General features: G+C 37.9%; 2 protein-coding genes and 1 pseudogene across 3 annotated transcripts in view; 1 reads left to right on the top strand and 2 right to left on the bottom strand.

The window, feature by feature from the left end:
- CNTRL (centriolin) overlaps nt 1-109,468 on the bottom strand; it is a 109,514-nt gene extending 46 nt beyond the window's left edge. Inside the window, exons 1-44 of one of the 2 annotated variants that reach the window (XM_043989266.1) lie at nt 109,351-109,468; nt 102,831-103,078; nt 99,521-99,648; nt 98,170-98,300; nt 96,195-96,336; nt 84,978-85,164; nt 83,943-84,136; nt 82,473-82,529; nt 78,935-79,054; nt 78,166-78,391; nt 75,961-76,070; nt 73,390-73,584; nt 68,495-68,648; nt 65,606-65,826; nt 63,641-63,817; nt 62,650-62,784; nt 61,616-61,761; nt 60,693-60,900; nt 59,726-59,905; nt 58,776-58,955; nt 57,228-57,344; nt 54,341-54,485; nt 53,164-53,312; nt 50,952-51,132; nt 47,943-48,256; nt 38,450-38,649; nt 35,617-35,809; nt 31,988-32,118; nt 31,706-31,846; nt 31,379-31,502; nt 30,177-30,341; nt 22,372-22,531; nt 21,922-22,037; nt 21,617-21,834; nt 20,149-20,306; nt 15,649-15,722; nt 14,144-14,332; nt 8,595-8,820; nt 6,284-6,489; nt 4,481-4,621; nt 3,504-3,779; nt 2,700-2,762; nt 1,305-1,514; nt 1-331 (exon numbers count right to left, since the gene is read on the bottom strand). The exon at nt 1-331 is cut by the window's left edge and continues 46 nt beyond it. In XM_043989266.1, coding sequence (XP_043845201.1) covers nt 311-331; nt 1,305-1,514; nt 2,700-2,762; nt 3,504-3,779; nt 4,481-4,621; nt 6,284-6,489; nt 8,595-8,820; nt 14,144-14,332; nt 15,649-15,722; nt 20,149-20,306; nt 21,617-21,834; nt 21,922-22,037; nt 22,372-22,531; nt 30,177-30,341; nt 31,379-31,502; nt 31,706-31,846; nt 31,988-32,118; nt 35,617-35,809; nt 38,450-38,649; nt 47,943-48,256; nt 50,952-51,132; nt 53,164-53,312; nt 54,341-54,485; nt 57,228-57,344; nt 58,776-58,955; nt 59,726-59,905; nt 60,693-60,900; nt 61,616-61,761; nt 62,650-62,784; nt 63,641-63,817; nt 65,606-65,826; nt 68,495-68,648; nt 73,390-73,584; nt 75,961-76,070; nt 78,166-78,391; nt 78,935-79,054; nt 82,473-82,529; nt 83,943-84,136; nt 84,978-85,164; nt 96,195-96,336; nt 98,170-98,300; nt 99,521-99,648; nt 102,831-103,047 — 7,026 coding nt within the window. In that variant the 5' untranslated portion in view covers nt 103,048-103,078; nt 109,351-109,468 and the 3' untranslated portion in view covers nt 1-310. Of the gene's footprint in view, nt 332-1,304; nt 1,515-2,699; nt 2,763-3,503; nt 3,780-4,480; nt 4,622-6,283; nt 6,490-8,594; nt 8,821-14,143; nt 14,333-15,648; nt 15,723-20,148; nt 20,307-21,616; nt 21,835-21,921; nt 22,038-22,371; nt 22,532-30,176; nt 30,342-31,378; nt 31,503-31,705; nt 31,847-31,987; nt 32,119-35,616; nt 35,810-38,449; nt 38,650-47,942; nt 48,257-50,951; nt 51,133-53,163; nt 53,313-54,340; nt 54,486-57,227; nt 57,345-58,775; nt 58,956-59,725; nt 59,906-60,692; nt 60,901-61,615; nt 61,762-62,649; nt 62,785-63,640; nt 63,818-65,605; nt 65,827-68,494; nt 68,649-73,389; nt 73,585-75,960; nt 76,071-78,165; nt 78,392-78,934; nt 79,055-82,472; nt 82,530-83,942; nt 84,137-84,977; nt 85,165-96,194; nt 96,337-98,169; nt 98,301-99,520; nt 99,649-102,830; nt 103,079-109,350 lie in introns of those variants that run through there. The other variant, XM_043989265.1, reaches the window with a different exon arrangement.
- A 27,899-nt stretch (nt 109,469-137,367) lies between these two features.
- Nucleotides 137,368-137,720, bottom strand: LOC122744087 (annotated as a pseudogene).
- Nucleotides 137,721-161,236: 23,516 nt separating this feature from the next.
- Nucleotides 161,237-279,295, top strand: C5 (complement C5). Its single transcript, XM_043980716.1, is given in 47 exon segments — nt 161,237-161,357; nt 162,669-162,861; nt 164,234-164,396; nt 165,653-165,723; nt 169,814-169,905; nt 174,901-174,983; nt 175,675-175,765; nt 180,558-180,672; nt 182,978-183,104; nt 188,752-188,867; nt 191,491-191,676; nt 196,263-196,466; nt 197,082-197,291; nt 197,428-197,583; nt 198,921-199,050; nt 200,231-200,293; nt 202,359-202,553; nt 204,603-204,693; nt 206,143-206,216; nt 207,709-207,848; nt 209,662-209,889; nt 211,246-211,306; nt 218,205-218,294; nt 219,446-219,658; nt 221,086-221,161; nt 227,401-227,560; nt 230,229-230,324; nt 233,624-233,722; nt 233,724-233,790; nt 235,654-235,660; nt 236,285-236,471; nt 236,473-236,490; nt 241,212-241,250; nt 241,252-241,290; nt 241,292-241,404; nt 241,844-241,880; nt 246,942-247,023; nt 251,171-251,228; nt 255,905-256,014; nt 262,187-262,225; nt 262,228-262,253; nt 262,366-262,471; nt 264,855-264,938; nt 269,237-269,326; nt 273,366-273,449; nt 275,055-275,193; nt 278,491-279,295. Coding segments are annotated over 47 exon segments (5,082 nt in total). The 5' UTR covers nt 161,237-161,253; the 3' UTR covers nt 278,621-279,295.
- The last annotated feature ends 9,063 nt before the right edge of the window (nt 279,296-288,358 follow it).

Here is a 288,358-nt window from a genome sequence, read left to right as displayed (position 1 = left end):
GTTCTGCTACATCAGTACAGACCTTTCAGTTTACACCCTGCAATGTGTATTTCAAAGGAGTGGTATTAGTTTCACACCTTGTTTGAATTTTATGCATTGGTATTTCCATATGTACAAATGACTTACAAAAAACCTTTGCATTCGTAGCATAAAACGTGGTTGTCCTTAGGAAGAAGGTCCTGGATCTGAGTTGGTTTTTAGCAAGGTCAGACAAGAGGGACTCTGACTTGCCAATTAGTGAGGTAGGTAGTAGACATTTTCCTCAGGTACAGAAGGCAAAAGGTGTTCCAAGTAGTCTCATGTGGCCAAGTCATTGAGACAAGGCCCTTCCCTGCAGGCACATAAAATAGCAGAAAGATCTGGTTTGAGCAAAATTTAACTAAATGGTCTGTTTTTAAAAAATGATAGCTCACAATTGTAGGGTACTTGAACACGGAGAAACCAAGTTCCAGGAATCTTCCCACTCAAAGGTACTTAAACTTTTGCAAAAGTTAGAATCATTGTGTAATGTAACAAAGTTTGAGTTTGAAACTACTACCAAAAATTTAATGGTAACAATGGAATCTGAGGCATCCTACTAATAATGATGACCCACAGAATTTCAGATTTAGAAGAAACTAAGGACATGTAGTAAAAATCCTGCCTGAAGCAGGTATCCCCTTGTATAAAACTCCCAAGTGGCCATAAAACTTCGACTTGAAGACCTCCAGTAAAGTGGAGTCAACATCCTGAGGTGCTCCAATTCTTTTATCAAGTGAGATAATATTTGGCACACATCAGAGTTAAATAAATGCTGCTTTCTTTTGGAGAGCTTTAAAGGAGGGTTTTTTCCTCCTTACTGTGACAGCTAAAACAAACCCCTCTGCAATTCCCCACCCTTAATTGCTGTTAGTTCTGCTTTCTGGGACTAAGGAAAAGAATTAAAATTCCTTTATAGGACACCCTTGCAAATATTAAACATAGCTATAATGTTCCTCTCTAAGCTTTTTTCACCCCAGACAGTCCCCAATTCCTTCACTTTCCCAAGGCATAGTCTCTCCAGGTCTTTCTCTGGAAAATTTTTGGAATTTCCCATGTTTTAGAAAGTCAAAGAACAAATAAATGTATTTCCAAAAGACACTGATTTAAATAGTATGTATACCTTGTGAAATTTGCATGGGCACAAACCACCATTTTGAGCAAAGTGGATATAATGAGAGCATGTGGTGTTGACATTTTATCTGTGACCTTTTGAAATATTTCCACATCCATACCTGATAATCATGAAAAGTTGGAGCCAGTGGTTGCAACAAAGTGCTTCTTACCTGGTTCCTAGGGAGATGAGAGTCTTCAAGTAGGGAAACTTCCAGTTGTGACAGGCTGGGTGCCAGAAACATCGAATCTGCACTAGTGCTGGTAACCAGTTCATCTAAAGCATCAACTTGTCTCTTCAAACTGTGTAAAGTGCCTTCTGTTTGTTGTTTGCCTTTCATTAAGGCTTCTGCTTGCTTGGACATAGAGCAACGAAGCTGGGCCTGAAAATTATTTTGTTGCAACTTAAATGTCTATGCGAGCAGTCAAATACATTATAATCATTACCTTCTAATGCTAAATAGCAAAGATGCACTAATTTAAAATCCATGGCCCCTGGAAGAGATTATTCATCTATAAAATGAATGGTTTGGACTAGATGATCCAAGGTCCTTCTCTCTGAATCCCATAATTTTGATTCTTGTTTCTATGGCACTTTATAGTTGACAACATTTGCCTCAAAACAACCCAGTAAGTTAGAACAAGTATTTTAGCATTTTACAGAGGAGACTTATAAGACTCAGAGAAAGATAACAAAGCCAAGTATGGGGTAGATCCAAGCTGTGAATCCAGCCCCCTTGACTGAAGTTGAAAATGCACTGGATTTGGACTCTTTTAGACCTGTTTCTTTTATGTGTAAAGTAAGGGTTGGACCAGATGTCTCAGGTCTTTTTCAACTCTATAATCTTATGAGCTGAACTAGAAACCTTGCTGCCACTTATTGTGTAACTCTGGTCACTACATCTTTTGAGCTTCAGTGTCATCTATAACCTGATGATCTCCAAGGTCATTTTATAATCAACCGATCCCATGACTAAATCCAGTGCTGTTTCCAATGTTACATGGAACCTCAACATTACAGAACCAATGATGTATATATTCAGTGGCTCAAAATATTCTACTATGGCAGGATGTAGTGGAAATTGTGCTAGCTTTGGAGCCAGGGAGCTTGGATTAAAATCTTGGCTCAAACTCTTCTTTTTTGGTGAATTATTTTTCAGTTATGTCTGACTCTGTGACCCCTTCTGGAGTTTTCTTGGCAAAGACATTGGAGTGGTTTGCTAATTCCTTCTCCAGATCATTTTACAGATGAGGAAACTGAGGCAAACAGGGTTAGTTAAATTATGCCTAGGGTCACAGCTAGCAAATGTCTGAGGCCAGATTTGAATTTAGGAAGATGAGTCTTCCTGATTCTAGGCCCAGCACTTTATTTACTGTGACACCTAGCTGCCCCATGACCCTCTTTACCACTGCTATGTCCACAGGCAAAGCCCATAACCTCTTTGGATCTTGGTTTCCCCATCTTTAAAATGGGAATGGATGGATTCTAATGTACCTCCCCCTTTAAAATGATCCTAATAGTTCACCTTAATCTTAGTAGTTCATACAATATTTATATAAAATACAACCTTGAGTCTGTCTTCATGGTGACGTAGTTTCTCTCTCATTGCTTCTCCACGCCAGTGCTCCTCCTTTGTAAAGGGGGAAAAGTAGCCATAAATGAACACTCCTATATAGCCATTGACAAACTGCTCACTTCTCCCTATGGGCCCTAGATCTACTGTTTCTAAAATTATCTTTTGAAGTCCTTTTTGTGACATAAAATGCAGAGTAATTGCTCATCTGTATTGTTTCCCAAATTGGAGCTCTCTTTACTGATGAAATCAAAGGTCTGGTTCCTTCTCAAATATGAGCAATATGCAAGGTACCTACTTGGCAGCTACACAGTTATGATAACACAGGATTGTGCCTTACATGGAGTTTACATGAGGGTTAAAACAGGTTGCAATATGAGGCCAGAGGCCATTATGGATGGGATGAAGGGAGTTTTATTGGAGGTAGTATATACCTGTGCTTTTAAAAGATGAGTAAGATTTCAACAGTTAAGAGGGGAAGGAAAGATAAACTTTTGAGGTCTGTGCATTAAAAATGCACATAGCGGGGCAGCTAGGTGGCACAGTGGATAAAACACTGGCCCTGGATTCAAGAGGACCTGAGTTGAAATCTGGCCTCAGACACTTCACACCTGCTAGCTGTGTGATCCTGGGCAAGTCACTTAACCCCCATTGCCCCACCAAAAAAAAATGCACATAGGTGGGAAAGGGTAGGACATGTTCTGGGAGATAAGGAGGGGAATTTTAAAGAGTAGCTTAATGATAAAGTAACTGGAAAGAAGTGATGAAGTAAATGGAGCAAGAGTCATAAATGCTTACCATGATGTGAACTTTGGATAAATTTAGCTTCTCTTCAAAAGAATATTGTCTCTCCTCGTTGGTGGAAAATGGAAAGTTCTCTTTCAAACTTTCCAACTCATTCTCTAGGGTTTCTGTTTTTTCAAAAATGGCCTCTAGATCTTCTAGTGACTCTGGAAGAGACTGGTTGAAATTCTTAAGGCCAGTTCTGAGTTCACTTTTCACTTCTAATTTTAGTTGCTTCATTGCTGCATTAATTTCCTTATGTTGTTGGTCCAAATCCTTTTGATTTTTTAGCTAAACAATAATCAAAAGAGTTGTATGATTTTGAGTAAGAAAGATATGTCTAAACTTGATTCAATCAGCTCTTCAGAGCCGGTTTACAATAAGCTATGTGTGATAAGAGTAGAAAGAACAGTGGTCTTGTTTTGTGTCCCAAATTTGTGATTTCATGAATTTGGGTAAATCTCTTCACTTCTGAGTTTCAGTGTCTGCATCTGTAAAACGAGGATGAAAATGCTACCTACCTCACAGGGTTACTTTAAGGAGAACACTTCGTAAATCTTATAAATGGAAGTTATCCCAAGTCACGTATTCGATTAAACATTAAGTACATATCAATGTGCTCGGTGCTAAGAGGAACGAAGATGAATCACAATAATGCTAACAAGAACAGTTCTTATAGTGCTTTGGAGTTTACACAGCACATTCTGCATTCCCTCTGAGCTAGGTAAATTAAAGTATTATCATCTCATTTTACAGATGAGCAAAGTGAGACTCGAAGAGATGAGACTATTGCTGTCTATCCAGTGGGATACCAACCTGGTTCTTTTGGCTCTTTCCCTGCCAATAAGGAACTTACAGTCCAGTAGGGGAGATGAGCATATATTTAACTCTACTACAAAGAATGTTGTAAAAGGGTTCACTTCTGGCTAAGGTCACTGGGGAAGAATTCTTAGAGGAAGTACAATGGGCTAAATAGACAGGAGAGCTCCCACCTGCTTCTTGAGCTCCAGATAATCGTACTGCATTTGACTAAGCTCCTTCATCAAGCGCTTGGCTCGCTCGTGGTTATCATGTGCAACTTGCTCAATTGCTGCCATTTCCTTCTGCATACAATTGTTCTCATGTTTTTGATCCTGTAAGAAGAGTTAAGTGACCATGACAATAACAAACATTTCTATAGCCCTTTAGGGTTTACTCTGAACTTTCTTATCAGTTCTGTAGGTTATGTAGTACAAGTATTGTTTCCATTCTATAAAAGGATGAAACTAAGTTTCATCCATGGTGGCAAGGAAGAAAAAAAAAAAGCATGAGTGGGCAGTATTGGACAGCACTGAGTGCTAGCTCTGAAACAAACCAACTATAATTACAGACCCCTTACATTTGCCCTTACTCGGGCTTCAGATTCACAACCTATTCACAACCTGGGGATGATTCTGATCCTTTTGCATGACTCGCAAAGATGTTGGATAAAAATAATTATCATAGCAAAAAATATCTTAAAATTTTTTTTTTTAAAGTTAATTTAGTTCCTTTAAACAAGTTAAATTCAAGTCCTTTACTGATTATAAAATCAACACTCCTCTGTTTTTAAGCTACAGGGTTAAATTTATTGTTTTTTAAACTGATTCATTGTCTTATTGTAGTGCACTATGGGGGATTTCAATTCAATTAAAAAAACATTTATGAAGCACCAACTATGTGCCAGGCAATATGCTAGGTATAGTGTCATATACTTTAAAGAATTTGGAGTTGGAGGATCTGGGTTCAAATTTTGCCTCTTGTCACTTAATCTGTGTAGACCTTGGGGAAGTTATTAAATCTCTAGGTAATAATTAAATTAAAATGATACAAGTTCTACCTTCAAAGAATAAGTAACAGTGGGGGTGGGGGTAGGGGTGGGACATAGCATGTAGGCAATTAAGTTCATATAAGGCAGAATGTGAATGTAGCAAAGGAGAAATATGGCAAAATGAAGGGAGGATGGGATCAGATAAGGCTTCACAGAAGAGGAGGTAGCACTTGAGTTTAGTCGTGAAGAGAAGGATTCAAAGGAAAAACAGTGAAGTGTCCAGTATATTAGATTTGAAGTCAGAAGGCCTAGATTTGAATTCTACATGACCTTGGAAAAGTTTTTTCCCTTCTCTTGTCTCAGTTGCCTCCTCTATCAAATTAGAGATCACGGCTTTAGCACTATAAGGCAGTGGTATCAAATTCAAACAGAGCTTAGGAATCCACAAATTGACATTCTGTCACATTATAACTTTATTTTGTTGAACATTTCCCAATTACATTTTAATCTGGTTCTGGCTGAACCCAGAGTTCTGCAGGCAGGCTGTTCAAGTTTGATATCTTTGCTATAAGGGGCTTTAGAGATAATTTAGTCTGACCCTTCACTATGTCCAAATGAAGAATCTTAGACCTAGATAAGTTAAATAACTTCCCCAAGGTCACACAAGAACTAAGTAACAGAGACATAATTTTAACCCAAGTTTTCTGACTCCAAATCTAAGGACTGAACTAGGAAATTTCTAAGTTCCCTTTCCAGCACTAAATCTTAGGATTCTAAGACATAATCCTTCACTGCAGTTTCTTATAATACCCTGAGAACACATGAAAGTCATCTGTGGCTAGAGTTTGGTATCGGTCCCATTAACTACAGGTTAGTATTCAAACCAGTCCAGTACAATCTTCTCCCCAAAGGGAAGGGGAAAGAGAATTGCACAGAGACATTTTTCAGACTGATGTGTGCTGCTCGAGGATCCAAAGCCAGAGAACTAAGTCAATGGTGTACATACGAGAAGGGCTTTTTCCAGCTGGGCCCGCTGGCTTCTGATGGCTTCTTTCAGGCCTGCAATCTGTTTTTCAGCTTTCTCTTTCTCAAACCGGAAATGGTTCTGAAGGTGGGCTATATCAGCTTTGGAGAGGTCCACTTCTTGCTGCAGAGCCAAGAGTTCACTTGTTTTTTTAATTAACTGCTCTTCACGTTCTGAGAGCTGAAGTCCTAGAACAAATATTTTCGAGCAGGTTTAGCCTAGTGCCAGCCATGGGAATCTGGTACAAGTGGGAAGAATTACATAACTCAAGTTTCCTTAAATCCCTACAACATGAAGCCCTTGCATTAGAGCTTACATATAGTTAATTTGGTTCTGTCACCAACTAGCTACATGACCTTGGCCAAGCCACTGTCTCTCTATGGATCTCAGGCTCCTTCCTCTATAAAATGAGAGGATTAGATGAGATGATTTCTGAAGTCCTTTCCAGTTCTAACATTATTCTTTTTGTTTTGTTTGTGTGTGTGTGTGTGAGGCAATTGGGGTTAAGTGACTTCTCCAGGGTCACACAGCTAGTAAGTGTTAAGTGTCTGAGGCCAGATTTGAATTCAGGTCCTCCTGAATCCAGGGCTGGTGCTCTATCCACTGCGCCATCTAGCTGCCCCTAACATTCTATATCCTTAATAGTGTTGTGTAGGTGTCACAGTGGATATAGCATCGGGCATGGAGGTAGGAAGACCTGAGCAAGTCACTTAGACTTAGTTTCTTCATCTGTAGAATGGGGATAAATAAAACCATATCCCAGGGTAGGTGTGAGGATCAAATGAGATAACTGTAGGGGCAGCCAGGTGGCACAGTGGATAGAGCACTCCTGGATTCAGGAGGACCCGAGTTCAAATTCGGCCTCAGAGACTTAACACTTACTAGCTGTGTGACCCTGGGCAAGTCACTTAACCCCAATTGCCTCACCAAAAAAAGATAACTGTAAAGCATTTAGCATAGTACCTTACACAGAGTAGCGTAAATAAATGTTAGTTATTATTCCATGGTTCTAAGGTCCTTTCCAGCTCTAACATTTTATGAGTATGAAGTATACCAAGGCCCTTACTGTTTATGCTCTTATGTGAACTGCTTTTTTTTTTTTTTTTGGTGTGGGGAAGTAGGGAAAGGAGGCTGTTGGGTCACACAGTAAGTGAAATGTCTGAGGCCGATTTGAACCCAGATACTCCTGACTCCAGTGTCAGTGCTCTATCCACTGCACCACCTAATTGCCCCAACTAACTGCTTTTTGAAGACCTGCACAAACTTTGCATGGTACCACGTGCCCGGGCTTACTTTCCCGTCATCTTACATTTAAATGTCTAATCTACAAAGGGTCATTGTAGAAACCCCTAGAAGACATTTCAGGCAGTACAGGATATTTCTTTTTTCCTTTTTTTTTTTTTTGTGGGGCAATGAGGGTTAAGTGACTTGCCCAGGGTCACACAGCTAGTAAGTGTTAAGTGTCTGAGGCTGGCTTTGAACTCGGGTCCTCCTGAATCCAGGGCTGGTGCTTTATCCACTGCGCCACCTAACTGCCCCCAGTTCAGGATATTTCGATCTCAAAGACCTAAGGGAATTTATGATAGCAGAAGAAACTTGATGATCCTGTTTGGAGGATATGACAGAAACAGCCTTCTAAAAGATCCTCCATCCTAGATAGCTCACCAAGTCTAGGTCAGTTCCTAGTGAGAAATAAAATCATGTTTTAATAAAGTAGCTGAGAAAGAGAGAAAAGAGACTTCTCCCTAGCCAAGATGGTCCCTTGCATGACATGCATATATGGTCCATATCTGAAAAGCCTTTTCAACCTTGCAAAAACTGTCCCACTCCCAGAGCTTTCAAGGAACCATGTTTAAGGCCGTTAACATAATGAAACACCAAAGGAAGAATCCTATAAATGTTTGGGTTTTTTCCTCTTACTAAATTAATAAAATATCTCAAAAGAAGAAAAGTGCTAACCTTGGTTCTACCATATGATGCTTTTTTGGACCCTGGACACTTAGGTCACTGAACCTCTCAGGGCCTCAGTTTCCTCATTTGTAAAATTAACAGGTTAGACTAAATATTTTCTAAGATCTCAAGTCAAGAGTTGTGAAAATAAAATTAATAGGAGGCCCTCAGATTACCCTTTTCCCTTAAGTGCCTCTTTTTCTTAAAGGGAACTATTTTATGATTGTTTAACAAAGCACTACATTAATCTTAGAATGGGGCCTTGATCTTTTATATGTTCAAAACTCACACTTTTAACTCCTGTTGGTCATTATGTAGACCTGAGTGAGTCAGTAACACTTACTGGTTTGGTTTAGTGTCTTCTCCAAGGCTGCACTCCATTTTTCCTCTTCTTCCAGGGTCTTGACTCGCTCCTCTGCCAGTGTCACCTTTGAGATTACTTGTTCCAATTTGTTTTTTTGACTCTCCAACTCCCAATCCAGCAACTGCTGCTGATCTTTCAGTTTTGCTTTACAGGCTTCTAATTTTTCTTCTTCACCTTCTATTTCTTTCTGGATTTGATGAAGATGCTAAACAAACAATGTTAGATTAATGAGCCTGGTGTAATAAAAATTTCATGGAACTTTTTGGTCGAGTTGGTATAGACCAGAGAAGCCACACCTAATTCAAGCTAAGCAGCCATGTGTCACCCACCCACTATTTGTGAAGTTTTTTGAAACTAAGAATAGAACTTTGTGTTTGTTGCCATTAATTTTTTTCGTCTTTTTCTTTTAAAATTTATTTATTTAGAATTTAATTTTTCCAAATTACATGTAAAACCAAATTTTGACATCAATTTTTTAAAACTTTGTGTTCCAACTTCTCTTCCTCCCTCCCTCCCCACCTCCCCCCCAAACTCAAGCAATTCAATATAAATTATACATGAGAAGTCATGCAAAACATCTCCACATTAGCCAGGTTGTGAAAGAAAACAGAAATAAAACTTCAGATTAAGGAGCTATCAAAAAAGTATGCTTCAATATGTTTTCAAAGACCATTAGTTCTTTCTCTGTAGATGGATTGCAATTTTCATAAGTCTTTCAGAGTTATCTTGGATCATTGCACTGCTGAAAATAACCATGTCATTTACAGCAGATCATCTTACACTAATGCTGTTATTTTGTATACAGTACATTTTACTCTGCATCAGTTCATGTAGGTCTTTCCAGGTTTTTCTGATAGCATCCTGCTCATCATTTTTTTTGTTTGTTTGTTTCTGATAAAGTAACTAACAAAAAAAAATTATGTTTCAATCTGCATTCAAATACCATCAGTTCTCTCTCTGTAGATGGATTGCATTTTTCATAAGAAATAAGAACTTGGTAGTTGTCTTGGGTCACTGCATTGCTGAAAATAACCAAGTCATTCACAGCAGATCATCTCACAATATTACTGTTATTTTGTATACAGTAGATTTCACTTTGCATCAGCTCATGCAGGTCCCATCAGGTCTTTCTGATAGCATCCTGCTCATCATTTCTTTTCTTTTTTTTCCCATCATTTCTTTTTATAGTAAACTACATTTATATAGTACTTTTTTATTTTATTTTATTTATTTATTTTTGGTGAGGCAACTGGGGTTAAGTGACTTGCCCAGGGTCACACAGCTAGCAAGTGCCAAGGATCTGAGGCCAGATTTGAACTCAGGTCCTCCTGAATCCAGGGCTGGTGCTCTATCCATTGTGCCACCTAACTGCCCCTATATAGTACTTTAAAGAGAGATTTCCTTACAATAAACACATGAGGTTGATTATTGCAACAACAGTAATAGATAACTTTTATATAGTACCTTAAACTTGAAAAATAATTTTCTTCACAATAGCTCAGCAAAGTATCATACATTTTGCAACTATCATCATCAATCATCAATCAACCAATCATCATCATCGTCAATCAATCCTCATCTTTATTCGATCCTCATCAAACAATAAACCATCTTCCTCCAATCACCATCAATCCACAATCAATCAATCCACCATCATCAAATCTGCTTCAAAATTTTTTTCACAATTACTATTGTTAACTGTTTCCTTCCATCCTATTCCCTTCCCATGATATTTACTCTATGTTCTATCTTCTTTTACCCTTTCCCTCCTCAAAAGTGTTTTGCTTGAGGAGCAGCTAGGTGGCGCAGTGGATAGAGCACCGGCCCTGGAGTCAGGAATACCTGAGTTCAAATCCGGCCTCAGACACTTAACACTTACTAGCTGTGTGACCCTGGGCAAGTCACTTAACCCCAATTGCCTCACTAAAAAAAAAAAAAAAAAATTAGAAAAAAAAAGTGTTTTGCTTGTCTGTCCCCTCCCCCACTCTGCCCTCCCTTCTTTCATCGCTCCCTCTTTTCATCCCGTCCCTTACTACTTTTCCTACAGGGTTAGATAGATTGCTCCACCCAAATGAGTGTGTATGTTATTCCCTCCTTGAGCCAATTCTGATGAGATTAAGGTCTTTGAGCTGAGTCTGATGAATGTGAGGCTCATTCACTTCCCCACTTGTTCCCCTTCTCCCCCCACCCCACCCCCGACTCCATAAGCCCTTTCCTGCTCCTTTCATGTGAGATTTCACCCCATTCTACCTCTCCCCTTTCCCGTCCTCCAATGCATTCCTCTCCCCCCTCAATTTTACCCTAAAGATGTCATCATCGGGGAGCTAGGTAACACAGTGGACAAAGCACCCGCCCTGGATCCAGGAGGACCTGAGTCCAAATCCAGCCTCAGACATAAGACACTCGCCAACCCTGACTGCTCCCCCCTCCCCCCCCAAAAAAAAGATAAAAAATAAATGCTTTACAGATGTCATCCCTTCATAATCAATTCCCACCTGTGCCCTCTGTCTAAATTTATTCCTAACATCTGCCCATATACTCAAAAAGCTCTTATAATTTATACATATCATCTTCCCATGTAGTAATGTAAACAGTTTAACCTTTTAACGTCTCTCATGATTTCCTTTTCCTGTTTACCTTTTTATGCTTCTCTAGGGTCTTGCATTTGAAAGTCAAATTTTCTATTCAGTTCAGGTCTTTTCATCATAAATGCTTGAAAGTCCTCTTTTTCATTGAAGCCCCATTTTATTCCCTGAAAGATCATACCCAGTTTTGCTGGGTAGGTGATTTTTGGTTGTAATCCCAACTCCTTTGCCCTCTGGAATATTACATTCCATGCCCTTCAATCCTTTAATGTGGAAGCTGCTAGATCCTGTGCTATCCTCACCATGGCTCCACAGTATTTGAATTGTTTCTTTCTGGATGCTTGCAATATTTTCTCCTTGACCTGGGAGCTCTGGGATTTGGCTATAATATTCCTGGAAATTTTCATTTTGGAATCTCAGGAGGTGATAGGTGGATTCTTTCAATTTCTATTTTACCTTCTGCTTCTAGAATATCATGGTTTTCAGATAGTCCAATAATTTTCAAATTATCTCTCCTGGATCTATTTTCCAGGTCAGCAGTTTTTCCAAGGCAATATTTCACAATGCCCTTTTTTAAAAAATTCATTTGGATTTGCTTTATTGTGTCTTGGTTTCTTATAAAGTCACTCGCTTCCATTTGTTCAATCCTAATGCTTAGGCAATTATTTTCTTCAGAGAGCTTTTGTATCTCCTTGTCCATTGGGCTTTTCAAGCTGTTGACTTTTTTCTCATGTCTTTCCTGCATCACTCTCACTTCTCTTTCCATTTCTTCTTATACCTCTCTTACTTTATCTTTAATGTCCTTTTTGAGGGCCTCTATGGCCTGAGACCAATTCATATTTTTCTTGGAAGTTTTAGATATAGGGGCCCTGATGTTGATATCCTCTTCTATGGGTGCACCTTGATCTTCCTTGTCACTAAACTTTCTTCTGTCTGCTCATCTTGCCTTTCTTTTACTTGACTTTTAACTCCTTCTTAGAGTGAGGCCCTGCTTCCAGGCTGCACTGTCCCAAGCTTCGGGGGGTCCCAGGTAGTACAATTCAAGGAGGGGCAGGTTCTTCACTCACCTGGCCTTTGCTCTGGTCTGTAAATAACCCCAGGCCAACTTGCTAATTAACTAGGCAACAAAATTTAGTTTTCTGTGGTGGTTAGCTCTGATGAGCCTGCACCCCTCCCCGACCTCGGCTGCCACTCAAGATTTCTTCCCGGTTCCCTGCTGGCGTAGGACAACCAAATTCCTCCTCAGCTCTTGCAGACCCCCCTGTATTTTCCCCGCCCTGGCCAGCTGTTCAGCCCTCTCACCAGACCATAAGCTTAGTTCCAGAAGATGGTGGTGCTGCAGCTTAATCAGAGGCTTGGGGGTAAATTTCTCTGGCACAGCCTGCCTGGGGCTGGATCTGTGTTGGCAATCACAGGATTGGGCTCTACTTCCAGCCCAGCATAGCAGCCTCCTCCTGCCAAACTTCTTACCACCTAGCTGCCCCTACCTGCTAAACTTCTAAACCATCTTTGGCTGGAAAATAATCTCAGCCTGTCTTTCTGTGGGTTCTGCTGCTCCAGGAATTGTCTTATGGCTTTGTTTGGAGTTTTTTGGAGTAATTGTGTCAGGAGTTCTGAGCGTTTACTACCTTTCCTCTGCCATCTTGGCTCCATGTTTCCATTAAGTTTTTACTTATTCAATTTAGCCCACTAACACTAGTCTGTTGAGATCTTTCTGTATCTGGAGTTTGTCACTCATGTTAGTCAGCTATCACTCCAAGCAGATTTGACATATCACCATGCACTACCCACCCCTTTATCCAGGCAGCTACATGGTGAAGTGGATAGAACACTGTCTCTGAAGTTGGGAGGACCTGAGTTCAAATCTCATCTCAGACATTTACTAGCTGTTTGACATTAGGCAAGTTACATAACCCCAATAGCCTTAAACATCTGAGGCTATATCCAGCTGTCCTGATGGATATCTTGCCACTGGACCCAGATGGTTCTGGAGGAGAGAGTGAGGTTGGTGACCTTGCATAGCCTTCCACTTAAATCCAATTCACTGCAAGTCATGCCAACACCCTTATGTCATGGTCCTCTTCAGAATGAAGGACAAACAACAACAACAAAGACCTTCAACCAAGTCACTAATAAAAATGTTAAACAACATAGGACACCAACGATAGATTTTGGGAGTACTCCATTACAGACCTCCTCATATGCAATGATTCTAAGATTTCACAACATCAAAATACATTTTTAGCTCATATCCTCCTGGGAACAAGAGATAGGGAATGGAGTAGTTAGTTATTTGTAGCCTTTTCCCAGGCAGAGTTTTTTCTTTTCCTTTTCTTTTTTGGTGGGGCAATGAGGGTTAAGTGACTTGCCCAGGGTCACACAGCTAGTGTCAAGTGTCTGAGGCTGGATTTGAACTGAGGTCCTCCTGACTCCAGGGCCAGTGCTTTATGCATTGTGTCACCTAGCTGCCCCCACCAGGCAGAATTTTTTACATTTTTGTGAAGTACATTTTTTTTTTAGTGAGGCAATTGGGGCTAAGTGACTTGCCCAGGGTCACACAGCTAGTAAGTGTTAAATGTCTGAGGCCGGATTTGAACTGAGGTCCTCCTGACTCCAGGGCCAGTGCTCTATCCACTGCGCCACCTAGCTGCCCCTTGTGAAGTACATTTAAGAGACGGTGAGGCATAGTGGAAGGAATCACTGGATTAAGAAGATGGCTCAAATTTGGCCTCTGACACTTAATAGCTATATGGCCCTCCACAAGTTATTTAACCTCTACGTGCATCCAACAATTCCTAGGACTTATCTCCTAAGTCATGGCAAGGTTGTGATCTGCTTTGGTTAAGACAGTTCTAGCCAAAGGAAGTTGCCTACACTGAGCAAAGCACAGATTCTTTAGATACTCATGTGGTATCTGGTTATACTCCATCAGTCCTCACTTACCACTTCTTCTTGTGCAAGTCTCAGTTTCCTTTCTTCAATCTCACTCTGAAGTACTTGTAGTTGCAACTGCTTTTTTTCTCCTTGTTCTTGGCATTCTTGGAGTTTCCTCTTCTGTTCACTGATATCATCTTTCAGGCTGTCTTGCTCACTCAGCAACGCAGTCTGGTGTTGTGAAGTCAATTCCAGATCCTGTATGTGAAGGAAAAGTTTAGAAGTAATCATGTCTACAACTGCCAAAAGCAGAATACCTTTACTATGAAGTCATAGTGAATTTTGAGTAAATAATTAAATCGACTAAATAAAATGATTTTTGAAAAGACAAAACACTGTAGCGTAATGGAGAAAGCTGTGGACTTAAAGCCACAAGATGTAGGTTCAAATTTCACCTCTAGGGGCAGCTAGGTGGCACAGTGGATAAAGCACTGGCCCTGGATTCAGGAGAACCTGAGTTCAAATCCGGCCTCAGACCCTTGACACTTACTAGCTGTGTGACCCTGGGCAAGTCACTTAACCCCAATTGCCTCACCGAAAAAAAAATCACCTCTAGCACCTACTAGGTGTGTGACTTTAAGCAAATTACTGAATTGCTGAACCTCAGTTTACCCATACATAAAACCAGAAGTAATACTTGTACTACCTTCTTTCACAGGGCTGTGGGGAAAGTGCTCTGTAAACAGAAAAGTACTTTAGAAATATAACTATAAAGCTTAGGAACCTTTAATCACTAAACTAAACATTGTCAAGGCATCTGTTTTAATTCAATTGTACATTAATTGTCAGCTATATCTGTAGTTCTGTGTTAGGCACTATAGCAGATACAAAACTGCCAAATGTAATCCCTGCCCTAAAGAGCTCACAGACTAGTAGGGGATAATCAGTTTTCTAGTCTTGTCTCATGCTACTCCCTATCATGTACTCTATACCTTACCTAGAGATAAGTTTGTGAGTCCTGGCTCTGCCACAAATTAGATGAGGCAAGTCACTTCCCTTCTCTGTCCTTAGTTTTCTTTTTTTTTCTTCCTTTTTTTTTTTGGTGAGGCAATTGGGGTTAAGTGACTTGCCCAGGGTCACACACAGCTAGTAAGTGTCAAGTGTCTGAGGCTGGATTTGAACTCAGGTCCTCCTGAATCCAGGGCCGGTGCTCTATCCACTGTGCCACCTACCTGCCCCCTTAGTTTTCTTAAGTGTAAAATGATGATAATAATCCCTTACTCTGCCAACCTCTTAGGCTAATAGTTTGTTGTAGAACTCATATAAGAAAATGCATATAACAAGTACTTTGTTAAGTACAAAATGGAATGTTAAATTGTTATTACTGTCTATTCCCTATACATTACATGAGGGGTGAGTAGTGGCAAAATGTAAATGATTACCTTATTTAACTCAATGGTTTGGATTTGATAGAATAAAAAAAGGAGCCAAGGCTGTTTAATTTCAAAGACAAACACTCATAACCACAACCATTCACAACTACAACCACTCCCAGATTATACTCTAATAATTACCTCTTCTGTCAGCTTCAACTCATCTCGAACACCAGTGAGTTCATCTTTTAGGGTGTCTAATTCTTCTCTTTTTTCTGGAAAAAAGAATTTTTCACTTGGTGAAAGAGGAAATGATTATTGAGGCCTTTAGGATAGCTGACTCACTTTTCCAGTGAAAAGACACATCTAATAGCTCTATGTATCAAAGATACAATCAATTAATCAAACATTTATTAAGCACCTATTGTGTGCCAGGAGTTGTGCTAAGTGCTGGAGGCAATGTGCTAAAATAAGACACACATTTTGGGGCATGCTCGACATGGGGGTTTGCTTTGTTTGGCTATGCATATGTGATATAAGGGTTTTGTTTTTCTCTCTTTGGGGGAGGGGTTCTGGGAAAAGGAGGGCTAAGAAAAGGATCAGCAAAATGGAAAAAAAAAAGTAAATTAAGGGGCAGCTAGGTGGCGCAGTGGATAGAGTACCGGCCCTGGAGTCAGGGGTATCTGAGTTCAAATCTGGCCTCAGACACTTGACACTTACTAGCTGTGTGACCCCGGGAAAGTCGTTTAACCCTTGTTCCCCCCTCCCCCCTAAAAAAAGCCAACAAAAAACTCAAAACAAAATAGAATTTATCCTCATGATTGAAACCCAGATCCCTTAAACACTAGAGTGAATAATCCTTTGTCCTTCACTTCCATCTTTGTCCAAATGTATAGACCACTGGTTTATTCCATTGAGTTTTAGGTATTTTAACTGTGGTCCCATGGAATCTGGTTTATTCACTGGTCCATCAACTATTGTCAATTATCTGAGCTAAATAGCTATTTTATTATTCTTAAAAATTTAATTGTATAGCTTATCTTCAGCTCCAAATTATCTCCTTTCTTCTATCCCTTCTACCTACTGAGGTTACAAAAACAAAAGCTATTACAAATCTGTATAGTCATGCAAGAGAAATTCCTGCAGTAGAGATGTCCAAAAAAAGATAAAGAAAGAAAAGAAAATGTGTTTCAATTTGTATTCTGAGTCCATCAGGTCTAATGTTTTATCATGAATTCTCTGGAATTGTGGTTGGTCACTGTGTTGATCAGAGTCTTTCAAAGTTCATTATCTTTATAATATTGTTGCTATTGTATAAACTGTTCTGGTTTTGCTCACACTCCACTTTGCTTCAGTTTATACAAATCTGAGGTTTTTCTGAAACCATCCCTTCATCATTTTTTTTTAATTTTTAAAAAATTTATTTTTAGTCCCAAATTCTCTCCTTTCTTCTCACCCTATGAATAGTAACAGCTTTTTGGGCATAGTTCCAAGTTGCTTTCTAGAATGGCTGAATAAGTTCATGGTTCCACCAACAGTGAGTACACTAGTGATTATTTTCCCACATTCCCTCTAGTATCAAATGCCTTTTTAGTGATAGACTACTACCCCTGACAAGAGTCAGAGGACATTTTCTAAAATTGATCTCATTTACAACACAATGTCACTAAAGAGGTAGTTGAATTAAAAACCCTTTGGAGTAGGTAGTTCCAGTATTTTTTATTTTTATTTTTAGTGAGGCAATTGGGGTTAAGTGACTTGCCCAGGGTCACACAGCTAGTAAAATTGTTAAGTGTCTGAGGCCGGATTTGAACTCAGGTACTCCTGACTCCAGGGCCGGTGCTCTATCCACTGTGCCACAGGTAGTTCCAGTATTAGAGTTAAGATAACATCTTATAGACAAGGAACCTGGGACTCAGAGAAATGAAATAACTTGCTTACACCAGCCATATGTTAGTAAGTGTTTGAAATCTTAGGGTCATCTATACCCCTTTCTGCTACTGAAGCACTACCACTACAGAATGGGAAAGGGAACCACTTAGACTATAGGCCGTTTCATACTTGTATCTATCTCATCATTAAGCCTGGCCAAAAAATACATAATCTCGTGGCCAACCTTCTTGTGACAGGGGAAACTTTCCATGTTTAAAAAAAATATTTGCGTATTTTAACACCAGAAAATTCCACTCTCTATCACTTATGTTTTGTGAAGAAAATTTCCAATCAATCCAACAAGTAATTAAGTATCCATGATGCGCAAGGCTGTGCGCTAGATACAAAGTCAAAATACAAAATAACTCCTGACTTTAAGGAGCTTCTGTACTACTGGAAGCATGTGACATATAAACTTTAGTGCGTACTGGATAATATGAGGAGGAATGAGAGAACACTGAAACTGAGGCCATCAAGAAGGACCTGCACCAGAGGGGATGGTACATGAGATAAGCCTTGAAGGCAGCCAAAGATTCTAAGAAGCTGAGCTGAGAAGAGACTGTCTTATAGTATAGGAGAAAACCTGTGGAAAAGTATGAAGGTAAGAGGTGGAGAGCAAAATGTAGAGAATATCAAGTGGACTTAGATGAAGTATCAAATAGAAAAAGAAAATATATAACAATATAAATAACTGCATAACAATAAATAAAGCAATATAAAAATATAAAGGGGAATTAGTAGGCAGTTTACCTTTATGGTAAACTGCCACCAGATTGCCGGTGTTAAATGCTAAACCAAATAGTTTGTATTTCATTCTAGAGGCAACTGGGAGCCAGTTAAAGGTTTTTGAGCATGGGATTGACTGGAGGTTTAGGAAGATTGTATAGAGTATGGGTTGGAGAAGAGCCTGGAATTCAGGAGTCCAAACAGGAGGCTACGGGGCGGCTAGGTGGTGCAGTGGAGAAAGCACTGGCCCTGGATTCAAGAGGACCTGAGTTCAAAACTGGCCATAGACATTTGCCACTTACTAGCTGTGTGACCCTGGGCAATTCAATTAACCCTCATTGCCCCACCAAAAAAAGTATCAAGATACAAACAGGAGGCTATTGCAATAATCTAGGTGAGCAGTGATGAGACTGGTGGCTATATTAGAGTGAGGAAAAGAACACAGATGTGAAAGATGTTATGGTAATAAAATGAATAAGACTTGATAACTGATTGCATGGGATATAATGGAAAGGAAAGAGTTAAAGATAAAACTATGCACTATGGAAAAATAGTTTAATCAGTATGAAGTTTAGAAGAGATCTGGGTTTAGAGAAAAGGGACTGAATTTCATTTTAGACACGATGAGCTTGAGATGCTTATGGGGACATCTATTTGGCGATATCCAAAAGGAAGCTGGTGTCACCTGTAGAGAGATACTAACTCAACCATGGGAACTGATGAGATCACTAAGACAAAGGGTAACAAGAGACAAAAGGGTCAACAACATACTCTCGAGTTAAGGGTAGGACAGTGAATACACAAGTACAAGAAGCAAAGGAGAGACGTATAACAAAAATCCAGGGAGGAAACATATATAGGAGGGGATGGTTAACAGTGCCAACTACTACAGAGATATCAAGAAGGATGAAGACTGAGATTAGGCCAGAGGATTTAATAATTAAGAGACCACTGGTAGCCTTTGAAAATGCAGTTTCACTTGAGCAATGAAATCATAAGCAAGATTGCAAGGGTTGAAAAGTGAGTAAGAAAAGAGATAATGAAGCTTTTTCTAGGAATCATACAGAGTAACAGCTGGAGAGGATGACAGGGTAAAGTGAATGTTTTTAAAAGATGGGAGAAACTTGCAACTATGCCCAAAGAGTGATAAAACTATGCATACTCTTTGACCCAGCAATACCACTACTATATCAATACCCCAAAGAGATCAAAGGAAAGGGAAAAGGACCTATATGTACAAAAATATTTGTGTAGCAACTGGAAGCTGAGAGGATGCCCTTCAACTGGGGAATGGCTGTGATTGTGGTGCAATACTGTTATTGCGCTGTAAGAAATGATGAATAGGATCATTTCAGAAAAACCTAGGAAGACTTAGAGGAACTTATATGTAGTGAAGTGAACAGAGCCAGGAGAACACTGTACATAGTAACAGCAATATTATAATATTGTAACTATGATTAACTGTGAAAGACTTAACTACTCTGATCAATATAATCATCTAAGACAATTCCAAAGAACCCACTCATTACCTCTTATTTTTTATTTTATTTTATTTTTTGCGGGCAGTGGGCGTTAAGTGACTTGCTCAGGGTCACACAGCTATTAAGTGTCAAGTGTTTGAGGCCAGATTTGAACTCAGGTCCTCCTGAATCCAAGGCTGGTGCTTTATCCACTGAGCCACCTAGCTGCCCCTCATTACCGCTTTACAAACTGTCTATTAATGATTAATATTTGGGCCTGGTCCAAAGAGTTCTGAATTAATCTAATTATACTATTGTTTAAAACACATTTCTCCACCTTGACCATAAGAAAAACAGGAAAAAAAACCTGTCAAATGCTTTGATAATATCTAAGTATCCCTACAACATATCTCTGATCTATTAGTCTATTCACTCTGTCAGAGAAGGAATTGATTAATCTGGCATGACATTCTTGATGAAGCTGTGCCAGTGCTCTTGGTGATTACCACTTCCTTTTCAGGATTCTTAGAAAATGCAAACCCCAAACACTTCGAAGATACTCCCTTAGTCATATTTTGCCTACCTTGTAGGTGTTGTTGCATGTTGGCAATATCTTTGTGCAAGGAGAGCTTGTCTCTGTTTAGCTGGTCTACTTCCTGCTGCAGCTTCCTGACATCCAGCTCCACCTTCTCTAAATTAGACATTGCTATTCTGCTGCTATCTTCTGTAGCTGCTAACACTCTACCAAGAACAGAGAGAAACTCAAAAATAAATACATCGAACAGGCCCCCCCAAAAGCATCTGCATATAATATTATACTTTATCACTGTGCAATTATGAGGGCTTAGGTGGATTCTTCATCCTTACACTAGCATTTGGAGAGTGGGAAGAGCATCATATTAATAACAGATAGGTCTGGGTGTTCTGCCACAAATCTGCGTGTGATCTCAAGCAAAAGTTCCTTCACCTCAGTGGGGCTTAGATTACCTTATCTATGAAATGAGGAAGGTTGGATTAGATGATATTTTAAGTCTTCTTTCCTTCCAGTCCTGGTCCTCTACATTCTAACATTCTGTACCTTATGGTCCCCTTCCTGAGTTAACATTTTAGGTATTATATATTCTAAGGTCTAGCTCTAGGAGCCTAGAAATATTTGTTTTCTTTTGAATATTTGTTTTCAAGAGTGATTCTATTATATACTTTCTTTAAGTTGCAGAATAACAACAGCAACAGAAGCTTACATTTATATATATTTGGGGGTTAGAAAGTGTTTGTGTGTGTGGCAGTTGGGGTTAAGTAACTTGCCCAGGGTCACACGCCTAGTAAGTGTCAAGGGTTTGAGGCTGGATTTGAACTCAGGTCCTCCTGAATCCTGGGCCAGTGCTCTATCTACCTTGCCACCTAGCTGCCCCACAAAGTGTTTTTTATTTTTTAATACATTATCTCACTTAATTCCTAGGAGGTACATGCTTATCCAGAAGGTAGCAGAATTAATATTATCCCTTTTTTTAACACATAAGGAAACTAAAATCCATATTGGTGCGGTGACTTGCTTCAGAAGCATAGAAAACAGAATCAAGAATTGAACAAAGACCTTCTGACTCTAAGTCCAATGTATGTGATGGACAGAGTGCTGGATCTGGAGTCAGGATGAGCTAAGCTCAAATCTGGCCTCAGACACATTTACTAGCCATGTGATGCTGGGCAAATTACCCAACTTCTGTCAAGCTCAGCTGACAGATTTTCAATTTCCTTATCTGTAAAATTGGGATAGCAATAGTCAAGAACCTTCCCAGAGTTGGGAGGATAAAACGAGGTAAGACTGGAAAGGACTTTCTAAACCTTAAAGTGTTATGAATAAAGGCTAGCTATTCCTTCTACTGTTAACACTAATATTACTGTTGTTGTCATGACCGTGATTATTGCCATTTTACCAGACTGCCTCGGGAAGGCTCACTAATCCCAAACACCATAAAGACATACAGACACAAGGGTACCGGAAGAATGACCACCCCCCAGAAAGGTTCATGATTCCTTACTCCTTCACTCACCTTTTGGCTTGCTCCAACTTTTTCTCCAAACTTTCGCAGTTCTCTTCAAGATCTTCCTTTTCCTCATTCAAAGCTTCTACGTTGGCCTGCAAGGTGGATATTTCTGATGTCAGCTGGCTGATTTCTTGTTTCTCTTTTTCCAGAAGCTGTCTCTGCCACTCAACTTCCTCTCTCTGGCGCTGGGCTGTACGCTGCAGTTTCTCCAATTCCAGTTTCTCCTAGGGGTGAGGATATGGCACATGAGATGGCTCAAAGGAAGCAAAGGGTGGCAGTTTTCAGAGGCTGGGCGAACCAGATTTCTTTACCTCTAGCAATTCAATTTGTGTCTTCTCTAGCTCAGTCACTTTTTGGTTACGTTGCACTTTTAGGATCTGCAGCTCACTATTTTCATGTTGCAATTTGTCCATAAAACTTTTCATCTCTAATATTCAGGAACAAGGCAAAGAACAATAGAGATTAGAGAATGTTAGACCATATGGGCCACAGGCTACAGAATTAGAGAATGTTTAGCTAAAAGGGATCTCATAACTGGAACAGATCCTGGAATGTGGAATATGAGAATGTGGATATTTAAGACATTGATCACAAAATGTTAGAATTGAATTTCTGTAGATAAGTTCAATGAGGAAAAGCATCAAGACCGAAGGTTGCACAACAAACAAATGGAGAGCCAACAATTACACCTACTTCTTCAGATTCCCAGTCCAAGTGTGCTTTCCGCTATACTGCCCATGACTGAAGCAATTTAAATGTACCTGTTTTATGCCTAGATATTTGTCCTAGAAGTTCTTGAAGGATTTCCTCTTCTTGTCTAACTTCCTGTTTAGTGAGTGAGAGTTGTGTTTTCTTTTCACTTATCTGGACATTCAATTCTCCTTTTTGAAAACTCAGTTCTTCCAGAACAGACTTTATTTCCTGCACAAACATTGTAGCAATGGTAGGTGGGAAGAGAAGAAAAAGAAGATTGATCATGATGAGATGTTCCTTTAAGGTAAGGCCTAATCATCAATGCACACTGAAATTTTATCATATTCTCATACTATAAACTCCTTGAGGACAAAGATTATTCTTTCTTCCTTGATACTTTTATGATTTTCTATGGACAAGATCATATCATATAGGTCCTTATGTTGGTACAAAGATGAATACGGAAGTGGATATATGACCTTAATATTAAAGAACATACTATAAAAATTATAAAATACTTCTCGTAACTATAGGTAGAAGATGTATTCTTTTTGGGGGGGGGCAGGGCAATGGGGGTTAAGTGACTTGCTCAGGGTCACACAGCTAGTAAGTATCAAGTGTCTGAGGCTAGATTTGAACTCAGGTCCTCCTGAATCCAGGGCTGGTGCTTTATCCACTGTGCCACCTAGCTGCCCCCTAGAAGATGTATTCTTAACCAAAAAAGAAAGATAGAAGCACCTATAGAAGATAAAATAGTTAAGTTTCATTACTTGAAAATGAAAAGTGTAACGATTGGAATAACGCCACCTGCTGGATACTTACTGTAGAAGAGTTCTGCCCATGAAGGGAAGGTCTTTGAGGGCAAGACCAGGAGTCAGGAAGTGACGCGGACTAGTGGGAGGAGGAAGGAAGAGACTGGCGCTCAGTCTCGGTCTCTTTCCTGGGGACGCTGGCGGAGAAGGGAGCTAGAAATGTGCTCTCCCTTTAATAGATAGGAATCTAGGCCTTTCTCTCTCTCTTTACCAAATTCTTGTTTTCCTTAATAAATGCTTAAAAGCCTAACTCTTGCTAAAGCTTATAATTTATTGGCGACCACTCATTAGATATTTTAGACAGACTAGCTAGAATTTTAACCCTTAACAGATGGCTGACCACGAAGAGGAAAGCTGAACCTCACTTCTGATCTTCCAGTTGGGTAAGAAATTTTCCCTACCCTAACCCTTTAAATCTTAAGTACTGCTGAATTGCCTGGTGTTTTCCCTTTAAATTTTTTCAAATGGACCTTTTAAACTCCCTAATTATCCTATTTTTTGATTTTAGTCTGTTTAACCAGACAAATGGGAGATAAGATCATGTTAATGCTTTGTTTTTGTGGATTTTCTATTTTTCTTTTTATTTTTGTTAGAAGAGCCAGCAATGTACTCCCACAAAGAAATATCTCCCCCTCTCCCAACCATGCTTTTTCAGAGAAACCTGAAGAGATTCCTGCAGCTTTTCCAGTTCTAACAGTAATTGTTGCTCTAATTTTGCATGCCTGGAGGCAATGACCCACCCTCTAGAAGCTTTTAATCCCCTAGCACCTGGAGGCAAAGTGGGGGAAGAGGAATCCAGGCCTGAGTTCAAAATCAAGTCTGATTCAAATTGCTCTGGTCCCTCCCCTCCTCTCCAGACCCCACCCTCTACTCCTCCCATGGCCAAGCCCATTGCTTCCCAGGCCTGGGAAGTCCAGAGATCTAATGCTCATGCGCAACTTTCTCTAACTACATTTGCAGCTTCAGGCTCAGCCCTTCCCCAGCCTGGCTGTGCTTCTGAGACAACTTTAGAAAACCCTTTAAATTCCACATATGCCTGTTTTGTTCATAATTTTGCTAACCTGCTTTTGTCTTTAATTAGTAATCTTATAAAGCATTTGTATGGTGAAAAGACTGACAGACAATATAAAGGGGTTAAAGAAGAAAAACTTAGATGAATAAGAATGACAACCATCAACATAGTTTCAAGACTCTGCTTCTTTTGCCATGGAAGGGTATATATTTTAGAGAAATGTAGAGTAAGCCAAGGTATTGATATGAGTATTGGGGATTTTAGATATCGGAATCAAAAGTGTTCTGAATTCACTCAGAGTAATAATGTCAGTTCAGAGGTTACATAGGATTTCTATGCTATTACACATACATTTTGAAATTAATGGTATGGGTTTATTTTCATAGAGATTTTCATGCTTTTGAGATTGTCTTATACTTAGTTTTTAAAACAAGGAGAATATTTGTAAAAGCTTTTTAGTCATGTAATCAAGTTTATATTTTATAATACTCTTATTAATATTAAGTTCATGCTCATTTAGACTTCCTTAGTTTGAATTTCATTGTCTTTTATTGTTCCATGTGTATTTTCTTCTATTCATTTGTCTATCTAATTTTGAAACATTGCAAGATGGTTTTGATTTTATTATACAATGTTAATTCTAGGAGTATGTGCTCCATATTCCTGAGTTGTTTGTTTTTGTTATTTTTTCTCAACTGATTATTTGATCAAACTCTTTAAAGCATTTCCGTGGCAAATTGGTTGCCATGGCAAGTGTAAATTGATTCTAGAAATATTATTTTTGATAAGCATATTCCCAAAAAAAAAAAAAAGAGGGGAACATTTGTAAAGTTTCTTTTTTCAAAAAAAAAAAGTTCTTTGAGATTCTGTTGTGCTTTAACTTGTATTTTAAGTATGTTCTGATTTTTCACAAAAGTAATTGTATACTAAGTAAAAAAAGGGTATTATTTGAAATTGTTGCATAATTATATATTATATTTTTGAGTCAAGATATATTCACATTTTTTGCAATCATTTATTATCCTCAATTTTATAATCCATATGAGACTTGGATTATGGGAACTTATCATTTAAGGACATTAATTGCCTTTATTCTGAGTTATCAGATATGCCAGTTTGGCCAAGATGCCATCCAATCACAAGAGGAATACATGCAAGAGCAGACACTGAACTGTCACATGAGGGGAGACATGCATGAAGTCAAGGTATGCCAAGGGAACGGCTTTTGACAAATGTTTGAGAGTGGATTCTCTTGGTTTAATATTTTATTTTATTTTTCCCCACAATATTGTACAGATGGCTGGAAGTATTGATCCCACCCATCTCACTTCTACACCTGGCTTCTATGCTCCCTCCTATATGCCTGATGCCATGGACATCTCAATCCATGCATCTGATTAAGTCTGACTCAGTTTTCCTCCAATATGTTCGGTGCATGGAATATATTCCATCCACCTATTTTTAAGCCTGGCATACTGCATGGACAGTATATATGCTCAAGTGTGGGGAATGCTCATATCCCATCATTTCTCTGTTCTTTTATGGTAACCCCCATAATTATCTCAGGTGTCATGATAAATAACAGTGTTGAATTTGGCCTTGACACCTGTTACCAATTATATTAGATTTTCTAATTTCTCATAATGGCATGAGGATAATTAGGCAGATGATGCAAAAAGTGATGAAACAAAGATAAAAATTATTTTTAAAAATTAATATCGCAGCAATTGTCTTCTCAATTATCCTCCATAAGGGGGGGACTATAGTAATATTATAATTTTAAAGAATGGTTCAATTTTTGTTTTATTGTATGTTTCACGTGTTAACAACTAAGATTCTGAATTCCCTTAGACATTGTTTTGAGAACTTTCATTGTTTGATTTGATTATGACAAAGCTATTTTAAAGTTGTGTTAAGCTCAATTTTGTAGGAAATTTCCTGGCTGATTACCAGTATCCACACATCAACCCCTGAAAGACTTCCATTCCACGACTAAACCTAGAGGACATCTGAGAAAGACTTTCAGAGACTTTAAATGAACAGTTTTGTTTTGTTTTTTTCCTCTTTTCTTTTTCGGTTTATAATATACACATCTGTAATATGTACTCTCTGCAGAGGCCCTCCCTTTCAAGACCAATGTCAAAGCGTCGGTCATGAGGACAAAAAAAAAAAAAATCGCCCCTCTGGACAAAACTTTCCTCTCTTCCTTTTCTATATTGTTGTTCACATATTATTAGTTAGCAATAGTTATTATATTCTTTTTACTGTTTCCGTCAAGGAAACATTTTGTTTCTTGAGAACAACAGGGGGACTGTAACGATTGGAATAACGCCACCTGCTGGATACTTACTGTAGAAGAGTTCTGCCCATGAAGGGAAGGTCTTTGAGGGCAAGACCAGGAGTCAGGAAGTGACGCGGACTAGTGGGAGGAGGAAGGAAGAGACTGGCGCTCAGTCTCGGTCTCTTTCCTGGGGACGCTGGCGGAGAAGGGAGCTAGAAATGTGCTCTCCCTTTAATAGATAGGAATCTAGGCCTTTCTCTCTCTCTTTACCAAATCTTTGTTTCCTTAATAAATGCTTAAAAGCCTAACTCTTGCTAAAGCTTATAATTTATTGGCGACCACTCATTAGATATTTTAGACAGACTAGCTAGAATTTTAGCCCTTAACAAAAGCTTCTTCATAGACAAAATTCATGTACCTAGAATAAGAAGGGGTCAAAAGGGAAAAAAACCTTTACGTCAAATTTCTATTAAAATTTAAGGGTTCTGTATCCAAAATGTATTCTCATTCTCTCTCTCCCCCTCTCTCCCCAACTCTCTCTTTCTCTCACATCCATTTCCCAATAGATAAATAATCAAAATGTGATGAAATAATGGGATTTAGCAGATACTCAAAGACCCACCTGGAGATTAATCTATACTGATTGAATCAAGTGAGAGTGATTGACTGCTGATTAAGCCTACTTCAAGTTAATTGGATTGTAATCACACCTGGCTATCCCTTAAGAAGGTATTGTTTTCAGAAACTAGACTGTGAACTCAACTTGAGAACACCTTCAAAGCCAATGGATTTGGATGATGCCAACCAATCAGCTTGAAGCAGTGTGTAAGGACCGCCTCTGTTCCAGATCTATAAAAAGCTTCCACAAACAGCTTGTGAGGGTGTTCCTGATTAAAGCAGGCTCGTGGAGGAGGACTTCAGGAAGAACCCAACCAGGCTGGAACCCTAGGCTAGACTGGAGCTGAAGCTTCTGATTGAAGGCGACCACAATTTAGATTTTAAATATCACAAAAGGATATAAATAACTCTCAAAATAAGAATTGCAAAGTATTCACAACCACATGAAAAAGTGCTCCAAATTACTAATAAGAAGAATGAAAATCAAAATAACCCTTACAATTCTGAAAACTAGCAAAAATGACCAAAAAAATGTCTTAGTCGGGGGCAGCTAGGTGGTGCAGTGGATAAAGCACTGGCCCTGGATTCAGGAGTACCTGAGTTCAAATCCGGCCTCAGACACTTGACACTCACTAGCTGTGTGACCCTGGGCAAGTTACTTAACCCCCATTGTCCCGCAAAAAAAAAAAAAAAAAAAGTCTTAGTCAATGTTGGAGGGGATGTAGAAGGATAAGCAAGGATTTTTCTAAAATCCAAGAACGAGGTTTGGACAAATTCAGGCCTCTATTAGGCAAAGCCATCAATCAGGTAACAAGAACTCAGGTAGTCACTTTGAGCCTTAATATTCTCATTGCTGATCACAAGATTAGTATGTTAGTTTTGTTACAACTTAATACATTGTTGGGTGGGAGCTGTCAAATGTTAAACCATTTTGAAAGCAATCTGGTTGCAGGCTAGGTGGTGCAGTGGAATGCAGGGGAGAAGCACCAGCCCTGGAGTAGCAGGAGGAACCCTGAGTTCAATCTCTAGCCTCAGACATTTGACACTTGCAGTGTGACTCTGGGCAAGTCCACATAACCTCCACATTGCCCCACCAAAAAAAGAAAAGAAATCTGGAATTATGCAAATAAAGTGATATGTCTATGCCCTTTGAACCAAAGACTTCATTACTGGGCTTATACCCCAGGGAGGCCATTTATAATAAGTCACTATATACTCCAAAATATTTATAGTAGCACTTTTCGTGATAGCTGAGAATTGGGAAATGACTAAACAAACTGTGGTACATGAATGTAATAGAATACTAATGTGCTATATATGTGTGATATACCATACAGAGAAGCATGAAAAAGATCTATATGAACTAAAGCAGAGTAAGCAGAGCTAAGAAAACAATATACATAGTAACTACAAGTAGAAAGAACAATGACATACCAATAAATAAATAAATATAGCAATATTATAAAGATCAAGCAGGACTCGAAGACATATGAGAAGCTACCCCAAACTACCCCTTTTCAGGGAGTTGGGAGGTCCATAGATGTTACACATTACATATTTTTGGACTTTTTCATGGACTGATTAGCTATGCTGATTTTTTTTCCTTCCTTAAAAATACCATTTGGTATACAAGATGGCTCTCTAGGAGCAGGGGGAAAGTGATATTTGGCATAACTATGGTGATATAAGAAATAGAAAATATCAATAAAAACTTATTTTTAAAAAGTATATGGGGGCAGCTAGATGGCACAGTGGATAAGCACCGGCTCTGGAGTCAGGAGTACCTGAGTTCAAATCCGGCCTCAGACACTTACTAGCTGTGTGACCCTGGGCAAGTCACTTAACCCCAATTGCCTCACCAAATAAATAAATAAAAAATAAAGAACATATATATTAAAAAAAAAAAAAGTATATGAGGGGCAGCTAGGTGGCGCAGTGGATAGAGCACTGGCCCTGGAGTCAGGAGTACCTGAGTTCAAATCCGGCCTCAGACACTTAACACTTACTAGCTGTGTGACCCTGGGCAAGTCACTTAACCCCAATTACCTCATTAAAAAAAAAGTATATGTACAAAAGGACAAACATGACTAAAGAAGAGATATGAGAAGACATCCCTGCCCTACTCCTTTGTAGAAGTGGGAGGTCCACAGGTGTGGTACATTGCATACATTTTCACATTTTTTTGATGTATGGATTGGTTTAACTAATTTTTCAAAACTTTCTTCCTCTTTTTTTTTCCTTTAAAAAATCTGTTATATGTGATATCTATCAGGGAAGGGGGGGAAGAGGAAGATACTGAAAGAAAGTCTGATGATGTTAAAAAGCGATACCAATAAATTGTACTTAAAAAAAGAATAGGGGCAGCTAGGTGGCGCAGTGGATAGAGCACTGGCCCTGGAAGTCAGGAGGTATCTTGAGTTCAATCCGGCCTCAGACATTTAACACTTAATAGCGTGTGACCCCAGCTGGGCAAGTCACTTAACCCCAATTGCCTCACAAAAAAAAAAAAAAAAAAAAAAAAAAGGAATAAACAAGGCACAGTACTTACTTTCATGCAGTTCATAGTCTAGTATGTATATGGGACAGAAATGGATGACAAATACTCAAGTTAATAAAAAACAAACTGAAATATTGTAAATGCAAAGGAGAGCCCCAAACAAAGGGCTTTTGAGATATGAGGAGGAAGAGCTCAGTTCCCAGAGGGAAGTTGAGGGTGGAAGGGTGGGAACAGTGATTAGGGCAGGCTTCATTGTTAACATTGCCATCAACTTATTATTATGGAAATCAAGAAGATAGCAGAAGCCAATGATAATAACGACATTTGTGATTTATTCATCATGTTTGTGGCTTGAACATGTTGAAAGGGACCCTGGAAAATACAATGTTAGAACACAGAATGTTACAACTGGAGGAGAACTTAAAATGTTTGGATACGAAAAGTCAGAACATGGCACAAAATAATAAAGATAGATTTTACAGATATTCTCTAAAATGGGTGATAGAATATTCTGGCTGAACATGCTTTGGGTAAGTTAAAACTTGGATTCTATACTATGTAATTTAAAAAGAGACAAGAAACTACCTAAAGTAAATTTAGTACATGATACTGTGACTCTTAGGAAAAAACTGTAAAAGGATGCAAAGACCTACCCTAAGTTGATTCCGTTTCTCTGTCACTTCTGTTTCCCCTAAGTCAAGGGTTTCTTGGAGATCAGCTTTTGCCTTGGTCACATTTACTTGCAGCAAATGTAGCTCTTCTTTCTTATGAGTTAAATGCATGTCCAAGATCAACATCTCCTGCTGTTGGGCTGCTATCTATAAGGAAAGAAAGGAGTAAAGGCACTTAAAATCCAAAAGATTCAATAAAATCCAATACAATTCAAACTCTAGTGGCAGACCAATAAATCTGGCACAAAGAACTTTAGTAGTCATTCTGAGCCTTAACGTATCCCATTGTTGCTACAAAAACCAGGTACCTTAAATCTGGGTAATGACTTAGGTAGCTTGGTTAGATGGAAGAAACCCATAGCTCAGACACATACAAGTAACACATTAAATTCTCCAAGTAGTGGCAGTTAAGTCTGGCAGAGTGGAAAGAACACTGAGTTGGGAGCCAGGATACCTGGATTCTAAGGCTCAGTGACACATTAATGATCTTTGCAACCTGAGGTAAGATATCATAACATCTTTAGGCTGTTTCTTCATTATAAAACAAGGTTGAATTAAATGACTCCCTTACCCTTCCATTTGGAACAATCTCTGTTCTAAGGTCTCTTCCAGCTCTAACATTTTTGACTGTACTGAGTAAGCACCCCTTTCCCTACTCCTACATATGTCACTTTGGTCACCCTTTATGTTTGTTGTGACCTAACTTTATCTATATTAATAAATGTAAGCTAGCCTATATTATGATATGACCTGCGCTCCCTTTAGAGATGGCCTGTCCAAAAGATGAGTATCCTGAGGTCTGTCATACATTAAACAGGAAAAACAAATACACCCATCTTAATTGTGTTTCAGCTGCTAACTTTTGTTCCTGCAACACTAGTGCTGTGATATTGGCTAAATGCAGATACATTTAAGACATGTAAGTAGAGATTTCTAGTAACAGAATAAGAACTGACATTTCCACGGTGCTAGTCACAAAATCCTTTCCTAACAGACCTATGAAGTAAGCAGCACAAGTATTTATTTTTCCCATTTTATGGATGAAGAAAATTACGACTCAGAAAGATGCAGTGACTTAGGGGAAATAAGGTTTGACAGGGCAGTCTGCCTTCAAGTCCTGTGCTTATAAGTTTCACAATAGTGAAGATGCTATTCTAAAGTGTAGGTTAAAATCAATGCCATACCTGACTCTTCACCTTTTCTAGCTCAGCTTTTTTTGTTCGAAGACGTTCAGGCCCATTGATGACCTGCAGATGATCTTCACCACTATTTTCAGCAACTTCTGTGCCCATCTGCAGCTTCTGAAGTCTATAAAATTCAACAACCATTTGAGTTCCTCAGAAAGCTTGCCCCATATCCTGAAATAGCTAACAGTGATTCACCATCCTAACTTTCTAGCTTTACCTTCTACTTTTCCCCAGGTACTATAAGCTATGGGTAAAATAGATCACTTCCCCATCCTCCATGTGGATATGGAAGATACTTAGTGTTTGTAATGCTGATTTACTCACCCTTCAATCAATTTTTCTATTTTATGATTTAAAGAGTAGAAGTCAGGGTCTCTTGTAACCATGACTTTGTTGATTTCTTTCAAGATTTCTTGCTGTTCGGGCATGTTCTGCCTGAAGTCCCTTCTATCAACCTGAAGGGATCTAGAATACATTAATATCTATTAATTTGGAGGCAGGATTTCATTGGTTTTATATCCCTTCAGGGCCTAGCAAATAATAAGTACTTAACATGTATTTAAATGTTTGTTCAATTGAATGTTTGCTGTTCTGAATGAAAAGTACCTTAGCTGCTGATCTGCTTTCACCAGCTTGACAGCTGTCTCCTGGGCTCTGCGCTCTAACTCTTCTGCATCCAGCTCTGCCCGTGACAAGTGCTTCTTGACCTCACTGTACCTCTGAATAGTATCTTTGGTCTAGAAAAGAAACTGTCATTAAAACAACCCAGTTAAGTGGCACAGAAATGATTACCCAACTTCCTCCAAGTGTAGTTTTGCTGGACCCTGCAAGCTATGTTAATAACCAGGAGCAGACTTAAAGAGTGGAAATGGCAGGGAAAGCAAGAGATTCTGAGTCTTGCTCTGTCAGTTTGTTAGCTGTGTGATTGTGTGCAAGCCTCTTTACCTGTGAAATGCTGAAAATAATGCTGCAAACATCCTACCTACTTTAAAATAAAGCCCTCCTCTTGCAATGCCTCCTTATGGTAAGAAGATGAGCCACGGGACTCACAGGCAAGGCTGATGAAATGCACATCCTGGCAGGTCCGATTACCAAGCCGCAAAAGCTTTAAGTAATGGTTCAGGTTGGCTCATTGGCAGGTGGTTACCCATTAGCTAAAGAACTGTTTTAGACTCATTCATGAAAAGTGACACTAAGACATGGAGCAGTTATGAGCTGTATCATGGCAGGAGGTAGCTTTTATTTTTATCTGACATATAGTGAGTATTTTATAATTTATCTTTCTAAAATAGTTTTTATGGTTACAAAGTGCTTTCTCATACATTATGTTATTTGAACCTTACAACAATCAATCCAGAGAGGAGAGGGTACAAGTGTCTCTATTCCTATTTTACTGAGAGAACAAAAAATGGAAGTTCAAGGATGTGAATGATTTACTCATGTTAGTAAGTAGTAGAGTTAAAACAGACTCATAGAATTAGAGCTGAACAGGACCTCATTTAACCTCCTCATTTGACAGATGAGGAACTGAGGCCTCCAGGAGTTAAATCACTCGACCAAGATCATAGAGGGAGTAACTCGTGGCAGAACTGAGATTTAAAGCCAGGCTCTGTGATTCCAGACCCAGCAGGCTTTCCACATCACTACACTGCTTCCCTCCAAAATTTGGTGCTTTTAAGAAAACTTCATCACTACTCAGTAAAAGACAAGACGACCCCGGGCTCAAATGGCACACTTGGCAGAACCTGTGTCACCATGGGCAAGTCACTGAAGCTCTGGGATCTGTTTCTTCATTGTTAAATGAAAGGGACAGACCAGATGACCTCTAAGGTCCCTTCTAGTTTTAGATCCATAATTTGATAAGATATTTAATAAAAATACTTTTTACAGTAAAAGCAGCCAACATTTCTATAGCACTTTACTGCTTAGATCCTTTATCTCACTTGATTCTTGTGAGGATTCTGGGAGATGAGTATCATGGCTCTTATTCTCCCTGCTTTACAGGATGTAGAAACTGAGGGCTAGAGACGTTAAATAATTTGCTCAAAGACACAGCTGAATAATGCCAGAGTAGGAATCTTCTGACTCTAAATCCAGTGTTTTCCCACAACACTACAGCTGTCTATTCCTACACAGAAACAGACGAAAGAGAGGTTTCATCAGTTGGGTTCTTATCTGGCACAGAGGCCAACAAATGAAAATGATGTTTACAGCCAGTGAAGTGAGAGTCCTTAAAGATGTTAACTACAATAACCTTCCTTCAAAATCAGTAACTTTTACATTTAAGGCTATTAGCAGCAATATCACAACTGAGTTCAACAGTCCTGAAAGTACATACAAGCAAAGCTAAGCCTTTCACTGAACAGGGCTCAAGTAAAACTGGGTTTTACCAACTGAAGTCAACCTTTTATTTTTTCATATGGGATACCCCATCTCCCACCTCTATGCATTTGAACTGGCTTTGCCCATGCCTGGAATGTTTTTTTTTCTCATCACCTTTAACTCTTAGCTTCCCTTATGTCTTTAAAAACTCATTTCAAGTCCCCTTCATCTAAGATTATCTTCCATTTATAATGCATATATCTTGTGTGCATATAGTTATTTTCATATCATCACCCTCTTAAGCTCCTTGGGAGCAGAGACTATGTTTCTGCCTTTCTTTGTATCTGTCCCCAACATTTAGCACAATGCTAAGAACAGACTAAATGCTTAATAAATGCTGATTGACAGATTGGCTCTGAATTAGATTAAAATTGAGAAGGAGTGACAACTGGAAAGGCCCTTAGAGATCCCCTAGTCCAAATCATCATTTTACCCTGAGCCCAGAGAAGAGAAATGTCTTGCCCAAAGTCAGACACAGTGAGTAGCCAAGACCAAATTTGAACTTAAACCCTTTGATTCTATACGTGGAGTTCTTTCTATTATATTCTCCTACATGGCGAGGTAAACAGGAAGCTGCTTTGTCAAAAGCAACGATCATATTTTAATTCTTTAATTAATTTTATTAAAAATGAAGGGTACACAAACTGGGTAGGAACCTACATTGGGCACAACACAAAGAAAAGCAAGGGGCTCTTTTTAATGTGACTTCTTAAGAGTTTTAAAAATCCAACATTTCATTATCATGAATACTTTGCCCACTAATAAATATCACAACATCTTTTTGATGATTTCTTAAGTTGCTGTCGCCAAAAATTCATTAGCCAGTGGCCAACCATCTTGTAATGAGCCTCTTTATCCTCAGGTTACCCCTTTGTGTGAAAGGCACATGGTACATTTCTGGTCTTTAGTCAGAGCCTTTCCAGCTTGGGCAAGATTTGTCAGAATTATACTATATTGGCATACCCTTCAAGAATCCAGGGTCACCAATACACCATAATGAGATACTGGAGGAAGACTTAAGTAGAGGTTTGTTTGTTTATTTTGAATAAGTGCATATATATATATTTTAGTGAGGCAATCGGGGTTAAGTGACTTGCCCAGGGTCACACAGCTAGTAAGTGTTAAGTGTCTGAGGCCGGATTTGAACTCAGGTACTCCTGACTCCAGGGCCGGTGCTCTATCCCCTGTGCCACCTAGCCGCCCCAAGTGCATATATTTTTAATGCCAGTAAATCCTTCTCTCCACAACACAAAAGGATTTATTTTGTGCTAAGTCAAATGACGTATGTTTTGGTGATGGATACATAGGTAACATATCAGGGTTCCATTTTCAAACCCCGATAGGGGCATACAAATTCTCTGTCCCAACTTTTTCTTGTAGGTCTTTGCTAATTTCAACAGCAAAAACATTTTGATAGCTTTACCAAAAGTGTGACCTAGGACAAGTCACTTTCCCTCTTTAAATGTCAGTTTCTTCATCTATAAAGTGAGGAGGCTGGACCAGACAATCTCAAAGGTCCATTCTAGCTCACAGTCCATAATTCTACTAAGGAGGAGTCAGACTTCTGAGGGGTTTTAAAAATCTTTAGAAAGTTAAGTTTTTGACAGCATCTGACAAATTGCTTATAATATATGCCTTACATAAAAATGATAATGATAATAAACATAAACATTCAGAAGGTTAAGGACCAAGGTGTCTTTAGTTCCATTTTATGTAACCTAGCTAAAGGGAAGTAAAAGAAATGAAGCAAACAAATCAACTTTTGGAATCCTCAAAATCCCTAGTCAATGGCTATGAGTTTAATAAGCTTAAGATTAAGCTACCCGAGTATAAGAAGCAAAGCAAGGACATACTTTCTCTTTTGTGCTGGAAAGTTCTGTTTCAGCCTCAGCCAGGAGTCGATCTGCTTCTCTGAGCTCTGCCCGGCGTTTCAGAAGAGTTGACTCAATGCACCCAATTTCATCTATAATTTGGTTGTGGTGTTTGGATGATGCATCTATTCCTACATCAGTAACAAGACTGTCACCACGTCCTTCCATGAAATCCCTCAAAAGAAAGAAATAAAGACTTAAATAACTGGAAGGATAGTCACTGTTCATGGTTGGGCTGCTTTAATACACTATAAAAGACAATAATATTTAAATTAAGGCACAGACAGCATTATAACAATCATTACTTTGAAAGATAGACAAAATAAAGCAAACTTTATTTGAAAGAACAAAAAATCTAACATCTTAAGGAAAGTTTTTAAAAAGTAGGAATGAGGGGCAGCTAGATGGTGCAGTGGATGGAACACTGGCCCTGGATTCGGGAGTACCTGAGTTCAAATCTGGCCTCAGACACTTAACGCTTACTAGCTGTGTGACCCTGGGGCAAGTCACTTAACCCCAATTGCCTCACCAAAACCAAACCAAACCAAAACAAAACAAAAAAAAGTAGGAATGAAGGGGGAATTAATATTTCCAGACATTAAAGCATAAAGCAGTAACCAGCAAAAGTCAGTCACACTGGCTAAAAAAATAAAATAAAATTAGACCATTAGAACAGAGGAGAAAAACAGGAATCAGAAACAACTAAACTCAGTAGAGCTCAGTGTTCAATAAATCTATGAACAAAGACTACTTAGGGAAGGACTCCTTATTTAATAAGAACTGCTGGGAAAACTAAAACAGTTCGGTAAAAATAGGTTTGGACCAGAATCTTACATCATATGCTACAGAACATGTGACCCAAACGTAGAAGGTGACACCATGAAAAAAATAAGTAAAGTGAAAGGAACTGTTTTTCCCAACTGTAGTTAGGGAAAGAATTTTTAATCAAATAGGAAGTAGAGATGATAACAAAAGATAAAAAAATAGGTAATCTGGATTACATGAATTTGAAAAGCTTTTTTACAAACAGAATGAATGTAGTTAAGATAAGAAAGAAAACTATCAAATGAAAAAAATGCCTAAAATATTTTTGAAAAAGGTTTAATATTTCATATATAAAGAGGATAAAATAAAGACCAAGAACTATTCTTTAAAGATAGTCAAAGGAGGGAACAGCTAGGTGGTGCAGTGGATAAAGCACTGCCCTTGGATTCAGGAGGATCTGAGTTCAAATCCAGCCTCAGACACTTGACACTAGCTGTGTGATGCTGGGCAAGTCAATTAACCCTCACTGCCTCACCAAAAAAAAAAAATAGTCAAAGGACATGAACAGTTCTCAAAAGATTTTCAAAAGATTGCTCCAATTCATGAATAAAAGAAATTGCAAATAAAAACAACTCTGAGGTTTTGTCTCTAATCTCATCAGTTGACAAAGATGATAAAAAAATTGAAATAGCAAATGTCGAGGACAGATACACTAATACACTCTTGGTCAAGCTGTGAGTTGGTACAATCATTCTGGAAAATCATCTGGAATTATATGAGCAAAGTCATTAACTGCTCATATCTTCTGATACAAAGAGATTCCTCTGTTAGGCATATATCCCAAGGAGGTCACAGACAGAAAGAACACATAAAGTCTTCATAGCAATACTTTTTGTGTTCTTTTAGCAAAGAACTGGAAGCAAAATGGGTATCCATCGAATAGGAAAGGACTCAACAAAATGTGGCAGAAAGGATGAGTATGAAGAATTTACAGAACAGAAAAATGTATGCAAATTTATGAAGAGTGAAGTAAGCAGAATTCTGGAAAATACTGTACATAATAACAAGAGCAATTTAAAAGGAAACAATGTTGAATGATTATAATTTCAATACTGATCCACAAATAAAAGTGAGCAAATAAGCCTCCAATTTCACTGGAGAGGTGGGGGATTATGCATGTAGTATGTTGCATACAGTCAAATGCAGTCAATGTGTTGGTTTTGCTCAACTGTTTTGTTTTTTTTTTTGTTACAAGGGAAGGCTTACTTGTCAAAGTGGTGGAGATGGAGGGGATACATCCAGGAATAACTGATAATAAAACAAAAATTATCAATAAAAATTATTTTTTAAAGGGTAATTATGAACATTGAACACAGAGGCAAACAGTTATATCTGAATTGGAAACCAGGGGTGTTTCATAGATAAAAGATGGCTCTCTCATAGAACTGATGGGACTTGGGAATTGGGGGAAAAAACATCAACACTGCCTTTTGAGCCAGAGGATCCAAGTTCAAATTTCAGCTTTACTACTTACTACATACATGTTCACTGAAACTTAAACATACATACATCACTTTTCTCTGTGCCTCAGTTTTATTATGCATAAAGTTGGGGGATTAGACTAGATTATCTTGAGGGTCCCCTCCACAGCAATAAATCATTGTTTCCTATGATCTCATGACTTCCAAGATAACTACTAAACAAGATTTCTATTCCAATGGGAGATTACTGACCATCAGGATACACAGTTTTAACAAGTTAAACCTATACTGATCTGATTCTGAAATCAGCCCTCTTGCTAGTTAGACTAATCTTCAAATAAATGCATTTTCCCTTAACTAGCTAATTTCTACTCATCATAGTACTAATGGCTGGAATGTATATAGCACTTTATATAAACTCTTGCTAAAGTCTAAGTCTAAGACTCAAAGGAGGGAAGGACTTTGCTCACTGTTTCAGTTAGTAAGTGGCAGAGCCAGGGTTTGGACCTAGGTCATCTGGGAACATCAGTCTTCCAACTCATGCTGTCTCTCTAAATGCATGCTCTTACTTTCGTTTGCTGTGTTTCTGGAGGTTCCTATGTATTTCTGCCATTTCTTCTTCTAAGTCTTTTCTCTCATGCAAAAGCTCTTCAATATTTTGATGAAGTTCTTCCATTTCTCTCTTAGCCTGCTGCCTTGCTGCCTTGTCTTCTTGCCTCTTAATTTTGACATGGTGTACAATGTCTTCCAATTTAGAAATCTCATTCTCCTAAATGAAAAATGCAACAATTAAAAAAAAAAGTTTTTCTTCCTTTAATGCCCACAACACAGTATATTGATGTGTAATTTAAAATTCTAAATATGGGTTCTAATCTGTTCCCCCAGTTTTTGGAGAAACTGACTAAAATCACTGATAAAACGAGTTTAGATTTTTAAGGGTTTATTGAAATATAGAAAGAGAAAGATTGAAAACAGAATTCTTACAACCTCGCAATCCTATCTTTCCTTAGCTCCTCTCTGTCTTTTCCTGCCATCACCACCAAGTCAGGAATCCAAAAGACACAGAGCTCTCTGCGCAGGCCCTCCTTCCTCCTTCCTGTCCCCTCCCAGAAAATAGGAGGCTCCTCAAGTTGATTAGCTGGTAGCCTTGATAGACAGCACCCATGAGCAAACGTCACTTCCTGACGCCAAGGAAAAGCTGCATGGCATTGCCCTCTGAGGCATTCTCCTCATGGTGGAGCTTTCCTATAGTAAGTCTCCAGTAGGTGGCGTCATTCCAATCATTACATTGATTTGAACAGGTTGCAGAAAATCAGTGGTCAGCCTATAATCAGTGTTCTTTGTCAGTAGAAGCCTGTTTATTCTTCCCTTGAAGAGATTTCATTTTAGTGATACTGCTTTCATACACATGGGAGTGTTCAATTTTTTGTCCTAAGAATACCTCAAGCAACTAGTCAATTCAATGAAATTATAATGTATGTATCGAGAAAGGCAGTGAGTTATAATGGCTAGAGGGCCAGCCTTAGAATGAGGAACACCTGGGTACTAAGTATAGCCTGGACTCCTCCTGGCTATGTGACCCTGGAAAAGCCATTTAACCTCTCAGTGCCCCATGCTCCTCTCTATGTCTGTAAGTTGTGGTGCTGTTGCTGATCTGCATTTGCAGAGGGAGTGATGAAATAAATCATGGGTTGGAACCAAAACAAAAATCACTGTCAAGAGGCATAAGAGATATATATAGCACAAAATAGAATTATAGGATTCTATATGAAATGGTGTTAGAACCGTATGGGGCACATCTGTATAAAATATTTAAATTATCTTTATATTATAAAAAAGAAACAACAAATATATTATTTACAATAATTGGGAAACATTTTAATAAACTGTGGCATAAGCACAATATAATTTTTACTGTACCATAATGACAAATTTGAGGAATACAAAGAAAAACAAGAAGTTATATGAAAAAATGCAGAGCAAAGTAAGAAAAGTCAGAGCAGGAGGCAGAGCCAAGATGACAGAGGAAAGGCAGTGACTTGCCTGAGCTCTCCCCAAAACCCTTCCAAATACCTTAAAATAATGCAATAAGACAATTCCTGGAGCAGCAGAACCCACAAAAAGACAAGGTGAAGTAATTTTCCAGCCAAAGACAACTTAGAAGGTTGGCAGGAAAGGTCTGTTGTACCTGGGTGAGAGTAGAGCACAGCCCAGCACAGGACACACCAGCCCAGCCCCAGTCCCAGCCCCAGTTCCAGCCTCTGTCCCAGCCTCAGCCCCAGAAAACCAGGAGCAAGCCCCTGGAGCCCCTGAATCAACAGCAACAGCAGCTACTGTTTCTGGAACTCAGCCCACAGACAATAACGGGGTCAAACAGCTGACCATAAGGAGATTACAGGGATCTCTTTGTTAGCACTAAGGCAGGACTCCATTGTTTTGCCCATACTTGGATCTAGGTCACAGTCGTGGGTGGTGGTCCCAGGCAGGGGAGAAGCACAAGCACATAAGAGCTTGCATCCACAGTGTAGCAGGATTCTGTTCATAGTTTCAGGGCAGAAAAGCAGGCCTGTGGTTTGCTTGCAGACCAAAGTACAGGCTAGGAGAGTAGAAAACATACCTCTCCTTAAATCATACCACCTTGGAAGAACTAAAAACTTATAAATTCCTAGAAGTATCTCTGAAAACAGCTGCACAAATCCCCTGAAGCTTGTGACAGTGTGCCCTCCACAGTGGAAACAAATGTGACTTTCAAATAAAAAACCCTGGAGAAGCATAAAAAGTTAAATAGGAAAAAGAAATCATAAGGGACATTAAAAGATTAAATTGTTCATATTCTTACATGGGAGGATGATACTTGTAACTCATAAGAACTTTTTCGTTATTGGATGGAGTATATTTAGACAGAGGGCACAGGTGTGAGTTTTAATATGAAGGGATGCTAATTCCTAAAAGAAATAAAATTAAATTAAGGGGTGAGAAAGGAATGCACTGGGAGAAACGGAAAGGGAGAAGTGGAATATAATGGGGTAAAGTATCTCACATAAAAGAAGCAAGAAAAAGCTTATACAGTGGAGGGGGATATGAGGGAGGTGCTGGGGAGTGAGTGAACCTTACTCTCATCAGAATTGGCTCCAAGAGGGAGTAACACATACACACAATAGGATATATTAATCTATCTTACCCTGCAGGAAAATAGGAGGGAAAGGGGACAAGGAGGGGTGTGTGATAAAAGGAAGGACAGACTGGGGGAGGAGGCAATCAGAACCAAAACACCTTTGAGGAGGGAAAGAATGAAAAGGAGATAGAGAACAGACTAAATGACATGAGGAGGGAGTATGATGGAGGGAAAAGCAGTTAGCAATAAGGAACTGTGAAAACATTTTAAAGCAAGTTTGTCTGATAAAGGCCCCATTTCTCAAACACATAGAGAACTGAGTCAAAGTTGTTAAAATAAGAGCTATTCCCCAAGTGACAAATGATCAAAAGATATGAACCGTTTTCAGATGAAATAATCAAAGCTATCCAGAGCCATAAGAAGAAAAATGCTCTAACTCACTACTGATTAGATAGATGCAAGTCAGAACAATTCTGGGACATTACCTCATACCTAGTGGATTAGATAATAGGACAGCCGAGGACAATGACAAATGCTGTAGGAGATATGGGGAAAATGAGACATTGATGCACTGTTGGTGGAGTTGTAAACTGATTCAAACATTCTGTAGAGCAATTTGGAGCTATGGCCAAAGGGCTATAAAACATGCATACTCTTTGACCTAGTAATATGACTACTAGGTCGGTATCCAAAAAGAGATAAAAAACAAAAAGTTAAAGGACTTATACATACAAAAATATTTATGGCAGACTTTTTATGGTGCAAAGAATTTGAAAGTGAGGAGATGCCCATCCATTGGGAAATGGCTGAACAAATTGTGGGATGAGATTGTGATGGGACACTATTGTTCTATAAGAAATGATGAGCATCACAGATGCTCATATGATCATGTCTTCAAGAAGAAGAGGCTCCGTAAACCTAGACACCAAGAAAGAGAGATTTTTGACACAGAAAAAGAGAAATATGAGATTACAGAGCAGTGCAAGGCTGACTAGAAAGAAGTGGACTCTCAGATCCTGCCCCAAATCAAGAAGATTCCTCAGCTCCGTGGCTACCTGCATTCTGTATTTTCTCTCTCCAATGGAGTCTATCCTCACAAACTGGTGTTTTAAATGCCTGGCAGAGAACTCTTATTGAAATATTTGAAAAAACAACAACAAAAAAAGAAATGATGAGCAGGATGCTCTCAGAAAAACCTGAACTTACATGAGCTGATGCAAAGTGTATATGAAGTAACAGCAATATTGTAAGATGATCAGCTGTGAATGACTTAGCTACTCTCAGCAATACAATGATCCAAGACAACTCTGAAGGACTTATTAAAAATGAAATCTATTGGGGCAGCTAGGTGGCGCAGTGGATAAAGCACCGGCCCTGGATTCAGGAGGACTTGAGTTCAAATCCGATCTCAGACACTTGACACTTACTAGCTGTGTGACCCTGGGCAAAGTCACTTAACCCTCATTGCCCTGCAAAACAAAAACAAAATGCAATCTATTTCCAGAGAAAGAAGTGAAGGTATCTGAATACAGATTGAAGCATATGTTTTTTAGTTTCTTTTTCTTAAGTTTTTTTTCTGTTTTCTTTCACAACCTGACTAATGTGGAAATGTTTTACATGACTACACATGTATAACTTATATTGAACTGCTTGCATTCTTTTTGTTTTGTTTTGTTTTTTGTTTTTTTAGTGAGGCAATTGGGGTTAAGTGACTTGCCCAGGGTCACACAGCTAATAAGTGTTAAGTGTCTGAGGCTGGATTTGAACTCAGGTCCTCCTGACTCCAGGGCCGGTGCTCTACCCACTGCGCCACCTAGCTGCCCCCAAACTGCTTGCATTCTTAAGGGGGGAGGGGAAAAGAGAATTTTGAACACAAAGTTTTAAAAATGGATGTTAAAAATTTTTTTAGGTGTAATTTGGGGAAAAATAAAATTCTAAATAAATGAAAAAAAGAAAAGTCTGAACATACAAACAGTATATAAAAACATATCAACAAAATTTAGAAAAGTCCATAGAAGAAAATGATTAGAAAGGAACATGGATACAAAGTTTTTTGTCACTATTTTGTCAAAGTTAATATACACATCTCAAAGTATTTAAAATTTGTGGTTTTATATATGATTGTTTATTTGATTTTTTTGTTAATGATTACTAAGTTTAGATTTTTGGTCACTCATGTTTATCAAAAAGAAAAATATATAAAGGACATTGAAAAATTACAGGATAATATTAATGAGGCCATATTTTGTCACCAATGCCATTCTTTTTAAGTATATAAGTAAACTCAGGGATATTACCAGATATATAATTTCCCTTACCCTGGAATGGTGGCCACAGGGGAAGGGAATTCTCTGTCTGCTGCAATGTCGTGGGGGACTCCCTCCTTGTTGTGCCCTGGTGGGGAGCTCCTGTCTCACTTTGGCCTGGCAGGTGACTTTTCCCTTTCTCCTCATGGTTCCTTAGCCAGAGACTTCCTTCCCACAATACCTCAGGTAGGGGACCCCAGACCCACTCTCCATCACAGGGTAAAAAATGACACTGTCCTCCTTTGTTGCTGCGTGTGGGCAGGGATTATAAAGGGATGGGGGGAGGGGCCTTTTTCAGTTAGTGGTACAGCAGTGAAGCAGAGGAGAAAGGCGTTTCTGGCATCCCAAGTTCTAAGGTAGAACTCAGAACCCATGTTTCCATAGAAACAGTGTTTTAAGTGGTAGCTAGAATTACCAAAATGAAATAATGGGTCAAATTGACAAGAATGGGCCAGTGTGAGCACCTGGCCACCACATATAACACTGTTTCCAGGGAAACACTTTCTGACTTTCAAACAACTGATTTACGAACAAGCTTTCAGAATACAATTCAATCAAAAGTTGGGTAAAGCATAGGAGGAAGTACTGGATTTAGAATGGGAGCATCTGGCTTTGAACCCCAGCTTTACCAGGTCATACCTTGGGTAAATCATTTAACCTTTTTAGACTTTAGTAAAATGAGGAAATTCGATAAAATAGTCTCTAAATTCCTTTCTGTTCTAAACCTAATGATTCCTATAATGCCTAAATTTAATTATGGGGAAACCAGAAGAATATTGAGCATATGGTCTTTATCTCTTTAGTCTTGGTAAGGACAGAGCAAGGAATTCTGAAACTTTATATTATTTGCTGAACCCTTTACTTTGACTAAAATGTCGACGTAAATAACCTTAAAGTATCCACTATTTAGAAGGGACCTGAGAAATTATTTAGCTCAAGCCCCTCATATTACAGAAATGGAAAGCTGAGGTACACAGATAAGTGACTTGCCTAAGGTCAAACAGATTATGTATTAAAGCGGCAGAGCCAGGATTCCAATTCATGTCTTTTGATCATTAGTGCATGGCTTGTTTTCTACCACACTGTGAATCTTTTAAGCTTAATTTTTTAAAATGCCTACAACCAATAGCACCAGATAACAAGGTTGCTGAAGTAACTATGATGCTTAAGAAGAGGTAACTTCAGATCAACTTAATTCTGACTTCTTTAATATTATAATGTGTTTTGGTTAAAGGATGTAATTTATTTATTTTTTTTTACTATCACTAAGCATTAAGGACAATGTCATATTTAAGAGTCCTCACTCTAAGATATTCAACAACACGTTTTGTTTTTCCCTTTACCTTCTTCATCACAATTTCTGATGAAAATATTTGAGAGTTTTGTTTCAATATTTCAGTGAAATTCAACTACTCTTTCAGCACCTATTTATTATGTAGAATATATAATTTTGGCCTAACCATGGATCTACCTTTTAAAAAGGCAGTCTTTTAACACATTCTACACATCAGGATTACTGGAAGTAAACAGCAATTGGAGAAAATGATCATTAATTATTGCATTTCTTCTGTATTTAGGAATGTGGAGGAGAAACTGGATTATCAGTCTTCATTATTAACATTTTTCCTTTTTTGTTTCTTCAGCTTTCCCAATTTTACTCAATTGCCCATAATGAACACTGATTTGAAAATATATATTGTATATTTTGGATTTAACTCACCTAGACATATATGACACAAATAAAAATAATTATGATGTGAATAAAAGATTTAAGTAAAGGAAAATTAAATGTTCATGTATAGATTGATTCAATATAGTAAAAGTAAAATTACTCCCTAAATTAATTTATAGATTTAATGCAATACCAATATAAAAATAATTGTTTTCTTTATGGAACTGGGTAAAATCAAAATAAAATTTAGGGAGAAAAGCAAAGAGACAAGAATATCAAGAGTTAATTTACTAAAAAAAAAAAAGAAATGAAAGAAGAGCAGACAAAGGCAGACTTGACCTTCTAGGCTTTAAACACATATAAAACAGTTTTCAGTAAAATGCTCTGCTACTGGTGGGCGGGGGGGGGAGAGAGAAATTCATACAAAAGTTAATGTTTGAGGGGGCAGCTAGGTGGCACAGTAGAAAAAGCACCAGCCCTAGATTCAGGACGACTTAGTTCAAATCCAGCCTTAGACACTTGACATGTAGTAGCTGTGTGACCCTGGGTAAGTCACTTAACCCTTACTGCCCCACAAAAAACCAACCAAACAAAAATTAATGTTTGATAAACCTATAGTCGATTAAAAAACTGGAGAAAGCATCAATTATTTAATAAAAAGGAAAACTGGCTAACAACAGGGCAAAAATATATTTATATCCTCATTTCATCTACTATAATAAATTCCAAATGGAAAATTAACTATAATAAGAATGAAAAGGGAATATATTTTTCTCAATTGTGTAGAAGAGATACATTATAAAATATTAAACATATAAGAAATTATAGGGTTTTTTGAGGATTGGGAGAGACATGGGCATGTTTTTATATGTAGTAGGGAAGCAACAGAAAGGTAGAGATTGAAAAATGAGAGTAGGGATGATAGATGGGTCAAACCATTAGAAAGACAGGATGGAATGGGGTCACTTGTGCATGGAGAGGGGTTGCTCTTGGCAAGGAGAAAGGCCAACTCTTCATGTGAGATAGGGGTGGAGGAAAACATACATCTTAGTGATGTAAGATGAGGAAGAAGGGACAAGAGGGAGTTCTTGGTAAATGGCCTCATGTTTTTAGTTTAGTATGGGGTAGGGAAGCCATGAAAGGTTTGTGGAGGTATGAAAAAGAAGGCAGTGAAAGAGGAAACAATTAAGGATGACTTCAAGGTTAAGGACCTGAGAGAAGACTAGGTGAATGGTGATGTCCCCATATCTATAGATATATGGGTCAGTTTGGAGGGTTTTATGAGGGAGAAAAGTAGAAGAATTAGTTGGAGACCAGCATATAACAGCAACAAGGATCTAATCAGAGTACTACAAATGGGTGGAGTGAACTTTAAAGGAAGAAAGTTCACTGGGATGTGGTAGAGGAAGTCCAAAAGTGGCAATGGGAAGCAAAAAATATGCTGATTTTTCTTTCATGTCTGGTGTGTTGGTCGTACAAAAAAGGAGCAAAATTTCCTGGAAAGGGTGACAAAAGATGAAGTATTTTCCATGGAGAATGTGAGAAGAAAAGTTTATAAATAACCAAGTGGGTGTAGTGGAAGAAGAAAAGAAAAAACAATGACTGGGGAGGAGTAAAGCTTAACTGAGTAAGTGCAAAAATGAGGGAGTGGGTAAAAGGAAAGGAGGTTTTCACCTGAACAGGTGGCAATTCTGGAGTGTAGGAGATTTCTACAAGATATGAAGAAATAACTTACAAGAAAGTAAATATGGATATTTCAAATAATTATTTGGAAAAATATTCTCTCTCACTAGTCAAAGGAATGCAAATTAAAAATTTTTGAGGTAACATTCAACATCCATCAAATAGGCAAAAATAACTAAAAGCAGAAAAAATTCAATGGTTGTGGAGAAATGGGTACACTTATACATTGCCAGTGGAATTGCATATTGGTAAAATATTTTTGGAGGTTAAGCTTTTAGCATAACAAGAATTTCAACTACAATTTAAACAAATAATCCCATTATTGGAAATATACTCTAAAAGTGTCATCACTTAAAAAATAAAGATTTATGCTAAATACATGTAACAATTATTTGAAATTACAAAGAAATGAAAACAAATATCTAACAATAGGCAAATAGCTGAAAAAACTATTAAATATCCATATAATAAAACCCTACTGTCCCATTAAAATTATGAATATAAGGAATATAAAGAAATATGAGGAGACTTAATGAAGTAATGCTTATGGAAGGAAGCAAAACCAGAAGGTTACATTCTATAATTATTACATTTTTTAAAAATACAGAGAAGAATGAACAAAGAGAAGGAAGGATAAGGAGGAATAATCAGTTGTTATGGACATGTAGGAATTTTAAAGTGTTAACAGCTGCAAATGTACGAATTATCTCTTTGGTTCTTTTGTTTAAAGTTAAGTATACATTAATAAAATATTTATATAAAATCTAGAATAAAATGGAAACTGATTATTTTACATTTTCTCTACCAAAATTGTGTGACAACCAATTGTGCATCATATATTATTGGGTACATTAAATAATTGTTTCTAGAACCAATCTTTGCTTGTTCTCTACATCAGCTGAATATTTTGCAGGAGCAATTTGTATGGAAAAACTGATGGATTTGCTGTGTCTTTGTGCAAGTCCTCAATAATGTTTTGGGTGGGTTTTTGCCTTTTTTTTATTTTTGGAAGCCCTTGGTTGCTTTGTAGAATTCCAAGGTTTCAAAGAACACAGTTTAAGAAAAGCTGGTGGGGGCAGCTAGTTGACGCAGTGGATACCAACTGACCCTCTTGTCAGGAGGACCTGAGTTCAAATCCAGCCTCAGACACTTGACACTTACTAGCTATGTAACCCTGGGCAAGTCAATTAACCCATATTGCCCCAGACACCCACAAAAACAAAAACAAAAAACCCAACCAAACAAAGAAAAGCTGATGGGTACTATGATCTATCCTTTTGACTTACCAAGTTATGATGTTCAGGTACATTGCAGTGAAGGACTCCCACTGGAATAAGTGGGATAGAAAAATGAGGAGGAGGGGGGCCATAAACGATGTGTGTTCCAGCAGGAGGGGGGCCATAAATAACTGTTCCAGGTTCCAATGGTCTGCCATTGGTTGCTACAGGCGGAGGAGGAGCATATAGCACAGTCCCCTGGGGGACAGGTGTGCCATCTGGAAACACAGTATAAATAACAGATCCAGGAGGAGGTACAAATGGAGAGTCCACTTCACCATCTAGTTCTTTTTCTTCCTTAGCATTTCCTCTATTTTCTTCACCTTTACAAAAAGAAACAGAACAAGCTAACCAACATCATTGCCTTTGTGTTCTCTAGTTTAAAAAGCTGTCACAGAATCTTGAAGCTGAAAGGGACTTTAAAAGTCAATCTAGGGGGGCAGCTAGATGGCACAGTGGATAGAACACCGGCCCTGGAGTCAGGAGTACCTGAGTTCAAATCCGGCCTCAGACACTTAACACTTACTAGCTGTGTGACCCTGGGCAAGTCACTTAACCCCAATTGCCTCACTAAAAAAAAAAAAAAAAAGAAAAGAAAAAAAAAAGTCAATCTAGGGGCAGCTAGGTGGCACAGCGGAAAGAGCACTGACCCTGTTGTCAGGAGGACCTGAGTTCAAATCCTGCCTCAGACACTTGACACTTACTAGCTGTGGGACCCTGGGCAAGTCACTTAACCCCAATTGCCTCACCACCACCCCCTCAAAAAAAGTCAATCTAGAACAATCCCAATTTTAAGTATAAATCCTTTTCCCAACATTTCTGACAGGTGGTGACAGAGTCTCTAATTGAAGAACTAAAGGAAACTCGCCACATCACATCACAAGGCAGTCATCAAGTCATCATCATTGGTGCAATGTTTGTTTTTTTTTCTCATACTGCAATAAAATTTGACTCCTTGTAGCTTCCATCTCTTGGTACTAGTTCTTGTGCTCTTGGGCCATATAAAATAAATCTAATCCTTTTCTCTCATGATTGCCCACCCTTCCAATAACTGAAGACTATAATCATGTCTCCTCTAAGTTTTCTATTCTTCAGGCTAAACCAGAGTTTCTTGAACACTCATGAGATGGTTTCAGCATCTCTCACCATCCTGGTTACACTTCTTTGAATAAGCTCCCACTAGTCAATGATGCTTCTAAAGTACTGAACATACAAGTGAACTTCATGCATGCACTGAACAAGCAGGACAGTAGGGCTATCATCTTCCTTGTTCTGGATGCTATATATCTTTTTCTTTTTCCTTTTTTTGAAAGGCAATGAGGGTTAAGTGACTTGCCCAGGGTCACAGAGCCAGTAAGTGTCAAGTGCCTGAGGTCAGATTTGAATTTAGATCCTCCTGAATCCAGAGCTGGTGCTTTATCCACTGAGCCACTTAGCTGCTCCTTGGATGCTATATATCTATTAAGGCCTTATACATCTTTAGCACCAAGATTAATATGATTACAGTAAGAACATACTTTCAGGTTAATGTGATGCATTTTACACACATTAACTCAGCTGATCTTCAAAATAGTCCTATTGACAATAAAGTTAATGCAGTGTGGTTAGCGTACAGAGTATTGGGCTTGGAGTTGGGAAGATATGAGGGTGGAAACCCTGCCTCAGATACTAGCTATGTGACCACGGGTCACTTAACCCCTTTCAACATCAGTTTTCTTTTCTGTAGAAAAAATAATGGTGTGTTTGTCTCACAGGGTTGTTTTGAGGACTGAATGAGAGTATTTATAAAGCACTTTGACAACTTTAAAGTACTATTTAAATATTAGCTATTACTATTCTCTTCATTTTGCAGATGAGGGAACCAAGGCTTGACAGAAATTCCCAGGGTTACAGTGACTGAATTGGAATCTGAACCCAGGTCATCCTGACTTGAGATCCAGCACTCATAATGCACACAGATGCTACCATTCTATTAAATAGATATTCAGAGATAGAAGAGGTCACATCCAAGGGCAAGTCAACTAGTCAGGTTGGTTTTCCACTGTAACATATGAGTCTCTATATACTCTTCTTCAAACATCTGCACATGGAGCACTTACAGTTTTGATGCAATATGAAATTGGCAATAACATTTCTGTTTCTACAGCATTTTATACCAAGTACCTCCTCTTACAAGAATCCTGTGAGGGAGGTAATGTGAACATCATCATCTCTATTTCACAAATAAGGAAGCAGAAGCTCAGAAAAGAGGAATAACTTGCCTCGTCATACAGCTAGGAAATGTCAGTGCCAGGCCTTGAATCCCTAATCCCAGAATCTCAGAATTTGAAGGTTCTCCGGAAGCCATCTTTTTCACCCCTCACCAAAATAAGAAATTCCTCTAAAATCTCTCTGATGTGGTCATGCAGCCTCAAACTGATTCCTAGTTCAGCATCTTTATAATACATCCCACTATCTGTCAGACACTTTGCTTTATGTTTCTGAAATAAAGTATCCTGAATAGGGAGGAAGGATGAGAATTTGGAACACAAAGTTTCAGAACTTGATGTTACAATTTGTTTTTACATATAAGGTGGGGGAAAATTCTAAATAAATGAAATATAGTATCCTAATGATATACCTTTATTTAGTTTCCTCAGCTGTAAAAAGAGGATAATAATAGCACCTATCTCACATGTATTGTGAAGATCAAATGAGATAACATTTGCAAAGCCCTTAGCACAATGCCCAGCACATAGGAGGGACTTTCCTCCTTTTATTAAAAATATATAATGGGACAGCTAGGTGGCGCAGTGGATAAAGCACCGGCCCTGGATTCAGGAGTACCTGAGTTCAAATCTGGCCTCAGACACTTGACACTTACTAGCTGTGTGACCTTGGGCAAGTCACTTAACCCCCATTGCACTCCCCACCAATATATATATATATATATGTATATGTATATGTATATGATAAAAGGATGTAAATTCTTTTTCTCGATGGTTAGAAATTGAATTTCCTTTATGTGATCCAACTGACCTTTGTTTGAATAAATTTTATGCAGTCCACTTCTGACTGGAGAATAAATCCAACATCCTGATGCAATATCTTTTCTCTCAATATGCTTGCCATGGCCATATTCCTTTCGGAGTGGGGTAAAGGATGTATATTTTAAGGCAATCCCAGAGTCTTTTGTACTCTGAGACCTGGGACTAGAAACCTAAAACAGTTAATAGCATAACATTTATGTAAACCAAACATTGATTTCTCTAATTCACTAATTCTAGAAACATTTAGAAAGTGCTACTTTTGAGTCATTAAAATATAATTCCAATAGTCACCCAAGGGAAAGAATTATAAATTGATATATAATATTGGTGTTTGACTAATAGGAACTAAGTATAAAATACAGGACCTTCAGTAATACTGCAGTTAACCTCAGTACCGCCTAATTTGAATGACCTGAATTACAGAATATTACAGCTTGAAAAGACTGAATGTCAGAGAGGTGGGAGGGATCTTAGAACATGGAACACACAGTGTTTCAACTTGAAGAGATCTTAGAGATCATATAATTCCATTCAATCCAAAAAGCATCTAATAATCCCATGGCACTGGGGGGAAAAGGCAAAATGAAAAACAATTCTTGCCTTCAAAGAGCTTATATATTAAACTGAAGAGGTCCTATCTCCTATTTTATGGAGGGGGAAAATGAGGCTCAATTGAAGGGAAGTGACTTACCCAAGATCACAGAGTTAGTTTGCAGCTAATATTATATCATTACTCAAAAACATAGACTAAGATTAATAGCAATGCATTAAAAAAATTCAGTGGTCAGGTTTTAGTTGGAATATTCTATGAAAATGAATTGGGTAATAATATATATTTTTTTAAATCCCCCCAAAAGCATTACATATTTCTTGAATCCGCATGGTGCTATAGGAAAAAAACCAAAACTCAAAACCCTCAAAAAACTAGATATGAAGTTAAAATACCTGGGTCCAAGTTCCAGGGATATGACAGACCTTTAGCTTTGTGATTACAGGTAAGTCACTTTTATTTCTCTGGGCTCCAGTGAAACAGTACTATGAAATCTACATCTATAAAAGGGGAAGAATATGATAACTGTACTACTTTAAAGGGTTAGGGGCAGCTAGGTGGCACAGTGGATAAAGCACAGGCCCTGGATTCAGGAAGACCTGAGTTTAAATCTGACCTCAGACGCTTGACACTAGCTGTGTGACCCTGGGAAATGTAATGATAAGAGTGACACCACCTGCTGGAGAGTTACTGTAGGAAAGCTCCTCCATGAGGAGAAGGCATCTGAGGGCAAGCCATGCGGCTTTTCCTTGGGCGCCAGGAAGTAATGTTTGCTTGTGGGTACTGTCTATCAAAGCTACCAGCCAATTAGCTTGGAGGTGTGTGTGTGTGTGTGTGTGTGTGTGTGTGGATGGGATGTTTCCAATTTCACAGGAGGCTTCTGGGAGGAAGAAGGAAGCATTGGGCCTTTTTGTTCCTGACCTTGCCATGGCAGGTCAGATGATGAGATCTCTTAGAAATAGTTAGATTTTTACCTTTCTCTCTGATCATTAGATCCTAATGCTCTTTAATAAATACTTAAACACTTAAATACTCTTGCTAAAGCTTCTAATTTATTGGTGACCACTCATTAGATATTTTAGACAGTATAGCTAGAATTTTAGTCCCTTACAGAAAGTCATTTAACCCTCATTGCCCTGCAAAAAACAAATAAAAATAATAAACTACTTTAAAGGGTAGTGAGAAAAGCACTTTGTTAAACTATACTTTTACTTATACTTTGTTAAACTGTATACTTTTCAATGTAAAAAAAAAATAAACCTCCTTGAGAAGTTTCTGGGTTTTTCCATATACATTTAAAATATCAAGACCCTATATCGGTGGGGTTTTTTCCCCCCCAGGGCAGTGAGGGTTAAGTGACTTGCCCAGGGTCACACAGCTAGTAAGTGTTGTGTCTGAGGCTGGATTTGAACTCAGGTCCTCCTGAATCCAGCACTGGTGCTCTATCCACTGCACCACCTAGCTGCTCCGCCGCTCCCCCCCCCCCCCATACCAGCATTTTTACAAAGAAACCTCTGGTCTTTTATCTGGGGGTTATTCTCTGATTTACTACCATATTTAGGAAGAGGACATGCATACTTTGTTATACTTTCCCATAGAAGAGTCATGATTCACCCCCTCATTGTGCCCCATTGCCCAAGAGATTTCATACTTTTGATGATGATGATGATGGCATAAAGTACCAATATCCTCGTCTCTTGAAAGGATCAGCTATGCTGCTAATGTAATCATTCTGGTGAGAAAGGGTACGTCGGAGCTCTGTGATTTCATCCAACAGACTTTCTATTTCTCCTTTGCTGTCTGTAAAGGAATTGTGACACTCTCAGAAGCTGGGGGGTAAAACCACAGAGTTCATTTCTTCAAAATATCTGCAAAGTCCTAATGTGTGAAAGGCAATGAAGCTTAGCAATGTTTTAAAGCTGATTTTAGATCTGGACTTTTTGTAACTGGTGACATTTAGGTTTTGTAGAAGTTTTATAGAAAAACTGGGATACAAGTACTTATATCAGGATCAATGTGTTATTATTTTACTGAACTTTCTCAGTATTGAATTACCCTTCAATATCTTTGTATCTGGGCACAGCTACATGGCACAGTAGAGTATCAGGCCTGGAGAAAGGGAAGACCTGAGTTCAAATACAGCCTCAGACAATTACTAGCTGTGAGACAGTGGGTAAGTTTCTTAACCCTGTTTGCCTCAGTTTTCTCATCTGTAAAATGAGCTGGATAAGCAAATGGCAAACCAATCCAGTATCTTTGCCAAGAAAACCCCAAAAGGGGACACAAAAAATTGGACACAATTGAAAATAACTAAATAAACACCCCCCCCTTCCCCCTGCCCTCAATCTTTATAGCTATACTTTAAGGATCTGTGATGTAATCAGGATAGTATTCCCTTTCCACCAAAACAGATCACAACCCCTCCATGTCTTCGCTGACTGTGTGTTAATCTTTTCTTTGGTAGCTAACTCCCGGAGTTAGCTTTGTCTTTCTCCAGGGCAGCACTTAGATTACAGATACATAATCCATCACTATATTAGAAACCTTTCCAGCTTGATAGACCTGTCAGAGTTATATCCTGATAGTAAAGCTTTAAGAAACTCTGGGTCACCTTTATGCTAGTAGGAGGCATCAGAAAAGGACTTTAACAGAAGCACTACATCTAAGGATAATATTAAATAGATTTATGTTTAATAACCACTGAAAGAATTTTCTGAAGGTAAAAGTAGGACAACTTAATTTTTAAAAAGGAAGATCTATATGAAAAGGAATAATAGAAATGTCACTTGTCTATAAATAGGGGAAGAAATCAAACTAAAATACTTTACCAGCCCCAGTCTGATCAAGTAAACTCCACAGCCTTTCAATTTCTGCTCTTTGTCTTCTCATTATATCATTCAACTGATCAATTTCTAGCATTTGGGAATTTGATCCAAAGGCACCTGGATCTGCTTTCTCCATTTCAATGTGAAACTATTAAGACAAAAATAACCAAAGTTCCAATTAAATTTCTCTTCAAAGCACCTACCCTTACCAAGTGATCCTTATTCCAGAAACCTTCACTACATAGCATGATACGGTAGAGAGGATGCTGGACCAAGTCTATGACCTCTAGGTTTGTCATTTCCTGGTTTTATGACCAGGAGAAAATCATTTCACCTCCTGAGCCTAGCTTCTCTGGACCTTGAAGTAATAGCACTTTGTAAACCTTAAAACCCTATAGAAATAACAGCTATAGTTTTTAGAGCAGGCAGTTCTTTGTATCCATATCTCATACTGTTCTATATGAAGTTGCTCAACAAAATCCCCTGAGTTGTCTATTATAATAATTTAGTTACAGGATTTCATAGGGCATATTAATAAAAACCCTGCCAAGAAAAGGCTGCAGGATGCATAGTTTTCCATTTCAATGACTTTGTTTATATTTTCCCCCAACCTGGAAAGCTACTCCCCCCCCCTCCATCTTTATTCAATGAACTCTCTTATCCATTCTTCAAGGCTCAGCTCAAAAGCTACCTCCTCCAGGAAGCTTTTTTTTTTCCTTTGGGTGGGGCAATGAGGGTTAAGTGACTTGCCCAGGGTCATACCAGGAAGCTTTCTAACAAACATTTATTTTATTTTTTCCAATTACATGTAAGGGTAGTTTTCAACATTCACTTTCATAAGATTTAGAGTTCCAAAATTTTCTTCCTCCCTCCCTCCCTTTCCTCCCCCCTCCACAAGACAGCAACCAGGTTATATATGTACAATCCACAAGTGCACTTTTTATCAATTCTTTCTATGGGGGTGGATAGTAAGCTTCATCATTAGTCCCTTGGGATTGTCTTGGATCATTGCATTGCTGAGAGTAGTTAAGTCATTCACAATTGCTCATTGAACAATATGGCTGTCACTATGCATAATGTCCTCCCAGCTCTGCTCACTTCACTATACATCAGTTCATGAGTCTTTCTAGTTTTTTCTGGGAGCATCCTGTTTTTCATTTCCTATAGCACAATACCATTCCACCACAATCATATACCACAGCTTCTTCTGTCATTCCTCAATTGATGGGCATTCTCTTGATTCTCAATTCTTAGCCACCACAAAGAGTTGCTATATTTTTTGTACAATTTCCCCTTTTCTCTTTTTCATGATTACTATTGTTAACTGTTTCCCTTCCATCCTCTTCCCTTCCCCATGATATTTATTCTATTATCCATCTTCTTTCATCCTATCCCTCTTCAAAAGGGATTTGCTTCTGTCTGTCCCCTCCCCTAGTCTGCCCTTCCTTCTTTTGCCCCTCTCACTTTATCCCCTTCCCCATCTATTTTCCTGCAGGGTTAGAGAGATTACTCCACCCAGGTGTGTGTGTGTGTGTGTTAATCCCTCCTTGAAGCAACTCTGATGAGTTTAAGGTCTTTGAGCCTTTTCTGATTGTAGAATTCTGAGTGCAGAATTCATTTACTGCCCTGCTCCTCCCCCATCTCTTCCCCTACTTCATAAGCCTTTTCCTGTTTCTTTCATGTAGGATTTCACCTCTGCCCTTCCCCCTCCCCCAATGTATTCCCCTCACTTCTCAATTTAACCCTAAAGATGTCATCATGGGGCAGCTAGGTGACACAGTGGACAAAGCATCCACCCTGGACCCAGGGGGATCCCAGCCAAAACCCAGCCTCAGACACAAGACAGTCACCCACTGCATGACCCCAGGTATGTCCCCCAGCTCCAATTTTTTATGGTTCTCTAGGGTCTTGTATTTGAAAGTCATTTGCCATTCAGTTCAGGTCTTTTCATCACAAATACCTGAAAGTCCTCTTTTTCATTAAAGTCCCATATTTTCCTCTGAGAGATTATGCTCAGTTTTGCTAGGTAGGTGATTCTTGGTTATAATCCCAATTCCTTTGCCCTCTGGAATATCATATTCCATGCCCTCCAGTCCTTTAATGTAGAAGCTGCTAGATCTTGTGCTATCCTGACTTGCGCTCCACAGTACTCCACATCTTATGGGGCAATGGGGGTTAAGTGACTTGCCCAGGGTCACACAGCTAGTAAGTGTCAAGTGTCCGAGGCCGGATTTGAACTCAGGTACTCCTGAATCCAGGGCCAGTGCTTTATCCACTGCGCCACCTAGCTGCCCCCCTGAATTCTTTCTTTTTGGCAGCTTGTAATATTTTCTCCTTGACCTGAGAGCTCTGGAGTTTGGCTATAATATTCCTAGGAGTTTTCCTTTTGGGATCTCCTTCTGGAGGTGATTGGTGGATTCTTTCAATTTCTAGTTTATCTTCTGCTTCTACAATATCAGGGCAATTTTCCCTGAGAATATCTTGAAAGATAATGTCTAAGCTCTTTCCTTGATCATGGTTTTCAGGTAGACCAATAATTTTCAAATTATCTCTCCTGGACCTATTTTCCAGGTCAGCAGTTTTCAAACCAGGAAGCTTTCTTTGAGTTCTGCTTTCCACCCCATCCCAATAGTAGGATCATTCCTTCCTTAAAACTTCAAATAAAACTTTGTACCTCTTTTATACTATTATTATATTCCTTTTAGTACATATTGATATTTATGTCCTAAATCCTCTCCTCGATTGGGTCTCTGAAGGCAGGAATCACGTTTAATTGATCTCCCTCTTTCCATCCCGGTGCTCTGACAGTACCTTGCATGTTGTAAACGCTTAATAAATACTTCACAGAGCAGGTGCTGATTAAATGAACAAATGAGTGAGAGGCACTTACTTGCTTTTCTTTCTGCCTCAGGAGGTTCTGCAGCAGCTCGATCTCTGCCTCTGCTCGGGTCAGGTCCCGGGCTGCCTGGGCTGCCTGCCTGCTGAAGTGCTCAGCTTCCTGGAGCCTCTAAAATGACAAGGAAGGTTCAGAAACAATAAGCTCCCTTCTTCAGTCCTACTGGTTTTCACACACTCACCCTCCCATGAGCCTGCATTTGTGTGGTGTCCAATACCAGAAGGGCTCTCCATGTTTCTAGGTCTCACTCGCCCTATAAGGTCTCTTCCCCAAAGTTTCTGCTGGGTAGTTTTGTGCTTACTGAGCTCTCTCTTTAGTAAGCTGCTAACAGTGTGTATGGTCTATGAGAGATTACCTAGAACACAATAAAGGAGTCCTTAAGAGAATGATAAGAGCTGGAACAGGCCTTAGAAATAACCTCATCCCACTCATGTACACGTTCCATCATGTGCCATTGGCACGCCTTCCTCTAAGGTCTCGCTCGGGTGCCCCTGCTGGTCCCCACAGCAGAAAGTGGCCTCTACTTTGTCACTTCACATCCTACCTTGAATCATATGTCTACACCACAGCAGCCCACCTCTCCCTTTAGGAGGGGGGCTGTGTCACTTCTCATCTTTGTATTTTCTGTGTCTGGGATTTTGCCTTACAAAATACTTTCTAGAGGCAGAGAGCCCTCACAACTGCTGGGGACAGGTAGGTCAGGAAAGGCCTTGTGCACAAGGTGGCCCCCCGAGATGGAGGAGGTTTGAAGATAAGATCTCTAAGAAAGGCTAGAACATCATGTATGGAAAAGTGAGTATATCAGTTTGACTGGAACAGGAAGTATATGAAGGAGAAGAATATGAAATAAAATTAGAGAAACAGGTTGGGCAGGACTGTGGAGGGCTTTTAACATCAGGCTGAGAATTCTTTATTTTATCTTGGGGGCAAAAGGGAACCACTAAAATCTTCCAAGTAGAATAGTGAGATGGTCACTGTTTTAGGAAGGGGGGAAATAGGAAGGAGGGAGACCAATGAAGGGGCTACTGCAAGAGAGCAGGGGAGGGAGGTAGATAACAATCTGAATTAGGAGGCAGCTGTGTAAATGGAGAGAAAAGATGATGTGGAGGTAGAATAAACAGCAAGTGCTTAACTGTTTGTTGAATTGGGGGATAGGGTTGTGTCTTACTGTAAGACATCCTCCAGGTCACCCAACCTGGCACACAGTAGGTGTGTAATGTTTGAGTTGAACACAAGTGAGAGTGAGGACTGTGTTTTATACTTCAGTGTTCTCTACAGTATCTACCATAGGATGGCAGACATGTGTGGTAGGTGTTCATACTATTTTTGTAGGAAAAGTACTGAATTGTTGCCTTTACCTATTAATCTATGCTCTGTTGCTGGCTTCAGAATCTACTTATAGATAAGAATCTGTTGACAAGTTTGTTGATAATCTAAGAAAATTCTAGAGAACTAGGTAAGAGATACACATTCCCACACGCCCAAACGATGCTGGCATCTTTAGAAATGACCTCAATGATATTTATCTACACATAGAATCACCTCGGCACGATCTTGGTTAATCCTGAGGACAGTCCCATGGAGAGACTTCAGCTGGTCTTTGGCAATGCAAAGCTCTGCAGTTGCTTGTTTATCAGAAGCAGCCACAGCCTTCTTTAGCTCCTTCAGCTCTCTATCTAAGCCAAGGAACTGCTTCTGGGACCTGGCCTCTTCTAGCTTTTTCTAGGGGAAAAACCAAAACACAAAAACATAAAACTAAAAGCGATGAACCACTTTATAGAATGAGATTTAGAAGGAGGAAAGAAATACACTCTATCATAAAAAGAGGTTGTGCAAGATATAGGAAAAGACCACGAGATGTGAGATCAGAGGGTTTGGGCTGGGATTCTAATATGTTCTGCTACATAATACCTGTACGTGACATGACATTCAGATCTCTGGGCTCCAGTTTCTTCAACTCTACAATGAAGGGCTAAGATGACCTCTACAGTCTTACAATCCTAAATGGTTAGACTGTTCATTTCTCCTACAATGCAAATTATGCTACACCTACAAATGAGAGACTTGGAATAAAATTGGGGATCATTTTTAACATCAATATTCTGGGAATTGTGACTTTTATCAACAACAGTTACCATTCCTATAAGAACCTTGATGTTTTTCTTACAACAATCCTATAATGGAAATAGTTTGAGTGATGACCTTTCTGTCTTTCAGATGAAGAAACAGGGGCACACAGAAGTTAAGTGACCTGCACAAAGAAATGCTCAGGAAGTACTTTGTAAAATGTATGGCACGACCAGAAATGGAAGCTATTGGTATTATATTCACTCCTAATGGTCACACAAGAGTAAGTAGTAGAAACAAAAGATTCTGAATTTAGGCCCAAAGCTCGCTCCCTCCCCTCCACTTTATCATACTGCCTCTCAACTGCAAGATCTGAAAGTTAGAAAATATTTTAAAGATTAGTACTCTGTTTTCTTCTTCCCCACCTTATTCTCTAAATCTTCTAGCTGTGTAAGGATCCTCTCCTTTTCCTCATCAGCTTCCTGAAGCTGAAGATCTGTGAGGCCTTGAATTTCTTCCATACTCTTTAGATTTTCTTGCAAATATTGAATTTCATTCTCCAGCTGTTGAATTTTGGCCTCATGCTGCCTTTTATCAGACTGAATCTGCAAAATAAGCAAATTTCAACTATGGTATTCAATAGTTATTAAAGAATATTATCAATAAACTGTCAGGGAAATTACATTTCCATTATCAAATGGTAATCCTGAAAGTTTACGCAAAAGAACTGTGCAGGAAGATAAATGATGGTTCAATTTTGAAAGCTTTCCAGTACATATTTCATTGTGTCATCAATGTATCATCATGACAAGAGTCATATCCTTCTACCACTATACTTGAGAGACTTGATACATAAATATAAAAGAGACAGAACACACTTCCCTGCATTCCAAAGCAAAGAGAATACAACATGAAAAAAGGAAATGAGTTTTCTTTTTTTGAATTGGAAAGGATCATAGAACATAGCACAGAACATTAGAACTAGAAGGAAACTACAGCTCAAAGAAAACTTACAAAAGATACTGTTAGAACATAAAACATCAGCACATAGAACGTTAGAACATAGGACATGGACTACTAGCATTACATCACGTAATTTAACTCTTTCATTTTGCAGGGGAGGAAACTGAGGTCCAGACAGGGGAAGGGACCTGGCCACAGTTATACGGCTAGTAAGGAGCAGAATGAAGAATAGAACCCCGGTTACTGAATATCCATTTTTCAAAAGCCATTTTCCACAGAGAATTTCAATCACACCCAGCTAGCTGTATTCTTTGTAACAAAGACATTGTTTCCATCAGAAGGGAAACATTTGTAAGCTGTTGAGTGAAAAGCACTACTCTTCCCCTGCAGCTGGATCACTGTCATTTAGTTCTTGAGCTCCTTTCTTACTCTTGCATCTGCTGCTTTTTCGCAGGCCTTCCTGTACTCCTCTTGTTCCTCTACCAGTTTCTCCTTTTGAAATGCCATTTCTTCCTGCAGTTTTCTCTCTCTACCTAGTGCCGCCTCTTTTTCCTGCTGGGCATGTGCAAGGATTTCATTGAACTGCTTCTGTAAATCAGCAAGGCTTTTCCCTAGAACATCTGAAGGACTGAGGCACCTGGCAGAGAAAAAAGACAAACAATATAAACAGAAACTGTCAGTTTATAATGCAGCCATATGAAAAAAAGAGACTGTTATACCAATGCAAAATGATGAAGTTTGGTACAACAGGAAGAGGCATTTGCTTTAAGAATCAATATTTACTGAGCTTGAATTATTTGTAAGACATGAACAGAGTACTTTGCCATTAATTCACTGTGTAACCTTGGGCGATTCATTGTCATTAGTCTTCAGTTTTATCACTTAAAAAGTAGAGGAATGAGACTAGATTATCACTAAGGTCCTTTCTAGTACTAATATTCTATTATTTGAGTGGGTTTAATAATAGTTATAACTAGCTAATAATAACAGTAATTGAGATTTATACGGTTTACAAAGTACTTTTTCCATATAGGTATCTCAAACTTAATGTATTCAGCACTGTCTTCCCTCCTAAAACTATCCCTCTTTCTAACCTCCTCTTTAATGTGTTAAGGAAACATCACCCTCTAGAAATATGAGTTATTATTATTATTCACCAAGGACATGAGACTTCTAAAAAAAAAGCACACAAGCAAAAGTTGAATTTTCTTATTATTAAAAATACAGGCCATATAAAAAGTTCTCTTAAAAACTCTTCATCCTTATGCCTCTAATCTAATGTCTCTATATTTCCAGCTTTAACCACTGGGCATTGTGCTGTATTTCAGCTATCTTATTAAGATATAACTTACCTAATTTCCCCAACTCCTGTTTCCAACTTTCGCTTGAATTCCTCCACACGAGCTGCTACTTCTTCGGGATGAAGCAAGCCATCAACCACATGATCGAGTTCATTTTGAAAATCTTTAAGCTGTTGTTTTAAGAGACTATTGTCATCCTGGAAAAATAAGGGAAAAAGGTTTCACATTCTTGAAAACTACAGTTTTTGTTCCTTATCACATAATTTTGATGTCTCCCTTTGGCCTATTTTTAATTTGAAAATAATCTTTTCCACAGTACCTAGGTCCATGCACCAATTAAAAACTAAAACTTGAGTATTACCGCTTCCAAAAGAATTTATACCACTATCTCTGTTTGATGAAATTGCTTTGGATTTGCACATTCAAACTCTAGTTATTTCATAGGCAAGACATATTTATAATTTCCTGAAACAAGACAAAACTCCTTTGATCTTTCAAATAAAAATAAACTGCTAAAATTTCCATGACTTTAACGCAAAGTATTTCTAAGGTATAGCAAAAACCCCAAACTGAGAAAGGTACTAAGATTCCTTCCAGTGTCTCATTATGCATCCTCAAAATGTGCCACTGGATGAATGGAGGGTGAGGGTATATATAGCAGAAAGGATACTCTATTTGTAATCAAGAGACCTGGGTTCTAGTCTTTTCTTTGCCAATTCCATTGTATTAGCCATAAAACTTTGGGCAAGTCTCTTAACATTTTTTGACCTGTTTTCTCATCTGCAAAATGAGATGAATGATATTTGTGTTAGGGACCTCACAGGGATATAGGTCAAATGAGCTAGTACACATAAGGTTCTTTATAACAATAACATTGAATAATAAATTTAAGGTACTATTATTTTTGTGGATCAATCAGTCAACAAGTATCTATTAAGTTATATCTATTTACTAGGCTCTGGAGATACAAAAGGTCCTACCTACCAAGCTTACAAGAGTGCAGGAATGCATTCTGTCATCACCTAAAGATCAGTCCAGCTAGGTACAGTTAGGCTCATTGTCAGAAGTGTGATTAAAGATATTACCTCCAACTGTTTGACTTTTGAGCACAGTTCATTGTTTTCCTGTTCCTTCTTTTCTGAGAACTGGGCCTTGCTGAGAGCATCTTCCAGGGCCTGTCTTTCATTTTCAAGTTCAGCTTGAAGGGTTAAGTGTTCTAACTGTCTCCAGAGAAAAGTCACATTAAAATGGATACAGAAGTAGTTCTTGCAAACTAATATAAAATACAAAAAGATAAGCAAAAGCACTAAAATTCACTGTTATTGTAATATTCAGAATAATATATATTTTTTCCAATGGTAGGGGAAAGAAGAATAAGTTATTTTTGTTCATTAAAAGAAGAAAATTTAATTTAAAACCATTTATATGGGGGGCAGCTAGGTGGCACAGTGGATAAAGCACCAGCCCTGGATTCAGGAGGACCTGGGTTCAAATCTGACCTCAGACACTTGACACTTACTAGCTGTGTGACCCTGGGCAAGTCACTTAACCCTCACTGTTCCACCAAAAACAAAACAAAACCAAAAACCAGAAACCAAAACAAAAAAACCATTTATATAGTATTTCTCAAAGCTGTTCTGGAAACTTCCCATTGGTAAGGCAAAAAATTCTCAAAGAACCTTAAAATAATAATAGTAGTAGTAGTTTGTATCTTTAAAGCACTTCATGTGCACAAGTTCTGTATTTATATTAGCTCACTAGATCCTCACACAAGGGAAGTGTTGGAAGTAGTATTATTTGTTAAAAATTTTATTTAGATTCTTCCCCAAGTTACATGTAAAACAATTTTTTTCCCACCATCGGAAGTATTATTAAACTAATTTTAGCAATCAGGAAACTGAAATTTAGAGGCTTCTCTATGGCCACAAAGATAGTGCTATGTGTAAGATTCAAGTGCATGTCTTCAGATCCTGAGGTTGGTGCTTGCTCTTTACTGTCACACCTGTCTCAAAGTTAGGTACACTATCTCTTCAGATACAATGAAAGGGTTCCTGCTGCCTTTATTCCACCCCTCACCTGTTTGAGTTGTTTGAGCTTCTCTACTTCCTCCTTGTGCTGGTTACTTTCAGCTTCCTTGGCTCTGAGCTGAGCCTCAAGTTCCGCTTCATAGGCACTTAAATCTTTTTGGGTCTGTTGAAGGGACAGGTTTGCTTCTTGATGCTCTTGAAGTAACAATTCCATTTCAGCAAGTTCCTGAAAGTACATAAACGTTAATAATAATAATAATAATATGCTTATCTAACTATAATAATAGCTTTATGGTTTGCAAAGCACTTTACAAATGTTCTCTCATTTGATCCTCACAACCACCTTGGGAGATAGGTGCTATTATGATTCTCACTTTTTCAGATGAGGAAACTGAGGCTGACAGAGGTTCTATGACTTGCCCAGAATCACAAAAGTATCTGAGGCAAAATCTGAACACAGGTCTTCCTGACACTATGCCCATCATTCTGTTCATGGCCTCACCCAGATGACTCACAATCATATGTATCTGCTTTATGTCTATGACCCTTTTCTAAAGGCAGCAACATGGTGACATTTTAATGTATATAAGCTAGAATCTCAGAGTTGAAAAGGCCTTTAGAGGTTGTCTAGGTATACACCATATTTGAGACACACACTCCTTCTATGGAATCTTTAACAAGTGGTCATTCAGTTTCTGGTTGAAATCTCTCTAGTGATAAGATAAGTCATTCTGTGAAAAAGCAGTCTGTTCCAAATTTGGACACTTATGATTGTAATGAAGTTTCTCTGGAGCCACATAGATCTCTGCTCCATCTTCCATATGATAGCTCTTTATATATTTGAAGACGATATTAGTGTCCCTCCTCTAAGGCTTCTCTTTTCTAGATTACGCATCCTGATATATTTTTTTTAATGACCTTTTTATGACCTGGCTTTAAGTCCCCCAAACATCCTAGACATTTTTGTCAATACTCCAAGATATGACATGAAAAATTTGACTCAACATTCCAGATATGATCTGACCACAGCAGAGTACAATAAAACTACTATCTCCCTCTTTATGGAAAGTAGATTTCTATCAATATAACTTATGATTAATTATAATTACACGGATTTTCTGGCTGTTCTATTACAATGTCAGCTCCTAAAAAGCCCAAGGCGAATTAACATTAATATTGTAATAACGGCTGTATAAATATATATACAAACTAATTTTTAAAATGTGGCTGACATTGGTGAAACAACTAATAAGTTACTTAGGGGCCGTTCTTTAAAACAACAAAAACAATGATAACTGGTTGAATCAATTCCAAGCTAGTTCATATACAAACCAAAGGCCAGAAGGAATAATTTTAGTGACTACCAATAGCAACATGAAAATGTTATACAAAATATAGTTTGTAGTCATTTAAATTTATTCTTTCATTGGTTTTTGTCCTAGCAATTTAGATTTGGGTTATTAAGCTAGACTCTCAAGGGATTTTGTCACAATATTATGGATACAAGACTTGTAATGGAGAATGATGAATTAGGGCAAAAATAATTTCCAAACAAATTAATCTCAGGTCTTAATTTGAGTTTGGGGAGAAATGGGGACCAAGTGGGGACACAGTAATGTACACAATGACATACCAAATAGAATGGATACAGAGTTGTATAATACTAGAGGTGGAAGGGACCCCTAGAGCCCAGAATGTTATAATACATATCATTACAATTAGAGGGAGGTTTTGGAGATCTAAACTCCAATCACCTTTACAATTTGCCACACAGACTAGCAATTCAAAAAGTCATTTAAAAGAATCTTCATTTCATCAGGGAAGGGAGTTGAAGTTTTAAAAGTCTCACAATTTAAATGGAAAAAAAAATTCCAGGAAATAACTATTTAAAAAAATACATTCACATGTTTTCTCCCTCTTTAAAACTTTTTCTAATTATCTTAGTCAATCCTGACACTACAGCTAAGTCCTTTACATTTAAGGAAAGAAAAAGAGGCAAATGTGATAATCATACTTTTCTCATATTTTCTGCCTCCATAGCGGCAACTTCCAGCTCAATTTTCTCTTCTTCAAGTTTAGTCACTTTTTGCAATAAAATTTCTTTATCATTCTGTAGTGTCTTGCATTCATCCTGAACCTTTGTGACTTGTCCTTTAACATTTTCAAGGTAATCTTGCAAGCCACTGATGATGCTTTCTAAATCTTTCTTCAGGGCTTCATTGGCTGCTATCTGACCTGAACAAAAGTAAAGAGACATTAACATGGAAGCTTATGAAAAAAAATGCCTTCATGGTATAATAATCATAGCATCATTACTGTTTAATATTATAATAGATTATGCTTCTTATTAATAACATAATTCAACAAATTGCAAATGGCCTATATTTTTATTTCTATTATCAAAATACATACAGGGAGAGGAAAAATCACGAATATTCTTGCTACTGAAAAAAGGAGACTCTGCAAATACCACTATCCATTACTGTTAAGCCATATGCCTATTTCTAATATACACATGTATTGAAGGAATATTCGATGAAAGAATAAGGAAGGAACAGGCAGGCTTTCACAAACAACATTCCATAGCCTACTACTTTACAATCAAATGACCCAAACTACAGAGAATACAAGGTCCCACTGTGCTGCTTGTTGACTATAAAAAAACATTCGATCTGCCAGAACAAAATGCACTCTTAAAGCTTCTTTTCCAACATAGTGTCTTCCACTAATATGTTACAAACATACAGACTCACTGGAAAATGTAGCAAGCAACAACACGGTTCAATGATCCTCAGATTATTAATACCAAATGAAACATAAAATAGTGATATATTGCTCGTATCACAAATGGAATGAATTTAAAAGCATTTATTAAGCACTTAGGCAGGATTTCCAATACAGAATTCAAATGGAAGAGGGATTCCCTATAAATAGTGAGGTCTTTCAGATGCTCCTGTTTACAAATGATATTGAGCTTCCTAAACAATAATTATACTTACTCAAAAGCATTTGGTCTGACTATCCATAGAAGAAAAACCAAAAGGATGAATGCTTACTGTCCAGACCATGCTATATATAGTTGGACAGACAGACCACAGAACTGGTCTATTAGTATATATGTTTTGCACAGACATTTGTAGCTGGAACCAGAGTTGAAAAACAAGAAGATAGTGGACTGTAGGTTGTCATGCTGGGGTGGGAGTGGGGATAAGCTCCCATTCTCTATAAAATGCTCCAATGGTGCGTGTCTCAAATAGCCTCTGACAACCGAAGCCCAACTCCTGGCCTTCTCATGGCGGAACTGTTTCCACTAATAGGAGAACGGGAGGAGAGTCACTGGCGCCTTAAAACCAGTCGCTTTGGGCAGGTGGAGCTCGTCAGCCTTGGCAGGCAACTCGCCTAGGGGAAGGAACCCTGATTTTAAAGCTCCACTGCCTTGCGGCTATACCCATATATGGGAAAGGCTTTGGGAGTTAACCCCGAGGAAAAATCAGTTGGATGTTGGACATCACATCCCTCTGGCAACTCCTGCGGCAGCACTGATGCCAAACTGTATTGGCTCTGCCTCTCCTTTGGATCCACCAATGTTGCGGAGAGGGAAAACCTGCTGCATGGGCAACAGCTTGTTTTCCATATTGATACATACAGGCCAGCTGGAGAGGACACTCCAGCACAGCCACGCTGTGGCCTATGGCTCTTCAAGGCACTGATCCATGGTCATCCGTGACTGACGGAGGCCGTCCACTACTACTAGTGGACTGTAATGCATTTAGGAAACTGTACAATGCTTTTAATGACTCTCAAGTTTCTATCTGAAACAAAAACAACTTTTTAAACATCAATATTTTTCTGTTGATGCTATATGTTGTGAATCACAAAATACCATAATTTCTGAGGAATCTAAATTATGGATCACCCAAAGGGTAGTGGAGAGGTACATGAGAGGATATGAATAGGCCACAGCTCTGTGTATTTTCATATTACCAATGAAGCAAGAAGTATGAAGAAATATCCAGAAAGAAGGTAGACTGGTTCTTTATTAAGAGCGAGAGCTAATCAACATATAGCCTGGGTACTCTATCCCATGTACTGTTAAGAGACCTAGAAGAAAGTCTGAATTACATTCAGTGGACTCTGTGAAGTCTTTATGGGATTACATAGATAAGAGATGCACAAGGAGAGAAGACACAGCTTTGTGCGGTGCTGGAGGGTATGCCAACACTGATAGGATCATGTAATATTGTGTAAACAATGATTTTTAAATATGTAACAATTAAGATATATTTGCTATAACAATGAATAACTATAACTATTATCACAACAGCTAACATTAATGCAGCACTCTGGCTAAAAAAGTAATATATGTAAGTAATCTCATTTTACTCCTTGACAATGCCCCTTTGGAAGCAGTAAATGTAAGCATTATTATTCTCATTTTATAGATGAGAAAACTGAGGCCCAGAGAAGGTGAGTTGATTTTCCCAATGTCATACAGTAACTGAGTAGCAAAGCTGGGACTTAGAAGTCATTTGACTGTAAATCCAGTGCTATCTCCAGTACAGTAGAGCTGCTTCTTTCAGAGTCAGAGAGTGGAGTCACAGATTTTTTTTTTTAAGAGCTAGAAGGGGGAAGGGAAGGGAATAAGTATTTATATAGTGCCTACTAGGTGCCAGGCAGTGTGCTAAGTGCTTTACAAATATTATCTCACTTAAGGGACTTTAGTGAAGAAAAGGTACCTAAGAAAATGCAATGTTAGAACAAAGGTAACTGGATTAGTTCCATTTCAAGTGGCTTCTAGAATCTGATATCCTTACTGAAACTAATTTAGTTTCTAGAACATAATACAGTAACCTTATTGAAACTGATTCAAAGAAATGACCATGATTAATAATAAAATCTTTACCTTCAGTGAGTTGTTGCTCCAGGTCCTGAATATCATCAGTTTCCTTAGCAATACGCGAAAGTATCTCATCTAATCGGCATTCGAGCTGTTGATACTGTTTATTCATAATGTCAAGCTGCTGTTCTTTGTTTCTCTTCTGAGCCTCCACATGAATCTATGAATTTCAAAGATTAAAAAAAATATTCTGAAAATTCTTCTATCTTAAGAATTAAACTATAAGATCCCATATAAATAGGAGTTATTATTAGAAATAGCAACATTGGTTGTGATTTTTAAAGAAAATCTGAGGAATGATTGCTCTTTTGAAATTAGGATTTATTCTTGCCATTCTGTATAAGAAAACAATATTTCACTAACTTTAAAAGATTTCTTAAATTCAACATTGCATTCCAGGTAAAAGAATCCTTAAAAGGTTACCAACTCATTTTGGTATATAAGACCACAATTATAACAGTAGGTGTCACATGTCTACATGGCTTTTCAGTTTACAAAGTACTTTCTTCATAAGAACCTGTGATGTGTGAAGTATAAAAATTATTATTTCTACTTTACAGATGAGGGACCTGAATCCCAGAAAGATGAAATTAATTGCATAGATGATCACAATAAAGCAAAGGAGCCAAGTTCTCCATATTCTAAATCCAGTGTTCTTTCCACTGAACCAAATTGCCACTTTGAATACTGGGGAACACATGGGACTCCCTTATGCAGTGGTTCACATGGCTACAAAATCCCCAGGGAAAGTTTGCTTTTAAGTTCATGCCATCTTCTCTTGATTGTGTATCTGCCCATATGATCAAAAGCACAGAAAAATAAATTACCACACAACTATCATTCAGAAAGGAGCTTATATTAGAACCCAAATAAAGCTATAGCTCAAGGGCTAGGATCCATTTGAATATACAGAAACTAAACATTTCACAATTTTTAGATGTCTGCTACCCCCCCAAAATCACGTAAATTTAAAAACATGTAATAGTACTTACTATATGCAAGGCACTGTACTAGGTGCTAAGAACATAAAAATAGATGTAACAATAGCCCCCTGCTCTCAAGAACCTTATATACTCTAAAGGGGAAAAAGGACAAGTATATAAATAACTGAAATAAAAGGAAGGGCAACAGGAAAGAAGAGGTCCCAGGAAAAATGTCATGATAAATTTAAGGAGGGAAAGTTCATTTTTATCAGATGGAAGTAGGGATAAGAATGGCCTTTTCAAGGAATGGGGGATAGGATGGCATGAGTAGGGCTTAGAGACAGGAAGACAGAACAATGACAGGAAAAAAATGTATACCTGCTTCATCGGTTCTAAAAAACAGTATCCTAATAAGATGAGAATAATCTAATAATAATAATAAATAATTATTATAATTATTAAAACAATTGTTTTAAAATAAATTTATTTTAAAATACATTAAAACAATTATTATAATAATAAAACAAAAATATATTTTCCAAAATTTTTTCTCTTTTCTACATTACTATACTCCTATCTACGAGCAGCTCTCAAATACTACCTACTTAATTTGAGAGGAGTTATGATCAGAGGAGGGAATATCCACACCAACAAAATTGCAGATCTTTAAAGGTAATAAACTGTTATTACCTACCCCTCTGTAGGAGTGTGTACTAGTAGACTAAAACACCAAAGTGAGAGAGAGAGAGAGAGAGAGAGAGAGAGAGAGAGAGAGAGAGAGTGTGTGTGTGTATGTGTGTGTGTGTGTACACTCTGTGGGTACCTACTCAGACTAAAAAACAAAATTACATTAAAAGCTACCCCAATACATATAACTATTTCTTTTAGCTTAGTAGTAAATCCTCCACTAGATCCTTTTTTTAATGCAACAAAAAAAGTTCAATATGCAAATCAATTCTATTTTTAAAACAGCAAAGAACAGTTTAAACAACAGTACTGGACAATGAAATGTTTGCTGCTATGGAGGTCACAAAAGGACTGTTGAAAAAAAACCAGGAACTTAGAACTTGGCATTCTCTTTGCTTTTCGGGGATAGGGACAGGGAAGAATCCCCTCCTTTAGCCCTATAATCCCTCCTGTTAAAAACAAACAGCAATACCTGGGAAGTGTAGGCTAGGAACTTCTTAATTCCTTCTTCTACTTCATCTGCATTTCCCTCTCTGACAGTTGAATTTCTGCAAGAAACCTGAGGCTCAGTAACTTCCTATAGCTTCCGACCACATTCTCAGTAGAGAAGGAGCAGTGACGTTTCGTCCAATCACCAACTGCCTCTGTGGGCTGGTCTCTACCCTCTGTGCTTTAAATCACAACACAGGAAGCTGGGGAAGGGCCAATGAAGCTTTGGGTTTGCAATAGAGCTCAGCTTACGAAGAAGCCAGTTTGAGAGGAGTTGGTTTCTTTTTGTTTAGATGAGGGGAAATACTCTCAACGCAAAGATGAATAAAAATCATTTCATATCTGCTCGTGGGAAGTCGGTGCCGCCTGGAAAACTTTACAAACTATAATAGATTCTACTTTCCAATTGTAGCCTTTTTTTTTTTTTTAAAGTAGAGTTCTGATTCCTGTTGAAAACTTGGATAAATTGTTACCTAACTTTAAAATGAAATCTCTTTAGGCGTTATTCTGAACTTAAACATGATAATAAATAAATGAGCATTTTCATATATACAGCAGAACAAAAAAGAGTCTTGTATGTGAAATTGTGGACTTCTATTTCATACTGCTTGCCTTGAAAAACACACACACACACACACACACACACACACATACATAAATTCTACACATTCAAAAATCTCCTGTTTGTCTATGCTTCCATCCGAACTTCCTTTTGTTCTGTTCTGTGCATTTAAAAAACGTTTCAGTAGCCCTCTTTTTTTATGGGGGGGGGGGTGATATCAGTATTGCTAACTTTCTTTTCCTCCCCTAAGTTCCCTTTCCTTCCTAATCAGAAACAGAGAGAGAAGAAACAACAACAAAACAAGACAAAAAAGCATAGTTGAGCAAAATAAATCTATACTGTGATCTTGTCCAAAAATATATGTCTGTTCTAGGACCTTGAATTCATCACCTCTATGTTAGGGGGTTTATAAAATATATCGTAAGTCCTCTGAAGACATGGTTGGTGAATGAGTTCACATAGGAAATGAGGACACAAAACCAGGTCTTTTGGACTCCAAGTATAATGTTCATTCCATTACTCTTCCATGGAATGCCATCATTTAACTGAATGTTGACATTTTAGACTTTGGAACTGATCTATAACTTCTCTGAACAAAAGCGGAGAGATCACAAAGGCTAATCTGGCTTATATGCACCATCCCCACTAACACAGGCTTGTTTATAGTTTCACTGAAACTTAGGTGCACCATTAGGTACATCAATGGCTATTCCTCTTTACATGCCCAAAATCACCACTGAGATTTTTTGTTCTCTATAAAATCTAGCATTTATTCAGGTCACATCTATTAAGTACCTATTGGATACATAATACTGTAGCAGATAATGAAGGAGATTCAACATTTAGATATTATATATATATCTATATACTAAAATATATATAGCATATAGATATATCTATATTTAAGTATAGTACCAGTGATAGACTAAGCCTGACCCTCAAAGACCATCTTAGACCAGCAGAACACAAAAAGAGGATTGTATGTAAAATTGTGAATTTCTATTTCACACTGCTTGATTTAAAACCAAATATATATTATGTACATATATATGTACATATATAACAAATTCCACACTTGTTATGTTCAAAACTTTCCTGTTTGTATGTGCTGCCTTCTGAACTTCCTTTTATTCTCTTCTGTGCATTTAAAAAATGTTTCAGTAGTCCTCCTTTTTTATTTTGGGCAGGGGGGGGGGCTTCACTATTGCTAACTTCTCCCCCCCCAAGTATATAGATATTTCCCCCATATATATACATATACACATACATATATAAATACATACATACATACATATATAAATACATACATACATACATATATATAAATATATCTATCATATACATATGTAATAATGCAAACATAGCTAACTACAAGTCACAATATTATGTGAGAAACATGCTAGGGAGGTACAAACAATGGGTTTTGTGAGGTCTGAAGGGGAAGGCTGGGATTCACCCCAGGAGAACAGGGAGGGCTTCACAGAGAAGTTGGTATGTGAGTTAGCTTTTAAAAGACAACTACAGCGGCAGCTAGGTGGCGCAGTGGATAAAGCACTGGCCCTGGATTCAGGAGGACCTGAGTTCAAATTCGGTCTTAGACACTTGACACTTACTAGCTGTGTGACCCTGGGCAAGTCACTTAACCCCCATTGCCCCGCAAAAAAAATAAATTAATTAAAAAGACAACTACAGATAGACCTTAGAACACTGAGTGTTAGAATTTGGAACACTACAGCTGTGAAGAGGCCTCAGAGATCATAAGGTACTTCTGCCTCCTTCTCTGCCACTTCATCTCTACCATCCCACCTCATAGAGCAGAGGATGGGATGGAAAAAAAAAAAAACCAAGGTTAAATGAAAGAGAGCTTTAGAGGGTATCTCAAGTACTAGCCTATATTACAAAAACATAATGTTGAACAGAAAAGACCTTAGAACACAGAATGTCAGACAACGAATATAAGAATGCAGAATTTTAGAACACAGAACACAGAATGTCAAGCCAGAAGGGCCCTTAGAAATCATCTAATCCAACCCTTTAATTTTCTAGCTATATAAATCAAGATCCAGAGTGTTTACTATTGTATTCTCTAATGGTTAAATCTATTATGCACTGAGCACCCACACCCACGAATGACAAAATGTTTAAACTCTATAAGTAAACTTAAGAGTTTATTCTAAAAGTAAAACAGCTATATTCGGGTTGCTAGCAAGTATTATTCATATAGTCATTAACTTACTTACATGTCTTGGGTCTGTGGGATCTAGATTATCTATGGCACTTTCTGCATCCTTTATTTCCATCTCTTTTTTGATTATTTCTGCATTCTGCTTCTCCATCTGCATTTCTAGATTCGTTGATTCCTGACGTAACTGATTTAGGAGTTGTATCTTACCATTTAATTGCTTGAGGAGAACTCCCTTTTCTGTTTCAGAAATCTAAAAAACAAATGTGCACAAAAGCAAATGAAAAAAACCCACAGGTCCAAGTAATCATGGAGAGAAAACACTGATTTACAATTTAAAGCAGTGAATTTTGTAATGTAACAAGAATGTTGGAAATTCCACCAAAGAGCAGGGGTAGAGAGTTTTTAGCCATAAGGACACATTCAGCCTTGTGTGGCTCTCAGTGCAACCTTTCTCCCTCTGTTTAGATAAAAACCAAAATGCATTGGAATTGTAATATTACTTCAAATACAACAGTAAAAAAAAACCTGTTTTCTTTCTTTCTCACCACATCAAAGGTTAGAATAGCTAGAAGCTCTTTTTAAGAAGGCTTCTGGGGGCAGCAATAGTTGACGCAGTGGATAGAGCACCAGCCCTGGAGTCAGGAGGACCTGAGTTCAAATCCGGCCCCAGATACTTAACACTTACTAGCTGTGTGACCCTGGGAAAGTCACTTAACCCCAATTGCCTCACCAAAAAAAGAAAAAAAAAAGAAGGTTTCTGAAGCAAAAGAGCATCTATGCACTCATAGAAGACACTTGGTGACATTTTACATGAAATAAAAATCTACTCCAGTACTCTTCTCCTACTGGGAACTTGTATTTTCTACCGCGATTTAAAATTTACAAAGAACTTCCCTCAGACCAAGTCTGTGGAGCAGTATAACAAGTATTATAACTTCTCATTTTGTAGACAGGGAAACCAGTAGAGAATGTTGGAACCAAGTTTGGAACTCAAAGCTTCTTGCGTCACCATGTCTAGCAGTCTTTAATGAAGAGAGTTTGGCTTTAAAAAAAAAGGGGGGGGGGTTGAAGAGGTTGAAGAATTGAAAAGAATGTCATGAAAAAGAACAGAGAAGTCTGCAAAACTTTTTGTTCACTTCAAAACCCTTTAGTATTGAAGTTTCTATATTATGCATCTAATTTCCATCGTTTACAACAGAGCCGAGATTCAGGGTAACCAAGCTAAGAAACTGAGAAAGTGCAACAAGGAATGGCTTTTAATATTACTTGTTATAAAAACATAGTTCTCATGTCAGAAAATTCTATTCTTCCTGTTCTGTAGGTATTTTTTTTAGTGATGAACCAATTTCCATGTGTCAGAGTGGAGGCTCAAAATAACACACACGGATGGCAGCATCATCTTCAAGGTACACAAACACCTCGTCTGATCTGGGTGAATTTTTATCTTCTACTGAAAAACTTCCTTATTTCTATTCTATTATCTTATATTGGGCACTACTTGAAACACTATCATGGATCCTTTATATGAACCCTCAGAATACTTTTTATGCTATTATGTTATAGAGACATTACACAGGAAATCATTCCTTCCATTATTGCCCCCAGGACAGTAAAGCCAATCATAATTCATACATAAAAACTCATCATCCAGAGAATACTTGGAGAAACCTGGAAGCTAGAATATTTTTTAAAAAGAGGTCATATGCGGCAGCTAGGTGGCGCAGTGGATAAAGCACCGGCCCTGGAGTCAGGAATACCTGAGTTCAAATCTGGCCTCAGACACTTAACACTAGCTGTGTGACCCTGGGCAAGTCACTTAACCCCAATTGCCTCACTAAAAAAAAAAAAAAAAAAAAAAGAGGTCATATACAAGTTGTGGTATATGAATACAATGGAATACTATTGTGCTGTAAGAAATGATGAGCAGGAGGAGTTCAGAGAAACCTGGAGGGTCTTGCGTGAGCTGACGATGAGTGAGATGAGCAGAACCAGAAGAACATTGTACACAGTATCATCAACATTGAGTGTTGACCTACTGTGATGGACTATATTCTTCTCACCAATGCAATGGTACAGAAGAGTTCCAGGGAACTCATAATAGAAGAGGATCTCCAAATCCAAGAAAAAAAAAAAGGAACTGTGGAGTATAGATGCTGATTGAACCATACTATTTCTTTTGTTTTGGGTGCTGTTTTTTTTTTTCCTATTTTGAGGTTTTGCATTACTGCCCTGATTTTTTTCTCTTATAACAGGATTAATGCAGAAATAGGATTAATGTTATTATGGATATATATATGTGTGTGTGTATGTATATATATGTATATAGATATATAGATATAACCTATATCGGATTACCTGCTGTCTAGGGGAGAGGGGAGGGAGGGAGAAAAATCTGAAATTGTAAAGCTTGTATAAACAAAAGTTGAGAACTATCTTTACATGTAACGGAAAAAATAAAATACCTTATATGTTAAAAAAAAATTCATCTGCACTGCAGCAAAAAATGTTTGCCTGTGCAGTCACCTTAAAAAAAAAAAGTCTTATACAAAACAAATTCTGTTTATCTATGCCAATGTGTCTTCATGTTGATGCCCTTTTTTTGTACTGTTGTTTGGCTTTTACATACTTTTTTCAGTTTTATGGCTTCTTCCAGTTGCTTAAATTCTTCTGTTGCTTTTAAAATGTTCTGCTCAGCCTTTGCCATTTCATTATGCAGCTCTTTCAATTGAGCTTGGGCTACAAAGGAAGCAAAGAAAAAATGGAGCATATGTGCTATCAAATACTGTCCCTTTGCAACTTAAACCCTGCCCCCCCCCACACATACACACTCTCTTGTTCCAGTGGAAAAGATTTAACTACAAAACATATATGAAACAAAAGTAACTTTTCCTCTTTCTCCAGGAACTCAGGATCACAGAACTTTTAAGAGCCCTTAGAGAAAATTATAGAGCCTGACTCCCTTGTTTTACAGAGGAACGGAGATAGAATCGGAGAAAGTTTCCTATAGTCCCACAACCTGGCCTAAACCCTACTAATAATGACTTACATTTATATAGCACTTTACTGTTTATAAAGACCTTTTCTACAATGACCCTGTGATAAAGGCAGCACCAATGCCATCAGTTCCATTTTACAGAAAAGGAAACTGAGGCTAAGAACAATTAAGTAACTTGATCAGGGTTGCATAGTTAAATAACTGCTGGAACCAGGATATAAACTCCGTTCTGTTTTTTTTCTACTATATCATATCTTGAACCTCTCTCAACATCAGGCTGGGGCCCAGGGCAGAGCTATCTTTGTTTTTTGTTTTTTTTTTTGGTGTGAGGCAAATGGGGTTAAGTGACTTGCCCAGGGTCACACAGCCAGTAAGTGTTAAGTGTCTGCGGCCAGATTTGAACTAAGGTCCTCCTGACTCCAGGGCCGCTAGGTGGCGCAGTGGATAGAGCACCAGCTCTGGATTCAGGAGGACCTGAGTTCAAATCCAACCTCAGACACTTGACATTTACTAGCTGTGTGACCCTGGGCAAATCACTTAACCCCAACTGCCTCACAAAACAAACAAACAAAAAGTAACTGCAAAATATTAAACAAAATAAATAAAAATACAATAAAACAAATGATGTTAATATATGGTTTTCTAAGTCAATATGTAGCCTGCAGAGATCCTTATGTATTGGTTTAGTAGCCCCTGTTTCTTGTTGAGTGTGACAGCACTGGTGTCAGCAAAGGCACAGATAGGTGACACCCAGAGGACCAATTCTGCTTGATGTTCCCAAATTCTTGTGTATAAGAACCCTGCTATAATACCAATTTTGGAGGATAAAGATAACCTAAATACAGGTACACAATATATAATTATGCCCACCATTTTGATGATTTTATCTCTAACATCATAACCAACTCTGTGAAAAACGAAAGTACTTTGCAATGGAGCCTGCATACTATGACTAAAGTACTAATACCTTAAAATCCACTATACTTTCAACACAACACAAATACATTTGTTTTCTCCTTAATCTGCCCAGCATGGGCCACCAGATAACCTTTTCTAAAGGACAGCTTTGATTATGTCATACCTTTGCTCACAAAACCCTTCACTGATCACAAAATAAAATCAAATCTCTGTATTCTGGTATCAAATGCCCCTTTTCTCTGGCCCCAGCTGAACTTTTTAGTTTTCTCACAAGATTTGCCCCTTCTACACTCCAGTCAGGTGTGATTAACTGCCATTCTTCAAACATATCCCTCACCTTCTTCCTCCGTACAGCATTTATTTACACCATTTCATATCACTGGAATACCCTCCCACACCTTTAACTACTGAAATTCTTCTTATTCTTAAATACCCAGCTCGAATTCCATCTCTTCCAAGAAATTTTTATTTCCTCAGCTATAGCTGATTTTGCCCTGCTCTCATTCTTTACAGCATTCCCCCTATATGACATATGCTTTTATATAAATGATATACACTGGAATATAAAACAAGAGGGAGGGAGGGGTTGTGATCTAAGCAAATGAACGGAAGAGCTACACTGATGAAAACAAAAATCCATAGAGGATGTGGAGTATTATTTATGAATATCTCATCTTCCCTATTAGATTATAAACTCATTGATGGCAGGGACAGCATTTTATTTATTTTTGTGTCACCCCCACTGCCTAGCACATTTTCTTGCATGTAGTAATAACTAAATTTTTTGTACTTTTTGCTGAATGAGTAATGAAAGCAAAGAATCAATGTTTAGGTGATTAAAGCATTAAGAAACAAAATAAAATTAGACTGAATTAACCTTTTGAGCTTTTAAAGGCAGGAGTCAAAAAATAGATTTACCTGCTTTTATTTTGCTTTCTTTATCTTTTAGGTGTAAATCCAATGTTTCAGCATGTTTCATTATAACTTGTTCATTTCCAAGTTCTCCTTTATGAAATTCCATTTTTTGAATCTGTATTGGCTGGGCATTATCACCAATATAACCTTCAGTGGTATACATATTTCTTTTATATCTGGATTTACCAATATAAGGACTTTCACCTGGGGCATCATAAATTTCACTGTACTGCAAAAGTAAATTATATTTTTTAAAAAGTAAATTATATTGTTATGCAAGATGTGATGTTATGCAAGATGTGAATTAATAAAGAAATTCAAATCAGTCAAACATCATTTTATCACTGGGTTAAAGAGAATTGTAGCATTCTGTGAATTTGTAAAATTTATAAATGGAATTTTTAAAATGTATAAAAATATCAAATATTAGCACTGGTAGGAACTAGTAAGATATCACATCACTGATTATTAGACATGCAAAAGCTATCAGAACATGAAATTTTAAAACACATAACAGAATTTATCAGAGGTAAAAAGGCACTTAAACATAGAATGTTAGAGCTGGAAGGGACTTTAGAGATCTTCGAATTCAACTTCTATATTAGGCCTGGTTAATTTGTAATTTTATAGGTGAGGGATCTAAGGCCTAAAGAAGTTTAATGACTTACTCAAGTTGAGAAATTAGAATAATATTGAATAAAAATGTTTGTATCCTAGTTTAATGCACATTTGATTGATTCATAATAACACAAAAAGTTGTTAAATGACTTACCTCTGGTGGATAATAATTTAGTGGTTCAAATTTGGCATCAATTTTATAAAAAGCCAATTCTTGTTCCAGTTCATATTGTTTTTGGCAAGCACGAGTGAGTTCCATCGTCTTCTGTTTTAACTATTATCCCAATTTGGGTATAAAGCAAAATACAGAATCAATAAATTAGCAACCAGCTTAAATGGTATAGTGATTTTTCATAAAAGCCAGTAATGGGAGTAAAAAAAAAAAAACCACACACACATACAAACAAACACTAAAAGATCATGACAATACTAAATTGTCAATAAATAAGAATGTACCAAAGCTATCATTTCATTAAAAGATCACATTTAAGAGATCTTGGGAATGGTGATATATTTCAGTCTTAAATTGGAATGTTTATTGATATGCTGTCCTGAGTTCTACAATAACATTTCACTTAGCCAAACACAAAAAATTCTATCCATTATTTCTTTTTTTTGTTGTTTTTGGGTTTTTTTTGTGGGGCAATGGGGGTTAAGTGACTTGCCCAGGTCACACAACCATTAAGTGTCAAGTGTCTGAGGCCGGATCTGAACTCAGGTCCTCCTGAATCCAGGGCTGGCACTCTATCCACTGCGCCACCTAGCTGCCCCCCATTATTTCTTAAAAAGTGGCTTAACCAGGTAATCATATACTGATCCCCATTTTTCTTGGTTAAAATGTGTGTAATAGAATTAAATAATTTTTATCTTCCTTAATTCTCATTAAAGGTAGTGATATAATAAAAAAAGGGAATTGATCCTGTTTCTGTTGGGTTATAGCTAATGATAGCTCAGATATTAGAATTTAGTCTTAGCAAGACATGGATCATAATGTTAGCTCATAATTTTATAGACTTTGGTAATTAACAAAGTAGTTTCCTCATAACAGCCCTATGAAGTAATAAGCACAAATATCTGTATCCCTGCTTTACAGATGATGAAACTGATGTTCACAGACAGACTATTACACATTGCCCAACACTGTCAGTAAGGGGTGAAACCGACATTCAAACTCAGGGTTCCTGATTCAAATCTAATAGTCTTTCCCATTATACTACATTTCCTGATGTGAGCTCTCTGAACAGAAAGTAATATCACATCAATTCATGATAGTTTTGCAAAGTATTTCCACTGTATTTTGAGATCTGAAGAGATTCCAAAGATCTATCATGTGCTTTGGGGGCTCCTTTCTGCAGGAAGTTGGATACCAAAAAGAGAACAAACATGCTTGGAAGGTCTAAAAGGCCCTTAAAGAAATAATACATGCACATTCACACACAAGTCCCCAAAATAGTACTACATGAAACACTGAAAATCAGTAAGTCAAACAGTATATGATATGCAAAATGACATGTAGTCATATGTAATATAGAATACAGTCATCTCTTGATTATCTATAGCAATGAGGCTTTACATGAAATGTCTCATTTGATCATTACGATTTCAAACTTCTGTTTTCCCAGAGAGGAAAAATGACTTCCCAAGAGTCATACAAATATCTTAGATAACATAGCCACAGATAAACCAATACCTCCTATTGAGAAGAGAATTGTGATACTCTCCTTTACCAGATGAACCAATGATGTATCTGTTACACAAAAGGAGAACAGTTATGGAATCACAGGAGAGCTAATGTTCAGAATGAGCCTGAGGATGCTGACAAAAGCTAAGGACAAGAAAAAGAGGATTTTTAAAGCTAAGTTGGAGAAAATTGGAGAGTCAAAGGAGGGATGGGAAGATGATAACAAATGATGGAGGAAGGCAAAATGGCTAAACTTTTGTTTCTGTTTTCTTTGCCAAGAATGATCTTGATATTCTGGAAAGGACAGAGAAAAATGTTAATGGAGAGTTAATACCAGAGATAAGTAGGGAGATGTCAAGAAAGCACCTGGATGCTTTGGAAGAGTTCAAATCTTCAAGTCCAAATAAATGACATCTTAGGGTGCTGGAAAAACTGGCAGATGTCATCACTAAATTGTCATTAGTGATCTTTGAAAGGTCATGGAAAATGAAAAGGTGCACAGAACTCAAAAAGGAAAAATGTTATCATAATGAGGTCTGTAGACTATAAGCCCCTGAGTTTGAATTTAATTCTTGGCAAAATTCTTGAGAATGAATCTGAAATTACCTTCAACTTACACATATATTTTACATATACCTAGTTATCTGCATGTTGTTTCACTCATTAGAATATAATCTCCTTGAGGGCAGAGACTGTTTTTTGCCTTAATTTGTATCTAATCCCTAAGCACAGTGTTCAGCACATAGTACAACACCTAGTGGCTCCCCTGCCTTCCTTTAAGTCCCACCTAAAATCCCTCCCTTCTGTTAATTATTTCTTATTTAGCCTAAATATAAATTATGTTTCTATATTTGTTGTCTCCCCCATTAGACTGTGATCTCCTTGAGGGCAGGGCCTGTCTTTTGTAATTTTGTGTATCTCTAGAGCTTAGCACAGTGCCTGGCACACAGTATAAGTTTAATAAGTGTTTGCTGATTGATGAAGTGCTTCTAGCTAGTTGATTCAACTTAAGAGATAGTTGTTGAACATCTGGAAAAGAACATTGATTACCAAAAGCCAGAATGGATTCATAGAATAACAGGCAGTTTTAGACTATCTTAATTTCTTTTTGGATAGGGCTACTCTAGATGGGAGATCAGAGTAATGCTGTAATGTAATTTGCTTGTATGTGAAAAGATGGAGAAATATGTGGGCTAGGTAACAGTAGTGTTTAGTTGGTTACGGAATGGCTGAAAGACAAACCAATGTCATTCACAGTACAATGTCAAGTTGGAAGGACATCCTCTAGTAGTGAGCCCCAAGACTGGTGCCTCAAACCTATGCCATTTTAACATGTTAATACCCATGGCATAGACGATGCACTTATCATAGTTGTAGGTGGCATCAAACTGACTTAGAAAGCTCCTCTTTTGAAGACTATGAAGGGCAAAGTTATATCTTTTTTTTTCCAGAGAAGAGAAGTGACATGCTAAGTTCATAGAAGCTAATAATAGCATTATAACAATTCTTTTGATTTTCAATGTGCTGCTGTTTTCACTGTACCACACTGATAGGCATAAAGAGACAAACTACATGGCCTAAAAATTAGGTAAAATGAATTATCAGCTCCTAGGATAATCATGAGTTGACTGTATTTAATATATTGAAATAGCTCAAATTAGCTGCCTCATATCTCCCTCTTTTAACACAGTATCCTAGGAATTAGAGGGAAAGGGAACCTGAGAGATCATGAAATCCAACCCTCTTATTTTACAGATGAGATTGCAGAAAGAAGTGACTTACTTATAGGGAGTAAACAGCAGAGTGAGAATTTGAATCCAAGTGCTCTGACTACAAGTACAGAACTCTTTCTACCATGCCATGTTACTTAAAGTACATATTCATTTCAAAACATACAAACAATCCCACAAAAAAACAGGCAAGCAGAACTTAATATGTAAGCAAGTGATTTAACATCAATTATCATGCAAACAAATTCCTTGTCATAAGCATTTCAGTCAAGAGAGACTACCTGTAATGAGGAAGACAGAATCAGTAGAAATTGATCTGCCACAAACCAAGATACCAGCTAAAGGGACAAAGAAGTAGACAAAGTTATGTCATAAAAGTTCACAAGTTGTAAGGGTTCTCAGAGATCACTGAATCCAACTCCCTCATTTTACAGATGAGAAAAATGAGACCCAGAAAGGCAAGTGACTTGCCCAAGGCCAAAGAGAAAACTATGAGGTAAAGCTGCAGTAAGAACCCATATGTCTTGAGTCTAATGCCAGCACTCTTGTCAATACATCCTGTTAACCCTAATTATTTCCAAACAAAACTCATGTGAAGGGAACTGACAAATAAACTAGGAAGAAACCGGGTTTCTCCACTGTGCTTTGCTCACTTCCTCAAAGTTAACGATCTTCCCTATAGCTTAGTCCAAACCCCTAATAAAAGGCCCGTTTCTCAAGCAGATTAATGCAGCAAAGGCAGAGGAGACCAAAAGGCTATGGTTAAGTGTTTATGACTTCCCTATTCAGATATAGGCCGAATGCAAAGGAAGAGCAATAATCATGATGATAATAAATATGTTAGCTTTTAAAAAGCTAACATTTATATAGTGCTTACTATGTGCCAGGCACTATGCTAAGCACTTTACAGTGATTATAGCTCATTTGATCCTCACAACCACCCTGGGTGGAGGGTGCTATTATTATTTCCATTTTATAGAAGAGGAAACTGACTCAAACGAAGGTTATATGACTTGTCCAGGGTCAAGAGCTATTACATGTCTGAAGCCAGATGTGAACTAATATTCCTGACGCGAGGTGCAGTGTTCTATCCACTACACCACTTAAATCCCCATGTAACTACAGGGAGGTCCAGGGGTTAACAGAGCAAGAAATTAAGTATATTAAGTGCTATCTGCCAAGTTGGAACTGGTAAAGCTGAAAAGTTAATGGCATGGTATCCATTAAGACCTGATTCAAATGTCAGTTCCTACAAGAAGTATGCCCTGTTCTTCAAAGTAGAAGTGATTTTTGCTCAGTCATTCTGTGCTTGTCTTATTCTTTGACGTAATCTGTTCTATTTTATGGCCATGGAATGGTTGCTACATGTTTTCATATGTATTACAACCCTCCATTTAGAGGATCCTGCTCACGACAGCAGGATGTCTGTCTTCATTGTCTCTGTATTACCCCTCTGTGGCTCACTTAGTACAGTGCGAGTAGATACTTCATCAATGTCTGGTCTGCGAATGAATGTGGTATCTTTATTTACTACAGCTTCATCCATGGCAGGTAGTAAAGATCTAAGGTCCATGACTTTGCGACAAATGATATAAAAGCCAAACAGTCTTACTAAGCAGAACATGAGGAGCCTAAGATTAAGATACACCTGAAAAATGGCCAAAGGACTACAGCCCAGGCCCTATTACAGAGGCCTAAGACCCAGAAAGAGAGTACACTGGGAATGAAGAGGAAGGTCAGAAGCCACATACCAATTCGCTCTTGGTGCTAAGGTTACTTTGAAGCTCCCTGTAGCTGTGTTTGTGCTGAGTAGCTTCCTCTTTCAGAGATCGGTTTATTTCATTCTGATTTTTCATTTCTTCCAAGAATTGGGCCTGTTTGTTCTTTAGCTCTTCTGCTTCTTGTGTCTTCTTTTCCAAATCTCTTTCTAGTCGTTCTATCTCCTCTGCCAAAAAAAAAAAAAAAATCTCATTCCCATTTCTCCCTAATCTTCTTGAGGGAAAGCATGACGCAGTGCAAAAAGCCCTGGACTTAAGGTTCAAAGATCAGGGTTCTTTGTAAGGTGACTTTGCCACTTATCAGCAAGGTGACTTGAGCAGATCTCCTACTCTCAGAGGCCATGTTTACTCTGATGCAAAATAGGCATAGGCTATCTGTCCTAACAGAGAGTTTAGAAGGAAGCACTGGCAAAACGGTAAAGCCCTTCTGAAATATGAGCTGTTATTATTATTATTCCTACTACTACTAATACCTATGTCTTAAAACTGTTAATAATATTTCTCCAATATAAAAAAGGATTTTAAAAAATGTGGTAATAATTCTATTAAAAATTTTATTCCATGTAGTGTTTCAAAAGACTAGTTTTGTGGTATGATAGTAATAAACAAAATCTCATATTATTGGAGCTTTACAGTTACAAAGAACTTTATTCATATTCATTATCTCATTTGATCCTAACGAAGCCCCTGTGAAATGAGTAGCAAAAGGACTTTAGTTCCATGACAGGATACTAAAGAGAAAACAGATTCAGAAGGGTAAAGTAATTTATTTGCCCAAGGTCATACATTCAGCTGAGTAAATAGCAGTACAGTATCGAACTCCTATCTTTTGATTGCAAATCTAGTGACATTTTTAAAAAACACACCATAGTAGCCTCCAAACATTAGTATTTTCTATGCAAATTATTTACTATTAGGAAACTCATAATAAATGTATTTTTTTGAAAAGTGTTTTCTGAATTTTTTTTCAGAAGCTTAGACTTTGACTTAGAAAATTTATCACCTTACCTAAATCAAATCTATCAAAAGATTCCAGCCTGTCCTGACTTGTCACTGGCTGATCCTCCAAACTTTCCAGGGATCTGAGGTGAAAAATGGTATATAGGTGGTAATGAGGAAGCTCTACTACTGGATTGCCTTCCAGAACCAGAGAAGTTAAATCATTGAGTGACTTCAACTTGCTTACTTCCTGGAGCTGAAAAGAGATGCATAAGTATTAGAGTCATTGTGGCAGTTCTATGAAAAATTTAGATTAAATATGACAAAGAAGTAAAAAATAAAAGGAAATACTTCTTCCCACAGCAAAGACTTACCAAACTCTTTACCTCTAAGAAAGTAAAACTAAGAGAAATTAAGTAACTTTCCAAGATCACAAAAGGAATTAGTCACAGGGCCAACACTTGAACTTGAACAGGCTCCTGATTCTTAAGCCAACATTCTTCTCAATTCCTGATTGGGCCCTCGGTTCCCACATTTGTTAAGACAAGAAGAATGAAACTAGATGATACCTGAAAGTCCCTTTCAGTTATAACATTTATAATTTCTCAACTCTAAATTTTGATGTATTATTGAAGAGAAACTCTGAAATTTTAGAAAAGGAAGATGTGATGCTGATGAAACCAAGCTTCCTTTTACTCAACATATTATGACAGACTAACCTCATTTTTAAAAAAAGTTATTAAATTAGAAAAAGCAAAAGAATGATATACCTAGATTTTAGCATTTAACAAGGGCTGTCTCATGCTGTCCTTTGGAATAAGATGGAGAGATGTGTGTTACAAGATAGTACAGTTAGGTGTATTTGAATCTGGCTGCATGGCTAGACCCAAAGGCACCCAACTCATTAAGAATTAGATGCTAACCTGGAGGGTGGTCTATAGCAGAATGCGCCAGGACATGTTCCAGTAAAGGTTCCCCTCTTGTTAAGGTGTTATTAAATGTATTCACCTTCTGGTACAGGCTAGCATCAGGCTGGCAGTCAGGAAGTCCCGAGTTCAAATCCAGCCTTTGACACTTACTAGCTGTGTGACCCTAGGCAAGTCACTTAGCCATGGTCTGCCTCAGTTTCCTCAACTATAAAATGAGGGTAATAATAGAACCTATCTCTCAGGGTTGTTGGGAGTATTATGATACCTGACTCATAGTAAGTGTTATATAAATGTTGGCTATAAATGCTTTCCAACTCTATAATTGTGTTACTGTTATATTCTATATTCTGACATTCTGTGTTCTACAGTCCCTTCTAACCCTAACATTCTATGTTCTAAAGGTCCTTAGATACTGGAATACTTGGATATTTTGTGATTCAGAACAGAACTGGCTTCAGTATATTGGAAAGAGAATAGCCTAGGAGTGCTAAGATGGATTTTTGGTGCTAGCGACAGCACAACTGTGTCATCTGGGGTATGTTACTCAAATTCTCTATATCTATTTTCTCATTTGCAAAATAGGAATAATGATCCCTGCCCTATACTTTTGTCAGAGGTGACTCGTGAGGATCAGATAAGATAATGGATATGACAGTATTCTGAAAAAGCATAATGTGTCATATAAACATAATATCTTTATAAAATATAAACAATGAGAATAGTAATATAATTTATTGATAAAGAAAACATTAAAACATTTTTATAAAAGTTTCATTGCTATTGCTATATATCATCAATAACAATCAATGAGAATAGCTAAAAAGAGAAATCCCATTAAAATAACTATAGAAGCTATAAAATACTTGGGAATATAGCTTCCAAGATTCAGCTAGAACTATGTGAATTTATAAAACTCTCTGTGTAGAAATAAAGACAGATATAAATAACTGGAGAAACAGGTGTAGGTCAAACCGCTAGAATAAAAATGACAATACTACCTAAATTAATTTACTGATTAATGAATGCAATGGGATATAATTGTGCAATAAGAAATGATGAAATGAACAATTTCAGAAGAAAGCAGGAAGATCCGAGGGAGGCTTCTGGGAAGATGGCAGAGAGAATTCCAGCTCTTCCGGTTTCCTTCACAAACAAGACAAAATACCACCTGAGGGTGAGTAGAGTGACAAAAATAAACAAGAGTTGGGGCTGAGCATTGGTCCTTCCTCAACAATTGGAGAAGACCAGAGGAAAGACTCAGCTACCTCTGCTGAAATAGTAAATAACAAACTCAGGGCAGCTGGGTTGGGAGGTAGCCTCAGCCTCAGCCACAGGCTCACTTCACAGATAGTGTGTGCAGGTCAGACATTTGAGCAGGGGAAGATTGAAGGACCAGCTCTGCTGCAGTGGGAAGTCAAGCCTAGCTGTGCTGCCAAGAGGCAGTCTGAGCTACAGCAGAAGAAAAGGAACTAACACATGCCCACCCAGTAAGTGCAGAAGCAATGAGGCTGGAATTCTGCTGGCTGTGGGCACTTACAGGAGAGCTGAGTTCCTGGTTTCAGTTCCAGACCAAGAGGAGACTGAAGGTTATGGCTGCTTGTGGGTCCTCAGGGAGCAAGAGCATTTCCAGCATAGCATGGCTTTGGGGGCCCTAGCTGTGTCTTGGAGGGGAAGAGGAGGCTGGGCCCTGGCAAAGCTCAGAAAATAACAGTAAGGAGGACCTGAAGCCAGAGGCACTACTCCTCACACCCCAGGACTGCAGGTAATCATAATAAGTTGCTAAAAATAAAAAAGTAAATAAATAAGGAGTAAGCAAGGAGAAAGAACCCAACCATAGACAGCTACCATGGGGACAGAGAAGACCTGGGTTCATATTCAGAGGAGGATACTGAAGTTAAAAAAACAAACAAAAAACCCCACTTCTTCTACTCCAAAGAGCAACATCAAATGGTCTTGTGGCCAAAAATAGTTATTGGAAGAACTTAAGAACAACCAAGAAAAATATTAAAACAAAGTCAACGAACTAGAAAGAGAGATGCAGAATCTTAAGGAAGAAAACTCTTTGAAAACTAGAATTGGGCAAGGGGAAACGAATGATGTTATAATAAGATACCAAGAAAAAATAAAACAAAATCAAAAGAATGAAAAAAATTAAAGAGAATGTGAAATATCTCATAAGAAAAACAACGATGTGGAGAACATATTAAGAAGAGAAAACATAAGAATTATTGGACTACCTGAAAGCTACAATAAAAAAATCCATATGCAATATTATATGAAATAATTAAAGAAAATTTTCTCAAAGTTCTAGAACAAGAGGAGAAAGTGGAAATAGAAAAAAAAAATCACCACCTGAAAAAGATCACAACATGAAAACTTACAGAAATATCAGTCAACAAGCAATAAGAAAAAAACAATTCAAACACTGTGAAGCCACAATTAGAGTCACAGAAGACCTAGCAGTTGCTACACTAAAAGACCACAGGTCTTAGAACACTATATATTGAAGAGAAAAAGAACTGGAGTTGTGGCTAAAAATAAGTTACCCAGCAAAGTTAACATAATTCTGAATGAAAAAAAAAAAAGAAAATTCAATGAACTGACAAACTTTCAGAATTTTCTTGCAAAAAGACCAGAACTTAATGGAAAATATAACATGTAAGATCTAGGAGAAATATGAGGTAAACATCAATGACCAATTACAAGGGACTCAATAAGGTCAAATTGCTTACTTTTTATACACAGAAATGTTATCAGTATTCTTAAGACTATTAGTAAGTGGGTAGTTTGAAAGAAAGAATGGGGCTGTGCTGAGTATGATGGGGTGATTCTAAAAATAAAATTTGTGTAGGAAAAGGCAAAAAAAGAGCAATTATCTCATACAAATGAGGCACAAGAGGAAGAACCGATACAGAGGAAATAAGTTGGGGTGGAAGACTGGTAGTGCTGGAACCCTGCTCTCACTAGATCTGGGTTAAAAAGTGAACAACATATACATATACATCTAAAGGAGTAGAAAAATGTTCTAAATACATGAAGAAATAAGAGGGTGAGGGAACAGGATAAGAGGGGAGAGATTCTTAGAAGGGTGTAAAGATTAAGAGTTTGGATGGTGGGGGAGAGCAAAGAGAGGGGACCCTTAGACTAATAGGTAGAATAAGGAACAGGAGGGTGAGGGGGAAAGAATAAGGGAGAGATTCTTTAAAGGGGTGCAGATTTAGGGAGGTAGTAGGTTAAAAGTGAACTAGAGGAGGGATAGTGTAAATAGTGAGTCTGAGAAGGACAATACTGAGGAAAAATAGGATGGATGGAAATACATAAATAGTAATTATAACTTCAAATGTGAATGGGACAAATCCACCGATAAAATGGAAATGGATAGCAGAATGGATTAAAAATCAGAATCTGACTATGCTGCTTACAAGAAATACATGATTTATTTATTTATTTATTTATTTATTTATTTATTGGTGAGGCAATTGTGGTGGCTTGCTAGTAAGTATCAAGTGTCTGAGGCTGGATTTGAACTCAGGTCCTCCTGAATCCAGGGCCGGTGCTCTATCCACTGCGCCACCTCGCTGCCCCAAGAAATACATTTTTAAAAAAGCTACACACAAAGTTAAAGGTCTAGAGTAGAACGTATTATGCCTCAGCTGATACAAAAAAAGCAGGGGTAGCAATCACAATGACAATATGACACAAAGTCAAAGCTAAAATTGACTTAATTAAAAGATATGAACAGGGAAACTACATTATAATAAGAGGTACCACAGATAATGAAGCAATATCAATATTAAACCTATATGCACCAAATAACCATAGCATCTAATTTTTTTAAAGAAGATATGAATTACTGGTGGGAAACAGACAGTAGTACTATAATAGTGAGGGACTTTAATCTTTCCCTCTCAGAACTAGATACATCTAACCAAAAAAAATAATAAGAAGTTAAGGAAGTAATAGAATTTTAGATAAGCTAGATATGATAGCTATCTGAGAGAACTGAAGGAAATAGAAAGGATATACTTTTTTTTTTTTACATATAAGGTATTTTATATTTTTTCCGTTACATGTAAGATAGTTCTCAACTTTTGTTTATACAAGCTTTACAATTTCAGATTTTTCTCCCTCCCTCCCCCCTCCCCTAGACAGCAGGTAATCTGATTATAGGTTATATCTATGTATCTCTATACATATACATATAGATATATATATACACACATATATATACACATAATACCATTAATCCTGTTACAAGAGAAAGAATCAGAGCAGTGATGCAAAACCTCAAATAGAAAAAAAAAACAACAGCACCCAAAACAAAAGAAAGTAGTATGGTCAATCAGCATCTATACTCCACAGTTCTTTTTGGTTTTTTTCTTGGATTTGGAGATCCTCTTCTATCATGAGTTCCCTTGAACTCTTCTGTACCATTGCATTGGTGAGAAGAATATAGTCCATTACAGTAGGTCAACACTCAATGTTGATGATACTGTGTATAATGTTCTTCGGGTTCTGCTCATCTCACTCATCATCAGCTCACGTAAGACCCTCCAGGTTTCTCTGAACTCCTCCTGCTCATCATTTCTTACAGCACAATAGTATTCCATTGTATTCATATACCACAACTTGTCCAGCCATTCCCCAATTGATGGGCACCCCCTCAACTTCCAATTCCTTGCTACCACGTAAAGAGCAGCTATAAATATTTTTGTACATGTGGGTCCCTTTCCCCCTTCCATGATTTCTTTGGGAAAAAGACCTAAAAGTGGAATTGCTGGGTCAAAGGGTATGCACAGCTTTATCGCCCTTTGGGCATAATTCCAAATTGCTCTCCAGAATGGTTGAATCAGTTCAAAGGATATACTTTTTTCTCAGTGGTACATGGTACCTTTATAAAGATTGACCACATATTAGGGCACAAAAATCTTAAGCAGAAATATTAAATGACTCCTTACAGACTACAATGCAATAAAATTATATTTAATAAGGAACTACAGAAACACAGGAAAAAAAAACTAATTGGAAACTAAACAACCTAATCTTAAAGAATGTATGAGCTGAAAATGACAAAAAAGGAAGATAATAAATGTTGGAGAAGCTGTGGGAAAATTGGAACACTAATGCATTGTTGGTGGAGCTGTGAACTGATCCAACCATTCTGGAGAGTAATTTGGAATTATGCCCAAAGGGCGATAAAGCTGTGCATACCCTTTGACCCAGCAATTCCACTTTTAGGTCTTTTTCCCAAAGAAATCATGGAAGGGGGAAAGGGACCCACATGTACAAAAATATTTATAGCTGCTCTTTACGTGGTAGCAAGGAATTGGAAGTTGAGGGGGTGCCCATCAATTGGGGAATGGCTGGACAAGTTGTGGTATATGAATACAATGGAATACTATTATGCTGTAAGAAATGATGAGCAGGGGCGGCTAGGTGGCGCAGTGGATAGAGCACCGGCCCTGGAGTCAGGAGTACCTGAGTTCAAATCCGGCCTCAGACACTTAACACTTACTAGCTGTGTGACCCTGGGCAAGTCACTTAACCCCAATTGCCTCACTAAAAAAAAAACAAAAACAAACAAACAAAAAAAACAAAAACAAAAGAAATGATGAGCAGGAGGAGTTCAGAGAAACCTGGAGGGTCTTACGTGAGCTGATGATGAGTGAGATGAGCAGAACCAGAAGAACATTGTACACAGTATCATCAACATTGAGTGTTGACCTACTGTGATGGACTATATTCTTCTCACCAATGCAATGGTACAGAAGAGTTCAAGGGAACTCATAATAGAAGAGGATCTCCAAATCCAAGAAAAAAAAAAAAGAACTGTGGGAGTATAGATGCTGATTGAACCATACTATTTCTTTTGTTTTGGGTGCTGTTGTTTTTTTTTTCTATTTTGAGGTTTTGCATCACTGCTCTGATTTTTTCTCTTGTAACAAGATTAATGCAGAAATAGGATTAATGTTATTATGTGTATATATATGTGTGTATATAGATATATATATCTATATGTATATGTATATAGATATATAGATATAACCTATATCAGATTACCTGCTGTCTAGGGGAGGGGGGAGGGAGGGAGAAAAATCTGAAATTGTAAAGCCTGTATAAACAAAGTTGAGAACTATCTTTACATGTAACGGAAAAAAATAAAATACCTTATACATAAAAAAAAAAAAAGAATGTATAAGCTGGGGGGCAGCTAGGTGGCGCAGTGGATAAAGAACTGGCCCTGGATTCAGGAGTACCTGAGTTCAAATCCAGCTTCAGACACTTGACACTAGCTATGTGACCCTGGGCAAGTCACTTAACCCCCAATGCCCCGCAAAAAAAAAAAAGAATGTATGAGCTGAAGAACAAATAATAGAAACAATTAGTAATTTCATGAAAGAAAGTGACAATAAGGAAGCATCATGTTAAAAACTACAGGATACAGCAAAAGCAGTAATCAGAGGACAATTTATATCTCTAAGTACTTATATCAATAAAAAAGAGAAAGAGCAGACCAATGATTTGGGTATGCAATTAAAAAAATAGAAGAACAAATTAAAAATCCCCAATTAAACACTAAATTGGAAATCCTAAAAATTAAAGGTGAAATTAATAAAACTAAATGTAAGAAAACCACTGAGTAAACAAAAGTGGAAGTTGATATTATGAAAAAAACAATAGGGGGCAGCTAGGTGGCACCACGGATAAAGCACTGGCCCTGGATTCAGGAGGACCTGAGTTCAAATCCAGCCTCAGACACTTGACACGTACTAGCTGTGTGACCCTGGGCAAGTCACTTAACTTTCACTGCCCTATCCCCCCCCCCCCCCCCCCCCCCCCCGGCCAAAAAGATTTAGAAAAGAAAAAACCCAATAAAATAGTTAGAAAGAAGATGAAATCAAAGCAATTATAAGGAGTTATTTTGCACATTTCTTTGCCAATAAATTTTTTTTTTAATTTTAATTTTTTTTTTTAGTGAGGCAATTGGGGTCAAGTGACTTGCCCAGGGTCACACAGCTAGTAAGTGTTATGTGTCTGAGGCCGGATCTGAAACTCAGGTACTCCTGACTCCAGGGCTGGTGCTCTATCCACTGCGCCACCTAGCTGCCCCTCTTTGCCAATAAATATTAATAGCATAAGTGAAATGGAAAACTATTTACCAAAAATACAAACTGCCTAGATTTCCAGAAGAATAGACTATCTAAATAGACCTGTTTTAGAAAAAGAAATTGAACAGGCCATAAATGAGCTTCCTAAGAAAAAAGCACCAGGACCAGACGGATTTACAAGTGAATTCTATCGAACATTTAAAGACCAACTATTCCAATATTAAATAAATTATTTGGAATACCAGGCAAAGAAGGGACCCTACCAAACTTCTTTTATGAAACAAATATGATAATAACACCTAAACCGGGAAGAGTGAAAACAGAGAAAGAAAACTATAGACCAATTCTATTAATGAATATGGATGCAAAAATCCTAAATAAATACTAGCTAAAGAGTACAACAATATATTACAAAGATTATACCATTATGACCAAGTGGGACTCATACCAGGAATGCAGCGATGGTTTAACATAAAGAAAAAAAAATTTTTTTTTTTTTTTTTTGGTGAGGCAAAGATTGGGGTTTAAGTGACTTGCCTAGGGTCACATAGCTAGTAACGTGTTAAGTGTATGAGGCGGATTTGAAACTCAGGGCTCCTGACTCCAGGGCCGGTACTCTATGCACTGCACCACCTAGCTGTCCCAGGAAAACTATTAACATAATTGATCAATAACAAAGGCAACAAAAATAAAGCAGAAAAAGCATTTGATCAAGTACAATACTCAATTCTATTGAAAACACTCGAAAGTATAGGCATAAATAGACTTTTCCTTAAATTGTGAAGAAGCATTTACCCTAAAACCATCAGCAAGTATTATTTGTAATGGGGAAAAGCTAGAAGCCTTCTCAGTAGGATCAAGTGTGAAGGATGTTCACTGTCACCAATATTATTCAATATTGTATTGGAAATCCTGGCAATAGCAATAAGAGAAGAAAAAGAAATTGAAGGAATCAGAATAGGGAATGAGGTAATAAAACTATCTCCTTTTGCATATGATATGATATACTTAGAAAATCCTAAAGACAACTAAAAATTAATTGAAATAATAACTTCAGCAAAGTAGTAGGATCTAGAGTAAATCCACATAAATCATCAGCATTCCTATAAATCACCAACAGGATCCTACGTGAAGAGATAGCTAGAGATAACCCCCTTTAAAATAACTATAGACAGAATAAAATACCTTGGAATACACCTACCCAAACCCAGGATCTATATGAACAAAACCTTAAAAACTTTGTACACAAATAAAATCAGATTTAAATAAATGAAGAAATGTTAATGTTCATGGGGAGGCAGGGTCAATATATTAAAAATTACAATTTTACCAAATTAATCTATATATTCAATGCCATTCCATATAAATTATCAAAAAATTATTTTACCTGAACTAGAAAAAAATAACAAAATTCATTTAGAAGAACAAAATGTCAGAAATATCAAAGGAACTAATGGAAAAAATGTAAAAAAAGGATGTTTAGCAGTACCAGATCTTAACTATAAGGTAGCTAAATATCAAAACTAGCTAGCACCATCTAAGAAATAGAAGGTAGATCAGTGGTACAGAGAAGGACATACCATTTATAGCAGCAAATGAATATAGTGAACTAGTGTTTGATAAGTGTAAAGACTTAAATTATTGGGAAAGCTGGAAAGGAGTCTGGCAAAAAATTGAGCACAGACCAATATCTTACACCATTTACCAAGATAAGGTCAAAATGGATACATGATCTAGATATAAGATGAAATATTACAAGAAACTTGAAGAACATGGAACATATACCTATCAGAATTAACTCAAACTAGAATAAACTCATAAGACTGACTTAGGAGGTTGATTCAGGTAGGGACCTCATAGCCTGCTGGGTGTACCACCTAGCCCTAGAAACATGTGATGGACAGATCCAAAGCTTTCTTTTTAACTTCGCTCAGAAAGCCTACTGGAACTGCATTTCTCAACAAGAACTGGAACCCTGATGCAGTGGCTAGGCCATTTGGTACACATGATAGCCCTCTGAATCCCTACCACATGTCCCATTCAGGATCCCTAGGGACAAATTTCCATGGGGTGTTTGAGAACTGGATTCCATTGATTTGTCAAGGTTTTCCTACCTTGGATAGGGGCTTTTGAGGCAGAACATATCATCTAGAATTTTTGAGCCACTATGGTGCTTATAGCTAATGAAATGGATAAGGCCCAGGAAAAAAAAGCCTTAATTCCCTGGCACTGATAGTTTTAGACAAACGCTGTCCTCTAGTCATCCACTATTTAGTGAAGGAAGCATCTGTGCCCTAGTCAACATTTCCCTATTGCTTTTTGGTAAAATACCAAAGGAAAAGTAGAATGATCCCTGGAGAAGACTGGGAAATAGATCTAGTTCTTAAAGGTTGAGTCATAGGATTTGTTCTTCTGGTAAAGGTTGAGTCATAGGATTTGTTCTTCTGGTCCAGGCACTTTGGGGGAAGGTAAATCAGAGGCCTCCTACAATTAAATGCCCTAATCCTCATTCTTAAATGTCATAAAATTAATATTAGTCCCATGTATCCTCATATTCTTACGCTGAGATGGTCCGGGATAGGAAGACCATGCCTGACTTCCGTTATACAATACCAGTATGCTTAAAGCTTAACAGCATTCAATTCTAGTTAGAATCTGCTGCTGAACTACTTCCACAAGATTTCTAATGCAGCACAGTTATAATTCCACCTTCCTCATTTTGAATAGACTTCCTGGTTAATCTCTAGAGACCCTTTCTTTGATACTTGTCCATGGGGTCCTTGACCCCATCAAATTACTGGTGATGTGTCAGCAGCCATAGAAGGCCCTTTGTCTGAAAACCCTATGAAAACCCAGGTTCTTAGTAGCTCTGTGCCTTTGACCATTGATCACACTGTTCATCTAGAGTACTACCTTGAAGATGCCCATGTGATAGTAAGGGCAAGGGAGAACAGATGTAACTCTATTCCTGACTGAAATGTTGTTCATTTGTCCATACTTTCCTATGCTGTGTTTAACTCTATTAATAAACCATTCTGACCCATCTTGGTACAGCTACATTCCATTTACCTGAACTCAGTCCTAAATCTGAATGACAATAAAAAAACCAATGTTTCAAATTTCAATGACAAAATATTTACATTTCAATTTTTAAGCCAATGCAGCATTGTTCGGCAAAAACAAACTAAGGACAGCAAGAACAACAAAACAATGCCTCACACTAGTTCAAGTCAGTTCAAGTTACTTACTGAGGATATTTTGTTGCCTTTCAGATTAAGGACCCTCAAGGATCTTAACTTCTTCCCAAACCATAATGGAATATGATCAATTTCATTTCCTGCAAGATTCAGCTTTTGAAGATTCTGCATATGTTCTAGACCTTCAATTTTCCTGGAAATGAAGGTTAAATTAGACTTGCTAAGAAAAAGCAGTATTATTAAAGCAATTATATTATATTGTTATATGAGCAAAATTCCTTGCCCTCCATTTGGGTGACTTTAACCAGAATCACAGAATCATGGAATCTTGGAATGACAAGGGACCTTAGAGATAATCTAACTCCCTCATTTTACAAATGAGAAAACTGAAGTTCAGAAAGTTTAAAGGACTTGATCAGAGTCCTATACCTAGTGGTAGAGCTAGGCCTTGAACCCAAGTCTTTTGTCATCTCATTTCAAAGATGAACTGAGAAACAAAGAATATGCAACATATACTGGAACTGAGCTTCTGATACTTACCTGTTGCATTCTGCTTACCTAGTTAAATCATCGTTCTATTTATCATATTTAAGATGGACACTGATAATCCATCTAGCTCACATTCCTGAAGGGCAGACAACATTTTATAAATAAGGGGTACATGCAAGTTGGAGTGACTCCAAAGGCAGGCAATCAAGTTGAGAAAAGGAAAAAAAAACTTGTCAAAGAAGGAATGATTGAAGAACTGGGAAGGTTTAGTTTGGTATTAGAGGGTAGGGGAGGGAATAAGCATTTTTTAAAAGTTTACTATGTTCCAGGCACTGTGATAAGCAGTTCACAAATATTATCTCATTTAGAGTGTGGTGAAATGGAAAGAATGTTGGATTTGAAGTCACAAGACTGAGTTCAATTGCTGGCTCTTCTACTCATCACCAGTGTGATGTAGGACAAGTCACTCTACCTCTCTGGACATCAATATCTCATCTTGTAAAATGGGGGGAGAAGGAAATAGCCTAGGTGGCTTCTAAAGTCCCTTCCATCTCTAAATCTATGATCCTAATAGCTAGAAATCCGAGAGTTGTTTCCGTCAACAATAAAGAAAAGTTCCTTAAGAATTAGAGCTGCCATTGTGAAGAAAATTCTTTGTCAGGTATAAGGTACCATATAAATGTTAGCTATTATTGTTGTTGCAATAATCAGCCTCATGGGTGTTTTGTAAGGGAATCTCCCTTTAAAATACTCTATCGATGTAGTTTACTATAGAAAAAAAAAAAGATGCGCAGGATACTATCAGCAAAACCTGGAAAAACTTACATGAGCTGATGCAAAGTGAAATGTACTGTATACAAAACAACATTGTAAGATGATCTGCTGTGGAATGACTTAGTTATTTTCAGCAGTACAATGATCCAAGACAACTCTGAAGGACTTATGAAAAAATGCAATCCATCTACAGAGAAAGAACTGAAGGTATCTGAATACAGAGGGAAGTATATTTTGTTGTTGTTGTTAGTTCCTTTTTCTAAAGTTTTTTTTGTCTGCTATGTTTTGCATGACTGCACATGTATAACTTATAGGGAATTGCTTGAGTTCTTAATGGGGTATAGGGAGGAAGGAAGAGAATTTGGAACACAAAGTTTTAAAAATCGATGTTACAATTTGTTTTTACATGTAAGGTGGGAAAAATTCTAAATAAATAAATAAACAAAAAGAAAGAATTAGAGCTGCATAGCAATAAAATGGACTGCCTTATGAGACATCAAGTACTCCCATCAAGTTAGATGATCACATGTCAGGGTGACCTGTAATTATGTTCTCTTCCAACTCTGAAATTCTATGATCTATTTAGGGACAGATTCCATTATTGACCAGGGTACACATTTCTCCTTTTCCTAATATCAATGGACCTTTCAGAAACTTGAGTACCTCTCATACAGATACCATACCATTCTACTGAAACAAACTGACTTGTATTAATAGGTGCTAATAATTATTGGTTGAAATGATTTTTTAAAGTTCTGCTTACCTGATTTTGTTATATGATAAATTCAGTTCACGTAATTTTAATTGTTTATCTAATTTCTCAATCTTCCCAATTAGATTGTAGCTGAGATTCAGTACTTCAAGTTTATTACATTTTTCCAGGTTTTCTATGTACTAGATGAGAACGAGTGAATTATTACATTATGTAAACAAATGTTCTGATACAATGCAAAGCCTATCAAATCATTTTTGACAATAAATGAGATATACATTCAAAAAATGCAATGAAAAATTACTAAAAATATTATGGTCTGCAGTCTTTAATCAGGGGAAAAATAAGTGATATACTGGGAAAAGCACTGGACCCCTGGTTTCTAGTACTAGCCCTCATCATTAATTGGATACTTGACCTTGTAGAGTCAACTTAACAAACCTCTCTAGAGTTTGACTTTATGTGAAAAATGAGTTTAGATTAGATGACCACTAAGATGTTTTCCAACCTAAAGATCTATTAACTTTTTTTTGGTGAGACAATTGGGGTTAAGTGACTTGCCCAAGGTCACACAGCTAGTGTCAAGTGTCTGAGGCTGGATTTGAACTCAGGTCCTCCCGACTCCAGGGCCGGTGCTCTATCCACTGTGCCACCTAGCTGCCCCTAAGATCTATTAACTTTATAAGCAATCCCAAGACACAACAATATTTATACTTCTCCACAATGCTTTGCATGCAGGAGGCAGTCAAAAAATATTCAATTAATTCACATTTCAAGTTTTATAATTTCATAGGACCACTCTGAATTACTTTGCAGTGTATCACTGTATAATTTTTAAAACTTCCCTCTGTCATTTATTCCAATTTTACTAGTCTAGAGAATGCTAGTAATGTTTAGAACAATCAGTTAATGAAAAGTAAAATCCCAATTGACCAGATGTGCAGAAGTAACCAAAGAGCTCTCACATTAGGAGTCATATACTGACTTCTCCCACAGAACTCCCATAAGCAACAATGAAGGGCTTTCTGAATTTCTGTAGAACTATGAAGTCCCAGCTAGGCAGAGGTAAGAGAGCAATGGACTAGGAGTCAGAACCCCTCGGTTTGAGTCCTGGCTCCCCTACTTACTATGTGATCTTGGGCAAGTCATATTACTTTTCTAAATCTCATAAAAAATAGGGATACTAATACTTGAACTGCTTACCTCAAAGAAGTTTTGTTAGGAAAGTACTTTGTAAACTGTAAGGTGTTATAAAACTGTAAGCTACTACTATATTTCCTCAAATGTGATGCAATCTGTTTGAGAAGTTAAGTTTTTACCTCTTCCCCTCCAAAAACAATAACACAGAACTGTTTAAACACAATGACAAGATATGTAAAAGTAGCAATTGCTGGTAACATACCTTAAATTTCTTGCCACCATACTTTGAAAGAGAAAGATTTAAAGATTTTACTAAGGTCAAATTTTCTTGTTTACTGAGCTTTTTAATAAGGGCCTCTGTAATATACCTTACTCCAGGAGTAGGATCATCTGAAATGAAAGTAAACAAATCATTGGCAGCAGAGGAAAAGATGACAGAACATCAGAAGACATAATATTCTCAAGTAATGCAATTAAAATTAGATAATTAGAATAGTGGCGATATACTGCTAAATGAAAAATATCAGAGACATGTAAATGAGTTTGTATCCTAAATCACAGAAACGGTTTTAGAAACATTTTAATGGTACACCTGGATGTACTGAGGGAAAAACACTAAGAGTAAACTATCATTTCTTTCCCTAACATTTTTTCAGCTACAATGTCTGAATTTTGTCCAAATACACCCTATTAAACAAAAGAACAATAAAAATACTTCAGTTACATATTCTAGTCAGAGTAAGGGGGAAAATGGGAAATTGGAGAAGGAGGAAATTGATATATGCTAAATGTTTCCAAAAGCTATGAGAATAGTGGATAGCTTACATTTTTATGGTGCTTATGGTATACAAAAACCCTATACATATAATTATCTTATTTGATATAGCAAATGGTGGTCTTTGAAAAGAACTTCATATTTTTTAAATGGGTAAATATAGAAAATACACACTCTCTCTCTCTCTGTCTCAAGAGCAAAAATCTTACCTCTTCCAGCGTCCAGTAACAGTGCCTTAAACACAATAAGATGTCTACTAAATGTTGGCTGCATCAATCAGTACATACAGAGAAGATATGTATTTCCCTCCTTTTCAATAGAGAAACCTAAATTCCTACTCTGGTTGATGGGGAATATTTACTTTACATCTATGAAATATTTTACATCTCATGAAAAAAGATCTATTTTCTCATTCCATTTTACATGGCACATTTTACACTTCATGAAAAAAAGGTCTACTTTCATCATCACTCACCATCTTATGTCATTTTAGCATAGTGCTGCAACACTGTTAAAACCTTGTTATATTTCACGATGACAAGCACAATAGGGCACATTACTTCTTGACTTGTCCAGTGGAGCAGAAATTTAACAATGGGTCAATTCCATTCTGTGACTCCAATAATTTATAGTTCCACATTATACCAAATGCAAGCATGCCATTTTTGTTTTATGTAAAGTAAAAAGTTGTTTTTTTCCTAGGTGGGGAAGGATGGATATCAGTTCTTAAATTCTAATAACATTAGAAAATTTTTAATGTACTGTAAGTATCAATGGTTCGCTGGTGCTAAAAAAAATTTTATTAAGGAATTTCCTTAGTTTTTTAGGCTACGATCAGTATGTTTAAGAAAATTTTAATGATCATTTAAATGATAAATTTTCTTAAACATATTGTACCAGGTAGTGGTACAATCTATATATGGCACATTTTTTAGAAGGCCCAGCTTAAGTACAACAAAAGGCTACTCTGAACACAGATCAGTATGTGTTTTGAAAAGGGCAAATGTACTCTGTTTCACAGTAACGGAAGGCTTGGAGTAAAGAGATGACCAGGCAACTCTTGCCATAAGAAATAAAAGCTATACCATGGTAGCAACTCCCTCATTGTCACTATCTGAAAAGTAGCTTCACCCTGCCCAGATACCACTTCCTGTCAAATGTCACAACTAAATTGCTAACAGTCAAAGAGTAAGATTAAACTTAGAGGAGGCTAAAGGTAAAAGAGACCCAAGGATATAGAATATTAAAGCAGGAAATGAGCTTAGAGATCTAGTCTCACAGATCTGTACTGTATATCTAATCCTAGTTTCTCCTTTGAACCTCGGTGGACATCATCTGTTGCCTACTGGACATTCATCCATTTGTTTCTGGATGTCCTAGAGACATCTCAAACTCAAAACATCCAAAACTGAACTTATTATATTTTACTAGAACCGCTCCCCTCTTCTAAACTTCCTTATTTGTGTTGAAGATAACACAATCCTTTCACATTCACAACCCTAAATTCTCATTCTCTCTCATTCCACATATCCAATTAGTTGTCAAAGTTAACCCTTACCATCTCTACATCTCTTGCATCTAAACCCTTCTCTCTTTTCACACAGCTACTACCTTAGTTCAGATTGTCATCAACTCTTGCCCAGATTATAACAATAATCTTTTATTTGCACTCCCTGTCTCACGTTTCTTGTCACCCCAATTAATCTTACACTTTCCTGTCAAAATAATTTCTTTGGTCTGACCATGTCACTCCCCTACTCAACTGCAGTGGCTTCCTATTTATTGCCTCTAGATTTACATACTTCTCTGGTTAGCCTGAAAAGCCCTTCCCAACCTGGTTCCAACTTAACTTTTCAGCTTCACTGGACATCACTCCCTTTCTTTCACTCTGTGATCTGACTAAATTGGCCTTCTCTGTTTCTCATCCATAACACTCTATCTACAATATTTGGGTCTCTATACTAGATATCCTCCATGCCCAGAATGTACTCTCAACCTCCATGAAGAAAAAAGGGATTCTAAGAGGTAGAGATTAAGTCACAAAGAGTCAGTGGTCAGGCCAGGACCAGAACCCAGGTCTTTTCAACCATCACCACCATTTATTACATATCTAATATGTACCTAAGGGTCATATTAAGTGGTGGGAATTTAGAGAACAACAATCTTCCCTCCCCTTAAGAAGCTAACATTCTCTCTCTTTTTTTTTTTTAAGTGAGGCAATTGGGGTTAAGTGCCTTGCCTAGGGTCACACAGCCAGTAAGTGTTAAGTGTCTGAGGCTGGATTTGAACTCAGGTACTCCTGACTCCAGGGCTGGTAAGCTAACATTCTCTTGAAGGGATAAGTATAGTACAGAGAAAATTGAGGAAGATAGAACAACATTAACCAAGGGATACTGGGAAATGATCCATGGAGTAAGAGAGTAACAGAAACTACATGGAGTAAGAGAGATAAATGTAAGCTGGAAGATAAGGATTCTTAGTATAAATGAGTAAAAGGTGCATTCCAGGCATTGGGAACAGCTTATATAAATATAGTACATGTAGATGGGTCTCCCAATTCAGTGGTATTTCTACCACAACACTAGTTTATGTGTAGACAGATTAGACCCCTACATATATAATCTGACAAACATTTCTTAAGGACTTACTATGAACAGAGTCCTGTGAGAGATACATGTTAATGCACGACAGGTACATAGTGCTATAAAATTTGCAGGAAGGAAAGAAGATACACAAAAATAGTTTAATGTCATCATCATTTAAAATATCAGTCTGACTGCATGTTAATAAAGAGTACCTTTATCATCTTGGTAGTCAAGAGACAAATCACTTCCTCCCATGATGTTGTTTTGCTCAAGCCACTGCCCTCTAGTATGAAAAGCAGGAGTCTCAAGTCTGCTATAAGGTGAAAGTGACCTAGATCTCATACTGGACAACTGAGATGCTGGACTAGGTGAGCGAGATGGTGTCATTTTTGTTCCTGGTGGTGATCCTTGATGGGAACCTTTCTTCATTGCAAGAATATGGTCAATTGTCCATCCAAAGCTGAAAGAAATTTCAGGGTACTTAATGCAGTATAAATGTGAGCACCAAAAAAATACAAACATCCATTTACAGACAGTTCTCGTTTTACATAAATTCACATTTCATATATTTAACTTTAAAGAATTCTACATTCCAAAAAAACACTTAAGCTAACTTTACTGTGCACTCTCTCTGCTCCTGCCCCTCAGCTAAGTGACAAGCCCCCCCCCCCCCCAACACTCTCCAAGTAAAAGCAGAAGAATGGACACTCAGAGGCAACATCACACCTGCTGGACGGGGGGGGGGTTGACCTGAGACCTCTGGGTGGTAAGAGAGGAGTTCTTTGCCCCACTCTGCCCACTTGTCTGTGTCCCCACTTGGGTACCACCTGTCTGTCACTGGTCCCCACATGTTCCTCCTCTTGTTCTTACTTTTCTGTTCTGTCCTGGGCCTCCACCTCCTTTCCTCACATTTCTGCATTATGTAAAGAATGTTTTAAAGTCTGCAGGAATGGTTCACTTAGGCAAAGCAAAAATTGTCTGTACTTACTAGATTTACTTTTGAAAAATCAAGTTTGAACTTTCCAAAATATATGAGGAATGGCCATGCCTACATTCTAGAATATGCTACCTTTTATAAACTATACTTTCTGGCATGCTTAAGATTTAAAAACTTCAGGGGGATATAAAATCTACTATGCCTGTACCCCTATATAAAAGCTCATATCAATATTTTGCAGAAATGTAGCTATTATACAAAGGTAAGATATTTAGAACTATGAAATGTTAAAGCTAGAAGGGACCAAAGAACATGACTGTTGAACCTGGAAGAGATCCTAGAGATTACCTAGTTCAATATCGTTTTACAAAGTATGGAAATGTGTGTCAGAGAAGTTAAACAACCTGGCCTGAGTCACACAGCTCCTAGGTGGCTGATAAAATTACAGAATCATACAACTTTAGGGTTAGAAAGTACCTTGGACATCACCTATTCCAACCTCCATTAAAAGATGAAGAAACCAAGGTCCAGCAAGTTAAAAATAACTTGCCTAGGTCACATAGCATGAGAAGATAGAATCACAAAACATGTAAGGGACCCCAGGGGTCATTTTGCCCAACCCATAACTGACAAATGGTCATCTAATCTTTCATTTAAGATTTCTACTACAAGGGAATCCACTACCTTCCCAGGCAGCTCATACTACTTTTGAACAGCTCAAAGGTTAGGAAGGTTTTCTTGATGTCAAGTCTAAATCTGCCTTTCTGAAATCTTTAACGATTGTTCCTAATTTTGCTTTCTAGGGCCACGCAGATCAACAAATTCTTCTTCCAAATGATGGGACTCTTAAAATACTTGAATAGAGCTATCATGACCCCCTCACCCACTCCCACCAACATCTTCTCTTTTTCAAGTTCAACATTCCCAATTCCTTTCACTGATCGATTTATGACAAGAACTGAAAGCCCTTCACCTCTGTGGTTGTCTTCCCAGGGACCCCTCCCGGGCATGAACCTGATCTGATAACACTTCACTATACCTAGCTAGTCATTAGAATTAGACACAGCTTTTTTTTATATATATATATTTTTGTTTTGTTTTTTGTTTGTAAGGCAAGAGGATAAAGTGACTTGCCCAAGGTCACACAGCTAGTAAGTGTCAAGTGTCTGAGGCTGGATTTGAACTCAGGTCCTCCTGAATCCAAGGCCGGTGCTTTATCCACTGCGCCACCTAGCCGCCCGACACAGCTTTTTGTATATTTGAAATGGTAGAATGTGTGCTCAGAACTTTGTGGAGGCAAAATGGGGTTTACTCCATCAAAAAGAGAAAATGTTGCGAGTCCAGTAAAGCCACACTGGCTCTTTGTGATAACAGCTTTTATTGCAAGATGTTTATTAGCACCCCTTTAATAATAGGTTTTGACATTTTTCCGGGAATCAAAGTAGTATTCACTGGTCTTTTTTTTTTTTTTTGGTGGGGGTGGTGGTGGGAGTGGTGGTGGTCCTATAGCACTAATATATTATTCACAATCTCTCAGAGATCAGTGCCAGTGATAATATCTGATAGCTCTAACCTATGTTTTGGTTCTAGTCACACATGACTGAAGCAACCTAACAACAATACCACTTGTTCCCAGGTTTGGCCTCTTTGAAAAAATCATTTACACTTTCTCTAAATCACTTAAACAGGTCTAAAGAAAATAGTATTCTCTAGGTTTGACTTGCCTCAACTACTTTACTCAGCAAAAGTGGTAAAAGGACTCATTTCAGATAACACATATCTCTTCAATACTGTAACCTCAACCAAAGTCTTTTTGGGGAAGCTAGGTGGTACAGTGAATAGAGTACTAGTCCTGAAACTGGGAGGACCTGAGTTCAAATGTCACCTCAGACTAGCTGTGTGCCCCTGGGCAAGTCACTTAACCCCAATTGCCTTAAACATACAGGGCCTGGGGCAATTAGGTGGCACAGTGGATAGAGCACCGGCCCTGGAATCAGGAGGACCTGAACTGAGTTTAAATCCAGCCTCAGACACTTGACACTTACTAGCTGTGTGATCCTGGGCAAGTCACTTAACCCCAATTGCCTCCCCCCCCCCCATATACAGGGCCATCTCCAATTGTCTTGGGTCCAAGTGGACCCAGATGACTCCAGAGGAGAGTGAGGCTGGTGATTTTGCAGAGCCTTGTCTCACTTAAATCCAATTCACTACAAGTCATAACATCACCCCGATGTCATGGTCCTCTTTTGAGAATGAAGGATAAATAACAACTACTATAATTTATAAGATTATTCTGAGCAGATTTTTATGATACCCAATAATTCTTATAAACATTAGTAAATGAAGTTGAGCAATTTTGCCTAAACCAACTACAAAATTTTGAGGATGTATTACATAATATTCAGCCACATATAACATTAGCTGCACTAATCTTGGGCAAGGCTACAGTGTCAACTTACACTATGCTTGCTCAATATTTGTAAGCATGTGTAAAACCTACTGCCACTATTAAAAACTATCAGCAGCTGTGCAAGCCAAAAGCATTTTTAATCCATTCATTTTAGGTAAACACAGACACTTTCAGCTAGGTGGCACAGTGGATAAAGCACTGGCCCTGGATTCAGGAGTACCTGAGTTCAAATCTGGCCTCAGATACTTGACACTTACTAGCTGTGTGACCCTGGGCAAGTCACTTAAACCCCATTGCCTGCTCCTCCCCCCCCCAAAAAAAATCCTAAGTCACTGACTTTGAGGTGAAAGTTATCTTAGAGGTATCAATAACATGAATCCCATCTCCATCTCTGAAAAGGTATCATCTAGCTGCCACTTAAAGACCAACAGTGAAATTAATTAATTAATTAAAAAAAAAAAAAAGAACAACAAGTGAAACTAGAGCACAACTTCCAAACAAACCTGGGTCTATCTACATGGAAGTTAAAGAGTAGGATGTGCTTTGACATATTGTGCTTAATGACTTTAAAGGACTGAGTTTTGATTTCTTTTCTTTTAATTGCGGAGCTGGTAGAAGTTGAGTAGAAGAAAGTGGCTAGTGACAGTGTGAGCCATGCCTGACACCTGCTATTCTAACACTGGCCCCCTAAAAGTAAATCCTGTTGACTTTTACGCCTTTATACTTTTTGCTTTCATTTCCTCTTGTTCAAACAACCCACCAGAACCACTCAAAAAAGCCTTCCTCTCCAAATTATCTGTTGCTTGACACCATAGCAAACGTCTTTTTTTTTCCCAACAGAGTTGGTATAATGATAACCCATTTCACAGTATGCACCAACCTCACTACAGAAAAAGTTAATTTTGCAATGCAAATAAAGGGGATCTCATTTATGACTATCAGAGGCTTGCTCAGCTAAGTTTAACTTCTAAAACCATGGCTAATCTTTAGAAGGTACATACATAGATCTTATCTGTCCCTTTAGTCAAGTATAGTCATAACCAAAGCAAAGTGGCAAAAAACCAAAGAGCCACAGCAATCCAAAGAACATATCCATAATGAAAAGAGGGGCTGTGCTACAGAACCAGGAGAATAAAGCTGGGTTCCATATTATGTATGGAGATTTTAACTTTCCTCAGTTTTAAAAATTGCAAACAAAAACCTATTTTGCTTTTTATTACAATACAATTCTGTTTGTATCTCACAGAATCACACTCTCAGAACTAGAAAGGGGTGTGGAAAACAGAATATTAGAACAGAGAATCATTAAACAGAGCTCTAAGAGATCTTGGAACTTGAAATATTATCACTATAAGGTAGAACTGGTGGCTAAAATGGTTGGAACTGAAAGGGACCTTAGAAGATAGGGCAAAGCTGAAATATACTATAAAGATCATGTAGTCTCCCTTTATAGATAGGGAAACTAAAACCCACAGAGACTTGCTCAAGATCAGTAGTAGAGCTCAGACAAGATCTCAAGTTTGGTAACAATTCAGACATTATTTCCACTATACCATGTTGTCCCCCTATACTGATCCTCCCTCTACATCACCACCACATTCCTTAAGATCTTCATGTCCAAATATCTTTAAAGATTCCCTAAACCTGGGCAGCTAGGTGGCCCAGTAAATAGATCACCTGCCTGTAAGTCAGGAGGCCCTTAGTTCAAGTCCAGCCTTGGATACTAGCCATGTGAACTTGGGCAAGTCACTTAACCCTGGTTGCTTAAAAAAAAAAAAAGATTCCCCAAACCATTAGGAGCTACTAAATTCCTAGACTGGCAATATCCAGCCTCATTCTCTATTTTATAATTTTCAGGTCTTCTCCCCCCCCCCCCCTTACAAGCTTCAGAATGCAAAGCCCAGAAATTGGGCTAAAGGATTTTATTGGTGATTTCATGAATAAATGATATTTAGGGAAATCTTGGAAGAGCAGAAATTTAAAGACACAGCCTAAACTGGGATGGCTGGAAATGGCTGTTGAAGAATAACTATGTAAGAAAAGAGGTTAAAATAACGCAAGCTAATACATTCTTTAAAGGCCCGTCAGAATATGGTCCAAGAGAAAAAAAAAATTTTTTTAGAAAGTAATGGGCAACAATCGGAGGGAATGACATTATATGACCGAGCCAGATGACCAATCACTCAGACAGAATTGTTTTCCCTTTTGAATCACCCTTTCCTTTTTCATTAGATGCCCAAAGCACTAAATCTAATCCTAAACTCCTCCCAATACTCAGGGGCCTTCTCACTCTTCAAGTCCCACCCCAGCAAAACTCTCCAGCCTTAACCAGGGCCACGTGTATAGGTCAGTACTCGTCTCTTATCTGTGGCTATCCCAATACCTTGAATTCTCCACCTTTTCATTTCTATCGGACAGCCAAATCTTCTCTTCTCTCAATAGCCCAAATTCAAGATTCCAATATAGGATTACAGATTTAAAGCTCAAAGGAATTTTAGGAGTCACGTAGTACAATCACTTCATTTTACAGAATGAAAAAATTAAGGCCCTCATTAAGGTTAAGTGACTTGGCTGACAAGGGCCCACATCCAGGTACTCAGACTGCACTCAGCTGAACCGCCCAATTTCCCATATCACTTTATCTGGACTATACCACCCACCCAACCAATAATAGTAATTTACATATAAAGGGCATTTCTGTAAATCCCTTTCATCTCGTGAGATCCTCTCAAGAGCCCAGGGTGGTAGGCAAAACTGTTGGTATTATTCAAGGTACTGGTGAGGAAACCAAGGCCCAGAGACTTTAAAGGACTTTTCCAAGGTCATACACATATGACATACACATAGTCCATGCCAGGCTAGAACTAGAAATCAGTTCGTAGTCCAGCACACTTTCCACTATGCCAAACTTCCCATCCCATCCCTTAATCTTTCCAACCTTCCATTCCATCAGAGTAGCCAAAGCTCGGCTCAACTCTCTCCCTGCAACTATTCTGTTATTTCAATTTTTCTATATTATCTCCCTATGTAATTGTGTTTGCCAGACGTCTCCCATCTGTTTTCATCCCCGTAACCTGACGTTCTTCCCTCTTCATCCCATCCTTCTGTATCCCAATACCTTGCTCCCTTAATATTCTTTTTGTCATTCCCAAACGTCAACACTGACTCCTCTATATCTTCATCCCCTCTAGTTTCCCACGTATCCCGTCCCCTCCATCCCACGCTAGTCCGGGAGCCAAACCTCCCTCACCTGGATACCCGGCCCAGCGCAAGCGCTGATTGGCCCAGATGTCGCCACCTGAACCTCCCCCCACCTTCCTAGTCCCGTCCCTTGCTCCCCGGCTCCCCATCGCAAGCGCAGAGCGAGCGGGGTTAGGGCGCTCACCACTACAGAGCCTGGTCAGGGCAGGACAAACGGAGTGGAATCACTGCCGGAGATTTCGTCTCCCGAGCCCTCAGGCATCGGGAGCCGGAGACGCCATTTTGTTTTGTTGTGTTGGTTGCCGAGGGGCAGGCAGGACGATGAAGAACGGGTCGAGGGGGTGGGGGCGGGGTCAGACGGAGCCACGCCCCCATCAACCGGCGCTCTGGTGCGAGCCTATTGGACTGAGACGGGGCGGGACGGGGGCTTCCGGCAGCTTTGGCGCCACCGCGATGAGGCGGAGCGGGAGCAAGATTGCGACGACCGGCGGGAGAGTTCGCGCTTGGGTTCGCGACATGTCTCCGGATTCTCCTGGTTCTGCGGTTGCCAAAACCAAACCTCAGACTAGGGGCCGTAACGCCACACGGCAGGAAGGAGCGCCCCACTGGTGTGTTTCAACGCCGGCGTTCGCTGCTCTCGCCAGCTCCTTATTCTCCCTAGGCCTCACGGGCCGGAGCCGGGGAGGCGGCACCCCAGAGGGCGCAGGACGGGAGGCTTGAGCGCCTTCATTTTTCAGTGGAGAAAACAGGGCCAGTAAGGGAAAACATTCGCCCGAGGCGACTCGGCGAGTCCAGATTCAAACCCACATCTTCGGACTCTGAGTGAAGCACTTGCCATTACAAAGAGACTTCTTAGTTTCCCCTATTGTTTTCTTAATTATAAAAGAAAACACAATTTAGGGATGCTTCTTGTCATAAATCACAGCTATTTCTTACTCCTTTCCTTCCTCATTGAACCTTCCCTTGTGACAAAGGAAAAACTAGCAAAAATATCCATTACACCTAGGTGGTGCGGTGAGTAGAGAGCGAGTCTGGAGTCAGGAAGACCTGAGTTCAAATTTTATTTCGGACACGTATTAGCTGTGTGACTTTGGGAAAGTCATTTAACCCTGTTTACCTCAGCTTCCTCATCTGTAAAATGAGCTGGAGAAGGAAATGGCGAATCACTCCCGTATCTTTGCCAAGAAAACCCCAAATAGGGTCATGAAGAGTGGGACACGACTGAATAACAACAAATCCAATACAGAGGTCATGTGTAACAGTGTACAATATTCTGAGTTAGAAGTCCCCCCCCTTCTCTGAAGTGATGAAGTATGTTTATTTCTTCTCTAATATCTTCACTGTTTTTTAAAAATAACAGACTTTAAACTTCCTTTTAGTGATCTTTTTATTGACGTTGTCTTTGTATATGGTGTTCTCTTGGTTCTGCTTTTTTTCATCACACATTAGCTCATACAAATACTTGCACATCTCTCTGCCTCATATTTACCATTCTATGTCCTTTTCTGCTGCTTTATAGGTTCTATTTTATATTCTAGAAGGATGAACAGAAAATATACTCTGTTCCTGGTTTTTCATGATACTGTGTTGTCGTCCTCTTCCTGTCAGACTGACCCTTTTCAATCTTTGCAGAAAGATAAATTATTCTGTCCTTAACATGAGCATATGAGAATAGATCTGTTCTGAGTCCTTGTTTTTGGTGATCTTACTTCTCATTGGTTCAATGATCATCTCTATACTAATGATTCCCATGTCTATAAATCCTACCCAAATCTATCCTGATATCTTTTGGGGGGGGGGTGGCAATGAGGGTTAAGTGACTTGTCCTGGGTCTTACAGCTTATACATGTTAAGTGTCTGAGGTCGGATTTGAATTCAGGTCCTGCTGAATCCAGGGCGGATGCTTTATCCACCTCACCACCTAGCTGCACCCCCTTCCATATCTAATCTTATACTATTAACTGCCTGCTGGATAATTTTATCAGGATGTATAATAGGGATCTCAAACTCAATATGATGAGAATGAAAATCATCTTTTCCCTTAAATCTATCCATCCTCCTGACTTGCTTTAATAAAACTGGGGGGGTGGGGCAGCTAGTTGGCTCAGTGCATAGAGCACCAGCCCTGGAGTCAGGAGTACCTGAGTTCAAATCTGGCCTCGGACGCTTAACACTTACTAGCTGTGTGACCCTGGGCAAGTCACTTAACCCCAATTGCCTCACAAATAAATAAATTAATTAATTAATTAAAAACAAATTTGGGGACCTGATTGGATATTGGAAGTTAGGAAAAGTGAAGAGTTCAAAGATAAGTTAGGTTCCCAGTTTAGGAATCATCTTTGACTGGACTCTTCACTGTCCCTCTTCCCACCAATATCCAATCAGTTCTCATATTTTATCAAATTCACTTCCTTAACATTTCTCACATCTTTGTTGCTTTTTAAATTTATTTCTTCAACATACATTTATTAAGTGCCTACTTTGTGCCAGACATTTTAGGTGCAAGGGATTCAAAGATTGAAAATACTCCTTTTCTTCAATAAGCAACCTGAACAGAGATAAATATAAAGTAATTTCCAGGGAGAGGGCACTAACACCTGGGAATCAGGATAGAATTTCTATAGGAGATAAAAATTGACCAATCTTGAAGGTAGTGAAGTCTATTAGGTGAGGAGGAAGTACTTTACAGTGATGGGAAAGAGATTGTGCAAAGACATATGAGAGATGGAATGTCCTGTATGAAGAACATTAAGCAGATGGGTTTGGTTGGAATATAAAATACATCAAGGAGAGTGATATTCAATAGGCCAAAAAGAGCCTTAACTTTATTTTAGTTGCCAGAAGAAACTTGGAGCTTTTTGAGGAGGGTAGTGTAGCTGTGTAGAGAGCATAGACTGGGAAGGAAAGAACTATTCTAATAGTCCAGGCAGGAGATGATGGGAGTTTGAGCTAGTGTGATGGCCAAATGCAAAATATATTTAGGAGTTAGAAATGACAAAACTTGGCAGTCTATTCACCTCCTGATAAAAGGGTGATGAACTCAAGCTTGCAGAATAAGACATCCATTATTAGACTTGGCAAATTTGTGAATTTGTTCTGATTGATTGTTACAAGGATTGTGATTTTCTTTTTTAGCGGGGGGAAAAGGGAGTTGTTGGGGAAAAGGGAACTAGTTATAGTGTTGCCAAGAAAAGAAAGAAGGGTCACTGAAGCATCTTTAAAAAAAACAAAACACAGAATAGAAGAAAATCCAGAAAGAAATACAGATAAGTAAAACACCTTTGAAAGTAACATGTGGAATCTATTATATCCTTTTTTTTAAAAAGCTATACACAATAGATTTTCAGTTTCACTTATAATTCTCTTTTCCTGTTTTACTTTGTATATGGAGCTTTGTTAAGTTTAGAATAAAAAAAATTTTTTAAAGGATGACTTTGGATGTCATTTGAGAGAACAATTTTAGTAGCAATGTGAGGTTGGAAGCCAGATGATGAGAGCTCAGGGAATGAATAGTAAAAGTCAACATTCTTGATTAGATGAGTATAGATGCAAAGTATTTGTGGGTGAAATTTATATAAAAGCCAGAGAACATTTATCTTGCAAGTGATGATTTTATCCTTCAAAGTGTGGAGGAATGACTAAGTGGAAATTTTATTCTGGATCTGATTCTTACCAACAAGGAAATACTGATTGCCCGAGCGCCTAGATTTTGACAAAGCAGACTTCAAAGAGTTCAGAAGAAAAATAGAAATCCCAAAGACTAAAATGTTATAGGAGGTCAGTCCAAGGGGAAATGGAAGATGTTCAAGAATGAAATTCTAAAAATACAAAGGGAAATGATTCCAATGAGAAGGAAAAATGGGATTTGTCCAAAAAGAATCATGTGAATACATACGGAACTCATAACTAACTTAGATTGTAAAAAGAAATATGAAGAAGACAGAAGCAAGACCAAGTAACTGAGGATTAATATAACAACATGATTATTCATAATAATATCACAATACTAAAGCTCTGAATCAGCTGGAGCTGGCAAGGCAAACTAAGTATGACAAAAAAAGGGTAGTTAGTTTTTGTGGTTTTGTTTTTTGTTTTTAAAGCTCTATTGTGAGGTAAAAAGTATCAAAGAAAGGACCCTTCCTTCAGGGATTCTTTTTTTGTTTGTTTTTGGGCAGGGCAGTGAGGGTTAAGTGACTTGCCCAGGGTCACACAGCTAGTCAAGTGTCTGAGGCTGGATTTGAACTCAGGTCCTCCTGAATCCAGGGCCTGTGTTTTATCCACTGCGCCACCTAGCTGCCCCACCCCATGTCCTTAATTTTCAAAGAGGACCAATGATATCACAAAGTGATGTCTTGACTTGCTCACGGATTGGATTTAAGTGAGTGTTACACAGAGTTGTCAGCCACCCTCTGTTCTCCTGAGTCATTGAAGTCCAGTGGCAGAACAAAAGTCAGGATGATTGGTCATGGCAGGGCATGCATCTTTGATGTCTGACCAAGTTCTAAGTGGTTCTTTAGCCACTTTCATGGCTATTGGAACAAATTGTTCTCATCTGCCCATTCCAGGGGAAGTCTTCACATGCTTGGGTAGATAACCCACTAAATCACTAATGGGTTTGAGGCCTGTCAGTTGCCCTTAGCCTGGCTTAGCCAGTCTGCAGAGACAGTTTTACCAGGTGGAGTGGTTGCACATGCTACAAGTTTTTGGATCCACAGGAGAAAGTTGGGTGAGAGGTAGATACCAAAGGTGAGTGAGTAGTTTGAAAAGGGCTCAGCAAGCCCTCATACCAGAGATTCTAGTCCTCGCTGCACACCCCATGTACCCTGACACAAAGCTTATAAGTATCTGAGACTGGATTTGAACTCAGGTCTTTCTGATTCCACACCCACTTCTCTATCCATTTTTTCCACTATCTGCCTCATTAGGAGGCATGATATGGGTGATGAACCAGCAAAGGAAACTGGAAAGTGCTGGTTGAACAGCTAAGAGAAGAACCAGGAGGGAGTAATGGCATAGAGAGTATCTATCCAGGAGGAGAGAGTAATCAGCAGAGTCAAATGCAGCAAAAAGTCAAGAAAGAATAATGACTGAGAAAAAACCACAATATTTGGAAGTTTAGCAATCACTTGGAAATTTGCAGAAAGCAGTTTCAATTATGAGGTCAGGAATCAGATTTCAAAAGGTGAAGGAGTGAAAGAGGAGAGGAAATGGAGGCAAGAATATAGATAGTTTTCTTTAGGAGTTTGGCTGAGGAAGGAAATAAAGATAAGCTTGATAGTATGAGGATATAGTGAAAGGTTTTTTGTTTGTTTTGTTTTATTTTTTGATGTGTTGTGGGGGGGGGTTGGTGGCCAATGGAAAAGCTGGGGATTCTTTTTGAAAGTTTTTTAAGGATGCAGGACATGGGCATGTTTGAAGGCAGCAGAGAAAGAAGAGGTCAAAGATCTTGGAGAGAAAGAATGGAGAGGGAAGAGAGAGAAGGAGAACTCAGGAGGCTATCTGCTGGAGGAGACAGGAAGGGATGAGATCAAGGGCACATGAAGAAGGGGGCTGGACTTGGTAAGAAGTATCCAGATCTTAGCAAAGATCCTGGGACGTGGTGAGTGCTTAATAAGTGTTTCTCAACTGAGTATTGATTATCACCTCATTGTCAGAGACTGCAGAAAAGGGGGGGGGGGCGGTAATGGTAAAAGGTTTTGAGATGAAGAGAAAGGGAAAAGAAAGAACTCATGGCCAATCTCCTTGGTTTTCTCATTAGAGGAAGAATCAAGGGCATCAGCTGAGAAGTATGGGAGTCTGTGGAAGGGTTGAGGGGAAAAGGAGGAAGCAACAAAGAAGGGTATAGCAAAATCTTGTATTTATCCAGTACCTACTTCCTATAATCTTGCTATTCTCTACGCGCAATGTTTCATCTCCTTTCTTTCTCTGGGGCTTTTGCATCCTATACCTGGAATGTTCCTGCTTTATCTCAGTTTCTTAGAATACCCAACTTCCATCAAACCTCAACTCCAGTGCCCCCTCCAACATGAGGTCTTTTTTTGTTGTTGTTGTTTGGTATGTATTTATATATGTATAAATAGACTCTAATAGACTGGCTCCAGGTACAGGACATAAGTGGAATCTGGAAGTGACTGTGCAGGTTTCTAGTTATATAGGAGCCAACACTTCTCATTTGATTCTTTTTGTCAGGGGAAACTGTGTGGGGGTCTGAAGGGGGGCGGTGTCCCATGTCGTTGTTAACTTCTTATCCATAAGGGATATGGTGAGCAGTATCATTTATTTTTTGCCTCCTACAAAGAAGGATTGAAAGATCATAGGCAATAAGAGCCACACAGGTCAGGGAAAGCCCAGTACTCTTTTGGGTACTCTGTGGAGAAGAGAAAGGACGGTGATGAAATAATTACAAGAGAAGGGTGCTGCTCACCTAAACTGAATAGAATTTTCAGCATTTGTAGTCTTGTTTAGTTTGCAAATCCATTCGAGGAGTGTTGTACCCAGACAGAATTTACTGTTTGCCTGTTACTACTTGGACTTGGTGAAAGTATCCGTTGTCTGCTTCTTCCCCTGTTTTAAAGTTAAGTGGTGGAGGGGCAACTTCTTTTCCATCCCCTTCCCTCCCCCGCATTGTTGCAAGAGATGGTGCATTGATCTTCTTGTTCTTTTTAAATGTGTAGTGACTACCTATCCTCTCATGAGGCATTTTGTGTCCAGAACAAGATAAGCTCACTTTTATTAGTTTCCTAGTAATATTTGCTATGGAGAAATGGGTAAGAAGAGGGAAGATGCAGACGTGGGGAAGGACAAATATGAACACAGGAGACCAATTGCCCTAGACTTTAAGAGGAAAACTGGGATTCTGTAGGAAACTCTATGTTATAAATGGAGGCTTTTATATTATGTACATAAAACACTTTTATTATATTTATTGTTTTGTATACAATATACATTTGCTGTAAACACTTATATTTTTTAAAAATCTGAACTAAACACACACTAATTAAATAACTATTTCCATATGCAAAGTAGAACAGAAAAAGGCTATTGTTTGTGAAACTGGAACCTTTATTATATACAGCTTACCTTTTTTTTTTTCTTTTTGAGTCAATTGGGGTTAGGTGACTTGCTCAGTGTCACATAGCTAGTAACTGTCTGAAGCCATATTTGAATTCAGGTTCTCCTGATTCCAGGGCCAGTACTCTATCCACTGTACCACCTAGCTGCCCCCAGCTTGCTTTTCTTTTATACAACTTTACTCAAATAGAGTATGCATATACTAAGTACAGTATTCAACATATAATTTTCAAAGTTATCCTGCTTGTCTGTGTTTCCTTCTACTCTTGCTTCTCTTCTCTTCTGTGTATTAAAACATATTTCAATAACCCTCTTTTCTTTTGGCTTCCTTCTTGATAATTCTGTTATCCCTCCCAGCCCCCCACCACCCATTTAAAAAAAAGAAAAAGAAAATCTTTGTAACATATATGGTTATTTGATTCTTACAACAACCTTATGATAAAGTTAATATAGATGGTTATTATCACTGTTTTACAGATGAAGAAATAGAGGCACACAGAGGTTATGTGACTTATCCATGACTGCAATACTGGTAAATTTTAAAGGCTGGATTTTTACCCAGGTCCTTCTTTTCTTCAAGTCCAACTGCTTTTCCCTACATCATACTCCCTCCTATGGTTGCAATTAATTGGTCAACCAACATTTATTTGTTAAGCACCTACCATATACCAAGCACTGTGCTGAGCATTAGGTTGTACATATTTTAAATTCCTCAGTTAAATCCACTACACTTGGGAATTTCCTTTAATTTTAAGTATTTCCTTTCATTTAACTGGAGTAATCAAACAGTCACATCTATACTAAGCTTTTAAGTGACACAGTATTTTTTTTTAATTCTGAGGAAGATTTTAAACTATGATTGTTCAAGGCCTATTAAGAGAACTATATGAGAAAATAATTATTAATTATTTAAATGTCACAACTACTAGCAATGGACCATGGTTGAGTTGAGGCAAGACGGTTTTGTGAACTCATCTGAAGAGTTGTTGAAGGAGAAAATAAACTTTCTGAGAATGAAAGCCACAAGCAGAAAATGACCTGAAACCTGAGCAAGATCACAAAATACTACTTTTTTTGAAGTAGGTTATTAAGGATTAGCCAAAGACCTGAATTTCCGGCAGGGCCCATTATTTCAACTAGTACTTTCTACAAAGCTTACTTTGGAGATGACCCAGGAAGGAGCTCAGCAGACCTAATTTATTATGTAAATCTGGTACCAGCCTTAGCAGGCAGCAGTTACACTTGAGCAAGGCTAAGTGGTCTGAAGAGACCATTACCATCAACGCTAGTGCCATAACTGGCTGTTATGTCATGCCCTGGGAAATGAAATATAGAAAATTCTTAAAACTGCTTGATAGGTAGATTGCCTAACAGCTTAATTCTGAGTTTCACTTCATTTTGTGAGTCCTATTATGAACAGAGCCACCCCCCCTCCCCGCCCAAGACAAGGGGCTAAAACTTGGAAAAGGAGGCTAGAAGAGCATAGTATTTCAGCAATAACAACAATAAATATATTTATCCAGCCCCTATTTCCTACAATTTCTCAATGCTTTTGGCTTGAAACCAGTAATACCTAATATCCTGGGGAGGTAAAAAGAGATTCTGGTCCATTTGAGATCTGGGCAAAAGAACCAGTGAGTGATTCATCTTCAGCAAAGTTAGTGATGGGATAAATCCAAGAACTTCATTCTTCATAGAATTCAGGGTTGGTCAGGACTTCATAGAATACAGTACAATTCTCTTCCCTAGGCCCCCCCTTTTTTTTTTTATAGATGAGGAAACAGACATGTGGAAGTTAAATGATTTGCCCATGGTCACTCAGGTTATAAATAATGGAGCTCACATTTAAACCCAAAGTATCACAGATCTAGAACTAGAAGGATCCTTGAAGATCATCCAAACCAGTCCCATCTTTCTGTAGATGAGGGACTGAGAGCCAGACCAATTAAGTGATTTACCTAAGGTCACACCGGAGTTTGAGTAGCAGAGCTGGAAGTCACTAATCTTTTTATTGCCCTATGAAAGAGGGTTGGATCTGGGTATACAAATACACACACACATATATGTACATAAACATGAGTTTTTATTATCTCATCCTTATATATATATATCCCTTCAGGCCTTGTGATATGGTCTGACCTGCTCTACAGCCAGTGCTGGAGAACATAGTTTACTACTTGTCACCAATGACTAATAAATAAAATCATATTAGAAAGCATTGGCCTAGACTGAGCACGTCACACTGTTGTTGTTTTTTTGTTTTGTTTTTGTTTTTTTTTTAAGTGAGGCAATTGGGGTTAAGTGACTTGCCCAGGGTCACACAGCTAGTAAGTGTTATGTGTCTGAGGCCAGATTTGAACTCAGGTCCTCCTGACTCCAGGGCCAGTGCTCTATCCATTGCGCCACCTAGCTGCCCCTGTTGTTTTTTTTTAAGAGGGCACTAGGGAAATTACCAGATTGTATGCTTCTAATTGTACCACTTAATTACTAAATCTTGTGCTCCTGCTGGATAAATAGATCAGTGTGGTCAGTACAGGGACCAGGCCTTCTAATTCTTAGATATTCCCCAAAGTTCCTACTATGCTGCTATGTACACATCGGGTGTTCAGATTGGTTGTTGTTGTCCTTCAAGCTCAAAGAGGACCAAAATGATATCACTGTGTCAGGGTCAATATACAGTGTTTGACTGTGCCTGATCAGACCAATACGAGCTCAGAAGTCTCTACCATAGGTGGGACACAAATAGTCCGTATGAACATTTGGAATGGAGATGTCTCTAAATTTCATGTTAGGAACATGCAAACCAAATGAATGAATTTATGAAGCATATATCTTAAAATGCCGTTTTCTAGTTCTCTATGAAAACCTCTCTCACTATTTGTAAATTATGCAATATATTTAAATCTTATACAAATTTTGACTATTACAAAGTTCATGTTTCCCCCCAAAATTTTCAGTCTTAGTTTGAAAAAAATAGAATAGAACCTAGAATTTTAAATGTGGGAACATGGTGCTGAAATTCAGGAATTTTCTGACAAATCATTTAGTGTGTGTTCAGTAATATAGGCATTATCTTTATGTTTCCCTAATCTCAATAAAAAGTTCAGTTTGATAAACACTTATTAGCCACTAGATCTGTATCTTAGGAAGATTATTTTGGCACCATGTGAGAGATGGATTGTAGAAGGGAACAACTAGAGGCAGGGGAACCAGTTAGGATCCTATTACAATAGTTCCGGTGAAAGGTGATGAACTAGGTCAAGGAGGATGAAGACTGGAAAAAAACCAATGAATTTGGTAACTAAGAGGTTAATATTAAGCTTTGAGAAAGCAGTTTCAGTACTGGAGTAGGAATGGAAAACATTGTAAAGGGTTGAGAAATTAGTGGGTGATGAGACATTGGAAACAACAAGAGATAACTACCTTGCTTCCTTCAAGACAGCTCATGTCGCACCTTCTGCAATAGGCCTTGCCTTGCCTTGCCTTCTCCCCATCCTATTCCTGTCTTTCCTTTTAAGATTATTTTATATCAGCAGCACTCTTTGTGGTGGCAAAGAATTGGAAATTGAGGGGATGGCCATCAATTGGGGAATGGCTGAACAAGTTGTGGTATATAAATGTAATGGAATAATATTGTGCTATAAGAAATGATGAGCAGGCGGATTTCAGAAAAACCTGAAGTGGACTGCTGCTGAGTGAAGTGAGCAGAACCAGGAGAACATTGTACATTGTAACAACAACATTGTGTGAAGATCAACTGAAATAGCTTTAGCTCTTCTCAGCAATACAATGATGCAATGCAATTCCAAAATACCCATGATGGAAAATGCTACTCATATCCAGAAAAAGAACTATGGAGTCTGAATGCAGATTGAAGCTTACTATTTTCACTTTGGGGTTTTTTTCATGGCTTTTTCCTTTTGTTCTGTTTCTTCTTTCACAACATGATTAATATGGAAATATGTTTTAAATGATTGCCCATGTATAACCTATATCAGATTACTTGCCATCTTTGGAAGGAATGAGGGGAAGGAGAGGAGGAAAGAAATTTGGAACTCAAAATCTTATAAAAAATGAAAGTTGAAAATTGTCCTTACATGTAATTTGAAAAAAACAAAATATTATTTACATTTAAAAGATTATATCTATTTTTTATCTGAAAAATACATACATACATACATGTACATGGATAGATAGATTGTTGTTATTATTATTACTATTAGAATATTAACTCCTTGAGGGCAGGGACTATATTTTTGATTTTCTTTGAATTCCTAATGATTAGCTCAGTTCCTGACACAGAGAAGGTGTTTTATAAATGCTTGTGGACAGACTGATTTTGGAAAATTTTGCCAGTAAAAGGGAGGATGGAGATGGAACCGACAGTCAAAGAGGTTAGTATGTTTGAGGGCAATCATTTTTTTGGATGGGGAAGCATGAGTATGTTTATAGGCAGAGGAGAAAAAGTCAGGGGTAAAAAAGAAATTTTAATACCTAAGAGAGGGGACAGAACAAGGTCACAGAGGAGATGGAAATAGGCAGAGGCAGACCTGTTGGCCTTCGTAGGAGGAAAGGGAAGGGATAAAGCATCCTTAATGAACAGGTCTAATGATGTTACCCCACTAACTCAATAAACTCCAGTAGCTCACCATTACCTGTAGGGTTAAATGCAACACCCCCCCACCCCCCCTCCCCGTTTAGCATTTAAAGCCCATTACAACCTAGCTCCAGCTACCTCTCCAATTCCTTTTAACTCATTTTACAATTCCATCAAAATGGTCTCCTTGCTGTTCTTCACAGATAACATACTCCATGTCCCATCTCTATGCCTTTGCCCTGGTTTCCCCCCAAGGCTATAATGTAGTCTTTCTTCACCTCCAACTCTTAGAATCTTTAGTTTCCTTCAAAGCTCAGCTGAAAGGTCACTTTCCACTTTGATTCTCTCCCAACCCTCCACCCCTAGTTACTAGTGCCTCTTTCTCTAGCCTCAGCAAATTCTCTTCTATTTATTTTCTTATTGATGCCTTTTTCTTTTTTGTTTTTGTTTATTTTTGGAGGCAATTGGGGTTAAGTGACTTGTCCCGGGTCACACAGCTAGTAAGTATCTAAAGCAGGATTTGAATTTAGGTCCTCCAGACTCCAGGATTGCTTATAAACCTCTGAAATTTTTTTTCTGTTATGATACTTATAAACAATTTCTATATCAGATATTTTATTTAACTTTTGACCCTGCAAATTATGTTTGAATGAATCACTATGCAGTAATATACAACTTTGTTTCTTTTTTGGATATTTCAATTTGTGTGCAATCAAGTAATTCAGGGGATGCCCTTCCCCAAGTGTTCCTAAAGAGATCTACTTTTAATTTCCAACAGTTGGATGACTAGGTTGGGGTGAAAGGGACATGGAGAGTAAGTATTCAAGCACCTTGCTACTGGTTCTCTCTGAAAACCTCAGGAAAAGACATGGTTCAATAGCCACTGTCTGGGACAATAGCTTGATGAAAATCCCTAGATTTATTTAATGGAAAATAACACCAAAAGAAAAAGGACCTGACTTTATGCACCTGACTTTAAAGTACATGGGTGTGAATTTGTTTTCACCTTCATTCCAGGCATCTACAAACATGACTGCATCTAAAACTTCACCATCACTTGGATGGGGATCTTCATGATGGGCATCATAATGATGGGCGTCATCATTGTGGGCATCATCATTGTGGGCATCATCGTCGTCGTTGTCATCACCATCGTGATGATATCCAGACAAACTGAACTACTTGCCTCTTCTCAAGCTCCACATGCCATCTCTAATTTCTTTGCCTTTGCCTTCTATGTCTCTCCTGCTTAGAATGGATTGTCTACTCAATCTCTGCTTCTTAGAGTCCCCCAAATTCATTCAGGAATTACTAGGTCAGGCATCACCTCCTATGGAATTTTTTTCTCCCAAGATTCTCCTAGCTATTATTATTCTCTTCTTCACCAGAGAATGTTAGAGCCAGAAGAGCCCATAGAGATTATCCAGTTTCCATTTGGGCGGAATCAAACTCAAATTGAAAAGAGAAGGGAATGGGCCATAAGTATCCCTCTGGTTTCAAATTGGCTTAGAAAACTATCTATTAACATTATCTACATTTTATTGTATTTTTATTTATTTTGTTATATATTTCCCAATTATATTTTTATCTGGATCTGGCTTTACTGCCTGAGTGTTGGGAGCTGCATTCAGACCACAGGTGGTGTGGCCCCTCTCATCTAGTCCCAACCACCTCATTTCACTAGTGAGGAAACAGGCCTTTGGAGGCAGGGTGACTTTCCAGTTGTTCCAGTATCTTTGCCAAGAAAACCCTCAAATGAATGAACAATGAACAAGTCAGTTGTCAGTTGATAAACATTTATTATATGCTTACTATGTACCACACATGTTGTTAAGTGCTGGAGGTACAAAGAAAGACATTTTCTAATGGGAGACACAGCATACCAGTAAATACATTCATACAAGACACAAGACGTGTGCCTGGAAGGTAATTTCAGAGGGAAGGGACTAGGGAAGAACCTGGGAAAGACTTTTGCAGAAAGCTGAATTTGAACTTAATCTTGAAGGAAGTGTAGGAAGAGAGGAGGAGGTCAAAGGGAAGAGAAAGAACATTCCAGGTATGGTGATCAGCTAGTAAAAAAGCATGGGGTGAAGGAAGGACACATCATCTGCATTATGATTGTTCATTGTTTTAGTCATGCCCAATTCTTTGTGATGCCATTTAGGGTTTTCTTGACAAAGATGCTGGAGTGGTTTGCCATTTCATTCTCCATCCCATTTTACAAATGAGGAAACCGAGGAAAACAGGGTTAAGTAACTTGCCTAGGGACCCACAGCTGGTAAGTGTCTGAGGCTAGATTTGAACTCAGGAAGATTAGTCTTCCTGATTCCAGACCAGAGCTCTATCCACTGCACCACCTAGATGTTTGTTATAGTGTAGCCAGATTGAGGAGGGCATTGAAGTAGAGTCAAGTGTAGGCAGTGTTGGAGTAAGGTTCTAGTACAGAGGAGTGCCCAGATCAGACAGGCCAGTTTGTGGAGTATTGTGAGGGAATTTCGTATTTGCTCCTAGATATGGCAAGAGAGCCATTAGAATTTCCTGAGCAATAGGGATGACATGGCTAGACCTAAGCTTCAATAAAATCAATTTGGCAGTTGGATGGACAATGGATTGAAGAGTGGAGAGACCTGAGGCAGGGAGACCAAGTTGTTATTGCCAAGGTCCAGGGTGGGGGCTTTGTGAGTAGAGAGAAGTGCATGGCAGATGAGAGGTGTGGAGGCAGACAAGATTCAATGCCTAATTGGATATGTGGGATGAGTTTGAAGAGTCTAGGATGACACTGAAGCTTCAATCCCGGGTGACTAGGAAGATGGTGGTGCCCTGGACAGTAATAGGGAAGATGGAAAGAAGGGAGCATTTAGTGGGAAGACAATGAGGTCTGATTTACACATGTTCCATTGGAGATGCCCAGGGAGCATCCAGATTGAGATGTTCACAAGGCAATTGGTAATGGGGAAATGGAGTTCAGGAAAGAAATTAGAGGTAGGTATATAGATCTAAGAATTGTTTGATGTAATAATGTAAACCTTCCAGAGCCTGGACAAGGGGGAATCACACCTCATTTCTGGCTTGCTTTCTTCTACCAAATGAAGTAATAAGTGTCTTTATTTTTTGGCAGGCAATGGGGGTTAAGCGACTTGCCCAGGGTCACACAGCTAGTAAGTGTCAAGTGTCTGAATTCGGATTTGAACTCAGGCACTCCTGAATCCAGGGCTGGTGCTCTATCCACTGCGCCACCTAGCTGCCCCTAAATGTCATTTTTTTTTAAGTGAGGCAATTGGGGTTAAGTGACTTGCCCAGGGTCACACAGCTAATAAGTGTTAAGTGTCTGAGGCCAGATTTGAACTCAGGTATTCCTGACTCCAGGGCCGGTGCTTTATCCACTGCACCACCTAGCTGCCCCCAATAAATGTCTTTCTAAAACTCTTTCAGATCTTAGGGTTTGTTCTTGTGAACAATAGTTAGAATTTTCTTTCTTTTCTAATACAAAGGATCCAGAAATTTAAATCTGAGAAGAAAACAATTATATTAAAAATCTTTTTCTAACTTCAAGATTCCATCTAATTTTAAGTTTTAAAAAGTTGTTTGCTAATAAAGCCATTTGTTTCTGTAGTCATGGTAAAGTCAAAAGAGATTTTGACTTAGCTTCAGAAAAACTGCATTGGATGTTGAGACTGTAGCATGTGACTATTAACCACGAGATCACTTAGCTTCTCTGTGTTTGTTTCTTCATCTGTAGTCTGGGGATAATAATAGCTTCCTTGTCTATCTTTCAGGGCCATTCTCTCTCAGATGAGATCATGGACATGAGAGTATATTATAAATGGTAATAATAAGCATATGCCAGTACAGGTAACACATTCTCAGAGGGTTGTTGTGAGCATCAAAAGTGACTGCAAAGTCATTCGCAAACCTTAAAGCACTACACAAATGGTGGCAGCTGTTATTATTAGAAAGAATCAAAAAATTCTGGTGTCAGAAGACTTGGAGTAAAGTCCCAGTTCAGCCACTTACTAGCTGCATGACTTAGCTTTGTCACCACTATGGGTTTCTATTTTATCTGAAAAAATGAGGATGTGGTACTAGATGATCTCAAAGTTCCTTTCTGGCACTTGTGTCATATGATTCTTGTACATCCCACTGCCATTGCAGAAAATTAGTCATATTGAGACACCTATAAGTACAGGATCTGTGTTGTACAAATGAATAAATCTAAAAACCATCTTACGCCCTGTGAAGCTGACATTAAAAAAAAATTCTAGGGGTTGATCAGTCAATTAGAATAAGTCTAGAGAAGGATTGTTTTAAAAGATGCCTCAAATGTTTAGAATTGAACACCTGTCAGAGAAGTTTGATAAGAGGATGGTTAGTCCGTAAAGTAGTAATTATGCTTGTGTTTTATATATATATCCATGTGTTTACATATTTATAGCACACACACAACATACAAATATAATATATGTGTACATGTAGACATATATACATACATACAAATATATATTCATATACAGTGGGCACCTGCAATTTCACTAATGTAGGGATCTCCTGGTAAATTAATTCCTTCTACCAATTCAGATTAGCAACTGCTTTGCACCTTTGGATTTCAGAGAGCTGCTGGGGCACCAAAAAGTTAGGTGACTTGCCTAGAAATAGAATTTGTGTCAGAGGCAGGACTTGATTCCAGGCTTTCTTGACTTTGAGGCTGGCTCTCTGTCCACAACACTATGCTGCCTTTTCTAAAATATAACATCTACTAATGTAATAAAAATTTGCATTCATTATAATAGCTGTAAACAAAACATAACATTATATGCATAAATTATATTTCTCTATTTTTCAAATTTCTAGGACTAAGAATACTGTAAAAATCTCATACTTCTGGCTTGACCTGTCCAATTACGTGTGTATATGTATGTGTATGTGTATGTGTATGTGTATGTGTATGTGTATGTGTATGTGTATGTGTATGTGTATGTGTATGTGTATGTGTATGTGTATGTGTATGTGTATGTGTGTGTGTATGTGTGTGTGTGTATGTGTATGTGTATGTGTATGTGTATGTGTATGTGTATGTGTATGTGTATATGTATATGTATATGTATATGTATATGTATATGCATATGCATATGTATATGCTATGCCTTTTTTGTTTGCTTAGCATCCAGACTAATCATAGGAATCACAGGAATAATTCCAATTAATATAATGTTTTATGGTTATAAAGCACTACACATTCGTTATCTACTTTGATTATTAAAACAATCTGGTGAGATAAGTAGTACAAATCTCTTTATCTACATTTTTACCCTGAGGAAACAGCTTCAGAGAAGTGATGAGACTAAGTTTGTTGTTGTTTGTCCTTTTGAAGAGGACAGATGACATCTTGGGTGTTGTCTTGATTTGAGGGTGAATTTGATTTAAGTGAGGCTTAGTTACAGTCATCAGCCTCACTCTTTTTTCTTGAGTCATCCAAGTGTGTAGAAATCACAAAACAATTTTCCTAAAGCACAAGTCTTGCCCTATCACTTACCTATTCAAGAAACCTCCATGGTTTCCTCTTTACTCTAGGATTAACAAACTCCTCACCTTTCCATTTAAAGCCTATCACAGGCTCAAGCCTGCCTTTTCAGATTTATTGCATTTAACTTCATTTCACAAACCATACATTCCAGCCAATCTGGCCTATTTGCTTTTTGCCAAACTCAGAACTCCATTTCCTGTCTCCATGCCTTTGTCCTTCATGCCTGGAATATACTTTTTCCTCAGCTCTACCTCCTAAAATCTGTAGTTTCCTTCAAGTTTCCTATAGAAACTTTTCTTGATCCCCTTAGTTATCAGTGCTCTCTCCCTCCTCCTTAAATTAACATGTATACACCTATGTATTTTTAAGTTCTATGGTTCATTAGCTTGTAAGCTTTGAAAGGCAGGGGCTGTTTTTCATTTTTTCTTTGTACCTGCAAGGCCTAGCCACAGGGCCTTGCACCTAGTAGGTGATTAATAAATACAAATGAGATCAGATTAGATTGGATATTCCAAGTAACCAGAAAGATCAATTAAAAAAAATTTGAGTCTTGGAAAACACCAAATAAACCAAGTATTTCCACATACATTGTAAAACAGGAAAGGACTGTATATAAAATTATAGGGGACAAATTTATTATGGAAAGAGTTAATTGGGTGGCTGGACGTAATATTGGGATTCAAAAAATAATGAGAGACTTCCAGGTCCAAAGTTTCCTCTTTTCCAAACTGCCTTTTTTAGTTATTTCTCCCAGGCTAATAAGAAAAGAGATTAACAGTCTCTTTTCCACAAACAAACTAGGTTTTATTCTTTTTCCTTTTACCCCTTTTTTCTTTTTTTATTTTGTTGAGGCAATTGGGGTTAAGTGACTTGTACAGGGTCACACAGCCTAGTAAGTGTTGTGTCTGAGGCTGGATTTGAACTCAGGTCCTTCTGAATACAGGGCACCACCTAGCTGTCCCCAAACCAGGTTTTATTAATGGGAATAAAATTTACAACAAAGGTGAAGTTACTAAAGCCAGGGACAAGGGAATAAGGGAAGAGAAAATAAATAAGCTCCTTGGCTCTAGCAAAGACTGACTCAAACCCCAAACTTGCTTCCTGCTCAGGTAGCTCAAAGAGCTGGCCTCAATTCCACTCACCACCTGGGGTCCATAGTTTCAATGGGAGTCAGCTGTGCAGTCCCTCTCCAGTATGCTCCTCTGCTCACCAGCAGGAAAGAGAGAGCTTCTCCTAGCAAGCATTCCCTTTTTCTACTTTTTCTCTTCCTCCCCCAAAAGGGAGGTCCTTCATGTTGCTTGGATGAGAGTGGTCCCCCTGCTGACGTCAGTAGTATATGTCACTCAGGGCTGGCCAGGTGTGGCCTCCAATCATTCCCAAGTAGGTACTTAGTTTCTCATTCTCACCCAATTCAAACAATACTAAATCAATTAGGTGGGACCCCTGGTAGTCTGCCAAATTCCATTATTTTATCACAAAACTGTGAATTCCTATTATATAGGACTTGCTTGAATTTTCCCTCAATTGCTTTTCACTGTTTTGAGGGAAAGACAGTTTAGAGTTGGGACACTTAGGTTTGATTTCCACCTGAGACACACAGACAGCTGTGTGATTATCGGCAAGCCTCTGAAACTTTTGGATATGATTTCAGTTTCCTCATCTATAATATGAGGATAATAATACTTGTGCTTCATACCTTAAAGGCTTATTGTGAGATGACTAGTTTATGTATATATCAGATGATCTAGATGATAATAATAACTCACTATATATAAATATACACACATTTGCATATGTATATCTAATGAGTTATTGTTGTTTTTAGAAATGCTTTACTCCCCAAGTAGGCTCATATGGAGATATACAATAAGACTATATACAAATCCAAGAGAGCATGAAGTGAGCAGCCACCCCATGAACTTCACTGTTATCTGAATCATACAAAGGAAGACTGAACTATTCTTGCTATAAGTTTCTTGAGGATTGGGACTATATTTTGACTCTTTTTGTATCCCCAGCACTTAGTAAAGGGCCTGGAACATAGTAGGCACTTAATAAATGTTTACTGATTGATTGACTAGTGTGTTTCTTTCCCTCTCCCCTTTTTTTCTTTTCTTAAAACCAGTAAGATAAAATAAAATCACCTCAAGTGGTTTTTGTTTTTCTTTATTCCCTCTGTGATCCTTGAAGACAGTGGGATTCTCAAGGGACACTTGCTTCTTCTTCCTTTATTAAAATATGAGAACTTTATCATTGTTTGATCTCTTCTAATTGATCACATATATTTACTTTTCTAGGTTTCTGTTTGTCTTCCATGTGCTTGGGACTTTTTATCAAGATAAGTTTACTAGGTTTTCTCTTTGGTCTTCTTGATCATAGTTCCAGTTAGTGCCTTTTTAGATCTTTACTCAGGTGTTTGTGGAAAAGCTGGGCCACTCTAAGACCTTTCACATTATCATTTAACTAGGAGTCTGTCACTATTATAAATTTTCCATGCTTTAATGCAAGGGAGTTCCTTAAGATTATTTAAACAGAGTTCATCTCCTACTATAAGTCAAGACAATTATTTCTACTTAATTAAATGGTGAGCCTTTTGTGGTTGGGGAGGGGTTTAGGGGATGCTAAGATAATTTAGGGTTCTCTATGTTTTAAAAGAATCAACCTAATTCCTTAGATGGATTTCAGCTATTTTGACAAACAGGTGCAGGTGAAGTAGTCAGCAACTGGTTCCTAGTAGAGGTTACGATTTATCTGGAATATAAAAACAATTAATAAAATCCAAGAGAAGATACCTGGGGAGCCCTAGAAGAATATTACCAATAGTAAAGATTTGTGATTAATCTCCCATCTGGTGTGACAGCATTAGGCCTTTATGTGGGTAGAATTTTGAACAGCTGTGATTTCTTAGTAGAAGCATGTATTTTTTGACTGTGTGTTTTGGTTGGATACAACACAGATGGGAAAATGTTATACATAAGATGAGCAAACAGCTCTACTATTTTATATTAAACATTTGGGGATGTGTAGCACGGTTTATTAGGCTGAACACAACCTGAAGTTTATACATTTATTACTTTCTTCTTGATAAATGATTCTTTTTCTTGTCAACTCCATTCCATATTAGCCAGTGATAGAGTAGAGTAAGAGACGCAGAAAAAAGAAAAACAAAACCCAACAACTAGCTTATCATAACCTGGCAACAACCTACCTTTCCCTCCCTTGATGCACTCTGTGTTCCAGTCAGACTGTCCTTCTTGCTGTTCCTCACATACAATATCCTGTTTCCATGGTTTTGCACACAACTCAGGTCGCCACCCAAACCTAGAAGGCACTCTCTCTTCCTTTCTGTCTCAGGTTCCTTCAAAGTGCAGCTCAAACTCCATCTTCTACATTCAATCTTTGCCAATTCCCCAGCTTCTAGTGCCTATGTCCCCAAATTATCTTATATTTGTTTTTCAAATGACAAATGTACATATTGTCTCCCAGGATAGAATGAAAACTCCTTGAAGGCAGGGACCATATAATTTTTGCCTTTGTATCCCCAGTGCCTAGTCCAGTCCTAAACCCACAATAGGTGTTTATTTTTGTTTTTGTTTTGCTTTGGTGAGGCAATTGGGGTTAAGTGACTTGTCCAGGGTCACACAGCTAGTAAGTGTTCAGTGTCTGAGGCCAGAATTGAACTCAGGTCCTCCTGGATCCAGGGCCAGGGCTTTATCCACTGTGCCACCTAGCTGCCCCCCTTAATGCCTTCTTAATGGAATTGTGAACTTATTTAGCCATTCCAGAAAGCAATTCAGAGCTATAACCCCCTCAAATCACTAAATCGTGCATACCCATTGATCCATTGATACTAATACTTGGGCTTATAATCCATAGAAGGAACAAAAGGACCTATATAAAAAATATTTGTAGTGGCACTTTTTGTAGTAGCAAAGAATTGGAAATAAAGTAGATGCCCATCAGTTGGGGGAATGCCTAAACAAATTATGGCATATGAATGAAAGGCAATATTATTGTGTTGTAAGAAATGATGAAGGAGACAGATTCTGAGAAGTGTCAGAGGACTTCTATGAACCAGCCCTTCTCAATGCTTTGAGGCCTTTTCTGTATCATGCTATCTACACTCATCAATCTCACTCATTCTCTGCCCCTGGGATGCTTTTATCCACAGCCCCAGGAAACACTTCATATCTTTTTGTCAGTTAGGTCTATTTCTTTCAGCTTTTCTAAGTCACTCAGGTTTAGATTACAGCTGTCTTTTGAAACGTCTTGTTTCTTTTGTTCGTTGAACTCATTGTGTTATACGAGTCATAATGAGAAAACTACCATGTCCCTAGGTCCATGCAATCATCTTAGGAGTTTCACTTGGCAAGACTGGAGGGGGAAGGAGTTAATAACTTATCTATATTTTAATTTTAATTTATTGTCTGATGCTTTTTTTGCATCACAGTAATGTCCAAATAATTCCCTTCTCCTACTCTACTCAACAAGTTTTTCCTTGTTCCAAAGTCTTTTAAAAAAATGTACCAAAAAATCTCCTCCCACTTCCCCCAAAAAGACCCAGCTAGAGAGACCCTGGAATCACTCTCCTAGAGTAAGGGTATCTACATCTCCCCATTAGGGTTCTAATGTATGTCTGAGGAGTTGGAGTTGTCTTTAATGCTATTGGCTCAAGCCCTACATTTAGATGTCTACCCCACCCCCAATCACTGTTAGCCCATAGAACCACCATTGATTAGTACTCAAATTCTATTTATCAAATTAACATCAAATAACTTTTACAGAGGAATATTTACTAAGAAAATCTAGAAAGAAATACAAAAATTACCCATCATTCTCCTCTACCCCACTTTGGTCCCTAGGGAAAGTGGTCTCAAATTTAAAACAACTTCTACATAGTGTTTAATCCACCAAGTTCACTTCTTCTTCTTCTTCTTCTTCTTCTTCTTCTTCTTCTTCTTCTTCTTCTTCTTCTTTTTGGTGAGGCAATTGGGGTTAAGTGACTTGCCTAGTGTCACACAGCTAGTAAGTGTCAAGGGTCTGAAGTTGGATTTGAACTCAGGTCCTCCTGAATCCAGGGCCAGAGCTCTATCCACTGTACCACCTAGCTGCCCCTTAAGTTCACTTCTAAAGATAAATTGCAATTGCTTCCTCTTGGCTGCATATGATGTCTCTTCGGTCAAACAGGCTATTTGGGAGTGTGTTCCTCAGACTGGTCACACACTTGGCATGGAGCTAGACTCTCAGACAACTAAAATCCTGGGCAAGGATTCTATCTTCTGGACCTTTGGTGGATCACCATTTTGACTGTTCAAATTTCAAAGGATGTCTTCATCATTCATCACTTATGTACCTAAACGCAGAAAAAAATATAAACAGAAAAAGGTAAATGACAGAAGCTACATATTGGCATCTGTTGGGGGAAGGACTGATGATCTTTTCCCTTACAGCATCATCTCATTCACAGTCAGATAGGAAAGAGCTAAAATGAAAGAATCTCTTTGGCTGGTTAGTGTCTTTGAAATACACCCCAATTCTGGTTCCATAGCCAATCAAAAAGGTTCCTTTCCACCACATGACCAACGGACCAAAACCAGTTACAGAATGTCTGTACATGCTCCAAATCAGTGATCAAGGCCTTTCAGCTATATGTCATCATGCCTTGCCAAGAGACTTCCCTGCCTCTTCCATCTTGGGATCATATCAGCCAAGCACATTTTGCCTGCTCACTACCTTTCTCTATCTCCACCCCTCATGTAGCTCAACAAAATCAACTGACACATTGACCACATTTAATGCTATATCCCATGTTTCATGTCCACACTCCTCTACCATTCAAATTAAAGTCTAAAAATGTATTTCCCCTCTGTCTTCTCAGGAACCAAGTGTGGTCATTTTAATTACTGGCCACTAGGTGGTGTGGTGGATAGAGTGCTGGGGATGCAATCAAGACATCTTGAGTTCATATCCTACTTCAGACACTTACTAGCTGTATTGCCTCAGTTTCCTCATCAGTAAAATGGGAATAATTAATAACACCTATCTCACAGGGTTGTTGTGAGCATCAAATGAGATAACAATCATAAAACACTTAGCACAGAGCCTTTATGTAATAAGCACTATGTAAAATTAACTATTACTATTAATCACATATCATTTAGTTTCATTTATTGCCCCCCCCATTTACATTGTTGTAGTCCTTGTGTATATTGTTTAACTGGTTCTTTTTGTTTCTCTCTGAATCAATTCATAGAAATCTTCCCATATCTGAACCTCTCATTTTCATAATTTCTTATGGTGCATTACTATTCTAGTATATTCAAACACCACAATTTGTATATCAGTTTCTTGATTGGTGGGCACCTACTTTATTACTAGTTCTTTGCTACCATTTTTTAGGTAGCTCCTGTGAACATGTTGGTGTAGATGGGACCTTCTTGTCTTTGATTTCTGTAGGGGGATATTCCTAATTTTGGTGTTTTAAGTCTGGACATTTTGGTTACCTTTTTCCCACTCACATAAATCTAAATTGTTTTCCAGAATAATTGAAGTAATTCAGAGTTCTTCCAGTTGTGTGTTAGAATGCATGTTTTCCCATAGTCCTTCTAACACCATTTCCATTGTTTGCCATCTTTGACATTTTGCTGTATATGAGGTGAAACATCCAGGTGTTTTAATTTGCACTTTTTAAAAAACTTTGAAAATGTTATTTAAAAAACAGACCTGGGGCAGCTAGATGGCACAGTGGATAGAGCACCGGCCCTGGATTCAGGAGTATCTGAGCTCAAATCCGGCCTCGGACACTTAACACTTACTAGCTGTGTGACCCTGGGCAAGTCACTTAACCCCAATTGCCTCACTAAAAAAAAAAAAAATAGACCTGTAATTTAATCAGTGTCATAGGATCATATATTTAGAGCCGGAAGGACCCTAGACACCATTAAGTCCAACCTCCTTATCTTACAGATGAAGAAACTGAGGCCCAGAGAGTCTGAGTGACTTGGACAACCAAAGTCCTATAGCTAGTAAGTATCTGAGAAAAGAATTCATATTCAGGTCTTCATGACTCCTAATCCATCATGCTAATCATTTTATTTTGCAATGCAGGTCAGCATCTTCTCTGTAACTTATACTTTTGAGAATTGCTTATCAAGCTGACATGGTTAAATAACTTATCATTAGGCAAATCTATGAAATAAAACAAAGTGAACCCTACTGACTATACCATATTGACTTAGCATTTCTCTTATTATTTGTGATTTCAGATAATCTTTTATGTGGTTGTTAATAGTTCTGTTTGTTCAGATCTTTTGACCACTTATCTATTGGGGAATGACCTTGGATCATGTATATTAGTGATGATTCCCTTTGTTTTGGATACCAAATATTTGTTGCAAAGAGACTTCCCAAATAACAATGTCCATCTTTGAAAAAATGAGGGAACTGAGAGAAGTGGTATCTCTAGTCTTACAGCTAGTAGATGGCAGAACTGCTCCAAATCCAATGCTCTTTTCAAACTGACACGTTGACAACGAGGAATGCTGACAATCCTTTAGCTACCTGCTCATATGGTTCTGGAATCTCCAGGAATGCTCTTGAATTCATACTATATTGTCTTTCCTGTCTATATTTGCTCCTTATATGATCAGAGGCACAGAAAAATAAATTACTGCAAATCCTTTTGTGGAAAGGATTGGGAAGAAAAGAATAGAGTTTTACAGTTTAAATAAAGCCATAGCTCACTTTTGCATATTTAGATATTTGTTCCTCCAACATTCAGTGCAATCGAACAAATGTTTATTAAGCAAGTGATTCTGACAGGAATGGGCATACAAGGACACAAGGTCTTTACTCAAGGAGTTTAAAGTTTAATGGAGTAAGAGCGCACACACACATGCATACAATCTTATTTCAGCATATTGCCTGAGATCTTTCTTTTGTACACACTTAACTCATGTCACTGGATCATAGATTTCTATCTGGAAGAAACCTTAAAGCTCATCTAGTCCAACCTCCTCATTTCACAGATGAGGAAACTGAAGCCCAAGGGATTTAGGTGACTTGTCCAGGGTCACTCAAATAGTAAATTACAGAGCTGGAACTCGAACCCAGGTCCTCTGATTCCAAATATAGTGTTCTTTCCATTGCACCACTCTTCTCTATATCTCAGTTGTTTGTGTACTTGTTCTTACTTCAGGACATGAAATATCACCTTCAGTGATAGAAAGTTGTTGCATCTTTGGATTTCTTACAGAAAAGCACTTGTTATTAGCTCCTCAGCTAAAAGAAATACTATCTTCACTGCAGAAGTGGGCCATGATGGGTACATAATGCTTCATATACTGGTAGGCACAATGTGTCAGTGTTGTTGAATTGAACTTTTTCTTTCTTTTTTAAATCTTTGTTATAAGTGAGACTACATGAGGAGGTGGCCGCTGAGTCGGGCCATCAGCAGATGGAGATAAGACTGAAGGAAAATCAATTTCAGGACTAGAAGAAGGTACAAGGAAAGGCACAGAGATGGGAGAAGGTAAATTGGAACTGGGGGCATGGAAGGATGGACAGAAATAGTTGCTACAACTACTGCTTCCTCTCTGAAAAACATTTTACTAGAATCTTCATGTAATTTATTAGTGATAAAAGGAAGTGATCTTATCCAAAACTTTCTTTCTTTCTTCATGTTACCAAAATATTGACTTTCAAGCTGTACATAGCTTGTAGATTTAACAGCTGAAGTTGTAACTGACATCTATTCTGACTTTAAAAAATCAATGGACTTCAAAATGTGGTATTATTTTTTTTATTTATAAAATAATGTTCTTTTTTTGGATGTCTTTTATTTTTGTCTTACACACATTCTGATTATGTCCCTCTCTTTTCTGTAATTAACCAGCCAACTTCCTGTCACTTAAAATTATATTCTTTGGGTGGCTAGGTGGTGCAGTGGATAAAGCACCAGCCCTGGATTCAGGAGTACCTGAGTTCAAATCCGGCCTCAGACACTTGACACTTAACTAGCTGTGTGACCCTGGGCAAGTCACTTAACCTCCATTGCCCCTCAAAAAAAAATATATTCTTTGTCAGTCACTTAATAAGCATTTCTTAGTACCTCCTGTGTACCAGGCACTGTGCTAAGAGCTGGGCAAAAGAAAGGCAAAAGACAGTCCCTGCCCTCAAGGAGTTTACATTATAATATGCAAACAACTATGTACAAACAAGCTTTATACAGGATAAATTGGAAATAATCAACAGAAGGAAGACAATAGCATTAAAGGAATCAGGAAAGACTTCTCATAAAAGGGGGAAATTTAGCTGGAATTTGAAGAAAGCTAGGGAAGCCAAGAGGTAGAGATGAGGAAGGAGAATTTCAGGCATACCAGGGGAGTGGGGGAGGGGGGGTGGGGGTGGAAAGCAGTTCAAATGCCCTAATTTGGAAGATGAAATGTTTTGTGCAAGGAACATGAAGGAGGCCAATGTCACCGATTCATAGAGAATGTGGTGGGTAGTAAGGAAGGTATAAGAAGACTGGAAAGGTAAGAGAGAACCATGTTGTGACTGATGACTGTGAGAAATACAGAAGTTCAGCAATTTTCTATGGTTGCAAGATAATACATATTCTTTAGGGGGCAGCTAGGTGACACAGTGGATCAAGCCCTGGGGTTAGAGTGAGGGAAGGCTTGAGCTGAAATCCAGTCTCAGACACTTATCAGTCTTGTGATCCAGGGCAAGTCAATTCACCTTTTTTTTCAGCCTCAGTTTCCCCTTATATAAAATGGGAACAATACTAACACCTACCTCACAGGATTATTAGGAGGATCAAATCAGATATTTTTAGGTGCTTAGTGTTAACAAATACTTTTAAAAAATTAAATAAAAAATTGTCCATTAATGTGCTTTGCTATCCCATCATAAATCGCCTCTTGCCATCCTTGCTTTAACTCACAACATAGGAAGCGGAGCAGGAGTCAGTCAAGCTTAGAATTTGCAAAAAACTTTTGCTTGCAGAGTAGAGAGGCTTGGTGTCTAAGACTCCTAGCAATGAGAGGCCTGATATCTGTGTATGGTTATAGTGAACCAAGGTGATTTTACTTCTCTCAGATAGTTTTGTGAAAAAGTGTGAGCTGATATTCTACATATGATAGTATGTTACAGGGATGAAGCTTCTAAATCCAGTCCTTGGGGGTTCAGTGGTATCAAAGGGCTACCGGACTATTGTGGGAACAGAGGGAAGAGCAGGGAAGGCTCCCAGGAAAGAATCTGCCCGATCCTTTTCCCAGAGAGGACCCTGGACAGGAGCCCCATAATCCCTTGAACCAATGATGGAAAAGGGAGAAATAGATGCTATGTTCAGCAGCATTGGTGTTTTGGGACGCTGCTTTGCCAACCTTTCATTATCCTGTTTGGGCATTCAGTGGCAATGGCAGTCTATGACATTGTTGCATTGACTCAGGCAAAGAAGGGTTCAAACCCAGTCTCTGGGATGGGTCAGGCATATGCACTCTCACCAGTTTAAACTAGGGTGGTTCTGTTCCTGCTACTAGGCTCCTGGCCTGGTGAAAGGAGCTGCACCATGGCTCCCAGCTCTCAGCAAGATCTCCCAGTCATTTAGCTTTGTCGTCATGGACAGCTAGGTGGTAAAGTGTCTAGAGTGTTGGATTTAGAGTTAGGAAGATCTGAATTTGAAATCTGCCTCAGACACTTGTTAGCTGTGTGATGCTAGGCTAGTCACTTGAACTCTCTTAGATTTTCCTCACCCATAAAATGTGGATAATAATAGCACCTATCTCACAAATTTATTGTGAAGATCAAATGAAGCAACATGTCAAACAGTTTGCAAACCTTAAAGAATTATGTAAATGAAGCTATTACTATTATTATAATACAGTGGGCCATCTCATTTTAAAATTTCTTTCCAATTACATTGTTGTCATTGTATGTATTGATCTCTTGATTCTGCTTATTTTACCTTTTTCATGTTTTAATTTTTTTATAATTCAAAAAACATATCCTTTTTATTTACTTTTTTGACTCTGTGTCTGTGCCTTCAACACCTTCACAACAATTTTCTGCTCCTCAATCAGGAAAGCATGCTTGATCCTGTCACAGACACATTTAGCACACATGGAGCCACCATAAGCCCTGCTGTCATGCTTTTTGTCTTTGATAGCCTTATAAGAACTTTAGGTCTCACTACATGAACACCTCGAAGTCTTCCTGGGCACATACCACAGGCTGATTTTGGTGCTTTTCCAACTTTCTTAGTATAAAGGTAAATAATTTTGTTACCTGGGGTTCGTGACAGCCGAGTTTTGTTGGAAGCTGTATTGTAGGACAACCTACGGCAATATTTCAGGCGCTGAACCATTTTTAGTTTCTGTCAGGTCTGCCACTGGAAGAGGGAAGAGCTGTTTATTTTACTTTGTATAATAAGTTCTTATGTTTTCCTGTGCTTCTTTCAATTCTTTATAATAATTCTTATAGCACACTAATTCCATTATATATATCTTCCTCAATTTGTTTAGCTATTTCCCAATCAATGGCCATCTACTTTGCTGTTATAAATATTTTAGTGTATGTAGGACTTTTTCTTTTTGTTTTTGACTTCTTTGGGGGCATATGTATAGCAGGGGGATCTCTACCTCAAAGGATATAGACATTTTAGTAATTTTTTTTAGCATAATTGCAAATTGCTTTCCAGAATGGTTGACCATTCAACCATTGTCATTTTTATTAACAATGTATTAATGTAAGGGGCGGCTAGGTGGTGCAGTAGATAAAGCACCGGCCCTGGATTCAGGAGTACCTGAGTTCAAATCCGGCCTCAGACACTTAACCCCCATTGCCCTGAAAAAAACAAAAACAAAAACAAAAAAACCCAATGTATTAATGTGCCTGTCATTCTGTAGCCCCTTCAACATTAACTATTCCCATCTTTCGTCATCTTTGGAAAATTGCTGAGTATAAGATAAAAACCTCATTTGTAGTTTTGATTTGTTTTCTTGTATTGTTACTGATTTGGAGCAATCTTTTGTTTGGTTGTTATTAGTTCTTTTGATAACTCATATCCTTTGACTTCGGAGATAATTTTGAGAGGTAGATGCTATGATTATACCCTTTTTACAGATGAGGAAACTGAGGGAGACAAAGGTTAAGTGATGCCTAGCGTCACATATTAAGTATCTGAGGTCACATTTGAACTCAAGTCTACCTCACTCAAGGACCAGTACATTATCTATTGTGCCAGCTTGTCATTGTTTACTCCCTTTAAATAGCAGTTTGTAATCCTCTCTATATATGTCTTAAAATGCTACAGTAGTCTGACTCCTAGCTATTTTATACATTTTTGTCACTATTTTGAATGGAACTTCTTCTGTTACTGTCTCCTGGATTTTATTATTGCTATTTAGAAATGATACAGATTTTTGTGCATTTATTTTGCATCATGCTACTTGACTAAATTTATTGCTTCAATTAGTTTCTTTGCTGCTTCTCATTTTTTTTCCTAAGCAAACCATCATGGCATTGGCAAATTGGAATAAATTTGTCCTCTTTCTAAATATGTTTATACCTTTGATTTCTTTCTCTTGTCATTGCCATCACTAGCATTTTTAGAAAAATATCAAATAACAATGGGAAAGGGATCACTCTTGATTATTCTTATATTTATCTTTTGAAAGCTTCTGGTGTTTTTCCATTTCATAATATTAAAGCTTTCAGATATATGTGTATATATTTTTATCATATTTTATATTAAAATAGATTTTAGCTAATGCTATATAGGATTTTTTGCATAAATGAATGTTGTCTGCTTTGTCAAAGGCTTTTTCTGCATCTATTGGCTTGGGATGTTTTTAATATGATTAATGATGTTGTTTTTCTAATTTTGAACCATTCTTGTATTCCTGGAACAAATTCTACTTAGATATATTGTTGTGCTTTTCCTAGGATTATGTAGAATTACAGATTTACAGATGGATAGGACCTTAGACTCATCATCAGGCCCCAACCCTTTATTTTACAGATGAGGAAATTTAAGCTTCTTAACTTTTTTTTTTTTTTACGTGGTGATGAGGGTTAAGTGACTTGCCCAGAGTCACACAGCTAGTGAGTGTCAAAGTGTCTGAGGTCAGATTTGAACTCAGGTCCTCCTGAATCCAGGACCGGTGCCTTATCCACTGCACCACCTAGCTACCCCCTAAGCTTCTTAACTAAAATGATTTTATTTGTAATTGATAAATACTATTGTTATGTTTTCACCTTGTAACACACAAAAGCTCAGATTCCTTCTCCCTTCTACTTAAAAAATCAAACATTAGCCTTGTTGATTTGATTGACTTCGCTGTCATAAATTTCTGTTTCCTGAAAACGTTGGCAAAGATAGTCTATTTGTTTTAACTGGACTATCTTATGCAACTCAGCTTAATAATTTTACAGATTTGTTTTTGAAAGGAATGTGACTAAACTATGAGATAACTCAGAGATCCTTCAGTTATTTTTCTTTTTCGATTCCCCTGAGGAACTTTTAAAACCAATTATGTAGATACAGAACAAATTCAGTTCAATTAAACATTTATTAAGCACATATTGTATGGTGAGCATTATGCTATGTTCTGGAGGAGATAGTAGCTTAGATAAGACTGCCTCTATTCTCATGTAATGTATTGTCTACTGGGGGGATACAATATGCAAACAAAAAATATAATACAAAATAATGCATGAATGATGCAAAATGGTATTTGATGTCCAAAGGATGAAGTTCATTACTAACTGGTAGGATTTATGGATGAAGTAAACTTTGAATTGGTTTTTTAAAGAAGACTGGAATTTAAGAATAACTTAAAGGACCAACCTGTGAAAACTGGCACATTGATTTTTTTTTTTACCAATAAGGCAAAAAAAAATTAGTAGGATGAAAAATTTTTTGCATCAGTTTATGCACATGGTCTTTCCAATTCTAAGTTGGAATCCAATAGGTGAAGTAGGACAGACTGAGGAGAGAGGTCATTTTAGACATAGCTATCAGTTTAAGAAAAGGAATGGAGGCAGAAAAGCACAATGTACGGTATATGGGAGACAATGAGTAGTCACATTTAGCTAAAGAACTGAGAACACTGAGAAGAGTGGTATGATAAATCTTATTTCTTCAGAAGAAATGCCAGAATGACTTAAAAGTCCTAATCACTTGTCGGGGATGTTGTAGAAAAGGGATGAGTTGGACTCCGTGGCTTTTCAATTCCATTACTACTCTCAGATTTTGTAATTATGAATTGTAGGGACAGCTAGGTGGCGCAGTGGATAGAGCACCAGCCCTGGATTCAGGAGTACCTGAGTTCAAATCTGGCCTCGGATACTTAATACTTACTAGCTGTGTGACTGTGGGCAAGTCACTTAACCCCAATTGCCTCACTAAAAAAAAAAAAATTATGAATTGTAGAAAGTAGTCTGAAAGCATGTAACATATCATCTAGTAGTCCAGTGCCCTGCCCAAAATACTTCTCCCTTTTATGATATCCTAAAGAAGTGACTGTCAAGCCTTTGTGTAAACATCTTTGTTGATAAGGAATTCACTACTTTAAAAGAAATATAGTTTTACTACTTTTCTGTACAGAGCCCTTTTTTTAAAAACGAGACCTGAGGGGCAGCTAGGTAGCACAGTGGATAGAGCACCGGCCCTGGAGTCAGGAGTACCTGAGTTCAAATCCAGCCTCGGACACTTAACACTTACTAGCTGTGTGACCCTGGACAAGTCACTTAACCCCAATTGCCTCACTAAAAAAAACAAAACAAAACAAAAACAAAAACAGACCTGAGATTTTACTGGTATGTGGTAGAAGAAAGGCATGATGGGCTGATTTTAGAGATACAAAACTCAGAAATCACAGAGCACTCATTTCATAACTATTGGCTATGGGGAAGGGGCCAAAAGTTAATGTGCACATACCATACTCTATGGATATAGGGTTCATTATAGGAGAAAAGTATAATGTATTTTTTGTACAGTATTTTCATAATATTTCAATACCACTCCTTAGAAACCATTTGAACATCTGTTGGGATAGTATGAGATGTCCCAGCTGAATCTTAGGATCATAATATTATACGTTTAGAGCTGAAAAGAATGTTAGAAATCATGAGTCCAATCTCTTAATTTTTCTGATTAGGAAACAAGTCGAGAGAGGTTAACTGACTTGCCTAAGGTCATAAAGATAATAAAGTGACTGGGGTGGAATTTGTACTTAGATATCTTTCTGACTACAAGACCAATACCATCTATACATCTATTCCATCATTATTTGATGCCAAAATATATTGATGATTTTGATAACTGTCTATTTTCAAGCTGTTGTTCACTTTCTTTTTGTCTTCTCAGCCCCCTTTCCCCTCCCCCCGCTGTACCAGCGGTCTTTTCAAACATATCTTTCTGGTAGCCACCTGATAATTGCCATTGTTTAAAACTAAATTGATTCTGATAATAGTAATACCATTTATGTAGTGTCCTACATATATTATTTCACTGGATCCTCATAACAATTCAGGGAAATAATTGCTATTATTATCCTTATTTTATAGTTGAGGAAACTCAGGCTGACAGAGTTTAAGCAACTTGTTTAGAGACACACAGGTAGCAAGTGTATAAGGCAGAATTTGAAATCAGGTCTTCCTAACTGCAAGTCCAGTACTCTATCCACTGTGCCACTTAGATGCTTAGTTAATAGTGATTTTAAAAAATCCAATGTATCATGAAGGGTATGTATTAATTTCAAATATCTCCAAAACAAAAAAAAAATTTCAAAGAGTATAAAATGTAAAGAGGTTGACCTGCCAGTTCTACTCTTTCAACAATGTTGTTTTGGCACCAAAAATATTTCATGTTAGAGCATCTAAGAATATCATAATTCAAATGGATGGATACCCAGAAGCATTTGACATTAACATCTCTATTAAAAGTTATCCTGATAAAGGACTTAGTTTTCTGCCAGTGCGACTTGATCTCCAGAAAATAAATTCCAGAATTCCATAACCATAATAGTATGTATTCAAAAGATATCTTTTCATCTTACATATACAAACTTTCAATAAAGTACACACACAGTCGGAATGTTGATATGAAATTTACAATGAGATCAAAATAGATAATTTATACTACTATATGATAAAACCACTAATAAGGGTTAGTAAAATATCACATAACTGTACTAATTCCAATTTTGCTAAGGAAGTAAAAATGTCAAATGGATCTGGTGTTGGAGCAATATCAATGAATTTTAAAGTATACTTAGAAAATGGAAAATGTTACTTGAGTACAAAGTTAGTGACTTGCATTCAAATAAAACCACCAACACATGGAACCATTTTAATGGATCACAGTAGGGAAGGATGAAATAACTTTATATCACTCATTTTCCTGGAAAATCGAAGCTTGTACTTGTTGAACATGTTACATTTGCAAATAGCATCACATATATTATTTCTCATTTCACCCCCACAACAAGCCCATGAGGAAGTATATCATAGTTCCCATTTTATAGATGCGGAAACTGAAGCTCAGAAAGAGAATACAAAGGAAAAAGCTATAGTTCAGAGTCAGAGCATCTAGGTTCAAATTCTACAAGTACCTGTGCAACTTGGGCAAGTCACTTAATCTTTCTAGATTTTAGTTTCCTCATCTGTAAAATAACGGTTGGACCAGAACAACTTAATATATCTCTCAAATCTATATTTTTGAATCTGCATGGTTGAAACTTGGCCAAGGTCACACAGCTAATAAGTGTCAAAACCAGTAGTAGGACCTGGGTTCCTTGGTTTCGAGTTCAGTGCTCTCTTCACTATTCCATGACATCCTTTTATAATTAATTACTATTCAAATAGATACATTTTCAAGTGTTTGACTGCTTAAGGACACTTATTTTCATTTTTGATATTTCAAAAATTAAATAGATACAGCCCAAGGATTTATCTGGAAAAGAAAATTCAGTTTCAGATATGTATGTATATATGTATGTGTATGTGTGTATATGTATATATATATGTATATAATTGTATCTAATCATTTTACTAAAGGGAAAAGAATACCATCAGGCTATAGGAGTTTATTTATTTATTTAGAATTTACCCCCTACCTCACATGGTTTTTGTTCTTTGTTTTTTTGATTTGATTTTTTTTTTTTTTTGCGGGGCAATGAGGGTTAAGTGACTTGCCCAGGGTCACACAGTTAATATGTGCCAAGTGTCTGAGGCCTTATTTGAACTCAGGTTCTCCTGAATCCAGGGCTGGTGCTTTATCCTTTGTGCCACCTAGCTGCCCCCTCCCCCTTACATGTAAAAACAAATTGTAACATCAATTTTTAAAACTTTATGTTTATGGAAATTCTATTCTTTACTCCCTATACCCCCCTTCAGAACTCAAGCAGTTCACTATAAGTTATATATGTGCAGTCGTGCAAAACACAGCAGACAAAAAAACTTTAGAAAAAGGAACTAACAACAAACAACAAAATATATTTCCATCTGTATTCAGATACCATCAGTACTTTCTTTGTGGATGTATTGCATTTTTATAAGTCCTTCAGATTTGTCTTGTATTATTGCATTGATGAAAACAACTAAGTCATTCGCAGCAGATCATCTTACAATATTGCTGTTATTTTGTATATAGTACATTTCACTTTGCATCAGTTCATGTAAGTTTTTCCAGGTTTTTCTGATAGCATCCTGCTCATCTTTTTTTTTTTTTAATATATAGTAAACTACATTTATATAGTACTTTAAAGGGAGATTTCCTTGCAAAACACCCATGAAGTTGATTATTGCAACAACAATAATAGCTTGCGTTTACATAGTACCTTATACCTGAAAAATAATTTTCTTCACAATAGTCCAGCACAGTAAGTACCATCATCATCATCATCTTACACTGCTCTTGAATCTGCTTCACATTTTTTCCCCAGTTACCATTGCTGTGTTTCCCTCCATCCTATTCGCTCCCCATGATATTTACTCTATTTTCTACCTTCTTTTACCCTCTCCCTCCTGAAAAGTATTTTGCTTCTGACTGCCCCTCCCCCAATCTTCCCTCCCTTCCTTCACCCCTCCTCCTTTATGCCCTTCCCTTCCCACTTTCCCTCAGGGTAAGATATATTACTATACCCAATTGAGTGTGTATGTTGTTCCCTCTTTGAGTCAATTCTGATGAGAGTAAGGCTCATTCACTCCCCCACTCCCACCCCCCCATCTTCCCCTCCACTCCGTACACTTTTTCTTGCTTCTTTTACTTCATTTTACCTCTTCCTTTCCCTTTCTCCCAGTGCGATTCTCTCACCCCTTAATTTTATTTTAAAGATGTTATGACAGGGCACCTAGGTGACACAGTGGACAAAGCACCCACCCTGGACCCAGGAGGACCCGAGCCCAAATCCAGCCTCAGACGCAAGCCACTCACCAGCTGCTCAACTCTAGGCATTCCACCCCACTCTGGCTGCCCCACGAAAAACCCCAAACAAATGGATAAAAAAATAAATGCTTTACATATATCATCCCTTCATAATCAATCCCTACTTGTGCCCTCTGTCTAAATTTATTCCTTTCACCTGCCCTAATACTGAGAATACTGAGAAGGTTCTTATGAGTTAGAAGTATCATCTTCCCATGTAGGAATGTAAACCTTTTAACATCCCTCATGATTTCTTTTTCCTGTTTACCTTTTTCTGCTTCTCTAGGGACTTTTTTTTTTTTTGCAGGGCAATGGGGGTTAAGTGACTTGCCCAGGGTCACACAGCTAGTAAGTGTCAAGTGTCTGAGGCCGGATTTGAACTCAGGTCCTTCTGAATCCAGGGCCAGTGCTTTAACCACTGCGCCATCTAGCTGCCCCCTCTCTAGAGTCTTGTATTTGAAAGTCAAATTTTCTATTCAGTTCTTTTCTTCAAGAATGGTTAGGCTACAAGAGTGTCTATTTGTAAACAGATAAGCCTGTTTACACTTTTGATGAGTAAAGTACAGTGTTAAATAATCCTTTCTGGGTGGAAAAAATTATATAGCAATTAAAAACCTTCTAGTAATTATGGATAATTTGGAGTTCTGATTTAGTTTACTGATTATTCCCAGAAATTTTTATTTTTATAAGTAAAATTATAAGATTACTTTAGAACTTAGCTTGAAGATTGTGTTCTAAAATATAAAAATATAACAGATTTTCAGCATGAAAAAGTTAGCCACTAGATGGTGTCAGAGCAACTCATGAAAACCTTGTATTAAACTATGATTGATTGTGGTCAGGAGTTCTTAACCTTTTATTGTTTTGTGAAAAAACAAAAAACCCAACCCTTTGGCAGTCTGATGAAACCTATAAACTCCTCAGAAAAAAGTTTTTAAATGCATAAAATAAAATCGTATGATTACAAAGGAAATCAATTCTATTGAAATAAAGCTACATTTTTTTTTTTTGCCATCCATTCACTTCCCCCCTGAAATCTATCCACAGAGCCCAAGTTAAAAACTCTTGGTTTAAAGAGTACCTACCTAAATATGCCTATGAGAGTATCTATGCCTACAAAATCAAAGACCTTTAGATGTATTTGTAGCACTGTTATGGTATCTGTCCATAGTATCTATTCATTTCAGTGGCAGAGGGTTTACTGAAGATATAAAAATATTGGTTGAATTTCTTATTTATTTTTATTTCAAACATAAAACATAATATGGAAATTACATTTTAAGAATATCATAATAAAAAAACCAACAAGGGGCAGCTAGGTGGCGCAGTGGATAGAGCACTGGCCCTGGAGTCAGGAGTACCTGAGTTCAAAATCCAGCCTCAGACGCTTAACACTTACTAGCTGTGTGACCCTGGGCAAGTCACTTAACCCCAATTGCCTCACTAAAAAACAAAAAACAAACAAACAAAAAGTACAAAAAACCAACAGTACCCTAATTACATGTAAAAACAATTTTTCACATTTGTTTTTTTAATTCTTTCCCTTCCTCCTCTCTCCATCTCATTGAGTAGGTACTCAATTTGATATAAGTTATACATATGCATTAGTGAAAAACATATTTCCACATTAGTCATGTTATGAAAGAAAACACAAAGAAAAAAAACAGGAAAAAAATTTTTTAAAATATATGCTTTTAGGGGCAGCTAGGTGGTGCAGTGCATAGAGCACTGGCCCTGGATTCAGGAAGACCTGAGTTCAAATTGGGCCTCAGACACTTAACACTTACTAGCTGTGTGACCCTGGGCAAGTCACTTAACCCCAATTGCCCAGAAAAAAATTATATATATATAAATATATGTTTTTATCTGCATTCAGAATCCATAATTTCTTTGGAGATAGCATTTTTTATCATTTGCAATTGTATTGGATCATTGTATTGCTGAGAATAGCTAAGTCATTCACAGTTGACCATCATACAGTAGTGCTGTTACTGTGTACAATGTTCTTCTGGTTCTGCTCATTTAATTTTGTACCAGTTCATGTAAGTCTTTCCAGATTTTTCTGAGAGCATCCTGCTCATCATTTCATATGGTATAATAGTATTCCATCACTATGATGTACCACAACTTGTTCAGCCATTCCCCAATTGATGGGCATCACCCTAATTTCTAATTCTTTGCCACCACTAAAAGAGCTGCTATAAATATAGGTCCTTTTCCCTTAAAAAATCTCTTTGGGATACAGACTTGGGTCAAAGAGTATGCACAGTTTTTGTAGCCCTTTGGGCATGGTTTCAAATTGCTCTCCAGAATGGTTGAATCAATTCACAACTCCACCAATAGTACATTAATGTCTCAATTTCCTGACATTTCCCCCAACATTTGTCATTTTCCTTTTCTGTCATATTAGCCAATCTGATAGGTGTGGCGTGGTATCTCAGAGTTGGTTTAATGGATATTTCTATAATTAGTGGTGATTTAAAGCATCTTTTCATATGACTATAGATAACTTTGATTACTTCATCTGAAAACTGCCTGTTCATATCATTTGACCATTGTATTTTTATATATTTGATTCAGTTCTCTATATATTTGAGAAATAAGACCTTTATCAGAGAAAACTTGTTGTACATTTTTTATGGTCATGATTACTATATATTTCCTTCCATTATATTTTCTACTGTTTATTCTCCTCTCTGTCTTCTTTCACCCTGTCCATTCTCAAAAGTATTTTGGGCGGGGGTGGGGGGTGGGGGGGTGGGGAGGTGCAGCTAGGTGGTGCAATGGATAAAGAACTGGCCCTGGATTCAGGAGGACCTGATTTCCAATCCATCCTCAGACACTTTACACTTACTAGCTTTGTGACCCTGGGCAAGTCACTTAACCCTCATTGCCCCACAAAAAATAAAATTAAATTAAAAAAAATTTTTTTAAAAAGTGTTTTGCTTCTGACTGCTACTTCCCCCAATACACCTCTTCTATTACCCCCTCCTTCTCTAATCCCTTTCCCCTCCTACTTTCCTGTAGGGCAAGATAGATTTCTATACCCAAACGAATGTGTATGTTATTCCCTCTCTGAGTCAATTCCAATGAGGGTAAGGCTCAAGTACTCCCTCCCTAACTTCCCCATGTAGTCACATCCCCTCTAAAAGCTCTTCCATGCCTTTTTGTTTTGTTTTGTTTTGTTTTTTTAGTGAGGCAATTGGGGTTAAGTGACTTGCCCAGGGTCACACAGCTAGGAAGTGTTAAGTGTCTGAGGCCAGATTTGAACTCAGGTACTCCTGACTCCAGGGCCGGTGCTCTATCCACTGTGCCACCTAGCTGCCCCTTCCATGCCTTTTTTATGTGAGATAATTTACCTCCATTCTACTTCTTTCTTTGCCCTTCTCTTCGTGTCTTCTTTTTTCTCACCATTTAATTTTATTTTTTTAGATATCATCCCATCATATTCAACTCATACCCATGCCCTTTGTCTATGTATACTCATTCTAACTACCCAAATAATGAGAATATTCTTAAGAGTTACAAGCATCATTTTCACATGTAGGAATGTAAATAAACAGTTTAACCTTATTGAATCCCTTATTCTCTCTCTTGTTTATCTTTTTATATTACTCTTAAATCTTTTTTTTGGAAAGTCTTTTCATCAGGAATGCCGGAAAGTTCTGTATTTCGTTGATTATCCATTTTCCCCCTGAAAGGATTGTACTCAGTTTTGATGGGTAGGTGATTCTTGGTTGTAATCCTAGCAACTTTGCCCTCCAGAATATCATATTCCAAGCTCTTTGATTCTTTAATTTAGAAATTGCTAAGTCTTGTCTTATCCTGTGGCCCCATATTTGAATTGGTCTTTTTTTCCATCTGACTATTGTAGTATTTTCTCCTTGACCTAGGAGCTCTGGAATTTGGATATAATATTCCTACCACTTTTATATACTTATTTAAATGATCATGACTACTGTCATGGTCACAGTTAAATGGTTGTTAGGGAGGTATTTTTGTAAAGGTTATACAAATGTGATTTACCTCTATGACCCAGCTCTCCCTCTCCCCCAAAAGTCTCTGGGTTCACATAGACCTGCTCTGGGGAGTCTGACCCCAGGGGTATCAAGGTCTCTCCCTGGTTCTGCTCTTGCTCCAGAATTAAACTTCCGGGAGATCTCTGGTTTCTCTAAGGAGGGGTAATGGTGTTCCTAATCACAAAAGTTGGGATCATTGTGCATATGACAGTTTTTATGTTTTCTACAACAGAGAATACAGAGGATTCAAAGTTTTTCATGAACAAATAAAGGAAAAAAATGATAAAATAGCACATTACATTTATGATATTCCCCTCCAGTAGATAAAGTCTTTCTTTGGGATAGCTGAACAAACTATTATAGATTCCCTTAAGCCTCTACTGCCTGAGCAACTCAGAACAATTATCCTAGAGAGTTGGCAAGGTCCAGATATCTCCTAGCCAGCTAGGGCATGGCTTGCACTGTAAGGTAATTATGGTGAAGGTCCTCTTCTACCCTCCCACCCAAACATGCTATTATGAAAAGCATCTCCTTATAATTAGCTTATGTCCAAATCCTCAACTTAGGAACTCTTGATCTAAAAGGTAATCCCTAAAAGTGGAAAGGTGCATTTCTCAGGATCCCTAAAAGCAGAGTAGGACTGAGGAAATAGAAAGCCAAACAGAAGCCAGAAATTGGCATTCAATAATTCCACTCTCAGACTCATTCTTAATCTTTGATTCAGAGCCAGTTATGGGGAACCAATTAGAAGACCTTCCTATGTTCGTTCTCTCTCTCTCTCTCTCTCTCTCTCTCTCTCTTGGTGGGGCAATGAGGGTTAAGTGACTTGCCCAGGGTCACCCAGCTAGTAAGTGTCAAGTGTCTGAGGCTGGATTCGAACTCAGGTCCTCATGAATCCAGGGCCGGTGCTTTATCCACTTTTGCCACTGTGATGTTTAAAATCTAAATTGTGGTCGCCTTAAATTAGAAGCTTTAGCACCAGTCCTTGGGCATTAAACATTTATTAAAGCATAGATATTCCCATGGAGTTCAGAAAGTTAAGAAAAAAGCCTATTTAGCCTAGAGTTCCAGCCTGGTCTGGTCTGGTTCTTCCTCAAGTCCTCTGCCACAAACCTGCTTCAATCACGAACTCTCTCCAGCAAACTGATTATGGAAGGTTTTTATAGGTCTGGAACAGAGGCGGTCCTTACACACTGCTTCAAGCTGATTGGTTGGTGTCTTCCAAATCCATTGGTTCTGAAGGTGTTCTCAAGGTGTGATTACAATCCAGTTAACCTGAAGTAGGCTAATCAGCAGTTAATCACTCTCACTTGATTCAGTCTAGATTAATCTCCAGGTTTGTCTTTGAGTATCTGCTAAATCTCATTATTTCATCACACCACCCAGCTGCCCCTCTATGTACTCTCAATAAGGTGCTGGGGAACATGTGGATCTTCATGTCGATCTTTTCTAATCAAGGTCCACATTTTATAATCTCATTAAGTGGATATGGGGAGGAGGGACTGATTGAATTGAACCAGGGCTCTGCTGATCATGTCTACAACATGAATTATTATAATTTTTAGGATCATGAGATGTCAGAGCTGGAAAGGAACTTAGAAATAATTTAATCCAATACTTTTTAAACTTTTTGGTTTCACAACCCCTTTATTTATTCTTTTTAACATTTTAAAATTTATTTTATTCTGAATTTAAGAAATAAAATAAGCATTTCCATAATATAATAGAATAGAAAAAAGATGATTGCACATAAAACTGCAAATCTATTATGTACAACTTGCTATTTGTTTTAAATATATAGTAATGTCATCATGCAAATTTCTTTTTTGTCTTTTTTTTTCCTTTCTATGCCCCCTTCCCTAGGGATGGCCTCCATTAGACATAAGTGTGTGTATAAAATTATTCTATATATTTATTTATCAGTTCTTTCTCTGGATGCAGATAGTGTCTTCCTTCATAGGTCCTTTGCAGTTAATTTGAGTATTTATAATAGTCAAAATGATTTAGTGGCTCAAAGTTGCTCTTAAAACAATATTGCTGTTATTGTATAAAACGTTTTCTTGGTTCTGCTTATTATTTTGTGCAAGTCTACCTATGTCTTTCTAAGATTATCAAGTTTCTCATTTCTTATAGCACAATAATTAATATTCCATCATGATCATATGCTACAACTTATTTAACCATTCCCCAGTTGATGGGCATCCCCACAATTTTCAGTTCTTTCCCACCACAAAGAGAGCTGCTATAAATATTTTAGAATATATAGATTATTTTCCTTTTTCCCTAATCATCTTGGGAAACAGATCTAGTAGTAGCATTGATAGGTCAAAGGGTATAGGCAGTTTACTAACTCTTTAAGCATTATTCCAGATTGCTCTCCAAAATGGTTGGATCAGTTCACAGTTCCACCAACAATGAATCATTGTCTCAAGTTTTTCATATCCCCTCCAACATGTCACTTTCCCCTTCAATCATTTTAGGCAATATGATAGGTATAAGATGATATCTCAAAGTTGTTTTAATTTGCATTTCTCTAATCAAGGATGATTCAGAGCATTTTTTCATAAGACTATAAATTGTTTTGATTTCTTCATCAGAAAACTGCCTGTTCATATCCTTTGACCATTTATCAATTGGGGAATGACTCATATTCCTATAGATTTGAGAAAGTTTTTAATATATTTGTCTGAGAAATTGTCTATAATTTTCCCCCTCAATTTTTTTGCTTTCCTTCTGATCTTGGCTACATTTGTTTTATTTGTACAAAACATTTTTAATTTAATGTAATTGAAATTATCCGTTTTACACTTCGTACTGCTTTCTATCTCTTGTTTATTCATAAATTGTTCACCCATTCATAATCCTGATAAGTAATATGTTCCATGTTATTCTAATTTTCTTGTAATATCTCTATATCTATGTCATGTATCCATTTTTACTTAATCTTGGTAAATAGTGTAAGATATTGGTCTATGCCCAATTTCCACCAGATGACTTTCTAGTTTTCCCAACAAGTTTAAGAATAATGAATTCTTATCCCCAAAACTTAAGTCTTAACATTTGTCAAATACAAGGTTACTATATTAATTTGCTGCTGTAAATTGCCTACTCTGTTCTACTGATTTACCTTTTTATTTCTTAGCCAGTACCAGATAGTTTAGATAATTCGCCTTTTAATACAGTTCAAGATCTGGTACTACTAAACCTCCTTCCTTTATATATATATATATATATTTTTTTTTTTTCCAGGGCAATGGGGGTTAAATGACTTGCCCAGGGTTACACAGCTAGTAAGTGTCAAGTGTCTGAGGCTGGATTTGAACCCGGGTACTCCTGAATCTAAGGCTGGTGCTTTATCTACTGCGCCACCTAGCTGCCCCCCTTTATATATTTTTAAATTAGTTCCTTTGATATTCTTGACCATTCTTCCAGTTGAATTTTGTTATTATTTTTTCTAACTCAGTAAAATAATTTTTTGGTAATTTAATTGAGATGGCATTGAATATATAGATTAATTTTGGTAAAATTGTCATTTTATTATATTGACCCTACCTACCCATGAATGAACAACTTTGCCTAGATTAGCAGTAGAGGAAATAGAATATCTAAATAGACCCATTTTGGAAAAAGAAATTGAACAGGCCATAAATGAGCTTCCTAAGAAAAAAGCATTGTTTTTTTGGGGTTTTTTTGTGAGGCAATTGGGGTTAAGTGATTTGCCCAGGGTCATACAGCTAGTAAGTGTCAAGTGTCTGAGGTTGGATTTGAACTCAGGTACTCTTGACTCCAGGGCCAGTGCTCTATCCACTGCGTCACCTAGCTGCCCCTTCATTAATGAATATGGATGCAAAAAAGCCCAAGTAAAATACTAACTAAAAGATAATAGCAATATATTACAAAGATTATACATTATGACCAACCAGTATTTATGTGAGAAATGCAGGAATGGTTTAACATAAGGAACATTATTAACATAATTGATCATATCAATATTAAAAAACAAAAGTCATATGACTATATCAATAGATGCAGAACTAACTTTTGGTAAAGTACAACACTAATTTCTTCCTTCCTTCCTTCCTTCCTTCCTTCCTTCCTTCCTTCCTTCCTTCCTTCCTTCCTTTCTTTCTTTCTTTCTTTCTTTCTTTCTTTCTTTCTTTCTTTCTTTCTTTCTCTCTTTCTTTCTCTCTCTCTCTCTCTCTCTCTCTCTCTCTCTCTCTCTCTCTCTCTCTCTCTCTCTCTTTCTTTCTTTTTTAGTGAGGCAATAGGGTTTTTTGTTTGTTTATTTTTGTGAGGCAATTGGGGTAAAGTGACTTGCCCAGGGTCACATAGCTAGTAAGTGTTAAGTGTCTGAGGCCGGATTTGAACTCAGGTACTCCTGACTTCAGGGCCGGTGCTCTATCCACTGCACCACCTAGCTGCCTGACACTCATTTCTATTAAAAATAATTGAAAATATAGGCATACATTTTTCCCATAAATTGATAAAAAGCATTCTTTTTAATGAGGATACGCTGGTAGCCTTCCCAGTAAGATCAGGTGTGAAGCAAGGATTCCTACTGTTGCCAATATTATTTAATATTAAATAGGAAATCCTACCAAAGCAATGAGAAGAAAAAGAAATAGAATCAGAATAGGAAGTGAAGTAATAAAACTCTCTCTTTTTGCAGAACATATGATGATATACTTGGAAAATCCCAAAGACTCAACCAAAAAGTTAGCTGAAACAATAATTTTAGCAAAATAGCAGGCTATAAAGTAAATCCACATAAATTATCAGCATTCCTATATATCACCAACAAAATTCTGTAAAAAGAGATAGTAAGAGATACCCCATTTAAAACAACTCTAGACATTATAAAATACCTGGAAGTATACCTGCCAAAACAAACCAAACTATATGAACAAAATTATTTAAAAATTTATAAAAATAAAATAAAATTTAAATAATTGGATAAATATTAAATGTCCATAAGTAAGCAGGACCCCTTTACACTCTTAAAAGTTATTGAGGACCCAAATGAGCTTTTATTTATGTGGGTCATATTTTTTAATATAGACTGTATTAAAATTAAAACTAATAAAAAAGAACAACAAAAATAAAATCATTACACATTAACATAAATAACATTTTAATGAAAATATATTTTCCCAAACAAAATAATTTAGTGAGAAGAGTAGCATAACTGTGTGTGTGTGTGTGTGTGTGTGTGTGTGTGTGTGTGTTTCAAATCACATTAGTTTGGCAAAAGGTACAAAATCTTATTGAAGAAGATAACTCCTTAAAAACTAGAATTGTTTAAGTAGAAGCTAATGGTTCCATGAAACAATAAGAAACAATTAAACAAAGTAAAAAGAATGAATAAAAGGAAAAATGTGAAGCTTCTCATCATAAAAACAATAGATTTGGAAAATAGATCAAGGAGAAATGGTATAAAACTTATTAGTCCCCTTGAAACTCATGATTTTAAAAAGAGCCTAGATATTATATTTCAAGAAATTATAAAGGAAAACTGCCCAGATGTCGTAGAATCAGAGGGCAGAGTGGAAATTGAAAAAAAAATTGCCAATCACTTCCTGAAAGAGATCCCCAAATGAAAACTCCCAGGAATATTATATACAAATTGCAGAGCACTCAGGCCAAGGAGGAAATACCACAAGCAGCCAGAAAGAAACAATTCAAATGCCATACAGCTACAGTCAGGATCACACAAGATTTAGCATCTACCACTATAAGTGAGTGGAGGACTTAGAATAAGATATTCTAGAAGACAAAGGAGCTAGGATTATCCACCCAGCAAAATAAAATATCCTAACAGGGTAAAGTGGATATTTAATGAAATAGAAAACTTTTGAACATTTTTGATGAAAAGATCAGAACTGAAAAGAAAATCTGACATTGAAACAAAATACTCGAGAAACTTAAAAAAAGTAAACATGAAAGACAAATCATAAGGGATTTAATAAGGTTAAATTGTTTATGTTCCTATATGGTAAGATGATACATGTAACTCCTAAGAACTCTATAGTTATTAGGACAGTTAGAAGAAGTCTACAAAAACAGAGGGCATGGGTATGAGTCTATCATATTGGGATGATCTCAAATAAAGAATGGAAAGTTGTGAAAGAGGGATGCCCTGTGAGAAGAGGGAAGAGAGAGAAAGAATAGGGAAAATATAAAAAAGAGGCACAAAAGGAGGAGGAAATGGAGGGCAGGGAAGCAGGCAACATTTGAACATCACTCTCACCTGAACTGGTTCAAAGAGGAATATCTTTCTATCTATCTAATTATCAATGTTGTTTTGAATAGACTTATAATGTGTAACACAAATAGGGGAAGTGGAGGAGAGGAGGGAAGGAAATAAGCATTTATAAGTTCTACTATGTGCCAAGCACTATGCCAAACCCTTTACAGATATTATCCCATTTAATCTTCACAACAACTCTGTGAGGTAGGTGCTATTATGATTTCCATTTAGCATTTGAGGAAACTGAGGCAGACAGAGGTTAAGTGACTTAGAATTATACAACTAGTGAATATATGAGGCTGGATTTGAATTCAGGTCTTTTTGATTACAGGTCCAGTACTCTATCCACTGTATCACCTAGTTGCCTCAGGATGGCAGAAGGGTATCATAGGATAAAAAATGTTGTCAGTTATAGTAATAAACTAGGAAGAGTCATTATGTTTGTTCTCTTTTACTCTGGAGGGGGAGAGCTGGACCATTAAGTTCTCAGTGGGCTTTCAACTTATTGTAAAGACTTAACATGTCAACTCAATACAAGACATTTGAAGCAATTAGAGTTGTTCAGAATTAGAATGGACTATGTTTATAAGTAGGGAACTGCCTATAAATGGAAATCTTCAAGCAAAGAGGCTAGATTCCTGCATTGGGTGGGCAGATGGGACAGTTGGACAAAATGACCTCTGAGGTCCTTTTAACTCAGATTCTGTAATTCTAAAAAATAAAAGCTCCTAAAAAGGATGTAAAACCTTTTAAAGTAAAAGGAGTTTGGTTATAGTCATAAATGGGAATTTTGAACTAATGGAACTCCAGAAATAGTTACGGGACACATAAAAATGTAAGTAACTTGGGGGCAATAGGAACTTGCTAATGGGACCCAGGGATTCCTTAATGAATTGTTCTAAATCCTACTGTGTTGTGGTCCTGAGGAGGATCATGGGTTTGCCACCGGAAGAGACTTTAGTGAAGTGTTCTATTGCAACCCTTCTTTTGTAGATGAACTTGAGGCCAACCTTGATAGCAAGTGGTAGAATCTGGATTTGAACTCAGGTTCTCTGACTCAAAATTTAATTCTCTTTCCTGATTTGCCACCTCCCAGAATGCCTTTCTCTCTGAGCAACTATACAAGAAAAAAATCAGATTCGATGACATAGCTACCCATTGATTCAAGTTCATTAGACGAGAAATAATTTGAGTGTTAAAATAGAATGAAATTTGCATTTTTGCTAAATTTCATTTTAATTGATTACTCTTTGTAACACATTCTTTCTACTACTTATGGTTATATTGGTAAATACATCCCCATGTATTTTCCCTATAACAAGGAAGCTCAGATTTCTTTTCTGCATTCTACTTAGAATGCAAATATTAGCCTTACTGATTTGAGTGGCTTCTCCTAGAGTTCTTTTCCCGAAAATGATTGCAAAGGTAGTCTATTTGTTTTAATTTGCTCCACCTTACGCAACTCAGCTTAATCATTCTACAGATTTGTTTTTGAAAGTAAAGTGGACATTGTCAGACAACTGGAAGATTCTCCTTTAAAACTATCCCTTTTTGTGACTTCTCTAAAACATTTGACCAATAATGTTCACAAAATACGATCTCCATCAGTTTAGTCCAATTCAACAAACATTTATTGTTCACTGCATGAAGAACTCTTTGCTCCTAAACTAGGGATGATACAAAGTTTAAATAAGATAGGACCCCGTCCTCATGAAGATTAAAGTCTCTTAATCTGATCCAACACATAGAGAAAGAAAATCCACTGAGTGTGCAATACTGTTGCAAACAGTATATTATGTGAGGTACAAAGAGTTTTCTGCCTTTGCTAATTAGGGGTTTTGGGGAAGACTTTATGGAAGAGGCAGCATTTTAATTGGCCCTAAAGGATGTCAAAAATCTAACACAGAAGTTTGAGAGATGTATTGGGTGGAAGGTATATTATAGGCATAAGGATCAATGTAAGCAAAAGTTTAGGGGTAGAAAAGCATGTGGAGCAGCAAATAGCCTAGTTTGCTACAGGTTAGTAGTGTAACCTCATTAATTCAAGAAAACTGAGAAACATACTACTTTGAAAAGTTGGACCTGTGATTTCATTAGCATAGGGAACTCCTGGTGAGGAAACTTCTTCTACCAACTCATGTCAGCACCTGCTATACATAAATAGTCTTAGAGTGTTGCCTGGGGCAAGCTTACCTACTCAGGATCAGACAGCTGGGATGTGTCTGAGGTGGGACATGAACCTGGGTCTTATGATTTTAAGGCCAACCCTCTATCCACTAAGCCTGGTAATTCTCAAGTGCCACTATTCTAGATATTTTTCAAAGTATCATACAATTTAAGAATTCAAAGGAATCTTGATAGGTCATCTAATCCCATACCCACTCCACCAATGCATTGATCATTCTCTTTCTCAATATACCCCCAAAGTGATTGTTGAGCCTGTGTACCTCCAGACAGAAAAATGTATATTTATGTACATATATACATGTATGTATACACGTATACATGAACATAGATATAGATTTGGACATAGACATGTAATGGGGGGACTGACCAATGAGAATACAGTCCTTAGAGCATGTGTAATGTGCCCTGCCCATGCCCATGTCCATGTGGAGACTTGGTAAACTTGCTTCAGGGCATGTATAATAGAGGAATCCTTCACCTTACTTCAAACTATGGGCAGCTATAACCCATCTGTTTCTTATTGTTTTACTGGGTGGTAATAGAAAGCCTTTTAATTGGTTACTGAAAGTGCATATGCAAAAAGTTGAGCAGATGATCTTGTTCTCTTTGTTCTGAGGAAGAATTGCTATAAGTTTCTGGGTGGGCAGAGAGATGGCAGCCTTGATTGTTTTGTCTCCCCACCTGGCTGCCATGTGTCTATGAACACATGATGCCTCAGTTCCTGATGTGTTTCTTCTTTCCTGATTAATTATAGGTGAATGAGTATCCTGAGATGAAAGTGTCCAAGTGACTAATGAGACTGGGAATCCATTAATTGGAACAGCCATAGGATAAGCAAGTTTGAGAGATGCATCATAGCTATCTCAGGTCCCACCTGCAACTGGAGTCCTGAAACCAGTTGTAGTAGTAGTCAAATGTAGTAAACAGACATAGCAGATATAGCACCCCTAAGGAATGATCTACTTGCCCCAGGCAACAAGGAGTCACCCAGCTAAGCAAGGGAGTGACTTCAGCTATGCTGCCCCTAAAGTTAACATTGTGGATACTCTGCAAAGGGAGAACTCCAAGGGCCAGGAAGTGCCACTTTCCAGGTTGGCAGTGTGTTAAAGAATATTTTAGCAACCACTTGGAGTCTATTCTCCCCAGAGGACTGTGCGGAGGGAAAAATATATCTCCTACATTGGAAGAATATTGTTATTCTTTTGTCCTTGCTATACTTTCTGAGTAACTATCCCCTTTTAAAAGCTAACTATATTAATTAGCTAATTGATATGGGAGTTTGATAACTGGTTAAATGGTATTGGGAAGCACATTGTGGGGGCTTATGAAAAGTAGTTCTATAAACTAGTGAGTTAGCAGAATGAGCCTAGTCAACCTTCTATTTCTGTCATTCAGTTCTTTGTTCTTCAGAATTTCTTATTGGTTATGCAATGTAGGCAGCTCACACTCACTGAATATTTCCATTGTTCTTTGTGTAATGCTCATTTTGACTTCTTCGGAGGAAATGATGTCTCATTGCCATATAGCAACAATGGTAAAATGTTTTTATTAAAAAGATGAAGCCTCTTTTGATGTTATAGAAAGTTTGAGGTCAGTAAAGTGTTTTTCAATTTCTCATTAGTAGTCTAACCCACTCTCCTTTCCAGTTTAACTCTGAGCCCATCTTGTTGTCCATCTGCATTGTCTGTCCTGTACATGTAAACTTAGATGGTCAAATTCTGTAGGGTATCCATTTAGGATGCATGTTAAAATCTGGAAAAGAGTTACTTCATCCATTTGGTCTCCCCTGTGTGAATGAGCAAGTCAAACTTCTCTGAGTGATTATAGATCTCTTCCAGTAGACTCTGCAATGCTTGGGGACTTGACACAACATGCTACCCACAAACAACTGGAGAATTTCACCAACCACAGGGAATCCTGCATTGATGTGGAGTCTGTGATGGATCTACTCCATCTTTTGCTGAGTATAGGTCTTTCTCTTTTACATCATTTTATAATGTGCATCATTGATATTACATAAATGCTGATTAGTATAAAAATAATTTTATTACAAAATTTGAAATACCTAGACCTTAACATTGAAGTAATTTTTTGAGCACTAAGTTTGAAATCAAATCAATTAGCATTTATTAAGCACTTGCTATAATTCAGGCCCTGTGCTGAGTACTGGGGATACAAGGAAAAAAAACCAAAAAACAACCCTTGTCCTCAAAGAGCTTACATCCTAATATAAACAACATTAGGGGAAAAACAACATGGATACAGATGATTGTTTGATAGATTACATGTTGTAAGCCCCATTAGGCTGTGAACTCCTTGAGAGCAGAGACTATATTTTACCTTTCTTTGCATTCCTAGCACTTAGCACAGTGCCTGGCATTTAGTAGCAATTAATAAATGTTAATTGATTGACTGATTTATTAAGCTAGAGGCATAGGTATAGATAGAGATATGTAGCTCTGGCTGGTGAGGCATGCCAATCCCAAAATACATAGTGCCAGATGTTTTAAAGAGAAACTCTGGGAGTTTCTCTCCCAGAGGGAAAGGCTGAGTGGGTAAGTGATTGGGATTATTGATTCATGGAAAGTTCTGGGGATGAAAGCAGAAGGCAAGAAAAAGTTATAGATTTGGAGAGGAGCAAGTACAATCTTCATCTTTTGAGAGTGAGATATGGGGCAGTGCTGATACCTATGATTTATTTCCTTCCCAAAACTTATACCCAAAAGACTATTGCCAGTTGCAGAGGCACAGCTACGGGAAGTGTAGACACTGGAGAGAAAACTGAATCTAGTTTGAGAGAGATGGTTGTTCTCAGAGACATTCTCCCTTGCCTTCAGCTCCATGCCAATGTCAGAGGCTCCAAATCTTGTATCTAAGTAAAAATTCTCTTCCTGCTCCCTGAAGTAAGAAAGTCATTGGCTACCTTATTTCTACTTCCTTTGCTGATTAGTTTCCTTCTCCAATGACTATACTATACATTCTCCCCTTTCTGTTCTGATTGGCCTTCCCTGAGAAATAAAACTAATTTAGTTCACTAGGCTTAGTTATGTGACTATTTACTTGGAGGGGAGGGTAGAATGGGTTTAGGATAAAAACAATAGCCATACTTGTCCATTGCTCAGCTAGGAAGCTGGCTTTGGCCAGGGATGCAGCAGTTGAATGAAGGGTTCCCCCAGGAACTTGCTAGCCCCTTTGAGTGTAACTACTTTCTTTCTTTCTTTTTTTTTAGTGAGACAATTGGGGTTAAGTGACTTGCCCAGGGTCACACAGCTAGTAAGTGTTAAGTATCTGAGGCCGAATTTGAACTCAGGTACTCCTGACTCTAGGGCCCGTGCTCTATCCACTGCACCACCTAGCAGCCCCGAGTGTAACTACTTTCTAAACTGATTTAAGGTTAAGGACCAGAGAGATTTTTAATGTAAACCTTCATCTCCTAGATAACCTATATACACAACACATATGTGTGTGTGTATACATATATATATATATATGCACATACACATATGATATATATGTATATATTAACACATACACATATGCACATATATTATTACTCCACTTATTAATCCACTTTGCATTTGCTGCCCCACCTGGTTTCAACTCCACAGATGGAAGACTGATACCAGTGAGGGATAACAAAGACACAATGGTGTCCTTTGTTTCCTCTTCCCCCTCCCCAAACTAGAATCTACCTCTCAAAATACCAACCCTTGACTCATTACCCTCACAGATTAGTCCAAAACAGACTAGCCTTCATGGGAGTAGTTTTGATGCAGTCTCTTTAGTGCTAGATTTTTCTTTAGGGTTCCTCTTCCTCTTCCAAACAAAATAAAGTTACCCAAATTGGAAATTCCATCAGCCCTCCTAATGTTACCTTTGGACATCAAATCAGTTCATGTAGAGGTTTGAGAACTGTTCTTGTAGGGTTCTCTGTCTCACATTAATGATTAACCCAGGGATTGAGGTCTTAAACACTTGCAGCTGAATTGAGTCAAACCAAGACTGGGACACTTTCATGAAAAGCAGCACCAATGGTTTACTGCTACTTACCAATATGGACATTTTCAGGATAGTCTGCATTTTAATCTGCTTTGGAAGAAGCTGGGGACAGGAACAGACGTAAGTGAAAATAACGTATATTGGTTTATAATGCTACTTGATAGTGAAACCTGGGTTCCTGGCCCAACTTTGCCACTAATGCTTAATTATGACCATGGACAAGCTGCTTCATCAGTTTCACTTTAATTTTTTCCCCATATAAATATTTTATTATTTTCCAGTTACATTTTGAGATAGTTTTCAACATTTGTTTTTTTATAAGATTTCTAGTTTCAAATTTTTCTCCCTCCCCTCTCTCCTCCCTCCCCAAGACAGTAAGTGATCTGATACAGGTTATATATGTACGATCGCATTAAACATATTTCTGCATTAGTCGTGTTATGAGAGAAGAATCAGAGCAAAAAGGAAAAACCTCAAAGAAAAACAACAACAACAAAAAACCCAATAGAAATAGTATGGTTCGATCTCACTTTAATTTCTTAATCTGTACAAGGAGGGTGTCTGAGATGATTATTTCCCTTCTAGCTTTAGGTTTCTATGATTGTGATTTGAACCAACAGGCAGAACTAACAAATATATTCATAGAAGCAGAAGCTTTGTCTTGGTGGTAATGAGGGGTGAGCTTAGTAGAAAGAAGAGATGGTATTTATGGCCTGATTTTTTGTCTAAGAACCTCAGGTATGGTGGGTTGTCATTAAAAACAAAACAAAACAGTTCTCCTTGCATGGGTAGGGACAGGTGGGAAACAGGACAACTTGAAGCATGAATTTGAGTTCAGTTGCTATACTCTAGGTACAACTCTGCATAACAGAAAATTAAAATTAATTTTGTTTTTTTGGATACTTTAAACAATTTTATAATATCTTCTAGTGGTAGTTAGGACCCCCTTCTTCCTACTTGAGGTACTTTGAAAAATTTCAAGTTATTTTATTTATTTTTAAATAAGTTTATATTGATGCCTTTTGTTTTTTACATTATGGTAGTTTTCCAGTAGTCCTTCCCCATTCCCTTCTAGAGAACTATCTCATGTAACAAGTAGCATTTTTAAAGAAAAGAAAAAAGAACAATAAGAGGCAGACATTAGCACAACTGCCCAGTATATTGAAAGTGACGTTCTTTTAAAAACCAGAGCTGGAAAGTTCTGTATCTCAGCCTTTTTCAAGGCTATGTGAAGTCATGCAAGACATATTTCCATAATAGCCATACACGATACAAAAACAAGAAACATAAAGTTTAAAAAGTATGCTTCAATCTGCACTCAAAGTTGAAAGAATATATTGATGTTTAATGCCTCCAGTAGTAAAATAAAGTAATAATCAGAAAGTTTGGGACTGTACAGAAACTGACCCATCTGTTTTATTGTTCTAACAGATACATCATTTCAGCAGCAAAAGTATTGCATGTTGGAGCGTCTGAAAATGTTGTAATTCAAGCTTATGGATACGCAGAAGCATTTGATGTTACCGTCTCCATTAAAAGCTTTCCAGATAAACGATTTACTTACTCTTCTGCCAAAGTGAATTTATCCCCAGAAAATAAGTTCCAGAACTCTGCATCCTTAATCGTATGTCTTCAAAAAGCACCTTGTCTGCTTTTAAAACTATAGAGTGAAAGGCAGTTTGACGTAGTATGAGTAGTATTTGTCTGGGAGACAAAAGAGCTGGGTTTGAGTCCCAGATCCATCACCTCTGTGTGCTAATCATTTAAACTCTTCAAGCTTAAGTTTTCTGATCTATAAAATGGAGATAATACTGACTGCACTTGCTTTCCAGGGTTGTCATGAAAAGATTGCTTTCTAAACCCTAAAATGCTTTAACAACAATAACAAGGACATAAATAGGTAGCATTTATATCACATTTTAAAGTGCTTTACAAATATCACATTTTATCCTCACAACAACCTTGGGAGATAGGTGCCATTATTATCCTATTTTATAGATAAGGAAACCATGGCAGACAAAGGTTAAGAGACTTTTCCATGGTCACATAACTAGTAGGTGTTTGAGGCTGGATTTGAACTCAGGCCTTCCAAACTTCAGGTCTAGTGCTTTGTCCACTTGGCTGCCTCTATAAAAATGAGAGTTGTTATCTTAATCAAATCCGGACATGGTTTGAATGTTGTCATTTCCGAACATAGAGAGAAAATTTGTATTTCCATGTAAAATAACTAAATAGTTTAAGTAACGTGCCATGTACAACTCATTCCAACATGTCAAAATAGAAATTCAAAATGACAGAATTGCATCTAATATAGAAAAACACACACCATAAATGTGTTTTAAAATATAATTGAGGGGGCAGCTAGGTGGTGCAGTGGATAGAGTACCAGACCTGGATTCAGGAGGACCTGAGTTTAAATCTGGCCTCAGACACTTGACACTTACTAGCTGTGTGACCCTTGGTAGGTCACTTAACCCTCACTGCCCCACAAATATATATATATACACACTGGTACTGGGCTTCTAAATTCAATGTTAATAATTAACATTTCTATAGCCCTTTAAAGCATAGAAAACATTTTGCTTTTATCATCTCAATAAGTATAAGCATTTCAAGATAACACAATACTTTTGGGGAGAATTTACCTGTATTCTTGTTTACTTTGAGAAGAATAAGAATCCCCATGTGTACAGCACTGTTAGCAGCAGCTTTTCATGCATCAGTCCTCACAATTACTTTAGAGGCAGTTATCATCATTACCCCCATCCTCGTCATTGTTATACTTTATAGGAACTAACCCAAAACTCCACCAGCCTTCTCAAAGTCTCAGTGCCAGGAGCTGGCTAAGTCAGAACCGGTTTCTGATGACTCTTCTCTTTCTTTTCTCCTGCTGCACCTTTCTATCACCATTCAGAACAACAACACATACAGAGGTATTTGGAGTCTTGAACCACTTTGAGATTATTTTACATTCTCTCTCAACACTTCTGTTTCAGATTCAGCCAAGAGATTTATCTGAAAGAGGAAGTCAAGTTTCCTATGTATATTTAGAAGCTGTATCTCCCCACTTTACAAGAGAGAAAAAAATACCCTTAAACTATGAAAATGGATTTCTTTTCATTCAGACGGACAAGCCTGTTTATACTCCTGATCAGTCAGGTAAAATGCCAACTATTATTTTCTGTCTGGAAAACAATTATGTAGCCCTTGAAAACTGCTCATGACTCATAGTTCCTTGAGTTTTGGTGTAAACTAGGCTGATGAGGTCACTGTCTTCATTCTTGGTAACTTTTCACAGACTCTCTACGAGTCAGAAAAGGGATCTCAAGGAGTATAAGCCTGAGCTAAAACTGAAAAAGAAAATCCTTTCCGATACACCTTGTAAGTGATTATCTAAACTCTACCTGAAGACTTAATGTGATGAATTCACTGCTTTAGGAGTCAATTCATCTGAGTTTTTGATGACCGATATTGTTAATAGTTTGTTTGTTTATTTTTTTTGTAAAATCCACCTAAAACCTGCTTCCTTGACACTTCCATTTTTTGCCCTTGGTATAGTTCTTCCCATCAACAATCCTTCAAACACTTAAAGACAACAATCCTGCCCTTCTCCCCTCCCTCAGTAGCTTCTCTTCTCCTGACTAAACAACTCCAGCCTAGGATGACATCATCTTCAGTCTCCTCTCCATGTAGGTCACCTTCCTTTGGATAGGTTTCATTTTTCAACGTACTTCCTGAAATATGACACTCAGAACCGAACACAATGCTTCAGGTGTGGTTTGTCAGAGCAGATACAAGTTTTACTTGTAGAGACAAAATGAACTTATGCTTCATAAGTAGTGGCTGGCTTTTGAGTCAGGAAAACCTGAATTCAAGTTCCACTTTTCACAGTACTGGTTGCATGATGTTGACCAAGTTCATTCATTTTTCCATGTTCTAAGAAGCTAAAGCTAAGTTACAGAGAGGCATGGGTAGAAGAGTCTTCCTCACCCAGAAGCTCCCTGTACCAAAAAAATCCCAGGTCTTATCCCTATCCCTATGGAAAAAAAAAATCACAGAATTAGAGTGTTTGTCTTCAGCTATAATTTGCAATGTGAGGTTTACAATAGATAATGAAAAATTGTCTTTCCATTGTTTTTCATTGTTAAGCATTATTTTAACTAAACAAATATAATGTGTAACTATAATTAGAGTATGATGCAGTGTAGATTCCAAATCTTAACATCACGATCAGATTGTTGTTCCTAATTTATCAATTATTATGTTTTTTTATATTGGGCTTTATTAAATCAGGATTAACTTGTATTTTGAGACTGAAAGTTTTAGAAATCAAATAGTAGTCCTAGAGTTGTAGCTTTGATTGTTAGATTAAATAGGATTCAACATACTTTGTAATGTGCAAATTATTCTTGCAGTAAAGATAAGAGTTTATTCCTTGAATGAAGAATTGAAGCCAGCTCGGAGAGAGACCATCTTAACTTTTATAGTGAGTATGTTACTCATATAAACAATTTAGCAATGTCTTGTTCAGAAACCAGAATAGGGAGGTACTTTCTATAACTAAAGTTTATCAAAAGCAATTCAATCATCAAGAACCTTTCATTAAAGCATCTATTATGCACAGGTGTACAATGCACTGAACTCATGAGCTACTTGGGGTAATGAAACTCATAGTCAACAGACCTTTACTGAGCACTTATTAGATGCCAGGCACTGGGCTAAGTGCTGGATATACAAAGCAAGGCACAAATATGGACCCTCATTTCAATGAACTCAAAGTCTAATGGGATAGATAATATGTAAATAAGTATGTATATACAAGATCTATACAGTGTAAATGAAGGTCACCACAGAGAGAAGGGATTAGCAATGAGGAGAATAGGGAAAGGCCTTTAACATAAGGTGGGATTTCAGGTGAGTCTTGGAGGAGGCCAGGGAAACCCGAAGGTAGGAGTCAGTAAAGAGAATATTCCAGGCATAGTAAAAAAGACATGGAGTCAGAAGATGGCATATGTGTAAGGAACAGAAACCCTTGTAGCTGGATCCTGGAATTAAGGGGAATAAGTGTAAAAAGCCTGGGAAGGTGGGAAAGACCAGGTTGTGAAGAGCATTAAATACCACACATAGGATTTTTTTTTTAAGTGATCCAATTGGGGTTAAGTGACTTGCCCAGGGTCACACAACTAGTAAGTGTTAAGTGTCTGAGGCCAGATTTGAACTCAGGTAGTCCTGATTCCAGGGCTGGTACTCTATCCACTGTGCCACCTAGCTGCCCCCACACATAGGATTTTAATTTTATCTTGGAGGTAACAGAGAACCAATGGAGCTTATTGATTAGGGGGTTGACATGGATAGACCTATGCTTTAGGAAAACCATTTTGGTAGTTTAGTGGAGGATGGGTTGGAATAGGGAGAGGCTTGAGGCAGGGAAACCAACCAGAAAATAATCTCAATAGTCCAAGTGTTAGGGTGATAAAGGCCTGTGCTGGGGGATATGAGAGAAGGGGACATATGTGAGAGCTGTCATGAAGGTAGAAATGACAAGATTTGGCAACAGATTGGCACTGTAAGGTGAATGTGAGAGAGGAATGAAGGATGGTACCAACACTGTAAGCCTGGGTGATTGGGAGAAGGTTTTAGAAGAGGGGAGAATTTGGAGGGAAAGATAATAAATTCGGTTTTGGACATGTTGAGATTGAGATGTCTACAAGACATCCAGTTTGAGATTTCCAGAAGGCAGTTGTGAATGCAGCAGTGGACCTAAGGAGAAAGACTAGGGCTAGATATGGGAATCATTAGCACAGAGATGATAATTGACTCTATTGTAGCTAAAGAAACCATCAAGTGAGGTAGTTTAGAGGGAGGAGGGAAGAGATTCTAGGACAGAGGTTTGAGAAACACCCACAGTTAGTGGGTGTGGCCTAAATGAAGATCTAATGAAAGAGACTGGGAAAGAGTGATCAAACAGGTAAAACCAAGAGAGAGGAGTCACTAAAACCTTGTGAGGGAAAAGTATCCGGGAGGAGAGAGTGATCAATAGCGCTAAATCCCATCAGTTAGACAAGATAAGGATTTAGATCAGTAGTTTTCAAAGTGTGGTCCTTAGACCCCTAAAGAATCCTTGAGACACTTGCAAGAGGTATGCATGGCCCAAACTATTTTCATAATAATACCAATACATGATTAGCCTGATAAAATAATCTTCCTCTTTCCAACTATATATCTGTGTGGGGCTGGATTTTCTTTCTATACTTGAACCAAATCAATATGTGGCAACCTATTAAATGCAGAAGCATAAATGACTCCACTGTCTTTTATTAAGCCAGACATTAAAAAACTACTTTGCAAAAATATGTAAAACAAAGCTATTCTTATTTTTAAATTATTTTTGTTTAGGAAGAAAGAGTTATTTTTCATAAAACATGCTATTTCTATCAATATATAATGGGTTTATTATTGTTTTAAATGAATGATTTTTTTTGAACATCAGTTTAAATTTCAATTACTGTAAATAACCCTGACACAAAAAGCTCTTTGGGGTCCTCAATAATTTTTAGGAATGTAAAGGATTCATGAGACAAAAAAGTCTGAGAAGTTTTGCTCTAGAGGAAAGCATTAGATTTGGCACTTGAGATCATTGGAAAGTTTGGAGAGAGGAATTTCATTTGAATGCTGAAGATGGTAAACAGTTGCAGAGAGTTAGGAAGAAAGTGAGAGGGAAGGAATTGGGGACACAGGTTGTTGATGTCTTTTGCAGGTAGTTTTGCCACAAAAAGGAGGAAAGCTATAATAAATGACCCTGCACTTGATGGCATGACTTGTGATGGAGAGAAAGATTGTGAGCCAGACACTAAGTCCTCATGAGCTAAATCTGGGGTCATTGTGCTCAGTTCTTCATGTCTCATTTTAGGAAAGACATTTTCACTTTAGGAAATACACTGATAAGCTAGAAAGGAGGGAAAGAAGGATGATCACAACAGTGAAAGTCCTCAAGTTCATGCCATAAAAAGATTGGTTGAAGGAACTAGGGATATTTATCTGGGAGAAGAGAAGATTTAAGGAAGATAGGATAGCTTTCTTTTTGTTTTCTTTCTTTTGTGTGTGTGTGTGGGGCAATGAGGGTTAAGTGACTTGCCCAGGGTCACACAGCTAGTAAGTGTCAAGTGTCTGAGGTTGGATTTGAACTCAAGTCCTCCTGAATCCAGGGCCAGTGCTTTATCCACTGTGCCACCTAGCTGCCCCCAGGATAGCTTTCTTAAAGTAGTTGAAGGGCAGTCACTTGCAAGAGGGATTAAGCTTGTTCTCTCTGGCTTCAAAGAGCAAAACTGTGATGGGTGGATGTTGCAGAGTGGAAAATGTAGATCTATGTGAGGGATGATGGGCTCACACCTAGAGCTGCCTAAAAGTGGAATGGGCTTCAATAGGAGGTACTTGGCTTATCTTTCCTAGAGGTCTCTAACTGAAGGCTGGCTGGTCATTTGTTAGGCTTCTAGTAGAGGGCATCAGGTACTAAGTGAACTAGATGGCCTTGGAGAATCCCTTCAACATGATTCTGTGATCCAGTTGCTATTTATAGGATTTCATAATTCATAGATTATTAGAGTTGGAAGGAACCTTAAAGATTATATAAGACAAATACTCTTAAGATTAAAAAAAACACAACACAACACAACACACAAAGCATAAATGACTTATTTAAGGTCACACAAGTAGTCAGTGGTAGAACAGGGATTCAAATCCAGGATCAAGATTCCTTGCCCAGTACTCTTTGCACTGTACTATTTCCTCACATTCCCAATAGAAGACATTGACCCTTACTGTAATAGATGTTGTTTGTTAACTCAAAGTACATGGTTCAATACCAAATTAAACACCCACTGTACCAATGGGAGGGGCACCATTTTCAAGGTCAACTGAAATAAATCTGTTATCCCTATTGTTAAGGAATCGGTTAGCTAGTTAGAGCACAGTATGACATAATGGCAAGAACACTGGACTTTGGAGTCATAGGGCAAAGAGGTAGGAAAGCCCAGCTATAAGGTGAGCTTTTTGGAACTCCAGATTTTATATTTTTAATATTTTGAGCAATAATTCATATTATTCCCTAATTAAATTCTGAACCTAGCTCGGATCATTCAAGGGTAAGTGGGATTGTCAACAGTGCCAAATTCTGCAAAAAGCTCAGATAAGAACTGAGAAAAAAAAAAGGATAAGCAGATTGATCCTTTAGAAGGTAATCTTTGAAAGAACAATTTCAATAGAATACATCAGGTTGCAAGTGACTGAGGAGTGAATGGACCTGAGGAAGTAAAATTTCCTGTGTTGACCTTTGAAGACAGTATTTTTTGTTAATATCCCAACGAGATTTAGAGAAAACATATATGCTTAAAAATATAAGCAAATGGTTATTAAATCGTGATTTATAATAACTGTAATTTTAATTTTATGATTAAAATAAAATATGAGGAAATATAAAACTCTAATTTATAAATATACAAATAATGCAAATTTGTAACTAAATAAAAATTTTTGCCTTTTGAGGTTGCAATAAAGGTTTTCTTTTTCTTAATCTAAAGGATCCAGAAGGAGAAGAAGTTGAAATGCTTCAAGAAAAGGATTTTGTTGGCATTGTTTCTTTTCCTGACTTCAAGATTCCATCAAATCCAAAGTATTTAAAAATCTTTCTAAATAAATCAGCTTCTTTTACAATGTGTGGTATACTGGAAAGAGTATTAGACTTATGAGTGAGAAAAACCGAGGCACATATTCTATCACATACTACCTATGTGAGTCCTTGTGTAAATCGTTTAATTTTTCTGAGCCTCAGTAGCCTCATCTGTAAAAATGGGAATAACAATACTTGACCTGCCAGTTTCACTAGACCATTGTGATTCTTGAATAAGATAATAGATAAAAAATACTTTATAGACTCTAAAGTACTATATAAATATAGGCCATTTGCTTTTTATTAAAATATTTATTGATATATTATCAAATATATGTATATACATATGTGTGTGTGTGTGTGTGTGTGTGTGTGTGTGTGTAGCTTCTAGAAGCATCTGGGCCTGGAATCAGGAAGACCCAAATTCAAATATGGCTTCAGACACTTATTAGAAATATGACTGGGCAGCTAGATGGCGCAGTGGATAGAGCACAGGCCCTGGAGTCAGGAAGCACCTGAGTTCAAATCTGGCCTCAGACACTTAACACTTACTAGCTGTGTGACCCTGGGCAACTCACTTAACCCCAGTTGCCTCACTAAAAGAAAAAAAAAGAAATATGACCTTGGTGGGGGCAGCTAGATGGCACAGTGGATAGAGCACTGGTCCTGGAGTCAGGAGTACCTGAGTTCAAATCCAGCCTCAGACACTTAACACTTACTGTCTGTATGACCCTGGGCAAGTCACTTAACCCCAATTGCCCCCCACCCCAAACAAACAAACAAAAAAGAAATATGACCTTGGGTAAGTCACATAATCTGTTTGCTTCAGTTTCCTTACCTGAAGATATTCCCCATCATAAAAATGGGAATAATAACAGCTCCTACCTTCCAGGATTGTTGTAAGGAACAAATGGGATCCTGGCACATAGTAGGCCCTTAATAAATACTTATGTCTTTCTCTTTATTTCCCTATATAAGCAATACTTATTTCATGGCGTTTGTTGAGAAAACTCCCTCTCACAATGGAGACCTACAATTGATAGCCTGGGCCACTGAGTCAATGTGAGGGCAATGATAAAGTTCCTCTCTGAGGCAAGGAGACCTGAGTTCAAATTATGACTCTTAGACATACTGGTTGTATGACCTTGAATAAATTATTTAACCTCTTAGTGCCCTAGGCTCTTAAGTTGTAGATATTTTTACATAATTATACTTTCATTAAAATTAAATGACAATGTTCTTATGTAATTTGGTGTCAGAAGTTGTTCTTATTGTTCAGTTGTTTTTCATTTTATCCAACTCTTCATGACCCCATTTGGGGTTTTCTTGGCAAAAATACTGGAGTGTTTTGCCATTTCCTTCTCCAGCTCATTTTACAGATGAGGAACTGAGGAAAACAGTTAAGTGAATTGCCCAGGGTCACACAGCTAGTACGTTTTTGAGGTCAGATTTGAACTCAGAAAGATGAGTCTTTCTAACTCTAGACCTGGAGCACTATCCACTGTGGAACCTAGCCACCCTGTGGGAAGATCTGGGTTCAAGTCTCACTTCAGTCATTTTTTTGCTGTGTGATCTTGGGGAAATCACTTACCTTTTCTAAGGGCTCAGTTTCCTCATATGTAAAATGAAGGGGTTGGACTTGCTCATCTCTTCACATCCTTTTCAGCTCTAACATTTCGTGATTCTAGTGGGTCCCACCAATATCACAGAAAATCAGTCATGTGGAGCCACCTACAGGGAACAAAAAGGTATTTGCATGGTACAAACACATGTAAGACTACTTAGGCTGACCCTAGCAAGCTGACATTTTTTTTTTTTTTGAAAGCCATGACTAATAAAAGTCAGTTTCCTGGCAAGAATTCCAGCTTGCTTTTCCAACTCCTTCTTGCTTAGGGGTGCATCTGAGCCCAATGAAGTGTGTCTGGAGAAGGATTTTTTTTTTTAAAAGGTGCTTCAGAATATTTTTATCAAAGACTTAGAATTGTTCCCATGTTGGAACAGATGTTTAATATGCCATGATTAGTCTATAAGGTATGTTCTCTGTTCCTTCCAGACCACTGTTATAAGTCACACACGGGGTTGGGGGGGGGGAAGGAGTGAGAGAAGAAGAGAGAGATACAGGGAAGAAAGAGAAAAGAGTAGAGAGACTGAGAGAAAAGAGAGAGAGAGGAGAGAGGGAGAGGAAAAAGAGGAGAGGAGAGGAGAGAGAGAGAGAGAGAGAGAGAGAGAGAGAGAGAGAGAGAGAGAGAGAGAGAGAGAGAAGGAGAAAGAGGGAGGAAGGGAGGAAGAGGGAGGGAGGGAGGGAGAGAGAGAGAGAGAGAGAGAGAGAGAGAGAGAGAGAGAGAGAGAGAGAGAGAGAAGGAGAAAGAGGGAGGAAGGGAGGAAGAGGGAGGGAGGGAGGGAGAGAGAGAGAGAGAGAGAGAGAGAAGGAGAAAGAGGGAGGAAGGGAGGAAGAGGGAGGGAGGGAGAGAGAGAGAGAGAGAGAGAGAGAGAGAGAGAGAGAGAGCTGAGCTATTAGTAACACAGGAAACTGTATGACTAACTGCTCAGATAACAAAGTTAACAACCTCTTTGTGGCTCAGGCAACTCCCTAAAAGTTATCTACTAAATTACAAATTGATTATGTTCTAAGGCAGTGGAGGGGAATGCCCCACTAGAAGGAAATCAGAGATCCTTTGTACACTTACATATATAATATATACATATATGTACTAGATATGCCTACATATGTAATATATTTTTTGATGTGTGCACATCAGTATAAGGATTAGGAGAATTCCCTCTACTAATGCAAGTCAGCATTGTATCTACAATCTATAGTCTTAGAAAGTTGCCTACTACATGGAGTTTAAGTGACTTGCTCAGTCAGATATTCTAGTATGTGTCAGAGGTGGAATTTAACCAAAGTCTTTCTGGCTCTGAGGCTGATTCTCTATTAGGTTATGGTGCTTCTTATATATCCAGTATGTTTGTTTGTTTTTATGTATGTAATCTTTTTTTTTTTTTTTTTTTTTTTTTTTTTGCGGGGCAATGGGGGTTAAGTGACTTGCCCAGGGTCACACAGCTAGTAAGTGTTAAGTGTCTGAGGCCGGATTTGAACTCAGGTACTCCTGAATCCAGGGCCGGTGCTCTAACCACTGCGCCATCTAGCTGCCCCTGTATGTAATCTTTTGACATTTACATAGTTTTTAACATTAGAAAATTCATTTTCTTATTTTATCTTTACAATCTGGTGAGCCTGGGTATGAGCCCATTTCATTAGGATATATAGCATGGGAATTCTCTTTTTAATTTTAGAAAAATTGAACCTTTATTAAATATAAAATCATGAAGAAAATTTAATTCATCAAACAAAATAAAGACACTAAAATTAATTTTAATAATTAGCCAGACTACTTTAAAATGGAAAATTTAAAAATGAGACATGAAATAAAAATTTTTTTGAAGCATTAAAGTGTGCTTGGGCATATTGGCTATATCCTGTACCAACACCTATGGTTGTACTTGTCTAAATATTATTTTTCCCATTTAATAATAATGGTAAAACTCAGAAAGGTGAAGTGATTTAAGTGGCAGAGGCTTACTATGCATAAAGAGAAATTGGTTTGCAATGGGAGGGCCTCCTTGGCACACTCTATAACATTATGGTTGTTCTATACCAAAGGACTCCTGAAGTTCTAAAGTCTAAATTTAATAATTAATGTTTTAAGTTCCTTTTTACCTTTAAAATTTGAGGTTCTATAATATTTTTCTCAGTTTAAGGAATCTCAATTTAAGGAATTTTCTAGTTTTAATGTTCTAAGTGCTAACAGTCTGTGATGATCTTCTTCCAGCCTTACTAATCTGTGTTCTATGCTCTAACATCCCTTCTGTTCTAATGTTCTGATGGTACTAGCTAAGTTTAGAATAACTTGTGGTTTGGTGGGGGGTTGGAGGGGAGGGGCCAAGAAAGGGTCTTGGGTTTTGTTTGTTTGTGGGTTTTTTTTTTTGCCTCAGTCCAGCAGAGGGTGCTGGAGTGTCACAGAGTATTCTGAGATTCCCTCCCTTCCTCCTCCCCCCTCCCCATTCTCCCTCTCCCAGTCTTGGAAGTTTGGTGGTGGGGGTGTGTGTGAAGAAAACTGAAACAAAAAATCATTTAAATTATTTGATAATTGTACAGTTCTCTGAAAATAAAGAACACTAAATAGTAAAGGATATTTCCAACAATAACTTCATATCATGTTTGGATGATCAACGGATCACAACTCCAGAATTTCATCATTTGGCAAGCAGTGTTCTGTACCAAAGCTTTGGGAAGCAGTATTATTTATTTCCTAAAGTTCATAATTTATTGTTGAAGTTAGACTTTAGGATTGGCCCATTAATACATTTTTATTCAATTCAATAAACATTTGAGAAGACATTGCTAGGAATTGGTACTATTGGAAATTGAATTTAGGTATTTGCAGCTTTTTCTTCATTTATTCTGAAAATATTTTACTTGTGCCCTAACCTAATCCAGAAACTCACTGCTACTGACTATCTTAGCCTCAGAAACAGGCATTGCATAAGAGCTCTGACTATTTGTTGAATAAAGCCTGTGCTGGTTAAGAAAGGGAATTTGAGAGTGTGTAGATGCATTCTCTGCCATGAGAAGAATTTTTCTAATAGAATGATGTAAGTTCTTCACATGACAGTTATTTGTTATGATAAACTATAGCAAATGGAAAGAAGTCATTATTAGTGATATAAGCTTGTGAGCACTGTGCTTTCTGAATTGAATTGAATAAAAAAGAAAAGAAAAACTTTAGTTACATGAGTTTAATGTCATGCATACCCATTATTGAACTCAATATTATGGGAGAGATAAAATATACATGCGAAAGGTATGGCCATGATGATTTTATATTAGTTTTTCCCTTCTAAAAATAAAATTGTGTTTAGCATCTTCTGGGTGAAGGTGAGAGCTATTATTAATTGATGACTACTCTGAGTAACTTTGACTATTTTGTTTCCTAGATATGGAGTGTGGACAATTAAAGCCAAATACAAAGAAGATTTCACAACATCAGGCCTTACACATTTTGAGATTAAGGAATATGGTAATTTCCAACAACTGCTGAGATTTTTTATTATGTTTTAAGAATTTCTTTAAAGATGCTTTGTCTTCCATAAATTATGAAATGATAAACCACTTTGAAAATAAGAAACAGGATATTATACTAGCAATAATTATCATAATGATAGATCATATGTATAAGGTACTTTATAGCATGATATAGACTAGGGATAAGGATGCTTGGGTTATAGTTCTGGCTTGGCACCAACTCTAATCTCGGGCAAGCCATTTTAACTCTTCAGGTCTCAGTTTCCTCATCTAAAACCATATAATGCTTTGTGTTATTTATTTTTTACATTTATGTTTTATATTTCCAACTTAATTATAATAATACTAATGGCAATAATATTCAGAGTCCACATATATGTAAGACTTTAAAGTTTGCAATATTATTTCCTCAAACCATCTTTATGAAATAATATCCCATTTTAGAGATGAGGACAGTGAGGCTTATTGAAGTGGTGATAAATTCACCCTGGGTCACAAAGATATTTGGTGGAAACAGCCAGAGAATCAAACCCACATTTTTTAGCTCCTACTCTAAATTTTGCTATGGGAATTAATAAGAAGTATTTTCTCCTGTTTTAATAGTCCTTTTAGCTATAACAAAATGCTGTTATGCTTTTAAAATAATTTGTCAATGATTATCTGCTCTCTTTATTTTTTATTTTCAGTGCTGCCACACTTCTCTGTATCAATAGAACCAGAAAATAACTTCATTAGTTATAAGGATTTTGAAGACTTCAGGATTACTATAAAAGCTAGGTAAGGGAATCATTATTTTCAAATTTACCAGTTTTTCAGTATGAGGACTTCTTTTTGGTGTAAAAAAGTAATAGCAGCTATTTTATTAGTACACATTGACTGAGAAAGTATATGATGACAAAAAGATCAATAATTCAGTAATACTTTTAGATGAATTTGTATTTTATTGGTCGCTATATATATATTTGAAAATTATTAATGCAATGTGTAAGAGACAGTATTTATTCTGTCTATAGAAAATGTTTGCTTCAGAATTCACCAAAAACATTTCTATCATTCATAGAGAGCTCCCTCTTCTCTCCTCTTCCTCTTCCTTCTTTCATGTCTTCCATTATCTCCTCTTTCACTCTGTCTTTAATGAAGAGGTGGCCCTTTTACTTGCCTAGGTTACTTCTACTATATTTACCCTTGATCTTATCCCCTTTTCTCTTCGGCAGTTTGCCTATCATCGCCATTCTATCTCTCCATATCTACGGTTCCTTTCCCTGCTGCCTACAAACAAAACCATGTCTTCCCCATCCTTAAATAAAAATTCTCACTAGTTTCGACCATGCCAATCAGCTATCATTCTATATCTCCTTCCTTTCTCAGCTAAACTATTTGAAAAAGTCATCTACACTAAGTGTTGTCCCTTCTTCTTTCATTTTTTCTTAAACCTTTAGTAATCTGGCTTCTAACCTCATCATTCAACTGAAATTGCCCACTCCAAAGTTGTCAATAATTTGTTCACTGACAAGTCTTATGATGTTTTGGGCTTTTTTTTTTGCTCCCTATCCTTAACTTCTCTGCAGCATTTGACACTATTGATGCTCTTTTCCTGGATATTTTTTCTTTTGGGGGATTTTGTGACTGCTTTCTCTTTGTCCTCCCCATACCTGTCTGAGCAGTCCTCTATGTCTTGTGCTAGGTATGCATGAATGTCAGACCTACTCACTCTGGTGTCCCCCAAGGTTCTATCCTATACCCATTTCTCTTTTCATGCTACACTATCTCACTTGGTGATCTCATAATTTTCCATGTGTTCAATTATCATCACTATGTAGATAATTCTCAGATCTATTTATCTATTCCAGTATCTCTTTTGAACTCAAATCTTGTTTCACCAACTGCCTGTTGGACATTTCAAATGAATGTCCACATGTATCTCAAACTCAACGTGTCCAAAACAAAATTCATTTCCTTTCCCTCCCAAATCCTCCCATCTTGAATTTCACTATTATTGTCAAAAGGACCACCACCCTTCAAGTTTCCCAGGTTCAAAACCTCAGTGTCATCCTCAACTCATCCATCTTATTCACCCCACATATCCAGTCAGTTGCCAAACCTTGTCATTTCTTTCTCTGCAACATCTCTTGTATATGTCCCCTTCTCTTTACTCACATAGCTATCACCCTAGTTCAAGTCCTTATCACCTCTTCCTTGGACCATTGCAATAACTTCTAATCTATTACCCTGCATTACAGTTTATCCCCACTACAATTCTCTACTCAGCTGCCAGATCGATTTCCATAACGCATTGGTTTGACCTTGTCACTCTTCTGCTCATTAAATTCCAGTGGCTCCCTATTCCAGGACCAAATAAAAAGTCTTTTGTTTGATATTTTAAACTCTTCACAATGAGTTCTCTTCCCACCTTTTTATTCTTAATATATTTTACTCTCCTCCATGCACTCATTAATTCAGCCACATTGGTCTACTTGCTGTTCCTTAAACAAAGCGCTTTATATGAAATTCCCATGCCTTTGTACTGTCTTTTACTAATATCTTGAAGGCTTTCCTTTGTGAGCTCTGGCTCTCAAAATCCTTGGCTTACTTCCAAATTCATCTTAAACACCAACCCCAACCAAGATGCCTTTCTTGCCCCTCTAAAGTTACCTTCCCTCTATTTCGTATTTATCTTGTGTGTCCTGATTTATATCTTATCTTCCCCTCTAAAATGTAAGTTCTGTGAAGGCAAGATACATTTTGCTTTTTCTTTGTATCTCCAGACCTTAGCACAGTGCCTTAGTAAGTGCTTAATAAGTATCTGTTAATTGACTAATTGAATTCAATAGAAAACCATAGAATCCTAGAACCTTAAAGTTGGAATGGACCCTACAAATCATTGTATAATATAAAACAAGAGGCCGGGTGGTATAATGGACAGGGCACTTGACTTGGAGTCAGAAATTCTTGTTTTAAATGCCATCTCAGACCTTTGTTGTATGCTCTTGGACAAGTCATTTAACCTCTTTTTTGTGCTCCAGTTTACTCATCTATACAATGAGGGGCTTGGACTCAGTGACCTCAAAGGTCCCTTCCTGCTCTAAAATCTATGATTCAATGATCCTATATATTAAAAAAAGTAGGTTTGCCTTTAACCTGAATAAGAGCTCACATTTACAAGACTTTTTGATGATAAATCACTAATATGTGCCTTGAATGATCATCATGAGCAAAATATTTTTGAATGTCAAAACACTCCTTAATATTACTCAAATAATATAAATTACAAGTGAGATTGGATTTAGCACTGAACCTTTGTTAAAGAGGTTGCATTATACACATGGGAACAGATCTCCAATGGTGTCATCTATGTGGGCATGAAGGGAGAAGAATAATAATGCTTCCCAAGAGTATAGCACTTGGCAGCTTATGAGACCATCTAACACACTATCTCATAGCAGTCAGGTGAAGTAGGCAGAACAGATATCATGATCCCCAATTGACAGATAATAATAATAATGATGATATCTTACATTTATAAGGATAGGAACTGGACCTGTGATTTCACTGGTATAGAGACATAATAACTGTGGTCTTTTACCTAGAATTATATACCTAGGACCATAAAATCTTTTTTTTTTCTTTAGCAACAAACATTTATTTTATTTTCCATTTACATGTAAGAGTAGTTTTCAACATTCACTTTCATAAGATTTAGAGTTCCAAATTTTTCTCCCTCCCTCCCTCCCCTTCCTTCCCCCTCCACAAGATCACAATCAGGTTATATATGTACAATCCACAAGTGTTCTTTCTATCACTTCTTTCTATAGGGGTGCATAGTAAGCTTCCTCATTAGTTCCTTGGGATTGTCTTGGATCATTGCACTGCTGAGAGTAGTTAAGTCATTCACAATTGCTCATTGAACAATACTGCTGTCACCATGCACAATGTCCTCTCAGCTCTGCTCACTTCACTATACATCAATGTTCATTAGTCTTTCAAGGTTTTTCAGGGATCATCCTTTTTGTCATTTCCTGTAGCACAAGACCATTCCACTACAATCATATAACACAGCTTTTTCCATCATTCCTCAATTGATGGACATTCCCTTGATTCTCAATTCTTAGCCTCCACCAAGAGTTGCTATAAATATTTTTTGTACAATTTCCCCCCTTTTCTCTTTTTCATGATTACTATTGTTAACTGTTTCCCTTCCATCCTATTCCCTTCCCCATGATATTTATTCTATTATCCATCTTCTTTCATCCTATCATTCTTCAAAAGGGATTTGCTTCTGTCTGTCCCTTCCCCCATTCTGCCCTTCCTTCTTTTGCCCCTCTCTCTTTAACCCCTTCCCCTCCTATTTTCCTGCAGGGTTAGAGAGAATACTCCACCCAATTGAGTGTGTACATTATTCCCTCCTTGAGCCAATTCTAATGAGATTGAGGTCTTTGAGCCAATTTTGATGAGTGGGACCATAGAATCTTAGAGTTAGTTGATTGACTTTTATCTTGAAATGATTGGAGTGTATGAGTAGATCCATAACAAACACAAGGTAATATATATGAGCTATGGGAGTCCATTTAGTCAGATATGGAGTATCTAGAGTAAAGCCTCATTAAGGGAAGTAAATGCCTTCTCCCAATGTGGTTTAGCCCCTTCTCTGCAATTAAAAATCTTAGAAAGTTACCAAGGACACTGGGAGGTGAAAGATCATACAGTTTACATAGCCAGAATATGTCAGAGGCAGACCTCAAACCTAGATTGTCCTGACTTAAATGCTAATTGTCCATTCCCTTTGCCATGCAGCCTATAAATTCACATTTATATAGCACTATGATGTTCAACAATATTAGTTAAAATTTATATAGAGCATTTAAGGTTTACACAGTGCTTTGTATACATTCTCTTGTGTAATTTTTTCACTTTTAAAATACTTTGTTCACAATTTCCGTGAGATATAAGTATTATATAGCACATACTATTTCCCCCATTTTATAGACTAAGGCTCTCTAAGCCTAGATCACTTTGCCCAGAACCAAAGAGTGAATAAATAATGGTGTCAAAAAACCTAAGCCCAATGGGAAGGTAGAAATTATTTTCATTTACCAACCCAGGATTTTATAAAGCTGGGTCCAACTCCTTTTTATGTTACCTTGGGCACATCATCCTGGGAAGCAGCTTAGATGGCTCAGTAGATAGAGTACAGCTAGGTCCCAATGAGTGCAAATAATGAGTCCTATGAAGTGATAACATGTATTCATACTAGGCTTTGATCAGAAAGACCTGAATTCTAATTTTGGCTCAGATATTTACTAGCTGTGTGACCCTGGGCAAATAACTTAACCTTTCTTAGGCTCCATTTCTTCTAAGATATCTTCTAGCTTTAAATCTATGATCATATGAATTCTTGGTCTGAGTTTTCTTTATCTGTCAAATGAAGAAAATAATCTCTGCCTTACTTATGACACAGTGCTATTGTAAAGATCAAAACTTGATATAAAGTTAAGTATTATGTTATTTTATTTTATCTAAAACTCATTACAGTAACTATTTTAAGAGGTTTAATTGTGTTATCATTTGACAGCTATTTTTATAATAAGAAGGTCTCCGAGGGAGATGTTTATATCTATTTTGGAATAAAAGAAAGTTTACAAGAAGATAGGAAACAAATGATGCATAAAGCAATGCAGCAGACACAGGTAAGCACATGTCACAATGATATGTCCACAAATTAAAATGTATATTTATTTGGTATCTATACATATTATATATAGGCATGGCTATGATATTTATACATGTAATCATATACATAGAATAATAAACTCTTAGACTTACTTGAAATGAGTATTACTTTGGAACAACTGGGGTGTATGAGTGAGGGTGTAACAAAGATGAGGTCATGCACGAAGCCTATAGGAATCCATTTAGACAAATATGCAAGTCTTTGAAAGAAGACTATAAGATGCAAGGAGAAGGGAAAAGAGCTCTGGATTAGGATTTAGGATATCTGAGTTGTAGTTCTGATTCAGATTCTAATTCGCTAGTGTGATCCTGCACAAGTTACTTCCCTTTTCTTGGTCCTACTCCTTCTGTATTGGACTGGATGACCTATATGACCTCTTCAGGTTCTAAAATTCTATAAAAGTAAAATTGAGGCAATTTTTCAGAAAGTTCTAAATAATTCTGTTCAGAATAAAAATTAAGCCTTCGTGAGACTGTCTTCCAATAAGTTGTCTCTTATTCATATGTAAAGATAATACAAAATAATACAAAGATAATACAAGGGCAGAGCTAAGTTTGTTCCATGGTTTCAAGTCAGGTACAAAATGGAGGGACATATACTTACTGAGGGTGTTTATCACTGTAACGAAGATGACCCAGGCAAGGTCCAAATGGAAAAGACATCTGTTATAACTGATGCAATCAGTCCTCCAGATTTTCCTGTTTACGGATGCCCTTGGCTTAATTGTATCAATCTCCTTAGTACTGCAAGGCTTTTTTTTTTTTAAGTGAGGTAATTGGGGTTAAGTGACTTGCCCAGGGTCACATAGCTAGTAAGTGTTAAGTGTCTGAGGCCAGATTTGAACTCAGGTACTCCTGACTCCAGGACTAGTGCTCTATCCACTGCGCCACCTAGCTGCCCCTCGCAGGGCTTTTTTGGTGCCATCCATGGCTGGTAAAAAGAAATTGTCCTAAGAGTTCTACAGAAGACCAAAAAAAGTAGATGAAGTATGCCCATTGGTAAGACTACAGTGTGCAGGTGGATTGGCAACATATTGAGTTCGTCTACCAATACAGACATCTTGGACAGTCATTATAGATAGGGAGTGAACTGAAGCCAGAATTGATAGGAAGAAGAGAGTAAACTGGATTACAATTTGAGAATGTGTAGTGCTCTTGAAGTTCCCAAGATGTTCCCTGAAACGAAACCTGATCTTTTAGCACCCATATGCTTCTGGGGATGTTATATCACTACAAATATATGAAGTACTATAACATACAAAGAATGAAAGTTATGGATGATTCATAAAACAATGGAGAGTCTTATGGTGCTCATAAGTTGATTAAAGAATATGGCAACTGAAGATTTGTTAACAAGAAGTGGTTTATAAAAATTGTTATTTAGGAAATTTTTGATTGAAAAAGGAAAGTGGGCCTCATAAGAAGTGAGGGATGCCAGAGAGATGGGTAGCATGAGTGGTGCCCCAGTACCTATGGGAAGTTAAAAGATAAAGATCTAGTGTAATGGGCAGATTCCCTTTATTTATTTATGAAATTAATTTTTTATGAAATGTATTTATTTATGTAATAAGAGAGATAAGAACTGGTTGCAAACCATATTGATGAGATGAGATCACATGTCCATTGAAGTATTTGTTTTCTGATCATTTATATCTAAAATGGCCTTACATATGAATGTTAATACATTTTAGATAAAACAGTTCTATGGACTTAATTATGTATTCAGTTTTCGACTTCATTTTGCTAATGTAGACTTGACCAGTGTTTGAAAAAGGAACTACCTTAATTTCCTGTGACATTAGCCTCATTTTATAGGTTTCTTAAATTTACTGAGCTGGCTCCTCAGAACAATTCCATTTCTTCAGAGGCAATATGGCCTGGCTTTTGGTACATTATCACTTGGTGGAAGGTGGTCACTGAATTTTGGATTCATATTCCAAATAGAAAACAGTAATTTTGAGGCATCAGTTCCAGTTGGGGATCTTTCTAAGAGAATAAAGCCGACTAATATGGGGTTGCATCCAGACATAATATCTGGTAAGAAGCAAGAATGGGGGCAAAGCTGAATATTAAGACAAATGTCAGACATATGACATAGGACTGGGGTCTTTAATGCTTACTTTTATGGACTGTATTACCATATGACTGCTAATTGCGGTCAGGGCTGATGACCTTTTCAGGCTTCTCAAAATGGACTTTATTTACCTCTATAATTTCCTATGTGGCAAATATTCTACCCTTTTGGTCTCTTTTGAAAACTAGATGATAAATGGAATCGCAGAAGTCACATTTAACAGTAAAAAGTCAATAGAAGAATTATCATATCAAAGCCTGGAAGACTTAAATAATAAATATCTTTATGTGGCTGTCACAGTCCTAGAGGCAACGGGTAAGTGCCTGACCTTATTTTTAGAGTCAGAATGAGTAATGTGGTTAAATATTTGGATATCACATATAGAATATCATCAAGGATAAGAATGGCCAGATAAGGAGAAAAATCTGGTATGTGTTGAGAGCAACATCTTACAGAGGGGCAGAGGGGAGTGCTGTACTGGTACCCAGAAAATAGTAAGACTAATATGTTGGGTTAAATCTCTTTTTCAGATTTATGAAAAAGAATTTTACAGAATGATCAAGAGAGTTTTGGTTATGAATTGCTTCTATAAAGGGAGTGCCCCTACTGATGGGGTCCCAGATACACAGAAAAATAGCATCTATAAATAAAAATATAAACATAAGTTGCATATTGACATATACAAATCAAATAGAAACTAAAAATCAATATGAACAGAAGTCACACTTCTGTTAATATTTTTAATTCCAAAGTTCGGGAGTCATAAGATGACAGGGTTGAAAGCTGGAAAAGGACCTTAGAGATGATCTGTTTTATCCTCTAATTAAACAGATAAAGATATTGAGGTTCAGAGAAGAGGAAGTTATATATCCAAAGTCATTCAGATAGTAAGCAGCAGAGCCTAAACTCTAACACAGGCTATCTGACTCCAAATCCATTGCTCTTCCCATGACACCACTCCATGATCTTTCCGAAGTGACACAGCTGGTTAGTGGCAGAGCCGTGTTCCAGAAACAACTGTAGCAAAGGTTGGATTAAATAGAGTAAGGAATGCATTTAAATAGTGCATAGTGCCCGGAATATAATAAGCACTTAAATACTTGTTGACTGGTTGGTTACATGCTTTCTCTGTAGTTTATAATTAGGTTTTGAAAAATAGAATTTCTGCATCTTTCATATGAGAGAATCGGATTTGCTCTCTATGGACTCTTTCAGCTACGTATTATTCTAAGGTCCGTCCTAACACTAATGTGTCAGTTTCTGTGTTCTAACATTCTGTATCCTAAGTTCCCTTTCAGTTTTAGCAAGCCCATTCTCATAGTCCATTTTTTCCACATTATATGAAAAGATCGCTTCCAGTTGTAACATTATAGGATCCAATTATTCTGGTTTATCAGATGCCCCACCCCACCTACTTGTTCCTAAAAACACTGCATTTTAATTTCTATAAATCAATCAATAAGCAAACATTTATTAATCACTTATTATATGCCAAGCATTGTGATAAATACTAAGGAAACAAAGACAGAAGGGAAACTGACCCTCCCATCATGGAGCTTAAATTATAGTGAGGGAAACAATAGATACATATATGTGTCCATATGGAATATTTTTTAAAATACAAGGAAATTGTAGGAGAGAGGACACTAGCAGTTGGGGGAATCAGGAAAGGTTTCAGGGAGAAATTAGAACTTGAGGTGAATCTTGAAGAAAAGCAAAGATTCCAAGAGAAAGAAGTGAGGTGGGACTGCATTTTCTGCATGAGACACAAGTACAAAGACAAGGAAATGGGAGATGGTGTTTCCTGTAGAAGGAACATCAAATAGGTCAGCATGGCTGGACTGCAGATTTTGTAGAAGGGACTGATAGGTGATATGACTGAAAAGAGTAAGACAGGCCCAGGTTGTAAAGTATTTTAAATGTCAAACAGAGGAGTTCATGTTTGATCTTAGAGGTACTTGGGATCTATAAGAGTTTTTTTGAACAGGGGGAAGCAGAAAGAGCTTGTGAGGCAATAATACCTATTAGGAGAATATTGAAGTAGTCTGGGACAGAGGTGCTGAAATTCTTAACTGAGGTGGTGGTTGTATAAGTGGAAGGAAAGGCAAGAGATGTGGTGACAGAAATGACAAATTTTGGCCAATTGATGTGGGATAAGTGAGAGTGAAGAGTTGAGGAGGACACAGGTTTTGAACCTGGATGATTGGGAGGATAGTGCTGACCTCAGCAGTAATAGGGAAATGTGGTCTGAGAAAGAGAATGAATTCTGTTGGGACATTTTGAGTTTGAGAGGCCTATAGGACCTCTAGTTTGAAATTTCCAGTTGTCAGTTGATGATAATGGGACTGGCATTCCAGAGAGAGACTAATGATAGATATATGAATCTTGGTATTATCTGTGGAGAGATGATAATCAAATATATGAAAGCTAAGGTCATAATGTCAAAGATTGTAGAGAGAAAGAAGAGGGCCCAGGACAAAGCCCTGAAATGTACCTACAGTTAATGGTTGTGATATGTATAATGAACCAATGAGGAGTCAGACAGGCAGGAGAAACAAAAGAGAAAATTTTCACAAGGGTCCAGAGACAAAAGAGTATCCAAGAGGAGAGGGTATCAAATGCTGAAAAAAAAAATCAAGAAGGATAAAGATTAAGAAGTCATCACATTTGACAATTAAGAGATCATTGATAACTTTGGACAGAACATTTTCAGTAGAGTGATTAGACTGCAAGCCAGATTGTAGAGTTTAAAAGAGAGGAAGAGGAAAGGAAGTAGAGGTATCAAGTAAGTGTAGATGACTATTTTAGGGAGTTTACTTGAAAAATGGAGGTGAGATATAGGATAATAATAAGTAGGAATGGTGGTATCTAATGAGTTTTTTTTTTAAGAATGGGGAGATTTGGGGCATGTTTTTATACAACAGGAAACACTGGAAAGGGATAGACTGAATAATAGAAGGGGTGGTGATGATAGTAAAGACAATCTGCAGTAGAGAGTGAGAGAGATGAATACATATAGCGGGCTTGATCTTAGTTGGGAGAAGAGCCACTTCTTCCTTAGAGACAGAAGTAAAGAGGAAATAATGGGGGCTGTTTTCAAGTAATAGTGAATTAAGAGAGAGAAAAAAGAGATGTTGCACCAATTGGCCTAAATTTCCTTTTTAAAGTATGAGTCAAGGACTTCAACTGAGAAGGTACTGGACAGTAATGCTATGGAAGGCTGTCTTCCCTCATTGCTCCACTAAAGCTGCCCTTGTTAGGAATACCTGCTAATTTCCCTAGTCACATCCAATAGCCATTTATCCGATCTTCTTTGTATTTCTAGGGTGAATTAGCTTTCAGTGTCTACAACCTCCACCCCCCCCATCCTAATTCTTTTCCCTAGAAGGAAAAGACTGTGTCTTATAATTCTTCAGTATCATCCCCATCACAGAGCCTTGGGTATAAAGGTGCTCAATTAACGTTTGTTAATAGTGATAAGTTCCTTGTTATACAACTTATTTGACAGCATTGTTCAACCCTTTTCTTGAAAGTCTCTCCATCTGATTTGTTTTTGTTTGTTTGTTTTGTTTTGTTTTTGTGGGGCAATGAGGGTTAAGTGACTCGCCCAGGGTCACACAACTAGTAAGTGTCTTGTGTCTGAGGACAGATTTGAACTCAGGTCCTCTTGAGTCCAGGTCCAGTGCTCTATCCACTGTGTCACCTAGCTGCCCCATCCTATTTGTTTCTATTTCCTTTCTGAACCCCATCCTTGAAGGTTTAGTTTTTGACTCTCTATTCTCTTTTTCATTCTATCCTTGCTTCAATGATTTTTATGTCACTAACTCCCACATTTACATTTTCAGGCATTATTTTTTCATCACCTTTTTTCTAATCCTGGAGAAAGGACAGTTGGAGCACCTGAAACTTTCTGTGTCATACTTGGACTATTGCAAATAGCCTGTTAGTTATTCTGTTTGCCACAAGTATTTCTCCACTCCAGTCTATCCTTTACTCATTTGTCAAAGTAATTTTCCTGAAGCCTAGATCCGACTGTGTCACCACCCCCCTCTCAAGACCTCCAGTGGCTCTCTATAACTGCCAGGATGAAATAAAAAATCCTCTGTTTAGCATTTATAACCTATCTACCCCATACATTATATTCACCTTTCTCCCACTCTGCACATCCTCTGTGAGCCAGTGATTCTGGCCTTTTTGCTAACCCTCAAACAAGACACTCCATCTGGGCATTTTCCCTGATAACATGTCCTCCATACTTAGAACTCTCTCCCTTCTCATATCTGCCTATATGACTCCTGAATGCCCTGGATTTCTTCAAGTCCCAGCTAAAGTCCCATCTTCTAAGAGAAGCCTTTCCTAGTATCCCTTAATCTTAGTGCCTTCTCTGACATTTTCCCCATTTTAACCTGTATGTATCTTGTTTGTACATAATTGTTTTCATGTTGTCTCCCCCATTAAACTCTGAACTCTTTGAGAGCAGGGACTTCTTTTCGTTTTGCTTTGTATCCTCAGTTCTTAGCACAAAGCCTGGCACATAGTAGGTACTTAATGAATGTTACTTGAATGACTGACTGATTTCCCTTTTCTTCTAAAACTGCACTTTCCCCACATCTCCTCATCTGTTAAAAACACTACCACTCAGTATGTTTCACACTATTATTTGTTTTGCTTGGACATTAACTTGATTGTTAGACATGAAATTGATCGTTTCATTGGCTGTTTCATTCTGTTGGTTGTAATTTTTTACATATGTGCCTTCCCAGAAGAACAGGAAAGTTATTGGGGACAGGAAACTTGTCTTCTGCTCCTTCATTCATTTAGCTAAATAGACAAAGAGTATTTCCTAAGTGCTTACTATATTCCCAATATTGTGTTGAGAACATTGGGACAGATACAAGAAAATTAACGTATATTTCCTGCAATGATGGAACTTAGAGTCTAATGATGACATATCGGGAAAATGGCTGGATTTTTAGTTAGAAGACCTGAGTCCAAATCCCACCTCTGCTATTTATGATGTGTATGAGCTTGGGCTAGTTACTTAACCCCTTCTGACCTTGATCTCCTCAATTCTAAAGTGTGAAGATTGAGCTGAAACTAAGGTCCCATCTGGCTCTAGATCTATGTTCCATTAATCAATTGATCAATCAGTTAATTAAACAATTATTTTGGGTTTTTTTTTTGTTTGTTTTGGTTTTTTTTTGTAGGGCAATGAGGGTTAAGTGACTTGCCCAAAGTCACACAGCTAGTAAGTGTCAAGTGTCTGAGGCTGGATTTGAACTCAGGTCCTCCTGAATCCAAGGCCAGTGCTTTATCCACTGTGCCACCTAGCCGCCCCCAATTAAACAATTATTAAGTATCTACTATGTGTCAGGCATTATTCTTGGTGCTTCCATCAAGGACCTTATATCCTATTGGTCCTCTGTTCTATGAATGGAAATGATATATACTGAAACAGCTATAACACTAGATTGAATGTAAAAGTCCCAGGAGAGGGATATAAAATACTACATTAATTCCACAATTCAATAAACATTTATTATTGATTATGTACAAAATATTGTACTAAGCTAGGGATACCAATGCAGAAAATAAAGCAATCCCTGACCTCTGAGAGCTTATATTCTACTAGATTCTATAATATGTAAACAAAGGAGGAAGAAACTACATTTGGCATATGTGTCACAGAAAGCTTCATGAAATAAGTGACATTAGAAATGGGCCTTACACTCATTATAATGCATACTATGAAGTTATACATTTAGTAAGTGCTTAATAAATGTCCAAAGTAGTTGATGGATTGATCAAATAATTGAATGACTAAATTGTTGGACCATATGTACATGGGAAATAGAGACGGAGGGAGTATCCAGGAAGTTTATTACACTTCTTTGTGCATTATAAAAACATCCCGAGGATGGGAGATAATGTTATTTATAAATGCTTATTGATTGATTGTTAGGTGGATTTTATGAAGAAGCTGAAGTACCTGGAATTAAATATGTCCTGTCTCCCTACCAATTGAATTTGATTGCTACTCCTCTTTTCTTGAAGCCTGGGATACCATTTCCCATCAAGGTGAGATGATTTTTGAATACATAGTTGTATTAAAAATATACAGGCAGCTACTTCTGCCTTGTCATGGAAGACAGTAGAGAGGGGAGAAAGTAAGAAAAAATGGAGCAAGAATCTAAAGAAATAAAGAGCACACAGAATAAGCGTCTAATATAGCCAATTCTCTTCCGCACAGAGTTTTGTTGTTTAGTCATTTTTCAGTCATGCTTTATTCTTTGTTCCCCTGCTTGGGGTTTTCTTGGCAGAGATGGAGTGGTTTATCATTTCTAACCCCAGCTCATTTTACAGATGAAGAAACTGAGGCAAACAGGGTTAAGTGACTTGCCCAGGGTCACCCAGCTACTGACTGAGGGCAGATTTGAACTCAAGAAGATGAGTCTTCATGACTCCAGGCCTGGAGCTGTATCCACTGTGCCACCTAGCTGGCCCTCTGAACAGAACAGACACACAGACACACAGACACACACACACACACACACACACACACACATACCCCTACCTTCTAAATGGGATTGGATTGGGTTTGGAACAAGAGGTGAACAAGGGGTACCACTGATCCTTTGTTCTTTAAGACTGGGAAGGGGGAAGGGAAGGGAATAAGCATTTACTAAAGAGATGGGAAAATTCTGGCCTAGATCCAGCCCCTGAAGCAAATGCTAAGAAACAGAATCAGATATGCTGGCAGTTATAAAGACTCCATAGCCTTTAAAAGTCTTTAGCAGTGAATTCCTATAAAGCCATTAAGGTGGAAATGCTTTCAGGGAAAGTACAAGGCTTATGTTTCTTCCATCTTTTCTGTTTCTTTCATTCTTCCCACATTTCTCTCTGAGTGTCTTTGAATGTGCTTTTTTTCCTGTATGTCTCTCCATATATATTTTTGAATGTATCTGTCTGCAGGTCTCTGTTTGTCCCTCTGCATCTCTCTGTCTCTCTTTGTCTCTGTCTGTCTGTCTGTCTGTCTGTCTGTCTCTCTCTCTCTCTCTGTCTCTGTCTTTTAGTCTCTTCTATGGCTTGCTACTTATTTTTCTCACCATGTCTAGCTCTCTCTGTCTTTGCCTTTCTCTGTTCCTTTCTCTTTTCCATTCTTTTTTCCTATTTGCCTCTTCCCTTTATTCCCTTGCTTTAAATGCCCAGGATATAGAGTTGGCATTTTAATGAATCAGATTGAATTTATTGGCTATAATATTGTATGCTGTTATGTGGCACAGTGGATATATTACTGGGCCTGGAGTCATGAAGACCTGAGTTCAAATGTGACCCTGGCAAAGTCATTCAACCTCTGTCTGCCTCAAGTTTTTTCAAAACAGAGATAATAACACCACCCACTTCTCAGAAATGTTGGGAAGATCAAATGAGATACTCGCAAAGCACTTAGCACAGTGCCTGGCACATAGGAGCTCTTAATAAATACTACTTTCCTTCCTTATAATTCCAGTATTTATTTTAAAAACAGATGAATGGAATATTTTGTATTTTTCCTCTAGTGCCTTCCCTCCCCACCAGAAACCTTCTTTATGCTAAATTGTTCTTTTTTTTTTTCTCTGAGCCTCCCTCATTCAGTTTCTTTAGAAGGTAGATTGATGGGTCTGAATTTTTTATGAAAAGTTATTTTTTTTACTCTTATTCTAGTTGAGCCCTTAGTTCCTTTATAAAAACAACACGTATTTGCTGGGGTAGTAAGATGGAGAGGGGAAAATTCTTTCATGGTCATAATCAGAGGTTTGTCTCCAAGGGTTTCATTCTCCCTTTCACTCCAGACTAAATTGAGTAAAAGAAAGACTGTTGCTGTCAGGCATCAGAGCTGCTTATGTACTGATCCCCTTGTCCATTCTTTTCTTAATATGAAATAAGCATTTATTAAGCGCCTACTATGTGTCAGACACTGAGCTAAGTGCTGAGGTTAAAAGGGCTAAAAACAATCCCTTCTCTCCAGAGGCTCACAGTTTAGTAGAGGAGACAACAGGTAAACAACCTAGTGATTCAAGGGGACTGATCGTAAATGAAAGCAGTAGAGAGAATACTGGATGAGGAGTCACCAGACATGAGTTCTAATTCTGACTCTGCTACAGACTTAGTCTGTGACTTGGAGCAACTTACTGTACCTTTTAATGTTCCATCTTTCTAATCTGCAAAACAAAGGGAAGAGGTTGGACTAGATGATCTCTAAATTTCCCTCCAGAGGGGGCAGCTGGGTGGCTCTGTGGATAAAGCACCAGCCCTGGATTCAGGAGGACCTGAGTTCAAATGCGATCTCAGACACTTGACACTTACAAGCTGTGCGACCTTGGGCAAGTCACTTAACCCTCATCGCCCTGCCAAAAATTAAATAAGTAAGTAAAGACATACATACATACATAAATAAATAAATAAGTAAATAAAATTTCCCTCCAGCTCTGCCATAATACGAAATACTATATTGTGAATGCCTGGAGTCCCCAAGGGTCTATTAAAGAATTAAATGGTTCGTTTCCCTTGATGTAAACTGAGGAGCCTTCTATTTAATCAGATGGTGAGCATTTTGTCCTCTGAAGTAGGAAGATAGCAGAGTGGTTAGAGAAATACGGTTTTGTATGCTTTAAAGGAAATGGTATCACTTCAACTGGGTTTCGGCCCTTCTGGCACACAGGTTCAGGTGAAGGATCCACTCGACCAGTTTGTAGGAGGGGTGGCGCTAACCCTGAATGCAAAAGCAATTAATGAAAATCAGGAAGAGACCCAAAGAGAGCCCCAGAAAAGTACCACCCATGAAAATAATGGAGTAGCTTTGTTTGTGGTTAATCTTCCATCTCATGTGACAGCGCTGGAGTTTAACGTGAGTAGAATTCTCCTAACGGTTGTGCTTTCTAGTACAGTATGTACTTTCTGACTGTGTGTTTTGGCTGGTGTGCAAAACAGATGGGAAATTTTTATCCATGAGGCAAGTGAACAGCTCTGCAATTTTACATTAAACATGTGGGAATGGGAGCCACAGTTTAGCTGGCTGAACAAACCATAAGGGGTATAAATTCATCAAATGTACTTGGTAAATGATTTCTCCTCTTGCCACCTCCTGAGTCCGTATAAGCCTCAGAAGAAGTTTGATGAAATGGTGGTTTATGAAAAGTGGAGTTTTAAATTCTAAAATATTATGATTCTAGGTAGCAGACTCTTCTTTCCATTAGTTGTCCATTACTATGATGGAGTGGGGGAGGGGGAGAAAGTCTAAAGTGATCTTCTCTCCCCTCCCCCTCTCCTCTCTTTCTCTCCCTCCTCTCTCTCTCTCTCTCTCTCTCTCTCTCTCTCTCTCTCTCTCTCTCTCTCTCTCTCTCTCTCTCTTTGTCTCTCCTCCCCCCCTCTCAATAACATGAGCTATTTTTACTTTGAATTTGATCAAGATTATCATCTTCCTCAGCAAATAATTACATTTCAACATGAAAATAAATTATCAGCAGAGTGGGGGCTGGCAACCCACAATGCATCAGAAAGGTAGTCTGTAGTCAGTTGGTATTTCCTTTCTTTTGAGAAATACTGCCACTCCCCACCCCTCCCCTGAAAGCAGGAGTATGGGCAGCCAGCTGCATTTAGCTTTTAAAAGCTGATTGTTAAATTTTCACTGAGAGCATTTACACCGTAGAAATCATCAAATGTTACAAATTAGGGCTTAATTTTTTCTTTTGTCGATTGATTCAACTTTAAAAAGTGATAGGGAAAATGCCAATAATGCAGATCACACTTGAAAGTGTGTGGTGGGTAGTTGACATGGTCACTTCTGTGGATAACATAAAGTCTAGCTTCTTAAACTGTGGGTTGTGACCCACATGGGGTTGTGTAACTGAATGTGAGGGTCATGAAAAATCTGCCAACAGTAAAAGGTTATGCATGCCTATTTTATATTACATATATAGCTGGGGCCATAAAAATTTCTCAGGCGAAAAGAGGTCACAAGTGGAAAAAGTTTAAGAAGTCCTGACATAAAGTAAATGAAGTGCTATGCAAACTTCAAAGCACTATATAGATATCAATTATTATTATTAATTATTATTATTGTTCTGTTCATCCAGGCAAGTGTTGATCTGGCTGCTCTCCTCTACTCTGTGGGGTTTAATAAATGGGCATACCCACCTTCCCCTCACCTGTTCTGAAGGGCCATGGGATCATAAAGCCATAGATTTAGAGGAAGAACAAAACTTAGAGATCCTTTAGTCCAAAGGTTTTTAATTTTGTGTGTGTCATGGACCCCTTTGACATTCTGGTGAAACCTATGGACCTCTTCGCAGAATAATGTTTTAAAATGTATGAAATCAAATATATGATTATAAAGGAAATCAATTATGTTACAATGTAGTTATTAAAATATATTTTTTAAAATACAAGTTTATAGACTTCAGTTTAAGAACCACTGATCTAGTTTCCCTGATCATTATATATATATATATATATATATATATATTCACATACACATATATGATTTATCTTAAGTCCCAAGGCTAATAAATAATATAAAGCCAGTAGTCTAATTCAGATTCTCTAACTTTATGATTAGCCTTCTGTAGATGCTTCCTACTCACTAGAAGAATAGAGGTCTCCAATTTAGGATTATATGACCATAGACTGAGAGCTGGAAAGGACCTTAGAGGCTATTAAGTCCAACCCCTTCATTTTATTTATCTATTTGTTTGTTTGTTTATTTTTTTTTTAATTTTTTTTTGGGGGGGTGAGGCAATTGGGTTTAAGTGACTTGCCCAGGGTCACACAGCTAGTAAGTGTTAAGTCTCTGAGGACGGATTTGAACTCAAGTCCTCCTGACTCCAGGGCTGGTGCTCTATCCACTGCGCCACCTAGCTGCCCCTCCTTCATTTTAAAGATGCATGGACAGCTAGGTGGTACAATGGATAGAGCACCAAGGTTAGGAAGATCTGAGTTCAAATTTGACCTCAGATACTAGCTGTGTGACCCTGGGCAAGTCATTTAATCCACATTTGCCTCAGTTTCCATCTGTAAAATGGGGACACATTGGAGAAAGAAACGGTGAACCATTCTAGTTTCTTTGCCAAGAAAACCCCATAGGGTCATGTAGAATTGGACACAACTAACAACAACAACTACCTGCTACAAAGAGGTTAAAAGACTTGCCCAGGGTCACACATCTAGTAGCATCTGAGGAAGGATTTGAACCCAACTCTTCCTGACTCCAAGTCTGGTACTCTTATCAACTCTGCCATGGTACACTACTTTTTTTTTTTTTTTGTGGGGCAATGGGGGTTAAGTGACTTGCCCAGGGTCACACAGCCAGTAAGTGTGACGTGTCTGAGGCCGTATTTGAACTCAGAAACTCCTGAATCCAGGGCCGGTGCTTCCCTGGTACACTACTTTTGATAGTTGCCCAAACTTTATTCTAGGAATTTCCTTCTCTTCCAAATTCACCTCTTCCTGCTCTTTTAGATTTCTTGGGCCTCTCATCACATTCTCTTTTTCCTCCTTTGTGGCATTTGTAAATTTGTAAATTTGCCCAATTGTTGAAACAATGAAACTCTTATTTCTTCCTCTTTTTTCATATGAGGTATTGTGAAATCTAAAAGTTAAGACAGATATAGATGCTTGGATTTAAAAAAAAAAAAGAAACATTGGTAGAAAGCATTAACATCATAGTCTTCTCTCTTTTTGGATTTTTTCAAATAACAAGTATTTTTAATTTGTCCTTCCTACTGCCCCCAGCCCCTGTATTGAGGAAAAAAACCTAACCTATATAGTCTGGCAAAACAAATATCTATGTTAACCGTGTCCAAAAAATGCCCCTCTTTCTCTGCATTTTAACTTCATCACCTCTCAGGCAGGAGGTGAGTGGTATGTTTTATCTTCATTCTTTTGGACTCATAGTTTGCTCATTACATAGAATAGAGTTCTCTCTTTTTCACACACAGATTATCAACATTACATTCCTCCTCTCTCTTTCTATATATATGTACATATATATGCATATATATGATCTGGATATGTAATTATATCTATATATGGATATATATTAATTAAAATAATTTAAACCAAGTTGCAGAATGTAAGATGAATTATCAACATTCATCTCTATCTAGATCTATACTAATATATACATATATGTAGATATCTATATCTGCAATTTGGTTGGAATTATGAATTCAATTAATTTTTTTTGGTGGGGCAATGAGGGTTAAGTGACTTGCCCAAGGTCACACAGCTAGTAAGTATCAAGTGTCTGAGGCCAGATTTGAACTCAGGTACGCCTGAATCCAGGGCCAGTGCCACTGTGCCACCTAGTTGCCCTGAATTCAATTAATTTTTAATTGACTTTCTAAGTACATCATCAAACCAACTATAAAAAGCAATAATTTTGTGTTCTCTTTGCCCATGCTTATACTCTCAATTTCCTGTTCTTGTTTTATTCTTATTGTTAGCGTTTCCAGTACCACATTAAACAGTAGTGGTGAAAATGGTCATTTCTGCTTTACTCCTATCTTATTTGGAAAGGCCTTTTTACCCTAATACATATAATGTTTGTTCTGAAATTTAGAGAAATGTTGTTTATTATATTGAAGAATGATTCATTTCTTCCTATGATTTCTGGGATTTTAATAGAAATGTGTTGAGTTAGTTTGTTAGAAATCTTTTCAGTATCTATTAACATAATCATATGGTTTTTATTATTTATATCATTAACATAGTTTATTATATTTCTAGACTTCTTTATGTTGAACCAACTCTGAATTCCTATCACAAAACCAACCTAGTCATATTGTAAAATCTTTCTAATCTATTATTTTAGCCTACTTGCAAAATTTTATTTAAAATTTTATTATTGCTAAATTTATTTCTACTCATTGCTAACTAAATTTAACGATTATTTGCTAATATTTTATTGAAAAACTTTACATCAATATTCATTGGGATATTGGTCTACAGTTTTCTTAGTTATTAAATCCATATTTGTATCATAGAATGAGATTGGTAGGGTTCTTGCTTTTCTCATTATTGTAAAGGGTTTCTGTATCCCTAACACTTAGCCCAGGACCTTTAACATAGCAGGCACTTAATAAATGTTTATTGACTGACTGACAGCATTGTAATTAATTGTCCTTTGAACATTTGATAGAATCCACTTGTTAAGTTAGCTGCTCTTATAGTATTTTTCCCTTTGGAAGTTTATATATGGCTTGTTCAAGGTTTGTTTGTTTTCTTTCTGTTACTGGGTTATTTACGTAGTCTATTTTTCTTTTGTTACTCTATATATTTATTTAAGCATACATTTATTCCCTCTGTATGATCAGTTTTACTCCTCTTCAATTATTGCAAGTTTTCTCATTTTTGATATGAAAAATTTGTTTTTCTAACATTATAGTTGTATACCTCTTTGTAACATCCTCACCTCCCTCTTTTTTACTTTATTAGGTCAGAACTGAAGACCCTCATCTTGCAGAAGAAAACCAAGCTTTCAAAGAATATAGAGCAGTAGCATATTCATCCCTTAGCAAAAGTTACCTTTATATTGACTGGACAGAAAATTTCAAACCTTTACTTGTGGGAGATCACTTAAGCATTACTGTTAAACCTAAAAGTCCATTTATTGACAAAATAGCTTTCTATAATTACTTGGTAAGTACAGTAAATGTCTATTTACCCTCATGGTACATTTCACTGTGTTTTTAGGGAAGAGCTTTAAAATCATCCATTTCAGGTCAATAGCTTGACTAACTTTTTATCCTACTCTGACAGGGACCCAGGACCTCTTTGTGTGAAAGGTTACATGGTGATTTAATCAATAAATAATTATTAGTCAGCAATAAATATTGGGCACCTACTTATGCCTTAACATTTCTCAATCTCAAGAATCTTACTGTTTTAATGATAAGAATAACACAAAAGGAATCATTAACAGTTTTTTTTTTGGGTGAGGCAATGAGGGTTAAGTGACTTGCCCAGGGTCACACAGCTAGTAAATGTCAAGTGTCTGAGACCAGATTTGAACTCAGGTCCTCCTGAATCCAGGGCTGGTGCTTTATCCACTACAGCACCTAGCTGCCTCTATTTACACTTTCACTACGTTAGTTACAATGGTGATTAGAGAACCTGTACATTTAGTGAAACTATCTCTCGTTCACGTCTATTTTAAAAATAAATTAACAAAGGCTGTCCCTAACATTTGAACAATTTTATATGAATGACAAGCCTCACTTCCAAAACCACATCTTTATTTTTCTTCTCTTTTAGGTTTTATCCAAGGGCAAAATAGTTACGTTTGGGACCAGAGACAGGCTTGAACATTTAACTTATCAAAGTCTCAACATTCCAGTAACTCAGGACATGGTTCCTTCAGCCCGACTTCTGGTCTATTATCTTGTGACAGGAGAAAACAGGGCAGAATTAGTAGCAGATTCAGTCTGGTTAGATGTGGAAGAAAAATGTGGCAATAACCTTCAGGTAAGTATCTCTAAGTCTTTTTTCTTCAAGAGCCCACTCTCCACCTCAATGACCAATCTATGTGCATTGATATGGGTCTTTCTAAAAGATGTAGCTTCTTATGAATAATTTTTTCTTGTTTCAAATTATCTTTCAGGTTCAGTTGTCAAGAAATGAAAATGTATTTACTCCTGGACAAATCCCCTCTGTTAATTTGGTAACCCAGGAGAATTCCTGGGTTGCTTTATCAGTTATGGACATGGCTATCTATGGAGTCAAAGGAAAACTCAAGAATCCTAATGATATGAAAAGAGTAAAGTATTGTAATGCATCATTCACAGGATTATCATGTGGTTTAGGACTATGTTTCAGAAATAGCATAATAATAATTCTTATTGATGAATAATAATGATAGCTAGAATTTGTATAGTGCTTTAAAGTTTGTGAAGCCCTTTACAAATATTATCATATTATCTTATTTTATCCTCACAATCAACCTGGGAGTTAGGTGCTATTATTATCCACATTTTACAGAGGAGGAAACCGAGGCTGAGAAAGGTTATGTCACTTTCCCAGGGGCACACAAATAATAAATATCTGAGGCCAGATTTGAACTTAGGTTTTCCTGACTCCAGGTCCAGTGCTTTATCTACTGTGCCACTCCTTGTGGAGTCCCTAAGATGAGATCATATAATTAGAAGGGACCTAAGATATCATTTGGTCCAGTCATCTACTGTATGTAGGAGTCTGTCCAACAACATTTCCAAGAAATATGGAAAAGCTAGGGAATAAGGAATGGAGAGGACATTCTCTAATTAAACAATTTGAATCTTGAAATTTTTGAGAAAAGAAGAAAGAATCTGAGATATCATAAAAATAAAAACATTCTGAGAGTGAGGAGCTGAGAGGAAAGGATATATGCAGGCAAAAATTAAAGGAATATTTAAAGAAACCTGATAACAAAGTGAGACCAAGACTGAGGGATATTTAATGTAGATGACAATATGGACAATTTTAGTTTTGCAAATAGATTTATTTGGCCTGAGAAATCCTGTTTATATTTTTAATTCATTAAATTAATCATGTAATTATCAAAATTCTATTTTTTGTGAACTACATTGACACATACATTGAGCTTTCCTCAAGAAAATTTGCCCTGAAAAAGAACTAAAATACATCCTTACCTGAAAACAAAAATGGATAAATTTTTGTTATTATTATTATTATTTAAAAGTAATGAATATAATTTATGCCAATTCCCATTAATTTGATTTTAAGGATTTTGCAATATTTTTACTTGCTCTGTTTAAGAAAATCATCTGTTGGCCTTGACTAACTCTAGATTTTTAAACAAACACCTAATTATTTTGTTACTCCCGAAACTTAAAGTGTAAATCAACAAGTTGTAAGAGACAAGTCTATTCTCTATCAGATTGGGGTTTTGCATCAGTCTGAAAGATGGTGCAGCAATAGAAGGGGAAGTAGGGAAGATTTTAGAGTAGAGGTATATTCTAGAAACTTCTTTGGGGGCAGGGGTCTGGATCTGTTATTTTGTCAGTGTGGAGAACTGCCAGTATGGAAACCTATTCTGATGAATTTATGAAACTTCCCTTATTAAAATCAGCTCATGATTCTTCCTTCCTGTTGTAGGTAATGCGATTTTTTGAAAAAAGTGACCTGGGGTGTGGTGCTGGTGGAGGTCAGGACAGTGCAGATGTGTTTCACTTAGCAGGACTTACATTTCTCACCAACGCTAATACAAAAGATTCACAAGAAAATGGTATTGTGTTCATAATTTATTCTATTATTACTTTTGGATATATATATATATATATATATATTTTTTTTTTTCGGGGCAATGAGGGTTAAGTGACTTGCCCAGGATTACAGAGCTAGTGTCAAGTGTCTGAGGCCTTCTGGATTTGAACTCAGGTCCTCCTGAATCCAGGGGTAGGGTTTTATCCACTTTGCCACCTAGCTGCCCCCTGGATATATCTTTTTAATGGACTATAATTTTATTTTTTTAATGATTTCATGATAATGGAGACAAAGAATATGTCATACAAAAATGGTTAATGGAAGTAGAGATATCTAACTTGTAGAAGAGCAAATCAAGGAGGGGAGGGACATAGTGGCTGTCTTCCAACATTTAACAAGCCATCACGTGGAAGAGAGATTATGTTTGGATTGCTTGGTCCAATAGCACAGAATAAGAAATAGAGGAGTGGGAAAAAAAACATAAGCACATTTTAAATGTATAAGGAAAAACTTCCTGACAGGGCAATTCAACAAGGGAATCGGCAATCTTGGGAGGTAGTGGTTTTCCCTTAACTGGGAGGTTTTTAGGCAAAAGGAAAAATAAACCCTTAGTGGGGATACTGTGGAAGAATTTCCTCTTCTGATGTGTGCTGTGTGCCGGACTAAATGATCTCTTGGGTCTCTTCTGGGCAGAGATATACTTACTGGTCAGTGATTGAGAACTGACTCTTTGTGGGGTGGGGGTGAGGGGAATGTACCTATGACCCACTTTTGAGTTTAATCTGTATTCACATTTTCTCTATCACTTTTATAAATCTAGACAACCACCAAATCAATAAATCAAGCCCTGGTTTGAAGTGTTTGCCATCTTTGAGGTATAAATATGCACACTGAAAGCTTAACAACCTACTCTTGAGGGCTGGTTTGAACTGACTCTAGCATATCCAGGACTCCAAGTCTGAAATACTATGATATGATTATAGCAGTAAACAAACAAACAAATGAATGAATGAACAAATAAATATATTCTTACCCTAGGCTCAGGTACTTTTCTGCAATGATACAGTTTATGATAAAAAACCCAAATCTTCACCTGAAATATTGAATGTGTTTTAAAAATATGATTTCATGGGAAAATGTATTTAAATTTTTTTCTTTCCCTCCCTGCCTTCCTTTTTTTTAAAAAACAACAACAACAACAGATGAGCCTTGTAAGGAAATACTCAGACCAAGGAGAAATATAAAAGAGGAAATTGATAAAAAAGGTACTTTGAAAATTTTCTTGGGTTATAAAGAATATATGAGAATATATGGTTGTATAATTCTAGAAACTGGATACATTTTAAAATTATATTCCCCCACTTCCTTATTTATAAACATAAAAAGTGAGATTCTCTAGAAACTGTCAGAACACTTTCTCCAGTGGTATTAACATGGATTTAGTAAGAATTAATTAATGAATTGGTTTCCTGTTTATTTATCATAGCCTTTATATAATCAACATTAGACAGTAATTAAGATTTTATTTTAACAAAAGTTCTAGGTTGGGTGCTGGGAAAATGCAGAGATAAATAAGATATGTCTCTACTATTTAAGAGTTTATAGTCCAGTAAGGGACAGAAGATATTGATATAGGTAAATATAATATAAATTAAATTATAATTATAAGAGCTGTATAAAGTTCTAGGGCATATGTGATAATCTACTTCTTGCTAGCCTCTTTTGTAAAGGAACTTGATCTAGAATAAATAGTTCTAGATTAGTTCAGTCTCCACAGCTTTACAAAGTTTAGGTCTTGCTTATCTCTTCTTTTGCAGCTAGACCATAGTTAAATCCAGCTGTCCAGCAGTGCAAGTATTATAATGATCCTCATTTTATATGACAGGGCTAAGATTCAGGGAGGTTAAGTAACTTGCAACAAAACTATGGCCACATGCTAGTAATTTGCACACACTAACATGGGTCATTTGTAAATAAGTGGCATAACCGGAATGAAAAACAAAGTCTCTGTTGTATACCATGAGCTGATTTGGGGGGCTCTCTCCAGAGGCATGGGTATGCTGAATCAACACCCCAAGCCATACTACGCCATGCTTCCCCCAACCTAGCGCTAAGGGGGAAATCCAGAAAATCTCTATGCTTTTCCAGGCCTTACCTTTCTTTTGGATACCTGCCTGGAATTTCCCTCCTTTTCTGGAATTTTCCAAAGCCTAGAACCTTTTGTATGAGCAGCCTCAAAAATTTGTGACTCTGTGCTTGTGGCAGAGGTGGGAAACTAGTGAAATATACCTGAGTGAAACTCCCACCCCAAGCCCTTGTCTACATTATGGAGCTTTCTTTGTTGTATTGGATAGAACCAGGTGTCCTTGTATTGAACTTGGAAGGAGAACAAGGATCTGCCATAATTTGATTATCAGATGAGGAGGGTGGCTTTCACAGCATCACTGATTCCCTTCCTTCTCCTCCTCCTCCTCCTCTTCCTCCTTCACTTCAGCAAGGTAAGCAGAGTCAGGGCAAGGTTACCAGCAGCAGCACTGACACATTAATTTCTGGTCCAGATCCAACCAGTATATGTGACTGCTGGTGAGTTGGGCCTATTCCTCCCTATTTCCCTTTATCAAAATGGTAGGCAGGAATTTAGTACTACTGGAACCTTACAAATAGTTATCAGACTCTCCAAGTGACCTCAGCTATTCTGCAATCATCATCAAGCCATCCAATGATGATTTTAATTGGTTGCTTTATCAGTGCTGTTTGTCTTGATGCTGACAGCTGAGCCAACTGGTGACAGAGATTAAAGAGCATCAGAGAATGCTAGACCCTTCCTTTTCTTCCTCTGCTTCAGGGTAGGATGCAAAACATCCCCTGCCCCTGGAATACCAGAGCAGTAGCTGGACTACAGAATCCTCACACTGCTCAGACTTCTTTATCACTGTTGCTATTTCCTAAGTATGGGTGTGAGGGGAGGGGTGGGAAGAGATCAGGTAGAGCTTCCCTCACATTTCTGGATGTTTCCAAATGTTCCAGTGTTTTTGTGTCTCTACTACCTCCTAACTATTCCCTCAGGCTGTCTTTTTGATGATTCTTTGAATGTCAAAGGTTAATGTTACCCAGATTAATGTTGAGGGAGACAGTGGAAGGTCCTGGAGTAGAAATGGGGAGAATCATGGTGGAGCACATGGTATAATTTGCCCTGAGTCAGAATCCTCTAGGGGAAGCTCTGTTTATGTTTGACATCTGTTTTTCTGGTAAGAAACAAACATGTATAGCAGTTTAATTAAAAATGCACTGAGAAGACTTCAGTAAGGGCACATCTGTTATTGGTTACAGCTGCTAAGTACAAACACAAACGTGTTCGGGACTGCTGCTATGATGGTGCCCAAAAAAGCTATGAGACCTGTGAACAACGGCTTGCCAGAGTTAAAGAGGGACACTTTTGCACTGAAGCATTCAAGAGTTGCTGTCTTTTGGCATTACAAATACGTTCCGAATACAGTCATAAAAATACATTTCTGGGAAGAATGTGTAAGTTCAATAACTTTATACTAATTTTAAGCTCAGAATTGGGAGCATAGAAATGTCACAAAGAGAAAAATAGTGGTGATGATAATAATACTAATAATAGCCAAACTAACATAGACCTTAGAAATACATGATTAATAATGATAATTTACTTTTACATATCATGACATGGCCACAAAGAACTTTTACAAACATCTCATTTGTTTTTGTTTTTGTGGGGCAATGAGGGTTAAGTGACTATGCCCAGGGTCACACAGCTAGTAAGTGTCAAGGGTCTGAGGCCGGATTTGAACTCAGGTCTTTCTGAATCCAGGGAAGGTGCCAAACATCTCATTTGGTTTGTTTCTTCAATCAAAACTGAAAGATAGATAGGAGGGATATTATTATTTCCATTTTCAGATGAGGAAAGCAAGGCTCAAAGTGGAAAGACTCTTGGATGGAGTTGGAATGACCTGTTTGGTGTCATTCAGCTTGTAAATGGCATTGTTGAAATATAAAGTCCTGCTAAATGACACACAACTACATTGTTCTGACCTCTACCAGCACTATAATTCAGATTATTTAAACAAAAAAACTTGTATTACTTATACAAGAAGGCAGGATCATGAGCTGATTTTAATGGGAGGACTTTCATAAATTCAGAAAACATAGATCTGGAAAGAAACTAAGAATTTTCAAATCTGTTGTCCAGAGATCCACAGTGTCTTGTCTAAGGGAATACAACATGTCCAAACCAGATTATCTAAGATTCATTCCAGTTCCAGTTTAATTTTTTTTTTTAGTGAGGCAATTGGGGTTAAATGACTTGCCTAAGGTCACACAGCTAGTAAGTGTTAAGTGTCTGAGGCTGGATTTGAACTCAGGTCCTCCTGACTCCAGGGCCAGTGCTCTATCCACTGCAACACCTAGCTGCCCTCATTCCAGTTCTAAAAGTCTATGGTTTACATTCTAAGCTAAGCCATTCTTTAACTCAAGGTTCTTTCTTGCTCTATCATTCTACTTTTAATGATTTATTATTTGGATAAAATATTGTGAACTTACATATCTCAACAATGCCAAAATACTAGAGAATCCTGTGATTGAAATTAAGAGAAAAATAGATTCTGGTAATGGAAATAGTGATTTGATCATATTAACTAGCTGACTCAATTAAGGCAAGCCTATAGAAATAACCTTAAGAGTTCTGGTCCAATTGACAACTCTCATTAAATGTTCTTAGAGTTCTCAAATACTTTTCCGTAATTGTCCTTGGAGATTACAAGCTTTAAAAGTCTCACATGAATAACTTCACTCGATTTGAGGCTTCAGGACAAAATGAAAAGAGTAAACTGACCTGGGAATTAGAACCTATATTCTAATTCTGGCCTTGAGTTAAACAGGTGTCCCAAAAGTCTTAGTGCAGTTTTAAGCTTTAACAGATGGAGGTGAAGAGGGAGAGTACACAAAGACATGAAGGCAGGAGACAGAAATAGGTGAGTTTGATGAGAAAGTAGAATGTGTTAAGAAGTCAGTGCATAAGGAACAAATGGAATGTTGGAGAGACAAGTGGTAGTTGAAGGGGCAAGTTTCTGGCATAGATAAGAAGGGATGGGATTAGGAATACAGGAGATTGGTTAGTCTTGTCATGGAAAGGGGCTACCTCTTCCACTAAGACTGGAATAAAGGAAGAGGAATGGGAGATGATGTTGAGGGGTTCTGAGATATAGAATGGGAGAGACAAGGGTATTTATACTGGGCAGCCTCCATTTTGGGGATAAAATATAAAGGAAGGTACTTGGCAAAAGAGATGGGTATTTTGATAACAACTTGAGGTAGATAGTGCTAGAATCATTCCAGGTATATGTTCATGCTTTTATTCCAATTTTAAAATTCCAGATACCACTGGAAAAGATATTTGATTTATAGAATATATCTTTTTAAAATTTAAGTCATATCCTATTTTGATACTAAGTAAATGACTCACATTCCAAAAAAGACTAATCATTAAGGCTAAAAAGTTATCTCTGTGTATATTAACCTCTTTTTACATATTTTGAATATACACTTTTTTAGATATTAAGGCTCTGATGGAGATTGGCAAACCAGAAATTCGAAGTTATTTTCCTGAAAGTTGGTTATGGGAAGTGTACAATGTTCATTTAAGGTATCGTAATATTTTGATTTTACTCTTGGAAATATTAAAAGAATGCTGAGTATAATGGCCAAAAAATTGGAAAGGCATTGCTTTAAAGAATGTATTGGGCGGGGAGGGGGGGGGAGGCAGTTAGATGGTGCAGTGGATAAAGCACAGGACCTGGATTCAGGAGGACTTGAGTTCAAATCTGACCTCAGACACTTGACACTTACTAGCTGTGTGACCCTGGGCAAGTCACTTAACCCTCATTGCCCACCCAAAAAAAAAATGGTTTTCAAAGAATGTATCAGCAGTTCTTTTGAGAATAAAAAGTGACATTCCCATTCTACTGTGCTTTCTTAAAAGTCTACATTCTTGGACAGCTTGGTGGTGTAGTGGCATTGGAGTCAGGAGTTCCCAAGTTCGAATATGACCCCAGACACTTACTAGCTATGTGATCCTGGAAAAGTCATTTAACCCCGATTATCTCCCCCTACCCCCAAAATGTACATATTCCCATCAGCCAAGTAGTTTGAGCCCAAAATAGCATTATAAAGCATCTGGGCCCACTGTAGCACTTTTGGTGTCTGTTGGGGCAGAGGGTCACCTCCTAAATGTAACCCAAAGCAGATTAAAATATAATTGGGAGGGGCAGCTAGGTGGCGCAGTGGATAAAGCACTGGCCCTGGATTCAGGAGTACCTGAGTTCAAATCCGGCCTCAGACACTCAACACTTACTAACTGTATGACCCTGGGCAAGTCACTTAACCCCAATTGCCTCACCAAAAAATATATATATATATATATATATATATATATATATATATATATAATTGGGAAGGGGGCAGCTAGGTAGTGCAGTGGATAAAGCACCGGCCCTGGATTTAGGAGGACCTGAGTTCAAATCCAGCCTCAGACACTTGACACTTACTAGCTGTGTGATCCTGGGCAAGTCACTTGACCTTCATTGCCCTGCAAAAAAACAATAACAACCAAAAAACCAAAACCAACCAAACAAAAAAACCCACATTAATTTGATTGTTGAAAATCTCAAGCCATCCTTCTGAATAGGAACACATAAACAACACTAGAACTGAAGGTAGAGAAAATCTAAGAGAGTAAGTCAAATATGTTCTGAAACTAGAACATTGACTTAGAAGGGTTTTTTTCTTTTTAAAATAAATCCTTGGTGGTGCAGTGGATAGAGCACTGGCCCTGGAGTCAGGAGGACCTGAATTCAAATCCAGCTTCAGACACTTGACACTTACTAGCTGTGGGACCCTGGGCAAGTCACTTGACCCCAATTGCCTCACCAAAAAACAAAAAAATCCTTGACATTAACTTGCCTGCTTATAATTTGTTCTTATCCTAATAGTGGAAGGCAGAAAAATTCTAACTACTTGACAACTTTGGCAAGTTTTCTTACAGATAGTTAAGTTCCTATTCTATAGGAATGTAATGAAATATTTTAACCTTTAGGTACAAGTTTCCATTGACCCTACCTGATTCTCTAACTACTTGGGAGATTCAAGCAATTGGCATTTCAGACAAAGGTAAGCAGCTTTATCTGATTTACTTTAAAACTGAGGTGTGGGGCAGCTGGGTGGTGCAGTGGATAAGGCACCGGCCCTGGATTCAGGAGGACCTGAGTTCAAATCTGACCTCAGACACTTGACACTTACTAGCTGTGGGATCCTGGGCAAGTCACTTAATCCCCATTGCCCCGAAAAAAACCCCCAAAAAAACTGAGGCATGTATTTTTCTGATCTCATAAAATGTCAGTTTCCTCTTGGATAGCTGACTACAAACACATAACAGTTATTTTTAAAGTAATTTTTATTATAAACACAATCAACATCAATAAAAACATTCAAATAAACCAATGAATATAATCACACCTTCAATTATAAAATCCAAATTATTTATGGTTTGGAAAAAGAAAAAACATATATGTATAGAATATGTGCATATTTTAAAAATGACTTTAACAAAATAGTAATATCCCATTTGCTTCTATGTTTCCTTTCTATTTCTTTCTGGTCTATGTCCTTATCAGATTCTGCTGTATGTGTGTTTTTTAAAATAGTTATAGTCAGGGGGTCAGATGTTCTGATTCAACTTTCTTCATTCTTCATATATTTTATAGATATAAAACTTTGCATAAATTTTGTATAAACTATCCTACAAGATAAACTTTGATATCTTATTAGATAACTTTGCATAAACTATCTTACTAGAACTTCACAACAACCAGACAGGGATCATTATTCCTATTTTATGGAAAAGGAAATTTAAATAAAGGTAAAATGACTCTCTCAAGGTCATACAGTTATTAAGTGTTAGAGCTGTTAGCACCCTCTTTCCCACTTGATACTTTAAAGAAAACCTCCCTGTGAGTTGGAAATCTTTCTTGTATTTGAACGTTATATAGTTCTTTTTCCATGACACTGGTGATGACCATTACAGCCCAATTCAAGCAAAGTATTCTGGAAATTCTTAAAATTCTAAAAATCTTAGGGATGTGGGAACAATGGAGGGAGAAACACAGCATGCCCTCCCTCAAATGTTGAAGACAGCTACATACTACAGTAGAGAGTTCATTTTATAGTGAGAAAGACCTTAGTTCAAATTCTGCCTCGAGCACTTATGTTTCCATTGGGCTGGAACCAATGACTATGTTTTACATAATTTTAACTTCAAACAGTGCAACTTTGAATACATGTGACCACTTCAGGGGAGTTGTTCACATTAATCAATACCTGTCTGTAGTTAATTGAACCTGAGAAAGATGCTTAATCTCTTTAAGCCTCAGTTTCCTAATCATAAAATAGGGATAATATTACTTACCTCACATGGTTGTTGGGAGGGTCAAATGAGATAACACAGGTAAAGTGCTTTGTGAACCTTAAAGTCCTATAAAAATACTTGATATTTATTAATATTATTATTATTAATAAAGTGAACTGTCTTTAAAATGTTTTAGAATTGCTAATATGATCTGAGTTTCCTAATAAGGCTTCTGCGTGTTTCTATTTGGTTTCTTAGGTATATGTGTTGCTGACCCACTCCACATAAAAGTCTTGAAAGACATCTTCTTGGAGATGCATATTCCCTACTCTGTGGTGAGAGGGGAACAGATTCAAATGAAGGGAACAGTTTACAACTACAAAAGTTCTGAAATGAGGGTGAGTAGAAATTGTAACCATAGATGAAAAGGACACATAAGAAGCAATCTTTCAGGCTTCTAAAGGTTTAGACAATGACATCAGCATCACAGGTCTGCCCCTTCTCGATCCGAAGAATATTATCTTTGGGGCCTTTGGAAAAGAGCCATGGTTTAGGGGGCCAGTGTAGAGTGTATCCTGGATGCTTTTTCTTTTCTTTTTTTCTTTTTTTTAGTGAGGCAATTGGGGTTAAGTGACTTGCCCAGGGTCACACAGCTAGTAAGTGTTAAGTGTCTGAGGCTGGATTTGAACTCAGGTCCTCCTGAATCCAGGGCTGGTGCTCTATCCACTGTGCCACCTAGCTGCCCCCTGGATGCTTTTTCAAAAGAAAAGAACTTTAGATGGCATTCATCCTTAAACCTAGCCCTGTCTCCTATCATGTTCTCCAAATCCCTTCTGAAGTAGCATCTCTCTGACACAAGTATCCCTAACTGGTTTCAACTCCAATGTTCCTTCAAGTATATTCAAAGTATTATAGAAGAGAAAGCACAGTAGAGCAGAGAAAGCACTTGGCCTGGAATCAGGTAGACCGAGTTTGAGTCCTAGTTTTGCCACTTACTACTACCCATATACTCTCAGGCAATGCATTTAATCCTCGGGTTGTTGTTTTTTTTCTCTCTGCTTTTTTTAAAAAAAGAGATGAATGGGTTGGATTATATGACCTCTAGATTGCTGAGCTTCAATTCAGTATGTAAAATGGTGACTCACCCCCTACATGGTTATTTGTGAGAGTCAAATGAGAGAAGAAATTAAATAGCACATTATTAACTTGACGCTACAAATGGACAGGGTTATTATTCTATGGTTTTGATTCTTGTGTTCTATTCCCTAGTCTGAGCTCTAGTTATGAGTAACTAGCTCAATGACCTTGTGTAAATCAGTATGCCCCTCTGAACCTCTGCTTATCCTTCCATAGAATTTCAGAGATGGAAGGGACTTCAGTGGTCATCTAGGCCACCCCACATACAAGAAAAGGGAAGTGGCTTGTTAAAGATCACATAAAGAGTAAGTGTCAGAACCTGGCCTCAAACTCAAGTCTTTTCATTTTAAGTCCAGTGTCCTTTGCTCAATACCACACAGTATATTCTATGTAGCAGGTGCTCAATGAATGTTTGTGGAAATTAGACTGAGTTGAATTGAATGATTTTAATGCAGATTTTTAAAGTTAAAATTTTCTTTTTGAAACTTAACACCTCCCTGAATGATCATTTCTACTTATAAAGTAGAACACGAAAGAGAATTTCACACAAAACCATGAACCTCTATCCCATACCACTTGCTTTTTAAATATCTACACAATAAATTCAATCCGTTACTTTCAAAATTGCTGCTTGCCTCTGCTTCCTTCTGAACTTCCCTCTCATCTCCTCTGTGCACTTTCTCAACTGTTTCAATGATCCTCTTCATTTTTCTTTTCTTCTTTTATAGGCATCACCATTGCCACTATCTTTCCCCTCTCACCTCGAATCAATCACTTCTGTCAGGAGATGAGTAGCAAGCTTCATTCCAGGTTCCCATGATATTAATGTCATTATATAAATTATTTTCCCATTTCTGTGCCCTTCCCTCTTCACCAGGATTTTATCTTTCATAATTTCTCATGGTACAATAATATTTTATTACTGAATGATTTTAATAATATAGTAGTACTATGAAATTATTTAGACCATGGCCTGATCATGTAACTATGGTAAGCAGCAGCAGGAATTCTGGCTGTCGATATAAAACATTCTGACTAGTGGATTAATACAATTTCTAATATTTGATATTTCAGTTCTGTGTTCAAATGTCTGTGGGTGAAGGAATCTGTCTGGATGGAAGTTCCTCATCACATCAGCAGGGGATAAAGCAAACTCAGTGTGTTCTGAAGAATATAGAGGGTTCTTCTATCCAGTCAGTTATGTTTAATATTCTACCATTAGAATTGGGTCTTCATAGTATTAACTTCACACTCAATTGTCTACATGGAAAAGAAATCTTGGTGAAAACCTTACGTGTGGTGGTAAGAAAAATGGTTGTATTTTTAAGACATGTTTGACTTTCATATAGTTATGTTCTTTGATAATTTATAGCATGATTCCTAATGTACATATGTTACATAGTATGGCTATTATCCTATTAATGTTTTCAAAATGATTTTGTATCTGTGATATAGTTTTAGTCCCATCAAATCTCTTTGAAGTAGTCAGGGCAGGCATTGCTATTTCCATTTGACAAATGAGGAAAGTGAGGCTCAGCAAGGTCAGATACCTTACTTAAAAGCATACAGTGATTCCCACCTAGTGGGAGAAATAACACTTGAGGTTCTCCAAGTTTTCTTCCATTCTGCTTGAACTTTCAAATATAAGGTAGTTGTGATGTTTCTAAGTCCCTGATGCAAACAGTAGCCCCTAAAGTTATAACCTTTTTAGTGAATCTGTTTGAGATTCTGATAGAGGAGAAAGAAGACAGGGTTTAGAGATTGTAGACCTGGGATTAATTCCTGTCCCTGCTACTAATGATGTGTGTGTCAGTTAATTGCTCAGACTGTTTTCTTATCTGTGAAACAAAAGGGTTGGAACCCAGCACCCAATTAGGACAACCCGCACACCTGAAATTGTATTAGCTTCATTTTATAGATGGAGAAGCTGTTTTTTTAAAAATTTCCCCCCCAGAATTTAACAAATACTTTCCCTCCACAAAGAGCACTTCCTTACATAAAGGAGAACACAAGAAAGAAGATTGTATGTGAAACAATGAATCTCTACTTTATGCCATTTGTTTTTTAAAAATATATATAATAAATTCAGCATTGTAATTTATTTTAGGAAGCACAGAGAAGCAGGATGGATTTCTGAGATCTCTCCCATCTCTAAATTCTTTTATCCCATAGAGGGAGATACCTTTTCTCAGTTTGCACAATGAGAAGGAAGATGTCCACTCACCTGAACTTGACCCTCTAGGCCTATTGTCTGTTTACTATAGCCACACACAAATTCAGCCATCACTATGCTCCAGACATCACTGGGCATAGGGACAAGATCAGATGTAAAGGCCCTGGAAACCATATCATAACATGAATAGTTATAGAAACCCATTTGACCAGTGCACAGCTCAGGTGGGAAGCCTTTCTTTATACCACATTTGCATTCCTGCAATTTGTATCTCATTGATCCAAGTTCTACTCTGAAACCTCTTAGTACAAGCCTACAGTTCCTTTCTCCTTCCCATAGCCCCTCAGGTATCTGAAGACATAGATCATATTTCCTATAAGTATTTTATTCTCTAAGCTAAACATCCATTGATTTTTTAAAATAATGCAGATTAAAACATCCTATTTATTTATTCTTAAATATGTTTTTATCCTGCTATATTTCAGCCAGAAGGTATCAAAAGGGAAACTCATGCTGGTTTCACACTGGATCCCCAAGGTGTATATGGTATGCAGAACATTTTGTACTTCATCTGGTATCACCACATAGAAATACAATGTCCACAATTAATATTATCGTAATGAATGACAACATTATTAAATGATCATTAATATTATTGATAATTCACAATAGTTCACATTGCTATAAAGCAGTAGCTTTGACAAAGTGCTTTCTTCACAACAACTAAATACTTTTTCAAATACCTACTTATGTGGAGCATTATATTAAGTTCGGCAATAAGACAAAGACATAGTTCTTGCTCTCATGGAATTTATAGTCAAATAAAAGGATAAAATGCCAATGTAATGATAATACACAGTGTTCCATTGTAGCCACCACTTTAGGCAGTTACAAAACAAAATACCATGTGAGGTCTGCAGGAGAAAGTTATTATTGATTGCTTATTGATTATTATAATATTATTATCATTATTATTACTGATCAGGGAAGACTTCATGAAGACAGTAGGCTTTCAGATGAGCTTCAAAAAGGCTAGTAAAGATAGAAAGGGCATCTAGGTGGCACAATGGATAGAGTGCAGGGCCTGAAGTCAGGAAGACCTGAATTCAAATCTGAACCTAGACACTTACTAGTTGTGTGACCCCTGGGCAAGTCACTTAAACCTATTTGCCTCAGTTTCCTCATCTATCAAATGAGCTGGAGAAGGAAAAGGCAAACCCCTCCTGTATGTTTGTCAAGAAAACATGAAAACTCATACAACTGTAAAACGACTGAACAAAGGATACAACAGGTAAAGAGAGGGAAGAAGAGCATTCCAGGGAAAGGTATGGAGGCAGAAGAGCTCAGTGAAAGTTCAGAGAGTCACAAGAGTGCACAGAAAGATGGAAACAAGCACTTATTAAGTGTCTCATGTGTGCCAAGCACTTTATGAGAGAGCTACTATTAGCCCCATTTTGCAGCTGAGGAGGCTAAATGTTTTTCCCCGACTCATCTAGGAAGTGCCTAAAGTTAGATTTAAAGTCCAAAAGGATAACTGCATAGCTCAGGGTTCTATTCGCTGTACGACCCAGCTGACTCTAGAAGAATACAAGAGTGGAGAGTGAGGAAATAGAGCTATGGAGAGTAAAGAGTAGTCACTTTTTCCTTTCTTTGTATCCTTAGCGTTTGGCATATGCCTGGCACATTTTTGTTGTTGCGTTCATTTAATCGTGTTCAACTCTTCAGGACTCCATGAGCTTGGCAAAGATATAGGAGTGGGTTGCCATTTCCTTCTTCATCGTGTCCCCACTTTAAAGATTAGGAATTGAGGCAAATAGGGATTAAGTGACTTGTCCAAGATCACACAGCTACTATGGGTCTGAGCCCAGGTTTGAACTCAGATCTTCCTGACTCCAGGCCCAGTGTTCTATCCACTGTGCCACCCAGCTGCCCCATGCCAAGCACACAGTAAGTGTTTAGATGAGGTTCATAGAGATTAAATGACTTGCCGATTTTAGATAGCTAGTGATTGATAGAGCCAAAACTAAAGCGTCCTGGTCTTCTAATTCTAAATCTAGTACTTAAAAAGGAAGAAACAACATTATATTGTTGGTATTTTAAATGAATTGAGTGAATTCACCTAAAGAAAACTTCTAATCATTATTAAATTGTATGAATTCATTTTGCCTCGGAAAACAACTCTGTTGTATAAATGCAATAATTTTCTTCCTCTCACAGTAAGGTAGCAATGGGATAAATGTTAACTAGGAAATCAAGAGTACTATTCTAAGACTCTGGCAAAGCCAAGAAATTATATCCACATGCACTTCAGGGGAGCAAGACATGACATAGTGAATATGGATGTTTTAGGCCTGGGAACAAAGCAGAAACAAAACCCATTTTCTGCCCCATGTCCAAATGCTAAATGATCTCTGATTACACTGAAAGAAATCTCTTCCAAATTCTCTTTTCTGGAGTAGTACTTGGATTTAGCTCTGATAAATTCTATTTTTCAGTCTCATGGAATGTCCCAAAGAACCAATTTATCATTTGCTTCCCCTCCCTTTTTAGCACTCTGTCTTCCATACTGATATTATAGTTTGAAACTTCCTTAAACTCCTCCATCTTCATTCTCCTGTGTGTGAATGAACATCTGGACTTCCACACTAGGAATGATTTTTCATTTCTGAGTAAATCTCACCAGGGATGTTAGGGTTATAAAAATAATCCATGCCTATTTCCCTATTTTCAGCTTTCCCAGATGGAGATTTCTTTTCTTTCTATATTTAGAGGCAATTTTAACGTTAAGGCTGTCATATTGACACTGTCTTTCCAGAAATTTTAATTCTCATTTTTACATAGAGGACTACTGCTGTGTCTACATATCCAGCTCTAATCTTTCTCCCCACCTCCAATCCACATCAATTAACTGCCTTTTGAAGGTAGCTGTCCCTTTGGCATCTCTTTTTCTTTTTCAGTGAGGCAATTGGGGTTAAGTGACTTGGCCAGGGTCACACAGCTAGTCAGTGTTAAGTGTCTGAGGTCGGATTTGAACTCAGGTACTCCTGACTCCAGGGCCGGTGCTCTATCCACTGCACCACCTAGCTGCCCCCTTTGGCATCTCAAATACAACATGTCCATAACAGAATTCATGATCTTTTCCCCAAACCTGCTCTTCTTTCAAACTTCCCTATTTTGTTTTTGTTTTTTTTAGTGAGGCAATTGGGGTTAAGTGACTTGCCCAGGGTCATACAGATAGTAAGTGTTAAGTGTCTGAGGCCGGATTTGAACTCAGGTACTCCTGACTCCAGGGCCGGTGCTCTATCCACTGCGCCATCTAGCTGCCCCCAAACTTCCCTATTTTTGTAGTGGACACTAACATCCTTTTAGTCACTCAACTTTGTAATTGCCAAGTTATTTCTAAATCTTGCCTTTTTCTTTACCCCCAATTCCAAACAGTTGTCAAGTCCCATTAATTCCTTTTCCACAGTATCTCTCCCACCCATCCTATCTCATCAGTCACATAAACATTACCCAAGTTCAGGCCCTCATCACCTCTTTCCTGAATAAATGCTATCTTTCTAACTGGTTTCCTTGGCTCTCACCTCTCTAATACATCTTTCCAACAACTTGCTAAGGCACAATCTGATTATGAAGTCATTGCTCTGCTATTGACTTTGGTATAAAATGCAAATGACTCAACATGGAATTTAAAGGTCTTTTCATCTATTTCACATTACTCTTCCTTTACAAATTATTTGTATTAAATGAAACTGAGCTACCAATTGTTCCCTGAACTGGATTTTCTAAATCATTCGTTCAGTAAGCATTTATTAAGCACCTAGTATGTGCAAGGCCCTTTGCTAGGTACTTAGGCATCTAGGTGGTGCGGTGGATAGAGCACTGGCCCTGAAGTTAGGAAGACCTGAGTTCAAATGTGACCCCAGACACTTACTAGCTGTGTGATCTTGGGTAAGTCACTTAACTCCAATTGCCTTAAACATCCAGGGCCATCTCCAATTGTCTTGATATATATATACACACACACACACACACACATATATATATATATATTGCCACTGGATGCAGGTGGCTCTGGAGGAGAGTTTAAGGTTGGTGACTTTGCACAACCCTCTCTCACTTAAATCCAATTCACTGCAAGTCATGGCATCACCTCCTGATGTCATGGTCCTCTTCCAGAACAAACGACAAACAACAAAAATAAGCTAGGTTCTAGGAATACACAGTTAAAAATGAAACAGTCTGAATTCTCAATGAGCTTACATTCTACTGGGAGAAAATAATGTGTACAGAGATTAAGTCCTTGCAAAGTATATACAAAGCAAATGCAAGAAATACATAGCAATTTCAGTGGAGAAGGGACCAATCATTGTGGGGGATCAGGAAGGGCCTCCTCTAGGAAGTAGCACTTGAGCTGAACTTTGAAAGAATCTAGACTTTAAGAGGTAGAGGTAAATTGGAACTGCTTCACAGGCATGGAGGGCAGCCTTGTGAAGTCATGAAGGCAGGAAATGGAATGAGGGACAAATGCAGGAATATGCAGAAATAGCTTCTCCAAGATTGCAAGAGCTAATTGTTAAATTGTCAACTTCGAACATCAGCAAATGCTACAAATCAGAACTCAGTTTATTGTTTAGTTGATTATCTAGAATTAAGAAAGCAATGGAGAAAATTTTAATAATGCAAATTAAACTTAAAAGTTTGTTGTGCATACTTTTTTTGGTGGTGGTAGGGGAGCCGGTTGTTAAGTATTTACTAGCATACCCTTGCATAAAGAAGAGCAAATTAGCAAGTTTGGCTGGACCATAGATTATATGAAAGAAGACATAATCAGTTTGGAAAGATAGGTTGGAACCAGATTGTAAAGGACTCTAAACACCAAACTGAGAAGTTTGTATTGACATCTGGGAGACACAAAAGTTTCTTACACAGGAAAATGACACAGTTAGACCTATGCTTTATGTGGGGCCCAGTTAGGGTCTTTTTCTTTGGGGGAGGCTCTTTCATCCACTTTGTTCTCTACGATAGGTAGGGCGGGGTCCTATTACCAAACAGTAGTCCAGGGAATAGTTCATATGAGGATAGGGAGCCAAGCCATTTCCCAAGAATCTGGGGAAGTTAAGCATAAGGAGATTTGGAAACTGAAAGACTGAATTAGAAGGACAAATATAGATGCTGCACCATTTACAGGACTATTTCCTATCCACCTCTCACCGTGGCAGGAGTGGTCTGAAAGGGAAAGGAATGATCTGAATTCCACGGAGAGTATTCAAAGGGATTAGGAAGTAGAGACAGAGGGCTATTATCTTCCCTGGGGATGCACTGTGGGAATGGTTTGAAAAAGAGTAAAAGCCAGTGAGTATAGGAGGATAGAAGTTCTCAGGGCTACCGGGTTTCCTGGGACCTCCTTCCTCTATGTGCTCAGAGGTATGTACTTGGGAGACCATGTATGGGAATAAGATTTGTGGTCTAGGTGGTTGTGGTAGCCCACACTTATAATTCCAGCTACCTGGGAAGCTGAGGCTGACATATCTCTTGGGCTGGGGAGGTTTAGAGCTGAAATGGACTATGCCAATTAGGTCTCTGCACTGTTTATCATTAATATGGAAAACTAATTAATATGGCAAAATTCAAAGGACCACCAGGTTGTTTAAAAAAAGGGCAAACTTGCCCAGGCCAGAAATGGAGCAGGTCAGCGTTCAAATGTTGATCAGTAGTAGGATTGGGCCATGAGTAGCACTTACCTGTCCAGACTGAGTCAAATCAAGAGAATCCATCATTAAAAAAATACTTGAGGGGCAGCTAGGTGGCACAGTGGATAGAGCACCGGCCCTGGAGTCAGGAGTACCTGAGTTCAAGTCCGGCCTCAGACACTTAACACTTACTAGCTGTGTGACCCTGGGCAAGTCACTTAACCCCAATTGTCTCACTAAAAAAAAAAAATTAAAAAAAAAATACTTGAGATTTAGTTGTGAGAATCCTGTTGCCTTAACCCTATGCCCTACTCTCCACCACATGCATACACATAAACATACACACAGACACAACATAAACCATTACAACATGAACATTGCTAAAAGACATTCAGATCTGATTTCATCTAGTACAAATTATTTGAACCATGAGCAAATCTGAGCTTACCTTCAGGCCTCTGTTTTAGAAATAAAATATCTGGTACAGGGCACTGGACTAACTAACTTCAAGCTCTGAAGATGAGTATGAAGGGCCTTGAAATTCACCAAGAAAGGAAACAAATTCCAAGAAAGTAAATCCAAGAGCTGTTTAGGACTGATGGCCTACTAAGCTAGAGCAAAGGGCCAAGGATTCAACAGAGTCAATATGAGTAATATCAACCACTGACAATTGTGTGACTGTTAAGATGTGGACTTCTATCAAACATCACTTATAAAGTTGGAGTTTGAAGTGACCTCACAAGTTATTTAGTCCCACCCTTACTTTAAAAATAATATCCTTTGCATCATTTCTAAGAAGGGGTCATCCAGACTTTACTTGAAGACCTTTAGGGAAGAATAACCAAGGAATTCCTGAGGGATCCCATTTCACTTTTGCATGGCTGTCATGGACTGGAAATCTTCCCTTCTATCAGACCTCTTTTTGCTTTCTGGTCATTTCTACCTGTTGCTACTAGTTCTGCTCTCCAGGGCCACATAGAACAAGTCTAATCATCCTTTCAGCTGATAGCCTTTCAAATAATTGAACAAAGTGATCTTTTTTCCTCTTCTCCTCTCCAAGAGAAACACCCTGAGTACCATCACTTGATCCATATTGGGCAAGAGTCCACGGTTCTTCACTATGTTGGTTTCTCTTCCCTGGACTTTTTCTAGCTTATCAATTTTCTTCCTAAAATTCCACATAAAATTCCAAATGCTGTCTGACCAGAACAGAGAATAGCAGAACTATCATCTTCCTGGTCCTGGGACTCTGTTGCTCTCATAATGCCACCTAAGACTGTGTTATCTTGTCCCCTGCGGTGTTACTGTGACATGGCGCAAGGTAGTTTAAAGGCATCGAACCAAGAACTTTCTCAATACTCTGTGATCTGAGGTTTGTGGAATTGTGAGAAAAAAGTTTGGACAATGACTGTACTGGCCCAACAGATATCACTATGGGGGTGGGGGTGGGGGTGGGGTCCTAGGTTAGTGTTGACTCATATCAAACTTGTAGTCCACTTAAACCCACTTAAAGATCTTTTAGACATGAACTATTATCTAGCCATAATTCTCCTAATGCAATATCATCCACAAACAAAATTTTCTAATTCTAACCTTGATAATTATAGTTTTATTTTAGCTATATGAGTGGTAAAAGTGTAGTTTGTGTTTAATTATCTTTTGCAATGTAAGAGAAAGGAGCAGTTTGTTGGAAATTAGGTAGTGTTCTCCCTAAGAGTAATCTATAATCTCAATAAAACCTTCCATTTCAGGTTCCATTAGCAGACGAAAAGAGTTCCAGTACAGGGTACCATTAGATATAGTGCCGAAAACAAAAATAGAACGGACTGTGAGTGTAAAAGGTAAATTGCATGTTGCCAATGGGTATCCACTTTTATTCTCTGTCTCTCTTCTGTCTCTTTCTCAATAATGTCATTATATTTGTAAAGCCTTTTCCATATTCTCACATATATACTTTCATTTGAGCCTCCAACAGCCTGTAAGGTAGGCAAGTCAGGGATTGTTATGTGCTTTTATGGATGAGAAAACTGAGGCTTAAGAGGGTAAGGGAAGTAGCTTCCCAAGGTCACACAGCTCCTAAGTAATAGAATTACAGCTGGAACCCAGGTCTTCTGGCTTCTAGTCCTGTGTTCTTATCATTGTCCCATGTGACCTTCCATGCAGAAATTTTGTACTCACAGGCATTCTGCCTCTTCCCCTTCCAGCTTTGGAATACACATAAATGAACTCTCTGGTATTACAAGAGTCAGAAGATCTTCATCCATGTCCTTTTTTGTTTCTCTTTTCTCACTGGTTTTGTATCTTATTTAAGAGGAGAATCATTTTTGTCATAGACTTATCAGCCTTGGGCTTTGATACCTCTCTAAAACAGAACAGGAAAAGCATCAGATTGAGGTTTCAGGAACTGCTCCTACAGGACCAGGAGAGTGCCCAATATTGTTTACAGGCAATCCTCCCTTTGTCTACTCCATCTCCCTTATTATACCCTGTAGGCTATATCCCAGGAGAAGGCTATTCTCTTTAAGAAATTTCCAAATGAAACAGCTGTTAAAACACTCTACAGCTGGAGGACGAACTATTTCCTTGTGTAAAATTGAGGAAGGGAAGCCCTTCCTGGGTTTATGTAAACCTGTTGTCCAAAGCTCTGTATTCCCTGGCATTGTCACAAACTAGAAACGTTTCTCTCTCTCTCTCTCTCTCTCTCTCTCTCTCTCTCTCTCTCTCTCTCTCTCTCTCTCTCTCTCTCTCTCTCCATGATAGAGGTGTTTGGATGACCCCTTTATTTCCATGCCCCCGATTGGTGAATCTCAACATAACAAATCACCTTACATATGACAACGAAGTTGGGAAATGACCTTTTACTTATAGAAGGGAAGAAAAATAGGTGCTCTTTCCCTCATTTCAATTTGCATGCCACAGTTGGGCATAGGAGAAAGAAGCAGTGTCTAAATTTGTTTTGTCTCTGGGGTGGGGTGGGGATTTGGATTGACAGGAACTCTTATTGGTGAGGTGATTTCTACAGTCCTGACTCCTGAAGGCATCTCTACTTTAAGCCATCTCCCAAAGGGTAGTGCAGAAGCAGAGTTAATGAGCATCATTCCTGTATTCTATGTCTATCATTACCTGGAAGATGGAGACAATTGGAACATCATTGGTGCCAGCCATGTAACTGAAAAAGAGAATATGAAGAAGAAAATGAAAGAAGGTAGATATGGACTTCATGTCACTTATGTAAGGGCTGTCATAACTTCCAAATATAGTTATTTTTTTCACAAGGTTATGGGTGGGAAATGTAAACTAGCCAGTAATTTAGAATAGCTAAATCAAACTCCCTCCACCAAAGCCTTCATACAATACCTCAGCATAGGCTGGAGGTAACCCTAGATTCTCTAAGGCCTTTCTAGCAAGCTAGAAAGTCTTGAGTTGTGAGCTAGTATGTAGTAGTGAGTAGTGGCTTTTGTTCAAGGATCACCCTAGGTAAATTCAGAGAAGATTATCCCCTAGTTGGCTACCAGGTGATGGAGTTTTCAGCTACATCAGTTCTTACCATAAATAACTTAAAAATTGTAATCAGTGGAGGGAGTATCCACACAAATGAAATCTTGGTCCCATGATGAATCGAAGCATCTAATGAATTAATAATAAATAATAATGTATAGAAGTTATTAGATTATTTATGCAATAACAAAAGAAATAACAATAAATAGTAGTTAGGGCTTTCTGGTTACAGAATACTTTCATATCCGTTTTCTCATTTGATCCTCGCAATAGCAATAAGACGTAGATTATTATTATTATTATTATCCCTCTCATTGTGCAAGTGTAGCGAGTTGGCACAGTGAATTGAGCACTTGGCCTGGAGTTCAGGAGACCCGAGTTAAAATCTGACCTTAGATACTTACTGTGTGATCCTGGGCAAGTCACTTAACCCTGCTTGCCTCAGTTTCCTCATCTGTCAAATGAGCTGTAGAAGGAAATGACAAACCAGTCCAATATCTTTTCCAAGAAAATCCCCAAAAGAGTCATGAAGAGTCTGATGTGACTGAAAAACAACTGAACAACAACAATCTTGTGCAGATGAGGAAATCAAGGGTCAGAGAGGTGATATAGTTTGCTTAAGATGTATAAGGCCACATAAAAACTTTTAACTAATGAAAGGAGGTACTAGAAACAACACTCAGTTCTTCTGATTTCAGACATTGTATGCTTTCCACTACAGTTTGCTAATTAATGTTAAACTATTTTTTATGAGTGCTATATTAATACTCAATTAAAAATACCCTTCCAATAGCAAACCATATTTTAACTAGAACCAAGATGTGAACTATATTAATTAAATACATAATGTTCTCTAGCAGCTGACGTGACTGCCAATTCTTTAGTAACTGTCTGACAAACACTAGTCACTTGCATTGCAAACCCTACAAAACACATTCTTTCTGTTTGAGAGCTGCATGCTCTATTTGTTAATTCCCTATTCTTTCATGTTAGACATTAGAACATGCACAATAAGTAAAGCATATACAATTTATGGCAAATGCTGAAGGAAGCTCACAGTTTCTAGAGAGTAATAAAACACTCTAAAAAGCAATTCAAGCCAGTGAAACACTATGTTCTTCTTTTGTCCCTTAGGAATTGTAAGTATCCTGTCTTACAGAAATGCAGATTATGCTTATAGCATGTGGAAGGGTAGGGATGCCACCACTTGGTAAGTCAACATTTCTAATGTACTGATGTTTCCTACAGTAACCCATTCATCATTTGTTTGTTTTTTTAATTTCCTAATCATACCTTTCTATTCAATGGGACTTTTTGTTTTCAATTTTGTTTTTCCTTGATTTTTAGAATATCTATTTTTGTATTTCATTGGGGTTTTTTGTTGCTTTTCTAAAATGTTTTTCCAGTTCTCTGTCCAACTCATTGACCTGTTCTTTTTCTTTTTCATTGATATGTGTTCAGATAAATAAGTTTCCCCTAATGACTGTGTTAGGTACATCCCCAAAGTTTCAGTATGTTGTTTTATTGTTGTTACTTTCTTTGATGAAATGATCTATTGCTTCTATGATTTGGTCTTTGACCTACATATTTTTTAGGATTATATTATTTAAATTTCAATCCTTTCTTCACCTTCTCTTTATTTATTGTAAATTTTATGGTGCTGTAGTCAATAAAGGTTGTGTTTAATATATCTGTTATTCTATATTTGCTTATGAGGTTTACTTATGTCCTTAGCACATGTTTAATTTTTGTCAAGGTGTCATGTACAGCTGAGAAATATGTGTATTCCCTTAAATTCCCATTCAGGAATCACCAGAGATCTATCATATCCCATTTTTCAAAAATTTTATTCAGGTCCTTAATTTCTTGCCTACTTTTTAAAAGATTTGTCTAATTCTGAAAAGTACATTATAAAATCCCCAGCTATTTTAATTTTATTGTTTATTTCTCCCTGACATTTGATTAGCTATTCCTTTATATTTAGATATTATATATGCCTTTCAAGTCATACACATTAAGCATTGATATCTCATTGCCAATGGTACCTTTAAACATAAGTAGTTTCCTTGATTATCTTTTTTAACCATGTCTATTTTTACTGTTGCCCTGTCTGAAATCATGATTGCCATCTTTGCTTTTATTAATCAGTTTGAGGCATAATAAATTCTGTTTCAGCCTCTCCTTTTAATTAACACTGAATTCTTATTTCAAGTATGTTTCTTTGTTTCTTTTTTTGTTCTTTAGTTTTTTTTTGTGAGGCAATTGGGGGTTAAGTGACTTGCCCAGGGTCACACAGCTAGTAAGTGTCTGAGGCCGGATTTGAACTTAGGTACTCCTGAATCCAGGGCCGGTGCTTATCCACTGCGCCACCTTGCTGCCCCCAAGTATGTTTCTTATAAACAACATATTGTTGGATTTTGTTTTCTAATCCCTCCTAATGCCACACCCTCCATTTTATGGATGAATTCATTTCACTCATAATCATGTTTGTAGCTGTTCATTGTGTTTTCTCCATCATACTCTTTTATAATTTCCCTCCTCTTTTCTCCACACCCTTCCTTTACAAAGAAAGAAAAGGGTAATGAAAGAAAAGAGATATAATTACCACTGGTAATCTATAGTTAAAGTAGTCTGATGCTACTTCTCTGTACCTTTTCTCTTCACCCAGCCTACACCTTGATCACTGGTTCTTACACTTTTCTTCTGTCCTTTTAATTCTCCTGTTATGTTCTGCCCTCCAATGTTCAAGTTTGTTTTGCTTGTGACTATTCCCCAACTATACTCTCCCTCTTAACCTTTTCCCCTCTTTTCTTTCCCCACATGTTTATCTGTTGAATTTAATGTGTTTTTGTTCCAAATTCTTTTTGTGTGTGTTTTTAACTCTTCTTTGCCCAGTTCAGATAAGATTGAAGCTAATGAAGTACCCACTATCCTCACCATTTCTCCATATTTATATACTTTCCTAATTATTAGAAATAATAAGTTCTTCCTTTTTCTTCATTTTTTTTTGGTCTGGTATGTTTCTTTTCCCCTAACTTTTCTTTCCTCTTTTAAAACCACCAAAACATACAGAACTACACGTATTCTGTTTAATCTTTCTTCAACATCTCTGAAGACTTTTGAAGATAGTTAACTTCTGAAGGGACACTTACTTTTATTTCTTTGTTAGAATAGAAACATTTTATCTTTATTTAGCTCCCTCCAATTACTCAGATCTTTTTTTTTTACCCTACTAGGTTTTTCTTATCTTCTATGTATGCTATTTTAAGTATCTATCTAGTTCAGGCCTTTTCATAAGAATTGATTGAAACTCCTCTATTCAGGTAGCTATGCAGTGGATAGAACATGGAATCAGGATGATTTGAGTTTAAATTTTGCACACTTAATGGCTATGTGAGCTTTAGGAAGTCACGACTTCTTTCAGCTTCAATTTCCTCATGTATAAAATGAGTATAATAAGAGTACCTACCTCACAGAGTTGTTGTGAGGATTAAATTAGGTAACATATAAAGCAATTTGGACATTTTAAAGCATTATATAAATGTTAAATTATATTAATATCCTATTAAAGGCTCATTTCTTCCCTCTGTAGGATAATATTACATTCCATAGAATACACTTATCTTGGTAAATCTTTTTCTTTTACATTTAAGATATTATATTCTGAAATAATCTCTTATTTATGGAGATTGAAGCATAGTCTTATATTATCCCTACTGTGGTCTCTTGATCTTTTGTTTCTTTCTTTTTTGACTTCTTTTAGTATTTTTACTTTGTTCTAGAAGCTCTGGATTTTGTCTGTGACAATCCTGGGTGTTGTCAATATGACATTCTTTTTAGGAAGTGACTGGTAAATTCTATTTTCATTTTTACTTCTGGTTCCAATAGATTTGGGTAGTTTCTTTTGTGACTTATTTACAATATGATATTCAGGGGTTTTTTGGTCATTATTTTAGGAAGTCTGATGGTTTTAAAATTATTTCTTCTTAATTAGCTTTCTGAGTCAGTTGTTTTTGTTAGTAAGTACCTTACATATTCTTCTAATATTTTTTAGTCTTTTGATTTTGGTCTAATATTTTTGTCTCATGGAATTATTGATTTCTGTTTGCTTTATTCTATTTTTTGGTAAGGTTTCCCATGTTGTATACTATTCTCATTCCATTTTTTTCTTTCTTAAGAGCTCTAATTTCATTTATAATTTTATTTGTTATCTGTTGCTTCGTTTCTTCTAGTCACTTTTGGAATCTTTGTAGCTATGACTTTCTTTTCCCCCTAAAGTTCTACTTGGATTGATTGGGGAATTATTCTCTTTGTGAGGCTTAATTCTTGTAGTATGTATATCTTTATCATATTAAGAGTTTTCTTCCATTTACTCATATTTCCAGCCTCAGTTCCTAGATCAAAACTTTGTGTCAGCTTAGGCTCCAGACCCTGTTACATTCTTGGATGGTGTGGTCAGACTCTGTTTGGTCCTGTCTCCTCTTCCATCTGCATGTCACTATAGTTCTGGATAGATTGGTTGGAATCTGATCTTGCCTTCATTTGTAATTCCTAGCTTCTTCACCCATGTGGATGTTGGCCTTGGCTTTATTTTTGTCTTCTTCTCTTCATGTGGTTCCTAACCAGGAACTGGCTTCATCCCTTTCTATGGCCTTTACAAGTTCCAATTTCAGTGTTCATGGAAAAGGATAATAGGATTTGGAGATGTAAGTGACTTTAGAGAGTCACTTGTTTACCCTTCCCTCAGTTTACAGTTGAAGAAATTGAGGTTTATGGTGGTTAAACCAACCTGCCAAAGGCTGCACTGGTACTAAGGACTGGAATAAAGATTCAAACTCATGTCCTCTAACTCAAGATCCAGTTTATTTTAGTGTATTATTATATTATTATTAAATTAATTAAATTAAATTATTACATAGTATTATTATAGTGCTCATTCCACTAAACTGGTGATCTCCAAAGTGGAGACCATGGTCTTACCCCAGGCTGTGAATGATCAACCAGTTAGAGGAAGAACAACTCTACTACCTCCTGTTATGATTTACTGCATTCCCTCTCTGCCCTCTCCCATGGCTGGGCCAGTGCTGGTTCCTCAGGACAGCAATAATCTAACAGGCACTCATAGCAGTTGCACAGGCAAAATTCTCTTCTTCCTCCTGCCTATAAATTATGTTGTGACTTCTTAAAACAATTCTTAATGGGCAGACTCTGCACCAGGGCAGCTGCTAGAGAATAAGAATCTCCTCTCCCTAACCCTCCCCATGCTTTTCATTTTTTGCTGAGAAAGAGTGGTAGCACAGGATGGTTGGCATGCATAGGTTACAACTTGCATCCCAGATTTCTTTACATTATCTTTCCCCAAAACCCACCTCTCTTCCTAACTTCCCTATTATGATGGAAGAGTATGCAGAGGAGATGTATATTTTGTACTAATTCCATTCTCAATCAAATTTCAACTAACTTATCATTTAGTAGCTTCAATCACAAGAAGGGCCGTCACAGTGGCAGTTCTATAGTAATGTCTGTCTGATTTTTGTACATTATTTATAGGCTAGGATTATTCTTGAAAGATGAAGCTACATTGTAACCTAACAATAAGAATAAAACGAACTACAATAAGAATAATTCACATAAATATAAAGCTTTGAGGTTTGCACAGTGCTTGCCTTGCAATAACTTTTAAAGTTAGTGAATGCTGTTTCAGCACCATGTAGAGAGAAACAACATAGAGGAATGTAGAATGAATGCTGGGACCTGGGGTCAGGATATGAATTCTATTTCTGATACTTATTAGCTGAGTGAAAATGGACAAGTCACTTAACGTCTTTAGTTCTGTTTTCTCAGTTGCAAAATAAGGTTAGCTGGCTGATTTCAACACCATTGCCTTCTCCAAACTATCCTGTGTTCTTCTATAAACTCCAACATACGTGTTAAAAAGATGAATTATCACTTTAACATTCACCAAACTGATCTGCACATATTATTTTGAGTGTAATATTTGAAAGGAACCCTCAAGCAAAAAATATTAGAACAAGGAACACAGAATATTGGAGATGGAAAAGATCTAGCCCAACCCCTTAACTTTATAGATTGGGAAACTGAAAGTCAGGTTAAGACACCTCTGGGGTTATTTTCATTTAGAATAAAACTTCATTATAGTCAGATTTTGTAACTTTTTAGCTTAATTTTTTTGTTCTAGGTCCCTTTCCAGATCTGTATGAAATCCCACTATTTTTATTTATTCCTCCCTCCTACCCTTTCTCCCTTCATTCCTTTATATAAGGCACACACACACACACACACACACACACACACACACACACACACACACGCAGAGTCAGCACCTGTGATTTCCTGGCATAAGGAACTCCTGGGTAAGGAAACTCTGCCAATGCAAATAAATATCTTCTAGTAATTGCCTAGAATACTGAGTAGTTACACATTGTCATATTGTCAGTCAGTAGGATATTGGGAGACAGGAGTGGGATAACTTGAACCCAGATATTTCTGGCTTCAAAAAGTTCACTATGCACTATTTTATATTGCTTCTCTTTTTAATTTTTTTTTCATTTAACAAACATTCATTTTATTTTCCATTTACATGTAAGGGTAGTTTTCAACATTCATTTTCATTAGATTTAGAGTTCCAAATTTTTCTCCCTCCCTCCCTCCCTCCCTTTCCTCCCCCCTCCACAAGATCACAATCAGGTTATATATGTACAATCCACAAGTGTTCTTTTTATCTGTTCTTTCTATAGCAGTGCATAGTATGCTTCCTCATTAGTTCCTTGGGATTGTCCTGAATCATTGTACTGCTGAGAGGAGCTAAGTATTTATATTGCTTCTCAACTCTCTTATATAATTTTAGTCAATATGTATCCACGTTTGACCTTCCTGATTCTGTATTACTTCCTTCAAAAGATTCCCTCTGTCTTTATAGGCTTCATATTTATCTTTTTTTTTGGGGGGGTGCAGGGCAATGAGGGTTAACACATGGTCACACAACTAGTGTCAAGTGTCTGAAGCCGGATTTGAACTCAGGTCCCCCTGAATCCAGGGCTGGTGCTTTATCCACTGCACCACCTAGCTGCCCCCATATTTATCTTTTTATGCATCATTTATAGAACTCCACTACATTGACTTATAATAATTTATTCTATCCTATCATCAGACATGTCAGTTGTTTCCAGTTTTTTGTGCTTTTGCAAATAAACTATGAATAGTTTGGTATGGATCAGACATTTTCCTTTCTATGATATTTTTAGGATAAAATTCCAAGAGATGGAATTCCTGAATTAAAAATATGTTTTATAACTCTTGTTATATATTGCCACACTGTTTTCTAAAATGTTTGCATTAATTTTCAGCCTTACAAACAACATATTAGATTGCCCTTTTTCCCATATCACTGACAACATTGAATTTTTCACTTGACCTTATTTTTGACAGGTTTACAGCTCTTGCCTTAAGAATATTTGGACAAGTAAATAAATATATTCCACAGGATAGAAATTCAATTTGCAATTCATTATTGTGGCTGATTGAGAAATGTCAGTTGGAAGATGGATCTTTCAAAGATGAGTCTGAATATCAACCACTAAAATTACAGGTAAGGAAACCAAACATATGACGAGCAATTATTTTTATTAGACAAGTTGGAGTCTAGTTCTCCAGTTCACATTGGCTCATATGATGAGAAGAAAAAAAAATTCTTGGTCCTCTTAGAAACTTCTTCCATCTGAAGGAATAGGGGCTGTCAAAAGTTACCCTCTACAGCTATTCTAACATCCCACTACCCCATGGGTGGTGGTGAAAGTGATGGGACATTGCCCCTTTCCCACAGCAATTGCTATTCCAAGGTAGCCAGAGAGAGAGAGAGAAATCCCTTTGTCCTAATGTTAGTGTTTTTGTATGCACACTCAGTTCTGGCTTAGCAGCCAATCAAAAGACTCCCCCCCCCTCCCACCAGCAGTAAGGGGACAAGAAATAGTTACAGAATATCTGCATTTACTCTGAAGAGGAGAGTTAGCCCCCTCCCATCAAACATATACAGAATCAGGCTCATTAAATGTGCATGCCTCCAGGACTAGACCTTCATTGGCCTGTTATATAATGAATCAATAATTTATGAACAAATTTCATAAGTAGCAGAGTCCACAAATACTATACTTTACCTGAGGTGGGTGATAAAACCAAACTATCAGATATTAGTTAACTAGAGATATTGGAGCCTGTTTGGAGGCTAGAGCTCCAAGGTATGAACAAGGTCTGGATGACAAGAGAGTTTAATAGCTTATATTTGTATAATCCTTCATAGTTCAAATAACACTTTCACCACCCTGGAAGGTAGTCAGATTAAAGTATTATCATCTTCCTTTTACAGAGTAGGAAACAGGTTCAAAGAGAAAACTAAGGTTCAAAGAAATTAGGTGCAGTGGCATAGCTGAGACTCAAACCGGGTCTTTGGATTTCAAATCCAGTGCTCTTCTTTCTCCATTAATTATTTAACAGACTATAGCTCTGACCCTACATACTTCGGATATTCAAAATTGAGACTTTCTAAACCATAAATCTGAAGGGTCACCTGAATAAGAATAAGAATTAGACCTTTGATTTTATTGGTATAGAAAATTATCTCTAGCAATGCAGGTCTGCACCTTTTCTATGATTTATAGTCTTAGAAAGTTGCCTCCAGGTTAAATCACTTGCTCAGGATTACAAAGCCAGTGTATGTTATAGGCAGAAACTTGAACCCAGGCCTTCCTGACTCTGAAGTCTCTCTCAATCTACTATACCTGGCTTCTTTCCAAATCAGTTTTGAAGGGGTTATGGTCTATGCTAATGGAGAGACTGTCCACACCTGATGCAATGATGAATATTTTGATATTTTAAAATGTTATTTTATTCTGAACTTAAGAAGTAAAACAAGCATTTTCATAATATAGTAGAATAGAAAAAAGATGATTGCCCATGAAACTGCAAATCTATTATGAACAACTTTCTATACCCTTTAAATATAAAATAAAGTTATCATGCAACTTTTTTATTCCTCCCCCTACCCTAGAGATGGCTACCATTATACACAAATTTTATATATATATAAACATACATATATAATATATACGTATATGTATATACACACATACGATACATACTTCCATTTATCAGTTCTTTCTCTGGATGCGGATAGTGTCTTCCTTCATAGATCCTTTGTAGTTTATTTTGGTATTCACAATAATCAAAATGACTTAGTTACTCAAAGTTTTTCTCAAAACAATATTGCTGTTACAGTATACAACATTCTCTTGGCTCTGCTCATTTCACTCTTCATTATTTCATGCAAATCTATCCATGTTTTTCTAAAATCATCAAACGCATCATCTCTTACCCACATAGTTGTATTCCATCACTATCACACACCACAACTTTTTCAGCCATTCTCCAACCAACTCCCAGCTTCCAACCTACAACTTCTAGCTCCTTGCCACCACAAAGAGAGCTGCTGTAAACATTTTAGAACATATATGTTCTCATCTTTTAGCAACAGACCCAGAAGTGGTATTGCTGAATCAAAGGGTAGTTCAATAATTTCTTTGGCATAATTCCAGATTGTCCTCCAAAATGGCATGGTCAGTTCACAGTCACACCAACAGCAAGTTAATGTTCCAATTTTCCCACACTCCCTCCAACATTTGGTGCGTTCCCTTCAATCATTTTAGCCAATCTGATAGATGTAAAATGATGTCTCAAGGTTATTTTTAATTTGCATTTATCTAATGAGCAATGATTTAGAGCAGTTTTTCATATGACTATAAAATGTTTTGATTTCTTCAATGGAAAACTGCCTGTTCATATCCTTTGACCATTTATCAATTGGGGAATGAGTTGTATTTTTATAGATTTCACAAAGTTCTTTATGTATTTGAGATAAAAGATCTTTATCTGAGAAACTGTCTATAAAATGTTTTCCCCAATTTTCTGCTTTCCTTCTGATCTTGGCTATATTTGTTTTCTTTGTAGAAACCCTTTTTAATTTAATGTAATTGAAGTTATGCATTTTATACCTCACCCTACTCTCTATCTCTTATTTATTCATTAATTGTTAACCTATTCATAAGTCTGATAGGTAATATGTTCCATGTTCTTCAAATTTTCTTATATTTCTCTTTATATGTAGGTCATATATCGATTTTGACCTTATCTTGGTAAATGCTGTAAAATATTTTTATATATTCAAGAAGCAGTCTACTTAAAGTATTTGTTGCTATTGTTTTTAGGGTACCATACCTAAAGACACAAAAGAAAAAGCTATATATCTTACAGCCTTTACTCTTATTGGAATGAGAAAGTCACTGGAAATATGTCCAACTGAGGTAAGTGTTTTAAAAATTTGGTCAAGATATATATATATATATATATATATATATATGCCCATCATCCAAAGTTATTCCATGTGCTTCGCCACCAAAAGAACACATATCAAATTTTTATATATATACACACATATGTGTGTATATTTATATATAAATATGTGTGTATATACATATACACACACTACAGGAATCTGTCCTTGGTTCAGTTCCATCTACCATTTTTTAAATCAATAACAGGTTAAGACAGTGATCAAATGTTTATCAGATTTGAGGGTCACAAGAAGCTGAGTGGGAAAGTAAATGCATTTGATGACACACCCAGGGTCCCCAACGATCTAGATGACCTAGAGTCCCAGATGGGCTAAGGCTAATGAACTGAATTTTTTTTCTTCTTTACCTCAAGGATCTATCATACCAGTCCTTCCACCAATAGAGATCACAGCTCTTCTTTAACTTATTAGTCTGGTCTTCATGTACTATTGTGGCTGAAATATTCATCACACTGAGGCCATGCTGGTGCCAGGTTCATACTCAAACACCTTTCCAGCTTGGTAGGAAAACCTACCAGACCTTTGCCAGGAGGTTCTTAGCTAATCCATACTAATCCAATTAGTATTTATTAGGGTTGTCTGTATGCTAAGTCCTAGAAATACAAAGATAAAATGAAAAACATTTTCTGCTTTCAAGAAGTTTACATTCTACTCAGAATACAATATGTAAACAGACAAATATAAACGATTATTTGAGGAGAGAAAAAACTAACAGCTAGAGGGATCATGAAACCTTCCCATAGGATTTGAAATTTAAGGAAACCAGAGAGTCTAAGAGATGGAGACAAGGAAAGAATGCATTCCAGGCATGGTAAATAGCTTGTGCAAAAGCCTAGAGACAAGAAATGGGAGATCATGTCTAGGAAGCAGCGAATATACCAGATTGGCTGGGACATGGAATATATGCAAGGAGATTAATGTGAAATAATATTGGAAAGGCAGATTGGAACCAAATAGAGGAGAACCTTAAATAGCAAGTTATGGAGTTTGTATTCTATCCAAGAGGACAATAGGATGTTTAACTGCCTTTTCCCCTTCTTTCTTTTCTTTTAATTTTATTTTTCTTTGTTGTAAGAATAGTTCCCGAGGTATGTGTAGGGGTAAAGGGAAAATAGATTGGAAAATGAAGGTAATTTCAAAACAAAATATTTCAACAAAAAAATCAGTGGTAAGAATAAAAAGATTTCTGTGGAGCAGTGAAGGACTAGTGGAGATTAGATAAATAAATTTGTAATGGATCCAATAAGAATGACTAAGTAATTTTCTCTAATACCATTCAGTGGCTTGTGTGTAGGAATGGAAAAGGCACATGGGGAGCATGGGACTTGGTAAAGTATGTATAGCAATAAGGCAAGAATATAAGGAATTCAACAGTAAAGGACCAAGGACAGGGTTAACTATAGAATCAAGACTTTTCTAATTAATTTATTTATTTAGAATTTTTCCCCACCTTACATGTAAAAGCAAATTGTAACATCGATTTTTATAATTTTGTGTTCCAAATTCTCTTCTTCTCTCCCTACCCCCCCTTAAGAACTCAAGCAATTTAACATAAGCTATACATTGCAGTTGTGCAAAACATATCAGACAAAAACCCAACAGAATCAAGACTTTCAAGTGAGGGATGATATACTGTGAGAGGATAGAGGGGTAGAATAATAGGAGGTCATTGGTAAAGACAAACAACAGATTAAGAGGAGAAAGAGAGAAATGGAAAGATAGTAGATTTTGGTGTGATCAAGGAATTTTAATCTTTGGTGTATGTAATTAAGATGGAATCAAATTGAAGGTCATGGTGATTGAGGTTAATGAACTGTGAAGCAAGAGTGTTTGAGAAGACATCACTATATCTATTAAAATGCCTGAGTATAAGGGCAGGGGTTAGGTGGAAAGGAAGACTAGAAACCAGGTACTAGACTTTTTGAGAAAGGAGGGAGAATAGCTGTGGGGCTTATAGATCGCAGCAAATAGGATTTGGATAGAGTAACACAGACCTATGGAATGACCTTAAAAGAGGATGCTGCTGGATAGTGGCAGCAGGAGAGGCTGCTACTAGCAATGAGGAGCAAGAAGTATTCATTCCTACTTTTCTCTTCACCCAGAATTTCAGAGATAGTGGGGGAAGGCGTGTTAGAGAAGTGGGATCCAATACTGGAAAGGGCTACCAGGGACTTAGTGTTTTCTGGGAATGTAGGAATATTCAAAGTCAATGGAAAAGGTCTAGGTTAAAGGAAAGTGTGTTAATGATAGAATGAAGGTTTCAGGAGGCACAATGGAAAGGGAATACAGAGAATAGAAACTCAGGAGGAGAGCGCTAAGGGGGATAAAGATGAAGGAGGGAGGAATAATGGCAGGAGAAGGGATCCAGTGACTGCATCATGGGCATGAGGAGAGGAAATGGTTGGAATTTGCTAACTGTCTGGCCCTCAAGGGTCCAGTGACTACAGAAAATGGTGTCAGTTCTCTCTCAAGTATCAAGGGAAAATAAAGAAGATTTGATCAGGCATCTGGGTCAAAATATTGATAATTAGACTTTTTAGGGCCTGACTAAAATTTATATTTAGGACCAAATCCTTTATCTCATTCTAAAATGGTGGGAGGATGATGCTGAAAAGCCATATTGAAAAGATTCTTTGAATGTAGAGCCAGATGTTACACCTGGTGCAAGTGGGACCTACTTCTAGATGAGGTCCTAATGATAAGAAGCCTGATGTCCTGGGCTCTGGTCTCAAGCAAAGTCCTGGTGGTAAGAAACCTGGCATCTGAGGTGATTAATATCTTTGGTTCTGGGTGAGGTCCAGTTTAGTGAAGGCCTATCCTACCCATCCCAGTTCAATCGTCATGGAAAACTGTAGCATTTTTGCACTGAATCAAGGCAGAACGACAGTACCCCAGGATTTTAGTGGTAGGGCTCAGGAGGCCTCTAAACCCAAACTCTGAACAGGCCTGGTGGTAGGGCATACATTCAACTTTAGCTCCTATGATAGTGGCTGGAAAAGTAGTCATCCTCATGCTCCTTCTTGTGGTGTTTACTTCCTGGGACCCTGGGGATATTTCTACCTCTGTATTCTGGTTTCCTGACCTCATCATTAATGAAAATATATTTCCTCCAAAGTTACTAGTGATCTCTGAATTGCCAAACCTAAAGTCTTCATCTTTCTTCGGCATAAAGTTGTAAGACTAGGTGGTATCAGTTGTCAGGGTAATGCTGAGCAATGTGACAAATGTGTCTTCCTCACTTGTTTTCAGAAAATCAATGAAGCGGTCACCAAGGCTCAGTCCTACCTCTTGGAGCATGCTTCAGATGCCCAGAGCACTTTTACTTTGGCCATCACTTCTTATGCCTTGGGCCCTTGGTATTCCGTCTCACCCTGGTTTTCGTGCTATCTATTCAAAGCTGAAAAGAGAAAGCTTTCGTTAAAGGTATAGATATTAATTTTTCCATTCCATAATTAGTTATTTATGTATTTCCTGTGCCTGAGGAGACCCTTTTCTAGGCACTGAGAGGGATATAGTGACGGAATGAGGATATAATAATGTCTGGAAGTCAGGTGACCTGGGGTTCATGTTCTAGTTCTATACTTAACAGCTACATTACCTTGAACAAGTCACGTAACCTCTCTGAGACTTATTGTCCTTCTACTGGGAGACAATAGTCATAGCCTAGGGTTCCCAAGAGCCTGTAGAATCTCATGGACTGGATTCAATCTTAGAGGTTCATCCTGATGGGTTAGTATCTCTCTTGGCATTTTGTTCCCCATCTGAATTCACTGCAGGAAAACTTCTAATATACTCACATTAGAGCTCATAGCTAGGCTTTCCCATCTACAGCAAAAGGGACCCTCCAACTCTTACAAGAAGTTGATTTAGCATAAGCAAATTGAGGGTGGTACAGCCTTTATTTCACTCTACAAAAATTCAGGAGATGCAAAAGATACCATAGATACCACAAACAGATATAGAAAACACATAAGGCCCTCAATAGCCTATCAGCTCTCCCATGAAGCAAACTTAACTTGGATTTGCTATCAGGACAAAACCTTTGACATTCATGCAAGTCTCACTCTTCCCACAGAGTCCCACGCAGTTCCCTACCCCACAAAACCTATAGAGCTACCCCGTTTTTCCCCCAGAAGGCAAATGTACATTGAGAACAGCTGAACAAACAATTCTCTTCCCATTGAACCAGCACTGTCCATGTGACTTCTTGACTTTACTAAGCAGAATACTGCTCAGGAGCTATGCGGATTTTTGTCTTCTTTCTTTAAGGAATTGCTATTATCAGGAATCTCTAAATAGATAATCCCAACTGCCTAACTCTCAAACTTGGGGCTGCTTGTGAGGTAACTCTCCAAACTGGTGCTGCCCAGATATCTTTCTTTCTGTCTAGATGGATAGATTTCAGAATGATGCTGCCTAGGGCATTCAGAATCTCCCTCCCTTCCATGTTCAGCTCTTCCTTTGCTATATGCTCCCTGCTGCAAGTCACCATCAACTGCTCCCTAGGGGCAAGGGTTCTTACACAGGGCCCATAGGTTCTCTACTCCACCTCATTCCCCAAATATGTTCCATCGATGTTGGTCTGGCTTCTCCAAAGTTCACAGTACAAGAAAGAGGGAATGGTTCCCCAAGTTGTTTGTATAGGCCACAGATAGGAATAGCTGCTCTGATAAGAGCCCGTCCCTCTGATCTCAGCCAGATGATCGACAGGAGTTCCTATCAGTAAGATTGCGTGGATATACTCTGCAAGGGCGAAACCTCTCAGGTGCTCTCAAACAAAGGTCCCATACCCTGTGACTTCATCAGGTTGAATGGGGGGAATTAATCAAATTAATCAACCCCTTGATCAAAATCCATTTGTAATCTATTTTCCAAAGTTGTTCCTATAAAGGTAATTCATAAATTATCATAAAATGTGTAAAGCACATTATTGTGTAATAGTAATGCATTGATCCTTATCCTCATGAAGATTACACTCTAATTTGTACATGAAATATATCACACATGAAATTTTAATGGAAAGAAGACTGTGTACAATAATTGCATCCATTCTTTGGCTTATTTCCTGCTTCTTGGCTCCAACTCACAGTAGGCCATAAACTCCCTTGCTTGGTCCCTGGATCTCTGCTTGTTGTACAAACTCTTCCACTTGAACAGAAACTCTGCTGCTATTGACTTTCCAGTGCTGCTGAGACAAGGGGGTTTCCTGGGGGCCTACATGTACACAAGGGATTCCACCCACCTCTCCAGGGACTTTAGTTTTGCTCTCTGTGCTGTAGCAAAGGGGTTCTTAACTTTCCTGGGGGTTATGGTCCCTTTTATCAGGTCTGGTGAAGCCTGTGAATCCCTTCCCAGAATGTTTTTTGGGGTTTTTTTTGTGGGGTCAATGGGGGTTTAAGTGACTGGCCCAGGGTCACACAGCCAGTAAGTGTGACCCTGATTTGAACTCATGAACTCCTAGAAATCCTGGGCCAGTGCTTTATCCACTGTGCACCTAGCCATCCCCCTCAGAATGTTTTTTTTAAACACAAAAGATAAAATACACAAGATTACAAAAGATGGTATTATAATATTTCATTTACATTGATATACTATAATTTATTTATTCATTTCTCCTATCAATGTTGCATTTTGAGTGTGTGGAATTAGTGGTGGGGCCATAGGATCATAGTTTTAGAACTAAGGGGAACCCCAGAGGTCATCTGGCTCCAACCCTCTAAAACTGTAACACAGATGATAAGTGACCTTGCCCAAAGTCACAAAGTAGTAAGTACAAAGTCAGAATTTGAATCCAGACCTAAATGGATAGTATAGACACTAAGTAGCATTTAGAGGAGGGAAAGATCCTAGGTATTTATATTCCTATATACTTTCTGCAAATTTACTTTCCATTCTTTTTTTTTTTTTTAGGCAACCCACCCATTTATCGTTTTGGAAACGTGATTTAAAAATAAAGATGCCACTATGCCCTAGTGTTTCCTACAGCCAGATGGTAGAAACCACTGCATATGCTTTACTTTGCAGTCTACTCTTGAATGACCTAAGTTACGCTAACCCCATTATCAAATGGTTGTCTGAAGAACAAAGATATGGAGGCGGGGTTTTATTCCACCCAGGTAATAATTTCTTAATGCCAATTCCTCATTCCCTATTTATTTTCATGGTTCCTACATATCATGTACGTTCTTTTTCCCACATCTTTGTTCCTACAAGTTCACCAGAACCATAAATAATATGTAATTTCTTTTGTTTTGTTTTGTTCAATTTTTAAAATTTTATTTATTTTTTTAAATATGTTATTTCAATAGGCCTTTGGATAATAGGATTTTAGAGTCAGAAGGGACCTTAAAAATCACCTAGTTCAATCTGATCATTTTACAGATAAGAAAATGAGATCCTGAGAGGATTAGTGACTTACCTAAGGTCACACAGGGGGTAGGTTAGAGATTCAGCATTCAAACCCACCTCTCTGACCAAGATCTATAAAATTCCTACATAGTTAGCTTGTGGATCCAGAATTGAATCTCTGGGTCTTACTTGCATTGAGTTTGATCTCGGGGGCATCACAATGAACATATTCTCTTTGGACTCCATGTCTCATCTGGACTTTCTCTTTGGGAACATCAGATGGAGCTTATCTAAGTTTTCAAAATAAAGGGTATAAGAGCCTTAATTCGACCAAGTCCCGAGGGTAACAATTCAGCTCAATAAACAAGCATTTATTAAGTGATTTCATCTATATTTATAATACATGTCTATTTTATTTATATTCAATAATATACATGGATATATTTGTATGTGTCATTTCCCTCCATGGATATAAGTTCTTTGAGGGCAGGGACTGTTTTGTGTTTGTCCCCCCCCCCTTTTCCTATTTTTAGCATGTGGTACACAATAGGGTGCTTGATAAATGTATATTGTTTCTTTGTTTGATTCTCTGTAATAACACATTGAACACAGTATATGCTCTGTTTAGTTTTTGTTTGCTTGTTGTTTACTTATTTCAGTTGTTTCTGACTCTTGTGACCCCCATTTAGGGTTTTTCTTGGCAAAGACACTAGAGTGGTTTGCCATTTTCCTTCTCCAGTTCATTTTACAGATGAGGAAACTGAGATACACGGGTTAAGTGACTTACCTAGGGTCACCCAGTTGAGTGTCCTGAGGCCAGATTTTGAACTCAGGAAGATGAGTCTTCTTGACTCCAGGTCAGGCACTCTATCCAGTGCATCATCTAGCTGCCCCTTTGGTTTATCTAGACAGACATAAAATGCAAAGCACTCTATATCTGAGTCATTAACAGTCAAGACATTTCTCCTACCTGCACTGGTGGGCCTCCATCTCTCCCAGGGACCTATTTAGGGCTCCTTCCTTATGATATTCCCCAAGCTTAAGTGTCCTTTTACAAGGGGAAAAGCACTTAGGGTCATTAAAGAAATCAACCCTTTTATTCTGATGAGAACCCTTTTCTCAGTGGTTAATTCAAATGTACTTCAACACTTCTAGCACTCCCCTGGTTAGTCCCCTCCCCAAGCAAGTGAAGACCCTTTCCTTCTGGAGAGCACCACCTTTTTTAGGGACCATCTCCACAGTCATAGGATCATAGATCAAGTCCAACTCCCTCATTTTACAGATGAAGAAACTGAGGCTCAGAGAAGCACACAGCTAGTAAATACCCGAGGCAATATTCCAACTCAGATCTTTTTACTCCAAGTCTAAAAGTTTGCACTGCACCCTACTTTCTTTGAGTTGTCCACACCTCTCACAGCACCAGTTGAACAGCAAGGATCAGGGCTGAAAATTTACACCATGGCTGTTGCTCCTTGGCTCCAACTCTGAATTGGTCCCAAAACTCCTTTGTTTGTTCCCCAAATCCTTCTGCCTGGTGTGATGTTTAAAATCTAAATTGTGGTTGCCTTAAATTAAAAAGCTTCAGTACCAGTCTTTGTACTGTATTAAAGCATACAGATATTTACAAGGAGTTCAGAAAGTTAAGAAAAAGAAGTCCTACCTAGCCTAGAGTTCCAGCCTGGTTGGGTTCTTCCTCAAGTCCTCCTCCATGAGCCTGCTTTAATCAGGAACTCCCTAGCAAGCTGATTATGGAAGCTTTTTATAGATCTGGAACAGAGGCGGTCCTTACACACTGCTTCAAGGTGATTGGTTGGCATCATCCAAATCCATTGGCTTTGAAGGTGTTCTCAAGTTGAGTTCACAGTCTAGCTTCTGAGAACAATACCTTCTTAAGGGCTAGGCCAGGTGTGATTACAATCCAGTTAACTTGAAGTAGGCCTTAATCAGCAGTCAATCACTCCACTTGATTCAATCAGTCTAGATAATCTCCAGGTGGGGTCTTTGAGTATCTGCCTAAATCCCAGTATTTCATCACACTGGGTCTCCAAACTCCTTCTGCTTGGTCCATTCCAAATGTTGCTGTTTGAGACCAAGATGTGTCCTGGGGGCTTGTATGTATGTAAAGGGTTTTCTCCACCCAGGGGGAATGTGCTGGCAAATGTTTAACAACTGGCTCTCTGATAAAATGTATGCAGGATAAAACTTCTTGTTTAATCTTCACTATTAAAATTTAATCAAGAAAATCATAAATCAACCCTAGACTTGTAGTGTTTGCCCATTTCCAAGGTATGAATGATCACACTGAAAATTTAACAATTAATTCTGAGCTGAGCCAGTATGAGCTAACTCCAACACCACCACCCCCATCCCTACTCTGCTCTCTGAGTAGGCCAGAGATTCTTAACTTATTTTGCTTATGTACTCCTTTTGTCAGCCCAGTAAGACCTTATGGACCTCTTCTCAGAATAATGTTTTTAAATGAAAAAAAATAAAATATGTAGGATTGCAAAGGAAACAAAATATACTGAGATATCATTGTCCAAATATTTTAAAAACAAAAACTAAGTTCATAGATCTTAGCTTAAGAACCCCCTGGTGCAGACCTTCTCCTCTCTGTCCTCTTTCTCTCTAGCACCTCTTAAGGTCTATATGTCTCCCACTTAGGCACACCTTCCATGTATATATCTAACACTAACTATCCCAGCCCCACTGTCTGAAAGCTGGTTTGGTTAGATTTCACCCCTCTTGGAGGCTTATTTAGTACCCTTAAAGTAGGTAGAAGTGTGTAGGCTCTCTCCAAAGACTTCAGCTCCCACCAATGGTGTTCCTTCAAGTGTAGGGGCTGGTCCCCTGCACCAGTTCCATTTAATCATTATCAGAATAGCTTTTACAAAGGTATTAATCATGAATATACAAGCTTACTCTACAATACATAGGGGGCATAATCTTCACCTCCTCCTCCCCCAAGACACTTATACAGCTTCAATCTCTTGGGAGATAAGGAGATGAGGTTCACAGCTTAGTTTAAGTTCCTATAGAGCAAGTCCAAAACCCTCTCTGGGTTCAAGATCTAGACACCCTTCCTTTCAGGGGATTCCTGCTGGGCTGGCTGGCTATAGGAGCTATCTAGCATCCTGGCTCCAAGATTGCTATTGCTCAATCTTCCATATCCAATGGGATCTGTCCCTGGTGGGGATTACTGCCCTGGCACTTGAAACTGAGAAACTGAGGCAAGCCCCTTCAGGGTCCTTCCAGGTTAGGTGATCTGACATAATCCAAAGGCCCCTTATGTATATATGATGTAATTTGAGCCTCATAGTATTTTTTTGAGGGTTGTTACTACCAGATGATATTATCTCCACTTTTGCCAATAAGGAAAACTGATGATTAGAGAGCTTAAGTGACTTGCCCACAGGCACACAGCACCTGCCAAAGTAGGATGTGATCTCAAAAGCCAGTGACCTCTTCCATATGGCCCAATCCATCTCTCTTTGCTTCTGTTCCTATGATTTTGATGATTCATTTAACCTCTTGGGGAAATCTTACTTTCTTTTCCTCTTTTGTAAAACTGACAGGGTTTCCATGTGACCTGAGAGGAATCACAAACTCCCTGGGCCCTCAGTTTCCTCAGATGGTAAATGAGGGGGTTGGACTGATTTAGAAGATTTCTTCCAGTTCTGATAGTGTGATTTTTCTATAATAGTAAGAAGTTAGTCAGTCAAAAAAACCCATTAATTAAGCCACCTGCTGTGTACCAGGCACTGTTCTAAGCAAAAGACAGTCCTTGCCCTCTAGCAACTCTCAATCTGATGAGTTGTAGGGTTGTAGGACTGGATCTCCAGTAACTGAGATTGCGATGGGCCTCGAGACTGTGCCATGGCATATAAAGCTGAAGGAACTAAGATGTACATCCTGGGAAAGAGAAGAACAGAAGGAGAAACATGAAGTTGTCTTCAAATATTTAATGGAGGGGGCAGCTAGGTGGCACAGTAGATTCAGGAGGATTTGAGTTCAAATCCAGCCTTAGACACTGTGACACTTACTAGCTGTGTGACCCTGGGCAGTCACTAACCTTCATTGTCCCCCCCCCCAAAAAAAAAATTTTAATGGACTGTCAAATGAATAGTATCGACTTTTTTTTACTTGCCCTCAAAGGGAAAAGCAGGGAGCAATGACTGACTCCTACGAGAGGGGAAAGGAGCAGCTAGCTAAAGGGAGAACTTCTATAACCTGAAGTGAATCTAATGATTTTGTAAAATAGGATTAGCATGACTGTAGCCCTAAGTGCAGTTAAAAGATTAATAGTAGCTATATTTATATAGTGCCTTTGGGTATCTAGGTGGCTCAGCTCAGTGGTTAGAGTGCCAGGCTTGGAGAATAATGTCATATTGGATATAAAATGTTTTTGTGGGTTTATAATGGGTTTAAGTAAATCTAAACAATTATTGCTGTTGGTTGTCATATATCTCTTCGTTGATTCTTTCCCCAGGATACAATTAATGCCATCGAGGCCCTGACTGAGTATTCCACTCCTGCTTAAGAAACTTCAACTGAATATGGACATCAAGGGTTTCTTACAAACACAAAGGTGACCTCCTCAAGCACAAAATGACCGATCAGAATTCCAGTGGAGACCAAGGAGGTAACTCAAAAAAAGTAGTGAGAAATAAAATCTTAAATCCGTAATGGTTTATAAGTTGACCCTAAAAATGACATTTAAAAATAGTATAAATCTGGTATCTTTTAGTCCAAATCACACCAAAAGGACCTCTATAGCATTCTTGGTTGTTGATCATCAAAACTTTGGCTCAAAGATGTCAAGGGATAAGAAACTCACTTGTGCTCAAGGCAAGCCCATTCCAGTTTTCCAAAAAAAAACCTCCAGTTGGGGGCCATGATGAGTCAGGACTGAAATGACCAAACATAACAACAATGAATGTAGCTAAGTGCAGAGAGGATCATCAGGCAAGGGGGGGCCCTCTGGATGGTGTTTTGGTAGGGGTGCTACAGCAAACCATAAGCAGATTGTAATATGTACCCTAAATGCTGCATTAATTCAATGTCAAATGATAAAAGCCTGTTTCTTTACCGTTTCAGGTACCTCTGAATGATGCCTAGTAGTAAGCACTGATTTAGTAATGGCTTAGCCACCGTACATGTAAGTGTGTGCTTATCTGTTTGTTTTTTTTTTTTAAGTGAGGCAATTAGGGTTAAGTGACTTGCCCAGGGTCACACAGCTAGTGTTAAGTGTCTGAGGCCAGATTGAGCCCAGGTACTCCTGACTCCAGGGCTGGTGCTCTATCCACTGCGCCACCTAGCTGCCCCAGTGTGTGCTTATCTGGAAGATATGAGGGAGTTAAATACTTGCTTCTGCCTTTTGCACCCACTTCATAAGGGGAATAATTCACTCATGGAATTCTGCTTCTTCTGTCATGGAAGCCTCCATCCATAGGGTCAATATAAGGCATGCTGTTAATCTGACTAGAACTATCATAGCTTCCTACACATTCTCCATTGAAGAAAATTAGTCACAACACAGGGTTCTCTCCAAATTTTGAATATTTGTGTAAATGCGAAGATAGTTTTTGTACATTTTTTCAGTGGTTTAAAGAACTCTCATTTCATATAAGTTTTCATTAATAGTGGAGAGAATGCCAGATTTGGAGTAGAGCACTTAGGTTTGCATGCTGTATTGCCTCTTGGCTTCTCTGAGCCTTGCTTACCCATCTATAAAATAAGAAGGTTGGACTAGATGACCCCTGAGTCTCCTTCCAGTTTTAAAGCTAGGATCTCACAATCTCATATTCTATGTGGAAAGTCCCCTCACAAAGAGTGATTACTTCCCAAGTTCTGGGTCTGAAAAAAATTTATTATCTGGGTAGCCCAACCTTTTAAGGATGATCCTTCTCTGAATTTAGCTAAATTGGCCTTTGGATTACAGACAATTAATTGTCAGGCCTGTAGTTAAGACTATAACTTTAAAAGAGTTTGTACTATACTGCCCAGGCTTTGAGGACCACAGTGACCTTCTTCCATGATGAAACAAAGGAGTTATGAATTTTGTAGATGTTTTTAAACTATTTTTGGCATGTTGAATAGAGGCATTATGGAGTAGTGGATAGAGAGCTGACTTCAGAATCAAGAATACTGACTGTGAGACCCTGGGCAAGTCATTACCTTCTCAATGCTCAGGCAAACTCTCTGAGACTATAAGTTCCAAAGAAAATACTGATCTTTATTGGTAGAACTTTGTTCCTCATCTGGAGATCCTTTCACTGTTGAAATAATAGAGCCAGTTAAAAAATGAATAGAGTAATGCCATGTCTATTGTTGGGGAATGAAATTTTTCACATAAGCACTTTTCTTATGTAAACACTTTTTCTAGGGATTTGTCTCTAATATATTTTACATATCCTATTTTTGTTGAGTAGAACAGAAAGGAACATAATTCAAACTTTTCTTAATTTCTCCATAGTCAATCATTCAGATTACCCAATTTGCTCAGAATTAGACTACAAACAAGCCTCTTTGGGGATGCTTGAATTTGAAAGATCTATTTGTTCCTTCACTAAATGGGCCACAGATTATTAAACTTCTGGAGCTATTATATCTGCTTTTTATTGTTTTGTCAAATTGTCAGCAGTCATTTTTCATCATTAATGTTCTTTTTTCACCCTTCCTCCCCACTCTTCAAAGTCTTTACTCATTTGCTGGTTCTAATCAGCTCTGAGTGGACCAACTTCATCTTTCACCATGACATTCTGTCTCAGATCCCCTTGTGTCCGATTATTGCATGCAGAGATTATTGGGGGAGGTAAAGAATTGTACCATTCTGATATACCACATCTGACAGGACTTTTTTATCATTGTCCCCAGAACTAGAATTGCTCAGTGGGAAAAACAGAATCCCAGGCCTGCTAGGTCTCAGCAAGCTAGGGGTATCAGCCTGCTCATGTTACCTTAATTCTCCACTCTCCAAAAAATACATACCACTTTGGCCTTACTCCCAGGGTAAACTTAGACTTCCAGAAATACAGAAGGGGACACTTCCAAAACATTTACATGGATTCACATTCCCTCAGATTCAAATAGTCCAATCACTCTCTAAACATCTTCGGTCTGACTCGTAATTGATTGTTCTAAATACAACTCTAACTCTCTGCCTGAACATGATTCTCTACAAACTTTATTCTCTCCATCCCAAGGGGCCATTTTTCTACTCATACCTGCTCAACTTATTGATCAGCAAGAATGAATGAAAAGGTATTATGTGCAAAGCATTGTGCTAAGTTCTGAGAATACAAATAAAAAAAGCAAAGACAGTCCTCACCTTAAGTTGCTTGACTGCAAATATAAGGGGAGTAGTGGCTTAGTATAGGTATTCTGGGTGGGAAAATAAGAGAGATGGGAAATGGAGCTATAGAAGAGTAGATGGCATACCTTTCTCAGGAAGTGAATTGACTGAGGCAGTTAGTTATACAGTACATAGAACTCTAGGCCTGAAGTAAGGAAGTACTGAATTCAAATCTGACATCAGACATTTGCTAGCTATATGACCTTGGTCAAGTCACTCACCCTCCATTTGGCTTAATTTCCTCACATATAAAATGGGGATAATAACAGCACCAACCCCCCAGAGTGATTGTAGGATCAAATGAGATAATATTTGTAAAAAGCATTAAGCACAGTACCTGACACATAGTAGGTGCTATATGAATGCCTATTCTCTTCCCTTCCCCTTCCCCACTCTTGATTGGATAGATGTAACAGTAGTGGAGATGGGGTGGGAGTGAGAAGTACAAATCCAGGATGGGCAGAATAGAGGGAGCATTCTAGCCAAACTCTTCCAACATTCACCTCCAACAACTTTTAAATAATCATTGATTTTGGAATAGCACAGCCAACAAAAAGGTTGGAGTGAGAAATTTTTCAGAAGGAGTGGTCTATGATACTGTGATTGGAGATGGCCTTGAGTGCAGCCCTCTGGCAACACCTGCTATGGGCCTTGGAGGCTGCAGATGGTAGCAGTAACAGCGTTTAGGGGTAAGGACAATTGGGTCAGAAAGAGATTATAGGGGGATTTCTTGTGTTGGCACAGGGCACAGGGCATGGTGCTATTTGGTAGCTCCATTGACCATTATCCAGGTCCAGGTCACAGTTTCAGGGTGGAGAGGACTAGCCCTTGTAGTTACAAGGGAGCAAGGCCCTTACCAAGGTAAGGACCAGAGCACAGCCCGAGAGCAGTGAGCACACCTCTTCCTAGATCATACCACTTTGGAAGCACCCAAAACTTTCACACCCTCTGGAACTAGTTGTGAAAACATCTGGGTAAGGAAACCTAAAGCTTGGGACAGTGACCACCTCCACAGCTGATCAGAACCCAACTCAAACATAAAGTTTGAAGTTAAGAAACAGGCTGCAAGAATGAGTGACCAACAACAAAAAAGAACCTGACCATAAAATCTACTGTGGTGACAAGGAAGCTCAAGATACTAACTAAGAAGAAAATTACATAAAAACCTCTACAAGCAAATTCTCAAAGAATGGGGATATTCCTGGGAGTTTTCATTTGGGGATCTCTTTCAGGAGGTCATCAGTAGATTTTTTTCTATTTCTATTTTACCCTTTGGATCTAAGATTTTGGAACAGTTTTCCTTCATAATTTCTTGAAATATGATTTTTAAGCTCTTTTTTGATCATGGCTTTTGAGTAGTCCAATAATTCTTTTTTTTGGTGGGGCAATGAGGGTTAAGTGACTTTCTAAGGACACACAGCTAGTAAGTATCAAGTGTCTGAGGCTGGATTTGAACTCAGGTCCTCCTGAATCCAGAACCGGTGTTTTATCCACTATGCCACCTAGCTGCCCCCAAGTCCAATAATTCTTAAACATTCTCTCAATCTATTTTCCAAGTCAGTTGCTTTTCCAATGAGATAGTCCACATTTTCTTCTATTTTTTTTTCATTCTTTCAACTTTGTTTGACTGTTTTATTATTTCTTGAAGTGTCATGGAGTCGTTAGCTTCCACTCGCCCAATTCTAATTTTTAAGGAATTATTTTCACTAAAATGGGCTTTTGTACCCCTTTTTCTATTTGGCCGATTCTGCTGTTTAAGGAGTTCTTTTATTCAGTAATTTTATGCCGCTTTACCATTAGGGCAATTCTGTTTTTAAGGTTGTTTTTCATTATTTGTGTCTCTTTTACCATATACTGTTAATTATCTTTTCATATTTTCTTACATCATCTCATTTCTTTTCTCAATTTTCTTCTTCCATCCTTATCTCTTCTTTAATTCTTTCAGGAATTCTTACTGACCCTTGGGTCAAATTAGCATTTTTCTTTAAGGCTTGCTTGTAGCTGTTTTCACTTGCTGTCTTCTAAGTGTTATGACTTGGGTCTTCTCTGTGACTGTAGTATTTTTATGGTCAAGTTATTTTTGTTGTTGTTTGCTCATTTCCAGCCTGATATTTTGACTTTGAACTTTATGTTAAAGTTGAGCTCTGTTCACCTGACATTCAACTTCAGGCGTTCCAGCTGCTGCGTTCAGAGCTAGTTCTAGGGGTCCTGAAGTTTTCAATACTTTCAGGGTGGTATGATCAGGGGAGAGGTGTGGGCACTGCTCTCCTGGTCTGCACTCTGGTTTTTAACCAGGAAGAGCTCCTGCTCTCTGGTGGCCACAAGTGCTAGTCTTCCTCTTCACCCTGAAACTGACCAGGGCCCCACCTCCCTTGTGACTGATCACAAATTCTCCTCTCTTTCCTGGAACTTCAACGCAGAACTTCTTATGGATGATAGCCAATCAGCCCTAGCTACACCCAGTGTTAGCAAAGGGGCTCCTGTTATCTCTTTCTGAGAGGTCGTCTGACCCCCTTACTGTCTCTGGGCTGAGAACTCCTAAAGTTGCTGCTGTAGCTGTTGAGGAGGCTTCCAAGGCCCAACCCTGTTTTTCCTGCCCCACTCTAGGCCTGCATCCACCCTCGTGTTACAGACCCCTCCTGAAGGCATCCTAAGTTGTCTTAGGCTAGAAAAATGTCTCCCTCTGACCTTTTCTTGACTCTGCCATTCCAAAATTTGATCTGAGGCATTATTTTAAAGTGGTTTGGAGGGAAATGTTAGAGAATTCTGCTGGGTCCTGACACTCTCCCTGCCATCTTGGCTCTGCTCTCTCTGCCTTTTCTTCCCTTTTAAATCCAGTTTCTCTCTTTATTTTTTTCTCTGTAGGTAAGGACTGTAGTTCATAAATTGGTACTTCTGAAGAGAAACTGTAACTTTGAGTTGAGAATTGAAACCCAGGATATGGAAGGTAAGTCAGGTCACATATAACTTCGACTATATTTTGGATTAAGTACAAGATCATATCTGTGAAAATCTGCCTTGGATTCAAAAAAGTATTCAAAAGTGAAACTTTCTTGAGCTCTATTCTCCAGCCTATACGATTGTAGGTTGAGATTCCAAGTGGAGCACTCCTCTATAGCTAAATTAATTATGTGCAGTATTCATTGGTCAGGAAAGTAATTCTGACCAATTCATTTGGTAGTTTGATGTCCCAGCAATCTTAATGGTATGGTTACTCTTCCATTATTGCAGATCTCTTCATACCTTCTCATCCTGGGTAATCTTTCCACAAATCATCTTTTATAGGAGATTTACAATACCCTTAGGGAACTGATAGTCTTGTAGGACAATGAGACATCAACACAGAAAGCTATTATAATTTGTAATATTACATGAGGTTTACAAAACAAGATCCTATATGAGATCTAAGTCCGGAAGGCAGAAGTGGGAAGAAGCAAGGGGGGGTGCTTCCTGAGGGCGGTAGCACTTACAGGGATTTTGAGGGGTGGGTAGGAATCGCAGCAGCTGAAGAAGGGAAATAAGAGCATTCCAGGCTTAGGGAACAGCCTGAACAGATATAAAGACATGAGTATGGGATCTTCTCAGAGAAACATTGAGCTGTTCAAACCAGTGATATCCAGTTACCTTCCACTTGGTCTTTTTAATATCCTTGAAAGGAACTCAAAAATCATCTATATAAAAATATTAATCGGGGCAGCTAGGTGGCACATGTGGGGGCCAGCTAGGTGGCACAGCTGGATAGGAGCACTGGCCCTGGGAGGTCAGGAAGTCCTGAGGTTCAAAGTCGGCCTCAGACACTTAACACTTACTAGCTGTGTGACCCTGGGCAAGGTCACTTAACCAAGTGCCTCACTAAAAATAAATAAATAAATAAATAAATTATTAATCACCCGCTATGTGCCTGGTACTGTGCTAAGTGCCGAAGATACCAACCGGGAAAAAGAAAAACAGTCCTTGCCTCCAGGAGTTTAGAGTCTATGGGGGAAGACACAGACAAAATAAAGCTGAAAAGTGGGGTGTGAGAGAGGAAAAGGAGAATACTATCCATCTATTGTCTCTCATTTTCACTACCTCATCAGTTGGGCTTCTTTTCTGATCACACCACAAGGCATTATGATATAGGGGAATTTGTGGGACTGGCCTGATACAAAGACAAATAAGAGCCATTTTGCACTTGTGGGGGTTTATACTCTTGTACTTTTTTTTTTGTGGGGCAATGAGGGTTAAGTGACTTGCCCAAGGTCACACAACTAGTAAGTGTCAAGTGTCTGAGACTGGATTTGAACTCAGGTCTTCCTGAATCCAGGGCCGGTGCTTTATCCACTGCACCACCTAGCTGCCCCCGGTTTATACTCTTGTAGGAAGGATTTAGATATTTAAACTTTACAATGGGCTTTATAGAGGGGCAAATTTCTATAAAGGTCCAATGATAGAAAAATTATTGATCTTAGTTTTGACTCTTCCATTTGGTTCAGGACTCATGATCATCTCCTATTGCCATAGCCTCCTAACAGTCTCCCTGCTTCACTTCTCTCCCTTCTCCAATCCATCCTCATCTTCATGAGGCACAGGTATGACCTATGTCACTCCCTTGCTCAGAAATCTACAGTGGCAACCTTTTGCCTCTAGTGTAAAACATCATCAACTCCTCAGTTTGGCATCTAAAGCACTTCCCACTCAGCCTCCTGCCTCCATTTCTAGCTCATTTCCTGTTACCAGCCCTTCACACTTTGTACATTACAACCAAATCAGCCTTCTTGCCACTCCTCATACAAGGCATTTTCTCTTCTACCTCTAGGCCTTTGCACAGACCGTCCCCCATGCCTCCTTTCTCACCTTTACCTCTCAAACCTCCTACCTCCTGCAGGAAGCCTTCTGTGATCCCCCTAGTTGTTCATGCACTCTTCAACTTCAAATTATCTCATATTTATATACTTGTTTACATGTTGTATCTTCCCAGTAAAATATAAACTCGTTCAGGGCCTGGATTCTTTTATTTGCTTTTTGTATCGTTAGTGACTTGTACAGTGCTTGTACATGGAATGCACTTTAGCCTTAGAGCTTAAAGGCCATCTAATCCAACCTACTTGTTTTACAGAAAAACCTGAGGCCCCAAAAGGCTGAGTGACTTGGCCAAGGTGACATACGTCTGCACCTTTCTAGGTGCAGAATCTAGATTTGAACTCAGATGTAATGATTTCAAATCTACTGATTTTTCCATAAATGCTTGTTGAATTCAACGGAATGTTTTTCAGGAAAAGTATCTTACCTAGCAAGTTAAAATTATGTTGAGTATTTCGTTTGGTTCTATGTAGGATCATATGATCATGAATTTCAAGCAGAGGACATCCTGTTTAATTCCATCATTTTGCTGTTGAGAAAACTGAGTCCTGGGGAGGTTGTGGCTTGTTCAATATTACATGAGTTGTGAGTGTCAGGGGCGGGATTTGAACCCAGATTCTCTGACTCCAGAGCTAGTATTCTTAACTGATCAAAGCTATTCAGTCAATAACAAGCACATATGAATCACTTATGTACAATGTTCTGTACTAAGTACTGGGGATACAAAAGAAGGTAAGAAGAGACTCTGCCCTCAAGAATTCCCATTGTAATGATGGAGCAAACATGAAGACAACTAAGTGTATACAACATAATTGGGAGACATTCTCAGTGGGAGATGCAACTGGTAGCTCTGAGAGAGATTAGGGAAGGCCTCCTATTGAAGGAGAGATTGAAGTGGAGTATTGAAGGAAGCCAGGAAAAGGAAGAGGAAGAGGTGAAGAGGCAGAGCCTTCCAGGCATTTGAGATAGCCAGGGCAGAGGCATGGAGAAGTGTTCACCAAGGGATTAACAGAGGGAAAGAAGGAGGATATAAGTGGTACAGGAGTAATATCCTGGAGGGAAAGTGAGGCATAAAGGAATTGGAGGTCATGGTAAGGTTGAATAACAAGGTTAGGCACTGAAAGTCTGAGGGAAAATGAAGTTATGATTTTGAAGAATAGAATTTTAGAGTTCATGAATATGGAGGAGGAACATGTGTGTGTGTGATGCTAAGATCAAAAGTATGACAATCTATGCATAGCTAAGGTAGATAAATGTGTGTGTGTGTGTGTGTTCTTTAGTATGAGGATAGGAGTTGTGCTGAAAAGAAAGACTGAACCAGTAAGGACAGGAGAATGTTCTGGAGTTTGATAGATAATGCCTACCAGGATCTGAATAGGGAGACAAATTTGAATTGAATGAACCTTAAAGGAGAGGTTTCTAAGTGGCAGTGGTAGATATACAGAGAGTCTGGAAGTAACTTGAGGAACAAAGAGTATTCCAATTCCCTCCTAAAACCAGTGAGTCAGGGGTTATGTCAATAAATGCCAGAGTATGGACAGAGGTAGAACAAAAGTTTTAGAGTGAAAACATTTAGCTCATTATGAATAGAGCAAGCATTCCAGAGGGCACAAGGGAAGGCATAGGCAGAGCTGAAGCAGGACATTGGGAAAGGAGGGGTGGGGTCAATAGAAGTAAGTTGGAAATGGGCTTTGGAATTTGTACACTAGAGCTGAGAGTTGAGAATCACTAATATATGGAGACTATGGAGGGGTGGTGGGGAATGAATTAAGCATTGAGGAATGAGTTCAAGAAAAGTATATGGGATTGGCGAGAAATGCACTGAGGGATACAGGTGAACAGATTGCACAAGCCCTTTCCCTGAGGACTTGGTTGAAGTTCTTGTGGCTAAGGCAGAAGCCAAGAGGTGGGTGGTAAATAAAGTCTAATCCCAGATCTGGTCACCAGGGCTTAGCTGAGGAAGACCCTGGGGAATTCAATCTTATATTCAGGTATAAAGGGAGGGAGGGGGTGAAGCCCTTATTCTTATTCTTTTAGGACCTGTAAATTTCTGTTAAACTTAACTATTAATTTCAAAATGACATATAAGGTTTCATGTCCTATAACGTTTATTAAAGGGCCTGGATATTAAAAGTAACTCAATTCAACAAACATTTATTAAGCACTTGTTATGTAAATGACCCTGCTTACCTTTTATGTTTCCTAAATAACTAAGTAAATGATGTTTATATAACTATTGTTTTTTGTGTTAGCTGACAACTATGGAAGATCTAGTGAATCAGGAGATAAACTCATAATAGCATGTGCCAGGTAAGTTCAATTCCTTTCCTATAAATAGAAGTTATAAGGTTGTCTTTTTCCTTTAGCCAACAATATTCTCTTCTCTATAAAAGTACTTGGAATCATCAAAATCTTGAGCTACGAGGAAAGGGAACAAATATTAAGCACCTACTATGTGCCAGGCATTGTGTTATATGCTTTACAGATGTTATCTCATTTTATTTTTACAAGTGGGAAGTAGGCACTATTATTATCATCCCCATTCTACAGTTGGGGAAACAGGAGCAGACAGAGGTTAAATGACTTGTCTAGGGTCACATAGCTGGTAAGTACCCGAATCCAGATTTGAACTCAGGTCTTCTTGATTCCAGGCCTAGTGCTCTAGTCACTGAGCCACCTAGCTATTATAGAAAAGAACTATGAACATAGATATTTTTTTGGGGGGGGCAATGGGAGTTAAGTGACTTGCACAGGGTCACACAGCTAGTAAGTGTCAAGTGTCCAAGGCCAGATTTGAACTCAGGTACTCCTGAATCCAGGGCCAGTGCTTTATCTACTGTGCCACCTAGCTCCCCCTATGAACATAGAATATTAGAAAATAGAACATGGAATATTAAAGCTAAGACGCATCTTAGAAGATAAATTGCAAAAACATGGATTATCGCAATGAAGTTTCCCTTAGAGCTCATTTAGTCCAATTGACTCCTTTATAAAAGGGTAACTGAGGATCATGGTGGAGAAGTGAATTATTCTTTTTTTGGTAATGCAATTGGGGTTAAGTGATTTGCCCAGGGTCACACAGCTAGTAAGTGTCAAGGGTCTGAGGCCGGATTTCAACTCAGGTCCTCCTGAATCCAGGGCCGGTGCTCAGGAAGTGAACTCTTTATGCTCACTTGAAAGTGGAAAATTAGCAGGAAAAAATCAGACAAGAGTCCAGGAGTCCAGACTCTTAATCCAGGGCATGATCACTATAGTTACCCTCTTTCTGAGGAGAAAGACAAAGTTGGGAATACTGTAAGAAGTTGAGACCAGTACTGCTTAAGTGTGCTAGTCATTATATCTAAGTTGTTTTCACAGAGAATATGTAGAAGGTTAGATCCATGAGAGTGGAGACAATTTGTTTTCATCCCTAGTTCCTTGCACATTTTTTTGTGTGTCAATTTATGAGTCTGTTAAAATGAGGTATTCCTGGTGTAGAATTCAATAAATTCATCAACTAGCATAAAATGAGTGCTTAGTCTCTGGGAATACAAAGACACATAGAAACATCTATCAGTGGAATAAACAGTGATAAGAAAAAAGGCCAAGGGGTCAAAAAGTAGATCAGAATATAATATTGAATGATAGGGTCAATATTGGGAAAGGAGGCAAATGAAGCAAAGGAGTGGCTGTAGCCTAAAAGAGCATGAGAGGTAGAGGGACTACAAGTTACACTATGGATGAAGTAGTTGGGGTTAAGAGGAGAGAGATTTGAGGAGGAGTAGAATGACATGACAATGACAGGAGGTCAGAGAGAAGAATTTCAGAATTCTTGTGTTTAATCTTTTTTTTTTTCTTTGGAGTGGGGCAGGGCAATGAGGGTTAAGTGACTTGCCCAGGGTCACAGAGCTAGTAAGCATCAAGTGTCTAAGACCACATTTGAACTCAGGTCTTCCTGAATCCAGGACTGGTGCTTTATCCACTGTGCCACCTGGCTGCCCCCAATTTCAGAATTCTTAATCCTTGGACTCTTCTAGGTGATGTTTTAGGTCCCCCCCATCCTCTAATCTCTGCTCATATGCAGATCAACTACCCTCTAATTTACAGTCTTAGATAGCTGCCTGAGGATTCTGGGAGTTGAAGTGATCTCTTCTTGGTAACATAGCTAGTGAGGCAGGTAGGTGGTGCAGTGATCCAGCACCCAGCCTGGAGTCAGAAATTCCTGAGTTCAAATCCATGTGACCCTAGGCAAGTCACTTAACTCTGTTCGCCTCAGTTCCCTCATCTATAAAAATGAGCTGGATAAGAAAATGGCCAATCACCCCAGTATCTTTGCCAAGAAAACGCCAAATGAGGTCACAAAGAGTCAGAGACAACTGAAAGACAACAACAAAAACACACACCTGATATGATTATAGAAAAGAATTGAACCCAGGCCTTCTTGACCCTGATCCCATACAGTACACTGCCTCAGCATAATAGGTGCTTAATAAATGTTTGTTGAATTGAATTACAGCTTCCTTTCATTGTCTTGAGACTACTCAGAAGATGTGGGAAGAATTATATTTTTTATGTTTAACTCAACAAATATGTTATTAATGGAATATTTATAAATAGGACCCATATAAACCATGTGATCTTAAGCAAATCCTCTCTTAGTCTTTGTCTATCTGAGCCTCTATTTCTTCATCTGCTAAATAAGGGGAAAATCCTTGCATTACCTACCTCACAGAGCTTTCATGAGGAAAGTACTTTGGCAGCTGTGGTGCCTTACAGAAATGAGAGTTACAAGGGGCTTGATTACCAAAGAAGCTTAATTGCCTATTGTGAAAATGAGAAAAGGGAGCCAAGAAAAATGTGATTCTTCATTATTTTAAAGTGATATCTTTTGATATTTTATGACTTTGGGACAATGTATTCAATGAAGGCTGAATGAATATGGTTTTGGCTCTGACACAAAAGTTAGGTCGAGTGGATTCCAAGAGTAACTGAGCTGTTCATGTTAGAAACTCTGTCCTCTAGTTTTCCGATGATCTTTTTCCAGATTAAAAACACTGTCACACAATCACTACATCCAGGAGGACCTCTTCCGTCATTTTCTCTCTTTGTAGCTCCTCTGGCATGTTCATAAGGAAAGAAAAGGCAGTTCTCCACCCCCTCCCCACTGTTCCCTCTCCCTGAACAAAATTGCCCTAAGGGAGGAGTCTCCCACCATCTTTGGCAACAGCCCTGAAAGCTTTGAAAAGAAGGCCCCTTTTCCACAGTTTAAACATTCTCCATGGAAACCAGTCATAAGGGCTCCAGCAACCTTTTCATAGAAACTCTGCCCACAACTCCGGGGCCCCTTTTGGGTATGGCTAACAGGAGAGTTTGTATCTGTGAACTGGAATTCACTGGCTGTTTCACAAACACTTCAGTCCAGCTAGGAAAGGCTGAGGTGCCCTACAGGTGTGCCTTTAAATTGCTAATTGGGTAAGGAATGGAGTTGGATCTCATTAGTCAGAGAATTTATAGTCTAAAAATCAAATCTTTATCTTAGAGAACCTACCCCAACTGTCAGTAGAGAAGCCTTGGTGTGATTTAAGGGTCAACAACCTCGCCCTTGGACCCTGACACTAGGCATAAAATTCTTGGCCTAAAACCAGGAAAATGGGATCTACTCTCAGTTCTGCCTCCAAGTAATTATGTGGTACCTGAGAAAAGTCATTTTGCCTCTCTGACCCTCATTTTTCTCATCTGTGAAATGAGTTGACAGTAAATGAAATCTAAAGTTCCTTCCCACTCTAGCAGATCTATGTTATACCTTCTAACACTTGGAATCACTTTTAAATCTATCATCCTATGTTACATACTCTAATATTCTATGCTCAGTGTCTTAGAACCCAAAGCAGTGGCTTTTATGTTATCATGTATTTTCCCAATCATAGATTTATTGGGAAGAAGAGCCTTGGATATCATCTTGTCCAAGCTTCTCATTTTACACTTAAGGAAAATGAGGTCTAAAGACTTGTAGAAGGTCAAACAGGGAGTAGAATATAGTAGATAGAACAACCAGGATTTGAAAGCAGGTCTCCAGTTCCAAATTCAACTCTTTCCCTTGTAACATAATTGCTTCTTAACTCAACAGATGAGGATAGTTCAACTATTAGCCTGTGGGAATCTGCAAGATTGATTGATTGATTCATTCATCTATCTACCTGTCTGTCTGTCTATCTTTCTATCTATCTATCTATGAGGTCCTGTTTTTTTGTTTGGTTTTTTGCAGGGCAGCGAGGGTTAAGTGACTTGCCCAGGGTCACACAGTTAGTAAGCATCAAGTGTCTGAGTCCGGATTTGAGTGACCCGAGTCACTTAACCCTCGCTGCCCTGCAAAAAAACAAAAAACAAAAAACAGGACCTCATACCCTAAAAGACCAGGAATCATTGTTCTAATGTTGTTCTCAACTATAAACATTAGATGTTCCTATTATCACTTCTACCTTTAACATTCCATTTAATGCCTCTTCCTGTTCTATTACAATTCTGAATTCTGATAACAATGAAATAAAAATTCATTCTTCATCCTAGTGAAGTAGTTTAATTAACTACTAGGCCTGAAGAAAATATTTCCTTTATTTTAATTTAATTTTGCAAGTTTAATTTAAACATTTCCTTTATAATACTGGTTTACATTTACACAGTGCTTTTAAGTTATCAAAGCATTTCATATACATCATCATATTGGGTTTTTACAACAGTCCTGTGAAGTATAGCATACATGAATTATTACTAAAATTTTGCAAATAAGAAAACTGAGGCACATAGAAGTGAAATTACTTTCCCAGGTTCACAGAACTATAAACCAGATTCAGGTCTTCTGACTACAAATCCCATCCAATTTTGCCATATCAGGCTATAGTTTATGAAGAATTAAGGTGAGTTTAAAAGTTCACAGTCAAAAGGAGAAGGTCTTTAATTTTCCTGAGGAATCCTATCTACTAAAATATTTACTTTCTTATCCAATTTAGCTACAAGGCTAACCAGGGAGAATCATCACCTGGTTCTTCCCATGTTGTGATGGATATAGCTTTGCCTACTGGGATTGGTGCAAATACAGAAGACTTATCTGCGGTAAATATTGACAAAGTTTTCAGTTAATTATTTATGGGCCCTAACCTTTACAATGTATTGGGTTGTCTTTTTTTAAAATAGGATTTCATTTTTTCCCCCAATTACATTTCAAGACAATTTTCACATTCATTTTTACAAAATTTTGAATTCCAAATTTTTCTCTCCCTCCTCTCCCCCCTTCCTAAAATGGTAGGCAATTTTACATAGATTTGTTTTTGTTTGTATGAAGAGTGTTTTGTAATTGTGTTCATATAGATCCTGTGTATATCTTAGCAGGTAGACTCTCAAGTATTTTATATTGTCTGTAGTTATTTTAAATGGAATTTCTCTTTTATCTCTTCCTGTTGGATTTTTATGGTGAGAGAAATACTGATGGTTTGTATGGATTTTCTATCCTGCAACTTTGCTGAAGTTAATTATTTCAATGAGTTGTTTAATTGACTCTCTAGGGTTCTCTAAGTAAACCATTATATCATCTGTAGAAAGTGATAGTTTTGTTTTCTCTTTGCCTATGCTTATTTTTAAAATTTCCTTTTTTAAATCTGTTGCTATAACTAGCATTTATAGTAAAATATTGAATAGTTATGGTGATATGGAAATTTTTGTTTCACCCCTGATCTTATTGGAAAAGCTTCTAGTTTACTCCCATTACAGATGATGCTTACTCTTAGTTTTAGATACGACGGTATTTTAAGAAAATCTATATTTATTCCTATGATTTTTAGTAGCTTTTTTAAAAAACAGGAATGAGTATTATATTTTGTCAAAAGGGTTTTTTCATCTATTTAAATAACATGAATTTTGTTGATTTTGTTATTGAAATGGTCAATTATGCTTATAGTTTTCCTAACATTGAACCCACTGCATTCCTGATATAAATCCAGTTTGGTCATGGTGTATGATTTTTGTGATATATTACTACACTTTTCCTCAGTATTATTTTATTTAAAATTTTTGCATCAAAATTTAGTAGAGAGGGGGCAGCTAGGTGGCACAGTGTATAGAGCACCGGCCCTGGAGTCAGGAGTACCTGAGTTCAAATCCGGCCTCAGACACTTAACACTTACTAGGCTGTGTGACCCTGGGCAAGTCACTTAACCCCAATTGCCTCATTTAAAAAACAAACAAACAAACAAATTTAGTAGAGAAATTAGTTTTTATTTTCTCTCTCTATTTTGACTCTCTATGGTTTAGATATCAAAACCATAGTTGAGTCATAGAAGAATTTGGTGAGATCCCTTCTTTACTTCTTTTTTCACTTTATGTAGTATTAGAATTAATTGTTTTTTTAAAAAATGTTTGGTAGAATTCATTTAAAATGAATCTGGTCCTGGAGTTTTTTCTTTGAACATTCATTTTTGGTTTGCTCAATTTATTTTTCTAAGATAGGATTGTTAAATATTCTATTTCCTGTTTTACTCATTTTAATACTTTATATCTTTATAAATATTAACTAATTTAATTTAGATTTTCAGGGAGTTTGGGGGGCATAGAGTTGGGTGAAATAGATTGTAATAATTGCCTTCTTTCCTTCTTTGTTGGTTATGAATTACTTTTTTCAATTTTTATACTGACATTTTCATTTTCTTTTTTCTTGATCAAATTAACTAATGGCTTATCTATTTTTTTAAAAATCTACTTTTATTATTTCAATTTTTAAAATTCTCAATTTTGTATTTTTACTTTGATATTCAGGATTTCTATTTCAGTGCTTTTTTAATGTTTAAAAATTTATTTTTTAATTTGTTCAATTCTCAGGGGCTTTTTTTAGTTATACATCTTATTTGTTGATCTGCTCTTTTTTAGTTCATGAAAGAGTCTTGCTACATAAAATTTCTCCCTAAATACAACTTTTGTCTCATCCTGCAAATTTTGGTATCTTGTCTCATTGTTGTCATTATCTTTCATAAAATTGTTGTTCATTTCTACAATTTGTTCTTTAACCAACCCATTCTTTAGGATTAGGTTATTTAGTTTCCAATTGATTTTTAATCTTTTCTTTAAAGACCTTTGTTGAGTGTAATTTTATTGGATTATGGTAGGGAAAAGATACATTGAATATTTCTGCTTTTCTGCATTTGGTGGTGAAGCTTGCATGCCCTAATACATGGTCAATTTCTGTGAAGGTGCCATCACAACTGTGACTAGGTAGATTCTTTTCTATTACCATTTAATATTCTCTAGGGTTCGAAAATATTGAAATTTTCTAAAATTCTATTCAAGTCCTCAACTTCTTTCTTGTTTATTTTTGGTTCAATCTATTTAGGTCCAAGAAGGGTAAGTTGAGATCCCCTAGTTTTACTGTTTCTTCTTGTAACTCATTTAACTTTTCCTTTAATAATTTAGATATTTCATTTGCTACATATGTGTTTAGTATTGATATGGTACCTTTTTTTTTCTTTTTTGTGGGGCAATGAGGGTTAAGTGACTTGCCCAGGGTCACATAGCTAGTAAGTGTCAAGTGTCTGAGCTTGGATTTGAACTCAGGTCGTCCTGAATCCAAGGCCAGTGTTTCATCCACTGTGCCACCTAGCTGCCCCCAATATGGTACCTTTTAACAAAATGTAGTTTCCCTGTTTAGCTCTTTTGATTAGGTTTATTTTTGCTTTGTCCGAGATCACAATTTGTATTCCTGCATGTTTTACTTCAGCTGAGGCATAATAATTCTGCTCCAGCCCCTTATTTTAACTCTATGAGTATCTTTCTGTTTCAAGTGTGTTTCCTGTAAACACCATATTGTTGCATTCTGATTTCTAATGCATTCTACTATCCTCTTCCATTTTATGGGTGAGTTCATCCCATTCACATTAATAGTTATGATTGTTAACTGTGTATCCCACCCCCCCTTAGCCTTCTCTTTCTCCCTTACTCCCTTTTAGAGTTTACTGGCTTCTGACCAATGCCTCCTTTAATCTGCCCTCTATCTTTTTCACCTTTCTTCCCGTACCTCCTTTGCTATTTCCTTGTTGGGTATGATGTATCCCTGTACCCATATGTGTATATTTGTATTTTCCCCTCCTTTAACCAGTTCAGATGAGAGTGAGGTTCAAGTGTTATCCACTACATCCCACTGACCCCTCCTTTTTATATAAACTTCTCTTTGCTTACTCCATTTATGTGAGATATTTTCATCCATTTTCTTCTCCCTTCAACCCTCTCCCAGTGCATTCCTTTTCTTCACCCATTCCATTCTTTTTTGAGATCATCCAAACCACAACAAAATCACACCCAGATCCTCTGTCTAATTAGACATCTTCCATGACTTCTTGTTTATTATGAAGTTCTGAGTATCATCTTCCCATGTAATATTATAAACAGTTTTACCTCTTTAATCCCTTATGATTTCTCACATGTTTACTTTTTTATGCTTCTCTTGACACCTGTGGTTGTATGTCAAATTTTCTACTCAGCTCTGGTCTTTTCATCAGGAATGCTTGGAAGTCCTCTATTTTGTTAAAAATCCACTTTTCCCTTATAGTATTATACTAAGTTTTGCTGAATAGTTATTCTTGGTTGTAACCTAGCTCCTTTGCCTATTAGAATATCATATTTCAAGTTCTTTGATGCCTTTATGACAGTGGTTGCTAAATCTTGTATGATCCTGATTATGACTCCTTGGTACTTGAATTCTTATTTTCTGGTTGCTTGCAATATTTTTCCCTTGACCTGGGAGGCTCTCAATTTTTGCTGATAGTTAATTATATAAATATGATATATAATATAATTATAATATATATATATATATATATATATATATATATATTATATATATATATATATATTATATATAAATTATTTCTGAGAGTTTTAATTTGGGGGTTTCTTTTCAGGAGGTGTCAGGTAATTGCTTCATTTCGATTCTTGCTCTCTAGTTCTAGAGATACCTGATTTGTTTTCTTTTATGATTTCCTGAAATATGATGGCTTAGCTTTTTTTCTTTTGTCCATTGCTTTCCAGTAGTTCAATTACTCTTAATTTATCTCTCATCATGCTGTTTCCTGGACAGTGGTTTTTCCTATGAGATATTTAACATATTTAAAAAATTTTTTTTTAGTTTTTTGACTTTATTTTATGATTTCTTGATGTCTTATAGAGTTATTACCTTCCATTTGGTCAGTTCTAATTTCAAAGGGAGGTTTTTTTTAGTAAGATTTAGTACCTATTTTTCAAAACTATTATTTCTCTTCTCATGTCTTTCTTTTTTCTTATCATAAAATTCTCATGTCTTTCTTACCTAGTTTCTTTGCCTCTTTTCTCATTCTTTCCTCTATCTTGCTGTCATTTGGTTACTTATTTTCTTATTTTACTCTTGCTTTAAGTCTCTTAGGAATTCTTGTTCAACTTGTGTCCAACCTGTATTGATCTTTGAGATTTTTAGATTTTTAAAAAGTCATTCTTTTCTTCTGCATGTGTTCTCAAGCTTCCCTGTTACCAAAATAGAGCTTTACATTTCTGTTCTTCTTTAATTTGCTCATTCTTCTAGCCTGCATTTTGACTTTGGGCTTTATGTTAACTCTGGGCTCTTCACACTTCTGGAGTGTAAGTCTGGCCTTGCACATCCTTCTGCAAGCTTTCACAGCTCTGGTTAGGGACATGCAAGATTTCAGTATTCCCAATAGTGCATGATTTGGGGAGAGTTCTGTTTACTGCTTTCCTAGTATGAGTTTTTATCATTTCCTGACCCATATTTGCATCTATTGGCTTATTTATAGTTGGTGGAGTTTCAGCAGACTGTTGCTTGATTTCATCACTATTGCCTGCTGAGAGACTGCAAGTTCAGAGCTATTGAACTGCTGGCTACACTTTGGTCTGAGACTTTGTTCTCTGCTCCAGGAATCAGAGACATACAGCTACTATTCAGAACACGGTTAAGGCCAATGCTCCCAATCACTCCTCTCCATCTTAGATCTGTGACCCATCACTGGGTGGAGGGCAACAGAGCTGCCAGATGGTATCTGTTCTTGAACCTAGTATTTGCTTAGGAATTCTCAGACATCTCTTCCTGGTGTCCCTGCTTCAGCAAACTCTCAGTCCCTGGCCATTGTATTGCTCCACACCATGTGCACTCAGGGGTCAGACCTCCTCCTCAGAGGTCACCTCTCTATCCATCCCCCTAAGCCTCCTTGGGCTGGAAAAAAAAGACTCACTGTGAACTTTTGGTTTCCTGATCATAATTCGGTCTGGTACATTCTTAAATCTTTATTGAGGAGGTGTAGAGAAGAGCTAGACTCTAGTGCTTCCTCTCACTTCCAGTATCTTGGCTCCACCTTTTAAATTGTTTTTGTTTGTTTGTTTTTTGCTGGGCAATGAGGGTTAAGTGACTTGCCTAGGGTCACACAGCTAGCAAGTGTCAAGTGTCTGAGGCTGGATTTGAACTCAGGTCCTCCTGAATCTAGGGCTAGTGCTTTATCCACTGCACCACCTAGCTGCCCCCTTAAATTGTTTTTAAAGATGCTTGTTTCCTAGAATTTTAGTGCTTGGGTGTAGCCCCATAGTAAAATTGCCCTGACCAACATTATTTCACAACAATTGTTAATACATTATTACCAAAACCTCACTATAAAGTTGCAATAACCCCTCAGTGTTGTCATTTGGCCAATCACCCTCTTATATATTGTTCCTGTGGAAGTAGATTGTCCTACAAAATTGTTTCACTCTTTTTTTGTTCCTGGAACCAATTAAAGATGATAGAGAGTCTGTTCCATAAAGCCGGTTGAAATTTGCTGCCCAGGACAGAATTCCATCTTAGATCTGATTGTTTTGTGGAAAATCTGCATGCCTAGTATGTAAAGATCTGTGGAATGATTGTATGTGTAAATGTAAGGGAATTTTTTCAAAAGCCATAAGGATAAGATGTATAGCTCTCCATCTCCTTTAAAAGTTAGATTCTGTAGTGCTTTAAGGTTTAGAATACTTTACATATATTATCTCATTTGTTCCTCACAACAACCCGAGTAGGTAAATGCTATTATTCTCATCATTTAGTGGCTTGCTCAGAGCTACAGAGCTAGTAACTATCTAAGGCAGTATTTGAACTCAGGTCTTCCTGACTCCATATCCAATACTGTATCAAACTGCACCATAATGGCTGCCCTATAATTACTGTACCATAGTTGTATGAAGAAGAAAAGCAATATAAAATTAAATTTGTTATCCTCCGTCTTCCCTTAGCTTCACCTATGGGGTTGATCGACTATTAACAAATTATGAAATCAAAGATGGCATGTAATTCTGCAGCTGAATTCAGTAAGTCTTTCATTTTTTGTTGTTGCTGTGATTAAAAAATATTTTACCTAAAAAAAATTGATGAAGCTAAATTTCTATATGATTTCCTTAAATTCTTAAATTTGTTAAACAGATTCCTTCTGATGAGTTCCTATGTGTTCGATTCCGGATCTTTGAACTTTTTTGGGTTGGACTCCGTAGTCCTGCAACATTCTCAGTATATGAATTCCACAGACCAGGTACCCACCTCTACTAAAAGTTTAAAATTTCCTCAAGGCCATCTTTTGTAGTTACAGAAAAGAGAATGTGAGAGCTAAAGAAGACATTAGAACAGAGAATGTGAGATCTAATAGGGATTCTCAAGAGCCACCCCCCCCCCTTTATGTAACAGACAGGGCAATTGAAGCCAAAAGAAAGCACATGACTCATCCAAGGTTAGTAGGAGTGCTAACATCAATACCCTTATCTCCTTATTTCTCCTAGTCCCTTGCTCTATCCTCTATATGACATTAATTCTCTTCAAATCAACCATCACTAAGAGTGTGAAGCTGATGATATTTGCTTTGGTTACTTATCCATATTCAGGGTCCTTTTTTCCACATTATGATTTCCTTTTTCTCTCTGCACTAAGATTCCCCTGCTACTGGGATGTCCATTCCAAGCTGTGTGCTGGACTTGATACCTGATTTTCTACACTTTCCACCAACCCAAATTAATTTGCCCTATGTCCCATTTCTCCAGCAATTATAGTTGGGAATTGATACAACAAGCAAAGCCCCTGCTGATATGTTAATAGCTAATCAAGACAGAAGCTTTTCTCCTATAGAAAGGTATTTGTATTTTTGTAGGGAAGTCCTAGAAACAAAACAAGTAAATGAATGAACCTCTAATAGTGTAGCTGTAGCCACTCAGGCCAGCCTGATGAGGGATGTATTTGGGGCCAAGAGAGGTTTTTCTTAGTATCCTCAAGAAATGCTTGTTGAAATCTACCTATTCTTTTCATAATCCCTAAAATTATAACCCCCCAAACACTAAAGTCATTACATTCCACCAAACATCTCAATACCTAACATTCTCCAGCACAGAAATGGGCAAGAAAGTGGAAAGGATCCATATGCCTATTCTAGGGCTCCTTCACCTTGATGGACTTGGAACTAGCCATGGTCTAATAGTAAAACAGAAGGACCAAGTGTCCTTTCAGCCCATTACAACCAATGATGCATTTCCTAGCCTATTCCATTTACTCCAACCTCAACATTGTCATACAATATCCTTGGAGATCTTGTCTCCAGGACCATCACCATGCTAGGACATGTGGGGTTTGTGCCCCATAAGAGAATGCCAAAATCCCATTTGTAACCTGACAACCTTTCACCTCTACTTCTTCCCTATCCCTACTCAATTTCTTACTTTTTTATTTACTTGGGAAAGACCTCATCGGACTCCACCAACCTAGGATAACTTTAGGGGATTTGAGCTCTGATTCTAAGGAGCTGAAGGGAATTTCTGATTACCCTCCTTTAATTCTATAGATCTGCTCAACCATGTTTAATCTGATTCCCAACCTCATTCTTATCCTCGTAGTACCATCTCACTTATACATTGTGCCCCTAAATATTAATCTGCTTAAACATTCAATGCCCCAAAACCCTTTCCAGATTCAAGACATTGTTGAGGATTTGTTTACAAGATAGTAAAAAGAAATCAGAATCCTCAGTTAACTCAACAATAGAACTAGTCAGTTCTAAACTTCCTAATCTAAACTAGTTTCATCTCAAATACTGCTCCACTCTTCTTCCAAGCTTTATGCCATGAACCTCCTTCCTCCTGAGATATTTTGTCCATCTCCTTAGCTTTGACCTTCTCTGAGAAGAACCAATGGCCCACTCAATACCACATTAACATCTGTCCCATCCATAATAGTTATAATGATTGTTTACATTTCCATAGTATTTTAAGGTTCACAGAGTAATCCAATAAGACAGTACCAGTATTTTATACCCAATTAGCAGATAAATAATTTGAGTTTCAAAGAGATTAAATGGCTTCCAAAGGATCATACAGCTAATCCTGGAACCAGGATTCAAACCAAAGGCTCTCCAAAGCTAACACTCTTTCCTCTACATCATGCTACTAGCAAAGGCTTCAATATGCATGTCCCAAAGGATAAAAAATGGCAAATGCCTTCATCTATGTTTGTACAACTTCCTAGGGAGATACTGGAACCAGCCTGTAATGCCTCAAAGAGGCCAGTTGTTAAATTTTAGTGTGAGCATTTATACTCCAACAATCAGCAAATACTACAAATCAGGGTTTGATTTATTGTTTTATTGATTGTTTAGACTTCAGAAAGTAATCGAGAAAATTTTAAGAGATTAAACCTAAAAATATGTAATACATATTCTTTTTGGAGAACTGGTTTTTAAATGTTTTCCAGCATACCACTGAGGAAAAGTGTCATCATAGGAACTCATACTATTTCCTGGGCTTCCAAATTACAAAAGCCCTCTTTGTACCCCTATCCTTACCTCTATGATTCATAGAAGTAAGAAACACAGACAGGTAGCTATAGTAAACATTTGGTATTCTCTCATTATATTCCTAATTCTTTCTTTGCTTCAGATAAACAGTGCACCATATTTTATAGCTTTCTACAGAGTAAACTGGTAAAAGTATGTGAAGGATCAACCTGCAGTTGTGTGGAAGGTAAATTCTACGTTAAAGTACTTATTTTTGTACATATTAAAATGGGTAAGGGAAGGGAATCAGTATTTATATAAGGCCTACTATGTGCCAGGCTCTATTCTAAGCACCTTTTCCCTGCACAAATGTATATATTTTAAATTTATTTTATTTTTAATTTATGGAATAAAAACAAGCATTTTCATAACAGCATAATAAAAAAGATGATTGTAATGAAACTGCATATCTGTTATATACAGCTTGCTATTCCTTTTGAATATATAATAAATGTTATCATTAAATTTCTTTTTTCTTCCTTTGTTTCTTCCTACCCCTGCCCTAGACACAAATGTGTGTGTATAATATATAATCACATACATATATATTATTCTATAATGCTTCTATTTATTAATTCTTTTTCTGGATGCATATGGTATCATTCTTCATGTGCCCTTTATTTTCAATTTGTGTATTTATAATAGTCAAAATGACTTAGCTGCTCAAAGTCTTTTTTTTTTTTTGGTGGAGCAATGAGGGTTAAGTGACTTGCCCAGGGTCACACAGTAAGTGTCAAGTGTCTGAGGCTGAATTTGAACTCAGGTCCTCCTGAATTCAGGGCTGGTGCTTTATCTACTGTGCCACCTAGCTGTCCCTCAAAGTCATTCTTAAAACAATATTTCTGTTACTGTATACAATGTTCTTTTGGTTCTGTTCATTTTGCTCTTCACCACTTTGTGCAAGTCTTTCCATGCCTTTCTAAGATCGAGTTAATCATTTCTTATAGCATGATAGTATTCCATCATAACCATACTCATTCAGCCATTCCCCAATTAATAGGGATCCTTGCAGTTTCCTGTTCTTGGCCACCACAAAGAGAGCTGCTACAAAAATCCCATTTGATTCAAAGTTATAATTACCATTTGTGAATTTCCCTCCATCTTATTTTTACTCATTATTTTCTTTCTCAGTCTCTCTTTTTATCCTATCCCTGTTACCTTATCTTCTCCTTCCACCCTCCCACTCTCCAATCCCACCTACCCCTCCAAAAGTCTCCCCACCTTCCCAATCCCAATCTACACACTCCTCTAAAAGTTCTTCCTCTACCCTGTCCCCCAGTTTTCTCACCTCTCTACACGTTCAGAAGACTTCTACACCTTTCTGGATGTACACATTGTTTCGTTTTCAACTCAGACGAGAGTAAAGCCTTCCACCCCTACCTGCTTCTTCTGTATTAGTTCTTCTTTTCACTCCCCATTTTTATAATATAATTGCTCCTTTTAACCTTTTCCACCCAATTTTGTTTTTTAGAATCACCCCATCAAATATAACTTGAATCCCTGGACAGAATTCAGAAAATAATAGTAAAAAGGACTTGAGACCTAGGGCAACATTACTCACAACTCAGGATTAAAACCTGATTATTCTAAACACTTTTGACAAATAGTATCTCATTTTATCCTTACAACAACCTTGTAAAATAGATTCTGTTATTATCTCCATTTTACAGTTAAGAAAACTGAGGCAAACAGAAGTTAAGTGATTTGCCCAGGGTCACATAGCCAATAAGTATCTGGAGGCCAGATTTGAACTCAAGACTCTAGTGATTTGGGGTCATCCTCGTTGAAGCTTCTATCAGTAATTTTCCATGTAACATGGGGCTCAAGCATAATATTCATCAGTGGAGAATGAGTTATTGAGAGCTTGGGAGAGGAGAGGTCCTATTTCTTTTGGCTTTTGACACTGAAGCAGGGCACACATGATTCTAGGCTCTCTTCAGGGAAAAGTCCCAGGAAGTAAAGAGACTCTGGGAAGAAGCCAACATGTAGAGGTGCCATATCCCTGAAGGGTCCCTACAACCACATGTATCTTCTCTCAGAGTCAGAGACCAGAAGAGCTAGAATCCCTCCTCTCCCAAACTCTCAATAACTCTGCTCCTAACACAGGCATGGAGCACTGAGTAATCATTGTCCACCAATGAGGAGAGCCATAGGCAAATTGTTTTAAGCTCCAGTTTACAATCCAAAAGACATTTTCTAAGCCGAATGCAACCCATTTTGTGATTGAACATTGTCAGCCGCCCCGCCTCCCCCCCCCCCAATACCTACAGAAGGAGACACTTCCAATCGATTCCAGGACAACTCAGTCAGAGGAGTTGTGAGGCACCAATTTTTCACTCTTCAGCAGGTTCATCAGCCAGTAAACAAGTAGGTATTAATTGTTTTAGCATCTCAATGCAACCCAAAGTCAATGGTATGACAATGGATCTGAATGTATAGACTATGAGTGCTAGAAAGAAACTTAACAAAGAATTTTACAACTGGAAGGAGTTTTTGAGGTGAGAGCTAGTCTGACCCTTATTTTATAGATGAGGAAACTAAGTCTGAGAAGTGAAGTGCTTCATTCAAGGTCACATAGAAAGTTAGTAGTGATAGAACTGAGACTATTCTATCCAATTCTTCTACCTCCCCCCTCTGCTATCTTGCTTGAGCCACACAATGCATGGTATTCAATAAGGAGATGCTTAATAAGAGTATCTTGATTGATAGTTAATTGAAGTAACAAGACCCTCCCCCCCATCCAGTCTAACTTTTTTTTTGGAGGCAATTGGGGTTAAGTGACTTGCCCAGGGTCACACAGCTAGTGTCAAAGTGTCTGAGGCTGGATTTGAACTCAGGTACTCCTGACTCCAGGGCCGGTGCTCTATCCACTGTGCCACCTAGCTGCCCCCAGTCTAACTTTTTTAATGATTGTGATCTTATACAACTCTTCAAATATTTCTAGTGTACAATTTAACTAAGTATTCACTAAGGGCATGGACACCAGTAAAGGGCTGAAATGTTTTTCTTCAAAATGTCATTTCTTTACCCCTAACCCTTCCTTCCTTCCATATACTCTATGATTCAGCTGCACTGGCCTACATGACACTCCATCTCCTGTCTACGTGCATGTCTTCATGTCTGCAATGCTCTCCCTTCTCATATCTGCCTCTTGGCGTCCCTGGCTTTCTTTAAGACTCAGCTCAAGGGCAGCTAGGTGGCACAGTGGATTCAGGCCCTGGATTCAGGAGGACCTGAATTCAAATCCAGCCTCAGACACTTGACACTTACCAGCTGTGTGACCCTAGGCAAGTCACTTAACCCTCATTGCCCTGCAAAAACAAAACAAATAAAACAAATAAAACAAAACCAAAAAAGACAGCTCAAATCTCTCTAAGAGGCTTTTTTTCATCTCCTCATCTGTTAGTGCCTTCCCTCTGTAATTACTCTTCATTCCCACTGTATATATTTTCAATGTACCTAGTTATTTGAAAGTTGTCTATCTTATATGAATGTGAGCTCCTTGAGGGCAGGGACTATTTTTTCATTTCTTTGTATTCTAAGCACTTAACATAGGTCTGGCACATAGTAAGTTGTTTAATAAATCTCTGTTGACTGACTAATTGACTACTGCTAATTTGTTAGGATGTTTCCTTCTTTTTATATGATAACATTTAGTTCTTCAAAGGATGTGACTTTTAGCTAAGTTATCAATAATGTACAAGGTCTTTGTTAGGACCCAGAAAAGATACAAAGGGAAGATAAAGTCCCTTTGCCTTCAAGAAATTTCTAGTTCAGTAAGGGAGATAAATCTGTCCAAATAACTATTATACAGAGAAGAATATGACAAATATATAAGGGACATAAAGTGAGGTGCACTCAGATGGGATGAACTCGGTTCCAGTTGTGAGATCCAGTGAAGTTTCATGGTGGAGGTGTGATTTGAGCTAGACCTTGAAGAACAAGTAGAGTTTCAACAGACAGGGAAGGGGTTGGCACTCCAGGTATAGGGAGCACAATGAGCAACAGTGTAGAAACAGGAGAATATGTTGTGTGTTTGGGGTTAGCAGTCGGTTCAGTTTGATTAAAGTAAAAAGGACATGTGTGAAATGAAGCTGGAAAGAGAGGATGGAGTCATATTGGGGAGGGCCTTCAATTCCAGGTTGAACATATAGACTCCAATGCAATGGAGCAGTCGGGAACCATGAAAATTTGCTACCTTCTAGGCCAACCCAACAAACACTTATTAAGTGTTATTAAGTGCCTACTGTGTGCAAGGGACTGGGCCAGGGCCATGCAATGGCCATTTCTGTTAGTGATATAGCTACTTGGTCCTTCAGAAATGCTACTGTATTGGGGGGGTGGGGCACAGCCATGATTATAATGGCTTGAACATGAGCCCATGGGAAACCCTGTTCTCTTGCAAAGAGTTTGTGATGTTATTGCCTCATACTGACTCTATATTTCTTGAAAAAAAAACCAACAACCAAAAAACCACACCAACAGCGGATTGCGGGCAAATGAAGAAAAAGTTAGACTTAACAATCTCTGCAGATGCCAGAAAGGAGGCAGCCTGCCAAGAAGACATCGCATATGGTAAAGTCTGAGCAATAACTCATATTTTTATACCACTTTGCATTCATCATCTCATTTTATCCTCACAACTGCTCTATTAAGTAGGTAGTGCAAGTATTATCAAACTCATGATATAGTTCTAATGGCACATATTTCTGTCTTGCTTTCCTTACAACAACCCTGTAAGTCAGATAATGAAAATATAATATGGCCCCATGTTACAGTTGAGGAAACAAAAAAGTCAGAATGGTGAAATAACTTCTCTAAGGCAGGGCTTCTAAAACTTTTTCCACTCATGACCCCTTTTCACCCAAGAAATTTTTACACTACCCCAGGTATATAGATATATAAAATAGGTATACATAACTTTTTACTATTGCCAATTTTTTCACAAGCCCCACATTCAGTTACACAATAGGGTAATGACCCACAGTTTAAGAAGCTTTGCTCTATGGTACCAAAGCTAGTAAGAGCTAGGGTTTAGGGGGCAGCTAGGTGGGGCAGTGGATAAAGCACTGGTCCTGGATTCAGGAGGACCTGAGTTCAAATCCAGCCTTGGACACTTGACAGTTACTAGCTGTTTGACCCTGGGCAAGTCACTTAACCCTCATTGCCCCATGGGGAAAAAAAAGAGCTAGGGTTTAAACCCAGGCATTCTGACTGAAATTCTACTGTCCTTTGCATTATGTCATATTACCCAATTTACCGGCTCTCCTGTGAAAATGAAGCTCAAGAATACAAAATTTAGGAGGGCATTTAGAAGGACCAAAAATTAAGTACAGAGATTATATGGCTACAATAGCCTATGCATTCTTTTTGAAGGAAAGGCCATCATTTCCCAACTGTGTGTCCTTTAGTGCAGAAATGTGAATTTCATTAGTAGTAATAAGAATGACATGCATGCACAACTGAGACCCTTTACTCCATTGAATTCCTTTGGATTGCAAAGATGAAAATATATTCCAAGAGAGCTTTTCAGAAACCACAGAGAAATAATGTTTGGGGAATGTGTGCTGACCACTGATTCAGAATGGGGAAAAGCATCTAGGGAATTTCAATTAAAAAAAAACTTCAAACATAAAAAGTTTAAAAAAAAACAGTAAATAAATCTCAAAAACATTTAGAAAGAAAAATGCTCAGTTTCATTCCTTTCTCTTGTCCCAAAGGCCTGGTGCATTTTGATGGAAGAATGGCATTTAGACAGGGTTTTTGTATAGATACACAACATGGGTGGTTTATAAGTTGTTTTTATTTTTTGTTCTTGCCCCAATAGGAAGGGAATTGTCCTAGAGTGTGAGAACATGAATTTTCTTTAGAACATAAAATGTTGGGCCACAGAATGTTAGAGCTTAAAGACCCTTACTGTCTGGCTAATCCAAACCTCAAATTTTGCAGTGAGAAAAAGACTCCTGGAAAAGGGAAGAGTTAGGTTTAAGGACATACAAATAGTTAGTAGCAGGACTCTACCTAGAACCCACTCTTGGTGTCCTTCCTTTGACACTGCACTGCTCAGATATTGTATTTAGCAAAGATTCTTTGCAAACTTTTAAATAAGTTGAAACGTGGAGATAATATTGTCTTATTGTGAAAGTTACTCTTCTCAATCTCTTTTAGCAACTGATGATCTCTTAAATATTAGCTATGTTGTTATTGTTCGTCCTTCATTCTTGAAGAGGACCATAATGTCAGGAAGGTGATATCATGACTTGCAAATGCATTGGATTTAATTGATGGAGGACTGTGCAAAGTCACCAGCCTCAGTCTTTCCTCCAGAGCCATCTGGGTCCAGTGGCAAGATAAAGATCAGGACAACTGGAGATGGCCCCAGATGCAATGGGATACTTTGGCTTTTTTAAGCTAAGGAAAAGCCAAAGCTTCCTACTGCATTAGGTATATAATTTAGAGTAAAAGAAAGAAAATCCTATATGGATTTGACTTGGTTAATTTTTTCTAGAAGCAGCAGATTCACAACAAAAACAGAATTTAATTACTCTCTTTCCCTTCACTAGCAATGGAAGCATTTCCAGTCCCCACTCTCTAAATTTTCACCCTTCCCATGCTCACCATAAAGAGAAATGATCTGAAATCCAGAAACTCCATAGATTTGTGGGACATATAAAAGTACAGAACCAAGAGCTACCTCAGATCATGGAATGTTAAAAATAGAAGTCACCACCCAGGGGCAGCTAGGTGGCACAGTGGATAAAGCACAGGGACCCTGTATTCAGGAGGACCTAAGTTCAAATCCAGCCTCAGATACTTGACACTTACTAGCTGTGTGACCCTAGGCAAGTCACTTAACCCTCATTGCCCTGCAAAAAAAAATAAATAAATAAAGAAGGCACCACCTAGTGTAATAGAGGAAAACCCTGAGGCCCTCTCACCTGCTTCAAATGATGGGTTTTCATGTCCTTTATTTCTTCTTTCATTTAAAAAATTTATATTTTATTTTTCTCAATTACATGTAAAAAATGATAATATTCTCTTGAAAAAATGTTGAGTTCCAAATTCTGTCCCTACCTCCCTTCCCTCCCTTCTACTTGAGAAGTCAAGCAATTTGATATAGATTATAATGTGCAGTCATTGCATGTCCTTTAGATGAGGTCTTTTTTTTTTTTTTTTAGTGAGGCAATTGGGGTTAAGTGACTTGCCCAGGGTCACACAGCTAGTAAGTATTAAGTGTCTGAGGCCGGATTTGAACTCAGGTACTCCTGATTCCAGGGCCGGTGCTCTATCCACTGCACCACCTAGCTGCCCCATAGATGAGGTCTTTTTAACTTCACAATATCAGATGTGTCTTTATGTTGTCTATATATTTCTGATCCTAGAAAATCTAGAAAAAAGGTACTTGAAATTAATGTGACCCTTATTTCTAATTAGCCCAAGCTAAGGTTTAAAAAAAGGTAAGGAAATTCTTAGTAGAGTAGCGTGTGTGTGTGTGTGTGTGTGTGTGTGTGTGTTGGAGAGACCTAGTCTTTCACGCAGACTAGTGTGGGACCCCTGCTTACCAGCATGGAAGCTTTGACCTGTTCCATTTCTCATTTGGACTAGTTCCCTTCTCCTTAGGCATCCAGGTGCCCCCCTACCCCTGGAAACCCACCATATTGGTGCTGAACTTTGTGCAGATGCCTGATCAGCTTTAGTCCTATTACAGCTCAGAACTCCTGAGCTCAATCAATCTACCAGCTTCACTTTCCCCAACTGCAGGAATTGGCAGCTAGGTGGTACAATGGATGGGGGTGGCGGGAGGGGCTTGAATCAGGAAGATCTGAGTTTAAAATCTGGTCTTAGACACTTACTAGCTTTGTGAACCTGAACAAATAACTTAACCCTGTTTGCTTCAGTTTCCTCATCTATAAAATGAGCTGGACAAGGAAACAGCAGACCGCTCCAGTATCTCTGCTAAGAAAATGCCAAATGAGGTCATAAAGAGTTAGATGAGACTGAAAAACAACAAGCCACTAACTATGGTTAAAGTGATATTTTAAGAGCATGAGAAATATGTCCATGACCCTTAAAATAAATCAATTAAACCCCCCCAGAAACAAAGTGTTATCAGTTTTATAATTATCCTAGCTTATAGGCAATTAAGATATCTCAGGACTTTAAAAAAACAGCTTACTAAACTTGTATGATACATCTGTAACGATTGGAATGATGCCACCTGCTGGAGACTTACTGTAGAAGAGTTCCGCCCATGAAGCGAAGGTCTTTGAGGGCAAGACCAGGAGTCTTTTCTTTGGCATCAGGAAGTGACGTTGGGTAGTGGGAGGAAGAAGGAAGAGAGTAGCGCTCGGTCTGACGCTCTTTCCTCTGGACTCTGGTGGAGAGCGGTGCTAGAAATGTGCTCTCCCTTTAATAGATAGGAATCTAGGCCTTTCTCTCTCTCCTTACCAAATTCTTATTCTCCTTAATAAATGCTTAAAAGTCTAACTCTTGCTAAAGCTTATAATTTATTGGCGACCACTCATTAGATATTTTAGACAGTTTAGCTAGAATTTTAGCCCTTAACACATCATTGCTGTATCAGAGGAATTATCTTGATTGTTTTCTTTTTTAGCTTATAAAGTCAAGATTTCATCCATCACTCAAGAAAATAGTTTTGTCAAGTACACTGCAACCCTTCTAGATGTCTACAAGACTGGTGAGAACATATTCATTCATGCAATAAATGTCTGACAAATACCATCTATACTTCTCTGCCATAGCTAGGGTCTGGCCAACTAGAGCTTTTCCCAAAATTTATAGGGTATTGACCCTATTGTAGCAGGTAGATACAACTGAGCCTAGCACCCGGCTCAACAGTTAGATAAAAACACAAGCTACTAGATGATGAGCTTCTCCTCCTGCCTGCCTCTTTCACCTTGCTCTGCTTCATCTCCCCAGCAGCAACCTTTCTAGCAGGAGGCCCCAGTCTCTCTCTATCCCCACCCCTATGGTGGTGGTGTGCTCAGGTACATTCTGGTATGCTTGTTCCCATGTGCCAGAACCTCTAGTTACCATTCTACTTCTTGGTGTTGGACACTGGGAGATTTCTAAAGAATAAGAAAGTAAATAGAATCACAGATTTTTAAGCTGGAAGAATCAATTGATCCAACTCCCTCCATTTCCCTCCATTTCCCCCCATTTCATAGAAAAGGAGCCTGAGGGGGCAGCTAGGTGGTGCAGTGGATGAAGCACTGGCCCTGGAGTCAGGAGGACCTGAATTCAAATGTGGCCTCAGACACTTGACACTTACTAGCTGTATGACCCTGAGCAAGTCACTTAACCCTCATTGCCCCGCAAAAAAAGAAAAGAAAAGAAAAGAAAAGAAAAGAAAAGAAAAGAAAAGAAAAGAAAAGAAAGAAAGAAAAAGAAAAGGAACCTGAGACTTGTAGAGGGGAAGAAGCACCTGGACCAAAATCATAGGAGTGATAAACAGAAGATCTGACATTCAAATTTAAGGCTCCAGGGCATTTTTCCATTGTGTCATGAAGCCTCCCTGCCCTCAAGGAACTTAAAGGCTAGTGAGGGAGATAGGAAAAGACCAAAGAATTTTAAAAGAAAAGAATGTGTCAGCCTAATAGGAGAGAGAGAGAAATAGAGTGCTATATTCATGCCGAAGGAGAGAACGCCTCTGGCTCCTTGAAATCAAGGAAGGATTTATGGAGGGGGTAGGATTTGGGCTGGTTCTTGATGTGCCAACTCAAAGGTTTCCAGAGGGCTCATCTATTTAGAGATGGGAGGGCTACCTTAGAGGTCACCTAGCCCAAATCCCACATTTCACAGATAAGGAAACTGAGGCTGAAAGGAGTGAAATGGATAGAATGCTAGACCTGTAGGTAGGGACACCTGAGTTCAAATCCCGCCTCACTTATTAGCTGTGTGACCCTAGGAAAATTATTTAACCTCTCTCAGCCTTAGTTTACTCAAATATAAAATGGGGAAAAACTAGCATCTCTCTCCCAGGGTTGTGAGGATTAAATGAGACATTGTGTGCAAAATGCTTTATAAATTGTAAGGTGCTATAGAAGTGTTAGTATTAATAATAATAATAATATCATAATCACATGACTTGCTCAAGGTCACACAGGTTATAAGTAGCAAGGGCAAGATTTAAATCCAGGTGCTATCATACTAACTACTTCAGTTACAATCGACTTTGGAGAGCATGATATAGATGGGGACAGGGGGACAGGGGAGGCAGAAGGGGTGGTACCCTTGCAACATCAGGACTTTGGTGCATTCACTTTATTCCTTTGTATTCCAGGGAAAGCTCTTGCTCAGAAAAATGCTGAAGTCATCTTCATTAAGAAGAACACATGTACCAATATTGACATTGAAAATGAGAGTCAGTACTTGATCATGGGAAAGGAAGCACTTCAGATAAAACTCAATTTCAGTTTCAAGTAAGTCACCAGTGCTTGGAGAGGGTGAGCTTTCCTGCAAAGCATAACTGTCCTGGCAGAAAGGTCATTTCCATTCTGACCTGCATGAAATCTCTGCAACCTTAATGTTAATTACTTTAGTAGAGTCCATCCTGATGTGCTTCCAGTTCATTCTCTTTAGTATTAGTAACACAGGAATTGCCATAAATGTCGAGTTCATTTTTTATAACTTCAGAAAAGAGATGTAGCAATGCCTCACTTATCTAAGATTGCATGGGAAGGAGAATTGGAATAGAAATGAGTTCTCTAGATGCCTGGAACCCTTCTAGATCTCTTTTATAAAATGTTATATATCCCCCTTGCCTTATTAAATAGTATATATAGAACAGAATTTAATTTAAGTGCAATGGCTTAGGGTCACTACTGAGAACAATAGTTACTGCACCATGGAGTGGGTAGGAGGGAGGAACAAGTGAACATTGATGTGTGTGAGGACTATTTCCTTCTATGCTGATTCTCCCTACAATCTACTGCATTGCTTCTCAATTTTCCTGTCTTCTCCCTCTGCTGTCAACCTCTTCCCTGATGCTTTCAATCTTTTTTTTTTTAATAATGGTGTGGCTGAAGGCCTAAGCATGGTTCTATGCCTGTCCTGTTGAGGGAAATACATGAGTTCGAAGACTTTTTTTTTTTTTGCAGGACAATGAGGTTAAGTGACTTGCCCAGGGTCACACATCTAGTGGCTGGATTTGAACTCAGGTCCTCCTGAATCCAGGGCCAGTGCTTTATCCACTGCGTCACCCAGCTGCCCCTGACTTATTTCTTCTATCTAAATTCCCAGATGTGTTTTACATGATGGCAACTTCTGGGAGTCAGACTCTTGTTAAGGGGGATATGTAAGTGCTCATGTAGAAGAACGAGTCATCAGTCAAAGCATTTGTTAAACACTACTAGACTCCAAATATAGAAAGCTGAAAGCCAAAACAGTACCTACTCTCAAAGAGCTCACATGCTAACAGGAAACAAGAACATACAGAAGACTCTACAAAATGAATACAGACCACTAAAAATAGCCAAATACAAGGTAGTTTGAGAGGGAGGGGGCACTAGCAACTGAGTGGGTCAGGAAAAGCTTCATGGAGAATGTGCTGCTTAGCTACATCTTGAAGGACAAGAGGCAGAGGCTCAGACATGGGAAATAGAGTTTTATTTGTACATAATTGTGGCAGTTAGGGGACACAGTGGATAGAGTGCCAAGTCTAGAGTCTGGAAGACTCATCTCTCTAAGTTCAAATCTGTTTTCAGACACTTACTAGCTTTGTGACCCTGCGTAAGTCACTTAATGCTGTTTGCCTCAATTTCCTCCTCTGTAAAATGAACTGGAGAAGGAAATGGCAAACCACTCTAGTATTTTTGCTAAGAAAACCCTAAAGGGGGTCAGAAAAAATGAGAAATAACTGAAAAACAACAAAATGTAAGGAGTATTAAGGAGGCTAGTTTGTCTGACTCATAGGGTGCAGGAGGATAAGTAATGTCCAATGAGGCTTGAAAGAACGGTTAAGGAAAATTTATGAAGCTTTAAAAGCTAAACAGAGGAGTTTATATTTTAAGACCCTGTAATTAATTGAATAGGTGAATGGCATAGTCATAAGTCTTGGCAGCAGTGTATAGGATGGATTGATATGGGGAGAGACTTGAGGCATGGAGACCAATTAGGTGCTATTTTAATAATCTAGGCACAAGGTGATAAAGAACTGAACTAATTTTGTGAGTAGAGAAGGGGTTGGATGTGAGAAATATGTTGGAAGAAAGAGCAAGATTTGGCAACTGATTGATTATTTGAAGTGAAGGAAAGTGAGTTGAGAATATCAACAAGGGTACAACTGAGAAACAGAAAGAATATTAATATTAATACCTTAGACAAAAATAAGGGAAGTTTGAAAAAACTTTTAGATAACAAGTTCAGTCTTGGATATTCTAAGTATAAAACTCAACATGTTTCTGAAATACCCCGCTATAAGTATCTGATAGACATCAGATAGGGTGTATGTGGTGTTCACGGAGAGCTAGCACTTCTGGTGTGAGGGCTTGCCAAGCCCTTTTCATAACTACTTATCCATCTTTGGTCTCTACCTGATTCACCCAACTCTCACCTGTGGCTCCAAGGAACTATAACATTCACAGTGGCCATACTCTAGTAATCCATCTCAGCAGATGGGCTAAACCAGGTTGAGGGTAACTGACAGGCCTCAAACCTGTCAGTGAGTTAGGGGGATGTCTTCTCCAAGCATGTGAAAACTTCCCCTGGTGGAATGGGAGGGTGAGAACAATTCGTTCCAATGGCCATGGAGATGGTTGAAGCAGGCTCTATGGAGTGGTTAGAGGTTGGTCAGACATTGAAGACACCAGGGTCATCACTGCATCCTGAACCATCACTAGTCATTTTGACTTTTGTCTTGTCACTGCACTTTATTGACCCAGGAAAAGAGAGTGACACTGATGACTTTGTACAACTCTGCCTCACTTATATCTAATTATATCCAATTTATGTCCAAGTGAAGATATCACCCATGATGTCATTGGTCTTCTTCAAAAATGAAGGACAATTGTTGATAAGGAACTGAAGCTCAGGGGACAGAATGGGACTAGATATATAGATATGGGAGGTGTTAATTAAACCCATGGGAACTGATGGGGCCAGTAAGGAGAGAGTGAAAAGTGAAGAGGGCCCATGACCAAACCTTGGCGAACACTCATTCGAGGACATGATATGGATGATAATACAGCAGAGAAGACTGAAAAGGAACAGTTAGTTAAGACAGGTATGATAAGAAGCAGCAGAGAATAGTGTCACAAAAGCTCAGGGAGGAAATACTAGTCAGACAACAGTGATGAATACAGCCCAGAGGTCAGGAAGGATAAGGTTATAAAAAAAAAAAGGCCTTTATATTTGGAAATTAAGAGGTTACTGGTAACTTTAAAGAAAGCAGTTTTAGTTAAGTGATGAGATCAGAAGACAGATTGCAAAGTATGGAGAGAAAGAGAGAGTAAAAGCAGAGGCAATGAATATAGATAATAGCAGTGGTTTCCATTCATTTCAGGTACACATAGTTATGATGATACATTTAATCTCAGTGTTGCCCAGAAACGTTCCATTTCCCTAATTTAAAACTCTAACATTCCGTGTCAAGGTATGGCATTGTTTTCTCAGGTGTTTGTTTGTTTGTTTGTTTTTTGTAACTGAGAGGAACTTGGCTATTCTGGTATTCTCTGTTAGTGGTCTTAGCTGACAAAAAATGCCTTCATTTCTCTTGGCAGATACGTGTATCCTCTGGACTCCCTGACCTGGATTGAGTATTGGCCTTCAGATGAAACTTGTCCATCATGTAATGACTTTATAGCTAATTTAGAAGAATTTTCTGAAGGCATCTTTTTATATGGTTGTTAAAACACTTGAGCAAATCCAGCTCTGTGTGATATCTACATTGGATGCTGCAAGAAAATTAACCTGGGCAGAAGGAGGACCTGAAATTCGTAACTGAAACTAGAGGATGCTCTTTATTTTCTCTCTAATTGGCCCAAACCCCAGGGCTGTTATCAGAGGCTTGGGAGAGAGGGGAGAGCAAAGGGAGGCAGAGTATCTTTCCCACAACCACTAGTTCCTATGTGTAAACCTGAGCAGGCCAGAAGCCTTTTCCCATCCAGAGCTGAGACCTTTCCTGCTTGGATTTGTTACTTTCCAGGCCTCCATAAAACTGTGTATAGTTTCATTTTTTTGAGTCATTTTTCCTGGGCTCTTTAGCATTCAAACCTAGACTAACTTGGAAAGCCCCCTTCACTTCTATTCTGTGGTACTTGCTTTGATAAGATAATGATTTTAAGAGCTGTAACTATCTACAATAACATGGCCTTGGGGGACAATGTAGAAAAATACACCCGAGTCATTGGAAACCAGAAGCAACGAATTGGAACCCCTCCTAAAATAAACCGCCCAGGAATGCTTCATTGGGCCAAAATAACAGATCCATTGAAATGTAGTATCTTACCCAAACATGCCCACTCCTTAGAGGAAAATACAGGGAAAGAGAAAAGTGATCATTAAAAACTGTTCTTGGCATTTAAACTGTGCTTGGAAAAAAAAAAATGTGTTATTTTACGCAAGCTCAGCACCATCAGCCCAGACCTTGGCAGAACAAAGCAAGAACAAAGACATTGCTTTGGAGGAGGAACAAAGTTTCTAGAAAGTTAAGTGCTGGGTATCATTGGTGTTTTGGATGTACAGTCTAAACAAGTCCAGGTCAGCTCACATATCACCAGGAATGTGGAGATCACCTGTCCCCAAAGTCACAGAGTTCATTCCCTTAAGTCTGCTTTGCTGAAGTTAAGAATAACCTACATTTTTACAAATGGAAATGAGCTACTTTCTGAAAGCCTCAGGGTCCTTCTACTTCTGGGAGCTACAGAGATAGCAGATGCCTCTCTCTGTGTGACCTAGGGTTAGTCACTTTCTCTCTCTGGCCTCAGTTTCCCCATCTATCAAACAAGGGCATTGTATTCGATGTATTAGCTCTATAGAGAAACAGGGTGATAATTTGGAAAGACTATCACAATTGGAACCAGAGGATCTGGATTCGAATCCTGAGTCTATTGTTTATTAACTACTCCGCAGAAAAAGAAACAATCCTCCTTAACCATTAGTTTCTTCCACTGTAAAGGGGGAACGGGAAGTTTTAACTAGTATGATTTCTAAGCTTCCTTCCAGCTCTAAATCCTATGATCTCATGGGACCAGTACTGCTCACCCATAAAACTGTGCATTCTCTTTGACCCAGCAATACCACTAGTAGGTCTATAGCCCAAAGAGATCAAAGAAAAGGAACTCTACGTACAGAAATATTTATAGCAGCTATTTTTGTGGTGGCAAAGAATTGAAATAGAAAGGATGCCCATCAATTAGGGAATGGCTGAACAAATGGTGATATATGATTGTGATAAAGTACTATGGTACTCTAAGAAATGATGAGGAGGTGGTTTCAGAAAAAAACCCAACAACATGGCAAAACCTATATAAAGTGATGCAAGGTGAATTGATAAGAACCAGGAGATCATCGTGCACCATAACAGCAGTGCTGTGATGATGATCAGCTGTGAAAGATTTGGCTACTCTGATCAATACAATTCCAAATCACTCGAGTCCTTATTGGTAATATGTTGTAGACTATTCATTGCCCAATCCGCATCTTCACATCACCTTTTTGGTCACCAATTGAGAACCACAGATCAAACAGTACCAAGAAGTAGGGTTACTCTCAGCCTTGGCTCTCTACATCAAGGGGTACAGTCTTCCACAGACTTTAATGGCATACACAAACACATACACAAACAGAGTGAAACCAAGCTACTGATACCACATCAGTCATGATATAAAGAAATTTCATGTAGAAAGGAAGGAAGCAAGAATGTATTATAAACACCTACTATGTTCCAGATCCTATGCTAAGTACTGTGATATTTAAAATCTAATGTGTGTTCGCCTTACCTGTCCCCCCAATGTGTTGGGGGGGGGACTAGCTAAGATTTATTGATAAATTCAGCAACGGTTTAGGTTTTCGAGTATTTATTAGAGTATATTAGAAGTTAGTGAAGAGAGAGAGTGAGCACAGGTCTCTGAAAGAATGGAAGAACCTAGCTCAGATCTATGCAGGATAGATAGAAAAACTGGCTTTCATCTAGCAGCTCACACTTCCAAAAAGAGACAGAGTCCCAGCCAGTTCTCCCAGAAGCCAGGCAGTCCCCACATACACAGCTCCAAGCTAATTGGCTGGTCCATTAATTGACATGACTTACAGGCATTTCTATGAATAGAGGCAACTTCTGGGATGTCAGGCAGCTTCCGGAACACCAGTCTGACCTTAGAAAAAGGTCATCTCACAATGTCTTTCTTGGCATGGGGTGGCGCCCCGGTTCTCACAGTACTTTACAAATATTATCCCATTTGATCCTTATACAACCTTGGGAGGTGGGTCCTACTATTACCTCTGTTTTACAATTGAGGAAACTGAGGCAGACAGTTTAAGTAACTCACCCAGAGTCTAACAGCTAGTAAGTGTCTGAGGTTAGATGTTGACACAGGTCTTCCTAATTCCAGGCCCACTACATCAGGTTAAACAGTTCTTTTTGCTATTGATATCCTAAGAGTTTTCTATGCCTAGGCAGCCTGGTAAGCTTTCTCATTGCTTGTTTCCTTATAATGTATATATGCCCCCAATTTTTTTTCCAAGAACATAATGCATTAAATACCTAAAACCCCAGTGTTAATAAAGTCACATTGATTTCCTTCCTAATAAGAAGAATCTGAAGCAGAACTGCTGGTAGTGTAAGTGAGCACAAAGAACAAAGACCAGGGCCCTGAAGGCATGCTTTACCTTCCCAATTGAACTCGAGTCTAGCTGAATGTTCACCTATCACAGAACAGGTAATTGGTGGTCTCCATGGTAAGAAAAGTAAGGAAACCATCTGGTTATGAGGGCCCTCTCGGATGACAAATTATCTTCCATCCCAGGTGTTAGAAGCCCCAGTCAGATATTCTCTAGTGAGCTCTTCGAGGAAGGTAATATTCTCCTTTTGGGATGAGAGATGCAGGGGAAGGAGCCCAAAGCCTGCACTGGTTGAGTGACAGATCAGCCACAGGCCCTAGCCTCGATCCTCAGAAATCTCATAAAGCTTATTACTGAAAAAGATTTAGTTAGAAAGGCTTGGTTAGCTAACAATGTATGTATCAGAAAGAATGCTAGACTTGGAGTCACCATATCCATTTCAGAATTCTTACTAACATTAGAATAGCTAGCTAAGTGACCTTGAGAATGTCATCGAAACTCTGTCTCATTTCCCTGTTGTGGAAAATGGATAGGATTATACTATCCCCTGCAACATTGTGAGGAAAACACTTGGAAAACCTTTAATATCTATATTCATTCACTCATCAAACAAGCATTTATTAAGAACCAACTGTATATGGCACACAATGCAGGGGATGATGGATACTTTAAGACAGATATTGCTCCTGATCACATGGAGCTTACTCTCTAACTGTAGGATCAGTCACCAATATAGATAATTATGTAGCACAGGTTCTGCAGGATTCATTCAATTCACCCATTTAACAAGGCTTAATAAGTACCTACAGTGCCCCTGCAGTATACAAGGCTCAATGCTAGGAACTTGAGAAACAAGGAGAAAAAAAAAAAAGGTATCCTCAAGAAGGATGACTAGGTGGTGCCATTGTGCACAGAGGGCCAGGCCTGGAGTCAGGAAGGTTCATCTTCTTGAGTTCAAATCTGGCCCCAGACACTTACTGGCTTTGTGACCCCAGTCAAGTCACTCACCCCTGTTTATCTCAGTTTCTTGATCTGTAAACTGAACTGGAGAAGGAAATGGCAAACTCCTCCAGTATCTTTGCCAAAAAACCCCCACGTGGGGTCATGAAGAATTGAAAGTGACTGAAAAACAGCAGCAACAACAACAATCCTCACAAAACCTGTATTTTACTTAACTGTCCTGGGTTCAGTTTGAAGAATTTTTAACAATCATAATCACACAAATACAGTTGTATGATTTTTCTGTAGAATTTTATGGTTATGTCCTAATTATAATTATGAATAAATCATAATTATAAAGACATACTCAAATGATCAAAATGGCTATATAAATTCTGAAAACTTCCCTCCCCCTCAAAGTTCTGCATGCCATTTCATCATCCAAACAAACACTTTCCAAGATCTCCTGGTTTATCTTAGAAAATGCTGACTCATATTTAATGAAGTAAGAGTTATTTGAGAGAAGTTATTGTGGCTATCTAGATCAATATCAATGGTATTTATGAAGTAATAGTAGTAGCGGTTTGTCCTTTCAAAGAAGACCAATGACATCAAATATGAGTGAGATCTTGATTTGCATTGCATTGCCTTGAATTGGATTCAAGTGAGGCAGTTACACAGTCATCAGCCTCACTCTTCCTCAGTCAATGAAGTCCATGGGCAAGACAAGAATCAGAACAGGATGCAGTAAATGACCTAGGCATCTTCAATGTCTGACCAAGCTCTAAGCCCTCCATAGTACCTGCTTCAGCCGCCTTTGTAAGATAATGTAGTTTGATAGAAAGACTGAATTAGGAAACCTGAGTTCTAGCACCTATACTGTCACACTCTGTGACCTTGTGCAAGTCATTCACCTTCTCTGAGACAAGTTTTCTCTTCTGTAGAATATGAAACAATACCTTTGCTGGTTATGACACAAAAGGAGGACAAAAACGGGATTATAGGAAAATACTCTAAAAAGAATAAAATGCTGTATAGATGTTAGATAGAGACTGTGCCTTATCCACTTTAGCATCTCCTCCAGTACTAGTGCAGTGCTCTTCTTGCTAAAGAGAATGAATGAAACAATGAATGAATAGATTGGGTTAGCTACAGGCTCATCAGAACTCTAGTCTTCACAGTAATATTAATATTGAAATCTCAAACTACTACTACTACTACTACTACTCCTCCTCTTTTTTCTGTAAGTTAAGTGTCTTCAAAATTTGAAAGAAAAATAAAGGAACATTTCCTTTATTTCAGGAGAGAGGTAGTAAATGGTGATCATAACGTTGCCTATGCTTAAGATATGGTCATCATGTCAGTTGTTTTGTTTTGTTTTGTTTTGTTTTTCTTTTTTTTAGTGAGGCAATTGGGGTTAAGTGACTTGTCCAGGATCACACAGCTAGTAAGTGTTAAGTGTCTGAGGCCAGATTTGAACTCAGGTACTCCTGACTCCAGGGCCAGTGCTCTATCCACTGCACCACCTAGCTGCCCCCCAGTTGTTTTTTTTTTTATTTTAAATTGTTATTTTTAATTTATGGAATAAAATAAGCATTTCCATAATATAGTATAATAAAAAGAGATTGCACATGAAACTGCAAATCTATTATGTACAACTTGCTATTCCTTCTAAATATATAATAAAGTTATCATTGGTTTCTCTTTTTTCTTCCCTCCCCCCCCCCCCCCCGCCTTGCCCTAGAGATGGCCACCATTAGACACAAATAGGAGTGTGTGTGTGTATACACACACACACACACATATATATATATATACATGTATATACACATATACATATAAAACTATTCTATACATTTATTTATCAGTTCTTTCTCTAGATGCAGTTGGTTTTGCTAATTTTTTTCTTTATTGTAAAGAAGGATTCACATTGACAGACAATGTAGTAGGAAGTGACTGTTGTAATGTGTGTGTGTGTATGTACGGTATCATAAATAAGGCATATTTTTTAAAATAAGTTTAAGGTAAGAGGAAAAATTCTCCACAGAACCCTTCAATAATTGCTCTTTTGGGGATCCCTTCTGGTCAAGAACTCAAAAAAGCTCTCTCTGTTTCAAGTTTGATAAAGTTGAATGACTCTTTCCATGGGAAATCCTCAGGTACTTGGAAGTTCAGAGAAGCTCGTATCTGGATTGAGGACCTGATCTGTTCCCAGTGGGGCCATAGAGTGGTTGCTGACAGAAATTCCTGCTGAATGAAACTCAATATTATGTACATCTAGGCCTCAATGAATGTGAATGATGAATCCTGTGAAGTGGTCACATTATTTAAATTTATACTGCATATTTCCATTGGTCTGGAACTAATTACCATGTTATATATAATTATAACTTTGAAAAACAAATTCAAATATATATATATGTGAACACCTTATATGTTTCATTATTCAAACTAACCAGGACTTAGCTATAATTATAATGGCCAAGATTGGTTCAGAAAAATTTTTTATCAAAGACACCTCCCTTTACTGCAGAAGTAAAGAATTATGTGAATTATAGCTTATATTATCAGACACTGTCATTAATTGGTTACTTTTGTTAAAGTGGCTTTTTTCTATTTGCTAATTAACCTTTGTTATAGTGGAGAGCTTGATGGGTAGGGGAGGAAGAGGGGATGTATTCAGAATTAATGTGACCAAAAAAGATATCAATAGAAAATAAAATTTTGTTTGTTTTACAAATACTACTGAATATATTTAATTTTTTTTTTTTAGTGAGGCAACTGGGGTTAAGTGACTTGCCCAGGGTCACACAGCTAGTAAGTGTTAAGTGTCTGAAGCTGGATTTGAACTCAGGTACTCCTGACTCCAGGGCCAGTGCTCTATCCACTGTGCCACCTAGCTGCCCCTACTGAATATATTTATACTCTCTGAAAAAAAAGTTTTTGTGCATCTCACTGAGATCCCATTTGGACATTATTGTTGTGTGTCCTGTGATAAGTGGGTAATAATAAAGGCAGATTTTCCACTAATATTATAGCCAACTTTGGGGGCAGCTAGGTGGCACAGTGGATAGAGCACCGGCCCTGGAGTCAAGAGTACCTGAGTTCAAATCTGGCCTCAGACACATAACACTTACTAGCTGTGTGACCCTGGGCAAGTCACTTAACCCCAATTGCCTCACTAAAAAAAAAAAATTTTTTTTAAATGCTTAAAAAAATATATTATAGCCAACTTTATCGAGAGTACTGATGAATGTTTACTCTGGAAAAAATGAAGATTTAGGAGGCAGAGTTATGAAATTCAGTGCGATCCTCAGAGCACAGGTCTGAGAAGGTTCTATACACATTGAAGAGCTCAGGAGCAATCAGACAGCACTATTCTTCTGAGAAACAAAGAGAAGGACACAGAAAGGTTCAAGGGTGTCAAAGATAAAAGACCTGGCTCAAAATTTTGCCACCTGAAAGGATCTTTTGCATTCTGTGTATGAATTGTGAAATTGAGTTCCAAAAATACACACACACACACACACACACACACACACACACACACACACACAAATTCTAGGTAGCCACTGGGTTGTTTTATTATGTGTGGGGGGTGGGGGTGGGGGTGGGGGTGTATGTGTTTTGTTTTTGTTGTTGTGTCTTTTCAATCCTGTCTGACTCTTCACAACCCCATTTGGGTTCTTTTTGGCAGAGATACCAGAGTGGTTTGCCATTCCTTCTCCAGTTCATTTTACAAATGAAGAAACTGAGGCAATCAGGGTTAAGTGACTTGCCAAGGGTCACACAGCTAATAAGTGTCTGAAATCAAATTTGAACTCAGGAAGATGAGTCTTTCCGACTCCAGGCCTGGAGCTCTATCCACTGTGCCACCTAGATGCCCAGAGCTGAGATGGACCTTTGGAAATAAAATACTAGATTAACTGGCATTGTGTTGCAGTGGAAGGAGGAGTACTAGATCAAGAATCATAGGATTACATTTACTTCTTCTTCTTTTTATTGGTGGGGCAATGAGGGTTAAATGACTTACCCAGGGACACATAGCTAGTAAGGGTCAAGTGTCTGAGTCTGGATTTGAACTCAGGTCCTCCTGAATCCAGGGTCGGTGCTTTATCCCACTGTGTCACCTAGCTGCCCCCCCCATTACATTTACTTCTGCTATTTATTTCCTATCCTGAAAAAGCCCTTAGTTGATTCTTCTATCTCTACTAATTATTGTCCTATTTCTCTCTGCCCTTTGTAGCTAAACTCCTCAAAAGGCTGTCTACAATAGGTGCCTCTACTTTCTCTTCTCTCACTCTCTTTCAACCTGGCTTCCAACCTTATCATTCCATTGAAATTATTCCTCTCTAGAGTTACTAAGGATCTCTTAGCTGAGAAATCCAATGGCTTATTCTCAACACTCATTCTCCTTAACCTCTATAGTCCTTGACATGGTTGATCCTCTTCTCTTTGATACTCTCTCCAGGTTTTGGGGACACCACTTTCTCCTGATTTTCCAACTACCTATCTGCCTACTCCTGTCTCCTTTGCTGGATCCTCTTCCAAATCACCCTCCTTGAACCATAGATGTCTATCAGGCTTCCATCCTAGGCCCTCTTCTCTCTCCCTCTATCTTACTTCACATGGTGATCTCATCAGCTTTAATGGATCTAATTACCTCTATGCTGATGATTCTCAAGTCTACCTTTCCTACCCCAATCTCTTTGGTGACCTCTAATCTCACATCCCCAACTGCCTTTCAGTATCTTGAACTAGATGTCCAGTAAATGTCTTAAGACCTCTCTATGTCCCAAAACAGAACTCATTGTCATTTCCCTAAGCCCACCTCCCTTCCTACTTCCCTATTACTGTAGAGAGAAACACCATCCTCCCAGTCCCTCGGGCTCACAATATAGGAGTCAGCCTGCTTTCCTCACTATCTTTCCACCCTCCCCCTCCCCCCATATCTAGACTGTTACAAGGCCTGCCGCTTCTACCTTATAACATCTTCTGAATACTCCCCTTTCATATACTTCAATACTCTGACACTTCCAGGCCCTTGTTACCTTAGCAATAGCCTGCCTCAAGTCTCTCCCCCATGCCATTCCATTCTCCCTCCATTCAGCCACTAAAGTGATTTTCCTAAAAACCCAGATCTGATTGTGTCACAATCACATCCCTTCCCAGTAAATTCCAGTGACTTCCTATTGCCTCCAGGAACTAATACAGAATGCTCTGTTTAGTATTCAAAGCCCTTCAGTACTTAGCCCTGTGCTACCTTTCCAGTCATCTTGTATCTCACACCCCACCACATGCTCTTCTATTCAATGCCACTGGCCTCCTGCTTGTTCCACAAACAAGACACTCCATCTCTCGACTCCAGATATTAATTCTGGCTGTCTCTTGTGCCTAGAATGGTCTCCCTCTACTCTAATGACTGATGTCCCCAGCTTCCTTTAAGTCCCAAATAAAATCTCACCTTCTACAGCTAGCCTTCCCTACCCCCTCTTAATTCTAGTACCTTCCCTCCGTTAATCATTTCCTACTTATCCTCTATATACCTTGCTCTGTATATATTTGTTTGCATGTTGTCTTCCCTATTAGATTGTAAGCTCCTTGAGAACAGGACAGTTTTTTCTTCTTTTTTAATTCCCAGCACTTAATGCAATGCCTAGCACATAGTAGGTGTTTAACAAATATTTACTGAATTGAATTCTTACCCATGTGACCTTATGCAAGCCACTTCCCCTCTCTGGGTCTCAGTTTCCTCATCTGTAAAATGAGTAGGTTGGACTAGAGGACCTATAAGGTTCCTACGAACTCTGAAATTATAGGCATATGGGTTTGTTAAATCATTCTGGGCCTATTTTATAATCTCCAAAATGA

Source organism: Dromiciops gliroides, chromosome 2 (genome assembly GCF_019393635.1).
Source record: "Dromiciops gliroides isolate mDroGli1 chromosome 2, mDroGli1.pri, whole genome shotgun sequence".
NCBI lineage: Eukaryota > Metazoa > Chordata > Mammalia > Microbiotheria > Microbiotheriidae > Dromiciops > Dromiciops gliroides.
Note: the sequence above shows the minus strand (reverse complement) of the source record. Positions and strands in the feature narration are given on the sequence as shown.